The sequence below is a fragment of the Leptodactylus fuscus genome, chromosome 1 (assembly GCF_031893055.1).
Source record: "Leptodactylus fuscus isolate aLepFus1 chromosome 1, aLepFus1.hap2, whole genome shotgun sequence".
NCBI lineage: Eukaryota > Metazoa > Chordata > Amphibia > Anura > Leptodactylidae > Leptodactylus > Leptodactylus fuscus.
The window spans coordinates 204247229-204454690 of NC_134265.1; the positions used below are offsets into that span (position 1 = coordinate 204247229).

The following is a 207462-nucleotide window of genomic DNA, read 5'->3' on the forward strand; positions in this document are numbered from 1 at the left end:
TGTACACGAAAGTATAAAAAAGTTACAGATGTCAGAATATGGCGACTTTTAGAAAAATATTTTTTTGGCACAGTTTTAGAATTTTGTTAAGGGGTTAAAATGTAAATAAAACCACATAAATTTGTTAACCCCAGAATCGCACTGAAACATAAAATATAGGTGACATGTCATTTTAGCTGCACAGTGAACACTGTAAAAATGAAGCCCGTAGGAAAGAGATGCAGCAGTGCTGAGTATGCTGTGCATATGCAGAGATGTAACACAGCTTGGTATGCTGTGCATATGCAGAGATGTAGCAGAGCCGAAATGCCGGAGCAGGCGGATCATCGACAGCAGCAATTTGCTGAATATAGGTGGATAATCGATACCAACAACACACAGATGAAGATCATGCCTTTTCTCCTGCACGCCGGCAGCCTCTTCTGCCATCTGTGCCGTGCGGCAGTTCCTGGTCCTTGGTCTATCGCCCAAGGGCACACACAAACCTGAAGCCGGCCTACTGTTACAGTAAATTGACCTGTACCTTAAGAACTATAACTACTGCTTATTTTTGGAGTAGGGCTTATGATATCAAAGTCTTTTTTTTTTTTTTTTTTTTTTTTATCCTGATAGAAATGGATCCCAATATTTCTAATCCTGGACCAAAACAAAAACGCATATCATACAAAACTGGTTTCAAACTTAAGGTTGTGTCAAGAGCAGAAGAAAGCAATAACAGTATTGCAAGTAGGGAATTTTGTGTTAACGAAAAACAAGTGAGGGAGTGGCGGAAAATGAAAGCTGACCTGAAAAAGATTTCAAAGGCAAAAAAAGCTCAACATGGTTTAACATCTCCATATGAAGCTCTAGAGACTGAATTGCATAAATGAGTTATGGAGTATCGTCAAAATGGTAACACGCATGAGAATTCACTTAAGTGCCCTTCAGATGGCTAAAGATGACACATTAAAAGCACCAGGCAGTGAAAAGTTTGTTGCGTCAGTAGGATGGTGTACCCGCTTTATGGACAGATTTGCCTTATGTTTGCGGCAGAAAGCAAAAGATTTCACAGAAGTTGCCAAAAGACTTTAATGAAAAAGTGATGTGGTTCCATTCATTCATTATAAAATAAGGAAGGATCCATAACTATGACCTGGGAGATATTGGGAATATGGATGAAACACCTATGATCTTTGATCTTCCAAGCAACAGAACTGTGGCAAGTTTGGGAGACAAAACAATTTTACTCAGAACCATAGGAAATGAAAAAAATCATTTCACAGTCGTTTTGTAAAGTTTGGCTAATGGAACCAAGCTGCGGCCTGTCATTATTTTTAAAAGAAAGACCTTGCCTAAAAAGGTCAAATTTCCACCATGAATTATAGTGTGTGAACTTATTAAAGGCTGGATGGATGAAGACGGAAAAAAAAATGGCTGGAAGAAATTTGGAATGGACGATCAGCTTTAAAGAATAAGCCATCACTACTAGTTTGGGATATGTTCAGAGCCAACACATATGATGACATTAAAAAATTGGCAAAGTCTTCGGTGGTGTGGAGATCTTTCAATGTATGCGCGGAGGACAAATATAGTGCGGTTTGCACACTTTGCAACTCGAAACTGAGTAGGGGCTCCGAAAAGAGCAACCTTACGACTACTGCCATGCGCCGTCATTTGGAATGCAAGCACTGGGCTCAGTGGGAGAGAGAGAGCAAATGTAGGACAATCGTCGTCCGGCGTTGCCACCACTGCCTCTCCCACTGTTGCCAGTGTTGGTGCTGCAGTCCAGACCACCAGCCAGGACACCTCCACATCTTGCTCCACCACTTTGGGGACTTCTCCCTCAGCCTCCCCTTTTCCTGCCTCAGCTCCTTCTCCTGCTCCATCATGCGCCTCTTCCCAGCAACCCACCATCTCCCAGATGTTTGAGCGCAGGCAAAAATACAGCGCTACCCACCCACATGCACAAGCCTTAAACGTGCACATCTCCAAACTCCTGGCCCAGGAGATGCCGTTCCAGCTTGTGGAAACTCAGGCATTCTGTGACCTGATGCGTCCCTACTTCTCCCGGTATGCCGTCCCTACTTCTCCCGGTGTGCCGTCCCTGCCTTGCACCAGCACATGTCACGCAACATCAGATGGGCCCTAAGTTCCGCGCTTTGCACAAAGGACCACATGACCACCGACGCGTGGACAAGTGCATGCGGTCAGGGACGCTACATTTCACTGCCGACACACTGGGTGAATGTAGTAGAGGCTGGGATCACAAACTGGGGAGGTCTACCTCGTCTCCCCGCCCAACATCCCAACAACCACCACCCTCCGCATCGACCCCAGCTACCTGCTGGAAACGCTGCAGCACTGGCGTGGGGAGACGTCAGCAGGCCATGCTGAAGTTCATCAGCTTGGGGGACAGACAGCACACTGCCTCCGAGGTGAGGGATGCCCTCCTCGATGAGACGTCAACATGGTTTTCGCTGCTGGACCTGGGCCCAAGCATGGTTGTGTGTGAGAAGGGCCAGAACCTGGTAGCAGCTCTGGAGCTTAACAACCTCCAACATGTTCCATACATGGCCTACGTTTTCAATTTAGTGGTGCAACGGTTTTTAAAAACGTACCCCAACGTTCATGAGCTACTGGTGAAAGTGCAGCGCTTGTGCGCCCACTTTCGCAAGTGTACAGTAGCCGCTACTAGCCTCAGATCACTCCAGCAACGCCTCCATCTACCAGAACACCTGCTGTTGTGTGATGTCCCCACACGCTGGAACTCGACATACTACATGTTGAGCAGAGTGTGTGAGCAGCAGAGACCCTTGATGGAGTACCATCTCCAAAACCCAAGGGTTCCTCAGAGTCAGCTCCCGCAGTTTCTGCACCATGAGTGGCCATGGATGGCAGACTTATGCGCGATCTTGCGTGTCTTTGAGGAGTCCACCAAGAGGGTCAGCTGTGACAGCGCACTCGTGAGTGTAACAATCCCGCTCCTGTGTGTGATGCGAGAATCCATTGTCACCATCAGGGATAACACATTGTATGCTGAGGAGTTGGGCATAGAAGCAGAACCATCCCAGCAGGATAGTCAGTGCACACTCCTGTCCACTTCACAGCGTATATTAATGGAGGCAGAGGAGGATGACGAAGTGGCAGATGATCTCATTGTCACACGGGAGGCTAGATGGGAAGTTCAGTGTGTCCCTTTGCTGCAGCACGGATGGGGCGAAATGGAGGAGGAGGAAGAGGAGGAAATGTAGGGTGACCATTCCGGTGAGGGCAGCGAAGTCATGCCAAGTAACACTCTGGCACACATGGCTGAATTCATGTTGGGGTGCTTTTCAAGTGACAAACGCATTGTCAAAATCTAGAGAGCAACCACTACTGGATTTTTGCAACCCTCGACCCCCGGTATAAAATAATATCTCTACTTTTATTCCGGTAGAGGGGAGGGCCAGTCGCATTAATGATTGCCACAAGCAACTGGTGCAGAATATGATGAAGATGTTTCCATCAACTCTTATTGGCGGCAGAGAGGAGAGTTCCTCCAAGAGGCTAACAACTGCCATCCGGTCCACACCCACCAGGGGCACACTCTCCAAGGTCTGGGACACGTTAATAGCACCCACTTGCCAAACTTCCGCCACTGAGGGGCCTAGTGTCACCAGGAGGGACAAGTATAGGCGCATGTTGTGGTAGAACCTGGCCAACCACAGCCCTGTCCTCTCCGATCCCTCTGCGCCCTACACTTATTGGGTCTCCAAGTTGGATTTGTGGCTGGAACTTGCGCTGTTCACATTGGAGGTCCTTTCCTGCACTTCCGTCAGCGTGCTATTGGAAAGGGTCTTCAGCGCAGCCGGTGGCATAATCACAGATAAGCGTAGCTGGCTGTCAGCTGACAGTGCTGACCAGCTGACTTTCATCAAAATGAACAGCTACTGGATAGACCCATCATTTTCATGTCCACCGGTGTCAAGCACCCCGACATGAAGTTTCATGTGTGTGCTTAACCTCTACAATTCCTCCTCCTCATACTCCTCTACCATCAGCGTTGCACAGTTCTGCTCCTACTAGGCTCAATCCACTCTGATTCCACCAAACTCTGCTGGTTAGAGGATCAATCCACCCTGATTCCCCCAAACTCTGCTGGTTAGAGGCTCAATCCACCCTGATTTTCCCCAAACTCTGCTGGTTAGAGGCTCAATCCACCCTAATTCCCCCAAACTCTGCTGGTTAGAGGCTCAATCCACCCTAATTCCCCCAAACTCTGCTGGTTAGAGGCTCAATCCACCCTAATTCCCCCAAACTCTGCTGGTTAGAGGCTCAACTCACCCCAAGGGCCAAAAACTAAATCTTTGCTGTTTAAAGGTTCAACTAACCCCAAGGGCCAAGAACACTGCTGGTGCAAGGCTCTACTCACTCCAAGGGTCAAAAACACTGCTGGTGCAAGGTTCTACTCACTCCAAGGGCCAAAAACACTGCTGGTGCAAGGCTCTACTCACTCCAAGGGCCTGAAAAACACTGCTGGTGCAAGGCTCTACTCACTCCAAGGGCCAAAAACACTGCTGGTGCAAGGCTCTACTCACTCCAAGGGCCAAAAACACTGCTGTTGCAAGGCTCTACTCACTCCAAGGGCCAAAAACACTGCTGGTGCAAGGTTCTACTCACTCCAAGGGCCAAAAACACTGCTGGTGCAAGGCTCTACTCACTCCAAGGGCCAAAAACACTGCTGTTGCAAGGCTCTACTCACTCCAAGGGCCAAAAACACTGCTGGTGCAAGGTTCTACTCACTCCAAGGGCCAAAAGTCATATTGGGTGCGTTAGAAGCCCCCATGCATGCTTCCCCTGCTGTCCCAGTTGCATTCCAGAGGTGTTGTCATCATTTGCTGAGGTGTCATAATGGACTTGGTGACCCTCCTGAGTCGAATTTGGGTTTCCCCTGAAACCAACTTTTTTTTCCCCATAGACTATAATGGTATTCGATATTCATTTGAATAGTCGAATATTGAGGGGCTATTCAAAACAAATATCGAATATTTCACTGTTCGCTCATCTCTACTGATAACAAGTTCAAACAGGTGCCATTACTACAGGTAATGAGTTGAGAACAGAGGAGCCTCTTAAAGAAGAAGTTACAGGTCTGTGAGAGCCAGAAATCTTGCTTGTTTGTAGGTGACCAAATACTTATTTTTCACCACAATTTGCAAATAAATTCTTTCTGTATCAGACAATGTGATTTTCTGGATTTGTTTTTTCATTTTGTCTCTCATAGTTGAGTTCTACCTATGATGTCAATTACAAGCCTCTCTCACTCCCCCCCCCCCCACACTATATTAAAGCCTGTTCAACCAAATAAATACCAAAATGGTCATGTCTTCTGGTGCACCCATTTTTCGCTCTTCACGCAGCCTTTCTGTAGCTAGTAATGTCCCACTGTTGGAGTTGTCATCTGAGCTCAGATGCAAAACCTGCACATGTGCTGGGTAAGTCCGATCAGGCGTAGATGAGGTAATGTACTGAAGGCTGTGAAGAGAGATGGACATGATTAGTGTGGGGGGCTGCTGGCTACAGAAGGGTGGCATGTAGAATTAAAATTAGATGAACTCCTGGTGCACCACTTAGCTAATTTGCATATAGAAAAAGTTTTTTTTTTTCTGCAAGATCGCTCAGGAAATACACAGGTATGTTTGGCAATTTATAAGATTTTCATACATAGGATTCAATATATGAATAGTGACAAATGTGCTTATAGAGTCTCTTTAAAGTGAGTCTACCATTTCCCCAGAACATACTCGACTGCTACCATTAAACAACAGTACATTTGTTATGCATGTCACTTTTGTAGATTTGGTGAAAAACTATTTTGAAGTCTTATGCAAATTAGGTAGTTGGAGTGCTGGAAATGGGCCTTGAGTACTGCTCTTGCTGCTCAGACATCTACCATCTCCTTCCTGCACCACTCTGCTTTAGAGTTGATAATTAGAGATGAGCAAACACTGTTCGGATCAGCCGATATGAACAGCACACTCCCATAGAAATGAATGGAAGCACCTGGCACGCAGACTTTGCCAGAGGCCGGCCGCTTAACCCCCCGCGTGCCGGCCGCTTCCATTCATTTCTATGGGAGCGTGCTGTTCGGAACGGCTGTTCGCTCATCTCTATTGATAATCCCACTGCTATGACATCATCCATCCCAGTGGCTTAACTACTGCCATAGCAGCAGAGGCAGCTGCCACAGGACCCGGGACATTAGGGGCCCGATGACAGCCGCTACCGCTGCTATCATTATACTCGGGGTCTTTTCGGACCCCTGAGTATAATGATTGGCGGACAGTGAGAGGTAAGAAACATAACAAACACTGTTACTTACCTCTCCATGATCCGTGCAGGCTTCAGCCTAGTTGTTCGACGTCACATGAGCCGGGCCTGCGTCCCGGGTCATGTGACGTCTGACGTCATTGATGATCGACTACTTCGGAGGCCGACAGCGTAGGAGCCGGGAGATGGGTGAGTAACAGAGTTTTTTTAAAATGTTTTTCTCCCCCTGGGTCTCCAATTATTATACTCTGGGGTCTGAAAAGACCCCAGAGTATAATAATTGTTTATGGGTGTTCATTTGGGGCATAATACTGTGAACTGGGGCCAGTATGGGGGTTAATACTGTGTGTAGGGGCCACTATAGGGGATAATACTGTGTGCAGGGGCCACCATGGGGGATAATACTGTGTGCAGGGGTCACTATGGGGGATAATACTGTGTGCAGGGGTCACTATGGTGCATAATACTGTGTGTTTGGCTTTTTTGGATACATAACATGAGCGCATGATTTGGGAACTGTATACTTCTGCTTTGGCAGACTTCTCAAAAATTTGGGCAGCAACCAGTGATGGTGGACAAAAAGCCGAGTAGGAAGTTGGCAGAGGTACTGGGTTCACCCCATTGTGTGTCTCAGTAGGTTTGGAAGGGAGACTTCCAAACTCTCTACAGGATCTGCACCAGCAAAATTTAACACATTCTGCTGGATTTCCATTTTAAGGGAGCCTTCATACAGAATTTACGCTTGCTTATTCTGAACGTAAAACTCGTTCAGAGTGAGCGGCGTAAAAAAGAGATCCCATTGACTTCAATGGGTGCCGGCTTACGCGCGCTACCCATTGAAATCAATAGGAGGCTTTTTTACCTATTACCTTCTATGTAATACACACGTATGCCAGCAACCATTGAAGTCAATGGGATCTGTTTTTTATGCTGTTCACCCTGAAAGAGTTTTATGTTCAGAATGAGCGAGTGTAAACTCTGTGTGAAGGCTCCCTAATGTTTCACAAGCTGCTGAAGTTGCTATGGGTAGGTCTTACTCGCTGGGACACCAACATCAGCTCATGGTCACTGTGAGGTAAGCCACAAATAATGATCTCTTTTTGCCATTTATGTTTAAATTTCTGACATTGCAACCTGTACGGCCTTTGAAGAATGCTGTGTGCAACCTCTGGATCCAAATAGTGTAGCTTTAAATGTTGCACTTTCAGGCACAATTAGGCCTTTTAGGGCCTGGCTCCGTTTTCCATAGAAAGGTCTTCAATAACATAGATTATGTATTTCAGTGAAGTGTATGAATGTGTTCTGCAAATGTATTGACAAGTAACCTGCTTAATGATGTACAAAATTCCTAAACAAATTTTAAAATCTGTCTTTTCAAATATGTTTTTTTTTCTTTCCAAAATTTAAGAAATGTATTTATTTATTTTTTTAAAAGCAGTTTGTCTGCAAATCATGTCATTTGGCTGCCTTCTTGCGCTGCAGTGGATGGTCATGACCTATCAGACGGATTCCACTTTGCAAATCTCATTTAAATGAATTAAAGAAAAAAAAAAAAAATACTAGTGTATTCTGCCTGACTTTCATTGAGGTAAATGGCAGAGTTGGGAGGCATTCTTAAGGCAGATTCTTAAATGTGAACTTATCTTAAGTACTGGAAAAGCAATTCAATCCACTTTAGCCCTACTCCTATTTTTATAATATAAATATTGGCTGACTGCTGATTATATACTGTAAGCCGATGGCTGGTAAAGTACGGGAAGGGATGTACATCTCACCCAGATTTCTCAGATGGGTGAGATGATGATCCAGAGTGTTTTCTCAGAAGAAAACTGACCCTATTTAAGTGCTGTGCACTGGGGTGGATTTTTTAGGTAATGGCAGGTAGGCCGCTAGTAGGACTTGCCATTCCCATCACCTCCAGTCTACACCTTGTAGACTGGAGCCCAGCTGTTTCGGGTCCCCCCAGATCCTGACAATACTTAAATATTCCTGTATTGGAGTTTATATCGCTGAATCGGGGTTCATACCCCCATTGGAACAAAAAGAAACAAGTAGAAAAATAAATACTATCCAAATAAATCCAATAAAATGCTTATTTTCCCATATACAGTATAAAACTATGTAACTACACAAAATACACAAAACATAGTAGAAAATAGCACACATTTATAACAAACTGTACAACTAAACACACAGTGAGCATCGTAAAAAGTGCCAGAAGTAACAATTTTTTTTGCCATCTTGCCTCATAAAATCTATATACCGTATTTTTCGGACTATAAGATGCACTGGACTATAAGACGCACCTAGGTTTTAGAGGAGGAAAATAGGGAAAAAAATTTTTGAAGCAAAAAATTGTAAAATATTTAATATATGGGAGTTGTAGTTTTGCAACAGCTGCAAGGCCACATTGACAGGTGACCCTGCAGCTGTACGGGGACGCATAGAGTGTTTTTTTTTTTTTGCGGGGTCAGATGTACTTTTTAGTTATACCATTTTGGGGAATATCTATTGCTTAGATCACCTTGTATTGAAAAAAACCCAGTGGTTTATGATATATGATTTTCTACTTTGATAGATATATATATATATATATATATATATATATATATATATATATATATATATATATATTCTAGGGACAGGAGGTGATTTAGAACTTTTATTTATTTCATATTTTTATTATATATTTTTAAAGCTTTTTTTTTTTTTTTTTTTTTTTTACTATTTTATTCCCCCCCCGGGGGCTTGAACCTGCGGTCACTTGATTGCAAGTCCCATAGACGGCAATACAACTGTATTGCCGTCTATGGGACATTCTGTCTATTAGTATTACGGCTGGTCATAGAGACCAGCCGCAATACTAATACAGCAGTGACAGGCCTGGGAGCCTCATTAGGCTCCCAGCTGTCACCCGAACAGGTCGGCTCCTGCGATATCGCCGCGCAGGAGCCGGCCTGCAACTTCACAGGTACGGGGGAGAAGGGGCCACCGATACTGACCCGGCATCCGCTGTACTAGAGAGGCGGATGCCGGGGAGGGATAGACTCCATCACAGGTGCCGGGGCCTGAGACATCGCTGCGCTCCCCTGCCCTGCATGAAGCCAGCGGCGGGGGGACGGAGGAGCGGAATAGCATCACTCCTCCCGCTGCTGGCTTCATGCAGGGCAGAGGAGCGCAGCGATGTCTCAGGCCCCGGCGTCTATCCCTTGCCGACATCCGCCTCTCTATTAGAGCGGGTGCCAGGCGCCACATTCGGCCTATAAGACGCACCCTTCTTTTCCCAAAAAATTTTTGGGAAAAAAAGTGCGTCTTATAGTCCGAAAAATACGGTATATAAAACTCAAATCCTGTAGTAGTCTGCTCTATACAAATCCACAGTTCTCGCCCAATTTGGGTGAAATTTGGCACGCCCCCTCTCCACGCACAAGAGCAGAATACTGCACACATTACATCTTTCTAGCGTCACCCCATCATGAAATTTAGGCCCTGGAAGTTAGGCCCTATACATACAATAGGGAAATGTAAAATCTGTACTATACAGTAGCTTTCATCACTGAAGCTGCTGAGGTAAAGTGAAAGCTGAGCTCTGATTGGTTGCTATGGGCAACTCCACAAGTCTGCCTGTGAGGCGGCTCCTTCAGGTCATAGTAATACTGTGAGGGCTGCTCTGTATTACTAGTCATCCTATTACATCTCTTATCAGTGTCAGGTGAATACTAAAGGCTCATAATACTAAGGACTGTTTTTTAAAATGCTGCCAAAAAAATGACCACCTATTGGGCAAGTTTATCTGAAAGCTAAGAGCATACCTCCCAACTTTTGAAGAACCGAAATTTAGCCCCGCCCACTTTTGTGTTGACCCCGCCCACTCGTTAATTTTTCATGTGCCCGCACACAGTATAATCCTCCTACAGTCACCCGTAAATTATATGTTCCCCCTCTATCTCTCCCCCAGTTTCATATACACCCTTCATCTGCCCCCAGTTTCATGTCCCCTCCATCTCTGCCCCCAGATTCATGTCCCCCATCTCTGCCCTCAGATTCATGGCCCCCCATCTCTGCCCCCAGTTTCATGGCCCCTCCATCTCTGCCCCCAGATTCATGTCCCCTCCATCTCTGCCCCCAGATTCATGTCCCCCCATCTCTGCCCTCAGATTCATGTCCCCCCATCTCTGCCCTCAGATTCATGTCCCCCCATCTCTGCCCCCAGATTCATGTCCCCTCCATCTCTGCCCCCAGATTCATGTCCCCCATCTCTGCCCCCAGATTATGTCCCCCATCTCTGCCCCCAGATTCATGTCTCCACATCTCTGCCCCCAGATTCATGTCCTCTCCATCTCTGCCCCCAGATTCATGTCCCCACATCTCTGCCCCCAGTGTCATGCCGTCCTCTCCATATCTGCCCCCAGTTTCACGTTCCACCTCCACATTACACTTACCTTCTCCTCCGCTCCCTCGCCGCTCTCTGCGCGCCTCTCTCGCTGACACATAAGCACAGTGTCAGCGAGAGAGGCCTGTGTCAGCTGACCTGTGTCAGCTCCTTGCTTCAGCCGCATATGTGTTAAACTCAGATCTGCGTCCTCTGGACACAGATCTGAGTTGAAATCGGGACATACCTCCCTCCAACCGGGACCACGGGACATGTCACCCAAATTGTGAATGTCCCGCGGAAATCGGGACGGTTGGGAGGTATGGCTAAGAGCGTAGAATTGTGTCAAAGAGCTGAGACAAGTAAACAAAGTGACTCGCAGCTTGAAAAGAAACGGATGAGACAGGCTAAATGTAAGGGCCCGTCAACACGGAGTAAGCACGCGTGTAAAAATAAGACTCCCATTCACTTTAATGACATTTTACACGTGTATTTTGACGAGTAATTTGATGTGTATTTTGACGTGTATTTTGACATTTCTTTACACATGTAAAAAATGTCATTGAAGTCAATGGGAGTCTTATTTTTACACGTGTATTTTGCCAAAATAAACGCGCGTTTACGCCATGTGAACAGGTCCTAAGGCAGCTGAGACATCAGAGCAACGGGAATGTTGTCTTCACAAGAACTAGATAAGGCAGGCTGAAGCAAAGGAATATGGAAACATCTGAACAAAAGGATGAACGTTCTGAAAATGACCGTATATGACATATGCAATGGGGCTGCCTGGTCTAGAAACCACATACATGTCCATTGATTCACTCATGGAGAGTGAACAAGCCATAACCAAAGAAATTTTCGGCACTCAATGGGTATGCTTCCAAAGGTGAAAATTTATTTTAACAAAAAACGTTTCGGTCTAGAAGACCTTCGTCAGTTTGTCGGTAGGAGATATGAGTAGTAGGAAGCCAAATGTGGACATGTGGGAAATCCAGGAAATGAAGATGTGAACAAGCCATAATGTATCCATTGGAGTTCCTGAATTCTTTGGAGCCTCCTAGAATGCCACCGCATACACTCACTTTTTAAATAGGAGCCACAGTAATTTTGCTTCGGAACCTTGACCAACCAAAAATATGTAACAGAAGGGGCAACACGGTGGCTCAATGGTTAGCCTTGCAGCGCTGGAGTTCTGGGTTCTAATCCCCCACCAGGAACAACATCTGCAAGGAGTTTGTATGTTCTCCCCGTGTTTGTGTGTATTTCCTTCCATTCTACAAAGAAATATTGATAGGTAAAAAAAAAAGTACATTGTGATCACTATATGGGGCTCACAATCTGCATTTAAAAAAAAAAAAAAAAAAAGTGTAACGGCACAAAATTGTGCATTAAGAGTCTTCATGCCCAATGTTATTGATGCCACTATTCCTATGGGAAACTCTAAGGGTACATTTAGACAGAGGAAAATGGCGCTGAATTGGGTGTGGAATCTGTGTCAGATTCAGCACTGAAAAAAAAAGCCTCCCTTTGACTTCAATGGGTTCCATTTTTCTCCATGTGAATGCACCCTTAGTTCTTCCCGCAGTGCTTTGAACAGAAAGTTCATGAAGTTTTCCTCCGCGGACTTTCTGTTTACAATTATATCTACGGTAAAGCCACCGGCGTTTCTGTAGATATAATTGACATGCTGCAATTTTCAAAACTGCGACGGCAATGTTACTCTTTGGTTCGTGAACTACTTATAGATTACACTGGAGGGAGGGGGAAGGGCTGCACCATGTTGTTAAAATAGTTTGTGTAAGGGGCATAAATTTTAATTTTTGATTAAAAAAATAGTTCAAGAAAAAGATGTAATAGTTTATACTACATAATATGTATTGAACATTTAAAATCAATAAAAATGTCAAATTAGTAAAAAAAAAAAAAAAAATTAGTGAAATGCCAAAATAAAAATTTAAAGTGGGAAAAAAAGATTTACTGTAGCTCTGAGAATGTCAATTTCAGTGTGACACTGAAAATTTTACTTTAGCATAACCAACAATTTAACATATTTTTCGCGAGCGAAGCCGCGGGTAATCTACTAGTATGGAATAAAAAGTGATTAAAAAGTCATATGTGGTCTAAAATGGTTCCAGCAAAAAGCACAGCTTGTCTTGCAAGTAACAAGCTCTCAAGCAGCTCGTCAATAAAAGTAAAAAAAAAGGTTATGCCTCTCAGAAGATGGTGATGCAAGAAACTATTGATTTTTTTTCCCAAATTGATTTTTATTCTGAAAAATTAGGAGTATTCATAACTCTTGAACTTTAATATTTTGTCACCTTAAAACCACAAACTTAAATGTATTTCTGTGTGAAGGTGAATGAGAAGAGAAAAGCATACTTCCAGCATACCAGAGGAGTCAGATAGGGCTGCATCCTTAGCCCAACGCTCTTCAACATCTACATCAGGACTACAGCCCTGGAGGCAGCACCAACACCAGGCCTCACCCTGAACGGCAGTAAGGTGAAGTTCCTGCTGTACGCCAACGACCTCCTATTCCTGTCCCCCACAGAAAAAGGCCTCCAAGACAGCCTGGCAGTACTGGAAAAATTCAGCACAAAATTCAGCACAACATTGTCACTACCCATCAACCACAAGAAGTATGGTATTCCAGAAGAAGGGCCACAATAAAGCCCCATCCCACACTTTACACTTAATGGTTCTACACTGGAGAAAACCAGCAGCTACACCTACCTGGGGCTAGAGCTCAACCAATCAAGAAGCTTCAAAGCAGCAATAGAAACCCTGAAAGAAAAAGCCAGCAGAACCTTCTACGCCATCAGCAGACAACTGTACCACCTCAAACCACCGGTAAGGGTCTGGCTGAAGATATTTGACACAGTCATCGCTCTGATCCTTCTATACGGCAGCGAAGTCTGGGGCCCAGCCACCTACCCAGACCAGGCAAAATGGGACTCTAGCCCAACAGAGACCTTCCACCTGGAGTTCTGCAAATAGGAGCACATTCAGGGCAGCAACTCTGACTCCTACCACCACCAAGCAAGGCTAAGCCACAGAACTCGGAACAAACCTGGCACACCCCAACCAAACGATAGCCAACCGCCAAAAAAAAGCACCAATAGGAAAAGGCCCAAATAAAGGCAAAGAGCAGTACATCGAATAATGGAGAAATGAAATAAATAACTACAAGAAACTCACCGTATTCCAGTCACTGCAAAGGAACTATACCATGGCCACCTACCTGGAGAAAATATCCCACCCCAAACACAGACAGTCCCTGAGCCAGTACAGACTGAGTGCCCCAAGCCTAGAGATTGAAACGGGGCGGCACAGGCAGTCATACAAGCCACGGGAGAACAGACTGTGCCAACACTGTGACCAAGGGGTCCTAGAAGATGAGGTCCATTTCCTGCTATACTGCACCAAATACTCAGCAACGAGGGCCACCTACTTCCATAGACTCTGTGCCCACATCCCAGACTTCACATCTGCAGATGAGAAGAGGAAACTCTATATCCTACTGGGAGAAAAGGAGTCTACTGTGGAAATGAGACCCCAAAGGCTATTATAACCCATTACCACCCCACCTAATCACCCACCCACCCTACGCCCACCCATAGGGAACCCTGTTCACAGTGTGGCACAGTCTGTTCTCCCGTGGCTTGCACATCTGCCTGTGTCGCCCATCTCCAGGCTGTGGGCGCTCAGTCTGTACCAGCTCAGGGCCTGTCTTTGTTTGGGGGTGGGGTATATTTTCCAGGTAGGTGGCCATGGTGTAGTTGCTTTGCAGTGACTGGTACACAGTGAGCTTCTTGGAGTTATTTATTGCGCTTCCCCATTCCTCAATGTACTCTTTGTCGCTCTCAATGGCCTCTTTTATTTGAGCCTTGTTCAGTGCATGTTGGGGTTTTGTCTTGGCAGACTTGGGGGGGGGGGGGGGCGTCGGGTTTGCTCAGGGCTCTGTGGCTCAGCCAGGCTTGGTGGTGGTAAGAGTCGGGGCTGCTGCCCTGTATGTGTATCCAGAATGATAGTGCCCTCTTCTGCATGGTGAGCCATAGAGGGAGCATGCCTATCTCTGCCCGGCATCCCATGTTGGAAGTGCTGCAATGGACATGGAGGAGGTACTTGGACAACTCTAGGTGGAAGGTCTCTGTTGGGCTGGAATCCCACTTTCACTGGTCTGGGTAGGTGGCTGGGCCCCAAACCTCACTGCCATAGAGAAGGATTGGAGCAATGACTGCGTCAAATATCTTCAGCTAGACCCTCACTGGTGGTTTGAGGTGGTACAGTTGCCTTCTAATGGCATAGAAGGTTCTGCAGGCTTTTCCTTTCAGGGTTTCTATTGCTGCTTTGAAGCTCCCTGATTGGTTGAGCTCCAGCCCCAGGTAGGTGTAGCTGCTGGTTTTCTCCAGTGTAGAGCCATTTAGTGTGAAGTGTGGGGTGGTGGCTTTATTGTGGCCCTTCTTCTGAAATACCATGACTTTATTCGTCTTGTGGTTGATGGGTAGAGCCCATGTGGTGCTGAATTTTTCCAGTACTGCCAAGCTGTCTTGGAGGCCTCTCTTGGTGGGGGACAGAAGCATCAGGTTGTCAGCGTATAGCAGGAATTTCACCTTATCGTCATTCAGGGTAATGCCTGCTGTTGGTGAGGCCTCTAGGACTGTTGAGAATGAGAAGAGTCATGCTAGGTACCATTCTGGGGACCAGAAATGAGTGAGAGAGCTGTACTGAGGAACAAAATTTAGAGTTGCACTGTACTGAGGACCTGGAATCTGTGGAGAAACCATACTGGGGATCAGAAATAAAGGAGAGAGCCTTGCTTATTTAGAGTGATACCATGCTGAGGACTAAAAGTGATGAGACACCTTTAACTAGATATTTATTAGGACACCATACAGACTAAGAAAAAGAGCAAGCCACCTATGGTTTATTGTGTGGGATGGGGTAGCTTGTATATATTGCCACAGCTCCTTTATTAGTCCTAGTCTACAGTCATGGCCAAAAGTTTTGAGAATGACACAAATATTATATTTTCACATTATCTGCTGCCCTCTGGTTTTTATGAGTGTTTGTCAGATGTTTTTATCACATACAGAAATATAATTGCAATCATATTATGAGTAACAAAAGCTTATATTGACAGTTAGAATGAGTTAATGCAGCAAGTCAATATTTGCAGTGTTGACCCTTCTTCTTCAGGACCTCCGCAATTCTCCCTGGCATGCTCTCAATCAACTTCTGGACCAAATCCTGATTGATAGCAGTCCATTTTTGCACAATCAATGCTTGCATTTTGTCAGAATTTGTAGGTTTTTGTTTGTCCACCCGTCTCTTGATGATTGACCACAAGTTCTCAATGGGATTAAGTTCTGGGGAGTTTACAGGCCATGGATCCAAAATCTCTATGTTTTGTTCTCTGAGCCATTTAGTTATCACCTTTGCTTTATGGCAAGGTGCTCCATCATGCTGGAAAAGGCATTGTTGATCGCCAAACTGCTCTTGGACGGTTGGGAGAAGTTGATCTTGGAGGACATTCTGGTACCATTCTTTATTCATGGCTGTGTTTTTAGGTAAGACTGTGAGAGAGCCAATTCCCTTGGCTGAGAAGCATCCCCACACATGAATGGTTTCAGGATGCTTTACAGTTGGCATGAGACAAGACTGGTGGTAGCGCTCACCTCGTCTTCTCCGAATAAGCTGTTTTCCAGATGTCCCAAACAATCGAAAAGGGGATTCATCAGAGAAAATGACTTTACCCCAGTCCTCAGCAGTCCGCTCCCTGCAGAATATCAGTCTGTCCCTGATGTTTTTCTGGAGAGAAGTGGCTTCTTTGCTGCCCTCCTTGAGACCAGGTCTTGCTCCAAGAGTCTCCGCCTCACAGTGCGTGCAGATGCACTCATACCTGCCTGCTGCCATTCCTCAGCAAGCTCTGCACTGCTGGTAGCCGATCCTGCAGCTGAAACACTTTTAAGAGACGGTCCTGGCGCTTGCTGGTCTTTCTTGGGCGCCCTGGAGCCTTTTTGCCAACAATGGAACCTCTCTCCTTGCAGTTCTTGATGATGCGATAGATTGTTGACTGAGGTGCAATCTTTTTAGCTGCGATACTCTTCCCTGTTAGGCCATTTTTGTGCAGTGCAATGATGACTGCACGTGTTTCTTTAGAGATAACCATGGTTAACAGAAGAGAAACAATGATGCCAAGCACCAGCCTCCTTTTAAAGTGTCCAGTGGTGTCATTCTTACTTAATCATGACAGATTGATCTCCAGCCCTGTCCTCATCAACACCCACACCTGTGTTAATGGAGCAATCACTGAAATGATGTTAGCTGGTCCTTTTAAAGCAGGGCTGCAATGATGTTGAAATGTGTTTTGGGGGATAAAGTTCATTTTCTAGGCAACTATTGACTTTGCAAGTAATTGCTGTTAAGCTGATCACTCTTTATAACATTCTGGAGTATATGCAAATTGCCATTAGAAAAACTGAAGCAGTAGACTTTATAAAAATTAATATTTGTATCATTCTCAAAACTTTTGGCCATGACTGTAGGTCTAGGACTGTGTGATAAGTTAATGTGATACCAAGCATCAAATATATGATTTTGGACTTTCACCATTATTTGTGTGTTTTGGAGACCATACATTACACATTTAAACCCGTTTTCCCTCTGCTTCAATTACGTTGCACTTAGCTTATAGTTGACGGTCAGTGTCGTCATAGTTAGAGATGAGTGAGTAGTATTCGATCGAATACCTCCCCTGCATAGTTATTGGTGTAAAAATGTTCCAGGGAAGGTGGGAGGGGAATCAAATTTTTACTGTGTTTACCACGTAGTATTTTACCTAATACACCAATAGCTATGCAGGGGAGGTATTTGATCGAATACTACTCGCTCATCTCTAGTCATAGTATATCGCTGTAATGCCACAGGCATTACTTCTGACACCCAGTTGTGTTATCCAGCCGAGAGCCAAGACTAGCTACTGGAGTCGGAAATAACTAACCACCTGGATGCTGTGATCAATAGCAATATCGCCCCCGTCACTCCTTGGACCCCCGCAGTAAGATTGTGAATTAAAAGTGGTTGCCATGGCAGCCAGCATACTGGGCAACAGCTTCATGACTGCCTATGCACAGTTCCCATAGGAACTAATGTGCGATGATATCTGAGATCCCAACTTCATGGGACATGTAAAAAAAAGTAAAAAGAAAAACACACATAGTTTAAAATACACAATAATAGACAAACTAAAAAAGCCACCATTATATTTTTCAAAAAAATATATGTAAACAAAAAATAAACAAACATATTGGGTATCGTCTTGTGCGTATAAGTCCTCACTATCCAAAAATAGTGTTATTTATCCCGTACAGTGAATGCTGTAAAAAAAAAAAAATGTATATATTGCTATGCACAAATTAACATTTTGGTCATTTTGCTTACCTCAAAAAATAACAAAAAGTGATCAAAAGTCCATACAACCATCATTACCTATAAAAAACAAAAAAACCAAAAACAACAACTTGACTTGCAAATAAAGAGCCCTGACAGTACGGTTAACAGTACAGTAAAAAAGTTAAGTGTCAAAATACAGTGATCCCAGGAAATCATTTATTTTTAAAGTTTCGTTTTAGTTGTAAATGTATTAAAACATAATAAAAACCAATATAAATATGTTACCACCGTAATCATAATGACCCGCCATAAAATCAAAATGCAAAAAACTATGATAGAATTCTGTGTAGGGTTGAGCGATCGGGATTGGAAAAGATTGGATTCCGATCAGCGATCGAGTAAATTTCGCGATCGGAATACCGATCCCGATCTTTTTAAGCAAGATCGAGGTCGGAGGTTATTTCCTACAATACTTTGCTACTGGCCAAGCATTGTAGGAAAAGCTAACAATGTTAGCTAGAGATGAGCGAGTACTATTCGAAACTGCTGTTTCGAATAGAATGCTCCCACAGGAATGAATGGATGTAGCCGGCACACAGGCTGTGCCAGCGTCCAGCCGCTTAATTCCCTGCGTACCGGCTGCATCCATTCATTCTAATGGGAGTGTGCTATTTGAAATGGCAGTTTCGAATAGTACTCACTCATCTCTAGGACTAGCTAAGATCTCTAGTAGCCAACACTTACCTGTACAGATCACTGCCACTCCCCGCTGTTCTCGCTCCTCTTCTCGTGATGCACTCACGTCTCCCCGCCCTGTACCCGCCCACACTCTAAGCCACAAGCCCCGCCTTCTTCCTAAGTCTGTAACACTAACCTGGGAGGCAGGGGCAGCGAGGCGAGAAGAGGAGCGAGAACAGCGGGCAGCGGCAGCGATCTGTGCAGGTAAGTGGACACCAGGGGGGACTAAGTAGCCAGAGGATTTTTTTTTAATCGCTACACAGTGTGGAGTCTAAAAATTAAAGTGTTCAATTTTTAGACTCCATGCAGTGTAGTGAATAGGATCGTTTTTAAAATCCGATCTTCAATTATTAAAAAAATTCCATTAACTTGCATTAGGATCGGAATTGGGATTAAATGGAAAATGATCGGAAATCGGATTTTAAAAAACGATCCTGAAATCTCAAGATCGGCTCAACCCTAATTGTGTGTTATTTCACATGGACCCCCAAAAACATAAACAAAAGCTAATCAAAACATTATATGTACCCTAAAATGATGCAAAGAATAAACAACTCGACACGCAATGTATAAGCCCTAACATAGAAAAATTTAAAAAATTAGGAATTTGGGAAGATGAGGAGGGAAAATAAGAAAAAAAATCTTCTGATAAAGATCAAACCTGATACTAAAGTGTTAGGCATACATGCCAATGGTCCATATTTTGCCAGAATCAATCAGTTCTTTCTTAACTCTGCTCAGTGATAAGCAGAATATTTTCAATATTTGAAAAGGTACAATTACATAAAGCAACAGAAGAATGACATTTTTTTTTAATATAGCTTTAAAAAAATGCCACTTTCTCAATCCTTCCTCTTCCCCCTGTTTTATGCACCAGTTAATCATTCATGATGTTTTGTTTTTTTTTTCAATTCAAACGTTTATTGGTTTTTGAAAATTTTTAAAAGAACACAACAGAAAGAAATATTAAACCAGTAGCATATGAAATTGCGCATGTGTGCAAAGACAGTTAAGTAAAAAGTAGTCAAATAGAAAACAGGAGAGTACATCACTATGTACCATAAAGAGCGTGCGGAATTATTGTATAGCAACACAATCAAGCAAAAATAGGAGTGTCATGCACCAGGTAAAAAGCACAACGAAGAAGCTACCAAAGTAGCAAGATGAAATGAGAGAAATGAATAGAAAGCATAAAGAAAAGCAGAGTAGAAGCAGTAAGAGAACAAGTAAGAAGGTAGAAAAGAGGGACAAGAAGGAGGGGAGAATGGAGGGATAGAGTTATGGGAGAGAGGGGAGGGAGGAGAGACCAGGTCTAATATTTATGCAGGAGCCAGGGTGTCCACGTTTTCACATATCGTTCATGAGACCTATTGGACCAGGCCATAAGTTCTTTGAAGCGGGAAATCTGATTCACTTTTTCAACCCAAAGGGAAAACGGAGGGGCAGAGGGATTCATCCAGTACAAAGGGATTAATGACTTGGCAGCAGCAAGCAGGTGAGTAACTAATCTGTTGGATTCAGGCTTATAGTCACCAGACGGTAGGAACAGGAACAGGGTCTCAGGGGTAAGCTGGAAGTAGGGATAACTAACTGCGCGAACCACATCTGTCACTTGAAGCCAGAAGTTCTGTAGCACCGGACATGACCACCAAATGTGTAGGTAAGTGCCTGCGGCTGACTGACATCTCCAGCATTGATCCAAGGAATATAGTCCCTTACTGTGCAGCCAGGTGGGAGTCCTGTACCAGCGTGTGACCAATTTATAATTATTCTCCTGCAACCGTATACAGGGGGAAAAGCCATGCGACCTGGATAAAATCAGCTCTACTTCGTCATCAGATAGCGAAATCTGGAGTTCAGTTTCCCAGTCAGTCACATATTTCGGCCGGCAGGGTTGGCGTGGATCAACAAAGTGTGCCAAATAATGCGAAATTTTCCGCAACATACGTGTCTTGGACAGGAGCAGCTTCTCAAATTCTGTTAGGTCGCATCTGAGCGAGTGTTTGCGAAGAAGTTTATCAAATATTGCAGTCATGTGTTGCTTGTGAAGAAAAGTAAAAGACTTGTCCGGGACCAGGGAGCACACATCGTCTGCCGACATCAGGCCTGTTGAAGTTGTAACATCTTTAAGGAGTGTGCCGCGAAAGTTAGACCAAAAATCCATGAAAACTCCCGGGGAAACGTCTGTCAAGTGGGTAGTAAGGTGAAGCGGGAGCAACGGGGAGGGCTGCGGGAGAAGATCGTCCAAAAGGCCAGACCATGAACGAACCGAATCAAACAGCAATGGGCAAGAGGACACTGTCGGCGTCCGGAAAGAGCGTGGGAACCAAAGAGCTGCTTCCAGCGGGGTCTGCATAGCATCTTGAAGGAGGGCAGCAGGCAACAGAGAATTGAGCGGGAAAGCCAGTTCCGACCACCAGGACAAGCGTATAGCAGTGTGATATTTCTGAGCATCTAGCAGGCCAATTCCACCTTGAGCTTTCCTTTTAGTCAATTGCTGCCAGGAGATTCTCGGGGTTTTATTGCGCCAAATGAATCTCGTAAATAGACTCCTGAGAGAGGCAAAGAATGTAGTAGGGAGAGAGATGGGCAGCATGGCCATTCGATAAAGAATCTTAGGGAACAGGTAAGTATTTAGAAGGTTCTTCCTCCCAAACCACGACAGGGGAAGGCTGTCATCATTCATGATGTTTGACGCACCTCCGCTGAGCAGTGACCCTGGGCACATGACGTCACCTAGGAGAGATCAGAGGAAGATGAGGGAGAGAGCATCAGATGATGCAAGGGGACCCAGAGGAGATGAGGGAAGGTGAAAATAAATATTTGTAATATTTTTGTACCTCCCCTTAGCCTCCACCTGTTATACTCTGGGGTCTTATATTTTTGTGGAAGATGATGAGCCAGGCCATGTTTCCAGATGAAAACTAAATATGATAATAGTGTATGTGTCACTGGTGAAATGCAAAGAACTCATTCTTTGAAGGTGTTGTCTGGGGAATTTAGATAGTTTAGATTTAGTTTGACTTACCTTATTTGATGATGGACCCACCACTTCCCTGATTCCTATGGGGGCTATATATGCACATTTCAGATTCAACACATTTTACAGAATATGAAGTAATAATGTCCTGGTTAAAATATTAAATAGAAAGTCGGTTCACACCATGTTTGTACCTATTGTGTTATGCAATAAAGAGACTCAACTCTATAGTTTGACTCAAGTCTTTCAAAAAAAAAAAAGGATGTCGTTGATATCTGATAGATGGATCTTTTTTATTTTTTATTTACTGAAAATCATTTTTTTTCTATTTCTTTCATTTTTCAAAAAGATCTATTGGAATGCAAAAATATACACATGCATTAACCTGGTCTGCTATTGACTTCCATTATTAGAGTAAAGTATATTTTAACTAGAGATGGGTGAATCTGAGTATAACAATGTCACTTTCACTTTTACATAACTTCTGTTGTGTGTTAGAGAGCTAGAAATTGGATAAATAGGTTCCTAGGAGAACTGAGAGAGTTCTACATTATGTTTTAAGTTGTGGTTCTTACTGATTTTGTTTTTTCCCCAGAATGAATCAGGGACTGGAATCAGGGACAAAGAATGAATCCTGAAAGATTCTCCCATCTCTAATTTTGACATTTATTGTGTTTCTTACTGTTATTATCAAAAAAAGGAGTGGTGTCAATCTTGTCCTACTGGAAACCCATCCACTATATGGGTATGTCTGTTAACATCATTTGTATTTAATTCATGGCTATACCTAGTGTTGACACCTTTAGGGCTCGTTCACACGTGGGCGGTGGGGGCGGATTTTGACACAGAGAGTGACGCGGGAGCCATGTCACTCTCCAGTCAAAACCTGCCTGCCACAACCATCGCGGTTGCGACTTTCCCCTCCGTAACCGGCTCAAATGAATGAGCCGACACCGGTGGTTGCTGCCGCTAGGCAGAAGCCGCGGCTCAGTGCGCCGCGGCTTCTGCCTGAAGAAAGGTCTTGTCGCTTCTTTTTTTTCTGCTAGCAGAAAAAAAAAAAGCAATCTACATAGACCACTATTGTAAAGCGGATTTTGAAGCGAAATCCACTGTCAAAATCTGCCCCTTTGTTGACGTGTGAACTAGCCGTTTGGAAGCATCTTGTTACCTTTTTTTGCCCATATATGATAATGGTGGAGCTTGGATATAGCAGCAATGTGCATGTACTTTTTTTGCCATATAGTGCATAGCTCATTTTGGACAAATACTTCATTACTATTGCATATGAACTGTTTATGTGGGACCCATAGGCTCATTCAGTATTTGCATTAACAGGCGATTTTCTGTATTGATTCCTCTGTAAAGGTCTGACACCTATTTATATTGTCCGTCTTGTCCATTAATATTATGCAATTGATTTTATAAAAAAATATTTAATAAAGTTATATTCTTGATACTCTTGAGCATTTTGAGTGTTGTGGCTCATTTTCTTATTTGGTGTTTGTTATTTCTTATATAGTGATGCCAGCTAGAAGTCAGGTCTTCAATATTATACTGTTGGATAACCGCTTTTTATTAGCTAATGCAATAGGACCCCTATTCCTAGAAGAGGTCAATCTGTTTGAAAAAGGGTGACCATAAAAATAGCATAGTAGCACAAATGTCAAATATATCAAAGAAAAGTGTCCTTATTGCTGATGGCAACTTATCACATTTCATAGGTGTATTTACAGTATAAATCCACAGAAATTCAATATTTGTGCACAATAAAATTTGAAAATGGGACAAATTTAATGTTGTGTGAGTAAGTCATATACATATCTGTTTATGTTCACATTTTGCATTATATAAGAATACCAAGTGCAACTTATATCAAACCTCTTAGAAGTAATACCCTTGTTTATCCCTAACAACCAATGAGAGTTTTGAGTTAAATTCATAAATAGTGCTGGTTGTTGTGGGGGAAAACCCCCCACGTCTAATATAATCAAATCCTTATAAATTAGGAATCCATTATAATAGTGATCACTCAGAACGGTGTGTTATATGCAGAGATTTTACCCAAGTAGTAATGCTTTGTTAAAATATCTCTCTGACACAGCTAAGGTCGCTATTACACCAATGGCACATCAATTTATATGTCGCTAATTCAGTGTGAACTTAAGCCCCCAAATCACACTACTTTTTTGCTTGTGTTAACCAAGGCATTTTTTATGAAAAAGTTGACAGCCTTTAGGGAGCAGTTGGTGGAACCTCATGGGTGCCATTTTATAGCTGTGATTATCTCAGATGTTATATTAGGAAAAAGTATATTTTTGTACCATGTTAGCCAGTGGATATGAAACGTAAAAAAACAAAACTTGAGTCTTCAGTAGTTGATACCTTTTTTAATGGCTAACTAATAATGATGAAAGGTTACAAGCCTGAATGCTTGTAATTATATCCCAAAAGCTTGTAATTTGTCATCATTATTAATTAGCCATTAAAAAAAGGTATCAACTACTGAAGACTCAAGTTTTTTTTTTTTATATTTCAGATGTTATAGTGGGCCGAACTCTCTTACAGTGATTACGGGAAGAATATGCAAATCTGTCTTCCATGATGTAATTAGGAAGTCAGGTGCCTCAGTGTTGCAAACCAATAGAGGGCGCTCACTGGAATGTGCAAGCCTGTCTTCCCTGAAGTAATTAGGAAGACAGAATCTCAGTGAAAATAGCCCAATAAAGGCTGCTCCCTTTAACATCATGCTCGACCTTCCAAGAGGCCTTTGTTTTGCAATGATGCTGGGATTATTACCAGGTATAGTCTCTCAACCGAGGACGGCCGTTTCGATGTTCTTGCATTTCATCAGCCTGATGTAGAGAAGACTAACCTGGTAGAGGTGAGAGGCTTAGACAGGGTAAGGAGGGTATCGTCACTCCTTGGGGAGAGACCACCATATAGGTGTGTGGAGACTTATTAAGCCTTTAGCACTCCACTTTGCAAGGGACTATGGGAAGAATATGCAAATCTGTCTTCCATGATGTCATTAGGAAGTCAGGTGCCTCAGTATTGCAAACCAATAGAGAGCGCTCACTGGAATGTGCAAGCCTGTCTTCTCTGATGTAATTAGGAAGACAGAATCTCAGTGAAAATAGCCCAATAAAGGCTGCTCCCTTTAACATCATGCATGAGCTTCCAAGAGGCCTTTGTTTTGCAATGATGCTGGGATTATTACCAGGTATAGTCTGTCAACCGAGGACGGCTATTTCGATGTGATTACAGAATGCTTTATGATTTATTGACTATAACCAGGGCTGTTAGTTCAATAGAACTCTGTACAGTTTTATACTGCTTAACACTACTAACTATTCTAAAGAAAATATATAAAAAACAAAAAACTTGCAAGTCTTCAGTAGGTGATACCTTTTTTAATGGCTAACTCATAATCATGACAGAATATGACGTTTCGGAGCTTCCTCTGAGCTCCTTCTTCAGATATATCTAAAAAACACTTTCTGCAGGCTATATATATATATATATATATATATATATATATATATATATATATACACAGGGATAGGATTTCAGGAGGGAGGGGGGAAGAGGCTTATTACTATATACATATAAAAACAAATAATCAATCCCCAGTTCCCAGAGTCTTTATCTTTATGGCTGTCTTAGTTTAGTGATTTGTATAAAAATACATAAATCCACGTGATGTATTCAAACCACTGTCCAGAGATTTGAATAGGGTCATGCACTTGTACTCATAACTCAGTCGCTGTTTTCTTGATTTAAAGTTCCCTCTTAAAATCAAAATTTTCATGTCACTGGTGATATTATGATCTTCCTGGCAGAAATGTTTTGGCACAGGAAGGTCTATTCTCTGTTGTTTAATTGTATGGCGATGGGAATTGATTCTCATTCTGAGTTTCTGGCCGGTCTCTCCAACATATAGATTTTCAGTGGAACATTTGGTGCACATTATCAAATACACCACATTAGGTGTGTTACAGGTGAATGTACCTGGGATTTTATATTCCCTGTTATAGTTTGGTATCTCTATCCTGTCAGTGGTCAGTATGTAAGGGCAGGTTTTGCACCTTTTCTGTCCACATGGAAATGTTCCTGTGTTGGTTGGAGGTGACAGTGAGCTGCTGACAACCATATTCTTGAGGTTTGGTGGCTGTCTATAGCATAGGAGAGGGGGGTCCGGAAATATGGATTTTAGACGGTGGTCTTTTTGCAGTAGTGGATGTAATTTGCGTGTGATACCTCTCAGCGTCTCCAGGTGGGGGTTATATGTGATAACCAGGGGCACTCGATTGTTTTCCTGTTTGGTATTGTATTTTAATAAATCCGATCTTGGTATTCTGGTGGCCCTGGTGATTTGGTTATCAATTGTTCTTGGATGGTAGCCCTGCCTCAAGAATGTGTTTTTGAGGCCTCCAAGATGTTTGTCTCTATCCGCAGGGTCTGAACATATGTGATGATATCTAATGGCCTGGCTGTATACAATGGAATTCTTTATGTGTTTCGGATGAAAGCTACCCCATCTTAGGTAGGTAGGGCGGTCAATTGGTTTCCTATACAGCGATATCTCAATTTTTTTATCCTGTATCTTGATGACTGTGTCCAGGAAGTTAATTTCAGAGAAGGAGTGATTGAGCGTCAGGTTGATGGTGGGATGGAACTGGTTGCTGAGCAACGGCTGAAAACCTTCCATGAACAATTCAACTAGTTCCATCCCACCATCAACCTGACGCTCAATCACTCCTTCTCTGAAATTAACTTCCTGGACGCATTAAAGAGGACCTTTCACCATTTTGCCCACAGGCAGTTCTATATACTGCCGGAAAGCTGACAGTGCGCTGAGTTCAGCACACTGTCGGCTTTTCCGATGTGGGCCCAGTGTGAAGAGCTTACGGTCCGGTACCGTAGCTCTTCTATGGTCAGAAGGGCGTTTCTGCCACTCAGTCAGAGACGTCCTTCTTCACAGCACAGCCAATCGCGCTGTGCTGTGAGAGCCGGGAGGAACTCCCCCCTCCCTCCCTGATAATGCTCGTCTATGGACGAGTACTGCGAGCAGAGGGAGGGGGCGTTCCTCCCCGCTCCACAGTACAGCGCGAATGGCGCCGCGAGGCAGAAGGACATCTCTGGCTAATGGTCAGAAACGCCCTTCTGACCATAGAAGAGCTACGGTACCGGACCGTAAGCTCTTCACACCAGGCACAGATCGGGAAAGCCGACAGTGTGCTGAACTCAGCGCACTGTCAGCTTTCCGGCAGTATATAGAACTGCCTGTGTGAAAAATGGTGAAAGGTCCTCTTTAAAGAAGGTATCACCTACTGAAGACTTGCAAGTTTTTTGTTTTTTATATTTCATAACAACTGGCTAACACGGTACAAAAACAAACATTTTCCTTATTTAAAGAAAATATAGAAAACAGTACATAATATGTAATACTTATGTTTCTATCAGGATAGGATAAATAACATTTCTTATAACAGCTAATTCACGCCATCTAGTGGTCATCATTAGGAAGTGTTCTAGATTATTATTACAGAATGTGGAATATCAAGAAATTGGTTTAGTAAATTCTATGATGTTCTCTCGAAACCTAAAGATGATATCCTATAAAAAAAAATGGTCATTTGCATACATAACCAAAAAGATAAAAAATAAATGTAGTCTTCTTTAGAGATGGGCGAAACTCTATTTGTTTAGTTTCTGCCTCAGGTGGCTCAAGTTCCTGATTTGTTTCAGGTCAGACAAGTTTGGAATAAACCACATCTTAAATTGGCTTAAAACATAGTAAAGAACACATTTAGGGCTCCTATGAATCTATCTATCCACTTTCTAGCTGTCTAAGGGTATGTTCACATAGGGGAATATGCCGCTGATTTGGGGGGTGGTCTTTGTCCCCAAATCCATGACACATTCTGCTTGGAATCTGCCTCACATTGTTATCGAGAGATCACAAGAGAACGCCGAAAAAATAAGCATCGAATTTGCCGTGGATACCGCGATTGATTCATCCCCAGTCTACTGTTCCAGACTCCCTGCTGATTATGCCCATTCATCATTCATATATGCGCAATCAGCAGTATAATGCCGCAATGGAATGTTAGACCGCAACCGAATATACAGATAAGGGTCAGCCTGCTCCCCTGGCTGTGCCTGTGACATATCTAGGGCCCCCTCTGAATCCAAGGGAGAGTCTTCCTCCTCTTCCAGTCTAAGGGTCCATTCACACGGAGGAAAATGATGAGGAATTTGGTGTCGAATTTCAGAGCTGAAAAAAAAAAGCCTTCCATTGACTTCAATGGGTTCCTTTTTCTGCTAGCATTTCACAGATATTAAAACAATATGGAGGTGAAATTTAGACCTTTAATTTGTTTTCAATAATACATTATTTAAGCCCTAAAATTTACAAATTCACAAGTGGTTAAAGGAGAAAATGCATCAATCAATTTGTTGCAGTATCTCATGAGCACAGAAATAACCCACATGTGGATGTAAATTAATGTTTGGGCACATTGCAGAGGGCCAAAGGGAACAGTTTGCAGGTATCATGTCTCATTTGCAGAGGTCCTAAAGTAGCAGCACAATGGGGAGCCCCCAAACGTGACTCAATTTTGGAAACTATCTCTCAAAAAAAATTTATCAAGAAGTATAGCGAGCATTTTGAGCCCAGAGCTCTTGTACAGATTTTATTAACACTGGGAGGTGAAAATGAAAAATTATTAAAATGTCACTTTATCACCAAATTTTTGATTTTCACAAAGGGTTAAAGGAGAAAAAGCATCAGAGTTTGTTAAACCATTGCTCCTGAACACGGCAACACCCCATATGTAGTCCTAATCTGCTGTATGGGTACATGGCAGGGCTCGGAATGGAAAGAATGCTATTTGGCTTTTGGTGGGCATACTCTGCTGGAAGATTTTGGGTTCCATGTTGCATTTGCAGTGCAAATGGATACCCATATACAATGGAAACCCCCAAAAATGTGACCTCCTTAGAATTTATCAAGGAGTGTGGTGAGAATTTTGACAAACCCCCCCCCCCACGGCTGTTTCACACATTTTATTAACATTGGGACATGAAAAATTACTTTTTTCCAATGAACATTCCATTTAGCCCCAAATTAACCCCTTAGCGACCCTTGACGTAACTGTACGTCATGGGTCGCATGGGGATGTATAGAGCGAGCTCACACGCTGAGCTCGCTCCATACACGGCAGATGCCGGCTGTATAATACAGCCAGGACCTGCCAATAACAGCAGCGGTCGGTGCCCGAGCCGATCGCTGCTGTTAACCCTTTACACACTGCGGTCATACGTCACATGAGGGCGGTGATCGGTTGCTATGACAGCCGGAAGCCTATTGAAGGCTTCCAGGCTTGTCTCTGCCCGAGATCTATTAGACGATGCCAGAGGCATCGTCTAATAGAAGTGCTGGGATTCTGCTATTCACTGCAGTACTGTAGTATTGCAGTGAATAGTATGAGCGATCAGACCCCCTAGGTTTCAAGGTACCTAAGGGGTCTGATCATAAATGTAACAGAAGAAAAAAAAAAGTTTTTAAAAGTATTAAAAAAATAAAAAAAATATAAAAGTTCAAATCACCCCCCTTTCCCTAGATTAGCTATAAAAGTAATTAAAGAACATTAAACATAAACATATTAGGTATCCCCGCGCTCCAAAATGCCCGAACTATTAGAATATTAAAACATTTATCCCGTACTGCGAACGGCGTAGCGGCAAAAAAAATAAAAACAGCCAAAAAGCGTTTTTTTCAACACTTTGCCTCCTATAAAAAATTGAATAAAAAGTGATCAAACCATCAGATCTTTCCCCAAATGGTATCAATAGAAACGTCATCTTGTCCCGCATAAAAAGACACCACAACCAGCTCCATACATGGAAATATGAAAAAGTTACAGGTGTTAGAACATGATGACACAAATTTTTTTTTCTATTTTGCAAAGTTTATCATTTTTTTAAAAGTATCAAAACATTTCAAATACTATATAAATTTGGTATCACCGCGTTTGTACTGACACGTAGAACACAGGTAACATGTCATTTGTACCAAACAGTGAACGCTGTAAAAATTAAACCCATAAGAAAATGGCGCAAATGCATTTTTTCTCCAATTGCACCTCATTCTGAATTTTTTTTCAGCTTCCCAGTACATTGCACAGCATATTGAATGATGCCATTACAAAGTACAATTTGTCCCGCAAACAATAAGCCATCATGTGACTCTGTGAACTGAAAAATGAAAAAGTTATGGCTCTTGAAATGTGAGGAGGGAAAAACGAAAATGCGAAACCAAAAAATGGCCTGGTCCTTAAGGGGTTAATGTTCACAAGGGATTTAAGGAGAAAAACCACACAGTTTGTTACAATATTTTTCCTGACTATGGCAACACCCTGTATGTGGTTGTAAAATGTTGAATGGGTATTTGGTGGGACTTGGAATAGAAAGAACACTACTTGGCTCTTGTAGGGCAGACTTTGCTGGAATATCTTTCTAGTGTCATGTCACATTTGCAGAGCCCTATAGTAGCAGCACTGTGGAGACCCCTAAAAGTGACCCCAATTTAGAAACTACACCCCTCATAGAATTTACCAAGGGACAAAATGAGCATTGTGACCCAAAAAATGGTTTCCATTAAAAAAAAAGTGCAGTGGATGGTGGAAGGTCAGCTCTCCAGTTATTAGGCTCTGTTTACCGAATTTGGAAACGCCCAGAAGTGAAAGAACACCACACACATTTGAGGCCTAATTTAGACATTTATACTGCATTGGCAAATCAACAAGATAAAATAAAAGGATTTTTTTTATTCTCACTGTAAAAATCCATTTCTCGACTTTTTCACTGGGGGACACAGTGGATATTAGCCCGGCCGCTAGGAGACTTGAAATTAGTATAACAAAGTCTGTTGGCTCTGCCTCTGGGCAGCACCCCTCTCACAGACACTGTGCTAATCAGGTTGTATCGCAGCAGTAGGATCGAGGCACATAAACTAATGAAAAAAAAATTGAACATGGAACCAACAGCAACTAACATGTCCTGAACCCAAAAAGAACAAAAAAAAACAATCGGACAGGAACAAACGTAATAACTAGGGTGGGATCTGTGTCCCCAGTGAAAACGTCAAGAAATGGATTTTATGGAGAGTACCCTTTTTCTCACCTAATTTTCACTGGAGGACACAGTGAGTGGGAAATACATAGCCTTGCGTATCACCTAGCGCACAGCTGCTTGCAAAACCTTGCGGCCCAAACTGACATCGGCAGAAACCACAGAATGGACCTTGAAAAATTCTGAAAAGGTGTGGATGGAGGCCCAGGTGGCAGCCTTGCAGACCTGTGTGGCAATAGCCTGAAGGTAAACAGCGCAGGAAGCTCCAAGAGCTCTTGTGGAATGAGCTTTTACATGGAAGGGCAGAGCTTTATCCTTAAGCTGACAGGCTTCCTTTATCACAGAACGAATCCATTGTAAAATGGAAGCCTTGTAAGCAGGCAAATCCTTCAGAGGACCCTCAGGAAGGACAAACAAAGCATCCAAGCTCCAAAAAGAGTCAGTGAGCAACAAATAGATCCGAATTGCTCAAACAACATCTAGAGGGGGCTGCCGTAAGAGAGCAGCCAACTCAGAGACCCTACAAATGGAGGTGATAGTCTCTTGTCCTGGAAGCTTGTTTTCCTGGTGGCTAAGAGGGATATCTTGCAAAGGTCCGAAGGGGGTCCCTGAAGTTCCTCTAGAATGAGGTTAAGATCCCATGGTTCCAAGGGTGGACAGTATCTCAAAAAACAGGAGAGTCGCCGAGCGGCCCGTAGTGTAATGGCGTTAAATAAAGTGCAGGTAAAAGACAAGTAAAGGCTCACCTTTGCAGGCTGTGATTACACAACTCTGCACTGGCGTTGGGAACGATTAGTAGAGGTTCCCTCTCTGGGGTCTGTAGAGCTGCTGGGTTCCTGGCACCTCACGGGTGCATAAGTATACAATATAGGACCGGTACCGCATCAAAGTGTAAATGGTCCAGTAGGTGAGTTATCGGCCTGACAATATAAAAATTTTGCAGCTGAGGAAGGGCGTAGTGACACCCAAAACGCGTTGTGCCTGTGCCTAAGATTAATCAATAAAACCGTTGTTATACTCATTTGTCTTGAGCGCGGTTCCTCACCTACTGGACCATCCACACTTTGATCCGGTACCGATCCTATATTGTAAGGGTGGACAGTAGGGTGGGACATAATGCGTCACTCCCTGTAGGAAGGTTTTCACTGGAGGCCAGAACGCAAGGGTCTTCTGAAAAGGATAGAGAGAGCAGAGACCTGTCCTCTAAGGGAAGAAAGATCCAGACCTTTATCAAGGGCCATACTAGAGGAAATCCAGGATCCTAGGAAGGGAAAAGGAGAGCGGATGGAATTCGTTGCTCTCACACCAGCGCAAATAAGCCTTCTAAGTGCAATGGTAAATTTTGGCTGACTGAGGTTTTCGGGCCTTGAGCATGGTTTGGTTTACTGGCTCCGAAAAACCACAATGCCTCAAAGCCTTGGGCTTCAACAGCCATGCTGTTAAATGCAGCTGGGATATGGTGGGGTGGAACAGAGGACCTTGAGACAGAAGGTTAAACTGCAGAGGAGGCCAAGAAGGGTCTGCCAGCAGAAACTCAAGATCTGCGAACCAGGCTCAATGGGGCCAATCTGGAGCTACCAAGATGGCTGGAACCCCCTCAGTCCTGAGTTTCTTGAGGACACAAAGGAGAAGAAGAGGAGGGAATAGGTACAGAAGGCGAAATCCTGATCAGGGAATGACGAGCGTGCTGGCAATGATGGCTTGAGGATCAACAGACCTGGCCACTTAACGGGGTAGCTTGTGGTTCAGGTGGGAGGTGAAGAGGTTGACAGCGGGTGTGTTCCAGCGGGAGCACAGCTAAAGAAAGATCTGCTGATGAAGTGACTACTCACCCGGGTCAAGAGACTCTCAACTTAGATTATCTGTTGCCCAATCGTCCACGACTGGAATGTGGACCAGTGAGAGAGCTGGAACATAGCGTTCCACCCAAAGGTGAGAACGGGAGGCCTCCCGAAAAACTGCTCTTGGTACCCCTTGATGGTTCAAGTATGCAACCGCGGTGGAGTTCTCGGTTTGGACTCTGACCGGACGTCCTTGGAGGAAGGAGGTCCAATGAGATAGGGCTAAAAAGATGGCCCTTAGTTCTAGCAGATTGACCTGTCTTGGACCACAGGCCCTGAACAGTCAAGGTAACAAAGACTGCTTCCCAACCAGAGAGGCTGGCATCTGTGGAAATCACCTGCCAATGAAGGGGAAGAAAGGACTTCCCCCTGAGATATTCCTGGGGAACCACGCCGCCAAAGGAGCTCTCGATGAACCTGAGAAGGTAGGAGAATCAGATGGTCAAGGGTGGCTGGAGATTGAACTGAGCGAAAGGGATGGCTTCAAAGGTCGAGACCATTGTGCCCAGGACCCACATAAAGAACCAAAGAGTGCAAGGAGACTTTCTCCGAAGGTGAGACATATTGGACCGAAGATGGAGAATCTTGGACTCTGGGAGGAGAACCTTGCTCTGGTTCATTTCAAGGATCATGCCCAGGAATTCCACACGTTGATAAGGCACGAAACAAGACTTTTCCTCATTGATAAGCCAGCTGAACCAGTGAAGAAGGTTCAAGGTAATCCGCAAGCTGGTCATGTTCTCTGATTTGGAAGAGACTTTCACCAGTAGGTCTGAAGAGTATCTCTAACCGCACGTATGAGTTCCTGCGTAGAAGCAGATATAGCTGATACTTTCCGTCGGAGTCAGAGGCATCCCCAGGAGAAGCAGACCGATCAGGGGGAGACAGGGATCCACCTGTTGGAGTGGAGCTGCGAGCTGATACTCTATCTGGGGATTGCCCAGGTGAAGGGGAGGACCGTGATCTGTAGAAAGACTTCCTGGTCCTTTTGCAGGGACAGCTCCTGGAGAGGGGACAAGCTGTAATGGTGGGTGGACAAGTGGATTGTGGTGTGGGGGATAAGAACAGTTGATAGGGAGACCCTTTTGTTGCAACAGAATAGATGAATCAGGCCATAAAACTTTAACGCCTTAACCCTCCGCAACGTTTACGCTCAGCTTGGTAATATTACTGACTGGCTTGCCTGCTCCCTACTGCCTCCCTTTCGCCTAAAATGGTTGTGATGGCCGCATTTCCCTACAGGAGATCATCACAGCTAAGTCAAAAAAGACTAATAGTGGTGGTACCAGATTAGTGCAAAAAATTAATTTGCATAAAATTAGTTAGGTTAGTTAGGTTTAGCACCAGAGAAGTCTACATAAAATTAGTTTGTAGTGTTAAGTTTAGGGAATCCATAGTTTAGCTTAGTGTAGTGTAGGGAAGACCAAACTTTTCATTTCTTTACCTAATTTTTTTAGTATTTCTTTTCTTTATACAGTTTTTACCGTATATACAGTTTACGCTGAACATACCTATATTTACTGTGAACACCCCTACATTTCACACCAAAATGTCCCAGTGCTCCTTTATCACTGAAGAGGCATATGCATTTATTGCCTCTGACAGCGAATCTTATGATGGTGCCATACTTTTTTTTATTTATCATCATCTTCGTCAAGTCATGATGATCATGAGAGACCCCGTGGAAGATGCCCTAGACCCACTGCACTTGAGACCCCTGAAAGAAGTGACACAAGCACTGTAAAAAGCCCAGAGCAAATGGCCCCATTTGGACTTCAGTTCCTGAAAATTTCCCAGATCCCCAGTACACAGTCACCTCAGGGATTAAATTTGATATGGCAGGGCTCAGTGAATTTGATTTATTTAATTTTTTTTCACTGAGGGCCTCATAGAACTCATGGTGGTGCAGAATAATTTGTATAACCAACAGTACAAAACCAAAAACCATTGGGGGGACACACGGTGGCTCAGTGGTTAGCACCGCAGCCTTGCTGTGCTGGAGCACTGGGTTCAAATCCTGCGAAGGGCAAAAAAAAACATCTGCAAGGAGTTTGTATGTTCTCCCCGTGTTTGCATGGATTTCCATCCCATACTCCAAAAGACATACTAATAGGGAAAAATGTACATTGTGAACCCTATATGGGGTCACAATCTCCAAAAAGGAAAAAAAAAAAAAAACCTTCTACATTTCTTTCTCAACCCCACAGGTGGACCCCTGTAACAGTAAAAGAAATGAACACATTCTGGAGACTCCTGTTAAACATGGGGCTTGTAAAAAAAAAAAAAAAAAAAAAAAGCCATCCCTTAGAGACTACTGGAGCACAGACATATTATACTACAACCCATTATATCAAACTACAATGTCCAGGATGCACTATGAGGCCATACTTCGATTCCTACACTATGCAGACAATAAACAGTGCCCACCCCGTCATGACTCCAGTTTTGATAGTTTATATAAATTGAGACCCCTAAAAGACCATTTCAGTGCCGGGTTTGCACAAGCATACAACCCCGAGAAGTGTATTTCTGTTGATGAATCAATGGTACATTTTTTAAGGGAGGCTTCAATTCCGCCAATGCTAGCCAAGCGAGAGGGCAAGGTATGGCGTGAAGATGTATAAGCTGTGCGAGAGTGCATCAGGGTATACCTACAGATTTAGGATATACCAAGGGAAGGACACCAAAATTGATCCTCCAGAATGCCCCTCCTTCCTGAGGGTTAGTGCCAAAATTGTGTGGGATTTGGCACACCCACTGCTGGACCAGGTTTACCATCTCTACCTGGATAACTTTTATACCAGCGTGACACTCTTCAATAGCCTCACCTCCAGAAATACTGCGGCATGCAGCACCAGATAAAAAAAATAAAAAATCAGAGGAGCTTCCCTAAGACGCTGCTGGGGCAAACACTCGGAAGGATGGAGAACAGGGCTAAATGCACCAGCAACTATTGTGTGTTAAGTACAAGAGATAAGTCTTTGTATTGACAACAATACATGGCCACACCAGCACCCATGAAACAGTACAAGGTACCAGTACAGAGACCCCAGTACCAGACTGCATCCTGGACTACAATAGGTACATTGTGGGGGAGGGGTGGACTTGTCAGTACAGCACCATGCGCAAATCAAAGGTGTGGTATAAAAAAAACTGGTTGTGCAAATCGTATAGATGGCAACGTACAATGCATACGTGTTATTTCGATATGTAAGCCAGAGGGGAACTTTCCTGGAATTTTCAAAAGGTGGTTATCAAGAACATCCTGTTTAGAGACCAGGAATGGGGAAAACCCAGTACACTTGGAAGCAAGACCACACGCATAGTACCAGGACAACACTTTCCAGAAGTTCCCCAAACTTCCAAGACGGGAAAGAATCAAAATAGGTGCCAAGTCTGCTCAAAGAGAGGGATAAAGAAGGACACCATACCAGTGTGATACGTGTCCTAAAAACCAGGGTTCTGTATGAAAGAATGTTTTTGCATTTATCATACATCCCTTGATATTTAATTTACTCTGATGCACTGCCATATCACATAAAGCTATACATGGGGAATTGCCATTTCCAGCAAATGCTGGGCATAATATATATGATTCCAAAATTGCAATTGCTCCAGTTGCTGCACAATACCTGTGGGGTGATAATGCTCACTACACCCATAGATGAATAAGTGAAGTTTTAAAATGGAATCACTTATTGGGGGTTAATCTGTACTGCCACCTCAGGGACCCTGCATTCATGACTCCCCAATAGAATAACATTCCAACTACGTCCATGCTCTAGTATTATAAATAGGGGCCCATCCCTTCTGAGCCCTGCCATGTGGTCAGGCATTACACAACTGCCACATGTAGGGTATTGCCATATTCAGGAGAATTTACGTTACATTTTATGGGGTCAATGTCTCATTCTACACCATCTGCTATGCAGTACCATTTGGAAAAACCTGTAGGGTCAATATGCTCACTATATCCCTAGATGAATACCTAAAGGGGTTACGTTTTAAAATGGGGTCACTTCTTGGGGAAATGTACTGGTACCTCAGGGGCCTTATGTACATGCCTTAGCTGATATTCTTTGATATGCTTTCGGAGCACAATGAAGAATGAAGAAAAATTCAAATACGGCGGCGTGGACCTTCAATATAAAAGTAAGAGATGAACAGCCTTTATAAAGGCTATTCCTACATGCTTTTAGCTTAAAACGTGTTTTTTTAATATTAATACTGCCAGTCTCCGTTATATAATACTGAGCGACCGCCATATTTAACCTCTTCAAGACCAAGCCTAAAGGCCTTCATGACCAGGCCTCATTTTTCAAATCTGACATGTACCACTTTATGCGGTAATAACTTTGAGACGCTTTAACTTGGTCTTACACGACCGTAGTTTTCCACCGCAAATGGTCCGCAATTGCGGGTTTAAAATTGCAGACCATTTACGGTACCAGAGTTGTCTATAAGGCCTCTTATAACGACCGTAGATTTTGACATTGCTGTGGCGCGCCGCAACCGTGTTTCGGAACAGTATACCGCATGTCCGTAATGGCCGTGCTTTTACGGCACGGAAGGTCGAATACAAGTTATGGCTACTAGGGACCCTTGCCAGGTGGGGGGGAGGTTAGTTATGGCTACTAGGGACCCTTGCCAGGTGGCGGGGTTAGTTATGGCTACTAGGGACCCTTGCCAGGTGGAGGGGGGGTTAGTTATGGCTACTAGGGACCCTTGCCAGGTGGGGGGGGTTAATTATGGCTACTAGGGACCCTTGCCAGGTGTGTGTGGGGGGTTAGTTATGGCTACTAGGGACCCTTGCCAGGTGGGGGGTTAGTTATGGCTACTAGGGACCCTTGCCAGGTGGGGGGGGTTAGCTATGGCTACTAGGGACCCTTGCCAGGTGGGGGGGGGGTTAGTTATGGCTACTAGGGACCCTTGCCAGGTGGGGGGGGTTAGTTATGGCTACTAGGGACCCTTGCCAGGTGGGGGGGTTAGTTATGGCTACTAGGGACCCTTGCCAGGTGGGGAGGGGGTTAGTTATGGCTACTAGGGACCCTTGCCAGGTGGGGGGGGGGTTTAGTTATGGCTACTAGGGACCCTTGCCAGGTGGGGGGGTTAGTTATGGCTACTAGGGAATGAGCCACAGGGTAACACAATACTGTAATATTTCATAATGTTTTATTGGTCGTAATCAAACATAAATGACAATATGTACATTATTCACAATATTTTACAGGAACACCCATTACTATGGGAAAAAAGGTGTGAGAATTATCTCAATAAAATCGCAAAAGACTGTGCCTGGGAGGATGTATGCAAGACAATGCACCCTGACGAATGGGATACGGCCTCTACTGTGAAACGCAAAAAATTATGTAAATATGAAAGGGAAAACACTACAAAATCAGCAAACAGTTCACATTTTCATACATGGTGATTCAATATTAATTGTTTTAATTTTTCTTTCAGTTGATGACATCAAAACTCGGTGGAACACATGTAGAGATCAATTTTGGCGCGAGTTGAATGCGCAAAAGGGCAAGAGTGGATCTGGCTGCCGAACGAAGAAACCGTACATGTACACGCAACAACTGATGCTTTTGAAAGACACGATGGACATTGGAGAGTGAGTATATGTTTGAAATATAGTGTACAGTGAAATTGTTCAGTCTGCCAGTAAAAAAAACTAAAACATTCTTTTGGGTTTTTGCAGAACTGTTGACAACCTGGAAGGTGAGCCTGAGGAGCAGCATGAGGACCAAAGCACACTGGAAAGTTCTCCAACGCAAACCCCTTCATCACCGAGTTTGCTCGAGCCCCCAAGTCCAAAAAGAATTGCCGGACGTGGGAAAAAAAGAAAACAACCAGAAGGGACAGACATGGATCCACATTCCATGCTGGATGCTCAAGTGCTGTCTTTCATGCAAAAATGCTCAGAATGGAGTGCTAATGAACATTTCGGCATGATGGTGGCAAGGCACATGGAGAAAATCCCTACTGAATTCCAGCTCTTGTGCCAGTCGACAATTATCAACATTCTGAACCAGTTCCAGGGTGAGCAGGATCCGAAATATCTTGCCAGTCTTGTACAGTCCGGTCCAATGCCAGCACAACAACAACAACAGTTTAGGCCATTTGAACAACAGAGCCAGTATTCCCAGGAAGGTGCGTTGTACTGCAGTCAGGGTCAGTATCCACAGCAAGGTGTACAGTACCAGCCTTCTCTTCAGGGGCAAGGGCATGTTAGACAAACAGCTGACACTCATGCATCCACTAGCCATACAACTGGCTCATTTACCCAAGAGCTGTTCAACCTGTAAAATGTTCTTATGTCAAAAACTTCTAAAAAGTTTTTATCTTTGCAAAAAAATATTTTATATAAATAATATTTTTAAAATATTTTATAACAGTTTGTAACAGTTATTTAACAGAGTATTTTTACTGTGTTGGCTTTTTTTGTTTAAAGAGGACCTTTCACCACTTTTGGGCACAGGCAGTTCTATATACTGCCAGAAAGCCGACAGTGCGCTGAGTTCAGCGCACTGTCGGCTTTCCCGATCTGTGCCCGGTGTGAAGAGCTTACGGTGCCGGTACTGTAGTACTCTATGGTCAGAAGGGCGTTTCTGACCATTAGCCAGAGACGTCCTTCTGCCCCGCGGCGCCTATCGCGCTGTGCTGTGGAGCGGGGAGGAGCGCCCCTTCCCTCTGCTCACAGCGCTTGTCCATAGACGAGCATTATCAGGAGAGGGAGGGGGCGTTCCTCCCCGCTCCACAGCACAGCGCGATAGGCGCCGCTGAATTCAGCGCACTGTCGGCTTTCTGGCAGTATATAGAACTGCCTGTGCCAAAAGTGGTGAAAGGTCCTCTTTAATAAAAAACTTGATGAACCCAGGCAAACCCAGGAGTCCTGAATGTTTTTTACAAACACGAAATGTCCAAATTCTTGGAACATAGCAACACAGAAGAATTGAGCATGGGTTGTAACTATGCGATAACTATGCAGTGACTTCCTTTTTTTTTGGCAGGGGGTGTGTTTTTTTTTTGCGGATCCGCAAAAGAACGGATGCACACGTGTACACTTTGCGGTTGAGCACGGTCGTCTGCGGAATGAGTTTTTTTGTCTTTTTTTTGTGAATTTTGCAGTTGCGGATCCGCAAATTGCGGACCGCAAAAACACTACGGTCATGTAAGACCAGCCTTATATAAGTGATTTTGAGATTGTTTTCTCGTGACACATTGCACTTCATGTTAGTGGTAAATATTGATCAATATTTTTATATTTATTTATAAAAAAAATATGAAATTTTATGGAAACTTGGAAAAAATTGCAATTTAATAATGTAAAATGCTCTGCTTTCCAAACAGATAGTCATATCACACAAATACATGAATAAATATTATCTACCATATCTCTGCTTTATATTGGCATCATCTTTTAATTGTCTTTTAATGTATTTTGGACATTATAAAGCTTACAAGTGCAACAGCGATTTTCTAGATTTATAAGAAAATTTCCCAAACTAATTTTTTAGCGACCACTTCAGTTCTGAACGGGATTATAAAGACCTATATTTTAGAAACCCCAATGAATCACCCCATTTTGAAAACCACACCCCTCAAATAATGCAAAACAGCATTTGGGAAGTTTGTTAACCCTTTAAGCATTTCACAGAAGTTAAAACAATATGGAGGGGAAATTAGACATTTTTTTTTTCTTCAATAAAACATTAATTTAGCCCTTAAATTAATACAATCACAAAGGGTTAAAGGAAAAAATGCATCTCACAGTTTGTTGTGCTCTCCCGAGCACAGAAATGTGGGTGTAAACTGAGGTTTGGGCACACGGCAGCGCACGGAAGGGAAGGAGCCACACTGAGGGTTTGAAAAGCAGATTTTGCTGGAATAGATTCCAGCTGCCAGGTCTCATTTGCAGACCCCCTAAAGTAAAGTATAAAGGAAACCTCACAAAAGTGACCCAATTTTTGAAACTACACCCTTAACAGAATTTATCAAGAGGTATAGTGAGCATTTTGACCCAACAGCCTTTTCACAGATTTCATTAACATAGGGATGTATAAAATGAAAAATTTATAGAATGTCACTTTTTCACCACATTTTTCATTTTCACAAGGGGTTAAAGGAGAAAAAGCCCCCTACAGTTTGTTGAACAATTGCGCATGAATGTGGCAATACCCCATATGTGGTTATAATGTACTCTATGGGTATATGGTGGGGCTTAGAATGGAAAGAGCGCTGTTTGGCTTTTGGAGAACAGATTTTGATGAAATAGTTTTGAGGTCCAATGTCGCATTTGCAGGGCCCCTAGAGTACCAATACAAGGGAAACCTTCAAAAGTGACCCCGTTTTGGAAACTACACCCCTCACAGAACATATCAAGGGATATAACGAGCATTTTGACCCTACAGCTGTTTCACAGATTTTATTAACATTGGGATGTGATAATGAAAAATTACTTATTTTCCAATAAACCATCAATTTAGTTCAAAATTTTTTATGATGATAAAGGAGAAAAAGCTCCCTAAGGTTTGTTAGACAATTTCTTCTGAACACAGCAATACCCCATATGTGGTTGTAAACTGCTATATGGGAATATGGTGGTGCTCAGAATGGAAAGAGCGCTATTTGGATTTTGGAGGGCAGATTTGACTGGATTAGATTTCCAGTGCCATGTCGCATTAGCAGAGCCCCTAGAGTACCAATACAATGGAAACCTTCAAAAGTGACCCAATTTTGGAAACTAAACCCCTCACAGAACATATCAAGGGATGTAATGAACAATTTGACCCTACAGCTTTTTCACAGATTTTATTAACATTGGGATGTGAAAATGAAAAATTTGTGTTTTTTCAATAAACCGTCAATTTAGTTTTTTTTATTTTTACAAGAGGATAAGGGAGAAAAAGCACCCCAAAGTTTGTTACACAATTTCTCCTAAACGTAGCAGTACCCTATATGTGGTTATAATCTGCTGTATGGGAACATGGCAGGGCTCAGAATGGAAAGAGTGCTATTTGGTTTTGGAGGGCACATTTTGCTGGAATAGTTTTGAGGTTCCGTGTCACATTTGCAGAGTCCCTAAAGAACCAATACAATGGAAACCCCCAAAAGTGACTCCATTTTAGAAACTACACTCCTTAAGGAATGTATAAAGGGGTATTATCATTTTGAGCCTAAGAGTATTTACCAAAAATTAATGTACAATGTGAAAATTTACATTTTTAAAGAAATATGCCATTTCAGTGCCCAATGCGTTGCACCCACTTTGTGTCATCAGAGACCTGCACTCCTAAAACTATTTAGTGGGCCATCCTGGGTATAAATAAATTATATATGTAGGTGTACACTGCTGCTTGGACACACCACAGAGCTCTAAAGGGATAGGAGCAGTGTGCTTTTTAGCTTTTGGTATACAGATTTGGAGGAATTTCCTGACGCCATGTTTTTGCAGAACTCTGAAGTTGACAGTAAATTGGAATTCCCCAAGAAGTGACCCCATTTTGTAGGGAACATTTTAGATTCTCTACAAATGTGACATGGTGTCCAAAAACCAACAATCTAAATAAATCAGCTGTTCAAAAGCACACAGCGCTCCTTCACATCTGCACCCGAGCGGCAGTTTATGCCCACATGTATGACACTGGTGTATCCCGGATAATGTACTTAATATCATATGTGGGTAGAGACGGCTGTTTCGGCACAGCCGGGCACAGAAGGGAAGGAGCGCTATTTTGGTTTTTGAAGCATAGTTTGGTTTCTGGACATTATGCCACTATTGAAGAGCCCCTAAATTGGCAGTAAAGTAGAACCTGCAGACACAACCTCACTTTGGACACTACACCCCTCAAGGGATTCCTCAAGTGGGTAGCGGGCATTTTTAAACTTTGAGTGTTGCATTAATTTAATTTCCAGAAAGGAATGCGCAGTTGAATGCCAGATATGTTGTACCCAATTTGTATCAGCAGAGACACTCACTACAAAAACTGTTAAGTGGGTATCCCAGGCACAACAGCGTTTAGAACGTTCATCTCTGATACAAGCCGAGCACAACATATTACGCACTGAAATGACGTATTCCTGGAAAAATTGCTATTTTCAACTCTCACAACCATCTGCGTATTCATTTTTGGAAAATTAATTAATGCAACACTTAGTGGTTAAAAATGATCACTGTATCCCTGGATAAATCCTTCAGGGGTGTAGTTTCCAAAATGGGGTCACATGTCAGGGAATTCCATTTAATTGGCATTTCAGGGTTCTGCAAAAGTGTCATGATGTATAAAAATCAAACCGTCTAAGTGTGCTCCAAAAACCAAAATAGCGCTCCTTGTCTTCTCTGCCCAAACAGCTGTTTATACCCACATATGACATTACGTACGTTATCTTGGGTACACCAGTGTCATTCATGTGGCGTAAACTGCAGTTTGGGCACACAGCAGGGCATAGTAGCGAAGGAGCGCTATGTGACTTTTTGAGCACAGATTCAGAGGTTTGGTATCTGGACGCCAAGTCATGTTCGCAGAGCCTTTAAAGTACCAGTAAAGTGGAATCCCTTAGGGAATTAACCCATGTTAAAAACTGCACCCCTCAAAGAACTTATCAAGGAGCGTAGTGAGTATTAGTACCCTAAACGTGACTGCACAGCGGATGATGACGAGTGAATATGTAAACTGTGCAGAGTACATTGGGAACACCAAATTCCCTACTATGTCTCAGTAGCTACTATGTTTGGGGGGGGGGGGGGGTCACTCTGGGGGTGCAGTTCTGGTTTATTTTCCCTCGTAAGCTCTAAATCTTGTTTGTACCCCAATATATGCTCGCACAGCTTATACATTCCCTTCCTGCGGCAGCCAGTTGCGTTCTTATGATTTAGTGATTTTTGAGATCTTTGTCTTTACAAAGCTATTTTTTTTTTCTTTTTCTGAGAGCTTGATGTTTGCGGTATGAAATGTATTTTGTAATAACATTTTTGGGTGCTTATAACTAATTGACTAACTTTTATTAACTCTTTCTTGGTGGATTAAAAAACAAAAATCCATTTGGGGACATAAATCAATGATTTTTGCATTGCCATCTTCTGAGAGGCGTAACATTTAGATTTTTCGGTTGACAGTGTTAGTTGAGGGCTTTTTTTTTGCGGGACAAACCTGTGCTTTTCATTGGTACTGTTTTGGGGTACATATGACTTTTTGATTACTTTTTATACCATATTTTCTAGGGTGAGATGGCGAAAAATCATTACTTTCGACGGGTTTTTTTCCATTGTTTTTCCCTGACGTTCACCTTGTAGGTTAAATAATGTTTTAGTTTTATTGTACAGGTGGTTACGGATATATATATAATTCATTTTATATACGAAAAGGGAATTATTGGGGCTTAATAACTAAAAACTAACTCTTTTTTTAACACAATTTAAAAAAAACCTTTTTCACATTTTACTGGCAGGATCAACCAGGTAACACGGGATCTTAGCAGCCTGGGATCACTGGCCCGACCCCAGGCTGCAGAAGATACTTATGGGCACCCCCAGAACTCGCCGCGGGGGGTGCCCAGAAGACAATAGAGATCACGGAACCCTCTGAATGCGGCGGTGAAACAATGAAGGGTTAAAACCTCCGCTCGTTGCTCGTTTACGAGTGGAGGTTACGGAGCAGGGTGTTAGCTATGAGATATAGCTAACCCATGCTCCCGATACCGCCCGCGGCTGACCCGAGACCCATTTTAGGAAGCCTTCACACGGAGTTTACGCTACGCTCATTCTGAATGCACGTATCACATTGAAAGCAATAGGTAAAAAAGCCTCCCATTGATTTCAATGGGTAGTGCGCGTATGCCGGCACCCATTGAAGTCAATGGGATCTGTTTTTTACGCCACTCACTCTGAACGAGTTTTCGTTGAGAATGAGTGGAGCATAAACTCCGTGTGAAGGCTCCCTTAGATGGGTCAGTAATTTAACGTTGGCACGTCACACAGCCCATGCCGCGCCAACGTTAACCCTTTCGCTGCCAGGCACGTACACTGTACGTGCTCCCAAGGTGGCACTTCAGTAGCGGAGGACGTACTTAGTACGTCCTCCCTACTAATGCCGATATCTCTGGACTGCATCAACATATCTTGATGCTTTAAAATGCATTTTAAAGAAGAGACTCTCATCTTTAAAATTATTCCAGGGACTTGATGATTTTACTTACAGTCTTGGAGCCATTCACTGTTGAAAACACTATTTGGCATTGAGATCCAACTGCAGATCTCAATTCCCGACAGCGTTTCAACAGTGAATTTCTCCAAAACTGTACATCCAATCATCGAGTTGATATCATTTTAAAGATAAGATTCTCCTCTTTAAAATGCAATTGAAAGCATCAAGATATGTTGATGCAGTCCAAAGATATAGAGCTCCAAAGTGTCCCCCCCCCTCCTGTCTAAGCAAGCAATTTACGATCTAACAAGAAAGGAAGAGGGACACGGAGCAGCCCAGCAGAGAGAGAGACACAGAAACAATCTCACTCTCTGCATAACTTGTATGTGACAGCAGGAGGGGGGTGGCAGGGACTCTATTGTCCCTATTAACCCTTCTCCTGCCAATCAGAGCGTATACTATACATTTCTCTCTGATTGTCACATACAGTTATAATGTAATTCCCCCCTGAGCTTTTCTAGTGGGGTATTCTTATGTTATACCTCCTGAACATAACCAGGAAGTTTGTTGGCACTGTGACCCAGACGTTTACCATTGTACCAAAAAAGTCGCACCAAACACTTACACAACATATACATAAAGTCGCAAATAAAGTTTACATTTCACCCAATCCCTGTCCTGTCTATACCTGAGCTTTCTACAGTAAAATACGTCTCTAGTGATATCCGTTACACACTAAAATAATAGTAATAACGATTATCATTAGAGATGAACGTATGGATTGCTAAAATTATTATAGGGGGATGGAAAATAACATTTTTATGTAAAGTCCTATTTAATTTGCATGCACAAAATGGGATGGCACATTTCTGCGATTTTGGCGATTCTTTAACACCTGCCCCTGTAAATATATACATGTGTGGTATGTATGAACTCCTCACATATTGCAGTTTTATGGACAGTACATTATGTTTGCAGAAAGGGATTTCTTGAGCCGCACTTTAGTGGCAAATTTGAATTTTTGCGCAATTTTTGCTAGCAATCTCTGTTTGCGGCAAAGTTGAATGAAGGTGGTTGTATATATAAACTATTAAATTGTGTTTTTATATACGGTATGCTGTGTACTCTGAAAAAAGTTAGATTTTGGTATCACAATCACAGTTTGGTAGGTGCAGTATAGCTTTTTAACATATTAGTGAACAACAGCAAAATCCTGCTTGTCTTCTGTATTCATGTTTTTGGGAGTCCGAGCTCTTGTAGTTGATGTTTGCGGTACATATAGTACATATACACATTGTATACACCATAAGCTATTATTTTAAAAGTATTTTGTATATGAATCTGAGATTGAACATGAGTTTTAGGTGCAAATATGTGTTTTAGCGTATTTTTTCAAAAAATTATTTGTGTTGGTCGCAAAGTTGCATGAAGGTGGATGTGGCTATCGATGACCCATTAAGACATTTGTAATCTTCAGATTGTCTACTTTCAAAAAATATATAGGGTTTAGGGGTTCACTTACTTTTCATGGTGTGTAATCCCTACATTTTAAAGGATGATACTTTTTTAACATTTCCAGCTTCAAAGCAGAATTTTGTTCCTTCCAGTTCTAGCGATTTTCTGAAGACACGTGCATGCGGGTTCAGGCCATAGTGATATGTATGAACTCTGCACATGTTGAACTCTTATTTTTAGGAGGTTTGGTGCATTTAATTTTTTGTTTGGTTTCCGCTTTTAACAACTAATATACATTTATTTGCATTTTTTCATAAAACATTCACTTTAAATCAAAATTGCATGAAGGTGCCTGTTCGTATACAGTACCAAGTGGCATTCTGACAATGCTGTAGGTGTCTACTTTAAGAAAATATATAGGTATGGGGGGGGTTGGATGCTTTTTTAATGTTGCAATTTAGGTTTGATTTGTCCATCTCAAAACTGAAAATTGCTCTGGCTACTGGAGGTGCAAAATTTCCAGAGACCCTTGGCAGCGAAAAGGTTAATCTACAGTGGGCGGTCGGGAAGTGGTTAAATACCAATCTTCTGTCGTAATAATATGGCAGATGGTGGGAAATGTTTAATCATGTAAAAGATGGGATTTATAGCACTGTGTCCATTTTTGCAGATGACATTAAGCTACTGTATGTAGTATAGTGCAGACTATGTAGGATATAATTTACAAGCAGACTTGGAAAGATGGAGTGTTTGGGCATCAACATGGCAAATGGGATTCAATGTGGATAAATGTAAAAAGTTATACATCTGAGTAAAAATAATCTACATGCAACTTTTGTCCTATAAGGAGTAAAGCTGGGAGAATCAGTGGTGGAGAAGGACCTGGGTGTACTTGTATGACGGAAGATTGGTGTTTAACCCCTACCGCCAACGGCATATTTCAATTTTCGTTTTAGACTCCCCTCCTTCTAAACCCCATAACTTTTTTATTCTCCACTCCCAGAGCCATATGAGGTCTTAATCTTTGCGGGACAAATTGTTCTTCATGATGTCACCATTAATTATTCTGTATAATGTACTGGGAAGCTGGAAACACATTCAGCATGGGAGGGGGGGGGGGTTTGAAGAAAAAAACTCTTACGGGCTTCACTGTGCAGCTAAATTGACATGTCATCTTTATTCTGTGTTTCAGTACGATTCCGGGGACACCAAATTTATATGGTTTTATTTACAATTTAACCCCTTAAAAAAAATCCAAAACTGTGTTAAAATAACCATGCATTGGGCATCTTTTTTTGCAGGGTCGGATGTACTTTTCAGTTCTACCATTTTGGGGAAATGCTATTGCATCGATCACTTTTATTAAAAAGTTTTATCAGAAGCAAAACAGTGACGGCGGTGTGGCACTTTTGACTCTTTTTTCTGCTACGGCGTTTACCGTACAGGAAAAATATTTTTATAGATTTGTAGAGCAGGCGTTTTTGGACACAGGGATACTTAACATGTATGTGTTTCACAGTATTTCACTACTTTTATATGCGTTCTAGGGAAAGGGGGGTGATTTGAATTTTTAATACTTTTAAAAAATTTTTTTTACTCTTTTTAAATTTTTTTTTCTTGCATTTATTAGACCCCTTAGGGGTCTTGATCACTAATGCAACGCATTACAATGCTAATGCATTGCAATACACTGCAAAAAAAATCATCATTTCTGCTCTATGCAGCCTGCAAAAGAATATCACTGCAGATAAGCCAGGGAGCCTTTACAAGGCTTCCGGCTGTCATGCCAACGTGATGTTGGCCCTGGACCATGCTCCAGCGATCACCGGCAAAATGGCAGTGCCCATGCGCCGCTGGGAAGATGGTGCCTCGGTCAGCTTTAACTGAGGCGCCGGAGGAGTTAATGCCTCCGATCGGTCCTGGCACCGACCAGAGGCATTAGCGCTGGGTGTCTACTGTGTAAAACAGTAGACACTCGGCAGCTATGGCGGCCGCCCGGGACTCCCGGGCGGCCACTATAGTTAAACACCTGGCGTCTGCCGTAGTATTACGACGGATGTTGGGAAGGGGTTAAATACAATTATGTTAGTTAGAAAGTAGGTGGGGGGAGGGTGTTTAGATTAGTGTAGGGATTAGTTTTTACCCCGGACGATCCCATTAAGGCTGAGTTCACAGAGTTTTTTGGTCAGAAAAAATCCGCTCAGTAAAATTCCTGTGGCGTTTTTTTGAGGTGTTTTTCGCCTGAAAAAAAATCAGTACAAGTCAATGGGAAGCAGAAAATCCACCTCATGGTTTTTGAGGCGGTTTTAGTCAATTCCGCATCAAAAAACATGAGGCGGATTTTCCGCCTCCCATTGACTTGCATTGATTTTTTTCAGGCAGAAAACCCCTAAAAAAATGGGCATGTCGCTTCTTTTTTCCGCTAGCGGAAATAAATTAGAAGCTTACATAGGACTATATGGTGAGGTGTTTTTTGGAGGAGGATTTTGAGGCGGATTCCGCCTCAAATTCCTGACCAAAAATTTCTGTCTGAACTCAGCCTAAAATGTATGTGTTTTGTTTTATTTATTTATACCAGTATCTGATCTAAGCAAAGTGTGATTTCAACTTTAATTTTTTTTTTTAATACAATGAAAACCTGGCAGCTATGGTGGCCACTCAGTACAGCAGATGTCAGGAAAGGGTTAAGGAAGAAACTCCATGAGGTCGGGGCCCCATGTAGTGTAAATGCCGCAGCGTTTTACAGTCACTGCACAGTAGATGAAATTCTGACTAATTCCATCCACACATTGCAGAGGAAATACTGTGATTTGAAATAACGCTTGCATTTTTTAAACTTGCAGCATGTCAATAATATGCGGGCAGTTTCCATATAGATACAGTATAATGGAAGCAGAAAGTCTGCAGAGAAAAACTCTGTGGACTTCCTGCGAAAAACACTGCTGGAAAAACCCGCGATGCGTTTCTGCTGCAGTTTTCCCACTGCTACTTTGGGCCTTAGCATGAAGGTCAGTCAATGTCAAATGGTTAATGTTAATGGTTTTGCACCCACTGAGAAACTTGCAGTTTTTGTCACAGTGAATTGCAAAGTGGTGGAATTTGTCTGATAGAAGTTTTGCAGCATGCAGCATAATAAAAAAAATAGTGCTACTGTGACCCTGCAAAATGTTCTTTCCTACAGCATTGGTAATTATATCTCTTCAAGTGCCTCCAGTAACCAGAAATTAATATGAATGTAAAATATGGAACACTAGGCAAGAATTTTTCATGAACTGTGGCAGTATTTGGGAATACATTTTTGTGAAGTTGTGTGGCTGTGACCACAGTACTTTGAGATAAATGACTATATTGTATACTTAATGGACTATAATCAGTGCAGGAGTACTTAAACTGCCTGTTCAGGTGCTATGTAATCCCTTTGATTCAGCGGGAGGGGGACGTTGCGAATAAATCTTGATAGCAGATCACAGCCCATTGTCACAATAACTACTGGTAATTTTTTCATTTCTTCTGCTTCCCAGCACGAAGAGAGTGTTTTCAGGACAGCACAGTGTATTATCCTTGCATTGTTCAGAGAAAATTATTGTGGAGTGTGTGTAGGACTACTATTTGCATAGGTAAATTATATTGCTCACATTCTGTCATTTTTGCAAACAGTCAGGAAGAACAATTAGGTGTTTTTATCGGAACCTTTTAGGGTGATATTTGCAGGCACTTTAATTAAATTACAATTACTTGATTATATGTGTTTAAATACATTCTACATGGCTTGGAAAATGGTAAAGACACTATGTACCTGGTTGCAGTTATAGGGCTGGGTTTACACTGTGCTTTTTTTGTTGATGAACTGCATGTGTTTTTTAATTGCAGTAATGGGTAGCACATGCTACTATAGATTTTATGTGTATCAGACAGTACATCAGGTTTTAGGAGGCCATGAAATGTGCAAGGAAATAGCCATGAATTGAAGAAGAGTGAGGAAAGGGTGAAATTGCTGAAAGATGGATCAGGTGATCTAGTTACTATCTTCTAAAGGAAAATGGGCAGAATTTTAACAGGAGAACATTAGCTGTGGCTAATTGGTAACGGTTACCTTCTGCCAAAAGTGGTAAGAAGAACAGCACAGACTAATTGAAGCTTACCATGGAGTAACTTTTGTAGGCCAGAGTTGCGCAGAAGGGTCATAGCTGGCTAAAGTACATGTTGGACAGAGTTTGATGCAGGACATTGAAGGAGACCACACAATAACAGCCAGCCCCCCAATGTGCCTCAACTTCAGCTTCCTCCGAGAGCCATGAAGAAGGGTACATGTGAAAAACAAACTTCTGTGAAAACCAAAATAACTAAGATATCAAAGGTATGAAAAGCCTTTGCAATCCTGGTGAGAAATCCTGCTTATGGCACAAAATGGAATCTATAATACAAAATGGAGACTAGAATATACTTCAAATAGCCATCCAATTTTACCAGCAGTCCCTCCACACTGTATCATGTCACATATTTGAGGTACACCACCCACAAACTGTTATTATACTTTGGGCTATTTACAGACCCCAGAGTATAATAACTGGAGTCCCAGGGGAGGTAATGAAAATAAAAACCATTGTTACTTACCTCTCCCAGGCTCTGGTACAACTCTTCTTCAGTGATGTTGTTATGGCGGCATCATTATGTGTCATGATGCGGGCCTGACCCACGTGACGTCTGTGACATTGCTAAAGAGGCCTGAAGACAACAGGGAGTCCCACTGAAGCCCAGGAGAGGTAAGCAACACTTTTTATTTTTTATGTTAATCACCTCCCCTAGGCCTCCAATCATGTTCATCTTCAGACCCCCGAGTATAATAATAAAAGGCCTCATACTTACTTGCCGAACCCTGCTTCTGCTCATATCCCCTTCTGTCCTTCAGGTTGCTCCATGAATCCCATATCACAATGCTGTCAGGAGGGTAGAAGGAGAAATGGAGGCAACTGTGAGCAGGAACAAGGATCGGCAAGTAAATTGGGACCGTTCCATGTTGGAGTTACTCCAGCAGGTAACGGTCTATTACTACACCAAGTAAAAAAAAAAAACCCTAAGCTCACAGACCCATAGCAGCAGCTATAGTGGTAGTTATTCAGATTCTGACTCGTCTCTGGATGACCTGTGAAGCAGACTTTATTTTCTCCCAGAAGACAGACTTCCTGATGAAAGCAATTAGAGTGACAATGGTGCTAGAAGACTCCAAAGAAGCCTGTTCTGTTTTGGACCAGATATTCAACGGTTGACACCTAAGAAAAGAAGGGAGTTCCATGTTCATGATAATGTTAAAAGTCTCATCAGGAAGAATACTGGTAGGAGACTATTTGACCTTTCCTCTTTAACCCCTTAAATGACCATTGACATACCTGTAAGTCATTGGTTACTCAGCTTTTAAAGCTGAGGACCTGCTCTCTGCCTGAGCGTGAGGGGAGGCTTCTGGAGCAGCGCTGCTCCAGTGGCCTCCCCAAACCACCGCTCGGTGCTAAGCCAGTCCAGGACAGCTTGTCCTGGACTGGCTTAGGTAAGCAAAAATGCCGCACTCCCTGGGGCCCTGGCATAGCGCCGCCTGAAGTGGTCGCTTCAGGTCGCCTCATGGGAGGTGCGGTGCTGATTGTACCGACCCACAGAATAAAGGTTACATGTTATTTATGCTGTATGCTGCATGGCGAAAAATTTAAAAGATAAAATGCAATGCCAGAATTGATTGATTTTTTTAAATCCACCAAGTAGTTAATTAAATTTATTCAATAAGTTATAGGCACCCAAAAATAGTATAATTACAAAATGCAAAAAAACAGGCCTAATATGGCTGAATCGCCAAAAAAATAAAGAAAATATCGCTTGTACAATGTGACGACAAAGCCCCCAAAAATCGTCAAATTATTAGAACACAGTTGGCTGCGGCAAGAATAGAATGTATAAGCTGTGCCACCACAGATATAGAGATTACGTGGGAAAATAAACCAAAAGTGACCCCCAGAGTGACCCCTCCCCCCAATAATAGGAACTACTAGGGAAATAGTAGGGAATTTGGCGTTTCCAATGCACTCTGCACTGCTTACATATTTATTCCAAAAGTTACATAGTGCGCCTTCCCTTCTGTGTGCCCAAATTGTAGTTTACATCCACATGTATGACACAGGTGTACCCAAGATAACTTACTTAATGTCATATGTGGATCGAGATCGGAGGTTATCTCAAGATTGACTCAACCCTGAAAGTGACTTTTCCCATAGAGAAGCATTGACTAGGGTTGAGGATTGGGATCGGAAAAGATCGGATTCAGGTCGGCGATCGAGCAAATTTCACAATCAAGATCAGCTGGAAAATGATCGGAAATCGGATTTTAAAATCGATCTTGAAATATCAAGATCGGCTCAACCCTATGAAGGAGCGATATGTGCTTTTGGAGCACATATTTAGACTGTTGGTTTTTGCCATGTGACGCCAGGTCACATTTGCAGAGACTCTAAAATTGCCCCTACAAATGGGGTCACTTCTTGGGGAATTACAGTTTAATGACACCTCTAGGGCTCTGCAAAAACAATATGGCGCCCAGAAAGTCCCTTTAAATCTATACTCCAAAAGGTAAAAAAACATTGTTCCTTCCCTTCTGAGTGCCCAAGAAGCAGTTTACAGCCACATATACACTCACCGGCCACTTTATTAGGTACACCTGTCCAACTGCTCGTTAATACTTAATTTCTAATCAGCCAATCACATGGCGGCAACTCAGTGCATTTAGGCATGTAGACATGGTCAAGACAATGTCCTGCAGTTCAAACCGAGCATCAGTATGGGGAAGAAAGGTGATTTGAGTGCCTTTGAACATGGTATGGTTGTTGGTGCCAGAAGGGCTTGTCTGAGTATTTCAGAAACTGCTGATCTACTGGGATTTTCACGCACAACCATCTCTAGGGTTTACAGAGAATGGTCCGAAAAAGAAAAAACATCCAGTGAGCGGCAGTTCTGTGGGCGGAAATGCGTTGTTGATGCCAGAGGTCAGAGGAGAATGGCCAGACTGGTTCGAGCTGATAGAAAGGCAACAGTGACTCAAATAGCCACCCGTTACAACCAAGGTAGCCAGAAGAGCATCTCTGAACGCACAGTACGTCGAACTTTGAGGCAGATGGGCTACAGCAGCAGAAGACCACACCGGGTGCCACTCCTTTCAGCTAAGAACAGGAAACTGAGGCTACAATTTGCACAAGCTCATCGAAATTGGACAATTGAAGATTGGAAAAAACGTTGCCTGGTCTGATGAGTCTCGATTTCTGCTGCGACATTCGGATGGTAGGGTCAGAATTTGGCGTCAACAACATGAAAGCATGGATCCATCCTGCCTTGTATCAACGGTTCAGGCTGGTGGTGGTGGTGTCATGGTGTGGGGAATATTTTCTTGGCACTCTTTGGGCCCCTTGGTACCAATTGAGCATCGTTGCAACGCCAAAGCCTACCTGAGTATTGTTGCTGACCATGTCCATCCCTTTATGACCACAATGTACCCAACATCTGATGGCTACTTTCAGCAGGATAATGCGCCATGTCATAAAGCTGGAATCATCTCAGACTGGTTTCTTGAACATGACAATGAGTTCACTGTACTCCAATGGCCTCCACAGTCACCAGATCTCAATCCAATAGAGCATCTTTGGGATGTGGTGGAACGGGAGATTCGCATCATGGATGTGCAGCCGACAAATCTGCGGCAACTGTGTGATGCCATCATGTCAATATGGACCAAAATCTCTGAGGAATGCTTCCAGCACCTTGTTGAATCTATGCCACGAAGAATTGAGGCAGTTCTGAAGGCAAAAGGGGGTCCAACCCGTTACTAGCATGGTGTACCTAATAAAGTGGCCGGTGAGTGTATAACTATTTTTGCAAGGGATATCCCACTTAATAGCTTTAGGAGTGCAGGTCTCTGATCCCACAAAGTGGCCGCAACGTATTAGGCACTGAAATTACATATTTCTTTAAAAATTTAAATTTTCACTTTGTACATTAATTTTTGGGAAGCATTTTTAGGCTCAAAACAATAGTACCCCTTGATACATTCCTTGAGGGGTGTAGTTTCTAAAATGGGGTCTCTTTTAGGGGTTTCCATTGTATTGCTACTTTAGGGGCTCTGCAAATGCGACATGGTACCTGAAAACTATTCTAGCCACATCTGCCCTCCAAAAGCCAAATAGTGCTCTTTCCATCCTGACCCCCACCATGTTCCGATACGGCACACTACAACCATGTATGGGGCATTTCTGTGTTCATAAGAAATTGTATAACAAACTGTGGGGTGTTTTTTCTTCTTTAACCACTTGCAAAAATTACAACTAATGGTGCTAAATGGATGGTTTATTGGGAAGTAATTTTTCATTTAAACATCCCAATTTTACTAAAATCTGGGAAACAGCTGCGAGGTCAAAATGCTTATCATACTCCTAGATAAATTCTATGATAACCAGGTTATTGTGTAAAAACAATGCAATGTGTGGTATGGTATGTGGTAAAATGAAAAATTGAAGGATAAAGTGATGCTTTAGTAATTTTTCATCCCAATGTTCATAAAATCTGTGAAACGGCTGTGGGGTAAAAATGCTCACAATATCCATTGATGAATTTTATGAGGGGTGAAGTTACCAAAATGGGGTCACTTTTAGGGGGTTTGTATTGTTTTGGTACTCCAGGGGCTTTACAAATGAGATATGGTATGCACCTGAAAACTATTCCAGCAAAATCTGCTTTTTAAACGTCCAGTGGTGCTCTTTCCCTTCCGTGCGCTGCTGTGTTCTCAAACATCAGTTTACACCTACACGTGGGGTATTTCTGTGCTCTGGAGAAATTGCATAATTGGACAGATGAATTTTATCCTTTAACCCTTTGTGAATGTGTTAATTTTAGGGCAAAATGAATGTCAATGTTTGTAAAGAGCTGCAGAATATGGTGGTACTATATAAGAAAGCTAATAAAAAAAGTAATAAACGTAGTAGTGAAAAAAAATTCAATGTCTAAATTCCACCTCCATATTGTTTTAATTCTTGTGAAATGCTTAAAGGGTTAACAAACTCCCCAAATGCTGTTTTCAAGTATTTGAGGGGTGAAGTTTTGAAAATTGGGTGATTTGAGGGTTTCTGATATATAGGTCTTTATAATCCCTTTCATAACTGAAGTGATCCCTAAAAAAATTAGTTTGGGAAATTTTCATGCCATCTAAGTTCTTGCCATCTAAGGTGACACGTCAGTTTTGAAAAACGAGGCCTGATCCTTTAACGTACTTTTGGGCTGGATCCTTAAGGTGTTTTTTGAACAAAAATTAATTTTCAAAGACAGGTCTGTTAGTGTTATTAATACCGTATATACTTGAGTATAAGCCGACCCGAATATAAGCCGAGGCCCATAATTTTACCACAACAAAATGGGAAAACTTATTGACTCGTGTATAAGCCGAGGGGGGGGGGGGGGGGAAGGAAGCAGCTGCTACTGGAAAATTTCAAAAATTAAAATGGTCGGAGTTTTTGGGTGCAGTAGTTGCTGGGTGCAAGGAAAGAGGTGTTTTGGTTGTCTGTCTGCCCCTTCCCTGAGCTTGAGGACTGCCCCCCCCCAATTGGAATTCAGTCTGGCTGAATATAGGGTATCTGCAGTGCTCCTATTAACCCCTTTCCGACGGAAGAGGAGCACCAGATAACAGATGCAGATAACCTATATTCAGTAGATCGGGCACTTTCAGACACATGGATACCTAATGTGTTTGTGTTTCACAGTAATTTCTAGCCAGCTTCAAGGCGTCCTTTATGGCTAAAGCCATGGTGTACAGATAACGCCTCTAAATTTAATCTCTGCGCCCTTCCCTTTGAGCCGGGTAGGGTTCTTGGCAGAGAACTCGACTTCATTATGGAGGGTCTTGCAGACTCCAAGGGGAAGAGTCTTCCCCAGTCCTCAAGAGGTAGGCAGGCATCTTTCTTACATGGTAGAGGATTTTCCAAAGGGGCTTCCATAGGGCAATCTCAGAGGCACCCTGGGGGGCAGTCCAGTGGTTCCGGTCGCCGCTTTGCCCCGACAAGAAGAAGCCTTTCTGACTCTCTCCGTCCTCCTTCCCTGTGCGAGGATGCGGCGGTAGGAGGTATCTTTCAAATAATAAGGCCCTTGGGTCCTTCAGCTGATTCATTCAGGGTACAGAATAGCTTTTTCTTCCCCTCCTCCAAGCAGGTATGTAGAGACTCGTTCTCTTCAAGGGATCAAACAACTCAGTTTGGAAAGAGCCGTTAAGGAGTACGTGGACAAGGCCGCTCTGGAACATGTCCCCTTTTCGCACCTGGGTCGTGGTGTTTACTCTTTCAGTCTTCCTGGTGCCAAAGGCATCAGGGGGCTAGAGAATGATTATCGACCTCCAGTTTCTAAACCGCTTCATTCACAGGGGTCGGTTCTGAATGGAAACCATTGTCGGTTCTCCCCTTTTTACAGATCGGCGATTTTTTTCGTCACTTTAGACTTAAGAGATGCATACCTCCACGTACCCATCTTTCCTCCTCACAGAAGGTACTTAAGGATAGCAGTCGTTATAAACGAAAATCTATCCCACTTCCAATTCACGGCTCTTCCCTTCGGGATTTCTTTGGCCCCCCCACACCTTTACAAAGGTGGTGGCCCCAGTCATAGCAGCCCTGCGCCTCCAAGGAATCTATCGTCCCGTATTTAGACGACTGGATTCTAAAAGCCCGGTCAAGGGAGGTCCTTGTCACTCAATTACAAACTACGGTGACTTTTCTTTAAGAGCTGGGCTGGCTAGTGAACTGGCAAAAGTCGGTCGTGGTTCTATCTACCCAGATTCAATTCCTGGGTGTCATAATAGCCTCTCTTACAATGAACATCTATCTGCCCTCTCCTCGGAAAGAGAAGATCAGTCGAGAGGTTCACCACCTATCTGTAGCCCGGAAGGTCTCAATCAGGTCCGCGATGAAGGTCCTAGGACTCATGTCCGCGGCTGTAGAGGCAATACCCTGGGCCTTATGGCACATGCGCCCATTACAGAGCGAAATCCTGAGAGTCTGGAACCGCAGCCTGTTAGGGATAAAGAAGCCTTTCCAGTTAACCATTGGTACCCGTCAATCACTCGAATGTTGGTCTCAGCTCAAGGACGGCAGGACCACGGTCCAGACATCCTGGACCCTGTAGACCACAAATGCTTCCCTCATGGGATGGGGAGAGCATCTCGGGGAGACCCCGGTAAGAGGGACCTGGAATCATTTGGAGAGAGCACAGTCATCTAATTGGCGCGAGTTGAGTGCCATGCACCAAGCGCTTCTACATTTTGCACCCCTGCATCAGAGGAAAGCATTGAGGGTGAGGTTGGACAACCTAACAACTGTCCTTTACATCAACAAGCAGGGAGGAACCAGATCTCCCTCCCTCCTCGAAGTGACAAACCGAATCTTCTCTTGGGCAGAGAAAAACTTATCACATTTGACAGCGGTTCATATAAGGGGATGCCTTAACATCTTGGCAGATCAGCTGAACAGAGGCCTCATGACATCAGGCGAGTGGTCCCTCAATCAGGACATATTCCTTCAACTTACCAGGATGTGGGGTCTCCCTGAGGTGGATCTGATGGCCACCCCATACAACGCCAAGGTGAAGAGGTTTTGTTCCCTCAACCAGGAGGACAACCCCATGGTGGTAGATGCCCCGTCAATACCTTTGAGGTTCAGTCTGGTCTACATCTTCCCTCCAATTCCCATGATACCGAAGGTAGTGGCAAAAATCAGGCAGGACCAGACCTCGGCAATTGTGATCATGCCGTTCTGGCCAAAAAGGGCATGGTTTACCCACCTCATTCTAATCAGTCGAGGGATATACTGGAGGCTTCCACCAATTCAGAACCTGGTAACCCTAAACAATCAGCTCTACCAGGGCCTGAACAAATTCAACCTCACTGCCTGGAGGTTGACCGCTCCATATTCGGAAACAGAGGATTGTCCCAGCCTGTCAAGAGGATGTTAGCCTGTTCAAGAGCGGAATCCCCCAACCGGAGCTACCACAGGATCGGATGTATTTTTCAGAGTTGGTGTTCTGACAGGCAGTTGGAGATCTCTGCCATAGAGTAAGTGTTGGAATTTTTGCAGAATGCCCTGGACAACCTTAAAGGTACATGTCTCTGCTCTTTTGGGGACACAATTATGTCAGAATCCTCTGGTTATGCAATTTCTAAAAGGGACCTCTAGGCTCTGCCCTTCGGTGCAAACCTCTATCCCACAATGGGATTTGGCTTTGGTCCTTCAGGGATTGTGCGATCCTCCCTTTGAAACTCTATGGGAGGTAGATTTAAAATATCTTTCCTATAAGGTAGTTTTCTTGTTGGCTATAACTATCAAGATGATTGGTGAGCTCCTGGCTCTGGCGGCCTCAGAGCCAGACTTATCTTTTTTTCGAATACAGTACAGCTTAGATTTGTTTGGGGGGGTTTGCCAAAGGTTCCTTCCTTTCAGAACATCAACCAGATCATATCGTTACCAGCTTTTTTCCCCCTCCCGCACTACTCAGGAGGAGGAAAGCTTACATTCCGACCTTACGTTGGCAAGACATTATAGACTGGACTGGCACAATTCAGAGGCAGTTGTCTTTGGCCATTCGGTCTTGTCATCTACATGCCAAGAGATCCCTCCTTAGAAGATTATACTCGCTAGCTCCCCAATCTTGTGCTGCTGTTGGATGTAGAGGGAATGGAGGATTATGTAGAATCTGTTTTCCCTTAGGGAGCATTCACAATGTTACGCTCCGCTCATTCTGAACATAAAATTCGTTCAGAATGAGCACGTAACAAGCAGCTCCCATAGAGTTGAATGGGTGCCGGCATACGCGCGCTACCCATTCAAATCAATGGGAAGCTTTTTCCCCCTATTGCTTTCAATGTAATGCGCGTGTATTACATTGAAAGCAATAGGGAAAAAAGCCTCCCATTGATTTGAATGGGTAGCGCGCGTATGCCGAAACCCATTCAAATCAATGGAAGCTGCTTGTTACGCGCTCATTCTGAACACATTTTACGTTCAGAATGAGCAGAGCATAACATTGTGTGAATGCTCTTAGTCCAAACAGCAGCACAAGGCTCCCTCCCTCGTTTTGTGTTTGTCATTTTTGTTATCGCTTGTTATGCTTATTTGTATACTTACACATATTATTTTATGTATACGTTATAACTAACATGGGGGGGGAGGTTTCTCCGGCCTCTTACAGGGAAATCAGTTAGTTTAATTAAAATTTCCACCTGCCCTAACAGCACACAGGGGCAGGAATCTTGTGCTGCTGTTTGGACTAAGGGAAAACAGATTATCTACATAATCCTCCATTCTAAGCTCCTGAGACAACTCTTTCCTTTGCTTCCTCTGGTCAGTGTTGAATGTGGTACACACCATGTTACCAAACAGCACAGTGAGTATCTGTAGCCCTATATACAGGCCCACTGACTGATTACAAGATTGTAGACACCTGTGATGCTAATTAGTGGACGCACCTTAATTTAACATGTCCCTTTAGTCACATTACTTTCAGGGGTACCATCATCTCTCTCCAGGCCTATTTCATGAGTTTTATTTATTTTTTTAATTAAAGCAAGGCTGAAGAGCAATGTCTGACTTTCATTTGTTCATTTTCATAGATTTTTTTAAAAAATTTATTACTTTTGTCAGATTCAAGTTATTTCTATGACAATTGTGAGTTTTTCTTTCATTAAACGAGGATTACCAACAATTTTGTCAGGGTCTGGGTTTGCTAGGTGGGGTGGCATAGACACAAAACAAAAGTCTAGATTCTTTCGTCCAAAACAAAGATAGAGTTTATTTTCACTCAAAAAGGTTGTGCAGCAACAAAAGGAAACAATATAAAAAATAAATACCTTCCTGTCTAGCCTCTAACTAAACATAGAATTGGTTACCTCACCTAGAATAACAGAAATCAAAAGCCAGTTGAATCATTCAGGATACAGCTCCAAAAATATGACCTCTCTGTTTGGCTCTCCAGCCAAGCTCTGTCCAAAGTCTGCTGCTGGAGCTGACTTCTTAAATCTCCTTGATGAGGAGACTCTGAACAGCTGAGTTGCTGTAAGAACATCCACAAAGTGTGGACTGGAGGGGGGTGGGGGGGGGGGTGGAATGACAGGTCCCACTGTCAACCTACCTGCCATTCCTAAAAATCCAGCCAAATGAACAGAACTTTGAAATAACACTCAGCAGACAGAAGTTATCTGCTGAGAACCATTCTTTCTAAAGTTTTTCATCTCACCCACCTGAGTAGTCTGGGTGAGATGTACACCCCCTCCTTGATCTGACCAGCCATCGGCTTACATATCCCACCCCTCTTCTCCAGACCGGAGGGCTGGGATTTGTGGCCATCATATAATGCACCCTTGAAAGGGCATCAGCGTTTCCCAATAATTTCCCTGGCCTGTGTTCTGCATCAAACGCAAAATTTTGCAGAGACATGAACCATCGGGTAACTCTAGCATTTCTGTCCTAATTAATTTTCATCCACATGAGAGGGGTATGGTCAGTGATCAATTTAAACTTTCTGCCCAGGAGGTAGTACCTCAGAGCATCCAATGCCCACATAATGGCAAAGCATAATTTTTCTCAGCAGGGAACAGCTTCCTGCTCAGGTACATTACTGGATGCTCCGCACCATTTACGAGCTGGGACAGCACTGCTCCTAGACCTGCATTTGAGGCATCTGTCTGCACCAAGAACTCTTTCTTAAAGTCAGGGGCTATCAGCACTGGCTGCTGGAAAAGAGCTAACTTTAGCTTCTGGAACGTCTCCTCTGCCTCTGGTGTCTAGTGGATCATCACTGACTTCCCACCTTTCGTCAGGTCAGTGAGAGGAGCTGCAATAGAGGCAAAGTTTGGCACAAACCTCCGGTAGTAGCCAGCAATGCCAAGAAACACTCTGACTTGCTTCTTGGTCAGTGGTCTTGGCCAGTTTTGTATTGCCTCCACCGTATTGATTTGGGGATTTATTACCCCATTTCCAATTACATAGTCCAGGTAGTTGGCTTCCTCTTGCCCTAAAGCACATTTCTCAGGGTTGATAGTAAGGTCTGCCTCACTTATGGAGTCCAGTATTGCCTGCACCTTACAGAGGTGACTTCCCCAGTCTGGGCTATGAATGATCCCATCGTCCAGGTAAGCCGCTGCGTAGTGACGATGTGGCCGCAAGATCTGGTCCATCAACCTCTGAAAGGTAGCAGGAGCTCCATGCAAACCAAATGGCATAATCCTGTACTGGAATAGACCTTCTGGAACAACAAAGGCAGTTTTCTCTTTGGCTTCCTTAGACAAAGGTATTTGCCAGTAACCTTTTGTAAGGTCCAGTGTGGTTATGTACCTGGCATTACCCAACTTCTCGATCAGATCATTAACCCTGGGCATGGGATAAGCGTCAAACTTTGTAATCTCATTCAATTTTCTAAACTCATTGCAAAACCTCCAAGTTCTATTGGGCTTTGGTATCAAGACAATTGGGTTAGACCACTCACTTTTGGACTCCTCAATCACTCCCAATTCCAGCATGTGTTTAACCTCAGCTGACACCACCTCCCAACGTGCTTCTGGTATTCTGTAGGGTTTGATGTTTACTTTTCTACTTTACTTTTGCTCTATCAGGTGTGTACGCTCTGGTAGATCAGAGAACTTGCGTCTATTCTTCAGCAGGAACTCTCTTGCCTTCTGTTGCTGGGGCACTGAGAGTGTCTCATTCACATGGACTGGAGGGATTGGTGGCAACGAATCACCCACCTCTGTATCTGACGCCACCAAGGATTCCCTCTGGTTCCAGGGCTTAATCAAATTCACATAGTAGATTTGAAAAGGCTTCCTTTTCACTGGTTGGTGAACCTTATAGTTTACTGGCCCTACTTTTTCCACAATTTCATATGGGCCTTGCCATTTTGCTAAGAACTTGCTCTCCACAGTAGGCATCAAAATAAGGACTCTGTCCCCTGGGTTAAACTCTCGGACTCTGGCAGTACGATTGTAAATTCTGCTTTGGGACTCTTGTGCTCTTTACAGATGTTCTTTTACAATTGGCATGACTGTTGAAATGCGGTCCTGCATTTGAGCTACATGCTCGATGACACTACAGTATGGGGAAGCCTCCATTTCCCAGGTTTCTTTGGCTATATGAAGTAAGCCCCTGGGGTGTCTACCATAGACTAATTCAAAAGGAAAAACCTGTAGTCGCTTGTGGAACCTCTCTAATAGAGAACATCAGGTACGGCAACAGGCAATCCCAGTCACGACCATCTTTTTCTACCACCTTTTTAAGCATATGCTTGAGAGTCTTATTAAAGCGCTCCACTAACCCATCTGTCTGGGGGTGATACACAGAGGTCCGTATGTGGGTAATTTTAAACAGCTTGCATAGCTCTTTCATAACCTTTGACATGAACAGTGTGCCTTGGTCGGTCAGTATCTCTTTAGGTATGCCTGTTCTTGAAAACATATAGAATAACTCACAGGCCATACTCTTTGATGTCGTATTATGCAAGGGAACCGCCTAAGACAACCCGAATATATTGGTGACCTCTAACTGATTTGACTATTGGACTGACCAAGTCCATACCAATCCTTTCAAAAGGCACTTCAATGATGGGCAGGGGAACCAAGGGACTACGGCTGGCCAATAAAATCTTTGGAGAATCCTCTCCTGTGTTTTCTCTGCCCCTAGGTGTCCCCCCACGCACATGATTATGGGCCATATGAAGTACCATACGGCGGTATGGCTTTGGTACAAGAAGCTACTCCACAATTTCCCCATTACTTTTTGCAACCCTATACAAGAGGTCATTATTCATAGCAAAATGTGGGAATTGGTAGTCAGCATCAGGTTCCTGAGGCACATTGTTAACAACTGTCACATTATCACGAGCATTAGCAAGAGTGGGACCTCTCAACTGTGCAGTACCAAAATTATCCGGTGAGACCTCTAATTCAGGTATATTAGGCTCACGAGCTGGGGAAGAGGCATCATCCTCCTCTCCAGCTAGGACCTGTAACAGAAAGGTGTTGCCCTCCTCATGCACTTTGGGTTTAGGTGGGGTTTCCACATTTGGCTGTGTGACTTTACCTTTTCCCCACAAATCCCAGAACAAAGGGAAATACTACTATACTACTATAACTACTATAGTCTCTATTGTGACCTTGGACATGGGGTAGTCCTTGACATCCCCATGGATGCAACAAATACTCATACGTTTGTTCGGGATAAAGTCCCCAGCTATCAAGCTGGCATGCACCAGAGTGACCAGGCTACCAGAGTCCAACAACGCCTGGACAGAATGGCCATTCACCACAACTTGGCAGACCTGAGGCCCAGTCTCTAGTCCCGGTGCTGCAGCACAGACAGGTCTGGCAAATAATGATTGACGCCTACCAGCGTCACAGTCCATTGGCTCAGAGGTGAATGGGCACTGGGCAGCAATATGTCCCCGCTCATGGCATCTCCAACATTGTACCAGCCCTGGTTTCTCCAACAGAGAGTCCCTTCTTGGACTGGTGGACTACCTGGAAAACCCATCACGAGCTCTGTTCCATCAAATACTGGAACAGTCTTACGGGAGGTGCCCTCCGCCGGGTGTTCCTGGGGGATGGTCACACTGTAGGGTCATCACGGAGTTCTGCCTCAGTCGCCAGGTACCTTTGATGTAGAACACAGGCCAGGAAATTATTGGGAAATGCTGATGCCCTGTCAAGGGTGCATTGTATGATGGCCACAAATGCCCAGCCCTCTAGTCTGGAGAAGAGGGGGGGAGGGATATGTAAGCCGATGGCTGGTCAGGTAGTGGAGGGGGTATACATCTCACCCAGACTACTAAGGTGGGTGAGATGAGAAAACTCCAGAAGGAATGTTTGTTCTCAGCAGACAACTTTCATCTGCTGAGCATTTTGGTAAATGCTCAGTGTTGGGCTGGATTTTTAGGAATGACAGGTAGGTTGGTAGTGGGACCTGTCATTCCACCCCCTCCAGTTCACACTTTGGGGATGTTCCGGCAGCGACTCTGCTGCAGAGAGTTCTCGTCGTCAAAGAGGTTTAAAGGGGTTGTCCCATCACAAGGATCCTATCTATACTGCTTGTTAATGTGGATGTAAGACAAAACAAACAAATCCTACTAATCCTATATTATAAATGTGAAAGTTTGTCTGTTTGGATGTTTGTTACTCAATCACGCAAAAACGGCTGAATGGATTTGAATAAAATTTGGCACATAGATAGTTTGTAACCTCAATTAACACATAGGCTACCTTTTATCCCGGTAAATGACATGGCTTCACGACTATTATGAATTTATGTTCATATACTATATTAAACTGCTCTTGGCAGCAGGCTGATAAAGCCAGCTGTAATTGCTCTATGTAAACAAACAGCTAACCCTCAGTCCATTGTGTACATGCAATTGCATATTACCTGATATGCTCCAGGCAGTGCTGAGACACTGGATAGGAAAACCGGAGTTAGAACTTACCGGTAACTCTATTTCCATGTAATCCACCATGACGGCTACACAAGGAGGTTGACCTCTGACCCGCTGAGAGACTCGTTAAATACACCACTCCCACCACCATTCACCAGTGTTTAGCAAATTACAAAGGAAAGGTGCGAAATATAAACTACAGTATGTTGTCTTACATAAAAATATTAACTAGGGAGGGTAATTAGACGCCGTCATGGTGGATTACATGGAAATAGAGTTACCGGTAAGTTCTAACTCCGGTTTTCCATTACATCCACCATGATGGCTACACAAGGAGATATACCAGATTACAACTCCTAGGGCGGGATTACCTGCCGAAAGGACCTTACGTCCAAAGGCTAAATCACTTACCGAACCTAACCTGTAGTGTTTAGCAAAGGTCAGCAAACTATCTCAAGTGGGAGCCCTGCATATCTGCTCTAGGGAAGCTCTCCGTCTCTCCGCCCAAGAGGAGGAAGCTGCCCCAGTTGAATGAGCTTTGATGTTCCCTGGCTCTGGTAGATTCCTTAACAGGAAAGCCTGCAGGATTGTCACATTAATCCCCCTGCAATGGTAGTTTTGGAAGCCTTCTGACCTTTATTTTTGTACCCACAAATTTAATTAATAAATTTACATCCTTTCTCCAGGAGTAGGTAGTTTCCAGGTAGGCGACCACTGCCCTTCTGATGTCCATGGCCTGCTACTCCCTCTCATTTGAAGAAGAGGGATTTGAGCAAAAGGAGGTAGTACTCTAACCTGCTCCCTGAGGAACTCTGATACTGCTTCCGGCATAAAATTTTGGATCCAGCCTTAAACATTCCTGTCACTTTGATTCCAAGATAAGGTTCCCTAATAGATAGGGCCTGAATCTCCGCTAAGTGCCTCGCAGTGGAGAGCGCAAATAACCTGCCTCTTCAATGTTCCTGGCTTTACCTAATGGCATTGAATCATTCATCTCTGTCCTCAGAAGTGGAATTTCTTTTGTGAAACTGATAGGATAAGGGTCAATAGACATAATCCTTTGCTCAGAATCCCGGAAGGAGAGAATGAGAACCTTCTTTTTCCTCGAAAGATCTGGACACCGACCCTGCTTCAGAACAGGCAGCGCAGAAGACTGTAGCTGTTTGCACTGTTGTCAGAAAGGGGTTTTATTCTCCAATCACTAGATATCTGACCTGATGTAAGAAGGAACCTGTAATGAATATGATGTCTTTGCACAATAGGCATACACCATTCGACAATGGTGTCAAGCCTATTATACATATTCACACACCGATCAATATGTACCATTCCACAATGGCGTTATGCATGCCATATACATAAGTATATATATATATATATATATATATATATATATATATACAGACATAACTGCATATATCTCCATCACCATATACTATTCAACGATGGTGTTAAGCATGCTATATCTCTATCTGTATATGTTGTTCAGTACTGGTGTACTGTATCTCTTATAGCATTCACCAATGGTGTTATGCCTGTTATCTACATCGTTATGCATGCTATATCATTATATACCACTCCGCAATGGTGTTAACCTTGTTATACCTCTATGCATATATACCATTCCATACTGGCGTAATGAAACCATTATATACCATTCAACAATGGTGTTATGTAAGCTATATACACATATCTTTACATATATACATATACATAATTATATATCATTCAGTAATAGCTATATCATTATGTACCATTCAAAGATGGTATTGAGCATGCTATAACTTTCCATATATATCATTCAATACTGGTGTATTGCATCCATTGTATACCATTCGACAATGGTGTTATGTAAGCTATATACCCATACACCGTTATATATCCTTCAGTAATGGTGTTATGCATGCTATATCTTATGCCGTTCAAAAAATGATATTGAGCATGCTATATCTTTCCATATGTATAGCACTCCACTATATATCATTCACTCTTGGTGTCTCTGTCTTTAACATAGCAGAACAGCCGGTTTTGATCAGGCCTCAGCCCTGACTTCACTCACCCCACCTTTTTAGGTTGTGGCAGGTGGTGATCAGACCAGGCCAAACAATGTTGCACCTGTGCAAACCGTTTTGTCAGAATCCCCGCCAACAAGGTTTCACCTGAGCCTTTCACCTTGGGTGTTTCCCCCAGCAGAATCTGCGGGATAATCAGCAAACTGCTATCAAGGTTAACTCCATCTACTAGCAACTGTTATACACTAGGCCTCCTGGGAATTTGCCTTCTCCATAGAACTTTACCCTCTATGCTTTCCCTGGCTAAGCTTTGTCTCTAACACAGGGAAAGACTCCTATAAGCCACACGGTCCTACGTCTTCTAAGGCTTTAAGAGAAATAAACCTACTTCCTCTGTCATCTATACAAGGCACAAGGCTAGAACTGGAGGACTGGACTTTTTTTTATACTGAAAGGCCTAAGCCCTCCCAAGTCGGCTTACCCCCTTAAGGGCCTTCGCCGTACTTCCTGAGTATAGGGCTTCTAGAACAGGAAAGCCAACTCCTTCCCACATAGTGGTCATTCCCTGGGAGTTTTTAATACACCCCTGCTCCTATGGGAACCTTCCGTTTCTACTTACAATTGGAGAATGGAAGCCCAAATTACACTCTGCCCCATTAAAAGGACCAAAAAAAATAAATAAAAATTTTAAGGTACAGAACAGCTGTTCCAAGTACTCACAACACAAAGGGAGCTGGAACAGCCAGGGAATCTGTGATCAACAGCTGTGCCTCAGACAGCAACATGCTGGAACATACAGTGATACATCACATACCTTGCAGGAATGCCGCCTAGTTCACTCACCGCCCGGCATTCATCCCTTGTGTAGCTAGAAATTCCTTGATCCTGCCTCCTCAGCCTCCCAGGAAGCTGGGACGCACGCCACTCTACCCCCTGCATTAGCCATAACGGACCGCTGGAAAGGGGGAGTTTTCCACCCGGGGGCAGGCTGGAGCAATGCCCCCGTGTCCTTAATGGCCCAGGGAGGCAGGCGCCTTTGACTACGACCGAGGGCTGGACGGTTGTAATACTTACCTATCGCCCAGACGGAGGAGAGCCTCTCATCCCGACCCTGTGTAGGGACAGGAAACACTGGTGAATGGTGGTGGGAGTGGTGTATTTAACGAGTCTCTCAGTTCTTGTCCCTACAGTGGGTCAGAGGTCAACCTCCTTGTGTAGCCGTCATGGTGGATGTAATGGAAAACACCTTTAATCCAAATTGGCAGTTTACTAATTTTAAACATGCTGGGAAAAAGAAAATCTAAATTGTGGCAAAATTCTAAAACAACGAGAGCTATGAAGGTAGCCAGAAGTCACAGACTTCTCCTCAAATAGAGCTCAGGAGGATTGATGAAGGTAGATATCAAGCGGCTCTTAGAGCAGCCGAAACGCCAGAGCAGGTGGATCATCAATGCCAGCAACACACTCATTATATGGCGTAACAGCGAGCTGCTGAGATGCCGGAACAATCACAGGCACGGTGCGAGGAACAAGTTCAGCGGCAGGCCAGCTTGAGAGCTGCTGAAACATTGGAGTAGGCGAATCATCAAAGCCAACAACACGCTCATTATATGGCGTTCCAACCAGCTCCTGAGATGCCGGAAAAATCACAGGCATGGCGTGAGGAGCAAGTTCAGCAGCAGGACAGCTTGAGAACTGCTGAAACGCCGGAGCAGGCGCACCATCAACGGCAGCAATTTGCTGAATATAGGCGGATCATCGATGCCAACAACATTCAGACGAAGTTGCAGGCAGAGGCTAGTACTATATAAATTTGGTACCGCTGTTATCGTACTGACCCACAGAATACAGGTAATATGTAATTTTTACCACATAGTGAATGCTGTAAAAATTGGCATTAATTTTTTTTTTTTTTCCAACTACATCTCATTCTGAATTTTTTTCTAGCTTCCCTGTACATTGTACATGTTATTGAATCATCATCATCACAAAGTGCAATTTGTCCTATAAACAATAAGCCATCATGTGACTCTGTGAACCTATAAAAAAAAAAAATTATGGCTCTTGGAAGGTGAGGAGGAAAAGATGAAAATCACTATTACCAGTAATTGGACTTCCCTTTAACCTCCACAACAGCACTGGCAAGAGGATTTTCACACCCCAAGTGATAGGAAATATATGCATAACCACACTCAAAAGTTAAAAAGGAATTACCTTATGCCATGAGGAACTGATGGGACTTGATGTTGAGGGTTAGTTTCTTACCTTAACTGTCCATACGTCCTCAATTGACTCCTGTCCTTACAAAGACAGTCCCCAAAAATTCTCCCATTCAAAATATACAGCTCCTTCCAACATGTTTCATATCCCAACTGTATGAAGAGGCACTCATCACGGGATCTGGAAGTAACACAAAAAAGAGGAAAAACTACATTTCATATCTTATTTTGTAGTGCACATGGTTAACTGCTTCATCCATGCATAGTAGAGCTGTAGTAAAAGCAATGGTGCATACATATTTATTGCCCATCACCCCTGCAATACCAGCCCACAGTTTACATATACATAATCCAGGTGCACTACTCTGAATTAAAACAACAAAGCACATCTTGCTTCCAATTAGTTAAACAACTCAGCCAATAAGGAAATGGGCTTACGATGACAGTTGGCCCATTGGATAATATTGACTGACATTATCAGAGGCCTGAACAGGCGTGGAGGTATAGGGAAAAGTGCGCACTTTTCCCTATACCTCCACGCCTGATTGGGTTAAGACCCTGAGGGACTCTATTTTTCCACTACTACTGTGTGCCTTGGTTCACAAGAAGGGAGACAGGTGCTGCCATTACGGTCAATATCATTGGTTTAATTTGATGTTGTGACGTCTCACAACGTGAGAAGGTAAGAGGCCAATTGGTCTTCTACACGAAAAATTTTTTTCCACGTGTGAGAATACTACACTATATTTGGAACTCGGTGTTTCTCTTTCTGTTTTCATTATCAGAGGCCTGTCTGCCAGGGATAAGCCCCAATTGGTGGGGATGGATAAGTGACTGGACAAAGTTATTCAAATAAGTGTAAATCTAACGTCTAGATTTAAAAACAATATTAGTCTGTAATTAGTAGGGGTTGTGCTGTTCTTTCCAGGTTTAGGGACAACGGTAATGGATACGCTAAGCATGCCCTTGGGGAATTTTCCTACCTAGAAGATATGATTGAACATTAGAAGGAGATGTGGGGAGACGATAGCTTTCTGTTTTTTATAATAAAGGGGGGAGAAGCTGTCACCGTTTTTTTTTTTTTTATAAGTTTGATTTGATTTTGAGGTTGACGATAACGGTATCTAATTCTTCCTTAGTTATGGGACCCATTCAGGATAGCTGCCTGGTTAGAGGAAATGTTAGGAAGGTGGAGGGAGCAGAGATAAAAGGCAATCTCCAAAGTGGTGGAATTGGGCATAAACTGAATTAGTGTTAGAGGTCATAGTAGTTCTTGCATTTGGTAAATAGTGTTCAGTCTCTGATGTGCTCTCAACTTGGATGTTAACACTTTATCGGATTTGTGTATCTATAGCGTTATTGGGTCCAACGTACAGCCTTCTCAGTCCAGTACGTAAGGACAGAATCAAGCAGCAGTTTAACATCTCTGATGGATTTAGTTAAGTATCGTGAAAGTTGAAGCTACTATCTACTGCTACTGCTTCCACTACTACTATCGCGAAGGTTGCAGTTTCAAGAGTTTGTGTTCTAAGTCTGCTTGAACCTTTTTAGGTGGGAGGCTTCCACTATGAGAGTACCTTGGATTGTGGCCTTATGGGCCACCCAGTTAACAGCTGGGTAAGTGTCTGAGGCTGTGTTAAGGGTAAAGAAGTGATGAAGTGCATCTGCGGTACATCCCTAGATACCAGTGCCAGCAAGAACAAGAGGCAGAGGGGGTTGAAAAGTGATAATAATAACCAGATCATGATCTGAACAGGCACAAGAGTCATGGTGGGCATGTGTGAGGTCCAGGAGTATAGAGGTAGAAAAACTCTGTCGATCCTAGTGTAGTGGCAGTGTACAGGGAAAAATCTGTGTATCCCCTGTGATTTCCATTAAAGGGGTTGTTCCCATCTCAAGGATTCTATCTATACTGGTAGCTTATTTAAATTAAAGCTTTTATTCTAATTATATTGCTTTAGAAATTCTGCTTTGTTTGCCTGCTATGTGAATTTATTCCTCTCATTGTTTACACAGCGTTGCTATAACCATGGACCTGGGAGATAGGACAAGTGACGCTTGCACAGTATTGTTAGCGGCCATTTTCCCGTGGCCTGTGCAGTCTGCTCTGCTCAAGGCGCGACGCCTAGAAGTTACGAGCCTGTGCCGGAAGAAGACATTGAAGATGACTCTGCGGATAAAGAAGGCGGCACTGGAGACAATTCTCTGGCAGCGGTGGGTGTCTGTTTGAGTGCTGGGGCCCGCCCCTATCGCTGCGAGAGAACTCATTTGCATAACAGTAAAAACCGGTATTTCTAAGGAACGGCGCAGTGGAGACCACGTCTGGGGTAGCTGGAGCCAAATCAGTGAAGCGTTGAGGCTATACCTAGTAAAGGTTGTATGTTCCGACCTGTTGAGAGGAGTTGGTCACAAAACTCTGACTAGTGGACCTTAGGGTTCATATCTCTAGGGTTGTTTGGATTCCTGGAGTACCCTAATAAACAATGAATGTGATCCATGCACAGCAAAGCAGGGTTAACCTGCAGAAGCAGAGTTGTGAACATTGCGGTGATAGACTCTTGCAGTGTGGTAACGGATGAACGTTGACACACCTGGCTCTGTTTGCTAGGTCTCCCAATTTTAAATGAATGGCCTCAAGTTTCTGAGTATGTTCATCAAGGCGGTATCATGGTTGTGTCAATGCCCGACAACCATGGTACTGAATGGTGCTAGCACTACCAGGGAAACGGGGTAGGTAAGCTGTCCCTAGTGCTACGACGGCTGACGAGGCCCTGCCTGAGAGTGTTGTTCAGCTGTACCCGAGCTAAGCTCAGCCCCGACAACTACTGGCTCTCTAAACACAAAGGCCTAACAGACAGGTAGGATGAGAGCTGAAAGAGGCTAGGGACTGGGAAACTAGAGGCTGGCACCCCTAGCGAAAGGATAAATGCTGCTGCAAACAGTACTAACTAGGGATGGGACGTGTTGGAGACCTAACGGGTGCAGCAGAACCACTAAACACACAACAGGAATTGAGGAGAGGAAGAATGGAGTAGTGAGGAAAGGTATTACAGGACAGGGGCAAAACAAACTAGAAACCCAAAACAGAAACTCACTAAAACCAAACAGTGACAGGCAGGAACAATTGCAAGACAGGGGTTGAGTAGGAATGTTTGAGGGCAAAACAGACTCTTACACAGAACAAAACTCACACCACTTCCAATTCAGCTCCAGAAACCTTACAACTCCAACTAAACTCTCCTTCTAGACTGGGCCAAGAATCCTAGCTGGTAACCATGAAAACCGTCGAGGACTAAAGCCAGCAGTCAGCCTTTTACAGACCCCTGAAAGACCTGATAGGTTGACAATTACACACACCTGAAGCTTGCATCCACTGAGACACAAAGCAAGCTAGTGGACACTGTGGCAGACACCCAACCACTATCCCAACAGCTTAGTGGCAAAGAGAATCGACCAGAGAACCACAGGACACCGGCTCAAATCCCCAGACAAACTCCACCAAAAACACACAACCATTTTGTAAACAACTCAGATCCTGACAGGTGGGTCTTATCTTCTACTACGTCAACAACCTCATTTACTCTGTCCTCCACCTCGGCGACCCTTGTGCTCAACTCTTGATTCTGTTTAGTGAAATCAGTCTCACTTTTGAAAAGTTCAATAGAAAATAATTGCTGAATTTTAGTAAAGAGGATCAAGGGGTCCAGTTCCATGGTCCCGGTGCCCACCATAGGTTTGTTGTCAGGGTGCAATTGAGGTGGCTCCATCAAGGAGTCTCCCTTGCTCTGGTCAAAAGGTCCAAGAGTTCTGAAAAGTTTGGGCAGCGCGTGCCAGGCCACAGATTCCTCTCTGGTTGTGGAGACCTGGTGAACATAATGGTGGTGTAGGAGATGAGAAGGCGACCCCGACAGGATAATCAAGCAATTGGTGCTAGAGAAGGAGCCGTGATGAAGTGCTGAGTCGGTACCCAGGGATCATAGAGGAGCAGAGGTGCCAAGGAGAGTCAGGCTAAATGAGGAGCAGCAAAGCAACACAGGCTCAGTAAAGTGTAGAGAGGGCAGTTTGGCAAATCTTGGGAAGGGAGAAGTCAGTCCAAAGTATAAAAGTAAATAGTTTAATGTGGCCATGGGTTCTGTGGCTGAATCAGACATAGAATCCTCAGTGAGATTCAGTGGGACACTCAAAATAAATCTGGAATAAATGTCAATCTGGTTAACGTGATTTTGTGCACATCCATTATTTTGATTTGGTTATTATAGTATTCGCGAGATTCTACCTAGAGTTTTGTTTGGACTGAACATGCTTGAACTATTATTATACGTAACTGTTTACAAAAGATCCTGCGGTAATGCCCTCAATAAGAGTTCTCTCTGATCACGGCTATTAGGCCCCCTTCACACGGCGTTTACGCTCCACCCATTCAGACATGTATACACGAGCGCTTCAAAACACATCCCATTCATCCCGGCTTTACACGTGCTCCCACTGAAGTGAATGGGATGTGTTTTGAAGCGCTTGTGTATACGTGTCTGAATGAGCGGAGCGTAAACTCCGTGTGAAGGGGCCCTTAAATGCCTATAGGGCTGCCAATCCCCTCTCTGTGCTCCCCCTGACTCCATTGTCAACCTCCTCCCCAACTCCTAAATTTTGTTGCTGGTCTATCACAAGATTGTGAGTGCCTCTGGTTAGCATGGCAGCCCGAAGGCTTCTGAAGGCTCCCAGGCCTGTCATATTAACATAACTTTTGAGGCCTTTAGCAATTATTAGTAAATAATTAGTAAAGCAGGCTTTAGTAATTATTCAGGAATTCATAGACAGCGATACAGTTGTATTGCAGCCTACGTTACAAATCATCTAACAATCAAAGGTTCAAGCCCCCATGGAGACTTAAAAATATAAATAAAAAACCTTTAATTTGCTAATATTTTTTAATATTAAAAATATTTATTTTCTATCCCAAAAATGCTGTTAGGTTATGCCCATTGTAAATGTAGCTGCAATAAATTCAGGTACACTTCACATTCATTTCTATGGGAGCGCTGGAATTAGCTTAAAGGGGTTGTCCCATCACAAGGATCCTATCTATACTTCTTGTTAATGTGGATGTAAGACTTTTCCTAAATACACTGCTTCAGCAGAACTGCTTTGTTTGTCCACTATCTTACTTTATTCAATTCATTGTGGCCTCAGCCCTGACTTATCTGCTCATGAGTCAAGTGATGTATCTGCTGCTCTCAGGGGGGAGGGAAGAGGGGCTAAGTGCAGGGAGCGAGCCTGTGTATCTAGCTATTCCTGTGTCTGCACCATGTGACCTAGCTTCCTGTTAGCAGATAGGGGAGAGGAGCTGCTTTCATTTCTTCTGTTCTCCCAGTTATCAGGCTAGCTAATTCAATTGTGTTCATTATGGCAGAGACAGGCAGTCTTTGCATGTAACACAGAATGGAGTTGCTGCTGCCTGTACTTCATAGTCCAATATGGGTGGGCGGAGCTACACACGAATTTGGAGGCGGAGCTAAACGGCATGTTGCATGTGAAACCCCGCCCACCAAATGATGCAAGAAACCAGGAAGAAAGAAGATTTTACAGCAGTAAAGACTGATGAGTATGTGAGGTGGGAATACCCCTTTAAGTACAGCACTTCTCCAGCATTCCCATCTAAGGGCTCGTTCACAGGGGGCCAGTCAGGCAGAATTTGGATGTGGAATCCGCCTCCATACAATAGTGGTCCATGTAGAGCGCTAGTGTTCGTTTTTATGCTAGCGTTTTTTTGCCGCTAGCAAAAAAAAAAAAGAAGGGACATGACCTTTTTTGAGGTGGATTCCCCTCAGGAAATCAATGCAAGTGAATGGAAGGCAGAAAAACCGCCAGGTGTTTTATCAAGGCCCATTAACTGTGCTGGAGGGAAAAACCGCCTGGTGGTTTTTTGAGGCGATTTTTGCCCCAAGCCGCTTCCTAATTCCCGAAGCGTTTTTTTTCAATACCAAATTCCGTCACCCCCTATTCACGTATGAACTAAGCCTTAGTGAACGGCAGTGGTCTTTGTTCACTGCAGCTATGTTTACAACAGGAGCAATACACCCCCGTTCTCAGAATCAGTGGGGATCATTGCAGTTGGACCACTTAATAATAATTCACCCTCTATTTTTTGTGGCATAACCATTAACCCATAATAAATCAATAAAAAATATATATATAAAAATTTCCATAAAACGCATACAAAAATAAACACAATAGGCATCCAGCATCCAAAAATGCCCAAACTATCCTATAACTAACCCCCCCCCCCAAAAAAAAAACAAAAAAAAAAAAACGGATATTTCCCAAAATCGTATAAATTAAAGCTACATCTTGTGCCACAAAAGAGACCCCTTACACAGCTCCGTGAACGGTCAGAAACAAAGTCTTGGGATTTTTTTCATTGTGCTTAACTAAAATAAGAAAATAGAGATTCAGATCCATAGAGTTTAAAAATTGTTTGTTTTTTTTTGGGGGGGGGGATCACCAAGCTCTAGTACTTAAAACCACAATTTCTCATTGACCTTAATGGTAATGAATTACGTACGGTTCAGGTATTGTAATCCTAGTCACCAACATGTACCCTTAGCATTTGATCACATGGCACTTTTACGTGTATCTGTAGTCCATAGCACTTTTCAGCCCTACTGAAAGGGGTTAATCACTATACACACCCTGGGGTTTCTCCTATATTTTCCCAAGGAATCCTTTGTCAGTGAATACATGCCCTCCAGCCTATGTGAAGGTAAGTAGAGACTTTGGAGCTCTATACCATGGAACTATGGTGCCATCCCTTTCATCACATTATGACTATAGACCATTGTCCTGACGCACTTCACCACACAGTTTGCCGGAGATGCTACAAGAATTGCGCCCATTTTACACAGAAGAAAGTTCAATGCACTGTACAACATGCAATATCTCACATCCTTGAAACTATAAAGTATGGTTTCCTCACAACGCTGCCGATAAATTTGGGCAGGGTTACCACTATGACATGCGAATCTTCCTCACATAGTAAGTTTCCTAGTTGACAGGCCAGTTACTAAGCAGTAGGGAAGCAGCCTCTCGCTGAGGAGTCAGGAGCGCGCCCGCCGCGACGTCGAGCTCCCTGTCCCCCTCCACTATCGCTGCTACGTCACGTCCAGAGCGGGAGTGCGCATCCTGAGGAGGAGGAGGGAAGATGGCGACCTCAAACAATCCACGGAAATTCAGTGAGAAAATTGCACTGCACAACCAGAAACAAGCAGAAGAGACAGCAGCCTTCGAGGAGGTGATGAAGGATTTGAGCATCACCCGAGCTGCACGGGTAAGTCGAGTGGTGGATACTAGGGAACATGGTAGCTGTGGAAGAAGAGACACGACCAGCGGGTAGCTTATTTCCAGACACCCCCTCCGGGGCAGATAAGGAGGCGGGGGCGCCCACCTGCACTGGGGTGGAGGGGGCTATGAGCCGGGTACCCAGGGCTGGGCATTAGGAGGTGATTTCCGCGGGGTTGATAGAGTGTGCAGCAGGCCTGTCATAGAGTGTCACTTCATCCTATAGCATCTCTAGACCCCCAAGAGCTGCCTGACTGAAGGGAGACCCTTCCAGCTGCCCTCCCAGGCTGTCATACCTAGCCTTCATGTTGTGAGTGCCCATTGCTGGCCAGGCCTTGTGTGTACTACCTGGCACTGATGGCAGCTGCACCCTGTGTACATCTGAGCCATCCTGTGTTGTGCTGTGTAACATCTGCTGCTTTTGGATGTGCCTCCCATTTGTTGCTGTGAACTTCGCCATACAAAAGTGTTCTACTTGGGCATTCAGGCATATTAAGAACCAGCCAGTGGAGCCGCTCTTGTGTTGCTGGTCCTTTATTGTGTGTGTATATCCTATTCTGGAACACTTTTACTTTAATATTTTGCATGATTTGCAAATGTTTACTTATAGTATTAGTATTACATATGGAAATATTTCGTCTGAGTTGTTCCATTGCTTAGGGGGCATTTTATAATACTATGAATGTTGTGTTGCTCGCTTTCCAGTACACGTTTATTAGCTATGTAATACTTGCAACATGGTAACTAGTGAATACGGTAGTTCATGTAGAGATCTTTCAGAAGGAACCTGTGCACTTTGAATGGGCTTTATGTTATTAAATACATTGTCAGCTGTATACCGAATCTCTGTATATCTATATATAGAATTATAAACCATAATTTCATGTTTGTAGTTGGATTGGAGTTGCTGTAAACCAGTAGTCTCCAATCACTGGGTTTCCAGCTGTTGTTAAACTACAATTCCCAGCATGCCTTGCCAGCTTGTTTGTTTCACAACAGTTAGCAGCTCGCAGAGCACTTCTATTGACAAGAGCTTCATGGCAGCCACTAACTTTTAATGCTCCGCTTGGTTAATTGGACATGTTTCTCTGCCTTTTAGATAGAAAAATATGTCTAGGAACAAAAGTATTAAAATAAAAACACTTATGCATTACTCTCTGGTATGTTAGTGTTTAGCATGTTCTTTTAATAGCTTTGGATGTGGCGTTTCTTTTACCTTTTCCTGAATACATATTTATATCATTTGCAGATTTGTGTATTAATTTATCAAGTTTTTTGTTGATTAAGAAAAGTAATTACTCCTTTCTGATTTACATATTGATCGGAACTGTAAAGACTACCTTTGTAAAACTTCATTGACACTGCATTATGAATGGTCTGTCTGAGAGTCATAGTGTGCCAGAAATGGGATGCGGTCCCACTAGAAGGAAGCAAGGGAGGTTTTCCCACTTATGTGATCTCATTACTATAGCTATGCCAAGGAAGCTTTACATTAGATTCTGTGATATAATTTGTTGATACTGGTCACAAGAAAGGAAACAAAGTCGATTTGTGCTAGGTTCACACTATCAGTCCACACTAGACTGTCCCCCATTCCGTTTAAAATAAGTGGAGAGAAAAGTCCTGCAAGCAGAACGCTTTAAATGGACCTGGGTGTTCTGGTGACGTCACGACACCTGGATCATTTGATCAGAGGCCGCTTCCAGCTCCCTGGGTTGTTCCACGCACTCCTCTTCTGATCTCACCGGTAATTAATTACCTGTGAGCAGAGCGATCCGGGCATGATGCCTCCAATCACATAATCTGGGGGACTTGGAACCCCCGGGTCTATCAAAAGCATTCTGCCAGACCAGGTAAGTGAATAAATACTTTCCAGGCAACCCCTTTAAGCTGCCCATGCACATAAGATTTTTGGGCTCTGTATTCACAGGTCTGTCCCTTGGCATCCTGAAGCATTGTGAATGAAGATCTTCATAGAAGTCACCTATAATATGTTGTATGAAGTTGGCCATATACTTAAGATATTTATCTGCAGATCATTCACAATATTTCTGTGTGCTAATGAATAGACCTCTGTGCAGAGAGCCCAAGGCTTCTTGAATCATAGTCATAGTAATTTATAATGCTGGGAGGCTTCACTGTCCAGTACTGTACTATATATATTATAGACAGGAGAGCAACGAGGAATCCGGGATTCCCAGCATCATAGATCGATATGATGCAAGAGTGTTGGTCTTCTGACTGTATTTGAGCTGGGAAATCTAGCAGTTTCCATCTCATAGTCCCCCACTGTGGGGTCTTATCTCCATACCTTTGGCAGATCATCTAAATATGTTAAAATCAGCAGTTTTCTTTGGTGGTCATACACATAGGATTTATACATAAGGTCCATTCCTATCAAGAGATTGATTCACAATACTTCTGGCTTCTAAACACACATCTCCCAACACACTCCGATTATGCTGTGTGTGTGTGTGTGTGTGTGTGTGTGTTTTTTTAATACAGCTTGTAGTAGTAATTTACATCCTGATCTATAAACAAGGCTGAGTTAGCAGCTACTTTAATTTATCCCTTGATTTTGTTGTATTTTACTGGCTAAAGAATACAGAACTGATTTTGAGATAAACTAGTCTCTGAATTTCAGCCACTTTTTTCAGGTACTTAAACTAGCAAAATACACACCAAATTGCAAACAAGCATGTGTTGTTTCCACATGCTATTGACTTATTTATTTATTTTTTTCTACTTGTATAGCGCCATCATATTCTGCAGCACTTAACAGACATTGTCAGTCACTGTCCCATATAGGGATCACAATCTACATTCCCTATCGGTATGTCTTTGGAGTGTGGAAGGAAACCGGAGTACCTGGAGGCCACACAAACAGGTGGAGAACATATAAACTCCTTTCAGATGTTTTCTTTGGTCAGATTGAAATCTAGGAATCGAAGGCTGCAGCGCTAACCATTGATCCAACCTCCTCAGGAATTGACCCATTATCTAAATCATACTTTTATGTTAAACATATTTTTAAAGAATTTTTGGTGGTTATTTTTAATTTTGCAAATTAATATGTTTTTTTTCTTTCAAAAATGATGTGGAGCAGACCCTATTCTGTTTATGGTAGAGTTCTCCAGCATGCTCTGGTCATTGTGTAGAGAAGGGAGTAGATAAGTTCTCTATTGTGAATGGTGGATCCTGTGTCTTATCTTCATATACATAATAGTGTGCTGATAAGTGAAAGGATGCTGCATAGACATCTCCTAGAGAAAACAGGAAGTTGCTTATTATATGGCTTAGAGGCTAAATTGGAACTGCAAAAAAATTTCAGCTCTTATGTGAGGCACACAGGGGGTTAATGTGAGTGACATGATGGGGTTAACTGCTATTACTATGAGGCACATGGAGTTAGTAAGCTGTTATGAACATGACCAGACTTCTTATCTGCTATGGTGGATTCCCCCCCCAGGCTTATACTCGAGTCAATAATTTTTCCAAGTTTTTTGTGGTAAAATTAGGGGCCTCGGCTTATATTCAGGTCGGCTTGTACTCAAGTATATACGGTACTAAAGGATTTCAGAAGTCTGTGAGGTTTTTTTTTTTTTTTTTTTTTTTTTTTTAATAAAAGACAGTGCTGCTTTTAAATTGACGCTGTAAGGGTTAGTTCACATGGCGGAAACCTTTACCGCTGTGTTGCTGCTTCGCCCGTCTAGCCGTGATGGGATGCTGATGCACTACATCGGCATCCTACTCCTGATTAGACCCGGATGAATGGGCCTAATCAGGAGGGAGTCTCAAGCCATGGACGCGGTGGCTGGTCAGCTGTGGAATCCGCCTGAAGATAGGGCATGCCACTTTTTTCCCCACTAGCTGAAAAAAAAAACGTTAGCGGAAAAAAACTGCGAATGACTCCCATTGAAATGAACAGGAGATGTTTTTCCAGGTGGGTTCTGTGTCAAAATCTGCCTGCAAAAACCTCTGTGTGAACATACCCTAAAAATATTCTTTACATGAACATTGACACGTTGTGGAGATTAAACAGATTGGAACATTGTGGTGATTAAACACCTGCGAGCTTCTATTGGTTGATAAGGGACATGTGTATAGCAGTTGGAAGATGGTGAAAAACTAGTAAATTTTTTTGGAAATACTGTATCTCAGCAACACTACGTCCTAGAGAGCTGAGACATGGTCTAAAACCTTCACGGACACCTGATGTCTCTGTGTGCCAGATTTGGGGAAGATCGGTCCAGTCTTTTGGTTGTGCATAAAGAACAGACAGAAACTAATTTTTATATAATATATATGAGATGAAATATAAGATATATATTTATTATATATAACAATTGAATGCTGGAATCAGGGCTGGGTGATTTTGTCAAAAAATAGTATTTTGTTTTTGTTGTTTTTTTTCTCCATCTCCAGGGACTAGTTTTAATTTAAAGTTTGATTTAACCTTTTCTTTGCCGAAGACGTAGCTGTACGTCTTCCCAGGGTGGCACTTCTCTAGCCAAGGGCGTAGTTACTACAACTTTACTTCTAATGCCGATATCTCTGGACGTTTGGGCTGTGAAGATAATTTTAAATTCATTTTAAAGATGAGGTCTTCATGTTAACCCTTACAGTGCCGAAACAATTCACTGTTGAAAACTCTATTCGGCTTTGAGATCCCATTGAAGATCTCAGTTCTCAACAGCGTAGCTGTTAGCATAATTTTAGCATAATTTTAAAGATGAGATTCTCATCTTTAAAATGAATATAAAATTATTTTCATAGCCCAAACAAGTCCTGTGATACAGGACTCTAAAGTGCCCCACCCCTCCTTCTTGTGAACTGTAATAGGAAGGAAGGGGGGAGCCCTCAGGCTGCATAGAGGTGAGGGAGCATTCTCATCTCTGTGCATAACCTGTGTGTGACCCCAGGAGTGGGGTAGCAGGGACTTCAGTCCCTGTTACCCCCTCTCATATCAATCAGAGTGCATACTATACTTTTGCTCTCTGATTGTCACATAGAGGGCTCATGTAATTCTCCCCTAAGCCTTACTAGAGGGGTATTCTTATGTAATACCCTCTGAACATAACCAGGAAGTTTATTTGCTCTGTCACCCAGACATTTACCATTGTCCAGGTTGCAGCACCCAAAAAGTCACACCAAACACAAACATCACATACACAAAGTCGTGAATAAAGTTTACATTTCACCTAATACCTGTCCTGTCCATACCGGAGGTTTCTAAAGTAAAATACATCTGTAGTGATATCCGTTACACGCTAAAATAATAGTAATAGCTATTATCACTAAGAAAGGCTATTCTCTTACCTTTAGATGTCTTCTCCGCGCCGCCATTCGGTAGATATTCTGTTTTCCGTCTTTATGCAAGTGAGTTCTCTCGCAGCACTTTGGGCGGTTCTCAGCGCTCAAACAGCACTGGGGGCACCCCCAATGCTGCAAGAGAAATCTCCAGCGTCGCCTTCATCTTCTTCAGGAACCGGCCTCTACACCTCTTTTTCCGGCCTGGCTTTCAATCTTCTACGCATGCACAATCGGCTCTGCCCGTGGGCCTCGGGCAAAGACGACGCGGCGCTTGCTACAACAGCTCGCGTTAAAAAAAAATGGCCGCGCGCAGGTACAGTCTGCTCTGCCCACTGGCAGAGCCGATTGCGCATGCGTAGAAGATTGAAAGCCAGGCCAGAAGACAACGCGTAGAGGCCGGTTCCTGAAGAAGATGGAGGCGGCGCCGGAGAGTTCTCTCACAGCATTGGGGATGCCTCCAGTGCTGCGAGAGAACTCATTTGCATAAAAACGGAATATCTACCGAATGGCGGCGTGGACAAGACATCTAAAGGTAGGAGAAGAATAGCCTTTCTTAAGGCTATTACTACGTGTTAGTTAGAAAAAAAGGGATTCTAATGATAGGATCCATTTAACACCCGCCCTTGTAAATATATGTGTGGTATGTATGAACTCCTCACATATTGTATTTTTTTTGGAAAGTACATTTTGTTTGCAGAAAGGGACTGTTCAAGCCGCACTTTAGTGGCAAATTTGAATTTTTATACAGTTTTTGCTTATAATCTCTGTTTTCTGCAAATTGTGTTTTTATATACGGTATGCTGTGCAATCTCAAAAAAGTTAGATTTTGGTGTCAAAGTCACAGTTTGCTAGGTGCAGTATAGATTTTTTACATATTCTGAATAAATTATCTTCTGTATCAGTGTTTTTGGGAGTCCAAGGTCTTGTAGTTGATGTTTGCAGTACATATAGTATATATACACATTGTCTACACCTTAAGCTATTATTTTAAATGTATTTTGTATATTAATGTTAGATTGAACATGAGTTTTTAACATTTCCAGCTTCAAAGTAGACTTTTCTTCCTTCCAGTTCTGGTGATTTTCTGAAGACATGTGCATGCGGGTGTAGGCCTTAGGGTGCATTCACACTACGGATACGGTGACTGATTCTGAAGCCTTACACGCGAGCGCTTCCCATTCACTTCAATGGGAGCACTCGTAGATTAAAAAGCATCCCATTCATTTCAATGGGGAGCGTTCGTATGCCGGCTCCCATTGAAGTGAATGGGATCTGCTTTATATGCGCTGATTCTGAACGTGTTTTAACGTTCAGAATCAGTCACCGTATCCATAGTGTGAATGCACCCTTAGTGATATGTATGAACTCTGCACATGTTGAACTGTTATTTTTAGTAGGTTTGGTGCATATAATTGCACCAGTATTCACTGCAGCTACATTTATAGTGGGGATAAAACAATCCCTTTTCCCACGATCAGTGTAGGGTATCACTACCCCCTTTATAAGCAATTTAGAGCATAAATATTTTTAATCTTTTTATTTTATAACCTGTACATTTAAAGGGAGTCAATCATTGGCTATAGCGATTTTTAACTGAACATGTCTTTGCATAGCCTTTAGAAAGGCTAATCCAGGGATACCATTTATTCATTGATCAACAACAGCATTTTTAAATTAGACCACTTTTATTGATATGCAAATTATCCAGCACGGAACACCCGAAGCCTTTGTGATATTCTCCCACCACCCCTTTCTTTACTAAGGATAACACAAGCGGTGCTCAGGGAGCAATCAAAGGCTTTCAATAAAAGTGGTCTAATTTAAAAACCCCGGCGCTGATCAATGAATAAAAGGTATTCCTGGAATAACCTTTCTAAAGGCTATGCAAAGATATGTTTAGTTAAAAATCACTATAGTTATAGCTGGGAATCTGTTCCTTTTGGAATAGAAATACTAGTTTGGCAATAATCCTTGCATTATGTTATTAGGCTCACTAAACAAGTCATGCATGATGTAAAGGGGGCTGCCCCTAGAGGGCAGCAAACAGAGGCACTGTTCTCCTAATTACCGTGTTTTTCGGACTATAATATGCACTTTTTCCCCAAAAAATGTGGGGGGAAAATGAGGGTGCGTCTTATAGTCCGAATAAGAATGGTGGAGATCGCCATGTTCCTGCGGCTGATGGCTTCCTGCAGCCACAGGAGCGTGGCAATGCTGCAGGCCCTGGCACCTGTGCCAGCGTCTAAAACCCCATTCATGGCATCCGCCATTCTATTGCCGGGATGCCGAGTCTGTAAGAATAATGGCGGCCACTCTGCAGCAGAGCGCCATAAAAACCGGGTCTCCGCTATACATGGAGGCCCAAAGCTAATGCCCGCAATTAGAATGCATTCTAATTGCGGGCATTAAAACTTAACCCCCTTCCCCCCAAAGTGTAGAATACACCCCCATACCTGTACAGTTGCAGGCCGGCCCAACTGAAGGCTCCCTGGCCTGTCACTGCTATATTACTATTGCGGTTGGTCTATGACCAGCCGTAATAGTAATGTAGAGAATCTTCCATGGACGGCAATATACTTCTGTTGCCGTCTATGGGACTTCAAATGATTGCGGGTTCAAGCTACCTAGGGGGAAGGGGCAATAAAATAGTGGAAAAAAAAAAAAGCTTTAAAAAAATAAAATAAATCTTCAAAATCAACACCTAGAATACATATAAAAGTAGAAAATTACTGTGAAACACATACACATTAGGAATCCCTGTGTCCGAAAATGCCTGGTCTACTGATATTTTTCAAACCGTTGGTTTTTTTCATCATTTTGCCTCTGATTTGAATAAAAGGTGATCTAAGCAATAGACATTCCCCAAAATGGTATAACTAAAAAGTAGATCTGGCCCCGCAAAAAAAAAAAAATTCTCTATGGATCTCCGTACAGCTGCAGGGTCACCTGTCAATGTGGCCTTGCAGCTATTGCAAAACTACAACTCCCATATATTAAATATTTTACCATTTTTTTGCTTCAAAATTTTTTTTCCCTATTTTCCTCCTCTAAAACCTAGGTGCGTCTTATAGTCCAGTGCATCTTATAGTCCGAAAAATATGGTACATCCTGGAGAACAAATTTGCATATTTTTTACCCATAATCCCTAGCGGAGCAGAAATGGCTTGTAAGTCTCTGTACGCCTGTGTAGGTGCAAACTCTCCCTAATGAGTATGATTATCCCCTGATCCTATAGCCAGTGATAGACTCAATTTAATGTCCACGATCAGTAAGAACTCCGCAGAGTCCCAGCAGTTATGGCACTTTCCCTGCTTGTGAATGAATGACATATTGAAAGACCTGCCAGATAGGGTGGAGCAGGAATCGATTTGATGATTCTGTTAAAAAAAACCCACATAATTGTCAAACTTCTCAAGGGCGAATTAATTGAATTAATTTGATAGATTGCCCAGCCCTAGCTGGAGCTCTGAGTCAATGCCAGAGGGGGAGAGGTTGTGACGCTCTGTGATGAGTCATAGCGTGTGGCTACTTTGGGACTGTCCTCCTTGACATTTGAAAGCTCATTTGCATATTAGAATAAAGTTAATTTTTTTTTCATGTTGTTCCCCATGACAGCCATACCTGGAAGTTGTCTTCCTTAACCTCTGTACGTAAAGGAAACAGAGCTTAAAAGGTCTCTTCCCGACAGAGCCTGAAAGACTTTATTCTTTTATTTTTTTTCCTTACTTTTATTTGTAGGTCTAGGCCTCCTAGTAAAAGAAAGTTATGGTGGCATTTCCGTCACCAGGATATTCAGGGCACTGTTGCACTGTGCATACCTGGAAGGCCAAAGCAGGGTAGTACATTCTTCCTCCTCCCTCTTCTGCAACTGTCTGCACCAGTAGTGCATTTATATGTGAGAATTATTTCTCATGTGCATTGTTCATGTCCAGCGTGCAAAGAATATGCACCAGAAGTAGGACAACTTGCCTTGTGGCGCTGTGGTAAGTTGTGCACAATATATTGGGTACTGAAATAGCAAATCTCTGGAAAAATAACTTCTCATTATTAGCTACGCATTCATTTCTAGAAACTAAATAAATGCAATACTCAAGGGTTAAAAATGCTTGCTACGCCACTTGTTAAATCCCATCAGGGGGGGTAGTGTCCAAAATGGGGTGACATGTCTATGGATTCCACTTTATTGGCAATTCAGGGGCTTTGAAAAAGTGGCATGATATCCAAAAACCAAACTGTGCCCTGAAAAACAAAATAGTGCTCCTTCATTTCTGTGCCCAGACAGCCATTTCTACCCACATATGAAATTACGTACATTATCTGGGGTACACCAGTGTCATACATGTGGGCATACACTGCCATTTGGATACCCAGCAGGGCGCAGATGTGAAGGAGCGATATGTGCTTTTGGAGTGCAGATTAAGATTGGTATTTGGACACCATGTCACATTGGCAGAGACCCTAATATTGCCCCTACAAAATGGGGTCACTTCTTAGGGAATTCCAGTTTTCTGTCACCTCCAGGGCTCTACAAAAACAACATGGCGCCCCGAAAGTCCCTCTAACTCTGTACCCCAAAAGCTAAAAAGCTCAGTTCTCCTTCCCTTTTGAGCCCTTCTGTGTGCCCAAGCAGCAGTTTACACCCACATATATAATTTTTTTTGCCCCTCGGCATGGCCCACTTAATAGTTTTAGGAGTGCAGGTCGCTGACATCCCAAAGTGGGTGCAACATATTGCATATTTCTTTAAAAGTTTTAATTTTCATTTTGTACATTTAATTTTTGGGGAGCATTTTTAGGCTCACAATGATAATATCCCTTGATACATTCCATGTGGGTTGTAGTTTCTAAAATGGGATCAATTTTGAGGGGTTTCCATTGTATTGATACTTTAGGGGCTCAGCAAATGCGACATGGCACCTGAAAACTATTCCTGCCATATCTGCCCTCCAAAAGCCAAATAGCGTTCTTCTCATTCTGAGCCCCACCATGTTCCCATACAGCAGATTATGGCCGCATATGGAGTATTGCTGTGTTCAGGAGAAATTGTTTAACAAACTTTGGCATGTTTTTAATTCTTAAACTATTTGCAAAAATTAAAATTATGGCGTTATATGGGCGATTTATTGGAAAGAAAAGTCATTTTTAATTTTTACGTCTCAATGTTAGTAAAATCTGTGAAACGACTGTTGAGTCAAAATGCTCAATATACCCCTTGATGGATTCTGTGATAGATGTAGTTTGCGAAATGGGGTCACTTTTAGGGGGTTTCTGCTGTATTGGTACTCTAGGGGCTCTGAAAATGTGACATGGCACCTGAAAACTATTCCAGCAAAATCTGCCCTTCAAAAGCAAAATAGCGCTCCTTCCATTCTGAGCCCCACCATGTTCCCATATAGTAGATTATGCCCACATATGGGGTATTGCCGTGTTCAGGAAAAATTGTGTAACAAACTGTGGGCGGCTTTTTCTCCTTTAACCCCTTGTGAAAATGAAAACTTTGGAGATAAAGTGACATTTTAGTAATTTTTCATTTACACATCCCAATGTTAGTAAAATCTGTGAAACCGCTGTGGGGTCAAAATGCTCACTATAACCCTTGATGAATTTTGTGAGGGGTGTAGTTTCTAAAATGGGGTCACTTTTGGGGGGGTTTCCATTGTTTTGGTACTTTAGGGGTTCTGCAAATGAGACATGGCACCTGAAAATTATTCCAGCAAAATCTGCGGACAAAACTTCCAGTGTTGCTCCTTCCCTTCCATGCGCTGCTGTCTGCCCAAACATCAGTTTACATCCACATGTGGGGGATTTCTGTGCATGGGATAAATTGCACAATAAACTGCATTTTCTATTTTAACCCTTTATGAATGTGTTAATTTTAGGTCTGAATGTATTAGTGAAAAAAAATGAAATATCTAAATTTTACCTCCATATTATTTTTATTCTTATGAAATGCTTAAAGGGTTAACAAACATCCCAAATGCTGTTTTGAATGATTTGAGGGGTGCAGTTTTGAAAATGGGGTGATTTACGGGGGTTTCTATTATATAGGCCTTTATAATTCCTTTTAGAACTGAAGTGGTTCCTAAAAAAAAAAATTAGTTTGGGGAATTTTCTTGTAAAATCGCTTTTACATTTGTAAGCCTTGTAACATCCAAAATAAATTAAAAGACAATCAAAATATGATGCCAATATAAAGCAGAGATATGGTAGATAATAGTCATACCACCCAAATACATGAATAATTATCTGCCTGAAAAGCAGAGAATTTCACATTTTGAAAATAGCAATTTTTTCCAAATTTCCATCAAATCCCCCCTTTTTTTTTTTTTTTTTTTTTAAGAAATGAATACAAAAATATTGATTAGTGTTTACCACTTACATGAAGTATAATGTGTTACGAAAAAACAATCTCAAAATCACTTGTGTAAGTTAAAGCATCTCAAAGTTATTGCCATTTAAAGCAACACGTGTCAGTTTTGAAAAAGAGGCTTGGTCCTTAACGCACTTTTGGGCTGTGTCTCTAAGGGGTTAATAAATGAAGAGAGATAATGCTTAGCTAACAATTGATGCAATAGTTCACTGAATGGGAAGCTCCATTATATATCATACACTGATATATACCCATCTTGCAATGACTTAGAAATGCATGGCACCTATTTTATGGTCCGTGTTGAGGCTAGTTAGCACAAGAACCCATAGAGGTCTTTATACCAAATTGAACTAGGAGGGGCTTTTTATGAATGTGTCTGCGAAAATGGACATTACAATATATGATGTATCTGAAATGTGAAGAAATATTTAGCTACTGATCATTAACCCCTTCCCGCCGATGGCATTTTTTGATTTTCGTTTTTCATTTTTGACTCCCCTCCTTCTAAACCCCATAACTTTTTTATTTCTCCGCTCCCAGAGCCATATGAGGTCTTAATTTTTGCGGGACAAATTTTTCTTCATGATGCCACCATTAATTATTCTATATAATGTGCTGGGAAGCAGGAAAAAAATTCAGAATGGGGTGGATTTGAAGAAAAAATGCATTTCTGCGACTTTCTTACGGGCTTTGGTTTTACGGCGTTCACTGTGCAGCCAAAATGACATGTCCCCTATATTCTGTGTTTCGGTACGGTTCCAGGGATACCAAATTTATATGGTTTTATTTACATTTTGACCCCTAAAAAAAATTCCAAAACTGTGTTAAAAATTTTTTTTTCTAAAAGTCGCCAAATTCCGACGGCCGTAACTTTTTTATACGTCAGTGTACGGGGATGCATAGGGCGTCTTTTTTGCGGGGTCGGGTGTACTTTTTAGTTCTACCATTTTCGGGAAATGTTACTGCTTTGATCACTTTTTATTCAAATTTTTATCAGAATCAAAACAGTGAAAAAACGGCGGTTTGGCATTTTCGACTATTTTTACCGCTACGGCGTTTACCGAACAGGAAAAATATTTTTATAGATTTGTAGAGCGGGCGATTTCGGACACGGGGATACCTAACATGTATATGTTTCACAGTTTTTAACTACTTTTATATGTGTTCTAGGGAAAGGGGGGTGATTTGAACTTTTAATTCTTTTTATATTTTTTTTTATATTTTTTTTTACTTTTTTTTTTTTTTTTTTTTTTTTTTTTTTTTGCATTTATTAGACCCCCTAGGGGTGTTGAACCCCAGGGGGTCTGATCACTAATGCAATGCATTACAATGCTAATGCATTGCAATGCATTGCAAAAAAGCATCCTTTCTTTTGCAGGCTGCATAGACCAGCCTGCAAAAGAGAGGCTTTGCAGACAAGCCTGGGAGCCTTCTACAGGCTCCCGGCTGTCATGGCAACGGGACGTCAGCCCTGGAGCATGCTCCAGGAGCCGGCGATTCCCTGCCGGGGATCGATCGGAGGCATTAGAGCCGGTTGTCTACTGCTTAAAGCAGTAGACACCCGGTGGCTATGGCGGCCGCCCGGCTCCCGGGCGGTCGCCATAGTTACAGACCCGACATGCGCCGTACTATTACGGCGCATGTCGGGAAGGGGTTAACAGAAATAGTCGAATAGTCTTTAGGACAAAACAGGTTGTGGCAGGTAGAGATTGTATAAACTGTGCAAGCATACAACCAGGTATACCCCAGATTTAGAGCTTATGTGAGAAAATACACCAGACGTGACACACACCCCCCCCTCCCCAAATCATAGGAGCTACTGGAAAAATGAAAGGAAATTTGGTGTTCCTAATTTACTCCACACAGCTTACATATTCACTTTTCACCATCTGCTGTGAATTCACGTCTGTTGTACACAGAATAATGTATTTAACAATGTTGTGTGGGTATAAACTTCTGTTTAGGCATTTAGCCGGGCACAGAAGGCAAGGAGCACTAATTTGTTTTTGGATTACATATTTAGACTTTGTTTTTTTGGACGTCATGCCACTTTTGCAGAGCCCCTGAAATGCCGGTAAAGTGGAATCCCTTAACATGTGACTCCAATTTTGAAACTACACCCCTGAAGGAATTTATCTAGGGGTACAATGAACATTTTTAACCCTTGAGTATTGCTGGGTACACTATATCGGGCACTGAAATTGTGTATCTCTGGAAAAATTGTAATTTTCACTTTTCAGCAGTTGTGCATTCGTTTCCAGAAATTAAATTGATTGAACACTCAAAGGGTTAAAAATGCTGGCTACACCACTTGTTAAATCCCTTGATGGGTGCAGTTTACAGAATGGAGGCACATGTCTGTGGATTCCATTTTACTGGCAATTCAGGGGCTCCGCAAAAGTGGCATTAGGTCAAAAACCTCTTCCGCTCCTTCCATTCTGTGCCGGGTGTGTGCTCAAATTGTTTATGACATGAGCACTTAAATAGTATATCTGAGAACAAGTCAATTTTGAGAAACAGCTAATAAAATGCATCTCACACTTTGTTGTGCAATTTCTTCAGATCATAAAATATCCCACGTGATTTTAAAGGGATCCTATCATTAAAACTCAATTTTTTTCTCTCTAGCACGTAGGAATAGCCTTAAGAAAGGCTATTCTTCTCCTACCTTTAGATGTCTTCTCCGCGCCGGTTTTCGTTGGTATGCAAATGAGTTCTCTCGCAGCACTGAGGGCGGGCCTCTGCCCTCAAACAGCACTGGGGGCGACCCCAATGCAGCGAGAGAACTCTCCAGTGCCACCTCCATCTTCTTCAGGAAAGTCCTCTTCACGCGTCTTCTTCCGGCGCAGGCTTCAAATTTCTATGCCTCAGGCCTAGGGCAAAACCAATGTTTGGGCGCTTGGCAGCGCACAGAAGGGAAGCAGCGCCACTGGACGTTTGAAAAGCAGATTTTGCTGGAATAGTTTTCAGGAGCCATGTCTCATTTGCAAAGACCCTAGAGTATCAAAGTAATGGAAACCCCCTAAAAGTGACCCCATTTTGGACACTGCACCCCTCACAGAATTCATCAAGTGGTATACTGACCATTTTGACCCCACAGCTGTTTCAAAGATTTTACGACCATTGGAATGTGTGAATGAAAAATTACTAAAATGTCACTTTATCCCCAAAGTTTTTATTTTCACAAGGGGTTAAAGGAGAAAAAGCACCCCAACGTTCATTATATAACTTCTCCTGCACATGGAAACGCCTCACATAATAATGGTCATAATCTACTGTATGGGTACATGGGGGGGAGGCTGCGGCTCAGAATGGTATGAGTGCTGTTCGGCTTTTGGAGGGCAGATGTGGCTGGAATAGTTTTCAGGTGTCCCTCATAGTACATATAAAGGGATATGGTTAGTATTTTGACCTCACAGCTATTTCACAGTTTTTATTAATATTGGGATGCAAAAAATTTTAAATATTATTTTTTCCAATACACCTTCCATTTAGCCCATACTTAAATTTTTTTCAAGTGGATAAAGAAGAAGAAAAAAAACCACACCACAGTTTTACACAAAGAAATGCCCCTTATGTGCTTGTAATCTGCCGTATGGGAACATGGTGGGGCTCAGAATGGAAAGAGCCTCTAAATTACCAATACAATGCAAACCCCTCAAAAGTGATCTCATTATAGAAACAACGCCCCTCAAAGTGTATCAATGGGTATTATTATTTTTAGCCTAAAATACTTCCCAAAAATTAATGTACAAAGTGAAAATAAAATTTTGAAAGAAATATGTAATTTCAGTGCCTATTACATTATATATGTGGGTGTATACTGCTGCTTGGACACACAGCAGGGCTCAGAAGGGAAGGAGTACTGCGTTTTTTTTTGTTTGTTTTAGATTTAGGGAGAATTTCTGGACGCTATGTTTTTGCAGTGCCCTGGAGGTGCCAGTAAATAGGAATTCTCTAAGTTACCCCATTTTGGCAATTTTAGGGGCTCTGCAAATGTGACATGGCATCCAAAAACCAACAATCTGTCTTTGGAATATGGGATGGAAATCCATGCAAACACTGGGAGAATATACAAACTCCTTGCAGATGTTTTTATTTTTTTTTTTGCCCTTGGCGGGATTTGAACACCAGGACTCCAGTGCTGCAGTGCTAACCACTGAGCCACTGTGTGGCCCCTAATGCCATGCATTTTTGCACTTTTGTAGAGACCCTGAATTGCCTGTAAAGTGGAATCCATAGACATGTCACCTCATTTTGGAAACTACACCACTGAAGGGATTTATCAAGTGTGGTAGCGAGCATTTTGAATGAGTGTTGTATTTATTTAATTTCCAGAAAGGAATACAAAGCTGATAATGAAAAGTTAAAAATGATAAAGAAAAAAAAATCCCTGAAATATGCGATTTCAGTGCTCCATATGCTGTGCTCAGCTTGTGTCAGTAGAGACACACACTCCAAAAACTGTTACGCGGGTATCTCGGGCACAACAGATTTTGGAGCTTTCATCTCTGATACAAGCTGGGCATAATATATTACAGACTTACATATTCCTAGCAAAATTTTAATTTTCACCTTTTACAATCAGCTGCATATTCATTTCTGGAAAATAAATTAATGCAACACTTGGGGTTTAAAAATGCTCACTGTAACCCTGGATAAAATCCTTGAGGGGTGTAGTTTCCAAAATGGGGTGAAATGTCAGGGGATTCCACTTTACTGGCGTTTCAGCACTGCAAAAATGCAATGGCGTCCAAAAACCTAAACAGCCGTTTATACCCACATATGACATTAAGTACGTTATTCTGGGTACATCAGTGTCATACATGTGGGCGTAAACTGCAGTTTTGGTACACAGCAGGGCACAGAAGTTAAGGAGCTCTATGTGAATTTTGGAGTGCATATTTAGATGTTTGGTATCTGGACGCCATGTCTTCTTTGCAGAGCCTCTTAAAGGGGCTCTATCATTAGATTTTGGCCATTTGAAATAATCATATGTCTGGATAGCCTTTAAAAAGCCTATTCAGGTGCTGCTAATCGTTTTTTCTAAGACAATTCCCCCCTCCCCCCTGTTTTTATGATATACCAGTATAATGGATATGCCAATGAGCCCCTGCATGCACCCTGGGCGTTCTGTGCACCCCTCAGTGTCATACCTTTCTCATGCCCACCTCTGTTGCTTGTGCTCTAAAAGACGTCCTCCTCCTCCAAGCGAGTAATCTCGGGCATGCGCAGTAGAAATACACCGTATAGTACACAGTGAGCTAGGTCAGCGTTCCTATGGCAGTGTCATAGGTTTAAATGGGAAGTTGCGTGTTTGTCTTCTCCACTCCTCTCACAACACTAACAGCTCAGCTACTTCATGTTCTGCTGTTTTCTCCAGTCTGGGGAAACTTCTGCTGCGCCACCACCACTATAATTGAGGAAGGGGCTTGATTCTGTATACCTACCCCAACTGACACTGCGCATGCCCGAGATTGCCGTTATACAGACGCTGTATTGAAACCAATCCTATATGGGGTTTCTTTTTTATTCAAGAGTGTGAGCTAACTCCAAATTTTGACTACAAACACTGCACTTTAATAAAGAATGGCATGAGCATCTTTTCCTAATGATACAGGATCAGTTTGGTGATGACAAATATATTTCCAGCATGATGGAGCACCATGTCACAAGGCAAAAGTGTTGACTAAATGGCTTGGTGGACAACATATTAAAATTTTGAGTCCAAGACCAGGAAACTCCCCAGATCGCAAACAAATTGAGAACCTGTATAAATCCTCAAAAAAGCTGGTATACAGCTTAAACACAGAAAATAAAATAAACTCCAAGCATTAATTAGTCAATAATGGGAAAAATTAGGGTTTGCAATATTTGTCTTTAGTATACCATAGAAATATCTGACTAATAATAATAAATTTTATTTATATAGCGCCAACATATTCCGCAGCGCTGTACAATTTGTAGGGTTCGAATACAGACAGAAAGATACATTACAAAGAAAGTCATTTCACACAATGGGACTGAGGGCCCTGATCGCAAGAGCTTACAATCTATGAGGTAGAGGGGGTGACACAAGAGGTAGCAGGGGCGGTATTGCTTATACAGTGGTCAGACACTTTTGTAATAGAGGTTACTGTCATTACACAAACATAAAACTTTATGAGCCGTCAACAGTAGTGTCCATTAACATGTGGATGGAGCTTGGACCTATAAAGTTAGCATCAGATGACATCATATCATGTGGGGAAATGTGGGAGCGGGGACAGAGGAGGGTTAAGGGTTTACGTTAGACATTGTGATAGGCTTGTCTGAAAAGATGCGTCTTTAGTTTGCGTTTGAAACTTTAGAAATTGAGAGTTAATCTGATTGTCCGAGGTAGAGCATTCCAGAGAAGTGGTGCAGCTCGGGAGAAGTCTTGTATACGAGCGTGGGAGGTTCTGATAATAGAGGATGTAAGTGTTAGGTCATTGAGTGAACGGAGAACACGGGTTGGGCGGTAGACAGAGATGAGGGAGGAAATGTAGGGAGGTGCGGCATTATGGAGAGCCTTGTGGATGAGAGTGATAACTTTATATTTTATTCTATAATGAATAGGCAGCCAATGTAGCGACTGGCACAGACCCGAGGCATCGCTGTAGCGTCTAGCCTGATAGATGAGCCTGGCCGCCGCATTCAGAATAGATTGTAGAGGGGAGAGTTTAGTGAGGGGAAGACTAAGATTTAAAAACACGGAAGCAGCAAACTTTGTGAAAACAAAATTCGTGTCAGTCTTAAAGAGAACCTTTCACCTCCCGAGGCACATGCGGTGTAATACACCACTATTAAGCCAGCAGTGTGCTGAATTCAGCACACTATCAGCTTTCATGTTCTGTGTCTCCAGTGAAGAGCTGTCGGTGCGAGTACCATAGCTCTTCTCTATAAAATGGGTGTTTCTGACAGTCAACTTCTATTGCGCTGTACTGTGAGAAGGGACGTTCCTTACCGCCCAGCCGTGACGCTGTGTATGGACGAATACTATCAGGAGGGGACATTCCTCCCCGCTCTCACAGTACAGCGCTATAGACACTGCTGTGAGGAATGGCATTCCTGACTAACTGTCAGAAACGCTCTTCTGACAGTGAAGAGTTACGGTACCGGCACCGATAGCTCTTCACCGGGGCTCAGAACATGAAAGCCGATAGTGCGCTGTGCTTATGTTTAGGTGGGAAAATAGGAGCGTTTTATTTTTTGAGTACTAAATAAGATATTCTATGCCTGTTTTATCTAATATGTTTATATTGGCTCCCCATTTTTCCTCCTGTGTCGCTCCTTTCCCCCTGACTGAGCCAGCAGTGTCACTGTTGCTAGTTTGTCTCCTGTACTTATTTTCTTAATTGCTGCTATTTGCTAATAGATTGGAATTGGGTATATTGTTACCCCTTGATTTACTTTCTCTATGCCTCTCTTTAAAATTATTTCCACTTTTTCACATCATGTAAGTCGCTGTCGCTATATGAATCTGCTTCAATGTTCTGTATACGTTGCTGTGTTGGTGGGTTTTAATGCAGCAGTATCTAAGTGACGTTCGACCTTTGGTTAATGTCCTTTTTTTGGAGGCAAGAACACTCCTCGTGCTGTGCATTGTGCATGCATGTCTAGACTCCGTCCCTCAGTGACTAGACCTTGTTTATAATCAGCAGTGGCTCTCCTGCATAGTGATTGGCTGACCCTGGATGATGTGGGCATTCCCTAGTGTGATATAAGCTCTGTCTCTCTGCTCTTCCACACGGCCACAAACTAGTGGCGATGGGGGAGCGGTGAAACTTACTACTATGCTCTACCAACAGTACCTTGCACTTAGCTGTAGCTTGGCAGGTTTAATTAAGACATCTGTGATGAAACTGTCAGCATGAGATGTTAAGAGTAGAAATGAATTAGGTGTAAAGATGTAGACTTAAATTGTGGCATAGTTTTGTAAAACGCTGCTAGATGTACTTTGAACAGTGGCATAACTTTTAAAGTGCTGCTATAGTTATTTTAGCAGGAGCACACTGTTCTAAACACTTCTGCTATAAACCTGTATTATCTACCCCCACTGGCATGTAAACAAGAGTGGAGGTGGTTTGTAATGGGCATTAATACATTGCAGACTGTACTGTCTGCAGTATCTGCTATATGGTCACATTGACCCTTATTTTTCTGCCTATTTTGCTACACATCCTGGTGTTCAGTAGTTCAGTGGGCACATTTAGACTGTTTATTCCCATGTCACGTTGGGTATGCTCCGTTTGATGACTGTGGGAGATATGACTGTGACAGACAAATATATGAGCCACTCTCCTAGATCTATGGTCACATTTAGATGTGGTCCAAGGGTTTATATGTGCATTACTTTTAAAAGGGCTCTATCAGCAAAATGTTGCTGTTTGAGCCCCACATATGCGTGAATAGCCTTTAAAAAGGCTAATCTTATTTTAAACCCCCGTCCCGTTTTAAAATAAAACTATAAAAATATATACGTAAATCATACTTGAACGTGCACCCTGGGTGGCGATGCACGATCCGACGTCATCTTCTGGCACGCCTCCCTCTTCTTTCTTTTTTCTTTCGATGACGCCCTCTGGTCCTGGCTCTTCCCTGGCTTCATCTTCATTGTGTTCCGGAGGTTCAAATCCGATTGGTTGAAATCTGGCGAGTGCGCAGCGCAGTAGCGCTCCCTCCGGAGCTACTGCGCACACCCTGGCGCACGTTCAAGTATGATTTACCTATATGTTTTTATAGTTTTATTTTAAAACCGGACAGGGGTTTAAAATAAGATTAGCGGTGCCTGAATAGCCTTTTTAACCCCTTAGCGACCCTTGACGTAACTGTACGTCATGGGTCGCATGGGGATGTATGGAGCGAGCTCACACGCTGAGCTCGCTCCATACACGGCAGATGCCGGCTGTATCATACAGCCAGGACCTGCCAATAACAGCAGCGGTCGGTGCCCGAGCCGATCGCTGCTGTTAACCCTTTACACACTGCGGTCAAACGTGACCGCAGTGTGTAAATGGCGCCGGCGGCATGGGCGCCGCCATGTTTCCCCGATCGCCGCCCTCCTGAACGTCACATGAGGGCGGTGATCGGTTGCTATGACAGCCGGAAGCCTATTGAAGGCTTCCAGGCTTGTCTCTGCCCAAGATCTATTAGACGATGCCAGAGGCATCGTCTAATAGAAGTGCTGCGATTCTGCTATTCACTGCAGTACTGTAGTATTGCAGTGAATAATATGAGCGATCAGACCCCCTAGGTTTCAAGGTACCTAAGGGGTCTGATCATAAATGTAACAGAAGAAAAAAAAAAGTTTTTAAAAGTATTAAAAAAATAAAAAAAAATATAAAAGTTCAAATCACCCCCCTTTCCCTAGATTAGCTATAAAAGTAATTAAAGAACATTAAACATAAACATATTAGGTATCCCCGCGCTCCAAAATGCCCGAACTATTAGAATATTAAAACATTTATCCCGTACTGCGAACGGCGTAGCGGCAAAAAAAATAAAAACCGCCAAAAAGCGTTTTTTTCAACACTTTGCCTCCTATAAAAAATTGAATAAAAAGTGATCAAACCATCAGATCTTTCCCCAAATGGTATCAATAGAAACGTCATCTTGTCCCGCATAAAAAGACACCACAACCAGCTCCATACATGGAAATATGAAAAAGTTACAGGTGTTAGAACATGATGACACAAATTTTTTTTTTCTATTTTGCAAAGTTTATCATTTTTTTTAAAAGTATCAAAACATTTCAAATACTATATAAATTTGGTATCACCGCGTTCGTACTGACACGTAGAACACAGGTAACATGTCATTTGTACCAAACAGTGAACGCTGTAAAAATTAAACCCATAAGAAAATGGCGCAAATGCATTTTTTCTCCAATTGCACCTCATTCTGAATTTTTTTCCAGCTTCCCAGTACATTGCACAGCATATTGAATGGTGCCATTACAAAGTACAATTTGTCCCGCAAACAATAAGCTATCATGTGACTCTGTGAACTGAAAAATGAAAAAGTTATGGCTCTTGAAATGTGAGGAGGGAAAAACGAAAATGCGAAACCAAAAAATGGCCGGGTCCTTAAGGGGTTAAAGTCTATTCACGCATATGTGGGGCACATACAGCAAAATTTTGCTGATAGAGCCCCTTTAAGAAACATTTTCATATTTTTAACTTGAGTATTAATAAAGTTTACTATTTTAAGCGTATTTTTGTGGGGTTTGACCTTCCCTATTTTCTTGATCATTCACGAGGTAGTACGCTATATCTTTTTGTACCTACAATTTTTATTTTTGTAAGATTGGGTTGCCATCAGTCAGGATTTGGCCCAGAAGTCTATTAAAAACATGCACTTCAGTATACCATAGAAGTATCTGACTAAGATTTAATAACACAGAAGCAACAAACTTTGTGAAAACAAAATTTGTGTTAGTCTTAAAACTTTTGGCATTGGTGGTATGGATCTCTTTAGTTCTCATTAGGTGTGAAAATTGGACAGCTTTATTCTTTATTAGTACTGTACCTGTTGTGCTTTGCCCTCTTTAAGGACACAATCATCTTATTGGTATACACTGAATTATTAGTCCCCAAATTAGGAAATTTAATTGGCGTGAAACAAAGGTGGTTCTTGTCATTCATTAACCCTTTATCCAAGTTTTGTTTTTGTTTTAATCTTCCTTCTGTCAATTTATGCTGCTGGAGAAAGAAAGCGGGAGATGCAGCTTTAACAGCTCTCAGGCTGGGTTCACATCTACACCTTTTCGAGTTTAAAAAGTGCTTTAAAGGAGTATTCCCATGAACATAATCATATCTATACTTCTAGATAATTAAAAGTTAAGCATTTTAGCAAATATAAGTAGTTAAAAATTCTGCAGAGTTTTAAAGATTTTCTCTAACAATCTTAGTGGTGACAGTCTGTTGTCCTGAACGGTTGCCAATGGATACGACCACTAATGTAGAAACTTTCTATGGTCTGGGACTTGTCAAGAACCCAGCTATGATTTTCTTTTTGTAGCTGGTTTATCAAGCAGGGACACTGCATGTATCAGAAGATATCCCGGCCACAATAAGGAAATCGGGGCTGATTTTCTGACTTTAGAAAGGTCCTGCATTCATGGTCGTAGCCACCAATCCAGACAACAACTTGCAACCAAAAGATATTTAGAGAAAATCTTTAAATTATGCAAAATGTTTAATTACTTATATTTGCAAAAATGTTTAACTGTTAATTATCTACAAATTTTAAAATGATTATGTTCATAGGAATAGCCTTTAAGGGATCGTTCACATCTGCGTTGTAGGGTCCTTATTGCAGGTTTCCGTTTCCTGCATAAAACAGATGCAGGAGACGGAAGCCTGCAGGAGACTTTCTCACCCATTCATTTGAATGGGTGAGAAAGCTGTCCGGCCGTGCGCGGCAGTGAGCGTTTTGCGCTCTCCGCCGCGAAACCGGGTTTTATAATCCGGACACAGAGTCGGACATGCACTACTCTGTGTCCGGATAAAAAAAATCCGGTTTCGCGGCGGAGAGCCTAAAATGCTCACCGCCGCGCACGGCCGGACCCAGTCTATGGTTTCTGTCTTCTGCCATGCAGAAGACGGAAACCATAGTACGGAGACCCTGAACGCAGGTGTGAACCCAGCGTAAGTCTGACCTTTTTTCGTCTGGCTGTTTCGGATTAAAACAACGGACACCCAACTGATCCCATTATATTTAAAGAGGACCTTTCACCATATCCGGGCACAGGCAGTGTTATATACTGCCAGAAAGCTGACAGTGCGCTGAATTCAGCGCACTGTCGGCTTTCCCGATCTGTGCCCGGTGTGAAGAGCTTACGGCCCGGTACCGTAGCTCTTCTATGGTCAGAAGGGCGTTTCTGACCATTAGCCAGAGACGTCCTTCTGCCTCGCGGCGCCAATCGCGCTGTGCTGTGGAGCCGGGAGGAACGCCCCCTCCCTCTGCTCACACAGCTTGTCCGTAGACGAGCATTATCAGGAGAGGGAGGGGGCGTTCCTCCCGGCTCCACAGCACAGCGCGATTGGCGCCGCGAGGCAGAAGGACGTCTCTGGCTAATTGTCAGAAACGCCCTTCTGACTGTAAAGCACTACGGTACCGGGACCGATAGCGCTTTACACCGGGCACGGATCGGGAAAGCCGACAGTGCGCTGAATTCAGCGCACTGTCAGCTTTCTGGCAGTATATAACACTGCCTGTGCCCAGATATGGTGAAAGGTCCTCTTTAATGAGGTCCATTGGGCACCTTTGGTGTCTGCTGTTTAAGCTATCCGCGATTCTATTGTTTTGGCTTTCCAGAGGACCAGAACAACTAACACTGGGGCGTAGATGTGAATATGGCATCAAAGTGTCGGTTGGCAGTCTTTGACAGAAATATTTCATCCTTTGCCTATCTGCAGCTATTGGTTATCCAAAGTTGATTTACTACTTTTACCATTTGAAAAATAAACATCATTATTTTAACCAAGTTAAAGATTAGGAAATCAATTGTATAAAAGGGTCTATATTTTATATAATGTACCAGATATTTATCTCGTAGGATAGGATGAAAAATAGCATTTGACTTAAATGCTCACTGCACTTTCAAGTGATGAATGTCACTTTTAGTTACAGCTACAGAAGACCCAATATTTGCAGTTGGGACAGAACCGTGGGCAGTACTATGGAGGGTCTCTGCCAAACGTCAATCAGATTGGGAACAGTGCTATTGACCTGCCTTTTCAGGTGAGTATCTTCATTTGTGTGTCTGTATGTCTGGAAAATTAGCTAGTGTTCAACTTTTTTTTTCTTTTTCTCTTATTTTCTTAGTTTGTTTTATCCAAAATTAAATTTCTTTTTAATGTAAAAATACAACCATTATTTGTGTAAACTCCTCTTTAAAAGTGCCTAGGTTTAAACAGGCCCTTGAATCTAGTCTGCAACTGTCCTTGTAACAATTTATATAAAAAAAAGCTGTCATTGTGGTTGGGAGAAGAGTTTGATGACTTCCTGCATGCAGTACCATCAAAAAGATCGGGCTGTCATGAACAGATTACCGGTATTCCTAGCAGAATAAAAAAACAAAACATGACCACATCTCTCACATTGAGTGTTGTGTTCTCAAAAGCAAGATGGCAATTCTACTTTCGAGAGGTTGACAGGGATCCCCACGATTTCAGTAAGCATCGGAAACATAAATGCAGATAGGTCCTCCTTGCTGGAAAAAGTCTCTCTAGCACCATGGTTTGGAAGGTAGCTCCCTACAGATCCATTTCCTGGTTTTCCTGAAATCTAGTGGTATGATCTGGGGTTAAAGCAAAGTCTAAAAGGAAGGGAGACCCATCTGCAGACAGCTGTTTCAAGGTTATTACATTTCCTCAGTGCGGAGCAGGATACACAGGATGAGAACAACACAGAGCCCCCTCCGTCACTTGTCAATCTACATTGAAAACATGACAGAAGCTTTCTTATATTTAATTTTTTACTTTTTCTGATGGAAGAAAAAATTGTACCTGCAGGACATTTTCTTCTATTACAGAAGTAAATAAACTTAACAAAACAAAGTGTCCGTCATTTAAGTTTTATGCATTATGGTCAATGAGAATGGACACAGATGGAGAGGACTTCGCCTGTGTCTGTCACTTTACTACCATTAATGTTTGTCGCTCTCATCATAGGATGGATGAGGGCAATGGACTGTAAGAACGGTAGTGTGAACACATCCTTGTTGTTTTAGGCAAATAAAATCCTGCATGTGGATCTTTATCTTCTGTCTCAAAAGTAAATAAACAAGATGCAAGCTTTTTTTTTTTTTTTTTTTTTTTTTTTTTAAACACTGCAGTGAATGATGACTGATGCAGACAGAATCGACATACTCATAAAACAAAAAAACCCTTCCTTTCGAAAACCGCATTTCAAAATCTGAGTTTTCATTCTGTAGATGAGGGGAAGAGGTGTAAGACGGCTATCCGATATTCCTTTTATTTATGTTATATAAGCCGTGTAAATCTACTGATCATCCTACAGCAACAGAAAATATTTTCTGTTGATAAAGGACACAACAGCAGTGGAAGATAAGACAGCTTCTTTATGTATCTTCTATATATCTTCACAAGGAGTTAATGGGTTCTGCTCTACTGATTATAGCGAAGTTAGATTTTTGTCTCTAGCATTCTTGAGAAACAAACGCACTCCCTGCTTTCCAAATCCCTCAGATTTTTTATTTTTCTAATTGATGTAAAGAGTGTGGGGAAGATAGCACCGTAGAAACAGTGGTGCATAACCGTCAAAATAGGGACACAGACTATGCAGCAAACAAGGTTTATTTACAAAAAAATATGGGAAAATAAATAAACCTTCACTTCAGGCACAAATGAACAAAACAAAACACAGCCTTAACTTTAGGCAAAAATAAAAAAAAATCCTGCTCGTTTGAGCAACTAACTAAACAGAAGTAATAACCTAACTATACGTGTGGCTTACTGCCAGCCACACGAAAAACACAAGCACAAATTGGTTTCATAGACCCAGCCACCTTCTCACTTCTTGGATCTGCCCTGTAGTGCAGGCTCTGCAACCTTTTATGGGCCAGTAACGAGCCTCAGGACCGACACCTGGGGCTGAAACCTGTTCGAGACCCGCACTGGACCACACATAAGTCAGGAATCTGGGGCTGATATAGCTGGACTCCAGCACTTTGCCCATCACCTTCTCACAAGGGCTAGACTTGGAAATGATAGAAGGTCCTCTTTAATATGTCTTTTGGTGCTTGTGCTGTTTTTACACCTCCATTCCTTCATATGCCTTCAATTTCAGAAGGTTTTTCTGCTGTAGTACAATATAATCCTCTTTAGTGATCTCCCAAAAATGGTATAATCCTCTCTAGAGATGAGCGAACACTATTCAGAACAGCCGTTCCGAATAGCACACTCCCATAGAAATGAATCGCTTAACCCCTGCGTGCCGGCTACGTCCATTCATTTCTATGGGAGCGCGCTATTCGGAACGGCTGTTTTGAATAGAGTTCGCTCATCTCTAATCCTCTCCACTGACTCCTCCACCAACAGAATAATACTCTTCACTGGCACCCCCACATAGTGCAGTGCTTTCCATTGCCCCCAATACAGTACAGTGGTCACCACTGGGTCCCCACAACACATGATAATGTTCTCCAGTGGACTCCCACAAACAGTGAAATTCACAGTATAATGCTCTCCAGTGGACAAGCCAGTGTGATACTTTCTAGTGACCATATACACACATAGTATACTGCTCTCACACAGTTCTTGCAATAATACTCACTATGGCTTATTCCCAGTTAGCTCTCTTCACAATGCAGATCCATGCAAAGGCAGGCTTCACCTTTCAGTTGAACTACAGTATATCTGCCCCTCAGGGTTGACATTGGGACATGGCTGTGTTTAAGATGCGTCTGTCTAATCACCAGGGCTGCAATGGCCCCAAAACTTTGGCTACCATTTTGGGCACCATCTGGAGCCCTGAGTAGTGTTTCTCCTTAGAGAGAGATTCAAAAAGCATTTTTTTTTCGCTGTTTCACCTCTGATAAAAAATTTTTTAGCAGTAGACGTTCCCCAAAATTGTAGATTTAAAAAGTAAACCTGGCTCCACTAAAAAAAGTGCATCCCTGTACATGTAAATTTAGGTGTAATCAATTTTTATTAAAGATTTTGAATACAACAGTATAATAAACACAAACATGAAAAGCAAACAAATAAAGAGCGGGACAACATATCCCAAATAACAACAAGTTGGCCACGTAGGGCCGTAACGCAAAACGAGAAGTAAAAGGAAAGGGCAAGACAACAGACAAGTAAGAGGTGGAGGAAAATAAAAACAGGCCAAGGGTACAAACACAAAGGAGTGGATTACAAAAGGCAGGGAGTGGACACACCAAGGGAGTCAGGAGAACAGGGCTGAAAACTCTGAAGATTCTTGAAACACCACCCACGGCCGCCAGAGGGTCTCGAACTTAGAGGAGTCAGGCAATTCCATTGCCACGAGGTACTCCAGTCTACGTATAAGCAGGAATTCCTGCAACCATTCTAGCAGGGACGGAGGGTTGGGGCTGCGCCAATGGCGGGGGATAACCATTCTGGCGTCTGTGAGGAAGTGGCGCAAGAGATCTCCCTTAACACTGGAAAGCCTACCAGGGAGGAGGAAGAGAAGAGCAATCTGCAGGGTAGGGGTCAGGATGCGACCAGACACTTTCCCAAATAGGGAAAACACGGAAGACCAGAAAGGCTGGGGGCGTGTTAGCTGACCCCAGACAGCAGACTTTCCAAAGGTGGGGGGAGGGGGGGGGGGACGGGGGGGGGGGACGGGGGGGGGGGGGACAAAGGCAGCGGCGCCAGAAATCAGAAAGCTGGAGATATTCAAACCAAGAGAGGGTCGAATCTGGACAAGCTAGTTGAAATTGGGCAAAAGGAGGAAAGGGGAGGGGCCGCAGATGGATCCCAGACGGATATCATCCGATGTAGCCCAACTCAGGAAGCGGGGAGCAGAGACAGCTGGTGGGAACATGGGATTGTTGAACAGCGGACTCAGTGGACTGGGGACCCTAGCAATGGCAGAGGACTTGCAAAGGCTATCCAACACCGACAGGAAATGAGTAGCCAACTGGGAGGAGCGAATGGAGACGGGACGAAGATGAGAAGGAATCCAGGGGACGGAAGGGAGACAGGAGGAGGCGAGTTTCGCTTCAAGGTAAACCCATTGTTTATCGCCACGTCTGTAGCGCCAGTCTATAAGGCAGAGGAGAACCGCAGTGTGGTAATAGAGGAGCTGGTCCGGTAAACCCGCGCCCCCCCACCCCTCGCGAGGATCACCGGGGGGGAACTCGTCGAGGATCGCCGGGAGGGCTGGGTAACATAGAGCAATAAGTCGTCCGCGTAGAGGGCGGTCTTAACCTTGGTAGATCCCACAGGGAGTCCCATTATGTCCGAACGAGCACGGATCGCCACCGCGAGATGTTCCATCACAATAGAAAAGAGGGGAGAGGGGACACCCCTGTTGAGTGCCGTTGCGGACCAAAAAGGGGGCCGAGATGATACCATTCGCACGTACTCTGGCGGAGTTGTCCCCTTACAGCGCCAATACTTTGTGAAGGAAGATCGGGCCAATTCCAATCTGTTCCAGGGTGAGCCCTCAAAACCCTGTACATGTAAATTTAAAAAAGTTATGGGTGACAGAATACAGTATGGCAACTTTAAGAAACTTTTTTTTTTTATGTTTTGGATTTTAAGGGCTTAAAATGTAAATAAAACTATAAATTTGATATCTTGGAATCGTGGCCGGACATAGAATACAGGTGACATAATTTTGGCTGCACAGTAAATGCCGTAAAAACGAAGACCGCAAGAAAGTCGCACCAATGTGCTTTTTTCTTCAATTCCACCCCTTTGATTTATTTATTTCCTTCCATCTTCCCAGTACATTGTACATAATAATAAGTGGTACCATCTTGAAGAACTATTTGTCTCACAAACATTTAAGCCCTCTAAAATAAAAAAGTAATTGGTTTTGGAAGGCGGGGAATCGAAAAAAAAAATCAAAAAATGCTACCAGTGGATAAGGGTTAAAGACTAGGCCTCTTGAGAACTTAACATGACACTTTATATAGTAATAAATTTGGGACACTTTGACATGCCTAAGGGTGGGTTCACACCTGCGCCCGGTCTCCGCTTTAGCCAATCTGGCGTGTTTCCTTCTTCTGCTCCAGAAACTGGACAAAGGACGGAAACCTGGCGGTCAGTTTTCAAACCCATTCACTTGAATGGGTTTGCAAAGTGACCACCTGTTTACGTCTTCTGCCTCTCCGCGGCGAAACAAGTTTTTTTTTTAACTGGACACAAAGTCGGACATGCAGGACTTTGTGTCCAGTTAAAAAAAAAAAAAAAAACACTTTCGCCGCGGAGAGGGAGAAGACGCTCATGGGCAGTCAATTTGCAAACCCATTCAAGTGAATGGGTTTGAAAACTGACTGCTTGGTTTCCGCCCACTGTTCAGTTTCTCGGTGCAGAAAACAGAAACCCGCTAGATTGGCTAAAGCAGAGACCGGGCGCAGGTGTGAACCCACCCAAAAAACTGGGGATACAAGCTGAGGCATGGACTGGGTGATGTCTAGGGGCAAAAGCAGTGTGGATGTGGAGACAAGCTAAGCAGGGAAAAAGCCCTCCCAGTTGTGGTCACTGCCTCTCACACTGTTGACAGTGCTGGCGCTGCAGTCCAGACCACCATCCAGGTCACCTCCAAAGCTAACTGTGACGCTTTGGGGAGTTCACCCTCATCCTTCCTTTTTCCTGCCACTTCTCCTTTTGCCTGCGCCATCATGCGCCTCTTCCCAGCAACTCCCCATCTCCCAGGCCTTTCATTCCAGGCTAAAGTACAGCGCAACCCACCCACATGCCCAAGGCTTCAACTGCCTCATCTTAAAACTTCTGGCCCAGGAGATGTTGGCGTCCCGGCTTGTGGACACTCTGCCCTTTTTGGGCCTGCTGGCTCCTGCGCCACCTCACTGTGCCGTCCACACCAGCACTTTTCCCCAAACATGAGGCGGTCCCTAAGTTCAGCACTTTGCACATAATTCCACGTGACCACCTACGCATGGACAAGTGCATGCGGACAGGGACGCTACCTTTCAATCTTGGCACAGTGGTTGAATGTACTAGAGGCATGGACCGGGTCGCAAAATGTGGTGGACTGACTTGTCTCCCCACACAACATTCCTGGGAGGAGGGCTGAAACACACCCTCCTCCTCCGACGTTAAGTGGACCCCAGCTACGAGCTGGAAACGCTGCAACACTGGCGTGGGGAGACGTCAGCAGGCCCTGCAGAAGCTCATCAGCTTTGGGGCCAGACAGCACACTGCCTACAAAGTGAGTCATGCCATCCTCGATGACACGGCAATGTGGTTTTTGCCACTGCACCTGGGCCCAGGCATGTTGTCATGTGTGATAATGGCCGTAACCTGAGATCGGCTCTGTAGCTTGGCAGCCTGCAACATGTTCCATGCCTGGACACGTTTTTAACTCAGTGCTGCAACGCTTTTTAAAAAAGTCCCCCAATGTTCCCGAGCTACTGGTGAAAGTGCTGCGCTTGTGCGGATAGTTTTGAAAGTCTATAATAGCTGCTGCTAGCCTCTATGCACTCCTACAACGCTGGAATCTGCCCGAACAACGGCTGTTGTGCGACGTCTCCACACTGCTGGAACTAAACATATCATCTCTTGAGCAGAGTATGTGAGCAGCACAGACCTTTGATGGAGTTCCAACTGCAAAACCCTAGGGTTCGTCAAAGTCAGCTCCCTCAGTTGCTCAACCATGAGTGGCCATGGGTGGCAGACTTATGTGAAATCCCATCCCATCCATTGCAGTGGACACAAAACATTAGCATGCGCTCATCACAACTCCGGATATGGCAGCTGCGTTAAGCAGGGTGCAGGGTACAACACAGACCAGGCCCGAGCACCAGGAACAGGTGTTAGAAATACTGCAGCATCTGCCATTTCCTTCCAATTTTGTGGTTGTGGACCTGCCACCGACGTTTCTGGACCTCAGGATGATGAGACACAGTTGCCATCAGGGAAAGCTGTGGTTATGTGCGGTTTGCAGTAAGGGGACAGTGCGCAATTGGAAGAGGAGTTGGTGGATGACGAGGCCACCGACCCCACATGGACAGGGGTGATGTCTAGGGGCTAAAGCAGTATAGATTTGGAGGGAAGCTAAATCAACAAAAAAACCTGGGTAGAAGCAGAGGCATAAACTGGGGTAAAAGCAGTGTAAATGTGGAGGGAAGCTAAGCAGCAAAAACTATGGGTAGAGGCAAAGGCATGCAAAACTCTACCCTGTTGGAAGATCAATTCCTAGGTCTGGGACACGTTAATTGCCCCCCTGGACAAATTACCGCCGCTCAGGAGCCTAGTGTCACCAGGAGGGACAAGTATAGGCGCATGTTGTGGGAGTACCTGGCCGACCCCAGCTCTGTCCCCTCCAATCCCTCTGTGCTCTACACTTATTTTCTCAGAAGTTTTTCAGCAATACACATGTCCTGTGAAGTTTCCTTGGGATCTCAGAGGAGTTGGGCTCAGTGCTGTTCATCTGAGTTCCCTTGGCAATTAGCTGTAAGAGAACCCTGGACCAACCTACTCTAGGCAGTTAGCATAGCATCCAGCATGGCCTTCACCATCATGCACCTCTTCCCAGCCACTCCCCATTTCCCTGGCATTTCATTGCAGGCAGAAGTACAGCGCAAGCCACCTACATGCCCAATCCTTTAATGACCTCATCTCAAAACTGCTGGCCCTGATGTTGGCGTTTAGGCTTCTGGATACCCAGGTCTTCCATCACCAGATGGCAGCTGGGGCACCTCCCTATGCTGGGCCTAGCCGTTATTACTTCTCTTGGTGTGCTGTCCCTGCCTTGCACCTGCATGTGTCCCATAACATCAGTCGGGCCCAGAGCTCTAAGCTTTGCTGCAAGGTCCACTTGACCACCGACACATGGACAAGCGCCTGTGGTCAGGGATGCTGCTTATCTTGAATGACAGGCAGGGTGAATGTAGTGGAGTCTGGTCCCGGGGTGCAAACTGGGGTGGCCTATCTCCTCTCCCAGCCCAAAATTCATAGCAGAAGTTCACTGAAAGCCTACTACGCTGCAACCTCCACCCCAGCTACTAGCGGAAAACGCTGTAACACTGGCGTGGGGAGATGTCAGCAGGACGTGCTGAAGCTCATCAGCTTGGGGGACAGACAGCACACTGCCTCCGAGGTCAGGGATGCCATGCTGGCTGAGATGGCAATGTTTCTTTCCCTGCTACACCTGGGGCCTGGCATTTTTGCGCCTGTGATAATAGCCGGAACCTGGTAGCAGATCTGGAGCTTGCCAGACTCAAACACGGTCCACACATGGCCCACGTTTTCAACTTGTTGGTGCAATGGTTCTTTGAAACCTACACCATTGTGCCTGATATACTGGTCAATGTGTGGCCATTTTCGTAAGTGAGAAGTAGCCTCTGCTAGGCAGAAAACATTCAGAGCACACTCCTCTCATCTTTGCACCGTTGGCTGGCAGAGGAAGTCGAGGGGGATGGAGTGGCATCTGATGTCCCTGTCCCACACCAGACTTGAGAGTGCACTTCAGTGCATCCCATTGCTTCGCCACAGATGGTGTGAAGGGGAGTGGAAAATGGAGAGTGACCCTTACAGTTGGGGGCAGCAAAGTCATGCCAAGTAACACACTGGCACACATGGCTGACTTGATGTCTGGTTGCTTTTCAAGAGTCAAACGCATACTTCACATCATGGAGAGCAAACAATACTGGATTTTTGCAAACCTCGAACCCCGGTATAGGTCTAATGTCTGTTCCTTTGTTATATTAGGGGAGAGGGAAAAAAAAATTGCTAAAATGATGGGTTTAGCGTACATAGTCTGAAAATGTGTATCCCACTTAGTGTTGGTGGGGTTACACACCGTCACAACCTGGCTAAAGCTTCTATAGCTGTTAATAAAGTCTACGTAACTTTACAGTATCCAAAAAGAGAGCTGGTACCGACAGAGAGCAAGACAAATGTCAACAAAAGCTGTGAGCTCTGAACACCCACAGTGACTTTGGCGTCATTATAAGGGAGCGGGTGGTAATAAATAACTTGGCAGTGCCTAAAACCCAACAAGCTTACAACTATATTTAGATTAAGATACACAAATGTCACTTTTTAGGAGCATGTCATGAGACAAGCTGATAAGATCTTCCTTTGTGCAGTGCTATTTGAAAGTTAATAGCTGCCTTCATTTTAGTTAAGAACAAGGTGCAGACATATTAGAACATGTCGTCTTCATTGTCAGAATCCTCTATGTAGGTAATGGGTTTTTTTGCCCGAGCTGTCCAGGAACGAGCTGGTGCAGCACTGAGAACCTGGGTGAATATGGCAAAAGTCTGAGATGTAGGGTGAATGTATCCCCAAATTATTTTAGGAATTCACACTCACAACCTGGCACTATATGCCAATAGCAACAAATGAGGGTGGTATGAAGGCCCCAATTTCTTTAGGGAATTGACAATGACAACCTGGGTGAATATGGCAGGAGCCTGAGATGTAGGGTGTATGTATCCCCAAATTATTTGGGGAATTATCAGTCAGCCCCTGGCACTATATGCCAATAGCAATAATTGAGGGTGGTATGAAGGCCCCAATATATTTTAGGAATTCACACTCAGAACCTGGCACTATATGCCAATAGCAACAAATGAGGGTGGTATGAAGGCCCCAATTTCTTTAGGGAATTGACAATGACAACCTGGGTGAATATGGCAGGAGCCTGAGATGTAAGGTGTATGTATCCCCAAATTATTTGGGGAATTATCAGTCAGCCCCTGGCACTATATGCCAATAGCAATAATTGAGGGTGGTATGAAGGCCCCAATATATTTTAGGAATTCACACTCAGAACCTGGCACTATATGCCAATAGCAAGAATTGAGGGTGGTATGAAGGCCCCAAATAATTTGGGGATTTAAGACTGACAACCCAGGTGAATATTCCAGTGTATACAAGTTAGGTGCGGGGGCACACTGTCATACCCTATATACCCTTAATCCACATTCTATGAGCTGAGCATTTCAGTGTATACCAGTTAGCTACGGGGGGTGGGGGGGCACACTGTTAGAACGTGGATTGAGGGTATATGGGCTGAGCATTTCAGTGTATGCCAGTTAGTTCCGGGGGTACACTGTTAGGACGTGGATTAAGGGTTTATAGAGTATGTGGGAATACACTTTCAGTGTATCCCACTTAGTATTATCCCCACCGCGGAAAGCTGTGTAGCGCTGATGCAGCCTGTGAATCCCACGTTAGCGTTAGTGGGTAGACGCTGTGGCATTCTTTTTTTGATTCTCCCTTCAATGTAGCTCTTAAAAGAGCTGTTGGTTTTCTTCTCCTCTCCCATCCTATCCTATCCCTGCCTAGCAGAATCTATTCCCTATCTAAATTGACGGAGACCTCCGTCCCTGACGAAGTGCAAGCTCTGACTGACTCGAAGATGCTTCCGCTGTTCTTCTGAATCAGAGGTCACATGTTTTCAGCAGCCAATGGGTTTTTAGTATTTTTTTCAATGTCCCTGTTGTCTTAGTTCCTGTCCCACCTCCCCTGAGCTGTTATTGGTGCAAAAAAGGCGCCAGGGAAGGTGGGAGGGGAATCGAGTTTTTAGTCAGTTTACCACGCGGTATTCGATTCGAACATGGCGAACAGCGTGATATCCGATCGAACATGTGTTCGATAGAACACTGTTCGCTCATCTCTACTTATGACAACTGAAAACGCTGGACTTCCGAAATTTGACCCATCTGCCTCAACGTGATTTAATTTTGTTAATAAATTAACCATTTAAAAAGAAAAACTGCTAGTAATTAACTATTTTAAAAAAAACTGCATATATAGATGCTTTTTCTCCTCATGGACATATTTCATCAATGTAAATGAAATTTTAATGCAAAGACAGACCCTTTAAATTAGTTTGCAGTAATTAAGGCAAGCTGGAGAGGGACTATATAGCCCTTTTATACTTCTAGACATTAAAATTGCAATACCAGCAAGTAAAAATCTTGGAATTATGGAAATCAGAGGAAGGTAGACATGTTAATGATATGTAAATGTTAAAACGGAAACAAAATATTCAAAACATCCTGATGTATTCCGTATCGAGAGTGAGCACCACCTTCTCAGGGGTTCTCTGGATCTCTTCCTATATTCTAAGCCACCAATGTGAGGCTGCTGGCTGGATCTGAATGACATCAGCCAATATCAATTGTACCAATTTTCTTGCTGACAGACTCCCTTACAGTCATGGCCGTAAGTGTTGGATCCCCTGAAATTACACATGTTTTGGTATGCACATGTTTATTTCCTTTGTTTGTATTGGAACAACTCAAAAAAAAAAAGCTGAAGAAAAAAAAAAGTGAAAAATGATATCATTTCACGCAAAATTCACTTCCTATAACAATTAACAAGCTTCTTACACCTCTCAACCCTAGCTTTTTGACACTGGTCCCTACATTGCAACCTAAAATCCTTTGATATTCTTCAGATTTCATGATGCCTTTCACAAAGTCAAGTACCAGAGGCAGCAAGACAATCCCAAAACATCTTTGAACCTCCACCATATTTGACTGTTGGTGCTGTCTTATCTTTTTTTCTTTTTTTTTTTTTTTTTTTTTTTTTCCCTCGCTCCATTTTCAGTAAAGAATAGAATGATGGGCTTTACCAAAAAGCTCTATCTTGGTCTCCTCTGTCCACAAGACATTTTCCCCGAGGGATTTTGGATTACTCACGTACATTTTGGCAAACTGCAGTGTAGCTTTTTTAGGTCTGTATCAGCAGTGGGGTGCTCCTAGGTCTCCTACTACAGCATTTAATTTCATTCAGATGTCGACTGACAGTTCGCTCTGATTCACGTTGAGTCTGCAAGACAACTTCAATTTCTTTGGAATTTGATTGGGGCTGCTTATCCACCAACCAGACCTATCCTTTTTATCTGGTTTCAGGTGTGATTTTATATAATATAATATATATATATATATATATATATATATATATATTTATTTATTTTGTCCACACCTTTTACTTGCCACAGGTGAGTTTGAACAACAACACGCAGACATAGTCGCGGACAGAGGCTACTGTGTGTATATATGTGTATGTATTGTAAATGCAGGAGCTTGGGGCTGGTTGTCAGGCAAGTAAAAACACATGCAGCATGGTCTTCAACTTCACACTGGAGCTTGTTTTATTAGGCGCAGATCACAACATTTCAACACAAATGGCTTTCTTCAGCATAAAGCAAACTGCTTACTTTAGCCACAAGATAGTAAAGTCCATACACTCAGGCTGGCTCTTGTAGTTCTCCACACAACAGAGTCTTTGGGTCCTCAGCTTCTCAATAGCAGCAGAAACCAGGCAAGTGAGACACACCCAACTGTTTGGACAGGGTTTAAGGCTCCCACTGTTGCTGTTACAAAGCCCCGGGTTAGAGCTTTGGGCCCGGGTCTACAATTAAGCCCCAAAACCTGGATATGGATTTGTCCATCACCAAGTGGAGAGGAGCCATCTTAATGGGATTTATTTTCCCTCCACAACCATTCCCACTGCCTGCCTACAATCCTATTATGTGAATTATGTATGTGCCAAACGGCTGAATGGATTTTGGGGAAATTTCACACACACCCTTACATATTTCCCACGAAAGTGCAATAGGCTACTTTAAATGTGGGTCACTCACCCCAAATCGCCACCGTCACCCTCCAAACACCCTTCCGGGCTCGGCTGTAGAAGCTGGCATTCTGCCAGTGCTGCTCTGTCCACGCTCCTCCTATTGGTGCATGGCAGGCTGTGAGCCAGGACTGCGGCACCATAGGTTGGGGGCTCAATGTGGGCGTGCCGATTCACCAGGGACACAGTGAGGAAGCTGGCGGCTGCCCACAGGGTCACGGAGCCGCAGCTATACCACGCTGCCTACACACATCGCGGAGGAGGCTGCTGCACCCCACACTACACATACAGGTCAGTGCAGCGGGGGGAGGGGGTGTCCCAGGGGGGAGGAGGTGTCCCCAGGTCCGTGTCTCCAGGTCCGTGTCTCCAGCTTCAGTCTCCCCCCCCCCCCTACATTGGCCCCCGTGTAGTAGCTCTCACCTTTGGCTCTCTCCTCTGCTCCTGTGTCTCCTCCGCTCCACACACTTCTCGTGCTGCTGTCTGTGTCCTGTATGAAGCACAGCGAGCTCCGGCGTCAGGTTGCTATGACGCCGGGCCTGCTCTGCTACATAAACGCCACAGAGAGCAGCACGAGAAGTGTGTGCAGGCAGCCAGCAGACACAGGAGCAGAGGAGAGAGACAAAGATGAGAGCTACTACACAGGGGACGATGTAGGGGTGGGGGCAGGGATGGGGGAACATGAGACTGGGGGGCAAGACACTGGGGGCACATGAAGTGAACTGGAGGCAGAGAAGGGGGGACATGAAGCTGGGGGCAGAGATGGGGGTGAAGAAACTGGGAGCAGAGATGGGGGGGGCAAGATACTGGGGGCAGAGATGGGGGGGACAAGATACTGGGGGCAGAGATGGGGGGACAAGATATATATAATGTTGCAATCCTGTTTTTGGCTATTTTTTTTACGCCACTTTTTTTTTTTTTTTGCATAGAAGTTTAGTAAATATATCCATAGTCTGATTTACTGCAGGGAGTTTTGAATAGTGCTGGATTTTTAAAACCATAGATTATAATATAATATGAAAAATAAACAAGGAAAACTCAACAAAATTACATAAAAAATATGTATGACATAAAAATAGCATGTAGATATAAACAGGTTATTTTACCATTTGATGTTATCCACACTTTTCAGAAAGTGGGAGGATGCAGATCTTCCTAGAGTTCTACAGATTGTTTAAATTCTACCAAGAAGTAAAACATGTACAATTAATTTTACATCTCATTCATGTGCAGAGGGGATCAAGACTAGTGTGTAAAATGCATGTTTTGATAAATCTACACCATTTAGTATAAATTCATAGTGAGCAGAGAAAAAATAGTCCTTGAATTTAATATGATGTAGATTCCCAGTTAGTAGCAACCATCTCCATCGTACTTTTGCTGTTGCTGTGTATTAGATTTGCACAGGGTTGAAGAGGGCTTTTGGACCATTATTCCCTGCAAATATATTTCTATTCAGTTTCCTGTGATGCCTTGCATGCTTAGCTCCCTTCAAGTAATGCCACAACATTTCTATAGGGTTAACATCATTTTGAAATATTAATTTTCTTCTAGAGATAAGCATACCATTTTGGAACAAACTGGTTATGATCAAAATTGTAAGAGCAGAAAAGAAGGATCTCACAATCCGGCAGGCTTTTGGTATAATCAGCTGACAGCCAAACGTGAGTGGTGAGTGAAGAGGTTACAGTGAATGATGTCTTACCAGTAAATAAGATACTACACAGAGAGAAGAGCTTTTTTGTGAGATAGCAAGCAGGGAGCAAACAACATCGTGATATACCAAAAAGAAATTAAAAAAAAAAAAAAAAGCACCAACATTGCTGTACTACTACACAGAATTATAGGAGAGGACTCTGAAGCATACTACAGTTTTAGGCCGGGGGCCCCATAGGACGTAAACGTCGCGATTTGCCCGCAGCAGAGACGTTTTACAGTGCAAGCAAAGGGGATGGGATTCATGCGAATCCCATACCCACTTTGCAGAAGAAATTGCAGTACGGGCATGCTGCGATTTGCAAAGCAGTTACAGCTTTGCAAATCGCAGCATGTCAATTATATCTACGGAAGCGGCGGCGGCTTTCCCTTAGATATAATGTTAAGAGAAAGTCCGCAGAGGAAAACTCTGTGAACTTTCTCTTCAAAGCACTGCGGAAAGAACCGCAATGCGTTCACGCAGCGGTTCTTTCCGCAGCGCTTTAGCGCTGTGATTACGGCCCGTGGGGCCTTAGCCTTAAACAGTTTTGGACAGAGAGGCCGAAATATCATGTATAGGGAAGAAGGTTCTGCACTGTACATTGACTGTCCTCTGACATGTGTTACAAGTGGCTAGGTCATTCTGTGAGTGCCAAATCTCAATTTAAGGATTATTTGCAATAAATTTTTACAAACTGGTGTTGTCACTCACTAAATCAAATCGTTTAACCCCTTGGTGTCTGGCAGATTACATGCATTCCTATGTCGGTGAGGTATTCGATCAAATACTACTCGCTCAACACTAATTAGCAACAAGATATCCATGACAGTCTGCAACTTGCAGAAAGTTTGCCGTTTCTATGCAGGCACAAGTGAAGGAAATGGGTCTTTCTGTACTCTCGTGAAAAGGCATCGCCAGCTTAATTGACAAAATTGAATTGGCAGAGGCAGACAAAGTCAAAAAGGCCACCCTCCTCCTGTCGTCATCATCATCCTCACTGTCTACTTATCCTTCTCCACCTCCATTCCAGTGTCCCGCATCCATCCGTGAATATTTGGCCAGGAGACATCAATATTGCACCCAGTCATCCAGAAGTTCAACAACTTAATTTGTAATTGGCCAAGTTGCTGGCACTTTAGTCGCTGCCCTAACGCGTTGTGTATTCCACTGTGTTTTGCCAACTAATTGCATTTGCTCTACCTCTTCTCAGGTTATCAGGTGCCATTTCTTCTCTCCGAAACTGTCCCTCTTTTATATTGCCATGAGTCAGAGAATGGGAGCCTAAATGGATGAAAACAATACATGGTTTTCACTGTCCACTGAATTACTGTTTTGAGCAGTAGAGGCTGCAGTCCTGAAATACAACAAAGCTGGTGTTTGTACTAGCGCAACCTTCATTTGTACAGGTCCAGTTTCTCCTCAGAGGATCTATTGTATCCTGCAGCATGTATTCCACTGGATGGCTTCTCGCCAACTACAGCTGGGTGATGCTGAACCTCAGTTAGGTAGAATGACATATTGTATATATAACAAACCTGGGAAAACCATGCAGGAAGCTGGACTGTCACGGTGACCATAGGCACCAGAACTCCCAGGAGAGGTGCAGAGGGTGATAAGGGAGAGTCAGTTAGATGTGACCAAAGTTGGAGTAATGAGACACCCCCAGGTCCCTGGGCTGAGATGATGAGTGGGTGCCAGTGCTCCTCTCCAACCAGGAGCTTGTGCCCAGGGTTTAACTACAAGGAAGGTAATGTCCAGGCCAGGATCAGTTGAAGTACCCACTGCTTTATTGCAACAGACCTCTGCTGGTTCATTTGTCATGTAGCGGTGAGCTGTGGCACAGTGGCTGTAGCTGGCTGAAACCTTACCATACATTAGTTACTACTACTTGCTTCTTCTTCCCTGGCTGCCTACTGAATACTTCTTGCTCTCTCTGCTATGACTATTTCCTGTTCTAGCTACAGATCCGCCCACTATAATGTGTGGTGCTATGGAGACAACAACTCACCAGGACAAGTGATACTAGAGAGCAACAGCTTGAAAACATCTCACAAATGAATGCAGTATGAATATGACAACATATACAAACAATCATAACATGTTAGGCACTCTTATGGCCAAATAACCATTAGTAACTCCTTGAGGAGTAACGCCTGTAATATGTTTTTATGTGGCTAATACCCTGCTGGACTTGCAGCAATCGAATGGTCTGCTCCTGCACCACCTCATCTACGTCATTCTAATTCACAGGAATTCCACCTTGCATATGCTGTAGCTTATTTCCGATCAGAAGAAGACATTGAATTATTAGTCAATGCAGCAAACCACGAGGACAATGTGTTATTTTGAAATCGACTATGAGGGAAGGCCAATGGACTTTGAAAGCATGACAGACTGCATGATTTTTTGCTCATGTAGTGATGTGTATTGCAGCAACAAGCAAAGGGATGAGAACTATATTTCTGTGCTTTTAGACTCATAATGAAGCCAAAATTGATGAATTAATCCCTACCTCTCAAAGGGAGGTAAAATTGGCATATTATCAGGACAGGCTGTATAATTATCTTGCCACAGCTTTTAGGAAGACCACTGCCTGTACCAGACACTTATCTGCCTAGGAGGCCTCTGCCTGCTCACAGTCCTCATTTAGTCAGTTTTCCATTACCAGCATCATAGCTACAAATTAGTGGGAGGTAAAGCTTCAGCAGTAGCAGCTAGTACAGTATCTAGAGCCAGTATGAACCAGTGACTTTTTATTTATCACCAACTGGACACACAGCAGGTAACTTATACCTGCCAGGTGCACAACCAGGTATAGTTATGCCTAGAGTGATCCTTCATTCTGGAGATAACTTTGAACTCATAGAAATCTGGGCCAGCATGAGAAATTAGCCCAATTTTCCTTGGAAAGTTTAGCTTAAAGGGGCTCTATTAGCAAAATCATGCTGATAGAGCCCCACATATGCGTGAATAGCCTTTAAAAAGGCTATTCAGGCACCATAAATGTTATATTAAACTACCCCCAGTTTTAAAATAAAACCCTAAAAAAGAATGTGATCTACTTACGCATCGTGCACGCTGGGTGGGCATTCAGGGTGCGCCGTCTTCTTCATCCACACCTCCTCTTCCTCCGATGTCCTCGGGTCCCGTCCTCCTCCGGCACTCACGAACTGACATTGATTAAAAAAAATGGCCTGGGCGCATGTGCAGTAGGAGCCGCATGTGCCCAGGCCATTTTTTTTATATCAATGTCAGTTTGCGAGCGCCGGAGGAGGACGGAACCTGAGGACATCGGAGGAAGAGGAGGCGTGGATGAAGAAGACGTTGGACCCCGAATGCCCGCCCAGCATGCACGATGCGTAAGTAGATCACATTCCTTTTTAGGGTTTTATTTTAAAACGGGGGGGGGGGGGGGGGGGGGGGGGTAGTAGTTTAATGTAACATTTACGGTGCCCGAATAGCCTTTAAAAAGGCTATTCATGCATATGTGGGGCTCTATCAGCATGATTTTGCTGATAGAGCCCCTTTAAGAAATGTAAATAAAAGTGATTTGAAGTTTATGGTTAAACAAGCAGTTTGTATCACCTGCCATCATCCATTTTTTCCATAGATATACATTTTACTCTGACTTTGACATTATTTCAGTGTATTTGCCTAAGACTCCCAGGAGCCGTGACAATGTCATGCAATTCATAACTAATTGGTTTGACCTGAAACAAATACTCAGAGGTTTTCCCATCTATAATTTTACTAATTTAAAGGGGCTCTATCACTGGGAAAAGTCATTTTTAACTAATCACATCATTGCATAGCCTTTACAAAGTCTATTCCACACCTACCTTTAGTATGTAGATTGCCTCAGTGGTTTCTGAATAAGTCCGTTTTTATTCATATGCTAATTATACTGTTGCACGATACATCGTGCACTCCTCTCCTTTTGTTTCCTATGGGAGGCTGATGATGATGATGATGACTCAGCTTCCTGTTTGCCTCACACACATAGGAGATAATAGAAGAGAGGAGGCTGCTGGGAACTTCCTGTACTGGCTGAAAGCTCATTAGCATATTAATAAAAACGGACATATTCAGAAACCACTGAGGCAATTTACATACTAAAGTTAGGTGTGAAGTAGCATTTCTAAAGCCTATGCAAGCATGTGTTTAGATAAAAATGACTTCCCAGTGATAGAGCCCCTTTAATACTTTATGGAATTTGATTTTAAATTATTTTTTTAGGCTCCCTATAGGACTGATTCAACTGTTCAGTGGCTTTTGTAATGGACTGCAGTACTTAGTACTCTATTATAGTGTATCATACAATGACCAGGGTTTCCAATACATCTGTCCTCTGTAGCAGCCTAATAGTCTTCCATACAGGGCAGTTATAAAGGCATTTGGCACCCTGTGATTAGTTCTAAGAGGGCTGCTTGAGTGAGAGAAGGAGCTCCGCTCTGGAAATACTTAAAGGGGTTTTCCCATCTCCCTCTCTCAGCAGTTTGCCTACTGTCTCTTCTTCTTCTCCTCACTTCCTGTATTCTTCAACAAGCTAGTGGGCAGGCTTTGATGGTTTTATGGACAGGACACTGACGTACCTCAAAAGATATAGACATTGCCTTTACCATGAAAGATTATTTATGATTGCTAGAAATCTAACATAATTGCATCCCAAATATGCGCAGTAAATGTATATTACATTGCACTGGGTTGGCAAGGAAAAAAAAAAACTTACATGCTGCTTAGGAGAGAATGGAGTTGCAGTAAACTCAGTGAATGGAGTTGCAGTAAACTCAGTATTACCTGTGTGTTTTTTATATAGAGGCATTAAAGTGTCTGAGCCTTTATCAGCAAATTGTAATTACCTGAACTGATTGCCTGGACGGAAGAGCAGAAATCGGCACCAAGGCTTGCATCATCTGACCTAAGAACAGATACAGGCTGGCACCAACGAAGTGATGTGTAAACAATAGGAGTAATAATTTTGCATTACAAGAATTGAAGCAGCATTGCTAAAGTAAACTTAAATGTACAGAAGCCAGCAGTATAGCTATGATTTTTGAGATGTGAATACCCCTTTTAAAAGGTGTTTACTATTGAGGGTGTCATATAAGAACTGAGTTGACCCAAACTAGAGCTGCTTCTAATCCGGCTATTCTGAGCTAAGCACCTGCACTTCTCAGCACTAGAGACACTTTCATTACTTAGATGAGGCTGCTGTAAAATGTGGAAGCTGTCTAGCCTTAGAACCCTTATTGATAACCTTACAAAGGAGTATCGATGGTTGATGGAAACTGACAATATTGGAAGTTGTGGCCAACTACGGTAATGTGTGTAGTAGCTTCCCTTGTTTTTAGTTGCATTTAGTGTGCTTGCACTTGTGTGACTTGCTTACACTATTGGCTAAATGAGAAATAAGTGATCTGTGCTGCAAACAAACGTATCATTATTGTATTAGCAGTGAATAATGCTACAAATTAGAAAAGAATATGGGCAGGAAAGGGTTGAAAAATTACAATATCTAATTCTATGGCTTTGTTTGCTTTTGCTTTAACTTGGATTCCATCTGTTTCTAAGGAAACTGGTTGGAACTATGTTTATTCCATGTTTATTCTTCTCTTAAACTAGAAAAACAGCAGCGTACTTCATTGATCAGAAGTACAGTCTAGAGATGCCACTTTTATTTCTATGAAATTGTTGATAATTGGGCATTATATTACATTTTTTTATATAGTCGTATTATTTTTATAGTTAAAAATGCGCCATTAAAACATAGAGCTATAGCTGGCACTATACAAAGTATAGATTGATAAATTGATAAATTGATTATCTGAAACCGTTGCACATATATATCAGGATTATGTTTCAGGGCCACCTTTTGGTAATCAGACCAAACACAGGGTAATTCATCTGCTCCTTTTATAGACCAGTTGTATTCCAAATCAGCAATCCAATCATAGCAGTTTCTTGAAGAACTGGGTTTTGCCAAGGTGGCCATACATGAAATGTTTCTCAGATGTGTATCAACATGTTAGAGAGAACCCACACTGACAATATTGTCCTGTATAATAAATACTTTAAGAAGAAATGATGAATTCATACTTTGACATGGTCTGGGTTTATAATTTCAGCAATTGCATGGATAAGTAGAAGGAATAGTTACATGTGATAGCGATAAATGTAAATTCTGCCTTTTCTATTAGTGATACTTCAACATTTGTTTGTTACTTCTTGCTGATGTGTGAAGAAAATTTCTTCTTTATCTTTTCTTATCTTTTTTTCTTTTTCCCTCCCCACTTCCGCTACTGTGATCTGTTTATCTGAAAACAATTATCATGTCCTCCAGCAGTATATACACAGAAAACAGTCTAATAAGGAGAAGTGGTCAATGGCAGCTGAGCTACAGTGATAGCGCCCAGCCAATACATAGGGCATGGAGCCCACTGCTTCTGGCTTTGTACTGTGTACAGGCATCGGAAAGGTCTCTGAACAGTTGATCTGTGAGACGATGTGACTTCAGCCCTCCGCCGATCAGATATTTATGGATAGGTCATAAAAATTTAAAAAAATCCTGGACAAACGCTTTAAAGGGATTCTACCACTAAAACACTTTTTTTTCTAGTTACCACGTAAAAGGCTATTCGTCTCTTACCTGTAGAAGTGCTCTCCGCCGCGCCGTTCGTTCAAAATACCAGTTTGTACCGGTATGCTAATGAGTTCTCTCGCAGCGATGGGGGCGTCCCCATCGCAGGAGCAGCGATGGGGGCGTCCTCATTGCAGCTCGAAAACTCACCGCAGCGCCGCCTCTCCGGTCTTCGGTGTCCTCCCCTTGCCTCTTCAGCGTCTGTCGGACGCCTGCGCAGTATGCTCTCTGTTCGGCGAAGATTGCCGAACGTACTGCGCATGCGCGAAAGTTCGGTGCCCGCACTATGGCTGGGATCGCAATTTCGCGCATGCGCAGTACGTTCGGCAATCTTCGTCGAACAGAGCGTACTGCGCAGGCGTCCGACAGTACGCTGAAGAAGCAAAGGGAGGACACCGAAGAACAGAGAGGCGGCGCTGCGGTCAGTTTTCGAGCTGCAATGGGGACGCCCCCATCGCTGCTCCTGCGATGGGGACGCCCCCATCGCTGCGAGAGAACTCATTAGCATACCGGTACAAACCGGTATTTTGAACGAACGGCGCGGCGGAGAGCACTTCCACAGGTAAGAGACGAATAGCCTTTTTAAAGGCTATTCCGACGTGGTAACTAGAAAAAAAAGTGTTTTAGTGGTATAATCCCTTTAAACTTTCAAGTGGCAGACTAATCTTCTTACAGCGCTGAATTATCAAGTGGAATATTATCCAGATATGAGTGTGACAGCTATCCTGTATGCACATACGGAGTAAGACTGCCCATTGACCTCTACTCTCCAGTTCATCAAAAAAGAGTTCAGTGAATAAATGTTCATGCTGCGCTCACACCTGCACTGGGCTCTCCCCTGGCAGACCCGAACAACGCATAGTCCATCTGCTAAAACAGCGGTTACATGTGGACCCCATAGTCTGTAATGGTGTTTGTCATATTTCAGTATAAACCCGATGTTTTTTTGCGGCAGTCTCTCCAATGGAGACTCTGCGCAGATGTGAACTGCCTTATTGTCTTGCTCATCAAACAGTCAAAACCCACCCACCAGCTTGCTGAAGAATACAGGAAGTGAGAAGAAGCAGCAAGCAAACTGCTGAGAGAGGTAAATGGGAATACCCCTTTAAGTTCTATTCTGTCCCCCTTAATGGGCAGTATAACTATTTCAGGTCATGAACAGTTTCCTGCTGCTTTGTATTCAATGTTTACTTGTTACAGATTGCGACTGAAGACGTAATGAAACCTTGCTGTGCCTTAAACACAATAAAATGGAAAGTCAAACAAGCCCTTCTACATTACTTTAAAGAAAATGGCATTTCTGATATGCCACCCAGTATCATCTGGGAAGCACATAATTCAGTAATGAATAGCATCCTTAGCAGCTTAGTTTCTTACCAAAGGGAACCATGTTCTTCCAATGGAGACGCCGATGCAATGAGAACCTAGTCATGATAAAAGTGGTTCATCTTTTGAGGATATAGTGCCAGTTTATGCCACATACCGTATTTTGCGGACTATAAGGCGCACCGGACTATAAGGCGCATTGCCCATGAGCGCCTTATAGTCCTGCCTAGGTCCATATATAAGGCGCACCGGACTATAAGGCGCACCGAACTATAAGGCGCAGCGCTGTCCGGTGCGCCTTATATGTGATTGAAAGCGGCGCCGGCAGACTTTGCCGGCGGCCGATTAACCCCCTGCGTGCCAGCCGCTTCTATTCATTTCAATGGCACGCTTCCATTGAAATGGATGGAAGCGCTCGGCACGCGAGGAGTTAAAGGGATTCTACCATTAAAAGAACTTCTTCCTTCTTGATCACGTCGGAATAGCCTTAAAAGGCTATTCGTCTCCTACCCGCCTTCTTCCGCAGCTCCGTCTCTGTCTTCTTTGGGCCTCATGGATGACGCATGCGCAGTCGGCTCTAACAGGCTCTCGCAGCCAGAGCCGACTGCGCATGCGTCATCCATGAGGCCCAAAGAAGACAACACAGACGGGGACACGGAAGGCGCGAACACAGCTCAGGGAGAAGGCGGCGCTGACTATGGAAGAGGTAAGAGACGAATAGCCTTTTTAAGGCTATTCCGACGTGGTCAGGGGGAAGAAGTTCTTTTAATGGTAGAATCTAGAGTTGAGCGAGTACTGTTCGGATCGGCTGATCCGAACAGTACTCGCTCATCTCTAGTAGAATCCCTTTAACCCCTTCCCACCGATGGCATTTTTTGATTTTCGTTTTTCGTTTTTGACTCCCCTCCTTCTAAACCCCATAACTTTTTTATTTCTCCGCTTCCAGAGCCATATGAGGTCTTAATTTTTGCGGGACAAATTTTTCTAGATGATGCCACCATTAATTATTCTATATAATGTACTGGGAAGCAGGAAAAAAATTCAGAATGGGGTGGATTTGAAGAAAAAATGCATTTCTGCGACTTTCTTACGGGCTTTGGTTTTACGGCGTTCACTGTGTAGCCAAAATGAAATGTCCCCTATATTCTGTGTTTCGGTACGGTTCCAGGGATACCAAATTTATATGGTTTTATTTACATTTTGACCCCTAAAAAAAATTCCAAAACGGTGTTAAAAAATTTTTTTTCTAAAAGTCGCCATATTCCGACGGCCGTAACTTTTTTATACATAGGTGTACGGGGATGCATAGGGCGTCTTTTTTTGCGGGGCCGGGTGTACTTTTTAGTTCTACCATTTTCGGGAAATGTTATTGCTTTGATCACTTTTTATTCAAATTTTTATCAGAATCAAAACAGTGAAAAAACGGCGGTTTGGCACTTTTGACTATTTTTCCTGCTACGGCGTTTACCGAACAGGAAAAATATTTTTATAGATTTGCAGAGCGGGCGATTTCGGACGCGGGGATACCTAACATGTATATGTTTCACAGTTTTTAACTACTTTTATATTTGTTCTAGGGAAAGGGGGGTGATTTGAACTTTTAATACTTTTTATATTTTTTTATATTTTTTTCTACTTTTTTTTTATTTATTTTTTTTTGCATTTATTAGACCCCCTAGGGGTGTTGAACCCCAGGGGGTCTGATCACTAATGCAATGCATTACAATGCTAATGCATTGCAATGCATTGCAAAAAATCATCATCTCTTTTGCAGGCTGTATACACCAGCCTGCAAAAGAGAGAATTTGCAGACCGGCTGGGAGCCTTTAACAAGGCTCCCGGCTGTCATGGCAACATGACGTCGGCCCTGGAGCATGCTCCAGGAGCCGGCGATCCCTGCCAAAATGGCGGCGCCCATGCGCCGCCGGGAAAATGGCGCCTTTGACAGCAGCGCCGGAGGGGTTAATGCCTCCGATCGGTCCGGGGACCGATCGGAGGCATTAGAGCCAGTTGTCTACTGCTTAAAGCAGTAGACACCCGGCGGCTATGACGGCCGCCCGGCTCCCGGGCGGTCGCCATAGTTACAGACCCGACACGCGCCGTACTATTACGGCGCATGTCGGGAAGGGGTTAAGCAGCGGCCGCCGGCAAAGTCTGCATGCTGCTTCCATACATTACAATGAGAGCGCGCTATTCAAATAGTTAGAGATGAACGAATACTATTTGCTCCCATTGCAATGTCTGGAAGTGGCATGGAGACTTTGCTGGCGGCCGCCGCTTAACTCCTCGCGTGCCGCCGCTTCAAGCCTTATATAAGGCGCACCGGACTATAAGGCGCACTTTCGATTTCTGAGGAAATCTAAGTATTTTATGTGCGCCTTATAGTCCGGAAAATACGGTACTGATTGGATTACTTGGTAAATTTGCAGAATTTAGGCATTTTGTCAAATGTAAGCTATTTCAAACACAATCTTTTTTTGGTCAAGGCATACCCAATCGACATGTTGTTCAAAAAAAACTATCTTAAACCAGATGAGACAAAATTCGTCTTTATGCTAGGATAAAGTTTTAACTACATTAGTAAATAGATCTTATAATATAAAATCATAATGTATTCCTAGCAGTTGTTCTTCCCTAAGAATGGTCAGTAGCTGAACATTGGTTATTTTGCCATTGAACTACTAAACATTCTGATATTCACTCAGGACTGGCTATTAATAGGGGCAAATATTGCAAGGTTAACATGTTTTTTCTATGGATTGCAGCGATGGACAGACCACTGGAGTTGTATAATTTAATAGCAGCTGTTACCACTGGATTGTGGCTGGTTTTTTTTTTTTTTTTAGCTAACTGGAGTTTGTCTAAAAGTTCATTTGGACTTGTTTGTGTGTTCCAATATGTCAAGGGGTTAAAAGCAATTGCCACACTGGAACACAAATAACACTGCTAGAAAAATAAATCCATGATCCAGGCATATCTTGACTGTGATCTTCTTTTCCCTAGTAACAGGAACTAGAAATTTGTCTTTTCCCCTTCCTGCAGACCTTGATCTACACAAAACTATACTACAATTCCAGCACTGACTATTGTTACTAATTTAATTAATGTAATAGCCTAGGCATTATCCATTAGTCTGAGAAGTATTAAAGGGGATGTCCAGCTGTGTATGCATTTTTAATACTGATGAACTTTATACAGGATAGATGAATTGCATCCCTGCTCTTATTACTTGAATAGTGGCAGAGCTGCTTCCATTTCCCATCTATTGCTATAGGTTGAAGCAGCTGGATCAACAGATCTGTCCAGGGTCCCCATAAATCCGATACTGATAACTTACCTGTGCAAAGGTCATCAGTATTATAAAACCAAAATAAAAACAACCCCTCTAGAATTCTACCGCTTCTAATATAGGTATATCAATAGTTTTTGGGTTTGTTGTGGTTTTTTTTTTTTTTTTGTTTTTTTTTTGGGGGGGGGGGGTCATAGAGGGATGAAAGCCAGAGTTAAATGGATCTTGTTTTTATGGTTTCCAGTAGTGCTGTATTGTAAAACACTGCTCGAGACTCTGCGTAAGGACCCACATCTGTCCAGTTCATATGAGGACAAGGAGGAAGAGCTGTGAGCAAGCTGTGACTGTTAATATATGTTCACTGACCTAAAAACCTTTTTAGAAGATAAAAAAAAAAGAAAAACAGGTTAAGATGATAGACCTGATATGATATAGAATAAATCTGTCAATTAATTCTTACATTGTAGAGTTTGACAGCATAGCTTGCCTAAGCGATATTGTGCAGTTTCTATTTGTATGGCATTATTGTGAGGATTTATACCTCTTCTCCCCCCCCCCCCCCCACAAGCACAGTAAACCACAACTTATTTTTGACTCAATACTAGAAATGGGCAAAGCTCTAAAGATTCAGATGGTTTAGGGTCAAACACGGTCAGTATGAACCACACCTTTCCCCATAGTGTCTCTACCAGTACTACCAACAGTAGCACACCTCCTGCCAGTACTACCTCCACAAACACTCATGTCTTCCAGTTCCCCTGAGGCAACAGTAGTGTTACTGTTACCATCCACATTCTCATTGTTTATAGTGTGTTCCTAATTATTGTGCAAATTATATTTTTCTCTGATTTTCCTTTAAAGAGGAGCATTAAGAGGTCACATTCAATTAAATCAAACGCTATTTCAATCAAAAAACATTTTAAGAGGCCAAGTTACATGTTAACATAGGACACCCTCATTTGATATAAACTTTACAATTCTTGCATCCTTTGAACTTGTGAGTTTTTGGAAAGGTTCAGCTTGAATTGTTTTGTCTGATGTCAGAATAGCCTCTAAGAGCTGCTGTTTTCATGTGAACTGCCTTCCATCCTTATAGATCTTTTTTCTTGAGGTGCTCAATGGGGTCAAGCAGTGGTGGAACTACTGTGGGTCCCTGCTGCTTTTTTTTTTTTTTTTTTTTTAATCTGTGTAGTGAACCTGAAAATTTTGCAGTATTTGCAACAAACACTGTAGGGGCAATTGAGGGAAATTATAGTGTATCGAGGCCACTATGAGACATAATACTGTCAGGAGGGACCGCTATGGCACATTATACAATAGTGAGGGGCTACTGAGGGGCCTTATACTGTGTGGAGAGACGCTATGGGACATTAGCCTTGTTTAAAGGGCCACTAAAGGACGTTATACCAGGAAAAGGAGCACTATGTCGTGTGAGGTTGGGGAACTCCCAAGTCAAAAGTATGCTATGTAGCCCAGTCTTTGCTAGTTATGCTCCTGGGATTGAGGTCAGAGGGAGAGGGTCACTCTGTGTGTTTCTCTCCTTGTAGTCCCGTAGCAGCTAATGACTCGCCGGAATTTTGCTGCATGAGGTGGTACTGTTCTTTTTGTGCCATGGAAGAAAGTGGTCAGTCAGAAAGTGAAACTCTATATACTTTTCAAAGGTCATTTTCACATCTTCAGGGGCCTACCAGCTCTCTCTCTCCATGATTCCAGCACAAACCATGACTCCTCCTTGCTGACATCACAGGACCGTCCAGGGTTGCACAGCACTCATCCATAAATAAGACTGTCTCAAAATTAGTCTTCTTGTATGTCTGGGCCCATGACAACTTGTTCTGCTTTTGAGCACTGTTTAAGGGTATCTGAATAGTAGATTTATGCTCAACTGTAAGTCTCTTGAGGATCCTACACTTTGAGGTTCATGGGCACCAGCAGCTTCAAATACCTGTTTCCTGCATTGTTTTGGTATTGGGGTCCAGGGTCAGTTTGAAATGGGGGGAAGGTGCTACAGATAGTAATGCCCGTGATCAGAGTGGACTCTGATTGTGGGCATTGGCTCCGTGTCTCCGCTGTATATTACAGTGTAGACCCGGTAGCTATGGCGACCGCTCTTCAGCAGAGCGACCGCCATCATCTTCAAAGCCCAGGAAGCTGGCAGCAGCAGGAGTGGGGTGATGCATTCAGACTATAAATCGCACCCCCTTATTTTCCTCCCAAATTTGGGGAGCGGGGGGTTAAGGGGGGGAAGTGCGTCTTATAGTCTGAAAAATACAGAATATTTTAAAAACCAGTATTTCAGGAAAAGACAGCTTTAAAGGGATCCTATCATTTAACACATTTTTTCTGGTTGACACGTAGGAATAGCCTTAAGAAAGGCTATTTGTCTCCTACCTTTAGATGTCTTCTCCGGGCCGCTGTTCGCTTGAAATCCCGGTTTTCGCCGGTATACAAATGAGTACTCTCGCAGCACAGGGGGAGGGCCCCAATGCTCAAACAGCCTTTCTTAAGGCTATTCCTACGTGTCAACCAAAAAAATTGTGTTTAAATAATAGGATTCCTTTAAATAAGAGTTTAGAGCAAGCTGGACTGTATATTGGGTGAACACATCAAAAGGAGCTTAAATAACGGAGTTTTTTTGTTTGTTTTTTTTCGTTAAGATTAGTAGGGCTGTAATTCTGTAGGTATGTGCAGCAAAAAAAAAGCTTAAATTATTAAAATTGCTACAGTCTACTCTCGATATAACGTATCGTCAGGACCGAGAAAATAAATACGTTATAAGGCGAATACTTTAAACATATATAACTTATTTCACGGTGCCAGACCCCGAATACGTTATTCATGATAGCACCTTTTTTGACCCTATAAAATACGTAAGTGCGCGTACGTCATACGCAGAATGTCAGGGGTAATTCATTAGACACGTATTAAAAGCCAAATTAAAAAATTAAAAGCCAAATTAAAAATGTTTACATTTATTTATATGTACTAGGTGTGTCCATATCATATGTCATAAGTCCTCAATATGGGTTTGTTTTTGCACAGCTTTCGTGCGCAACCCGTACAGCACACTCTCTAGGGTTTTTACTAAAACGGACTATAATTATTTATTATAATCTCCTATTTTTATTTTTACAGACTCCCTTTCCATCTTCTGGATTAGATACAAGTAGGACAACTCGACATCATGGTCTAGTGGACAGAGTATATCGAGATCGAAATCGCCTTGGATCTCCACATAGGAGGCCTTTGTCTATAGATAAGCATGGACGTCAAATATCCTTACTAAGAATGTAATATGTTGAAAAGACACTATTGCTAGCTAATTTCTTAGAAGATAGTTATTTTTTTCCAAAAATATATATATATTTACCTATTTCACTCATAGCATTCAAGCTAATCGTTTTGATTTGCAGTTATTACAAATGCCATTTCTCTGTTTATTTCCCTATTTCAGTTTTAATAAGTAAATATTTGTACATGTTTAAGTAATAGCAATTCAGATTCTCAATAAATTCTATGTTTTGTTTTTTTTTTTACTTTTTGAAATCTACTTCCAATGTATAAAAATCTGCTGATAGTCACACCAATGCTCAACTGATCACAGTTGTGTGTATCGGAGACCTTCCACTTTGTGCATCAAACCAGTTTTTTTTTGTCTAAGTAAATAGTGGAGGTTATTATTGAATGACCGCAATTAGAGGTTTTGAAGACCAGCTACAGAAAATACATAACTATTTTCAATAGTTAATGTTCAGACCTCATTACTGCATATCTTTAAATAGAATCCATCAGTGCTTTGGAATCAGTCATGAAGTTGAAGTCGGGGCCAACTTTGAGCGGAGTTGAAAAAAAAGTTACTGGTTCCTGCTTTAAAATAAAATGATTTTTAATTCTACAATAATTATTGTATAACTAATTAAGTGCATAGTTTGTTGCATATATATTTTCATGGGAATTCAATCACTAGATCTAGAGAGATCTTTACTGCTTTTTACTGACCATGACTGTTAGTCATTTATGAGTGAGTCAAACTGTTTGAAAAATGGTGCAGTCAGATTCGATGGTTTGGTCTACTGACTCTACAGCCCTGGAATTAATTCAAATAATTTGAATAATTTGCCCATTAAGGAGTCTGACGATTCTGTTTTTTAACAGAATCCTAAAATTGACTCTTGCCCCTCCCTCTCTGGCAGATCTTTCAGTATGGCACTCACTCAGAAGCGTGAATGCCAGAACTGCTGGATCTCCACTGTATTACACAGTTCTTTCTCATGCCCTTGGGGCCAGGAATCCCCCCTCTGCGCTGCCTGCCCCACACCACGTGTTCCCTCGCTTGTTTTCAGTGTGGCTTCTGCACAACAACATTGGGCGGTTCAGGTATTATGGCAGCTGAGATCCTCCTTAAGGCTCCCAGGCCTGTCATAGTAATACAACTATTGAGACCTCAATAGAGTATTTTGCTCCATTTGTTTGGGGTTTTTATTATTTATTTTTTTTCTTGTTTTACACCTATGAAACCAAACATATATGTCCAAACTATAAAAATGCTTATTCCATATTCCAAAAAAAAAAAAAAAGTAAAATGTTCAGAACAGACATTTCCCAGAATGGTATGAATTAAAAGTGCATTGTGTACCACAAAAGAAAACAACCCATACATAGCTCTGTACAGTCAGAAACAAATTAGGGCAGGTTCACACCAGCGCTCGGTCTCCGCTTTGTAGGTTTCAGTTTTCTACCCGAGAAACTGGACAGGAGATGGAAACCTGGCAGTTGGTGTCCGCCCGTTAGCGTCTTCTGGTCTCCTCGGCTAAACCATTTTTTTTCTTTTAACCGGACACAAAGTTCTGCATGTCCGACTTTGTCTGGTTAAAAAAAAAACGGTTTTGCCGCAGAGAGGCAGAAGACGCTCACGGGCGCATACTGACTGCCGGGTTTCTGTCTCCTGTCCAGCTTCTCGGGCAGAAGACGGAAACCTGCAAAGCGGAGACCGGCCTCAGCACTTTTTTCTCCGCATGATTAGTGCAGAAAACTCACGGACCCCATTATAGTCTATGGGGTTCATGTGGTTTATTAGCTAACCGCTTCTTAATGCATGTAGGTTTCTGTTCGGTGGGTACCCAAGCGGACTCCCCATTCGGAATACCGAATGCAGATGTGAATCAGGCCTTAGTGCAGTATTTTTCAAGCTATGAAATATAAGGCCTCCTCAAAACATAAGACCTAGTGGTCTAGCAGTCATCGCTACAACCGTCACATCACTGCTCCCCTTGCTAACACTAGTTATCTGATCAAATAAACCAGCTGTGTAAAAAACATTATCAAAGAAAGTACTGCTGCCACTGCGGAACACTGTGCATACACTGAACATCTTATACTGTGGGGGAGGGCCATTCTCCCAGCTCATTCTAGAGCAGCAGGGACAGTGCAGCAGCCGGCTCTCCTGTTCATACATGGAATACCGTGCACAGAGTTCCCTGGCAGCAGCAGCGGCTTCAATGCTTTCCTTTATATTTTCTTTGTTCAGCAAACCCAAGGTACCATTAAGAACTTGTTAATTTGATCAGATAACACTAATGTTTAGCGGAGGTATACATAAGTGAGCTGGGTCATGTAAAGTCAGTGGGTGGTCCAGAAGTGGTTAAAGATATGCCTAAATAAAAACACTTATAATTTTATCAAGGTGCTAGACTTTTTGTAACATATTGTTTTTCTAGTCTGGAAGCCAGCGAACTATTCTTTGCACAGTGTGTGAGATCTTGCTAGATCTATACCTTGCTAGATGGCTCTTCTCTATAATCTGTAATGGTCACTGAAAACCACTAGAAAAGCTCTAGGTGTTAAAAGGAAATACTGCGAGGGCGTGCCGCACGGCTCCAAAGCGGACGGCTCCATGCTGTCCTGAATTTCAGCCTGTATACCTGTTACCTCGGGTCTCTGCTCTCGCTGGGCGAACACTGCCGTCAGTTCCCTCTCCTATGTGGTCCTCTGCTGTGATGTCCTGGAGGTAGGAAACAGCGGGAGCGGTTGCGGTCTACTCCTCACGTGTGCAACCAGTGGCCATCTTCTTCTGCACGTCCAGAGTTACAACGCGGCGCTTCCATCTGGCTTGCGGCCTGACTCCTGGGGGATTGTGATCTACGGGCTCCGGACGTCTCCGACCCTCGCATGTCATCTGCGTCCCACTGCTCTGCTATTAACCTCCGGTGAGTGGCCCTCTGGCTGTGGCCTGTACTACCTTGGGAGCCCCTTCTCCCCCCCCCACACGTGGGCAGGCACGATTGACCTCTCTTCCCTCACTATACACTTGGACCTTGGGGACGTTTCTTTCTTTCTTTTTGGACCGTTTCTATGGGGTCCCTCCCCTAATTCTTCCTGGACATTGGTGTGAGATGGGGGACTGAGTTTATAGCCATGTCTTTACTGCTTCTCCCGGCACCCTGATGGTGTGAAGTGGATTTATGTATTTTGTGCTTGTGCGGCCTAACCTGTCCTGCGTCTACGATATACATTCATAGCCTTGGGACTGTTGCGGCTTGAAGTGGAGGAGCGTGTTTCTCAAGTGGAGGATTCTGTTCAACCTCTACCTGCAAAAATCCAGGAGCTGGAACGGGTGGCAAACTTATGGACTCAAAAGGCAGATGATTTGGAGAACAGACTGCGCCGCGACAACCTGCGAATTTTGGGCCTCCCTGAACGGGCGGAGGGTGTTGACCCTCGTTCCCTTACGGAGAAATGGCTGTGAGATACTCTGCTAGATGCACACTTTTCCCCCATATTTGCTGTTGAAAGGGCCCACAGAGTCCCTGCCAAGCCGCCGCCTCAAGGGGCCCCCCACGTTCCTTGCTGGCTCGTCTGATTAACAGCACAGATCGAGATACTGCTTTGGGGGCTGCACACAAGGTTGGAGAGATCAAATTCAATGGAGCTACGGTGGCACTATTCCCTGACTTCTCAGCTGCTCTCCAGAAAACTTGAGCATCCTTTGTGGCAGTCAAGAGGAGGCTACGAGAAAAGGCTATACAGTACTCTATGGTCTACCCAGCGTGGCTTCGTGTCATCCGTTTTTTGATGTTGCTTTACATTTTTATTCTGTCTATGTGCCTTTTTCTCCATTCATTGCCCTGGCGGCCTTTATATTACTTAGCTAACCCGGAGGCTTAGATTGTTTCCACTGCTTTGGTTTTACACCTTCGGCTCTACTACATGAATATATTTCGCTTTTCTCCGCGATTTTGCTGAGAGAGTGCCTGATAGTCCACCTGTACTGGGTGCACTCTCTCTGCCAGTAACTGTAGCCACGATACTGGTATATGCAGTGTCTATCTACTGTTTGAGCAAATGTCTGCGCCCCTTATGGGTGTATTGTTTTGTTATGTTTCTGTTTTTATTTGGTTATTGATCTGCCGCATGCTGCTTTGCCTTTTTGTCTCGAAGCCCCGATTGCTAGCCTGTAACCCCCGCCAGAGGTCTGGGACCTATAGTTATAAAGGGATAAACTACTATGGTGTCTCTTAATGTTCTCTCGTGGAATGTGAGGGGAATGGGCGATCCACGTAAACGCTCCACCATTTTTTTCCCAGATTAGTCGGGTTAACCCACATGTTGTGTGACTCCAAGAGACACATTTAGTGTCAGAGAATGCTAGATGGCTTCAGAAACCGTGGGTTCAGTGGGCCGCTCACTCTATGCATACTACTTTCTCTGGGGGAGGGGGGGAGGTCGATTCTGGTACATCGTAGTGTTAGATGGGAGTTGGGTGTAGTTGAGAGAGATACTGAAGGACGGTATGTATATGCCCAGGCCTGGATAGATTTGATCTTATACGTGGTTTTGGGTGTGTACTTGCCACCTGCATCTGACCTGTCTGTACTCCAGGGGGCGGCACAGTTTATAGTTAAATTCCCTGGGGCGATGGTATTATGCCTGGGCGATTTTAATAAGATGATGAAACAACGCTCTGGACTGGTTTCATACTGATACAGACCCTCTGCCGTCCTCTCATCCCACTCACTAACTGGACTAAGTCGTCTTATAAGCATATAGGTCGTACTCCAACGGCAGCGGAGGGAGAGGTGAAGTGTGGATTGCCGGTGGTCTCGGCTTGTAAATATCTTGGCATCATTATCCTTAGAGACCACAAGAGGTTCCTAGACCTCAACATTTTCCCCCTTCTCTCACATTTTCGCTCTAAATTCCAGACCTGGGCTGCATTGCCCTTGTCAGTAGCAGGCAGGATTAACCTAATAAAAATGATTGTTTTGCCCAAGTGCCTATATTCCTTGAGTAACTCACCCGTGCCTGTGCCTCTCCGATTTTTTTAGACGGACTCCTTGATGACTTCTTTTGTGTAGGGCCACTCTAGATCCAAATTGAGACTGTCTGCTCTCCAGAGACCGAAGCAGCTCGGGGGTGTGTCACTCCCTGACCTGTTTCTCTACTATTTAGCGGGACAACTCTGCTTTATAAAGCCTTGGCTCTCCTCGGCCCAGCTCCCAGGCCCCGAGGCGCATTTGGCTCACCACATGGACTTACGTATTTTGTGGCCGATGTTGGACCGGTCTCGACTGTTCAGGGGTAGGCTTTTACCCATCCACACTTTGGTGACACAGGTCTGGAAACAGGCCGGAAAGTGTCTTCTTACTCGGACATCCCTGCGGAGACCCCTTTATGGGACAATCCTGGTTTGCCTGACCTATTTGAGTTGCCCGATGCCAGGTCCTGGTCACGATATGGAGTGTCTTCCCTGGCGGATTTGTACACACAAGGGGTATTTGTCACCTTTGATTCTCTGGCCACTTTTCATGAGATCCCACGACAATTCTTTAGGTTTCTTCAAATACGACATGCACTTTTCTCATTATTCCCTGACCAGCCTTGTGCCATTTCCGAATACCCGCTTATTGATGTGCTACGCTCTCAGGGCCCTGGGGGTCTTATTTCAGTTCTTTATGACCATTTGATCCATGTGAAGGTGTCTCTGACCGAGGCCCCGGTACTGATGCGTTGGCGTACCAATATTCCAGAACTGATGAATGAGACATTTCAGGTGGTTTTAGAATCTCCTCTTTATGTCTCACCCTCGGCTAACAATAAATTGATTCAAATTTTCATCCTACATCAATGTTACTTGACCCATGTCCGTTTACACCGGATGTGTCGTTTGCCTGTCCCAAATTGCCTTAGGTGTCTGTGCCCTCATGCGGCCTTCTGGCACATGCTGTGGGGTTTTCCGGGCCTTTTGGAAAGGGATGGTGGACCTTCTGGCAGATGTCCTATGTCCCCTGTCCCATTCTCTCCCGAAGACTGCCTGTTTGGTGTATTGGAGGAGGAGATGTGGCAGCATCACACCCGAATTTTTCATCGGAATTGTTTGTTCTATGCTAGAAAAGCCATCACCTTACGATGGATGGTCCCTCGATCCCCGTCAATATCTCAATGGCGAAAACTCGTTAACTCGGTTCTTCCATTCAACCAGATTGGATAAAGGGAGGGGTTGTCCCCAGAAATTCTATAAAGTTTGGGGAACGTGGTGTGATTCCCCCATGACCCAATAATCTGCCCCCTCAATGCGTTTGGCCCTTGACGCCTTTACTCCATGAGGGAAGGCTTCTGCCGGATAGGTCCACGGCTCCTGACAGAGTAACAGTATGTGGATTTACTGATATGACATGTGATGGTCTGTTCTGAACTACGCTAGCATTGGGGTGGATAGGTTTGGGCTACGATGGAACGGCGATGTGGTTTACCATTGTTTGTTTGTACTTTTCCTTTGTTTATGTTGTGATTGTATTTTCTGTTCCTTGATTGTATTATTCGCTCTGTTATATAAAGCAAGTTAAAAAAAAAAAAAAAAAAAGGAAATACTGCATTTACTTATTTTTGCATGCAATTTTAAATGCAGTTATGAGCAGCACACTTCTGCTTTGCCCATAACTAGAGGTTTTTAATTTCATTTAGTTATCATGAAGGTGAAATGTACGGTAACATGCTGCTCCTCACGGAAAGTAAAAACTCCATGCAGTTCTTCGGTAAGAAAGCACTGTGTAAACCAGCCTTTGAATTTAATCAACATAAAACACTTAACCGTATTAAGAATTAAAAAAAAAAAAAAAAGTTAAAATATTGTCTGCTGATAGACTTTTACTTTAATCTGAATGTTTTAAAGGAGTATATGGAACATGTTGAGGCGCTAACACCCGTCTGCAACCGTTTGGATTGATGATATCCCTTATCCTGGCAGTTTAATCCTTTTGATGCCATGGTCTGCAGCATCTAAGGTGTTTGATAGAGGCACTGTCAACTCCATCACCACCATGCAAATGTGATCATGGGTTACCTGTGGATTGCTATCTCAGTGGGGGGGCTTACTGAAAGTAGGATCTAATAGGATGCCTGTCGGTGTTAGCCTAGTGTTAAAAAAAAAAAAAAAAAAAAAAAAAGGTAAAAAGCAGTTTTCTCTAAAATACTTTTTCTAAAAAAATAATTAAAAAAAAAAATATTTGAACTAATGGTATTTAGTATCATTGATTCACCTAGGATTAAACTTTGGTTAAATGTGAAAGTTTGTGTGTTTGTTACTCAGTCACACAAAAATGGCTGAATGGATTTGAATGAAATCTGGCACATAGATAGTTTGTAACCTCGATTAACACATAGGTTACATATTTTAAATGACATGTCTTCACGACTGTTATGAATTTATGTTCACATACTATATTAAACAGCTCTTCCAGCAGCTTATCTAAGATTCTGATAAAACCAGGTCTGTTATTGCTCTATGTAAACACTCAGCTAACCCTCTGTCCATTCTGTACATGCATTTGCATATTATCTGATCTGCTCCAAGCAGTGCTGACACACTGGATGGGAAAACGCCTTTAATCCAAATTGGCCGTTCGCTACTTTTAAACATGCCGGGAAAAAGAAAATCTAATTTGTCACAAAATTTTAAAACAACGAGAGCTGTGAGGGTAGGTAGAAGTTAACAAAGTTCTCTTCAAGCGGAACTGAAGGGGATCATCGGCGCCAACAACACGCTCATTATATGGCTTCCCAGTGAGCTGCTGAGATGCCGGAACAATAACGGGCACAGAGCGAGGAATGAGTTCAGCAGCAGGCCAGCTTGACAGTTGCCGAAAACGCCAGAGCAGACAGATCATCAATGCCAACAACACGCTCATTATATGGCATCCCAGCAAGCTGCTGAGATGTCGGAACAATCACAGTCACGGCATGAGGAACAAGTTCAGCAGCAGGACAGCTTAAGAGCTGCCGAAACGCCGGAGCAGGCAAACAATCGACGGCAGCAATTTGCTGAATGTAGGCAGATCATCAATGCCAACAACACGCAGACGAAGTTGCGGGCACAGGCTAGTGGAAGATAAAGTCCTGCATGCACAAAAAAAAAACAAAAAAAAAAAACTAGAAACCCTATCCGCTAGGAAAGCGGTTACATGCAGATCCCACGCCTGCCCGAAAACATTGGAGAGAAAAGTTCTGCTTGCAGAACGCATACTTTAAGTGGAATGGGAGTTGGAATCCATGACCACAACCTTACTAATAAAATGATTGACTTTTGATGAATTGCTGGATCACTACTGTTTTTTGATCTTCTGTATTAAACGCACTTCCCAGGACTTATTGGGCAGCTGTTTCCTGGCTTGTGGATTGAAATTACCATACAAATTGAAGTTACTGACATAGGAAACTAGCAGAGACAAGTACACAATGGCCCAACCTCCTAACTATGCCCATAAATGAAGAAACCCATAACTATAAGAAAATTCCTAAATAGACACACAACTCATAACTCAATATGCAGATTTCATTTCATTATGTAAAACTCCTTTAACTAGCCTGAGGGGTTAAGCAGGACTAAGCACAGCCTGGTTAGGATGGTGCTGAAATCCTTTAGTCGATTTCAGTTGTTCTCTTTGCACATGACAACTAGCTTAATCTCTCTAATAATAATAAATACTGAAGGAATAAATATCATGAGAGAATCACATTTTTACAGGTTACACCCATTATAGTAAATATTGTACAATAAACTGGCATGTCATGTATTCTGTAGCCTATATGTCCACTTTGCTGTGTATTCTGAGACAGGACATGTCATCAGATTATTAATTAGAGCGTAGATGATTTAAATAAAAAAAAAAAAAAAAAAAAAAAAGATTGCACTGCTAATGGCAAGGTTGCAGTATTCCACACACATAAAAGTATCTGCAGTTGTCTTTCCTACCACTTCCTAGACTTTGTGAAGGGCACTATGCCTTGGCTTAGGTTTGGGTCACATCTGTGTTCGGGGAGTCTGCATGGGGACCCTCCAAACAGAATACCAAATGCATTGGTAAGCGGTGAGCTTTTGAAAGCCGACGGACCCCATAGACTATAATGGGGTCTGTATGCTTTCCGCGCAGTGTCCGCACGGAACATGCGGGCAGAAAAGTACTTCATGACACGTGCACATATTATAGTCTATGAGGTCCATGTGCTTTCACTGCAGGAGCTGCTTGTGCTTATTAGTGGATGAAATAGTAGTTAATCATTGGATTGGAAGCCATGACATCCCATTTATGGTAATGTGACTTCCTGCCAATCATTGGCCTCCATGGTGATGTATGCACAGATAGAATATGATTGCTAGGACTAGTTATTACACAAGGACTGGATACTGTGGGGACTCTATTGCAGGAAAGGGGGACAGTTGAGAGGCGAATTATGGGTTTGTATTTAGTTTATTGTCTTGCCTATAATCAACTTTTATTTGAAGCGTGACAAACACTTTTAGGTGTTACTAAGCCTTTGAACAACTTCAAATTTTGTAGTAGCATTTGTGTTTATAAATGTAGTACACTAAACAAATTTTGGCTTGTTTCTCTATTGGGAGCTAAAAGCTGTACATCGCTTTCACTGGGTGTGCAGAGTGGCGGCTCTTGTATAATGCAGGGAAGCTGAGGCTGGTAAGTAATTTCAAATGGTTTTATCTTGGGCATTTTAATGTCATATAAAAGATGTAATTCTCAGATGACTAAACGCCCATCCTCCTCCTATACACTTGCATGGCTGACTTTGTTGACAGTGTCTATTCACTTGAGAACAAACGATATCTCACATCCTGAATGCTCAGTCTCTCCTTCCCCTGATATCTGCCATCGGGGAGTGTCTGAATATTCTCATACACATTAGATGGTTGGTTGATAAGGTATATAGTATATACAGGCCGCTTAAGATATAGGCTTTAATAAGATTTCAAGATCTAAGCTCTAGCTGTCAGAGTCTAAAAGTCATGGCATATTACAAATGTACTTGGCAATAAAATAATTAAGGCTTTTTTTTTGCTAATCATTAAGAATTATTCCTTAACTGACATTATACGTAGACAGCTGTCCTTATGGAACGGTGTATTTATCGCCTCCCCCTGATACCAGCTGGAGACGGTAGGTATTGCATCTTTATAAAGAATTTAGCGATTTTGACTTTTGCATCTTAACTGCTTGCATTAGGTATGTGCATTAACAGAATTGGCTTATAGTGAGTATCAATAGCAATTGTCTGCAGTTAGACCCATGCTTGAGGATTAGTACCATATGTCAACAAAGGCATAGTAAAATGAATACCTGGATATAGATGAAGAGTTATCCAATAGGTATACCCTGCTTGTATGGGACAGTCCTGTAGTTATATACCACTATGCTCAGCTACTTTCTCTGTATATCCAGCCAAGTCACTTGCGTGGTTTTATTTTCTTTTTTAATGTAACCAGTACAAAATCTCTTCAACGTGCAATGCATTTAAGTGTTGAAGCATTTACACTGTTGACAGATCTTCATCCCAGCTACATGGCTTGTCAGTCCCATAGACTCTGTATAGAACTGCAGCATGCATGCTTGACCACAATTTCATTCAAACGCCTCTTTGCCACGGAACCAGGGCTGGTTATAGACAATGTATGGCCCTGGGCTAAATTAAAAGTGGGGGCCCAAAATTCTGACCTATTATAGCAATAGCACAGTCATATTCAGTCAAGGCCCTGTGCAAAGCACTACAGCATTAATTTCTAGCACGTAAAAGATCAGATCTGACTCCCTACAGACACACGTGATTTATAAACCTATATAGTTATCAAATAATATCACGATACCAAATATTACCTCCATATAGTGTGAATAAATATAACATCCATACTGGTTTGGAACAAAACACACAATGCAGAGACTAATATAACTAATAATATTTCTATATAAGGCCCAAATAATACTGCAACACTATGACATGACAGCAATCATTGCATAGTGACTTAAAGGAGTTTTCTGGGCTTAAGCTATTTATGGCCTATCTTCAGGATACCTAATCAGTGGGGGGACAGAGAGCTGGCCCTTAAACTAGTCAGCTGTACAGAAGCAGAAAACTATACCCTCTATAGTAGTCTGGGCACATTCACTTCATTACCCATTGACTTAAATAAGCACTGAACTGCGTCTCCGCATCTGTTTGTATAGCGTATAGGAGAGGAGCTGGAAACGGGTCCATACAGACGATTAGTCAACAGGGGCCATGTCAACAGGTGTTTTATGGTCTAACCAGAGGACAGGCCATTACTAGCTTTAAGCATGGACAACCCCTCTTTATTAGTTATAGCCCCCTTATTACATATACTGCCTCTTTATTATCGTCCCTCCTTATAGCATTTAGTTCCTCTTTATTTATAGTCCCCCATATTATATACACTGCTCACTTCTCATTGAATACTTTGTTCTGTACAAAGTTGAAAGTGATGACCACAAAATCGCACAAAAAAATCATCAATGGAAATCAAATTTATTAAAGGGATCCTATCATTCAATCACAATTTTTTTCTCATTAACACGTCGGAATAGCCTTAAGAAAGGCTATTCTTCTCCTACCTTTCGTTGTCTTCTCTGCGCTGCCATTTGCTTGAAAATGGCCGCTTACAATACTGTCAGCGGCCATTTTTCTTGTGGCCATGGGCATGCGCAGTCGGCTTTGCCCGAGGCCTAAAAGTTACAAGCCACCGCCAGAAGAAGACGCGGTGAAGACCTCTTTCCAGAAGAAAATGGAGGCGGCGCTAGAGAGTTCTCTGGCAGCATTGGGGACGCCCCCATTGCTGTTTGAGCGCTGAGATCCGCCCCCAGTGCTGTGAGAGAACTCATTTACATACCGTCAAAAAACGGATTTTCAAGCGAACGGTGGCATGGAGAAGACAACAAAAGGTAGGAAAAGAATAGCCTTTCTTAAGGCTATTCCGACGTGTTAATGAGAAAAAATTGTAATTGAATGATAGGATCCCTTTAACCAATGGAGTCCCCTCTTCAAAAATAAAGTGGAAAAACACACTACAGGCTGATCCAAGTTTGATGTGATGTCCTTAAAACATGTCAAAATGAGGCTCAGTAGTGTGTGTGGCCTCCACGTGCCTGTATGACCTCTCCACAACGCCTGGGCATACTCCTGATGAGATTGCAGATGGTCTCCTGAGGGATCTCCTCCCAGACCTGGACTAAAACATCTGCCAACTCCTGGACAGTCTGTGGTGCAACATGACGTTGGTGGATGGAGCGAGACATGATGTCCCAGATGTGCTCAGTCGGATTCAGGTCTGGGGAACGGGCGGGCAAAGTCCATAGCTTCAATGCCTTCATCTTACAGGAACTGCTGACACATGAGGTCTGCATTGTCCTGCATTAGGAGGAACCCAGGGCCAACCGCACCAGCATATGGTATCACAAGGGGTCTGAGGATCTCATATCTGTACTCGATTTGGTTGTCATCACATTCAACTTTGTACAGAACAAAGTATTCAATGAGAATATTTCATTCATTCAGATCTAGGATGTGTTATTTGAGTGTTCCCTGTCTAATTAATATTTATAGTCCCCCTTATATATAGTTCCTTCTTATTAATTATAATGCCTTCTTATTACATATAGTTCCTCTTTATTAGTTCCTCTATACTATAGTGCCCCCTATATTGTATATAGTGCCTCCTCATTATAGTGCCCTTTTATTACAAATAGTTCCTCTTTCTTAGTAAAAATTCTTATAATGCCCCCTTATTATGTATAGTACCTCTTTATTAATTATAGGGCCTCTATTAACTAGAGTGTCCTCTTCATGCTATAAAAAACAACAAATGTTATAATTACCTTATGCAGATCCCCTGACAGGTGGAGCTGCAACCCCTCTCCTGAACTCAGACGTCTGGCATAGGCGGCATGATTCAGTGACATGATCACGTGGCCTGTGTAATCCTGTGGTCTACAGCAGGCATGTCAAACATGCGGCCCGCGGGCCACATGCGGCCCTTTACAGGCATATCTGCAGCCCGCACAAAAGTCTCAAACTTTGTCTCTAAGAGACAAAGTTTGAGACTTTTGTGCGGGCCGCAGAGGTGCAATACTCTCGCTGCTACACGCTGCTGTGTAGACGTGATGTGACGTGATGACGTTACATCACGTCTAAATCTTCAGGCTTCCGCCCCCGGCAGCACCCTCCTATGTCGGCTCATTCATTTGAGCCGACAGCAGAGGGGAAAGCCGCGACCGCGATGGTCGCGGCAGGCGGGAGAAAGAGAGAGTGCGGCGGGGGAGCGAGGACTCGGAGTCGTCGGAGAAGGTAAGTTTAATGTGTGTATGCATAGAAGTGGAACGTGAAACTGAGGGCAGATGAAGGAGGGGACGGCAAGACACTGGGGGCAGAGATGGGGGGACATGAATCTGGGGGCAGAGATGGGGGGACATGAATCTGGGGGCAGAGATGGGGGGACATGAATCTGGGGGCAGAGATGGGGGGACATGAATCTGGGGGCAGAGATGGGGGGACATGAATCTGGGGGCAGAGATGGGGGGACATGAATCTGGGGGCAGAGATGGGGGGGACATGAATCTGGGGGCAGAGATGGGGGGGACATGAATCTGGGGCAGAGATGGAGGGGACATGAATCTGGGGGCAGAGATGGGGGGACATGAATCTGGGGGGCAGTGATGGGGGGGTATTAATCTGGGGGCGGAGATGGGGGGATATGAATCTGGGGGCGGAGATGGGGGGCATGAATCTGGGGACAGAGATGGGGGGGACATGAATCTGGGGGCAGATGAAGGGTGTATATGTAAACAGATAATTTTCTTTTATGAAACTAACAAAATCTTCTCAGAGAACAAGGCTGACTGATCACCACTTATAATCTAAAAAAGATTGAAAAAAAATGATAACAAATAAATGTTTAGTTTTTAATTGCTGTATTTTTGTTAAATATATTAGTTGCTGTTACATATTACTACTTCATATGTTGTTTTCATGACTGCTGTTAAAATACGTGTGTGACATTAGCTGCTTTGCGCGGCCCTCGCTATAACCTCTTGTTACTCATGTGGCCCTCGGGGTACCCTGAGTTTGACATGCCTGGTCTACAGTATGGCCACAGGATTATACAGGGAATGGAGCCTGTACTTCCTTTCTCTGTTATATAGGTTTCAACTGTATCGGAGTCCTGAGGACTCCAATTCCCTTGAAAGGAGTTCTGCCCTGACCAGAGGCATCAGGCAAAAAGTATGGTGCCCCTGATCCCTTGGGGGCTCCTTTGGGGATAGGGGCTCAGGGCCATTAATGCCAGTCCTGCCAGTTTGGCTGGGATGAAGAAGGTTGAACCACCTCTGACAGATGTGTTGCTACATAAAGGCAAAATGTAGAGCTCCTTTCTTTTGCACACGGACAGTATTCTGTGCAACCGTGTAAGGCTAGCTTCACATTTCCATTCTTAGTCCGCTGCGTGAAGGTAAAAAGCATGATGGAAGAAGCTTCCGTCATGCTTTTTACACCCAAAAGAATGCAGACAGTTGGAGCTCTTTCTGCATTTGTCATTCCAGCACCTTTTAAGTAGACTGTATAAGAACAGAAATGTGATATTGGCCTAACATAATTTATTGCAAAAGTTATTACACTGAAAATCTACATATGGTTTGTACTAAGATTTAAAGACATGCTTGTGGATTAGGGTTTCCTTTAAGTCTAAAAAGATCAGAATAAACGGAATGAACAATTTTGAGAGCTGTTTTGTGCTGAAGGTGAGATGATCTGGATCCTTCTTCTTTCGGCTAAGTCCCCACTTTACAGAAACACAGCTTTTTTTGTTGCAGATTTTGCTGGGTTTTTTTGAGCCTAAGCCAAGAATGTCTGCTAGAGGAATGGGAAATATATAGGAAGTTCTTATACTTCTACCTTCTGGTCAATCCACTCCTGGTTTTAGTTTTAAAAACTGCAGCAAAATCGGCAACAAAAAAAGCTGCATTTCTGCATCGTGGGGCCTCGGCCCTTAAGTAGCCAAAAATTTGTTGAACAGCTGGATAATTCCCTGTGTACTTTTTATTATTATTATTTACAGAAAAATTGTATTGTGAAAGTACAGTATCCTAATATCACCATATACAATCCTATTATAACTTTTCATCACAAAAATTTTTATGAATTTTATTTATTCAGGAGACGTTTACAAAAATAATAGATGCAAGTTTATCAGATCAGATACTGAATAAAAGGGGTTAGCCCATAAAATGTAATGCATTAATTAATGCAAAGAGCATGCCAATAAATTAATTTACCTGTCAAAATGTATTTCGGGATTTGTCCAGGAGTCTCAGCAATCCTGAAACCCATAACTATAAGGAAATTCCTAAATGGACATGCAACTCTCACACATAACGCGATATATGCAGATTTCATCACAATATGTAAAACCCCTTAAGCTAGCCTGAGGGGATAAGCAGGAATAGGCACAGCCTGGTCAGTAGGGATACTAAAATCCTTTAGTGCATTACAGTTGCTCTCTTTATATATTTAGGAATTTCTTTCTAGTTATGGGTTTCAGGATTGCTGAGATTCCTGGACAACCCCTCTAATACATTTTGATTGGTACATTCCTTTATTGGCATGCTCTTTGCATTAATACATACATTTTTACTGGCCTCGTCCGCAAAATTGCTAAAATTCCTGGACAACTCCTTTAAGGCCCTATTCACATCTGCGCTTGGGTTTCAGCTCGAGGAGGTCTGCTTGGGGACCCTCTGAAAGGAAATCTATCTACATAAAGCGGTTGCTTAAAGAAACCCATGGACCCCATAGACTATTATGGGGTCCATGTGGTTTCCATTCAGTTTCTGCACAAAAAATGCGGAGAGGAAAGTGCTGCATGCAGGACTCTTCTGTCCGCAGATTTCATGCAGATAGGTGAACGGAATAGCCCTTACACAGATGTGAACCAGGCCTCAGGCTGATTGTTTGAGGGGGTTTTTTGTTTGTTTTTGAGAGCCAAAATCAAGCGTGTATTGAGCTAGGTGAACCCTAATCTACCCATCTGTGGTGCTGAGCAGATATGCTTTTGACAGACTACATTAAGAAAAAGCTGTAGTAGAGAAAATCCACTATTTTGAGGGGGGTTTTTTGTTTGTTTTTGTTTTTTTGCTATTTTACAGTCCCAGAGCCTTGATGGCCGTGGCAGTCATAATTCGCTGCTGATTTTTATTTTGGTCTCATTCAAGGTGTTGTCTCATAGTCCTCTTAGCTTACAATGTTTTTATGTATTTCTAAAGCTACATTCACATCTGCTCCATGGTCTTCATCCTAATGTCTGCCTGACTTTTTCTTTATAGCGGCCCAACCCCTGCTTAAAGGAGTTTTCTCAACATACAGCTTTTTTTTTTTTTTATTTATACAACCATTCACATAAACTATCTGCTTTGTACCTGTACATGCTCTGCCTATAAGGATGGTACATGTAGTGCTGATATATGGTTATGATACATTGAGCAGCTATAGCAAAGTGAAAGAATGAAGATAAATTACAGGTCATATCCATTGGCAACAGTGGGCTTTTTCTAGTGACCTATTCAGCATGGCTACTTGCTTTCAATAAATGACCGCGGTATTTGGTAAAGTACTTTTGTATGAAATGCAATTGTTGGGGGAATATCCCTTTCATTTACTGTTATACCTTAATTTAGTTTGTCAATTAATTTTATAGTAGTTTTTTTGCCTAGTACCATTTTTAGGTGATGTCTTTCAGATTAAGCAGTAGTAGCGATAATCCACATTTCTCTTGTTATTTGATATTCTGTGAGCCTTGGGAGTCTGCAGTCTTTACTTTCAGCTTTTGTTTTTGCGGTGCTGTACATTTTGTGATATGAAATGTTATTTTGGAGGAAAAAGTTATATGGAAAGTGATTGCTTTTTGGTATTCACTATTTCTTTTTTCTGAAATTTAGAACCAATTCAGATTCTGCATTGCATCAAAGTACTATGAACCCCAGTCAGCAAGAAGCCTTCAGTGGAAGTAGTCAGGATATTCAGCAGAAGAGAGGTACTTGTCCATTTTCACATTTAATGGCGAAGCATGCTTTCTCCCACATGTGACAATATGAAATTTGAGTACTCAAATTAACACATAGGGACATATTTATATCTCATGCTACCATAGGCCCTAAAGCTAAGTACTATGGCGGCATTTCTTGTTCTTTGCAATTATAATTTTCTATAAGTGAGTTTAGCCCTCATATTATTGTAATTATTTCATTATATATTCAGAAGTATTCTTCTGAATTTTTATTCCTGATTATGTAATTCTTTAAAGTAACCCTTCCATTCCTTCATTTTCCGTGCCTTACACCCAAACTCAATGACCGTACACAGTGAGGAGCAGGGTACAGCTCTCGATAGAGAAGCAAAGGAAAGAATAAAAAATGCTGTGCTTTCTGCAACTTGAGGCCTCAGCCAAGGCAACCATGGAACTGGTATTACCGGTATATCACTTTATGATCACATCTGGCCTAAAGCAGTACAAAGATAATTTTCTAAACAATGGCTGTGAAGTAATCCAAATTTGCTCCTGTGGATCAGATTGAAACGTAATAAGTAGGTAGCAAAAACCTAAAAGTCTGTGTAAAAAGTCTGATTATTTTCCTTTTAATATGCTTATGCAGTATTACTGCTGACTGTGCCAGGAATGGAAGATAATTCTTCAGAAACTGATAAACCAGTTAACAAACAAGGATGGGATGCAAAAAAGGTAAAATACGTGTTAAATTTATTTTTTAGATTTTGTTCTGTGTTATTGAATGATAAAATACGCCTGTGATTAACATTGTCTATATGAATTTCAGATTGTCACTTTTATGTATTTAATCTGTCGATGTAATTTACAAGTATATTGTATAAGACTCACCTCCTTTCCTGCTTGGTTATCAAAACTGTTCTGTTTTGTATTTCTAATACAAAGTATAAGAGACTAATCTACTATTATTCATATAGTTCCCTTATATGTTACTGGTGGATGACCATATGCAATCCTGTGTTTTACCCAGTTTAGGATTAGGTCATTTAGGTTTGTGAAGGGGAAAAATATCTGTGTAAACAGAGAGGTAAGCTTTCCGCCATCTTGTCTGCGTATTCCATCTTTTTATATAACGTCTTGTCTCTCTCACGCAGCTACCATGAGACTTGCAATTATTCTCCTTGAAAGAAATTGTTATTCTGTTATTTTGTTCAGAATGTTCCTAAGTTCATCATATTTAGGAAAAGGTTGGAATATTATTGAGTTTCTCATAACAAATACAGAATGTCCATTAGATATGAGATCAGTCAAAACCAGTTCTAAAGATCAAGGACAAGAGCATCCATTTTAGTGTTCTGTGCAGATACTTTCGTAAAACTAAAATGGATGACATGGACAATCATGTGTTAACACATGAATTGCTTATGCACGTATTTATCAGTTGTAAACGCCCGTTCTGTACTCTGACCAATGATAATTCATATTTCTATGTGATGTAATTTGTTATGCCTAAATTAGCATAAAGCTATTATTACTCTATAAAAGCTAAGTAACATGTAATAAATGTCAGAATACTTTGATATACAGCCTATGAGTATGTGTGTCTTTGTGTTCCCCAAGCTCGGCAGCCATTTTGCTTTAATTTGGAAACTACAGCATGTACTCCCTGGGGTGTTCCCCCAACAGGTTTATGGCTAGACACATTTTCAGTTTGTTTTTTTTTTTGCTTAATTTTTGGTATTGAAATCTATAATGAATTTTATAATCTTTGCACCTTTTATTATTGTCCTTGTTATGTTTGTGCTTTCTTTCTTTTTCTTACTATTCAGGGAAACACAAAGTGCCACTAAAATATTTTTAAATGGTTTCCCCTCTCTCTGTTAGAGCTTTAAACACTTTAAGGGATATTTAAACATACTGTAAGATTTTTTTCTGTTATTTCTGTTTTTACCTGTAGCTGGTGCTTACAAGGAGAATGGTGCAGAACATGAACATTGATACCCTGACCTCAGTAAAGAACTGCACAGGCATTTGGAGTAGTGGGATTTTTAAAAAAAAAATTGCGGCCATGAAATATGGGCTATTAGGGACACTAAGCTATCTGCCCATAAGGACCTCTGAGTGGTTTAATGTTGCAAAAGTCTGTCACAGGTTTTCTTTAAGCAAAAATAAAATGCATTAAGTAACTTTTGGTTTTTGATGTTTCTGCTATTTTTTTTTTTTTTTACTTAGAGTGGATCCTCAAGACCTAAATCATGTGAAGTTCCTGGTATAAAGTAAGTAATAATAATGATTAAGTGATCTTCGTCTTAGATTCAGCAACTCTCTATCTGCTTATTTTATACAGCTACAGTTTTACTGATGTAATAAGTTGGACCCTAGAAGCAAGAATGCTAACTTATCAATTTAGGCTGTGTTCACAATGATGCTGGGTTCCATTCCATCACTTTGATGGCATCAATGCCGTGACCCTCAGCACAATTGATGTAAAATGAAAAAGTGTATTGCCAATTATAAAGTAACTTTTCATAAATAAATAGTACAAGGTGATATATCTTATTAGGGCTGATTGATTATGACTAAAATCAAAATTGAGATTAATACGGCATTTTTCCTCAATTACATTTAAAAGTGAATATTTGGGTCACTGCCCTTTTCAGCCAGGCCCCTTTTACTACAATATGAGTTTTGGTTGGGCGACCTCTTCACCCAGTGGTTTCATTCAAACTTAACACAGTTGAACCAGAACTGCTATTATTTTCTGTGGTCTCTTCAGACCCCAGAGTATAATATGCTGAGCCACAGGGAAGGTGATCATTACATAAATGAGTTCCTCAACTCTCCTGGGCTCTGGTACAATTCTCTGCTGTCTTCGGGTCCTCTGACTTGGATCACACAGCGGTCCCTCAATCAGCAGGGAGTTGTGCTAAAAATCAGGAAAGGCGAGTAACAATTCTTTATTTGTTTGCTCACCTTCCCTGGGCCTCCACTTATTATATTCTGGGGTCTGAAGAGACCCCAGAGTATAATACCCATTTTCGATTTGAATGTGTTTGGTCCGAACGAAACTGCAGGTAGAACCTTGTAAATATTGTGATAACCAAAACTAAATAACAAACATGAGCAAAGTCATGTCAGCTATCTGGTGGTTGATCAGTTTCGGGTAATTATTTTGATTAATTCCCCAGCCCAATACTTTATTAAATAAATCCCTTCTCCATTTATCAGTCTGAGTTATTTCTAACATAGATGTCTAAGGAATGGGGAGGGGAAGGAAGGCTGCTGGAAAAGATACATACACGCACTGCAGCTGCTAAGTTCTGCTACACTCTGTATGAGATATTTTAATAGTAGAAGAGTATTACTTGTTGACACTGCAGAATGAAGCAATAAATCAGTGATTTGCTCCACCCAGCTCTCCTCTTCATAGACTTCTATGTGTGAAAAATGGATATGGATACAGGTGCTATTACAGATAAGAGTCTGAATGATAGTATGCAGATTGAAAACAACCTAATAACTAGGGAAGGAAAAGCATTTGTTTACTTAGATATTTTACAAAGTTTTTTTTTTTTTTTCTATATTCCCCCTTGCTATTTATTTATGAAAAGTTGCTTTAAAATTGGGTATTGGCTGTAAATCGTACTGCAGTGAGTCTTCCTGTCAGGGAGCATTCTTTCAGATGATCACATGAATGAACAGAGCGAGAGAGCATCAGACAGCCCAACAATTTTATTACACGAAAGGTAGTATGCCACACCGCAACAGAACACAACCCATACAAAACTACAGATCATCATCAACAATACTAGGAGGATACACAGGTATGAATTTCAATCTGCCAGCGCTGCAGCTCGATAGGGATATGCTGCAAACAGCGTCGTCTTCCACCCTGAGCAGTCAATTGAATGAACATGAAAGAATAATAAAAATAGGTGTGTGTGTGTATATGTATGTATGTGTGTATATATATATATATATATATATATATATATATATATATATATATATATATATATATATATTTATTTTAATAATATTATAAAGGTGAAAGTATGTGTGTTTGGATGTTTGTGTGTTTGGATGTTTGTTCCTCAATCACGCAAAAATGCCTTAACCGATTTGCGTGAAATTTTCACAAAACATAGTTTTTAGGCAGGATTGAACGATAGGCTACATTTCGTTCCACTCACACATACACATTTTGCCCAGGACACCCCCAAACCCCAAACTCACAGCATGAGCTCTACAATCCCACACATTTGTGACCACTCACACAAGCCACACACTCCCTATTGGCCTCTCAAGCCTAGCCCCTAACCCCACAATACAACATGTCAATATACCCTCACCCAATACCCCTCACCTTCATCTCCGTCCAGGGGGAAACCTCTTCAAGGCTGTGGATCAGCCATCTTACGCTCCCCGACTCCGCCCACTACACGCGCATGCGCAGCTTCCCCCTCTGTACAACGTCTTTCTGCACGCCACCATTTTGTGGACACACGCACAAAATCTTCTGCAGGCCGACACACCACTGCTCAACGCCGGTGGGAGCCTTCCCGCACCTCCCCAGCTCTCCACGGCTAACACAGGACTTCCTGAGTCTCCACCATCCGTTCGGGCCCAGGACACTGCCTACCCGCCCTTCCACAGGCCCTCCAGGGCAAGGAGACTGGTAAGTCGCCATTCCGTCAGCGGCTACGCACTTCTCCCCTCACAGCTCCGCAGTATCCTTCTCACACTTCACTGCCTCTGCAGGCCGACACACTCCCCGACGCTGCTGGGATAAAGGAATGCAAAGGATTACAATGCTTGGCATTCCTTACCCAGCTTCCCAGTTTTGAGTGGCAGGAGGTGTGAGGAGTAATGCAATGTATTACAATGCTACTACATTGCAATGCTTTGAGGAATGTTTTGCATTCCTCATCACACCTCCTGCTGCTCAACACTGGGAAGCTGTGTAAAGTAATGCAAAGGATTACAATGCTTTGCATTCCTTACACAGCTTTCCATTGTTCAGTAGCAGGAGTAATGCAATGTATTACAATGCAACTGCATTGCAATGCTTTGAGGAATGTTTTGCATTCCTTATCACACCCCCTGCTGCTCAACAGTGGGAAGCATTCTAATCCTTTGCCTTCCTTACACAGCTTCCCGCCATGCTGTTAAGGGGGGAAGTTGCCACGTTCCTAGGTCGCAAAGGGGCACGAGGCAGCTGCAAGGAGTGACCACTAGGGGAAGCGGGTAGGGAGAAAGGGGGCCAGCAGGCACCAGTAAGGAAAGGCGGTAAACACTTTAAGAGGGCCGCAAGGTTCGCACAGAGAATCCATGGACCCTTGCAGGTAGGAAGGCCCCCCTGCGGACACAACAAAAAGGAACAAGCCTGCGTTCCCAGCCAGGTGCGTCACGCACACAGTCAAGGTTCCGCAGACGAAGTCGCGGGTAAAAGCTAGTATGTATATATATATATATATATATATATATATATATATATATATATATATATATATATATATATATATATATTGCTAAATGATACACCACTAAAAAGGAAAAATAACTCAAAAATACATAATTGTGTATGAAACCTACCATTAAAGGGGCTCTATCAGCAAAATTATGCCAATAGAGCCCCACATATGCATGAATAGGCTATTCAGGCACCGCTAAAGTTTTATTAAACTACCCCTCCCCCCGTTTTAAAATAAAACCCTAAAAAAAGAATATGTTAATCTTATCTATCATGCACGATATTTAATAGATTTGGGTATAGCCATCAACATTAACCCCTTCCCGCCGATGGCACTTTTTGACTTCCTGACCAAGCTCGATTTTTCAAAACTGACATGTGTCACTTTATGTGGCAATAACTTTGGAACGCTTTAACTTACCAAAGTGATTTTAAGATTGTTTTTTTCGTAACACATTGTACTTCATGTTAGTGGTAAATTTTGGTTGATATGTTTTGTGTTTAATTATAAAAAAATTGGAAATTTGGTGGAAATTTTGAAAAATATGCATTTTATAAAGTTTGAAATGATGTACATTACATACAGATAGTCAGACCGCCAAAATTATATCATAAATCTCATGTCCCAGATCTCTGCTTTATGTCGGCATCAAACTTTAGGCGCCCTTTTAATTTTTACGGACATTATAAGATTTACAAGTGAAACAACAATATTCAAAATTTTCAAGAAATTTCCAAAACCCATTTTTTAAAGGGCCTAATCCAGTTATGAAGGGGTTTTGAAAGACCCTTGTATTAAAGCCCCCCATAAATCACCCCATTTTCAAAACTGCACTCCTTAAATAAGCCAAAACAACATATACCTAGTAATTTAACCCTATAAGTGCTTAACAGGAATTAATACAAAATGGAGGTGAAATTTTCAAATTTGAATTTATTTTACTAATATTTTCGTTTAGCCCTAGAATTTGCACATTCACAAGGGGTTAAAGGAGAAAACGCATCCCACAATTTGTTAGGCAAGTTCTCCCGACTACCATAGTACCCCACTTGTGGGTGTAAACGAATATATGGACGCACAGCGAGACGCAGGAGGGAAGGCGCGCCAAAGAGCTTTTAGAGGGCAGATCTGGCTGTGATCAGTTTCAGGAACCATGTCGCATTTATAAAGCCCTTGAGGAGTCAAAACAGTGGAAACCTCTAGAAAGTGACCCCATTTTGAAAATCGCACCCCTCAAAGTATTTATCAAGTGATGTAGTAGCATTAGTAACCCCGAAGTGAATGTGTAAGCTGTGCGGAGTAAATTGGGTACACCAAATCCCATTCTATTTTCCCACCAGCTCCTATGACGCGGACGGGGAAGAGGGGCATTCTGGGGGTCAGCGCTGGTGTATGCTCTCTCATAAGCTCTAAATATGGGGTGTCCCCTGAAAACGCTCGCACCGCTTACACATTTCCTTCTAGTCGCAGCCACTTATGTCCTAATGATTTGGCGACTTTTGGGGTTTTTGTCTTCACATTGTACAAGGTAGATTTTTATTTTTATTTTCTGGCAATGTGGCCATATGAGGGCTTGGTGTTTGCGGTATTAGATGTACTTTTCAATGCCACCATTTTGGGGCCTGTAACTTATTGACTACATTTTATTAACTCTTTCTGGGTGGGATGTAAAAGGAAACATCAATTCTGGCATTGCTTTTTAGCATTTTTTTTTCCCCGTGCAGCGTACAGCATAAGTAACATGTTACCTTTATTCTGCGGGTCGGTACGGTTACAGCGATACCTCATTTATATGATTTTTTAATGCGTTGCTATTTGTGCAGAATAGAATTCAATTCAGGGAAAAAAATCTATTGTTTTTGCATCGCCATCTTCTGAAAGGCATAACGTTTTTATTTTTCGCTAGACAGAGCTGGTTGAGGGCTTATTTTTTGCGGGAAGACCTCTTCTTTTTATTGGTACCATTTTGGTTTTCATCTGACCATTTGATTACTTTTTATTGAACATTTTGTAAGGGAAAGGTGGTGAATAATCATTATTTTGTGCGGTTTTCTACGTTTTTTTTTTTACGACATTCGCCGTTCGGGTTAAATAATGTTTTAATTTTATTGTTCAGGTTATTACGGACGCGGCGATACCAAATATGTAATGTTTTTTTCTATTTTTCTTTATTTTACATAATAAAACATTTTATATGGGGAAAAAGGGATTTTTGGGGCTTTATTTATTTATAATTTATTTTAAACTTATTTAAACTTTTTTATTTTGACTTTTTTTTCACTTTTTTTTTCTGTCCCCATGGGGGTTGAAGCAGTGATCGGCTGATCACTGCTTCACTAGATGTACGCTGCAATACACGTGTTACACGTGTATTGCAGAGTATAGGAAGCTGTCAGCCTGTGTGGACGCACAGGCTGACAGCTTCATTTACGGCAGGATCGGCCAGGCGCGAGGACGGGGTAAGTGAAGGGGCAGACCCGGGGTCACTGATCAGACCCCGGGCTGCCCCCTACGAACACCGGCACCCCCCGAAACCGGTGCGGGGGTGCCGATCGGCACCATATGAAATTGTAACCCCGGAGGTGCCGGTGGTCATGTTGATCACCGGCATCTCAGGGGTTAACACCCGCGATCGGACCCGGTTCCGACCGCGGGTGTTACGGGGCATTGTCAGCCGTGTATTACGGCTGACACCCGCTGTGCATGGTGCGTACACAGTTTCTGTGTGCGCACCATGCATCCGCAGTAATAGTACGGCGGTTTGCGGGAAGCCCTTCCCAGCAGCACCGTACTATTACGGCGAATGTCGGGAAGGGGTTAAAGAGTGTATTGTGCCACTGTGGGGCATAATATAGGCTGCAGGGGCCGCTGTTGAGAAGTGAGGAGTCAAAGATGTCTGTGTTGAAAACTTTACAGAGTCAAATCACAACTGGAAGAAGTGGTCAAGGCGGTCCAAAGGGAAGATGTGGGAAATGTGGGAAGATGTCCTCCTGTAAATATTGCTGCACAAAATACACAGTCCAGTCACATTAATGTGACCACCTGTCAAAATCCAGAATAACCACCTTACACAGAGTGGACCACTGCGAGACATGCAGGAAGAGAGGGCATGTTTGATGATGTTCACTGAGATGTTGAGCCATGCCGACTTCAGTGCTATGGCCAGCTGCTCTAGGTTACACGGTTGAGCATCCATGGCGCGAACAACCTGATCAAGGTGGTCCCACAGATTCTCGATTGGGTTAAAGTCTGGGGAATTTGCTGGCCAAGGGAGTACGGTAACTCATCCTGGTGCTCCTCGAACCACACACATACACTGCGAGCTTTATGACACGTCGCATTGTCCTGCTGGTAGATGCCATCATCCTGAGGAAAAACAATTTGCATGTAGGGGTGACCATGGTCCGCAAGGATAGATGCATACTTGTGTTGATCCATTGTGCCTTCCACAATGATGAGTGCACCCAGATGGCTAATGACACGTGCTTTCTGCGATTGGTTATTTAACGTTGACGTCAAAAGTAGGCAGTGATCACATTAATATGACTGGACTGTGTAGTACTGCATTGGATTCACTGTTACCACTAGCACCTGGACTCCAGCCCGACCCCATGCTGACGTGATAAACATGGGTTATGTCGGCATCAAACGTGGGAAGTTGGCCTGACCCACATAACGTCTGTGATGTCATTGAAGAGGCCCAAAGACAGCAGAAAGTTGGAGGACGGGGTAAGTGAAGGGGCAGACCCGGGGTCACTGATCAGTGACCCCGGACTGCCCCCTACGAACACCGGCACCCCCCGAAACCGGCGCGGGGGGTGCCGATCGGCACCATATGACGTTGTAACCCCGGAGGTGCCGGTGGTCATGTTGATCACCGGCATCTCAGGGGTTAACACCCGCGATCGGACCCGATTCCGACCGCGGGTGTTACAGGGCATTGTCAGCCGTGTATTACGGCTGTCACCCGCTGTGCATGGTGCGCACACAGTTTCTGTGTGCGCACCATGCATCCGCAGTAATAGTACGGCGGTTTGCGGGAAGCCCTTCCCTGCAGCGCCGTACTATTATGGCGAATGTCGGGAAGGGGTTAAAAAGGACCTTTCACCACTTTTGGGCACATGCAGTGTTATATACTGCCAGAAAGCCGACAGTGCGCTGATTTCAGCGCACTGTCGGCTTTCCCGATCTGTGCCCGGTGTAAAGAGCTTACGGTGCCGGTACCGTAGTGCTCTATGGTCAGAAGGGCGTTTCTGACCATTAGCCAGGAACGTCCTTCTGCCTCGCGGCGCCTATCGCGCTGTGCTGTGGAGCCGGGAGGAACGCCCCCTCCCTCTCCTGATAATACTCGTCTATGGACGAGCTGTGTGAGCTGTGAACTCAGCGCACTGTCGGCTTTCTGGCAGTATATAACACTGCATGTGCCCAAAACTGGTGAAAGGTCCTCTTTAAAAAGGAATATGAAGAAACTCTTCATTAGAATATGACTCTGCAATTCTCTGGACCCAAAGCCAAGTTCTCTTTCTAGTTATGATAGAGTTAAAATGAGTGCTTTATCACTTGGCTTTTAAAAGCCGCCTTCTTGCAGTTCTACAGCCCACGGGGTTGCAACATAAAAAGGATGTGTAGTAGTTTTTTTTTATGCCTAAGGGACAAGATTGCAAGATATTCTCAATCCTTGAAAATCCGTTAATAAACTTTGAAGGTTGAAAAAAGTGGGATTGTGTGGGTGTTTCTGAATGTTGAAGGACTTGATAAAATGAAAACATTTTTTTTTCTTATGAATTCTGATCACTAGCAATTTATTTCCAGTGTTTAAGAAAAAATAGTTAAATATATATCAATAGATCAAGTTTATAAAGAAAAAAAAATACGAAGTGGATGTACGCAAGTACAAGGTTATGCGAGAAAAATGCTTAGAAAAGCGTACCTTCAATTATAAACAACATTTTTCTAAATTAATGGTGTATTTATTATTTATTAATTTATTTTGCTTCCCTATATAGAGGCATCACATTACACTGGGCTCATAAAGTGCTGTGCTTCTGATCAGACGGGTGCCATATTTAATGTGCCCATCTACCGTAATAGTACGTCAGATGTTGGCAAGGAAAGCTTACAGCGCCTGTTAACTTGTTCCTCCCTGATCGCAGAGAACAGAATTGCACTGCCCTGGCCCTTTAATATATAATGTGTTACACTATGGCTCCACGTTTCTGTGATTCTCCGTGTGAGTTCTCTAGGAAACCAATGTTATCTCAGGAAATTAAGCCCTGGGGGCAGAGCTTCAATGTTGAAATGCCCCTAAAAGTCTCATTAATTAGACATATTAATGAGGCTTTTTCGGTGCTTAAAAATACCTTTTCAAGCATTACGTTAGTGTTTCTGAAGAATTACAAACATAGTAAGTTTTTCATAACTTTTTGTTGTAATAAAACCTAAAGTATGTACTTTATTTGTAGCTAAAGGAAAGTGCTTTTCCCGAGGAACCGAAATCAAAGTGGTGGATAGATAATCCAATCCAATGATAGAAAATATATTGCTTATTTTTACTCTCTGGTTGCTTTGTACTTTATTGAAGTAGCTGTCTACTGTGTGGGTGATGCAGCCATGTTCATTTACAAGATCGCACTGTGTGAACCATATTTTTACCTTGCTTAGTTTGTACAAAAGTTTGTATATTTTGTTCAGTCTTTGCTAAATTGTCCTTGTAATTTCTGCCTTAAATGCACTCTAAACATTTGTAAAGCAACAGCTATGAAATCAGTTTCATTTGTAATTTGTATGTATAGTGTATAATTCGTTATTATACATTTAATCTTTCCACCATTTTATAAGAGAAATGTTTGCCATGATTTTCCAATGTTTATTGGCAAAATGACTTTGGAGATCTAGTTGTTATAATATTTTAAATTTACATTGTTAATTATTCTCAGATGAACAATCTTCAACCACAATGTAAGATTGTTCTTCCATTTCCCAACAGAGGCTATTGCTCCCATACTATCAGACTCATTCTTGGAGTTGAGAGATTATAGATTAGGGCTAAGAGCTTAAATGAGGCAACCATTGTCCTCTTTTAAAATTAGTGGGTCAGAGTTCATTTCTGTCTGTGAAAAACATGGACCATACATGGCTGTGCATGACAGAAGTGTGAATAAGACCTTGGTTACAAATGGTATTACTGGTAAACAGTTAGAATGTAGTCATTTATAGCCTTTGCTACTGTTTGTCTACCAATTTAAAATTTAAAAAAAAATTCTCAATTTTCAAGGTTTTTCAATCAATATCTGTAAATGTACCGTATATTCTCGAGGGGGGGGGGATGCAGCAGCTACTGGAAAATTTAAAAAATTAAAATGGTCGGAGTTTTTGGGTGCAGTAGATGCTGGGAAAGGGGAGGGGGTGTTTTGGTTGTCTATCTGCCCCTTTGCTGAGCTTGAGGACTGTTTTTTTCCCCCACTTCGAATTCAGCCTGGCTGAATATAGGGTATCTACAGTGTTCCTATTAACTCCTTCCCGACGGAACAGGAGCACTGCAGATCCCCTATATTCAGTAGACAGGGCACTTTCAGATGCCTAATGTGTATGTGTCTCTCAGTCATTTTCTACTTTTATATGTATTCTAGGGAAAAGGAGGGATTTAGAACGTGTGTTTTTTTTTTTTGTTTTTTTTGTTTTTTTTTAAAAAGCTTTTTTTCCCACTATTTTATGGGAGATTCTATACATTGATATTGCAGCTGGTCATAGACTACCCCCCCCCCCTTTAAAAAGAAAATAAAAATAAAAAATTCTGTTGACACGAGTATAAGCCGAGGGGGGCTTTTCAGCACATAAACTGTGCTGAAAAATTCGGCTTATACTCGAGTATATACGGTACATGTTTCTTTTCTTTTGTTAATATATATTAAATACAAATTTAAAATGTTAATTTTTTTGTGTAGTGTTTTTCTTCCAGTAGTAAAGCTATGTTAGCCATGTACTTTTTCTTGAACTGTACTATAAATTCTTTAATATGTGTTTTTTTTTTTGTTTTGTTTTTTTTTTTGTTTTGTTTTTTTTGTTTGTTTAACTGAAGCATCTACCCTTCAAATGAACAGGAGAACACTACAAGCCTCATCCCTGCTGCACATAACACAGGCGGTTCATTGCCTGACCTGACAAACATCCACTTCCCATCCCCATTGCCAATTCCGTTAGATCCCGAGGAGTCTACCTTCCCAACTCTGACAAACTCCAACAGTACTGGCAATCTTGCAACAAACCTAACTCACCTGGGTATTAGCACTGCCAGCCCAGGTAAGCAGAGGCTTAGGTCGTTTATTTTACAGTATTTTCTTTATGCAGGTACATATAAGGAACCATTGTTACAATATACAGTATTATAGTTTACTGTATTTGTCATCCAAGTGAATTAAAAGTTTGCGATACATTTCCTCAAAGCACATGTACTGTGTATGTAATGGTTTACAACAGAAATACTTTAAAATGTGTAAATTCTTTGCAGTATTTGTAGAACAGATGTTCATATATATGGACATACAGTTCATGTGTTATACTTTTGAATGTCTGGAGAAAAAAAATCTAGGGAAATGTTATTGCCCAATGTATTCATTTGACAGGGCAAAAATGTGATGTGACTCCATGGCATCACTCCTGACATTTCATGAGTTGCATAGCAATGTTCGGTAATAAAACATCTCAATAATAATTCTGAAATATATTTTTTCTGTTCCTCTATTATTTTACCTGAATATGTATTAAAAAATAGCCAACTGGAAGTTACCTTTTTACTTGTCAAAGAGGTGAATACTTACAATCTGGTATTGCCAGCACTAGTAGACACATCTCCAACTGGTAATACCCAGTTGTCAATTTAATAATAAATTTCTAGGACTGCAAAGTTTTCCTGGGTGACTGATGCAAACAAACCACTCTTCAGATAAATGGCATGAGAATATCCTTATTAAAGGGAATCTACCACCTACCCCAAGCATATTCATCTGCCTCCACCTTGTTACAGAGCACATTACAATGATAAACAACATGCCTTTATATTATGTATATCACTTTTGTAGATCTGGAGAAAAGCAACTTTGAAATAATATGCAAATTGGTGCCACTGGGGGCGGGCTTTCAGATTTCGAAGCTCAGTTATTGCTTTCAGAACCACTTGTACTAAAAATCTGAAAACAAGTCGGACTTGGCTAATTTGACCACTGCTTCAGCTTTTATTTTTCTGGTTTGAAGGACTCCTACTCCTGAAAGGATGTATTATACCTTAATATTGTATAGTGAAACCACTCCAAAAAGACTACCTCTTTGAAGAAACCACCCCTTTACCCAGAACATATTTACTTTGACAGATTTTTAATTTTCTATATGAACCAACATCTTTTAGAAAACCATCCCCTAGAAAACTTCTTTCGGTTTTTTTTTGGTTTTTTTTGGAGTGGTTGTGTCAATAAGGTTTCATTGCATATTATGTACTTTTATATTGTCATCCAGGTATGCAGTCATTTTTTAATTAAATTGAATTAAAGGGGTTCTCTGCATGATAGAAGAATCCCTTGACTATAAATTGATGACAACGATGATAATAAATAATAAAATATAATAAAAAATTATGATAAAATTATACTTGCTGGAACTTTCAGCTATTGGCTGTAATTTGCGTGGAAACTGGTAGTAAGTAGAGATGAGCGAACAGTGTTCTATCGAACTCATGTTCGATCGGATATTAGGCTGTTCGGCATGTTCGAATCGAATCGAACACCGCGTGGTAAAGTGCGCCATTACTCGATTCCCCTCCCACCTTCCCTGGCGCCTTTTTTGCTCCAATAACAGCGCAGGGTAGGTGGGACAGGAACTACGACACCGGTGACGTTGAAAAAAGTAGGAAAAACCCATTGGCTGCCGAAAACATGTGACCTCTAATTTAAAAGAACAGCGCCGCCCAGGTTCGCGTCATTCTGAGCTTGCAATTCACCGGGGACGGAGGTTTCCGACGATTTAGCTAGGGCTTAGATTCTGGGTAGGCAGGGACAGGCTAGGATAGGAAGGAGAAGACAACCAACAGCTCTTATAAGAGCTAAATTCCATGGAGAAGCTTGTCAGTGTAACGTGGCACTGACGGGCTCAATCGCCGCAACCCAGCTTTCCCAGGATCCTGAATGGAATACACTGACAGTGTATTCCCGTATACCCTATATATACACCCCAAATCCCCGTTCCAACGGTGTGCCCCCCCCCCCCACCTTCACCCCAGAAATACCCTGCAAGTCCCCTAGCAATAGAATTGGGGCTATATACACCCACTATTTTTGCTACTGCCATATAGTGCCATTGTCTGACTGGGAATTCAAAGAATATATTGGGGTTACATATAACTTCAATTCCAGGGAGAAGCTTGTCAGTGTAACGTGGCACTGACGGGCTCAATCTCCGCAACCCAGCTTTCCCAGGATCCTGAATGGAATACACTGACAGTGTATTCCCGTATACCCTATATATACACCCCAAATCCCCGTTCCAACGGTGTGCCCCCCCCCCCACCTTCACCCCAGAAATACCCTGCAAGTCCCCTAGCAATAGAATTGGGGCTATATACACCCACTATTTTTGCTACTGCCATATAGTGCCGTTGTCTGACTGGGAATTCAAAGAATATATTGGGGTTACATATAACTTCAATTCCAGGGAGAAGCTTGTCAGTGTAACGTGGCACTGACGGGCTCAATCTCCGCAACCCAGCTTTCCCAGGATCCTGAATGGAATACACTGACAGTGTATTCCCGTATACCCTATATATACCCCAAATCCCCGTTCCAACGGTGTGCCCCCCCCACCTTCACCCCAGAAATACCCTGCAAGTCCCCTAGCAATAGAATTGGGGCTATATACACCCACTATTTTTGCTACTGCCATATAGTGCCATTGTCTGACTGGGAATGCAAAGAATATATTGGGGTTACAAATACCTTCAAGTCCTGCCACTGCCATATAGTGCCATTGTCTGACTGGGAATTCAAAGAATATATTGGGGTTACAAATACCTTCAAGTCCTGCCACTGCCATATAGTGCCATTGTCTGAATGGGAATGCAAAGAATATATTAGGGTTACAAATACACTCAAGTCCTGCCACTGACATATAGTGCCAGTTTCTGACTGGGAATACCTGGCCGACACCAGCTCTGCCCTCTCCGATCCCTCTGTGCTCTACAGCCTACACTTATTTTCTCATCTTTTTTTCTGCACTGCACATCTCTTGCCTACTTCCTTTGGGATCTCAGAAGTGGTGGTCTCAGTGCTGAGAAACACATCTGAGTCCCCCATGCAATATGCATTAAGAGAACCCTGGAGCCTACCATAGCATCAAGCCTGGCTAAATGCAGAGAAAGATTTTGGACCACTTCCAGAGATGGTAATTTCAGCGCTGCAGTTGGCAATGGATGGTGTAATGGGATTAGCTGAGGGATCGCTGTCTTGACCACTTTTTGGCACAAAATGAAAGTCCAATCCAGCCAAGTATGGTGCAAGGATATGATGCAAGGACACCTACATATCCGTCTGTGACACATTGGGGAGTTCACCCTCATCCGCCCTTTTGGCCTGCACCATAATGCGCCTCTTCCCAGCTAAGCTAAGCGCTGAATTTAGGGACCGCCTCATGTTTGGGGGAAAGTGCTGGTGTGGACGGCACAGTGAGGTGGCGCAGTAGACACTCTGCCCAAAAAGGGCAGAGTGTCCCCAGCCGGGACTCCAACATCTCCTGGGCCAGATTTTTGGAGATGAGGCCGTTGAAGCCTTGGGCATGTGGGTGGGTTGCGCTGTACTTTAGCATGAAATGAAAGGCCTGGGAGATGGGGAGTTGCTGGGAAGAGGCGCATGATGGCGCGGGCAAAAGGAGAAGTGGCAGGAAAAGGGGAGGATGAGGGAGAAGTCAACAAAGTGGCAGAGGCAGATGAAGTGATGTCCTGGCTCGTCCTCTGGAGTGCATCGCCAGCACTGTGAGCAGAGGCAGTGGCATGAATGGCGGGCGACGTTTGTCCTGCCGTTGCTGCCTGCCACTGATTCCAGTGCTTGGATTCCAAATGACGGTGCATTGAAGTGGTGGACAGGTTGCTCTTCTCAGGGCCCCTACTCGATTTCGAGAGGCAAATTGTGTAGACGACACTATATCTGTCCTCGGCGCATTCCTTGAAAAAACTCTACACCTTCGAGAAACGTGCCCTCGATGGGGGAGTTTTTCTGGGCTGGGTACAAAAGGGAACATCTTCGGACATTCCGGGTCTGGCCTGGCTTCGGCAAAGCAGCTGACCTCTGCCTCTGGACATGTCTCTGCCTCTAGCTACCCTTTTTGGTGCTGCACCTGCCTCAACATCCACACTACTTTCCCAGCTTGACATCCGCCTTGTCCAGGTGGGGTCGGTGTCCTCGTCGTCCACCACCTCCTCTTCCAACTCCTGTCTCGCCTCCTCCTCCTGCACAATGCGCATGTCAACTGGCTGCCCTGACAGCAACTGCGTCTCATCGTCGTCGATGAGGGTGGGTTGCTGGTCATCCGCCACCATATCGACCGGAGATGGAGGAGACTCTAGTGTTTGAGCATCTGGACACAGATACTCGTCTGTTAGGTCCGTGGAATCGCGAAATGGAGGGGCAGGTTGCGGTACAGTCAAAGGAAGGGAGAACAGCTCTGGGGAGCAGGGACAGTTGGGGTTATTGTTCTGGGAAGATTGGGAATTTTGGGTAGAAGGAGGACAAGACTGTTGGGTAAGAGGAGGTAGAGGCTGACTGGCTGGTGGACAATGTGCTTTAAGCGTTATCCGACAGCCATTGCAAGACCTGTTCCTGGTTCTCGGGCCTACTAATCTTTGTACCATTCAGCCTAGTTAATGTGGAACTTTTGTGCAAATCGCAGAACTTAGGGCCCGCCTGATGTTAAGGGACACACGCTGGTACAAGGCTCAACTCACCCTAAGTGCCAAAAACACTGCTGGTGCAAGGCTCTACTCATGCCAAGGGCCTCAATCTCTGCTGGTAGCTCAGCTTAAGGTCCTGTAACTTTGTTTGGAAGGGCTCATGTTAAGGGCTAGAAAAGTGAATTTTGGAAGGTCTTACCACATCACACACACACACACACACACACACACACAAACACTCAAAATGACAGTTAAGGGTGAGGGCTTTTGGATTTCCCATTGTCTATTCCATCCGTGGTTGTCATGGGGAACGTGATTTAAAGGGGTGGTTGTTACTGTTTGTTGAGCTTAAATTGGGGTTTGTGTCCATCCATTTGGGGAGTAAAGAAGGTTTCCAGGTATTTTCCCACTTTGATAGAGGTTTTTTGGAATGTGGAAAGTGTGTAGTTGTTAGGCTGTGATAGTGGGGTAATAGAGGGTCTTTGGTGTGTTAGATGCCCCCAGACATGCTCCCCCTGCTGTCCCAGTGTCATTCCAGAGGTGTTGGCATCATTTCCTGGGGTGTCATAGTGGACTTGGTGACCCTCCAGACACGGATTTGGGTTTCCCCCTTAACGAGTATATGTTCCCCATAGACTATAATGGGGTTCGAAACCCGTTCGAACACACGAACAGTGAGCGGCTGTTCGATTCGAATTTCGAACCTCGAACATTTTAGTGTTCGCTCATCTCTAGTAGTAAGTAGAGATGAGCAAACACAGTTCGAAACAGCCGTTTTGAATAGCACGCTCACATAGAAATGAATGGAAGCGGCCGGCACGTAGACTTTGCCAGCGGCCGGCCGCTTAACCCCCCACGTGCCAGCTACGTCCATTCATTTCTATGTGAGTGTGCTATTCAAAACGGCTGTTTCAAATAGTGTTCGCTCATCTGTAGTAGTAAGTGTTCTTTCCCTATAGTGTTATCACGAAGAAAATGAAGCATTTACAGAGTCCACGTTTAAATTTCTGTAATACTGGACAGGACATGTATTCTAGAGGGAGAGACATTCACTGCACCACTCTCCAATCTGGGCAAAATAGGATGGGAACCCTCAATTAAGTATACTCTAGTGGTGGTTTTGCAACAAATGCTTTTCTGATATGTGCCTCAGTTGCAGCTTCCCCAAAAAGATGGATGTGTTGAGTGGAGCTTAATGGTAGAGAGGTGGGCCTCCACAGCCTCACAGACTTAGGGTCAGTTCACACGTGAAAACCGCCTAGCTTATTTGTGCGAGGTAAAAAACCTCGAGGAGTTTTTTTGACGCTGTTTTTTGCATTCCACGCGGTTTTTGACGAGGTTTTTGACGCGGTTTTCGCTAGCGGTTTTCGCTAGGGTTTTTTTTTCCTATATGTGCTATAGAAACTGCAGGCGAAAACCGCGCGGTTTTTTGCAAAAAACCGCGCGGTTTTGTGTGCAAAAAACCGCGCGTTTTTTTACCGCGCGGTTTTCGCCTCCCATTCACTTCTATGCAATTCTTCAGGCGTTTTCCGCCTGAAGAAAGGTCATGTCGCTTCTTCAGGCGGAAAACGCTAGGAGGAAAAAAAAAGCTAGTGGTCTACATAGACCACCATGTTAAAGGAGAGGTTTTTGAAGCGAATTCCGCTGTCAAAAACCTCCCCTTTGCCCACGTGTGAACTAGCCCTTAATATTATTTGCATCAGTAACTGACACAAATTGTAGCTTTAGTTCTGTACCTGCTCCTAGCTCACATAGATATGGTTTGATCACACCAAGGATCAGAGATACACATAATTTATTAGCCATGTCGGGTTTTTCTGTCCGCTTGAGAAGTCGGACATCTTTACATGCGGACAGGGAAGGAAGGGCACGGAGTGCAAAAGAACGCACCCAATGCCCATTTAAATAAATGACAGGTGTCACGGACACAGCTAGTGTCCGCTCCTAATGTCTGTGCCAGATTTTGAGTGGACACTAGGAGCGGACACTACCTGTCGGACACAGACGGTAGTGTGAACGCTCCCTTAGTGGAAAGCCTTGGTGGAATGCTCTGCTTCAGTATTCCGCTAGGGAGAGGAAAATGAATTGGAATCTGAGGTGGATGTATGCCTCAAATTCCTCTTCATTTCATGTGAACTTAATCTTATAGCACATTCTACATATTTGCAGATGACATGAAACTCTGTAGCATTCAATCCCTTCAAGGGGACCTGATTGAGCTGGTAAAAGGAAAGGTGAGGTTAAATTTTACAAAGTGTAAGGTTATGCATTTTGGGTCAAAAATACACATGCTTGGTTTACTCTTAATAGACCACTATTGGGTCAATGTGCAATGGAGAAGGATGTGGGAGAAATTAATTAGTATGCCATGTCTCCAAAGGCCAGATATTTCCCGGCATTAGCAAAGGCATGACTTCCATAGGAGAAAGTATTATTTGACTCCTCTTTATAGTACTTCAGTGACTGAATCTTGAGTATGGTGCCCAGTTTTGGGCACCAGTCCATAGAAAGACAACAGAAATCAGATGGATCTATACTGCATTACAAGACACGACCCATTGATAGGTGTGGCACTGTTTTTGGAAGAAAGTAGGCATGTTTTTCTTATCATGGTAAATCCCTTTATGGATATGTAAAATATAGATTGTGATATCAAAAAGCAGTTACTTTTTAAAGGAATTCTGTCACCAGAACCCAGCCTCACAGATGTATAGGTAGGGTCACTTCATTTAAACAGTGTTTTCCCTTGTAAATTGGTGCTGTTATTGCCATTTTTGTAAATATTCAAATGAGTTCTTTGGAGCAACAATGGAATTGCTGCTTACCACTTTGGCGCAACTACAACATCTTCATTGCAGCAAAGAGCTAATTTGTATATTTACATACACAGCAATGTATATGCATCGGAGGCACCATTTCACAAAGGGGGAAAATACCATTTGATTCAGGTGACCCTAAACTAGGATCTGCTAGGCTGGGTTGATATGCTAAGGTGTAGTGACAGATATCTTCTAGGTGTTTGTGGGTATTCACTACTGTTCTATGTTTTGTGTTCCATTAAAACATTGCCATGTATTTAAATTTTAGGAATGACAACAACCCAAGGAACAGTCACTTGTTCAACGCAGCATCGACAACCTTCTGTCAGCCCTTTATCATTAAATTCAGACTCAAGAAGGCAACAGTCCCAACAGATGTCTCCAACTATATCTCCTCTTTCACCTATAACTCAGGTTTGAAGATTGTTTTATGAGTACCTTAAATTTGTGCTAAACTTAATAAACGCCTCCTAGTCAGATGCAAGTATTAGTTTGTGCAAACAGCTTGTTACCTCCGTAAGGATGCAGGCTAGGTTGGGTGTTCAAGCTTGACAATTTTATTTTTCATATTTTATATCTTCACCTTCCAAAATTCATAACTTTTTATTTTCCTGTCAACATAGCCATTTGAGGGCTTACTCTTTGCACAGGGAGTTCTATTTTAGATGGCACCATTTTGGGGTAAGTATGATTTTTTTTTTTTATTTACCTAATGTTTAAATGATTTCCTAGGTGACGTTGGCAGACCTATGTGAGGGCTTCTTTTTTTTTGTAGTTTTTGTTGTTACCATTATCTACTAGGTACAACTTTTTGAGCACTTTTTTTTTTGGGGGGGGGTGACAAAACATGTGCATGACATTTTGTTTTTGTTGGTTTTTTTTTTTTAATTATTTCTGGATAGACTGTACATATACACTCACAACAATACCTGGCATGTTTGGTTTTTGTTTACATTATTTGATTTTGAGGTGGGAAATGTTTTTTGAACTTTTTGTTTTGTTTATGCTTCTTTATTTATTTAGCAAATACATTTTCAAACTTTACATTTTATTTTTTTTACTGTTTCACAAGAGGGCTTTTAGCCTTGGATCTCTTGATACTCCTGGATACATATATAGCCAGTGTAAAGGTTGCGTATGTGTAATCATTGATTGGCCTCCTAGATGTCATGGAGCACTTTCTGACTCTTCCAATTGGTTCTGGTTCCCAACTGTATTATACTGGCACAGTTTATGTGCCCGATATGGCTGTGTGCAGTGCTACTTCGGTGCTAAGCATTAACTGCACAGTTACCGTATTTTTCGGACTATAAGATGCACTGGACTATAAGACGCACCTAGGTTTTAGAGGAGGAAAATAGGGAAAAAAAATTTTGAAGCAAAAAATGGTAAAATATTTAATATATGGGAGTTGTAGTTTTGCAACAGCTGCAAGGCCACATTGACAGGTGATCCTGCAGCTGTACGGGGATGCATAGAGTGTTTTTTTTTTGCGGGGCCAGAAGTACTTTTTAGTTTACCAATTTGGGGTCTATCTATTGCTTAGATCACCTTGTATTGAAAAAAAACCCGGTGGTTTATGACATACTTTTATATATATATTCTAGAGACAGGAGGTGATTTAGAACTTTTATTTATTTCATATTTTTATTATATATTTTTAAAGCTTTTTTTTTTTTTTTTTTTTTTTTTTTTACTATTTTATTCCCCCCCGGGGGCTTGAACCTGCGGTTCAACTGTATTGCCGTCTATGGGACATTCTGTATATTAGTACTACGGCTGGTCATAGGCCCATCCGCAATACTAATATATAGCAGTGACAGGCCTGGGAGCCTCATTAGGCTCCCGGCTGTCACCCGAACAGGTCGGCTCCTGCGATATCGCCGCGCAGGAGCCGGCCTGCAACTTCACAGGTACGGAGCCGGTGGGGACGCTCACGCTCATTATATGGCGTCCTAGCGAGCTGTTGAAATGCCGGAACAATCACTGGCACGGTCCGAGGAACAAATTCAGCGGCAGGCCAGCTTGACCGCTATTGGAGCAGGCGGATCATCAAGGCCAACTACATGCTCATTATATGGCGTCCCAGCAAGCTGTTGAGGTGCCGGAACAATCACAGGCACGGAGTGAGGAACAAGTTCAGCAGCAGGACAACTTGAGAGTTGCCAGAACAGGCAAACCATCGACAGCAGCAATTTGCTGAATATAGGCAGATTATTGACACCAACAACATGCAGACGAAGTTGGGGGCAGAGGCTAGTTCAGAATATAAAAGATTTTTATGCATTATTTTATTATTACTGTGGCTTAAAGATCTATAAACTGATTTGCAGTATTAAATGTGAAACACTTATTAATTGAATGTGTACATTTCATAAATATGTGAGCTGGTGACTTCCTTGTCTGACTTATACAGTGCAAATGACAGTTTGCTTCTACTTTTGACAAGGGTTTTTTTTTTTTCTATTTTCGCAGGCAGTAGCAATGGATGCTTTGTCTCTGGATCAGCAACTACCCCCTTACACTTTTTTTACACAATCGGCTTCACAGCAGCAATCCCAAGTGCCAAGTGGCCTGTCCCAAACCTCATTAATGCAGGGCTCTGGTTTACAAAGAGGTACACAGCTTCCTCCTCTTACTGTCACAATATCAACTACAGTTCCACAGTCTCCGCCAGGCATTCAGACTCCTTCATCACTGGCTATTGATATCAACTCGGTAAGTTTGTTAGCACATATTGTTCATTTTATACAATTTTATCATTCTGTGTTTGGTCACTATAAATGGTAGTGTTGCGTTTTGTTAAGGACTGTTTATTTACCTAGGGATTATCTTTTCTTTGACAGCCCTTTACTGTGGCGTTTATATTATGAAAGGACTTAGTATGTAACCACCCTGAAGATTTTCACTGAACATACAGAGTTTTTCTACCTGTTTGATAAATTTATAAATGTTCTCATAAAAATGTAAGACTATCCTTATTTCATTAATGATGAGTTGAGCTTTTGGCACTCTCACCAATCAGCTGATTTAAGCTGGTTTAGCGAGCCATCAATCTCCGTCAGTCACCTGGTTCCTCAATAGCAAAGTCCTATTCAAGTACACTGAATTGAGCTACAGTATCAGACATAGCCGCTACGCTTATGTGTGGTTTTGTGACTGATTCACAATGAAGAGACCAGAGCAATCTATCAAGCACCACTGCCCCTTCAATCAGTTAATCTTTTGAAGTGTCACAGACACCCCCCCCCCCCCCCAATTGATCTGATGTTGGTGACCTATCCTGTGTATCTTGTGTACATGTGTAAAAAAAAAAACAACCAAAACAAACAACTCTCACTATGGAAACCTTATGAAAGCAGGGGCATCACTGTTATACCCTAATAGAGTTATACTAGTGGGTTTAATAACTGCCTCTTAACTGCAGCCTAACCTCCACGCATGGCTACAAATTAATCACCTCCTAGTTCTTTGTTTCTTTAATCTCGTTCAATCAGTCAGTTTCACTGAAAACTTATCAGGCTCTTATATTCCTTGCGTCTTTCCTCCTCCTTCCTTTATTTTCCCTCCTAAACTGCTTAATTCACTACTCAAATATGTCCTCATTAAATACAACATGCAGCCCATAGAAGTCTATGGAAAAGTGAGGGGGGAAACACACATGCTCCTGCAACTATCAGTAAGGCTTAAGCAGTTTTCTTAGCAAGACCGAACAATACTGATGTGAATAAAGCACTTCTCCATATATTCTTAGACTTGATCTACAGCCTGTCTTCATTGGAGAGGGGTTTAAGCAGTATATTGAGTAGTTTAGAAGAAGGGAGCAGAAGAGGAGCCTGATACATGGAGGAAAAAGAAGTTTTCGCCAATAAGATATAATACTACATTTCTTATATTTGCTTGCACTGATTTATCGGGGGGAAAATGTAAACAATTAAAATATTATTATTTACCCATGCCTAAGATTATTAGATGTCATAGCTATTTTTCTCTTTTGCTTACTTTGTACTTACAGGCGTTTGATTTATACTTCCCTTAATGACAGTGTTTTCTACTGGTAGTAACAGATACAGTCCTATGAAAAAGTTTGGGCACCCCTATTAATCTTAATCATTTTTAGTTCTAAATATTTTGGTGTTTGCAACAGCCATTTCAGTTTGATATATCTAATAACTGATGGATACAGTAATATTTCAGGATTGAAATGAGGTTTATTGTACTAACAGAAAATGCGCAATATGCATTAAACCAAAATTTGACCGGTGCAAAAGTATGGGCACCCTTATCATTTTATTGATTTGAATACTCCTAACTACTTTTTACTGACTTACTGAAGCACAAAATTGGTTTTGTAACCTCAGTGAGCTTTGAACTTCATAGCCAGGTGTATCCAATCATGAGAAAAGGTATTTAAGGTGGCCAATTGCAAGTTGTTCTACTATTTGAATCTCCTCTGAAGAGTGGCATCATGGGCTACTCAAAACAACTCTCAAATGATCTGAAAACAAAGATTGTTCAACATAGTTGTTCAGCGGAAGGATACAAAAAGCTGTCTCAGAGATTTAACCTGTCAGTTTCCACTGTGAGGAACATAGTAAGGAAATGGAAGACCACAGAGACAGTTCTTGTTAAGCCCAGAAGTGGCAGGCCAAGAAAAATATCAGAAAGGCAGAGAAGAAGAATGGTGAGAACAGTCAAGGACAATCCACAGACCACCTCCAAAGAGCTGCAGCATCATCTTGCTGCAGATGGTGTCACTGTGCATCGGTCAACTATACAGCGCACTTTGCACAAATAGAAGCTGTATGGCAGAGTGATGAGAAAGAAGCCGTTTCTGCATGTACGCCACAAATAGAGTTGCCTGAGGTATGAAAAAGCACATTTGGACAAGGCAGCTTCATTTTGGAAACAAAAATTGAGTTGTTTGGTTATAAAAAAAGGCGTTATGCATGGCGTCCAAAAAGAAACAGCATTCCAAGAAAAACACATGCTACCCACTGTATAATTTGGTGGAGGTTTCATCATGCTTTGGGGCTGTGTGGCCAATGCCGGCATCGGGAATCTTGTTAAAGTTGAGGGTCGCATGGATTCCACTCAGTATCAGCAGATTCTTGAGAATAATGTTCAAGAATCAGTGACGAAGTTGAAGTTACGCCGGGGATGGATATTTCAGCAAGACAATGATCCAAAACACCGCTCCAAATCCTCAGGCATTCATGCAGAGGAACAATTACAATGTTCTGGAATGGCCATCCCAGTCCCCAGACCTGAATATCATTGAACATCTGTGGGATGATTTGAAGCGGGCTGTCCATGCTCGGCGACCATCAAACTTAACTGAACTTGAATTGTTTGTCCAAAATACCTTTATCCAGGATCCAGGAACTGATTAAAAGCTACAGGAAGCGACTAGAGGCTGTTATCTTTGCAAAAGGAGGATGTACTAAATATTAATGTCACTTTTCTGTTGAGGTGCCCATACTTTTGCACCGGTCAAATTTTGGTTTAATGCATATTGCGCATTTTCTGTTAGTACAATAAACCTCATTTCAATCCTGAAATATTACTGTGTCCATCAGTTGTTAGATATATCAAACTGAAATGGCTGTTGCAAATACCAAAATATTTAGAACTAAAAATGATTAAGATTAATAGGGGTGCCCAAACTTTTTCATAGGACTGTATAAATTTTAGGAGATTGATTGGGTAAAGAATATGCAAATAAGTACTTTAGCGGGAAAAGTAGAATGTGCTGTAATGCCACTTTTTAGAAGGTAGATCCTTTCTGGGGGGTTTTCTGAAACTTAGTAGGGTCGCCTGAGATTAAAGACACACTAGAATATCTCCTCCAAAAAAGAAGAGGTGCTCATCTGCAGACAGCTGTTTTATGGTTATTGCCTTTCATAAGGAAATTGCCTTTTCAGACCACCTTGCCACTAAGTTTCAAGGAAACCGGGCATCTATAGGCAGCTTCTTTCTAATAGGTGACACTAGAGCAGTTATTCCTTTCTGTGCCAAGGAGGACTTATGTGCATATACTTTTCCCAGAATCCATAGCAGAGCATGTATGATCTATAAGGCTTTTCACATTGCCAGGTGGCCAAAAAAGGCAGTCTCCTTAAGAGGACATAGTACCCCTTCTGATCCAGGTTTAATTGTTTGTAAAAATTTCACTTTTCCTATTTTCCCATTTTTAAAAATAATTTAATCATAGTTTTTAAACATTTGTTATACCTAATATCTCACTTTGTTAGAAATAGCTACAAGCATACGTTGGCCAACTTGCTTGTCTTACAAGTAGGGAAACTGTTGGGTGAGGTAAGGGAGCTCAATAGAAACTATGTGTTGGCAATCAATCCATGGAAGAAATGCTAGCTCAAGAAGGAGCATGTCCAAACCCACTGTTGAATGAGGACTTAAACCAGTTAACCACTCTCATAAGGATAGCAGCACTGTGGTAGTTTCTGAAATCTAGCAATCCCACTTCCTAGAGGTCTTAAGTTTATAGAAAGTAGCTGTATATCGACTTTATTGGCCTTGGTCAGAATTCTGAAAAAGGAGGGTGGTGGGAGATTAGGTACAACCTGCCCCATTTTCGGGCAAATCTTTGAAGATCACGAATTTGATCTTGAAGTTCAGAATGCTAAACCTATATTCTAGTTTCAGATTCAAAGCACAAGATATCATACTGTTTTCTGCTATACTTGTATTACAAATTCTGCTCACATTGTATGACTGCTGACCCCTATCTTCACAGTTTAATGGTATAGCCCATTGAGAAGTCCTGTGTAATGCATCCAAGAACTAACAGAATAGGGCTAATCATGGTGTTGGTCATGTCACTCCTGGCATTCATTAAGCAGTTGGGTTACATATATATGTTTGATTATCACCCAGGACAAATCAATTCATTAACTAAATAGAGCTAATGGTGGAAACAGTTTGTATCGGTGATGGTATGTTGTGAACGTTATTTTGGCAGCTCCTGTGTGAACCTAGTCAGTCAGATGAGACAGGTTAGTGGTTGAGCCTGTTTTAGAGATTTGTAGACCGTACCCAAGCGATGCACATTGTGCTCCAGCTGCATTGGCAATTGTAACTTTCACTTTGCAGTCTATTCAGCATCATTGCTAGGTCACACTATTTATCATAACTTGTGGAGCTGTGAATAATAGCAACTATAGCTCTCAAAGCATATTATTATTCATTTTACTATTTGCACGCGTGTACTTCAGACAGATTTTAAAATGATGAAATGAAGCTGCTGTTGAAGATTTTCAGTTGATGGACTATTCTTCTACTGCTTACAATATTAACAACAATTCCTTAATATCTAGGTTTGAATACCAGTATCAATCATTTAAGAGATTGGGTGTGATTCTGATGAAAGAACAAGAATTATTATTATTATTATTATTTATTTACCGGTATATAGCACCATTAATTCCATGGTGCTTTACATTTGGGGGTTTACATACAATACATAAAATTTACAGGTAAATATAATACTAACAGTGACCGACTGGCACAGTGGGGTAGAGGGCCCTGCCCGCGAGGGCTTACAATCTATGGGAATGCTGTGGAGAGGTCAAATTCACCACTCTATAATAGCAGTCTATTAGCAGATAACACAGTAACAGCCAGGCTTTTTATTTGTTGTATGCTTTTTTATAAGGAGTAATGTTAGTTAGTATTGTAGCATAGCATAGTAAACTTCTGTTTCTGCCTAGATCCAGATATTTTGAAAACTAGACCTTGTCCAATTTTTATGTTGGTTTGCTTTACTGGTGCCACAGCAATACATATAACTCAAAACAAAATAAATAAAATAATTCTGCAAAATCCTTAAAGGGAGTCTCTCACTTTCTCTCAAGCATACCTTTGTGTCGTCTGTAACTTCTGTAGATTTGGGAGAGAAAAAAAAAAACTTTGAAGTCTAGTCCAGATGAGGTGGTTGGTATACTAGAGGCCCCTACCACCTCCTGCCGGTGCTACAATGTGCCCCTACTGTTATATCATTACCCATCCTATGTGAGTAGCAAGAGCAGAGTTGCCAGGGCTGAAGGCCTGCCCCCCCCCCCCATCCCCAGTGTGCACCAACTACCGTACCTCGTTTGCATAAGACTTCAAAGTTTATTTTCTCCAAATCTACAAAAGTGACAAACATAACAGTGGTATATTATTTATCACTGTAATGTACTCTGTAATGCGATGGTGGCTGTTGAATATGTTTGGGGGAGGTTAGGTGGTAGAGATTCTTTAACCCCTTCCTGCTGTGAGCATTTTTCGATTTTAATTTTTTGTTTGTGATTCTCCCCCTTCCAAACCCCATAACTTTATTTTTCCGCTTTCGCAGCCATTTAAGGTCTTAATGTTTGCAGGACAAATTTTTCTTCATGATGCTACCATTAATTATTCTGTACAATGTACTGGGAAGCTGGAAAAAAATTATGAATGGGGTGGATTTGAAGAAAAAGTGCATTTGTGCGATTCTCTTACAGGATTCATTTTTAGGGGTTTCACTGTGCAGCCAAAATGACGTCACTTGTATTCTATGTTTTGGTACAATTCTAAGGATACCAAATGTATATGGTTTTATTTACCTTTTAACCCCTTAAAGGAGTATTCCCATAACTTTTTTTTTTTTTTTTTTTTAAATGTAGATCGTGAGCTCACAATGTACATTTTTTCCTATTAGTATGTCTTTGGAATATGGGATGGAAATCCATGCAAACATGGGGAGAACATACAAACTTCTTGCAGATGTTTTTTTTTGCCCTTGGAGGGATTTGAACACCAGGACTCCAGCGCTGCAAGGCTGCAGTGCTAACCACTGAGCCACCGTGTGGCCCATTCCCATAACTCTTGTTCTGCAGCCTGCAGGGCTCTGTGCTCTCTTCACTTCCTGGATTTCTCGGCACATTGGTGGTCGGGGTTACACTTGCTCTGCTATCTGCTATGTTTGCAGTCAGTAATGAGGGATTGGTTGTAAATGCATTACCACAGTATGAAGCTGATGAAGAAGCTGATGTAGCAGAGCTGGATTTGAGTCAGCTTGCATTACATACAGAGGTAACGGTCTCTTTATGTCAGCCCTTATCTGCCAAATTCAATTAAACCGGCTGATAAGTGGAAAAGCTGAAAATAGACAGCACAGTAATCCCGGGAGCTCTCCCCTCCCCCATCCCCTATCTGAGGAGCTCCGTTGTTTGTCATGCCAACTTGACGTCGGCCCTATAGCTTGCTCCAGGCGCCAGAATCACTGGCAAAATGGTGATTACCACGCGCTGCCGGGAAAATGGCGCCTCAGTCAGCTTTGGTCAGGCACCGACCGCTGGCATTAGCGCGTGGTGTCTGCTGTATAAAACAGCAGACACCAGGCATTTATGGCGGCCGCCCAGCTCCCAAGCGGGCGCCATAGTTAAACACCCGGCATCCTCCGCACTAGTACGGCGGATATTGAGAAGGGGTTAAATGGAGACAGCCAAAATAACATTTATTATACAGGGTTTGGTTTCTGCTCTAGATTCCTGAGTAAAGCACATACCCCTCATTTGCATATGAAAGAAACTACAATTTACATAAAAATGGGTCTCCAAAACGGAATATTAAGCGTATTTAATAACTGTACAAACACTTCTACTAGGTACTGTGTGCAGGCTTATAACAAATGTATTGCTGATTCCCTTTAAACAGTCTTGCTTGAAACTGTCACGCCATGACACCCTCTCTCCAGCCTACCCATAACTAGATCATTTCTGATGAAGGTTGCATGATTGAAATGTCATACTCCTTGATCTAGCCCTCCCTTTGTTCATACATGCAGATTTACTTAATTTCCATGGCGTAATCACTGTTAAAATCTTTTGCCCTCTGAATAAATAACTGCATCTTTTTGAACATAAGTGATTTGGCTAAACCCCGCCTCATAGCATTAAAGGCTTGTTGAGAAAGTCGGCCATGATATTTAGTAGGGCTGCCTCAGTGATCCTTCTCAGTGTGTTCATTTTAGTTTCTAATCTGGAATTACAAAGTGAGTGCTGTGTGCTCTTTACATGCAGGCTGCACACACTATTCATTTCAGAGTTATGTGTAGTAGAAGGAAACTTGAATTACTGCAACCCTTCAATTCCTCGTTAGGGCGGGTTTACACCTGTGCTCGATCTCATTTTCAGTTTTCAGTCTTCAGCCGACAGAAGACTGAAACCTGGCAGACAGTCTCCGGCTGTGAGCGCCTGTGAGTGTTTTGTGCTCTCCGTGGCAAAACCGTGGTTTTTTTGTTTATCCGGACACAAATTCTGGAAAAAAAAACTGTTTCACCACGGAGAGCACAAAACGCTTATCGGCGCTCACGGCCAGACACTTTCCAAACCCATTCAAATGAATGGGTTTGAAAAACGACTGCAGGTTTCCGTCTCCTGTCCAGTTTCGGGCAGGAAATGGAAACCTGCAAAATGGAGACCGGGGCGCAGATGTGAACCCCCCTCATTGACAGAGATGGGTTACTATTAAACTGATGCAGCAAAAATAACTTTATTGTATACCCAAACTGGGACTGACAAGTTGCCTTTGTCTCTATATAGGATATACCATAAATGTCTGATAGATTGAGTTCCTACCTCTGAAACTTGCCTGACTTGAAAATGAAGATTTCCTCTCTCGTGATTACAGCACATGTGGAGGTCTCTACATTCATTTGTATAGGAGTTCCAAAAATATCTAATCGGACAGTTTTGGCTATTTTCGGAGCTCTCTTACAAATGACTGGATAGACATGCATGTGTAGCCATCACTCTCTTCAGGGGTCAGGAGACTCCTGTTCTTGAAATTGTTGTGGGTCCCAGGGATGGAACCTGAAATTATTAGGCATTTATGCATATTCTGTCCTTGGTAAGGGATTGTCAAAAGCAGAAAAATTCTGACCAAGGAGGCATATGCCATTAGAAAAGACCCATTCTAGGGCCACCATACCAGTTCTCTTCAGTATACTGTGTTTGACTACCCAGATGATGTCTTATGTTTAGTACATGACCACTGTATGTAATAACTAGTCTCAACAATGCACTATTGAGGATGATGATAGACTGCAGCGGTCACATGCAGTAGGTATGACCTGAGCTAGCAGAATTTTAGAAGTAGTAACTGGAGACTGGGTTGCAGCTCTACTACATCTGTAACTTGGCAGACTACATTAAGATCTTGTAAATGAATCTAGAAGATGGAGTGTTCTGCAGCACAGACAGCTGGGATTTGAAGGTATTGTACATGAAAATCTTATAGCATTGTGAAGTTTAATATTTGCAATGGAGTTACACACATAAACCAAATTAAGAAATAAATAAAATACAGTAATAATTAAATGAAAGGTCCATAGTCGGTATACTATATATGGGAGAACTGATACTGATGTATGTATCGAAAAATCAGTGCTGGTATACTTCTATGCTGTTAACTGTACATAATTGGGTATCACAACAAAGTACTTTCCCAGAGGACATCTTCAAATGCAAACTGTAACCTGCCAGTGGTATTTAATTCTGTGTTGTTCTGTAGGCCTCTCTCCAGCAGTACCGCAGTAATGCTGGGTCCCCAGCCAACCAGTCTCCCACTTCTCCTGTCTCCAATCAAGGTTTCTCTCCAGGCAGCTCCCCTCAAGTAAGGGAATCTGTGCCTTGACTTGTAGGCTTTCAGTCTTGCCATCGCTGCACATGGTCTATCACTGTACCTGTTGTGTTTTTCATGATACTCTGATGTCTCATCATGTTGCATAGTATCATAATTAGATTGTGTGTTTTGTTGCGGTGTCCGCAATTGATGTAATGTATGGTCTTCAATCAGTCCTTTGGGAGAGCTATTACATTTTTCATCAATGGCAAAAAAAAACCTCTAGTATATCAGTAGATTTTTTAGCGATGGTTTGTCATCACTGCTGATTCTTAGCAGAAGGTCAGTGAGGTTTTGGCTCTGTACTCATTATCAACATTTAGCGAAAAACTTAACTTACCAGAAGCATAGCAGCTGCAGATGCCTTTGTATAGGATTCGGTGGTCTGTTGATTTAACATCTAAAGCATTTTCAGCCTTTCTTTATTAATAATGAAGTGTCATTAGAGCATTTTCATGAATAGCGTTATCAAAGGGTCCTCAGTAACAGTACCATATTGTTTATCAAATGCCATCATGCTCCCCATAGCAATGATAGCCACAGCATCATCAATAATAATATCCCAGCCACTGTGCCCCTTGTAATTCTTTTAAGCTCCAGTAGTGTGCAGGAACAAGCAGAGAAGTGTTAACTAGTGGCCCCTGTTCATTGGAATCTTCCCCACTATCCCCAGTGCTGTTTAACTTATTCCCCCAGAAATGAATAGAAAAATGTTTGAGCCATGTTGTGTAGGTACTAAAGGAATTTTGCGCTTTTAGGCTTAGCTTTTTTTTTTTTTGTAAATCTACTTGCTGGCAGCCAGACAATGAGCACCAGTTACTTAAAAATGTGAATTTCCCATGTATCAATGAGAGACCTAAAAATTATTTGACTGAACAGCATCATTTTTTTAAATTTGTCAGAAGATGTGTCTGGTCGTGATTGGGAGAAATGTCAAAGTCTTCAACTGGTTAAAAATAAAATTATAAATGCCCACAGTTTGTTAGTAAATCAAATTATTTCTCTGCGTTGGACTAAAGTCGGTAAATGGTATTGATGAGTCGTCTCCACCATGTACAATAGCGAATATTTATGCCAATCTTCGTATCTCCCATGCCAGCGGATGGTGTGCCTGATTTATGACAAGTCTCACAACTCGCAGGCACCCCCTCTGAAGGGCCTTATGCCTGCAACAAAAGTCATAGCACAGATTTCAGGCATCATGTACACCCATAAACTAGCGTAAATGTTCATAAATTTGGTTAGCTCAGTGGCTCACCCTCACCATTCCCTCTTTCAAGAGAGTTGTGAGAGTGGTGTAAAAGAGAAAAAAGTTGCAAATTTTTGTTCATAAAGCAGATTTGCACAACACTTGGTATCATTTCTAGTCACCATAAATCAGTTTGTTAGCAATTGATACAAAGTCTCACTCTTACCACTAGACATAGATTATATTGTCCAGTCCCCTGAAAGTGATCCTAACCCGAGTGTTATTTCTTCAGGGTCCTTTTACACGGAGTAAACATTATATTGTATTTTGGCAAAATACACGTGTAAAAATAAGACTCCCATTGACTACAATGACATTTTTCTACACGTGTAAAAAAAAAACACGTCAAAATACACATGTAAAATGTCATTGAGGTCAAGAAGAGTCTTATTTTTACATGTGTATTCTTTACACGTGTATTTTGCCAAAATGAGCGTGTGTTTACTCCGTGTGAATGGACCCCAAGGAAAAAACCCTCAGGCTAGGATCACATCTGCGTTGGGGTCTCAGTCGCAGATTCCATTTAAAATCAGCGGAGAGAAAAGTCCTACATATATGCTATGTCTATGGGGTCTGAGAATAACCACTTTTTTTTTTTTTTAGCGGACAGGCTCTCTGTCTTTCAGGTCCCCATAGTGTGAATCTAGCATTAAAGAGGACTTTTCACCAACTCTTAGCATGAGTCAGAGCTCTGAGTCCCACCCCTTTCCTTCCCCTGCATGGCACCACAAACCTGACAGTACAGAGCCTAAGCAAATCAGGCACCAAAACGAACAGCACTTATTGCTGGGGAATTGTGGGCACGGATGGATTTAATACAGAAAGATTTGGGACAGTAAACCCCAGGTCTGTAAGGATTTGTGAGTGGACTATAGTCTCAAATCGACGGATTCTTTTTAAATGTGTTTTCCTCAAACTGAACATAACCTCTAATCCTCCAATTTTTGGGAGTCTTGCTAAAAGAATCTATTTTAAGTGGTGAGGGTGTGACTTTAATTGGAATTGTAATGGTGTATTTGGAGACTGCCTGTAGCCTACACCAGCTCCATCGATTCATTCTGGCTGTAGATGAATACTGTATTTTGTATTCTGAGCTTATTAGCAATTACTATTACTATTATTAAGCTTGCTTCACACAACCATCTGCAGTGTAAATTGGTATCGGTGGTTTTCACTGACCCATGGATTAAAAATACATTGACAGAGCCACAAATACAGACCTATTTTGCATTTCTTCAATTCGGCCTGGACACACAGCCTCACACACTGTGACTATTTGTATAGGCCCATTGAAATGTATGGGTCCATACTTTAATCCGCAGTTGCAGATAACATGTGCAATCATGTACTGTACATGAGGACTTACTGTAACTTTTATACTGAAACATATTTTACTAAGTGAGTCTAACGTGGAGAATTCTGTGAGCTGGGAGGGAGAATTAATTTTGCATTTGTTTTTTTCCTTGAAAACTATCATAAAATATTTGAAAATTATAATCATCCTGTTGAGTCATTGAGTGTTGAATTATGTAAATCCAATGAATGATTCATGAAATAATTATCAGCTAAGATTTAGAAAAAAAAAAGGGTGATATTTTGTTGTCAACATTGTGTACATATCTTCTACGTATTTAACACTGAATAGCCAGACTAAAGTATTTAGCTGATGACAGTGATGGGTAAAGTTACAATTTTAACATGTTTGAGAACTGCTGATATAGAAACTTGTGAAAACTATTATATCTGGTAATTTATTTATTTACTAGTAGAATACCCACAGCTTCGCTCGCGGAAAATATGTGAAATTATTGGTTATGCTAAAGTAAAATTTTAAGCATCACACTAAAATTGACATTTTCAGAGCTACAGTAAATCTTTTTTTTCCCACTTTTAAAATTTTTATTATTTTGTCATTTAACTAATTTGTAGTAATTAGAGATGAGCGAGTAGTATTCGTTCGAATATCGAATCCTATTATAGTCTATGGGAAAAAACGGGAATGTTGTTCAAGTTTCCATGGAAACCAAAGTTCGACACCTTGGATCCTCCAAGTTCCCGGAAGTAGCAGGACGAGGAGCACGAGGAGGTTTTTGCATTGAATTCAATGGATTCTTCCCGCGTGGTATTCGACCGATACGAGTATTCGATCGAATACTACTCGCTCATCTCTAGTAGTAACATTGATGTGAACAACTTTTTTTTTTTTTTCATTTCAACATTTTTATATATTCAATACATATTATGTAGTATAAACTATTACAACTTTTTTTTTTTTTTAATACAAATTAAAATTTATGCACCTTATACAAACATATAAAACATTTACACCCAATTAACAAAATAGTGCAGCCCTCCCCCCCTCCCTCCAGTACAATCTATAAGTAGTTCACAGACAAAAGAGTAAAATTGGTTTACAGTTACACGGCTATCTAATGTAGTGCTTTTTGTTAAACAATGTTTCCGGTTTTACCTTCAGGTACATACCTATAAAAAGATTTTTGGGGTTACCTACTCGAGAGCAAGCAACATACAACTGTCCATGTGAAAATGCGGGCTCTCTAAATTAATGCCGGCTACTTTAAGTGATTGACCTTGTGCTTTGTTTATAGTCATAGCAAATGCAAGTCTGATTGGGAACTGCAGATGCTTAAAATTGAAGGGCATGCCGCTTGAAAGCAAAGGAATACGCGGAATGAAAACATTTGCTCCCTTAGAGTTCCCCATAAGAATAGTGGCTTCAATAACATTGGGGATGAGACTCTTAAAGGGATCCTATAATTAAAACTAAATTTTTTGTCCCTAACATGTAGGAATAGCCTTAATAAAGATGTTTTCTCCGCGCCGCCGTTCCATAGAAATCCCGGTTTTTGTCGGTATGCAAATGAGTTCCCTCTCAGCATTGGAGGCGGGCCCCAGCGCTCAAACAGCGCCGGAAGAAGATGCGAAGAGAGCCCGTTCCTGTAAAAGATGGAGACGGCGCTGGAGAGTTCTCTTTTAGCATTGGGGACACCCCCAATGCTGTTTGAGCACTAGGGCCCGCCTCCAGTGCTGTGAGATAACTCATTTGCATACCGACGAAAACCAGGATTCTACGGAACGGCAGCGCAGAGAAGACATCTAAAGGTAGGAGAAGAATAGCCTTTCTTAAGGCTATTCCTACGTATTAGTGTGCATCCATCTGAGTGTGTTTGCGTGCATTTGTGGTCCTCGCGTGTGTGTGTGTGTAGTGTGCATGTGGTATTTGTGGGGTGGTGTTTGTGTTGTGTGTGCCTAGAGTGCTCTGGTGTTTGTGTGGTGTTGTGCTTTTGGGTTGGTGTATGTGTGCTGTCTGTCTGATGTTCATATGGTGTTTGTGTGTGGTGGTGCGGCCCCTTTAGCAGCGGCTCTTTGGCACTGTCACTATAATCCGTCCCTGTCAGTCACAACTGTTGTTTTCCCCTCAGAGACTTTCGTTTTCATTTTTCCCCATTATATGTATAGGGCCTAACTTCAGGAAGCCCAATCTCATGACGGGGGGGAAGGGATGCTAGCGAAATGTAACGTGCGCAGTATTCTGCTCCTGTGCGTGGAGAGGGGGCGTGCCAAATTTCGCCCAAATCGGGCGAGAACTGTGGATTTGTATAGAGCGGAATACTACAGTTTGAGTTAGATAGATAGATAGATAGATAGATAGATAGATAGAGATTTTTACAAAAGTCTAAGATATAGTGACGTCAGAAGCTATATGCTCTACCAACCTCTGAAATAAAAGGACAGAAGGGTTTAGCTTTCTGTTCTGGCTGTGCTCAGCTGTCTTCTAAGAGCAAAGCAAGCAGTGTGTGGATCCATAGAAAGCCTATGGACATGTAACACTCATAACAAAGAGGCACTGCACTTCTGTCCTGTCATTTTAGGGTGAGGGTTATGGCACTTAGAATCTACCAATCACTAACGTGTCTGACAGGTTTTCAAACTGATAGATAACCTTTACACCCTTCAAAGTTTCACTTAATGCTAAAATAAATGAAAAATGTTTGTTTTTTTCTGTAGCCAGTATATACTTTCTCTACGTACTGGCAGGGGCCCCCCCGCACATCTAAAATTAACAACACCAATATCTCCTGCAGTGGGGCTGATACCACGAAATCCAATAATGCGCTGAATTTGGCGTACTGATGGTTTTCTAGCAGTATCTAATACCACACATCGAAGAGGATATGAAAGGTCTTCTTTAAAAGTCAGCAACGGGTAACACACTAGTGATCCTTTATATTTCCCATGCCTTTTGTAGCCACTCTTGACTTTGGTTCAAAAAAATCACAGCAAAATCTGCAACATAAAAAGCAACTATTCTGCAAGTTGGGGCCTTAACTTTAAAATCATATTGTGGGGTAAATTGTTGTGGCTAGAAAAACTTGTATTCCAGCTGTCCTAACGTTTCAAATTTTTCTTCAGTGTAACTTTCTGAGACTTTTAGATGCACTTTAGTGTTATTTTATGGTCGCTATGTTTATAACAACATTAAATTTATATAGTTTTTATTATCTTTTTTTTACTAGTTTAATAGTACTAGTAAAGTGAAATTTTTATTTTTATTTTTTTTTAATTAGAAAATATTAATTTGTGTGTCTCCATATTCCAAAACCCCAAACATATTTTTAATTTTCCATCAACATGGTTCTGGAAGGCCTTTTTTTAGCAGGACGTCTTTTAAATTCTATTGGTACAGTGTTAAGGTACTGATGAGTTTTTGATTAGTTTTTATTATTTTATGTTTTCGAGAAGTGAGATAAACAGAAGACATGAGTTCTGGCTTTTGTATATAAGGCTTTATGGCATATATCACAAATAACATACTTGTTTTATGGGTTGTTACTGATGTGGCAGTTCCAATTATGTGGGTTTTTTCCATTTAAGGGTGAATTCACACTGAGTAAACGCTAGCTTATTCTGAACGTAAAACACGTTCAGAATAAGCGGCGTCTAAAGCAGCTCCATTCATTTCTATGGGAGCGGGGATACGAGCGCTCCCCATAGAAATGAATGGGCTGCTTCTTTCACTCCGTGCAGTCCCATTGAAGTGAATGGGGAGTGCCGGCGTATACGGCAAGCTCTGCTCATGCCGGAGCGTACACGCCGGCACTCCCCATTCACTTCAATGGGACTGCACGGAGTGAAAGAAGCAGCCCATTCATTTCTATGGGGAGCGCTCGTATCCCCGCTCCCATAGAAATGAATGGAGCTGCTTTAGACGCCGCTTATTCTGAACGTGTTTTACGTTCAGAATAAGCTAGCATTTACTCAGTGTGAATGCACCCTAACAAGGAAAACAAATTGTCTGTTTTTAAATTTTCTGTTAAACCACTCAGATGCATGGACCACAGCATTAAACAACCACCCAAAAAATTGTGTGCTATGCAAACCCATCCTATGGTATGAAACAGTGGTTAGATGAACTAACAGTGGTTAGTGTTCTTCTAAATAATAAGACCCCAATATGTTATAGGAGAATGAGTATGCGGTCTGATGATTTGGGTTATAGCATGAAAAAAAGTTCATGGTACCCCTCCTCCAGGGTCATCTGAAGCCACAGATATAGGAGAATAAGAAATAACTCTATCTCTGCACTTTGTTAGCAGCATGTGTTCCCTTTACACTCAAGATGAAATGAGTATTTGCTGCTACCACTTCAACCAGTGTTAGTTCTGGTTCTAATGGTGTTACAGGTTTGATTCTTGGCTTCAGGACTATGTTAAAATTGTGGCTGCAGCTTGGGAACTATAGCCGTTAAAATAAGGTTACATACTACTACATTAGTAGTAGTAGTAATAGTAGTGGTTTTTGCGTTCCACAATTTGCTGATCAGCAACACTAATTAAGTCATTCCACAGACGTCAGTTTCCATCCGCAAAAAAAAAAAAAAAAAAAAAAAACTGATGTCACTACATAGGCCGACACACCACGGATAAAATATCCAGTGGTGTAAGAGGCTGCACTGAATACAATGTGTCCACAGTTGAGAACCCACAATTGCGGACCGTTTACGGATTTAACTTGTGTTCATGTAAGGCCAGCCTTAGAGTTTGTTGCAGTCATAGGATAAGTGTAACAAATACTAACGGTAGTAGAATAACAAAAACAGAGACACATATAATAGCAATATCCAGAAGTAGGGATTTTTTTTAATTATTATTTCAATATAAAACATGCTGTGTTTTCCAGGTTCTAACTGTGTGCCCAAGTTTTTATTGTGGGACAACCTCTCAGAAAAAGCACTGGAGTAGATTTATGAAGAACGGAATTTGTAAAACTGGTCTTCATATCTCCTGTGTTACCAGTATTTGTACCTGTCTTTAAAGGGGGTGCACCCTTCACCAGGTCATATGCTTGCACTAAAGCTAAATTTAAGCATCATTTATGCCAGTTTTCTGGTGTAAATGATGATACATCCACCCAATCACTTATGCACCGCGCCTCCTTTTTGGGAAAATGACAGTTGCGAATATTTTTAAAATGTAAAAAGCCGCATGCTCAAAACTATAAACAAAATCTCCCCCCACTGAATTTTTTCTAGTGTTGAATTTCTACCTATCAGTTTGTGTCACAGGATTTCAAAATTTGGCATTTTGTAAATATTTGCGAAAATATTGGTGCCCATATTGACTGCACACCTATGCATCTAGTTTCATATTATATGTAAGAAACTGTTTTGATTCTTGCAAAGGACTGTTGAGATCACTAATACAATGTATTAAATTCTGTTTACAAGTATCTCACAACTTGTTTTCATCTGTATTTGTTGGTTTTGTGTTCCATTGTTTGCTTTGATAAATATATAATGAGAATGCTTACATATAGGAAGCTAGCATATTTATAGTCGTAATAGATGTTTTATTCAAGATTGTGTAGTATAACATGACTAGTGCGGTATCGGTATATACGTGGAATTCTGTAAGTGTCCAAGAGTTTCATCCAATTGCGTAAATTCTGATTTGTCATTTGGTTTATTCTAGTAACCTCTTAGATGTGTAAATGTATTACTCACCAATGTAACACAGTGTACAAGACAACGTACACATGTTTATATTGGTAATGGATATGTTTGTTCAGACCACCCATCCAGCTTAAAGCAATATGCAATTACTTTGGATGAACTGTTATGCTCTGTTTTGATAGTCCTTCATGAAAAGTAAATAAAAATACAATTTGATGGGAAAGACATAACCACCTGATCTTTGGCTTCCAGATTTGTACCACTATTGTGAAATATTGAAACTTAATAGTACTTGCAGAGTATTACTTATATGCACAGGGCTAAACTATATTAATATATATACTGTGTATGTATATCCTATACATATGTATGTGTGTGTGCATTTATATCTTTGGTAACTGCATAATGAGGTATAGCATAAATTTAGAAAATGGGCCATGTGAAGTTATTTCCCTGAAATAAGAAGGAAAGAGTTGACCTCTGAAGTGCTTTTTTTTTTTTTTTTTTTTTTTTTTTAGTCTACCAGTGCTGTAATTTAATTTTTTTTAAATAAAACATTACTTGAAAGCCATTGAGAACCATTACCAACTTGTTCTTGTCTCCTTTATAGCATTCGATTTTAGGCAGTGTGTTTGGAGATTCTTTTTATGACCAGCAGATGACTGCACGGCAAACAAATGCTTTGTCTCATCAGGTACGTTAATAAAATCTTATGTATTAAATTTTAGATACAAATATACAGCGGATGAAATAAGTATTGAGTACGTCACCATCTTGCTAAGTAACAATATTTCTAAAGATGCGATTGGCATGAAATTGTCACCAGATGTTGGTAACAACCCATCCAATCCACACAGGCAAAGAAATCAAACCATACATGTCCATAAATTATGTGTATTAATGAGAAATGACAGGTAAAAACTATTGAACACGCTTAATGAAACTTATTTAATACTTCTTACAAGTGCCTTTGTTGGTGATTTTGGCCCATTCTTCCACACAAACACACTTCAAATTCTGAAGGTTCGGTGGGCTCCTTCTATGAACTCTGTGCTTTAGTTCCTTCCATAGATTTTCTGTTGGATTCAGGTCAGGAGATTGGGAGGGCCATACTAGCAGCTTTATTTTCTTTCTCTGAAACCAATTAAAAGTTGTATTTGGGATCATGGTCATGCTTCAATATCCACATTCATTTCATCTTCATCATCCTAGCAGTTGGCAGCAGATTTTTATCAAGAAGTTTGTGAGTGCTGTTTGCTGAAAAACAACCCCACGCTATGATGTTCCCACCTCCATACTTCACTATTGATATGGTGTTTTTGGGGTGATAAGATAAGATAATCCTTTAATAGTCCCACATTGGGGAAATTTCAGCATGTTACAGCAGCATAGTAATACAGGTACAGGATAATACACAGTAATATAATACAGACATAGACACACATATGCTGAGAAGAGAAAATATACTAGGGGTCCATAGCAGATAAGGAACAGAAGAAGAAAGAAGGAAGACTTCATAATCATAATCATTAGTTTTCTGTGCGGAGTGATCTTCACTTGGTCTGATGTAGATTATACAGCCTGGTCGCGGTTGGAAGGAAGGACTTCTGATAGCGCTCCTTCTCACACTTGGGGTGAAGCAGACGGTCACTTACAGTGCTGCCAAGTCCCATCAGGGTCCCATACATTGGGTGGGATTTGTTCTCCCGCATGGAGGTCACCACAGACAGTATCCTTCTGTCACCCACCACCTGTACTGGGTTCAAGGGGCTCCCCAGGACAGAGCTGGCCCTCCTGATCAGCCTGTCAAGTCTATTTCTGTCCCTGGTTGATATACTGCTCCCCCAGCAGGCCACACCGAAAAAGATGGCTGAGGCAACCACAGAGTTGAAGAAGGCCCTAAGAAGTGGCCCCTGGACTCCGAAGGTTCTCAGCCTCCTGAGCAGGTAGAGGGCCTTCAGAGTCCAGGGGACACTATGGATATCCAGGGGATATGCAGTGCCTTTTGGTCTCCAAACATAGCATGTATTTTGACATCCATAACTCGTTTGGCCACATCGGATCAGACTGTATTCTCCCAGTATTTCACAGGATTGGCTAAATTTTGTTGAGCAAAATTTAAACGCTTTATGAATAGAAGAATGGTTAGCTTAGTGGTTAGCACTGTAGCCTTGCAGCGCTGGAGTCCTGGTGTTCAAATCCCGCCAAGGGCAAAAAACCATCTGCAAGGAGTTTGTATGTTCTCCCCGTGTTTGCATGGATTTCCATCCCATATTCCAAAAAAGACATACTGATAGGGAAAAAATGTACATTGTGAGCTCTATGTGGGGCTCACAATCTACATTTAAAAAAAAAAAAAAGAAAGAAAGAAGAATGCCATGAAGGTTATACCTGTTGATTCGAGGTCTTTCTGGAGTTCTCCACAGGTGTTTTTTGGTTCCTGGACAGCTCTTCTGATAATTCTTTTTACTCCGCTGTCTGAAATCTTGGTCAAGGCCAGTTTATGGTGAAATTATGTTCTTTACACTTCTGGATTATGGCTACAACAATACTCTCTGGTACCTTGAGTGGTTTAGAAATTCCTCTGTAACCAATGCCATCAATATGTTTTGCAACAATAAGGTTGTGAAGGTCTTGAGACGGCTCACTAGTTTTACCCATCATGATATGTTTGTTTTGTGTCATCTGACATTTTGTGTAATGAGACACCTTTTTATAGGCCAACGGGTGAACCAGATGATATTACGTCTCACTAAGTGGCAGGATTGCTTTCTAATTCCTGATAGATTTCAGTAGGTGTCAGGACTTTTCATGGCTTTTTGCACCTCTTTTCTTCATGTGTTCAATACTTGTGTCATGTTATTTCTCATTATTACACACAATTTAATTGATTGAAAATCTATGGGGTTTTTTTTGTTTGTTTTTTTTTGCCTGTGTGGATTGGATGGATTGTTACTGACATCTGGTGAGAAATGCATGTCAATGTGACGTGTTCAATATTTCTGTGTGTGTGTGTATACATATATATATATATATATATATATATATATATATATATATATATATATAAAATTTCAAGTCTAAATCAGATTAATTAGCTGTAGTACATTTCCTTTTAGCAATCAGTTCATTTTGGACCAATATTTTTCTATCTGTAAATCAATTTATTTTGCTTCTATTGTTGGCCTGCTTTTACTTGTAAATTTACTTTAAAGGGATCCTATAATTGAAATGCAATTTATTTTGTGACTAACACGTAGGAATAGCCTTAAGAAAGGCTATTCTTCTCCTACCTTCAGATGTCTTCTCCACGCCGCTGTTCGGTAGAAATACTAGTTTTCTTCGGTATGCAAATGGATTCTTTTGCAGCACTGGGGTCGGTCCCCAGTGCTCAAACAGCACTGGGTGCATCCCCAATGCTGCAAGAGAACTCTCCAGCGACGCCTCTATCTTCTTCTGGAACTGCCTCTTCACGCGTTTTCTTCCGCGCTGGAGTGAAAGTTCTATGCATGCGCAAGTTGGCTCTGCTGTTGGGTCTCGGGCAGAGCCGACTGCGTATGCCCGTGTAGTGTAAGTGGCCATTTTCTTGTGGCCACTTACCCCGCTTACAGTGTAAGACATCTAAAGGTAGGAGAAGAATAGCCTTTCTTAAGGCTATTCCTACGTGTTAGTCACAAAAAATTGCATTTTAATGATAGGATATCTTTAAATTACTTGTACATATCACATGTATTGTGATTGGTCCTTTTTAGGGTATATATGTAGTTTCTTTGCAAGGAGATTTTGGGGCAGAATAGGACTAATCTAATCTGCCTGCTGTGGGGAACCGCTCAGGTAGATGCTTGGTAGCAGTGCAGGAAAAAGGGACACAGACTGGGTTGCACACAAGTTCAGCGTTTATTTCACTTGTAGTGCATAACCTGCCTTTGCAAAGGCATAAGCAAACAAAACAAAAGCCTTCTTGGCTTAGAACTAACTATAACAGAAAATGTTCCATGACTATACAGGAGCCTGGCTGCCAGACTCTCACTCTGGATACATCAAACGGTGGCACAGTACCTACAGTTTGTAGGTTCAGTTTACATAGGAACTCTCAGCTCTGTCAGTGTGGTGCCACAGCTCCTAGTTCTGACACACAGACTATATCAGGCCTTAATTACACAACTGACCTCCCTGGTGTGGGTCTTTACCATACACCCTTTAGCTGCCTGGCTGGAACATACTTGTTCTCCCAGACCTCACCCTTCACTTTCTCACACTGCAAAAACCTCTGTGTGAAGTTTCCCTTATTGGCTACAGCAGTTTGAAGACTTACCACCATTTCCATAGGGATTTTGTGAAGTCTAAATAGAAATTCTATACATACTCTCCTTATGTTTATGCATTTTTAAAAGCTATTACTGTATATATTTTTGTATCATGTTCTGTAAGAGATACAAAACTAATAGATAATAAATTCTATATCAAAATCTATAGATATTGAGTACAAATACCAATCAGTAACTTATGTCACTGACTAACGCTGACGGGTGGCAAGATGCATACAAGAAGACTTCTTTGGCACTAAAAAAAAAAAAAAAACTAGTAAAAATATGTATGTCACTGACCAGCACACAGAGGCTGCGTAGATTTGGTGATCAGCACCAAGGAGCAGGGATAGGAGGAAAATTAGGGGTGGAACAGAAAAAAAAAAAAAACTTCACCCCAAAAAATGTGCTTATCAATGGGGAAAAAAAAACAAAACAGATCAGCACCTTGGGGAAGTGATGATGTCACAACATTCATGTGACTGCTCATTCAATTAATGGCATCAACAGCAGACCTATCGCCTTCACCCTCCTTTTCCGGGAAAGTGCCAAGGCCCCTTGACAGAGAGAAGGGGTGGCAAGTCTGTGGAGCTAACAGTGGTGAGTAATTATGAAATCTGTATGCATTCTCCACTCCCTGTGACCCTACAAAACATTATGGGGTGGGGGCAGTAATACGGATCCATTATACTGTATGGTGACATAATAAGGGGCCCATTATACTATGTGCGGGCATGTTGAAACTTAACCCCTTCCCGACATGCGCCGTAATAGTACGGCGCATGTCGGGTCTGTAACTATGGCGACCGCCCGGGAGCCGGGCGGCCGCCATAGCCGCCGGGTGTCTACTGCTTTAAGCAGTAGACAACCGGCTCTAATGCCTCCGATCGGTCCCCGGACCGATCGGAGGCATTAACCCCTCCGGCGCCGCGGTCAAAGGCGCCGGAGGCGCCATTTTCCCGGCGGCGCATGGGCGCCGCCATTTTGGCCGGGATCGCCGGCTCCTGGAGCATGCTCCAGGGCTGACGTCCCGTTGCCATGACAGCCGGGAGCCTTGTACAGGCTCCCAGGCTTGTCTGCAAATCCTCTCTTTTGCAGGCTGGTCTATGCAGCCTGCAGAAGAAAGGATGCTTTTTTGCAATGCATTAGCATTGTAATGCATTGCATTAGTGATCAGACCCCCTGGGGTTCAACACCCCTAGGGGGTCTAATAAATGCAAAAAAAAAAAATAAAAAATAAAAAGTTAAAAAAAATATAAAAAGAATTAAAAGTTCAAATCACCCCCCTTTCCCTAGAACACATATAAAAGTAGTTAAAAACTGTGAAACATAAATCGCCCGCTCTACAAATCTATAAAAATATTTTTCCTGTTCGGTAAACGCCGTAGCGGGAAAAATAGTCGAAAGTGCCAAACCGCCGTTTTTTCACTGTTTTGATTCTGATAAAAATTTGAATAAAAAGTGATCAAAGCAATAACATTTCCCGAAAATGGTAGAACTAAAAAGTACACCCGACCCCGCAAAAAAAGACGCCCTATGCATCCCCGTGTGCTTACGTATAAAAAAGTTACGGCCGTCGGAATATGGCGACTTTTAGAAAAAAAAATTTTAACACAGTTTTGGAATTTTTTTTAGGGGTCAAAATGTAAATAAAACCATATAAATTTGGTATCCCTGGAACCGTACCGAAACACAGAATATAGGGGACATGTCATTTTGGCTGCACAGTGAACGCCGTAAAACCAAAGCCCGTAAGAAGGTCGCAGAAATGCATTTTTTCTTCAAATCCACCCCATTCTGAATTTTTTTCCTGCTTCCCAGTACATTATATAGAATAATTAATGGTGGCATCATGAAGAAAAATTTGTCCCGCAAAAATTAAGACCTCATATGGCTCTGGGAGAGGAGAAATAAAAAAGTTATGGGGTTTAGAAGGAGGGGAGTCAAAAACGAAAATCAAAAAATGCCATCGGCGGGAAGGGGTTAAAGAATAACCACCATTATAGCAGGTGTTCAGCAGCCAAGTCTACCTGATTTCAGGTGTTTCTTACTGCAGTGACTTTTACAGGAACACACTGCCACCACTTGAGTTGTGGCAAAAATGGTCCCACTGAGGCACTATTGCCCAAGGGCCCACAAATGCATGGAACTAGCCCTGCTCAGCAACCCCATGCCAGTTATACATTCATAACTGATGAGGTGAGTAATTGACTGAGCGAAGGCTACTTTAGCTTTTTTAAACACTGGGTCTTGCCGCAAGATGGCGTAAAATGTGCAGGAAATCTTGTGGCCACATGCTACCACAGCAGGGGTTCCAACTGGCATTTTTCAGCTGGGTAATCCTCTCTCACACACTACAAGGGTTTCTCAGGAACGTCTCCATCAGATTATTTTGCTTCCTTGGCCTACCTAGTCACCAAATTTATGGCCAGTTGCGCATTTATGGGTCAAGTTGGGATGCTGCGTTCAGCAGCAAGTGTGCAGGATCTTTAGGTCCGCCTGCTAAATCTGTGGGCTGATGAGTTGCAGGATACTACATGGAATCTGTTTGCCTCAATGTCAACTGCATCTTAGCTTGTATCGAGGCTAGAGGTGGCCCAGCAGCATATTAGAACCTTCTTACAATTTTTCAGTGTTCCCCAATTAACATTTCCTTTTTCTCTAATATTGTCATGACAAATATATTCATTACAGTCACAAATGCAAAGTTTTTCTGATTCCAACAAGTTTGTCTTGGTGTCTTTAGGTGTGTGGAGTCTTATTAAGCCATTTGCGCTCCACTGTGAAGAAGATCATGGGAAGAATATGCAAATCTGTCTTCCATTATGTAAATAGGAAGACAGTGCCTCAGTCATGCAGCCCAATAGAGGGCGCTCCCTTTAACATCATGCCCGACCTTCCCAGAGGCCTTTGCTGCAAATGATGATTTTACCAAGCCAGTCTTCTCAGCCGAGGACAGCTGTTTCGATCTGATTGGATCTCTTCAGCTCGGCACAGAGAAGACTGACTTATATTTAGGCCAAAAATTTCAATTTTTCTGATATTTTTGAGCCAAAGTCAAGAGTGAAATTGATATATTGCAATTTTGCAGTACAAAAATCAGGTTGTTAATGAAAAAGAAAAGGACCCAGCAGGTGAAACTGTGGTTTAAGGTTAAAGCCCCACGTAGTGGGCTACTGCGGAAAAACCGCGGTGGAAACGCATCGTGGTTTTTCTTGCAGTGCGTCTCACAGAAATTTCGCAGAGATTTCCTCTGCAGACTTTCTGCTTCAATTATACCTCCAGCGTTTCCATAGCTATAATTGAATTTCTGCGATTTTCAAAAATGCAAATGTTTTGAAAATCACATTTCTTCTGTATTTATTTTTCTGCAATTTGTGGATGGGATTCGCCTTACGCTAAGGCCCCACATAGTAAAATCTTATGTATATATTTTGTTTAATTTTTTTCTCTGCGTTTTTTCAATTAATTTCACCTCCGGTCCTATTATTCATACAAAGAAACATACAGAGAAATAGTTTACACTTCCACAGCTAAAAAATTGTGCCACTTTCAAAAACATAAACATTTTTGAAAAAACAACTTTTCTGCATTTTTTGTTTCACAATTTGTGGATGAGATTAAATGAAAGTACGGGTGGTACTATAAAGTAGTGTTTTTTTTTTCTTCTGCTTTTATGCAACATGGTCCTTTGCCTAAAACAATTATGTTAGACTTTATTTTGTGGTGCAGCAACTTCAACCCCGTCCCAACATTCACCGTACTAGTACAGCAAACACCCGGCACTAATGCCCATGATCGGTGCCCGCATTAACCCCTCTGGTACCTCAGTCAAAGCTGCCCAAGGTGCCATTTTACCTGCGGCGTGTGGGCACCGCCATTTTGCCAGTGATCGGAGCAAGCTCCAGGGCCGGCCTCCGGTTGGCATGACAGCCAGGAGCCTTGTGAAGGCTCCCAGGCCTGTCTGTAATGATTTTCTTTTGCAGGCTACTTTATGTAGCCTGCAAAACAAATGACATTTTTTTTGCAATACATTAGCATTGTAATGTATTGCATTAGTGATCAGACCCCTGGGGTTCAAGACAACAAAAAAAAATAGAAAAAACAAAAAAAATGTATTAAAAAAAAATAAAACGTGTTAAAAATTCAAATCACCCCTCTTTCCCTATAACACATATAAAAGTACTTAAATACTGTGAAACACACTCCCATATGGTAATCGCCGTAGCGTGGAAAATGTCAAGTGCGAAACCACCGTGTTTTCACTGTTTTGCCTCTGATAAAAATTTTAATAAAGAATTATCAAAGCAATAGCAATTCCCCAAAATGGTATGACTAAAAAGTACTCCTGGCCCCGCCCAAAAATACGCCTTATGGCAACTTTTAGAAGAAAAAAAAAAGAAAATTACCACAGTTTTTGTTAACCCTTTCCCGCCGATGGCATTTTTTGATTTTAGTTTTTGACTCCCCTCCTTCTAAACCCCATAACTTTTTTATTTCTCTGCTCCCAGAGCCATATGAGGTCTTAATTTTTGCAGGACAAATTTTTCTTCATGATGCCACCATTAATTATTCTATATAATGTATTGGGAAGCAGGAAAAAAATTCTGAATGGGGTGGATTTGAAGAAAAAATGCATTTCTGCGACTTTCTTACAGGCTTTGGTTTTACGGCGTTCACTGTGCAGCCAAAATGACATGTCCCCTGTATTCTGTGTTTCGGTACGGTTCCAGGGATACCAAATTTATATGGTTTTATTTACATTTTGACCCCTTAAAAAAAAATCCAAAACTGTGTTAAAAAAAATTTTCTCTAAAAGTCGCCATACTCCGACAGCTGTAACTTTTTTATACGTCAGTGTACGGGGATGCATAGGGCGTCTTTTTTTGCGGGGCCGGGTGTACTTTTTAGTTCTACCATTTTCGGGAAATGTTATTGCTTTGATCACTTTTTATTCAAATTTTTATCAGAATCAAAACGGTGAAAAAACGGCGGTTTGCCACTTTTGACTATTTTTCCCGCTACGGCGTTTACCGAACAGGAAAAATATTTTTATAGATTTGTAGAGCGGGCGATTTCGGACACAGGGATACCTAACATGTATGTGTTTCACAGTTTTTAACTACTTTTATATGTGTTCTAGGGAAAGGGGGGTGATTTGAATTTTTAATACTTTTTATATATTTTTTTTTTTTTTTAACTTTTTTTTTATTTTATTTTTTTTATTTATTTATTTATTTATTTATTTATTTGCATTTATTAGACCCCCTAGGGGTGTTGAACCCCAGGAGGTCTGATCACTAATGCAATGCATTGCAAAAAATCATCATTTCTTTTGCAGGCTGCATAGACCAGCCTGCAAAAGAAAGAGCTTGCAGACAAGCCTGGGAGCCTTGTAAAGGCTCCCGGCTGTCATGGCAACGTGACGTCGGCCCTGGAGCATGCTCCAGGAGCCGGCGATCACCGGCAAAATGGCCGCGCCCTTGCGCCGCCGGGAAAATGAAAATTGAAAAATACCAACGGCGGGAAGGATTTAATCATTTTTTGCTGGATGCAGAGATTTGTTCTGTGTACATTTTGCAGTCTATTCATCTGTGTCTTTATTTTGTGTGTTTGTTTACAAATTAATTTTGGTACAATCTGATCATTTAATTCTCCCACATATGCCTCTTCCTAATAGCATCTGGGCTATCCGCAATATCTTGATATCTCTGAGTAAACACTTTTTTTTTTTCCTTTCTTCTTTTTGGGTTGTATATAGTAAGCAGTATAAATATCAGTTCTACCAAGAAACATTGGATGCATTTTTCTTGACTTAAAGTGCCACAAAAATTCCCCTAATAGTAATTCAAAGTTAAGGCGGTTTGAAGAAAGCAGGCATTGCGAGTGGCATTTTTTTTGTTATGTTTGTTTTAAAATACACATTGTGAAATCTGGAAAAGTCTGGGTGACTAACATACCCATTATCCTACGTTTTACACTTGAATAAGAAACATTATTAAATATTTAATGATGTGTGTATCACATTAAAGTAAATTATTCAGTGCTCTGCAGCTGCGGTCTGTGGCAGATCATAGCAGATCATGTATTCATTTAGGATCTTATTAGACTAGATTGTCTATTAGTCTGATGTTGTTTTTAGAGCTAGAAGCTTGTCCTGGCATAGTAAAGAGATTCTATCATTAAAAAACATTTTTAAACTAAAACCACGTAGGAATCGCCTTTAGAAAGGCTATTCCTCTCTTTCCTTTATTTTGAAGGTCTGCGTCGCCATTTTTGAATTGTTTTCTGTTTTTATTATGGTAATTGAGCACAGAAAGCACAAAATGGCCAACGGGCATGCTCTGTCGGCTGTTCCATCGGCCATTTTGCAGTGGTCTCGTGTAAGAAGAGGAGGAGAAGGCGGCGCTGGAATGGAGAACAACGCTGTGCTCTGAGCACAATTACCATAATGAAGAAAGAAGACAAATTTAAAAAATGTCGGCGTGGACCTTCAAAATAAAGGTAAGAGATGAATAGCCTTTCTAAAGGCTATTCCTACCTGCTTTTAGTTTAAATGATAGAATCCTTTTAAAGAGAATATGTCACCAGAACCCAGCACATCAATCCAGCCCACCTATAGATAGGTTAGGTTCACCTAAACTACCCTGTGTTTTTTTACCTAGTGAATCTCTGCCTCCAATTGCAGAGATGGCACTGGATTTGTCAATATGTAAATATGCTCTAAAAGCTTTCATTTGCATATTGGCAAAAACAGCAATATGTAGTAAACAGCACCAATTCACAAGGGGAAACTGGGCCACCCCTATGCTAATGACTCGTTTTGTTTTGTTTTTTTAAGAGGAAAGTTCTACGTAGGTTTCACAACAAATATGAGGAGGCCAGGTAGGATTGGGCCACAACAACTGCATGGTTTTAACTCTGTGCAATGTATGAATCAAACCAAGCAAGAACAAAGGACGGCAGTTTCTTTTCTAGCATAGTTGGAAACCACATACTTTTATGCTAATGTTATAAAGGGGTTGTTCAAGCACTTGATATGTTTTAAAATAAAATATTCAGAATGCTTTAAGTGATGCTTCCATTTCAATGAATGATTTCTAGTCTCTGATGACTTGAGAATTAGACAGGACAGTCAGTCACTTACTGTAGTAGTAGTTCCATCTCACTGAAACCAAACACCAGGAAGCGTTGATTTGGGAGAGACAAAGGATCAGTAAGGTAAATATAAATATTACTTTTTATGTTTAAAGCATTTAAGTTGCTGGGCAACCCCTTTAATAATTTCCTATTTTATGCTGATTATTGCATTATGGCTTTTTATTTTGCTTTGTGTATGTATAACTTACAGTATGTCTATTTTTTTTTTCTGTAGCTTGAACAGTTTAATATGATTGAAAATGCAATTAGCTCCAACAGCCTTTACAGTCCTTGCTCCACCCTCAACTACTCTCAGGCCGCTATGATGGGACTTACAAGTAGCCACAGCAGCTTACCAGATTCTCAGCAGCTTAATTATTCCAGCCACAGCAACATACCGAACATCATCCTCACAGGTAAGCCTTTTCCATCCAGCTTTGGCAATATGCATACAGTAAATTCTAGAAATGCAGTGTCATGTTTTTATTTTCTAATCCAATTGTTATATATTTGCAGTAACAGGAGAGTCTCCCCCAAGTTTATCAAAGGAACTTACCAGTACATTGGCCGGAGTTGGAGATGTGAGTTTTGACTCTGATTCACAGTTTCCTTTAGATGAACTGAAAATTGATCCCTTGACATTGGATGGACTGCACATGCTTAATGACCCAGATATGGTCTTGACTGACCCTGCCACAGAAGATACTTTCAGAATGGACCGACTGTAGACAAAACAATTGCAAAATACAACATATGCTGCCCCTTCCCCAGCTGAGCATAAAAGTTCAGCAGGTCAGCCATGTCTAAGGCAACTGCTGAGAGGTGTCGCTCTGTGATGTACAATGAGTAAAACCTTGTTGTCCCAAGCTTGCAATGCTACAAATCCCTCATTGTGCAACATGTTTTAGATCTTGTAATTCACTCATTGCAGCCTGATGAAAGACTATACATGAAATTCCCTCACTCTCCACCAAAGTTGTCCTCGGTGAACTGATTAAGGCACCTTCATGGAATTTAGGAATTGAAAGGAGTGCTATACAGGAAGGCTGTGGTCTTTGCAAGTTATATCCAAAAATGCTGCATACAGAATTCAAACAGTGATGAATGAGAAGAGAGAACATAAGTTATAATTATTATTTTTCTAAAAGATAGTTCAGCTGATGGATGTTGGGAATGTGCTGCATGAATACATTTAACCATTCTCATACATTCATAAAGGAATTTGTTGTTCAGTAATGGAGTTCTGTAGGGCAGTGCTATGGAGAAGGATGGAAGTGACCTTCAGTGGAGGTTTTCCTGTAGCTATATCCATCTGATGCAAGCTTCTTCCTATTCCAGTCTTTTAAACGGTGTGTTTTGTTAATTGTTTTGTTTCTTGGTCTCTTGACAAGGTTGCTGCAGGAAAAGGTCAGCAACAGTCAAGTTTAGTACTGCTATTTAATTTTCTATAATATTTAAGTGTTTTGAAGGTATGGAGTGTTGTGATGCTTCATAATGCCATTTTTTTTCTTCTGCAAACTGGAAATTGATTTCTGTAGAATACTGAAAACCGTGTAAATCCTACCAACACATTCACTTACTCTTGGAAGGATGGACAAACCATTTTTGCATTTGCTTAACCGTAATAGCTCCATTCAGTAGAGTAATTGGTAATTACAGTGACACAGAATTTAATCACTGTGTCACTCTTCTCTTATTGCTGCTGAAAGTGGTGTAGCAGCGTAATACCTATTATTTTCTCTCCTTTTATATGCTAATTACAGCAACAAAGCATGCCCCTGCATGTTCTATTGTTAAATGAAGAAGAGAATACCTGCCATCCAGAAGGTGGTTTTTTGCTGCAATTCTACATATTTTTAATACCAGCTCTATCTGCATTCACAATGCAGCATCATGGGCAAATATTACACGTGAATATCACTGTCTGCTGCTATGTTCAAGACGTAATTGTGCATAGTGCAGATGGGTTGTGTGATTCGTGCACCATTTCACAATATGTAGTGGGCTGAAAGCGTACTACAAAGTGAACATTCCTAAGGGCTAATTCTTGGGAAAGTTCCTAGTTTTGTAGACCTAACCATGGGGAATGTACAATTGATGCCAGTATGTATGCATACTGTGAACCCAAGTTGAGAAAATTAAGATTGGAACAAAATTGATGCTGCCTGCATTATTTTCGATGCAAGCCCTTCAGCATTAATCACATTTGCCTTATTTGTTTAGGGCCCTTACAGCGAAAAATGAACTGATCCCTAAAGTGAGTAACTACAAGTGGCTGCTGAAAAAGGCATTTTTAAATGTATTCATTTGAGCCTAAAATGCTAATCCAAAAAATATATAAAATAAAAAAGTCAACATTGAACTTTAGGAAATGAGAAATTAGTTTACAGTATTTGATTATTTTATATGTTTCTTTTAGTCTTATTTCAAGGTTGCCTGTAAAGTTTGATACATTCTTTATTGGCACACCTTGAAATAATTGTTGTGTGCGTGAGCAAATAGCATTGCTTGCTTTTACAAACACATGGCCACCCTTCAGAGAATGGTATATGTTGCAATGTGAATGCAAGCTACATGCAGTTCAAAAAGAGAGAGACGATCTTTGGAGCATAATGTTCTAAATGCTGACAGTCAACTTGCCTCTGGCCAGGCTTGTTGTCAGAGTCTATACTGTACCCCACCATACCTAGTCCTTCTTGTTTACTTACTTTATTGAATGAGCTCCATACGATGCTAAGTCATGTTGTTGTGGCAGTCCATTGAGGACCACTGTGGTAGTGTCCATACAGGCATTGTCATGCCTTAGTGATTGTTTGCCATGATTATGTAAAGAGACCTCACATGGCTCTGCTTGGAAACTAGAGGAACTGGTATGAGGAGTGGTATGGAATAATGCAAAATCAGGTATAAAAAGTATATTACAAGGTGAATACATAACAGTTTTTTTAAAGAAAATCCCTTAAAAATGGTGTAATCGCTGGAAAGGTATGTGCATTGCCACTTTATTCAAATCAAACATCAGGTTTCTGATGTTTTAAATGCCATTTGTGCAAAAATTTTGTGCCAGTAGCATTTTTATTCTACCCTTGCCACTTTTCAAAAAGGTTTTTTTTTTTTTTTCCCCTGAGTAAATGGTGTGCTAAAATCATTGTTAGCTAAGAGCCGGCATACATTTCAGCCTAGACACTTGAACTACCAGAGGGATATGTGTTTCTCATCATAATTTAACCACATCCCCCATTGGTGTAGGCAGTGTCGGACTGGCATGTCTAGGGTTCACCAGTGTACTGAAGGTCCTAGGGCCCACCCAACACTTTCCTGCTAATAGCCTACACCACGGCTCCTTCACTGACATCTTATATATGTGTTGGCTATCTGTCGTTACTGAGTATGTTCCCAGTATAGTCATCTCCTATAGTACTGTGCATGCCCCAATAGCACCATGGTTGGTTGATGCATATTACTGTATGGGGAATGACACCAACATGGAGAACTACACGTATGTGCGATATTATAGTGAGAGCGCTGTGGTGCAGGCAGAGAACACAGGGCTGCCAGCAGGAATTTTGAGGCTCCCTATAGTATAATGCTCCACATTGTATATAATGCTCCACTGTGCCCTCCACAGTATAAAATGCTCCTCTGAGCCCCTCCCTACAGTGGCCCCACATGCATTATATATAATGCTCCACAAAGTATGTTCACCTCGGAGCCCCAACACCATATAATACCCCTTAGTGGCCACACACAGTATTATATGCTCTCCAGAGCCCTCACACAGTATAATACCCCTTATTGGCCCCACACAGTATAAAAGGCTCCCCAAAGCCCACCCACCAATATAATGCTCCACACAGTATAATATGCTCTCTTGAGTCTGCCCCCCACCACAGTATAATGCTCCACAGTGGCCTCCACACAGTATAGTATGCTACCCACGGTCCCTCCCAGTATAATGCTCCACAGTGCTCCCACACAATATAATATGCTCCCCAGAGTCCCCCCAGTATAATACTCCACGGTGGCCCCATGCAGTATAATATGCTCCTCAGGGGGCCCCTGTAGTATAATGGTCCATAGTGCCCCTCCCCAATATAATGCTTCAGAGTGGCCCCACACAATATAATATGCCATCGAGAGACCCCCAGTATAATATGCTCCCTACAGTGGCCCCAGACAATATATTATGCTTATGACAGTAGCCCCAAATAATATAATATGCTCCACAGTGGCCCCACACAGCATAATATGCTCCCCAGGGGGCCCTCCTAATATATTGTTCCACAGTGGCCTCGCACAGTATAATATGCTCCCCGGAGCTTAATCTCCCAGTATAATGCTCCACAGTGGTCCCACACAGTATAATATACCCTTGAGAGCCTCAAGCCACTTCAAAAAATTCCAGAACCCGTGATGTCAACTATAGACCAGAAATGGCTCGACGCCCAGGAGAGATGAGTAAATATGTTTATTTTTACAGACTTCCCCTGGGTAGACTTCTATTGGAAAGGGTCCTTGTGGCACATCATGCCAGGCCTCTTTCCGTTATTGATGTGGTTGGGCCTGACTTTAGGATAACTTTGGGATCCCGAGTCATCAGACTTTGGATCCTGGGGATCCCTTTGGCCCCGCCTAAAGGCACGGATACCTCCGTTGATGAGTCTGAGCCTAGGCGCAGGGGATATCTAGACTCAATTAAAAGCCAGTCTTCACAAATTTGCCCCAGTGGATGGCAACCGTGATTATTATTGTACATGGGATGCAGAGTGTTCTTTATCTGCTTTCTAAGGCTTCCCTTTATTTGGACTATAAATCATAAAAATTTATTACAACCCTAGTTGTTTCTTTTGGAGTACAGGCAGAATTAACCGTTTTTGCTTAAAAACAAAACAAAACTGTTTTTAACATTTTAAATTTTAATTGCACCTTGTAACTTGTCCATTTTAAAGAATGGCATTGCTTTCAGAATCCCTACATATGTCTTGGATATATTGTTGAACTATGCACTATTAATAATATAGTAGAAAAACTAATTGAACTGCCTCTTTAGAGATTACATGAGAATGGAACCAGCCCTTTATTATGCCATTGGGTATACAGGATATCTTTTAGTGTTATTTCCCTTGACCTGAACATAAGCAGTTGTTGTTTACAAGCATTCTTTTGAACTAAATGAAAATATGCTTTTATATTTTATTTTGTGGCTAAAATGTCTAGCATTCTCTCATACAATAATTACAATATTGTATGTATTTCTAGTGTGATACTGTATGTAACCCCCCTTTGAGCAGTAAAATTATCACAACTCACTCAAATCCCAATGAACCTTGTATTTAAAAAAAAAAAAATGTAATGGTTGATCACTCCTTTACTTTTGGTACTGGTGTCAGTCATCACTTTTTATCATGTCTGCCTGATAAATCCATTAGCGTTTTTTGTGGCGTTATCACAGGAATTTACTATTGGCAGTCAGCTGACCACAAAAAAAAATGTAGATAAAGGTTTACAAATACACCATTGTTTTCGCCATATTTCCACATTTTGGAAGAATTGGTGACTTTCTGTTAGGCTATAGGGCTGTCTGTGGTTGTGTTTTCAGTGTTGCCCATTGCACATTTGATTTCAAATAAAGCTTAAAAACTTAAAGGGGTATTTCTCTACTATTATAAACCACAATTTCTCTGCTTGAACTCTTATTTTGGATGATGAGCAGGCTTGGGCCCTTAATGTTTTATTGTTTAAAGGGTTGATCCACCATTATCAGAGGGGCGCAATACATTTGTCATCAAAGCCCTCATATCATTCTGTTAATGTGCAATCCAGTCCTAAAACATTGAGTTGCGTTGATATACCTGGATACACAACAGTGTAGAAAAGGTGATGTGCATTCTCTCTTAAAAGCCCACTGTGTAACCTAGTGTAAAATATAGGCCTTAACAGTAGAGCTAAAGAGAACTCTACATTTTCTGAGCAATGTTAAGAACATTGGCACATACCTAAGTATTGTACAGCAGTTTTCTGGCATACAAAGCATTAAAAAGTCACACTTTTTTTTTTTTGCAAATCATAGGTTTGCACAAAAAAAATGTGCCTTTTTTGTGTTTGAAATGCAGATTTATCATCATTTACGCAAAAATTGGGTGTAAATGATTTGTGAAATATACTCCAGGTCTGAGCTGACATAAATTTCTCCTCCAAGCACACTCCTCATAAGTGAAGATCCCCATTTGCCAGCAGAGGGGCTATAAAGACTTGGCTAATAAGCTTAGCTGTGATTGGTTGCTATAAGCAGATTTTCACTTTTTGATAAACATTTGATAAATGTGACCCAGTAGTAACTTTGTCTTTTGCTTTTTATTGACAGTTTACAATCTTTTAGCCGTTTTTGTGTGATCGCACATTAGCTAGATTTAGATGCTCACTTTGACAAATAAAATAAATCATGTACACTTACAAAATATGTGTTTTATCATTAGGCATGAGGTTATGGAGTTTTAGGATGACATGGGCTTGAATAACAAGTCACTGTAAGTCATACATGCACTAACATAGAAGAGCTAGCCTGTAGTAAAAGAAACAAACCCTGTTACAATCTGAGCAGCTTTCTGTATAAGGGATCATAAGTACAATTCTAATATGATGCCATCAGTGGAGCGTTGTTTTTTTTCTGTTTGCTTCATATGGGAAAAGAATATCATGGCATGTATCATGGCAGGGAATAATAACCCATATGAACTTCTCGTTTCCCTTGTCTGAGACTAGTAGTTTAGAGACATGTTCTCTAATATATGCCAATCTTATGGGACTGCTACATGTAATGTGAGGAACACTAGTAATTCAGCTAGCATTTATCTCTCATCAACATCGTATATCTCATCGCTACAAAAAGTTTTCTGAAATTAAAATGTGTGCCTAGAGACGTTTAGTGGCATGAAGTTATTGTAGGTCCATTAAACCCTAAACATTTGTTTGTTTGCACTATCATATTCCTTTTTTTGGTGCAAAGCTATGGAAAGAGTATGAGTGAAAAGTTTTCAGTTGTGGTGTGTACAAATATTACTTTTGTGTTAGCTTGGAGAGGGTGTTATTTTTCAGAGGTCTTGTTTTTTGTTGCAATACTAGAATGACGACCAATCTATACAGAATTATCTGCATCCTTCATATTTATTGTTTGGGAATACTGGTCTAGACTGTTTGCCAACCCTTTAGAAGACTGCTTAGATAATGTGGTCTTAGGAACAAGTCTGAACAGCAGGAATGTTTTAAGTGCCAGTCTACGCAGTAAATGTGTGTGAATATTTGGGTAAATTGAAAAACAAAATGCATTTGTCTATAGCGCTACATGAATAGCTCTACTGTAAGGCTGCTAGTGATGCGATCGCATTCGTAGCCTTTGGGATTAACATCTGAGGTGCCTCTAGTTGCTATGTGGTGCCTTGTATAATATATTACCAGGCCAAGATAAATAATAAGAGATTATGTAACAATGTCAAATTCTGATTATACAGTATATAGGAAAAAATATATATTATTCTAATCTACTTTTGGAGACATCACTGTTAACTGTTACACTCGCAATGTATAAAGTATATTTTCTACAACACTGTTTCAAAAGAATTTTGTCTGAACATATGCTGCTTTAACATTTTGCATTTCATGGTTTTTTTGTTTTGGGTTATTGGGTTGGTATGGGTTAAAATTAAGACTGTTGTATTTGCTTACATTTGGAAATCATACGGTATTCTCATAGCTGACGTATACCTAAACATAAAACTGTGATTTGATATAAAACTGCAAATATTAAGTAATGGCATGAGTGGTAACAGGAGAAAGCTGCTTTACGTAGAATTGTGCATAATGAGTACAACAAAATTATTGTATGCTACGTGCATGAAAACCATGCATAGGCGCCAAGAGTTTCAACGATATTATGTGCTGCAAGTGCATGCCAATAGAATTATTTTCCCATTATTTGTTAAATATGTATTTACTTTTTTTACTATCATTATGTGCCTGGAGCTCCAGGACACTATGTAATGTATCCATTGTAAACTAGATCACTGATTTATTATTACCCTATGGAATCTGGTTAACATCAGTATGCAATCTGCTTTCCCTTTACACTTCATGATATGTCTTAACTGTATTAATTTGCAAAGCTGTATAAAAATATATTTCTTTAAGAGACTATATATTAAAAAGAAAATAAAAAGAAAAAAAAGAAAAATCCACTCAACCAGCATGGTACAAAATATCCAACTGTACAAGGGAAAATACAAAAGGTCTGAATAAATATTCTAAATATTGAATGTGGATGTGTGAATGAAAATATTATTTCCTTTTGGCAATGAGCCTGTCACTGTGAGTCTGAAATGAGAGATTTCTTGTTTTATATGTTTGTTTAAAGGAAAAAAGTGCTAGTGTTGTCTAACGTATTTTAGTTGGTTATTATTTATATTGAGTAGGCTAGGCATGGATGCATGTGCATTTTCTATGCTAGCACGGCAACATAAATATCTGTGTATTATAAATCATTTTTACCTTTTTAAAAAGATCATTGTGTGGAATTTATATCTTGCAAAGCAAACACTATATATTATGTCCTATTCATTTGTGTTTTTTTATTTATTTTTGTTTTTGTTATATTTTTTTCTCTTTATGGGAATGAAAACTTGGAAGGGGCTATTTGTTTTTACTGTGGTGTTACTTGCCTTATTTGTAGGCTTCACAAATTAAAGAAAAAATAAACATACAAAGGAACGTCTCAATTATTATTTTTACGTTGAATGGAAATAATTTATCTAGATTCATCCGAAATAGTAGGTCTTGTTTACACCTTTACACAAAGTTAGTTCTTGCTGCTTTTGTCTACAAGAGGTTTGTTTTTGTTTCAACCACGGGAGCAAAAAATAATTTTTAATGTATGTGACCTGTTTCAGGAAGAGAAGTCATTTTGTATATATGTTGTGAATGAAGTTGCTCACTTCTAGCATAGCTATGATTTATGATAGCACATTACAAAGGGAACAATGTGGCTGATGTGTGGAAATCCCTTCCTTTAATTGGGTGACAACTGAGCTCTAACTAAAGAAAGGTAAGTAACATAATTTTTTTTTTTCTAGTGTAGATTGTGAGCCCCATATAGGGATCACAATGTACATTTATTTTCCTCTAAGTATGTCTTTGTAGAATGGGAGGAAATCCATGCAAACACAGGGAGTACATACAAAATCCTTTCAGA

General features: G+C 42.2%; 1 protein-coding gene across 3 annotated transcripts; it reads left to right on the forward strand.

The window, feature by feature from the left end:
* The first annotated feature begins 76232 nt into the window (after window positions 1-76232).
* CRTC1 (CREB regulated transcription coactivator 1) lies at window positions 76233-206975 on the forward strand. Of its 3 annotated transcripts, XM_075283281.1 has the most exons (14): window positions 76233-76385; window positions 100728-100844; window positions 129458-129595; window positions 139706-139767; window positions 146605-146699; window positions 147319-147404; window positions 148902-148945; window positions 159222-159442; window positions 167157-167302; window positions 169364-169606; window positions 178442-178543; window positions 187385-187468; window positions 198457-198637; window positions 198738-206975. In XM_075283281.1, the coding sequence occupies exons 1-14, from the start codon at window positions 76260-76262 to the stop codon at window positions 198947-198949; spliced, it is 1857 nt and encodes a 618-aa protein (XP_075139382.1). In that variant the 5' UTR covers window positions 76233-76259; the 3' UTR covers window positions 198950-206975. The 3 variants fall into 3 exon arrangements, with proteins under 3 accessions (XP_075139382.1, XP_075139390.1, XP_075139398.1); XM_075283289.1 differs by lacking the exon at window positions 178442-178543; XM_075283297.1 differs by lacking the exon at window positions 100728-100844.
* The last annotated feature ends 487 nt before the right edge of the window (window positions 206976-207462 follow it).

Coding starts and splice junctions, on each gene's coding strand:
- CRTC1 (XM_075283281.1), top strand. CDS start 76,260: ATGGCGACCTCAAACAATCCACGGAAATTCAGTGAGAAAATTGCACTG. Junction 139,768..146,604: donor CCTGATACCAGCTGGAGACG/GTAGGTATTGCA, acceptor TCTGAAATTTAG/AACCAATTCAGATTCTGCAT. Junction 167,303..169,363: donor CTCTTTCACCTATAACTCAG/GTTTGAAGATTG, acceptor CTATTTTCGCAG/GCAGTAGCAATGGATGCTTT.